We start from the raw sequence: 288,358 nt of genomic DNA, 5'->3' as shown, positions 1-288,358 counted from the left end.
AATTCAACCTGCCCAAAAATCCCCGGACCTGCTTCTCCGTGCGTGGTTCCGGCATTTCAAGGATGGCCTTCACTTTCTCGGGATCTATCTCTATCCCTTTCTGACTTACGATAAATCCTAGCAGCTTCCCCGACTTCACCCCAAAAGTGCATTTAGTTGGGTTCAGTTTTAATTGGTATTTCCGCAACCTTCCAAACAGCTTACGCAGATTGACAAGGTGTTCGTCCTCAGTCCGAGACTTGGCAATCATGTCATCTACGTAGACCTCTATTTCCTTATGCATCATGTCATGGAACAACGCCACCATGGCACGTTGATAGGTTACCCCAGCGTTTTTCAAACCGAAGGCCATCACTTTATAGCAGAATGTCCCCCATAGGGTGACGAAAGTGGTCTTCTCTACATCTTCGGGTGCCATCTTTATTTGATTATACCCCGAGAAACCATCCATAAATGAGAAAAGGGCGAATTTGGCTGTATTATCTACCAATATGTCAATGTGTGGCAGGGGAAAGTTGTCTTTAGGACTGGCTCGGCTTAAGTCCCGGTAGTCTACACACATTCGAACCTTGCCATCCTTTTTCGGGACTGGGACAATATTGGCCACCCACTCCGGGTACCGTGCCACAGCTAAGAAACCTGCATCAAACTACTTCCTTACTTCTTCTTTAATTTTTAAGGACATCTCGGGTCTCATTCTTCGTAACTTTTGCTTAACCGGAGAAGACCCATGATTCAAAGGCAACTTATGCTGCACAATGTCGGAATCCAGACCGGGCATGTCTTGATACGACCATGCAAAGACATCTTGATACTCTTCAAGAAGGGTTATCAAGCCTTGGTGGATAGGCGCGGTCATACCGGTTCTTACCTTCACTTCTTTCTTTTCCTCCGTGGTCCCCAAGTTTACTAATTCGGTTTCTTCTTGGTGAGGCTTCATTTCACGTTCTTCCTGAGCGACCAACCTCTCCAATTCTGGTGACAGGACGTCCTCTTCCTCTTCCTCATTTATCGTTTGGCTTATATCTCGATCGAAATCGATTGTCAAACCCTCGTCGTTAGGATCCTCAAAGAATCGACCCTCATATCTATACCAAACAAGACAAAAGAAACAAAAACATGCAAAATGATATGAGAAAGGGTGGTACTACAAGAACAGATGAAACAAGATCTGATGCAATCCTACCCCGCAAGGGCATTGGCTAGAAGACTCCAAGTAGATTGGGCTAGAGATCCAAGGAAAGGCCCTAGGGTTCTCATGAGCCTTAGGGTAGATTTTGAGCCCATGGGCTAAGTATGAGCCCGCTTATCTTTGTAAATATTAGAATAGGTTATTCCTTCGTCTAGGCCTTGTATTTTGGCCATTCTAGTAGTATAGGGTTTTAGCCTTGTATTTCGGGGCATTTTGAGTTGTCTTTGTAATAAGGACTTTATTTTGTTATTTGCATGTTTTTTGTCATGGGGGTGAGCTTAGCTATTATAGAGGGTGTGTAGCTAAGCTCTAGCTTCTCATCTCAAGGAGGTGAGCTTAGCTATTATAGAGGTGTGTGTAGCTAAGCTCTAGCTTCTTAAGGAATCTTCTTAAGGAAGCTTCTCAAGGAGGTGAGCTTAGTTATGAGAGGGGTGTGTGTAGCTAAGCTCTAGCTTCTCAAGGAAGTTTTCTCAAAGAAGCTTCTCAAGGAAGTTTTCTCAAGAAAGCTTCTCAAGGAAGCTACCTAGTCTATAAATAGAATCATGTGTAACACTTGTTGTAACTTTGATGAATGAGAGTCTTGTGAGACATACTTCAAAGTTCCACTTCTCTCCCTCTTTTATTCCTTCAATTTCGTGCTCCCCCCTCTTTCTTTCCCTCCCTCTTTCTTTTCCTCCATTGAAGCATCTTTCCAAGCTTCTTATCCAAGGCTCATCTTGGTGGTGAAGCTCCTTCCTCCATGGCTTATTCCATAATGGATGGCGCCTCCTCTCACCTCTTTTCCTTTGTCTTCCGCTGCATCTCCATGGTGAAAAATCACCATTAAAGGACCCCATTGAAGCTCAAAGATCCAGCCTCCATAGAAGCCCCACAAGCAAGCTTCCATCAAGTGGTAATCAGAGCACAAGAGCTTCAAGTAGGTGCTCCTTAAACCTCCATTAATTTTTTTTCTTTACCTTCTCTTCCATTGTTGTTTCTTCATTTTTCTCCATGTATCTCCTCACATGTCTTGTTCTAAATGTTGTTAACATGATTCTTTAGAGTTTCCACCTATTAAACTTGCTATAGAAGCTAGATTTGATTTTCTATGGTTCAAATTTCTTGTTCTTGTTCTTGAACCATGAATTGTGTTGAGTTTAGGTTCCTTTGAGTTTTGTCTTGTTATTTTTTTTTGTGGCTGAAACCTAAACCATAAAATTCTTACAAAAATATTAAAGTAGAAGAAAACCTCAAAAATCTAGAGTGACTTGTTCACCTATTGTAGTTTTGTCATAGAAGTCATGTCTAGTCATGAAACTTGTCACATAAGATTTCTTATGTTGTGCTGAATTTTATTTTCTTGTTTCTTTGTCTAACTCATTTGTTCATGAGTGTATGAAATTCTTTTAGCCTATTATTTGATTTGAGTCAAATCTTTCATGTTAATTAGTCCTTAACATGTTCATGCAAAATTCTTAGAGAGTCTTTGATTGTGAACCTTTTCTTGAACTTTTAGGTTTCTTTATGATTGTGTCTATTGTGAATTTGAGTTTTGGTGATTGAATTGCTGGCTGAAATGTTGATCCTAAGTTAATATTGAACTCCGAAAACTATGGTAAACAATCCTAGTGAGTTCAACATACATAGGAAGGTTGAAAGTAAGCCCAAGGCAATCAATATACCATGCTTAAAGAAACAAATCGCTGGTGCTGGCAGCTTGGACATACAAACTTGTAAAAATTACTGAGAATTGGTTACTTCGAATTTTGAGCTGAAATTTTTACTGAATTTTCTAGACATCTGGAAAAAAGTTATAAAAAAATAAAAAAGTGATTTGAATAAAAGGAAAAAATACGAAAAATCGCACAAGTTGGCAGGAAAATCAGTATCCAGAAAAAAAAGGTGAAAAGGAAGGGTGCTTGTTGTTTTGGCTCAAAATTTATTCTATAATTGGAAATTTCAATTCAAAATTAGTGTGAAGACAAGTGCCAAAGCTAGAGTTTTGTTGAGTCTTTTTTTTTTTCAGTTGTTTTACTCTACTCTAGAGCCATTCTAAGTTTCTCTTTGAGTCCTAGCTTGCTTCTATGTCCTTTTCATTGCTTTAATTGTTGAATAATCCTTGAAAATTTGTCTTGTTAAAACTCCATTGGTTTAGCTTTCATTTCATTTTTTTTGGTCTTTGGTTATTGCTTGTCTCTTTGTTTCCTTATTTGTGGGTTGCCATATAGGGAATTGGAAGGAGGATTGGTGCCATCCCTTGAAGAATTTCAGTCCAGAAGCAAGGGGTCAACCGCCTTAAGAGCTATTGGACTAAGAAGCACTCCAAATTGAGTGAATCACCAAAGAGAGAACAACCACCAAAATTGAGGACCGTTTTGTAATTTTGTAATTTGCAATTTACTTACCTTCATTGCTTTCAAGTTTTTGAAACAAAAAGGCCTTTCATTGGAAGTGTGTTGGGAGCCTCCAATAGGTTACCAAACTTTCATTTGTGTGTAATAATTTTAGGCAATTTTTACTTAGGATAGTGAGTGTTTTGTTGGGAACCTTGAATGTGGTCATCCAAAAACTCTTAGGATTCACCTAGTTTACATTTCTTGCTTACTTTCATAGCTTATTTCTTTTACCTTCCATTGTCAAACCGCCTAGATAGCTTGCATTTTACCAATTAGTTTTTTTACCTTATCTTTCACACCTCTTTAAGTGTTTATTTGGCTAGTTTCAACCATAGTTTCTTTTACCTTTTGTTTTCAAACCTCCAACAAGAAAGAACCACAACTTAGGAACCAACATGAGTCATCATTCATCTAGTGTTAATGGCGAGGGTACTAGTCATAAAGACCCTTTATCTAGAATCTTAGATGAGTTGAGTTCCCTCAAGTTATGGAAAGAAAAACAAGAGAGAAAAGAAAAAGGAAAAAAAAGAGTGGAAGAATAAGTCAAGATGAAAGAAAGAAAATAAGAGAGGAAGAAAGAAGAAAAATAATGAAAGAAATGAAAAGAGAAAAATATGCCTCCTATAGTAGTCATAACTCTTGCAAGAGCCTAAGTGAAGAACTTCGTGACTATTACGAAGGAAGGCATAGGTCACATCTTAGACCTCACTCCCATAGAAGAGAAAAGGAAAGAAAGCCTCAAGAGGCTAACATTAGCCTCTCATACTTCCATGGGAAGGACAATGTAGAGGCTAACTTAGATTGGGAAATTAGGGTAAAGCAACAACTTAAAAAGAAGTCTACTTCAAAATCTTATGGCTCTCACTCTTATCCAAAGAAAGACCAAGGTCAAGGCATCTTAGGGGTGACACCTTCTATGCCCAAAGATGATAAGGGGAAGGCAATAGAAAAGCAAGCCCCTAAGGCTAGTATGCAAGAGAAAACTAGCTCTATAAAGTGCTTTAAATGTCTTGGAAGAGGACACATTACTTCTCAATGCCCCACCACAAAAACCATGATTATGAGGGGACAAGACATTTATAGTAGCCAAGATGAGGCTACTACTTCACCTTCCTCTAGTGAAAGTGAAGAAGCAAAAGGGGAAGAATCTAGTGAAGAAATCTACCCCCAAGAAGATGGACAACCATTAGTGGTTAAAGAGAAGTGTAAGGAGGTAAGTGTCTCCTCCAAGAGGTTAGCTAAGAAGGAAACTCATTTTACAATAAAGACAAACATTAAAGAAACTTTCCCTCTTAGACAACCTCCACATTTTCTCTTTTGTAAAAAGACACTTGCTAGCATTGCCACACCTCTTGGGCTTGAGTTTATTCCTCAAGTAAAGAAGTTGTTGGATGAGGGTTTGGTTCGCAAGAGCTTAAATCCTTGTGCTTTTTTGGTGCCCAAAATAGGTATTATTAGGCACCAAGTCCCTAAAATAGGTGGTATGATGAATGTTTTGAGTGGTGCAACCCTCTTTTGTAAAATCACTCGTACACCTAACATCTTCATGGTGTGTGTACATAGGGACCCATTAGGTAGGTTTGTTCTTATTTTTAGTTTCAATACAAACTTAGGTACTCATATGGGACACCTTAGGTTTGTCATACTTTTTGGTAGGAATAATCAATATGAAAATACAGAAAAAGGTATGTTTTATTGCGTTACTTTTCTTAATTTTTCAAATAGTGATCAACGGGTTCCCATGAACCCTAAGAGAATAAAGGTCATTCCTGAGTGGCTCACTCCACCAAGTATAAGAAAAATTTGGGGCTTCCATGACTTAACAAACTTTTACAAAATGTTTGTCCCATATTTTTCTATACTTGTAGCACCACTCATTGAGTTGGTGAGAAACCATGTTCCTTCATGGGAAGATGCCCAGGAAATAGGTTTTCAGACCTTACCTTACTTCAACATACCAAACACCACTAATACATGTGTTTTTGTTCTTTTTACAGGTGTTGAGGGAAGGAGCCCAGAGTATGATGAAACTCGGGATTTGAGGTCAAATCCTTTCCAAGGTGGAGGGAATGATGCAATCCTACCCCGCAAGGGCATTGGCTAGAAGACTCCAAGTAGATTGGGCTAGAGATCCAAGGAAAGGCCCTAGGGTTCTCATGAGCCTTAGGGTAGATTTCGAGCCCATGGGCTAAGTATGAGCCCGCTTATCTTTGTAAATATTAGAATAGGTTATTCCTTCGTCTAGGCCTTGTATTTTGGCCATTCTAGTAGTATAGGGTTTTAGCCTTGTATTTCGGGGCATTTTGAGTTGTCTTTGTAATAAGGACTTTATTTTGTTATTTTCATGTTTTTTGTCATGGGGGTGAGCTTAGCTATTATAGGGGGTGTGTAGCTAAGCTCTAGCTTCTCATCTCAAGGAGGTGAGCTTAGCTATTATAGAGGTGTGTGTAGCTAAGCTCTAGCTTCTTAAGGAATCTTCTTAAGGAAGCTTCTTAAGGAGGTGAGCTTAGTTATGAGAGGGGTGTGTGTAGCTAAGCTCTAGCTTCTCAAGGAAGTTTTCTCAAAGAAGCTTCTCAAGGAAGTTTTCTCAAGAAAGCTTCTCAAGGAAGCTACCTAGTCTATAAATAGAAGCATGTGTAACACTTGTTGTAACTTTGATGAATAAGAGTCTTGTGAGACATACTTCAAAGTTCCACTTCTCTCCCTCTTTTATTCCTTCAATTTTGTGCTCCCCCCTCTTTCTTTCCCTCCCTCTTTCTTTTCCTCCATTGAAGCATCTTTCCAAGCTTCTTATCCAAGGCTCATCTTGGTGGTGAAGCTCCTTCCTCCATGGCTTATTCCATAATGGATGGCGCCTCCTCTCACCTCTTTTCCTTTGTCTTCCGCTGCATCTCCATGGTGAAAAATCACCATTAAAGGACCCCATTGAAGCTCAAAGATCCAGCCTCCATAGAAGCCCCACAAGCAAGCTTCCATCAAGATCTCTTTGTTTATTTAATAAGGTAGGTTTCACAAAACAAAAGAGAACGGAAATCTATAGGCTCTAATTACATTGAATCAGCGGTATAGACTTGTGACTGGCTTATCATGCGCCAGTTCCCCACTTGGGAATCGGGGTGGCATGGTTGCACAAAACTTGGTGGGTCTTGAGGGAACTCCTCTTCTATTGCGGCCACCTCCTCCTCGGACACCATTCCAGCACTGGTGAAACACTGGCTAATACGGTCGGGCCATACCCTATCCGCCCGAAACCTTGACGGCACGTTCCTCCTCCCCGGCATCCCGGGTTCGTACCCTAATCCATACTTGTATGGATTTCCTTTGATATCGACCACGTCAGCATTCCCGAGGCAATCCTTGCCTAGACCCATTCCGGGCTCAAATCCATTCCTGAGCATAACACGCGCCACCATTATGGCCGCTTTGGAGAGAGAAGGTAGCGACGGACTTGGTTCCACCGAGGTACAGCTCACCACCTCAAAGGATTGGAAAGCCGTTTCCAATGATTCTTCCGCCGCTTCTACGTATGGTGCGAAGGAAGGGCAGCTCACTAACATGTCTTCTTCACCCGACACTATCACTAAGAGTCCACCCACTACGAACTTCAATTTCTGGTGAAGCGTTGAAGGGACCACTCCCAGGGCATGAATCCACGGTCTTCCCAAGAGGCAGCTATAGGTAGGATTTATATCCATTACTTGAAACACCACATTGCAAGTGTGGGGGCCTATCTGAATGGGAATGTCGATTTCCCCCATTACTTCCCGCCGAGTACCATCAAAGGCTCGCACCACCATCGAGCTCGGCTTTAAATGTGACGCACTAAAAGGAAGCTTTTCCAAAGTGGTCTTCGGCATTACATTTAAACTCAATCCATTGTCGATAAGTACCTTTGCGACAACGTGGTCCATACATCTCACCGACACATGTAGAGCCTTGTTGTGTCCTCTCCCCTCAACGGGAATCTCTTCTTCCGCAAACGCGATGTAGTTGTTGGTGGTTATATGATTAACGATGCCTTTGAAACCCTCCACTGAGATATCATGTGCTACATGCGCATCGTTAAGGACCTGTATCAGCAGCGCACGGTGAGGCTCATAGTTTATGAGTAGTTCAAGCAAGGAGATCCTTGCTAGAGTTTTGTTCAGTTGCTCGACTACCTTAAACTCGCTTTGTTGGATGAGGCGGAGGAACTCATGGGCCTCTTCCAAAGTCACTGTTTTTCCTTGAAGACCTTCTTTCTTTTCGGCTCCTCTTGCCACGGGAGGATCTACTTCCTTCGAGGGGGTGGCTATGTCTGCAGGCTCTTGGACCATGGGCGCCTTCCCTTTGGAGGGTAAATCCGCCGGGTGAGGGGAAGCGAACACCCTACCACTGTGGGTTACGCCACTGAGGCCGGTGATGGTGGTTACCTTAGCTGATAGGGAGTCAACTTCGGTTGCAACTCTTTCACTGGATGCGGGAGGGGTATACTTCCATGGAACGGCTTTATTACTTTGATATGCAAATGGCGTTGGCTTGGGCGCCGCCCGCGGGTATATGGGTGTGGAGCCGATCCTTTTCCTAGTAAAACATATCACTAGGGCCTTGGGGGTTAGAGGAACCTTCTTCTCTTCCGACTGCATGCAAATTTGTGGTTCTTCCTTCCCTCCTATGAACACTTCAAGCTGCCCGCAATCCATGAGCCGCTGAAGCAATTCTTCCACCACGGGACAGGTTTCCATGTCATGCGACTCCCCGAGGTGAAACAAACATTCGTCCCTTTCATCTCCACCTCGGGAGACCATGCACGCCGCTTGCAGTGATTGATAGATGAAGCGTCTAGAAGTAGCCACGTCTCCCAACCTCTTTGTCCGTGATGGCCCGTCCTCTTCGACGGTGTTCACACTAGCACCTCCATGACTAGCTAGCAGGTTGGTTTTAACATTTGGACCTTCTTCCTGAAACGCTAGCCAGCCGACACTAATCAAATGCTGCACTTTATACTTGAACATGATGCAGGAGTCAATATTATGTCCGGGAACTCCACTATGGTACACACACTTGGCACCCAGATCATACCACTTGGGGTAGGGTGGCTGGAGAACCTTCCCGGATATGGCCACCACCAAATGATTCTCCAATAATGAAGGCCATAACTCGGAATATGCCATGGGAATAGGAGGGAAGTTGTCTTTCGGGTGTTGTGCATATTTATAGGTCGCGCCGGGGGCTGTATTATTAATTGGCCGGGGTGCGGCTGGAGCTGTGCGTTGGGCCGGCGCTCTTTCTGCCGTGGGTGGTCCTTTTACTTGAGTCGGGAGGGAGTTCCCGGCTCGGATTAAAAAATTTGGGGGATTGGGCTGGTATGAGCTTTGGATATTTTGGGGTGCTTTCATCCATGTTAGGGCGGTGGTGACTGCGTGGGCATCTCCTTCCTTTTTCCTCGCGCCCACTACTGGGGCTCTTCTGTTGTTGTTGGGGGCCATATTGGCAGCATATTCAAACTTGCCTTTTCGTAGCCTGGATTCAATCCTTTCCCCGACAAAGACGAGATCCGCAAAGTTAGCTGGCATGTAGCCTATCAGCTTTTCATAGTAGAATGTGGGTAACGTATCTACCATAATTGTGATCATCTCCCTTTCCGTCATGGGCGGTACGACTTGGGCTGGGAGATCTCTCCATCTCTGGGCATATTCCTTAATGGACTCATGCTCTCGTTTAGTCATACCCTAAAGTTGGTTCCGACCGGGAGCCATGTCCGTATTGTACTGGTACTGCCTAATGAAGGCAGTTGCCAAGTCCTTCCATGATCGGATCTGGGAAGCTTCCAGATTGGTATACCATGCTACAGCTGCCCCGGCCAAGCTGTCTTGAAAGAAATGGACCAACAACTTTTCGTCCGCAGAATACGCCCCCATCTTCCGGCAATACATCCGGAGATGCCCTTTTGGACATGTCGTCCCTTTGTACTTATCAAAGTCTGGTACTTTGAACTTGGGAGGGATGACGGTGTTGGGCACAAGACATAAATCTGCCAAATCCAAGAATGCGTAATTACCGAGGCCCTCAACTGCTCTTAACCTCTCTTCAAGCGCCTCACTCTTTCCCTTATCTTCCGCGAAGGGAACAGATTCTTTTACGGGTGTGGGTGAGGCCGGGATATGGCGGATTATGTTCGGCTGGGGTAGTTCATGCGGGGATGGATCTTTGAGGTGGAGCAGGGGGCCAAGATGGGTATCTCCCTCCCCATCGTCTTGCTCGGGATAGTCTTCATAAGGTGGGAGTTGCCCCTCAAAAGTAGGGGCTTGGCTTAAAACTTCCGGAGTGGCACGGGGGGTGAAGTCCGGAGGCAGGCCATAAGGATAAGCTTGCGGACTATACCTTCGACCAAACACGGCCGTGTTTCTGTCTAGGCCCGAATTCAAGGCGGGCTGCAGCACCGGCTCCGCTTCCCTAACTGTACTGGAGGCGGTTGCGGTGGCTTTATCCTCTATGGTTTTCTGGAGTTTTAACATGACCTCCGAGATGGAAGCCATTTGATCTTTTAAGGCCGATAGATCGGCCTTCATCTGTTCTTGCACGCCCTCTTCATTATCCATTTTTCTGGATCGAGTGTTATAGGGGTGCCTTGGTGTTTTCTTAGTTATGATGAAATTCCTAAAGAAATAAACAACGGTGAGTATGCCACCAAAACATGGGTATGCAAATAGATGATCGGAGCACTTGGATCCACCCCAAGATTTTTAGATAACGTAATGAGTCCAAAACTTCTCATTTTATAAAAAGAACAAAGCTTTCATCTAGCCAAGATTATACAAAGGTGTTACAAAAGAACCTAACGATTCCTAATTATATGGGCCATCAAATCTATCATGTGTTGACAGTAATTGATTAGCCCATGAATCTCCTCGGGGGCAGTACCCACTTCGGCCATGGCTTTTGCTTTGGCTAATAAACGCGGGAGGTCTTGACTTCCATTCAAGGTCAAGGCGAATCTATCCATCCACATAGTCGCTTCTTGATGCAGCGCATCAATCACCCTCCCTCTTGCTTCTTTTTCGGCATACACTTGTGCAAAATCCTCCACTAGCTTTTGTTCATGGGCCATGGACTGGTTCAATTCTTCCTTGTATTGCCCTATGATGGCTAGCATGCTTTGCTCCGTGGCTTCCAAGTGTTGAGCCAAACTCCTTTTGGACCTCGCGCAAGCAACTAACCCTTCTTTTAAGATCATGCCATGCACCCGTGACCGATCTCTCTCCTCTCTTCGGAGCTTGAGCTCATTGTTGCTACCCCACGATGCTCCTCGAAATTTTTCTCAGCCATGTTCCTCCTTGCGGGCCCTTTTGGTTTCTTGTTCAAGAGCTCTTGCAGTGGCCGCGTTTTCCTCTTGTAACTCGGTGCACTCCTTCCGAATGTGTGTAGCAGCTGATTTAAACTTCTCCTTGGCGAGTCTCGCCTTCCCTAGCTCTAACTTTAGAGCTCGGACTTCTTCATCTTCCTCCGGAGCTTCGAATTTCTCCTCATCGACAACTTTCAATTTGGAGAGCCAACCTAAGCCCCGCGTGTGAATTCTTAGCCATCCATGATAACCTCCAATGACGCCGTTTCGGATGCCCTTAAGCTCCTTGTCTTTCCTCAACGGACTCCTCCACGCCTTGTGGATTCTTTGTATAACCTTGAGACCTTGCGCGCCTAGATCCCTCACAAGGAAAGGCGAGAGACTTTCTTCGGTTGGCGCTCCCCTCATGGGATACCCTAGCTGTCTTATGGCGAGTGCGGGATTATAATTAATACAACCCCTAGTCCCTATCAGTGGAACATTAGGATAGTCCCCACACAAGAAAAGAACTTCTTCCTTGCCTTCCTTCCAACGAGGAAACCAACTGATCGTGCTGCCCCCTATCCCGACCAAATGTTGGTCCCAAATGACTCTCCCTTTTTCGGTGCACGAGCGATAGCTTTGAAGCGGACACGGGTGTCTCGTGTCTTGTCGGAACAGGTGTGAAATCAACCATACATAGAGAGCGGGTAAACAACAGACAATCCGTGCACTGTTTTTCTCGCACCTCCGGTCAAAGGTGTCGAACAAATCTGCCAAGATGGCCACCACTGGACTTTCCTTGCTATGGTGATATGCGAGGAAAGCATCAATGGCGGCTAAGTCTACCAAGCCGTCAACGTTCGGAAAGAGGACAACCCCAAAAATCAGCAAAGCTAAAACATCCGCAAACGGGCCCCACTTCTCTTGGCTCGCCATATCCCTTGCCTTTCCTTCCAAGTATTTCCGAGGCAAGCCCACTACGCCGTTTCGAGTTTGGTTCGTGCGATCCAACTCTTTTGCTGAATCTCCAATCACAGCCGCAACCTTGTTCAAGGAAGGAAGAAAGCCGGAGAAAAGATACGGTTTTCTCCCCCCAAGAGGGCATCCTAATATCTCTTCAAACTCCTCAATAGTTGGCACCATTTGGAAGTCCTCGAACGTGAAACACCTCAACGGCTGGTCGTAGTATTGGGCGAGGGATACGACGGCTTCCGTAAATACCTCCGCTACGGTCAAATCTAGAATCTTCCCGTAAACTTTGCGGAAGGCTTGCCTTTGGAGGGGTCCCATCAATCGTCCCAATTCCTTGAGGCTAGTGACATCTAGACCTTTAACCTTGACTTGATAAAACCTTTTGCCGTTTTGATTTGTCCCCATCATTTTACCTAAAAAAGGGGTGGATTAAGACTCCGACATGAATGATGCAATGCATATGCATGAAACGGAAAGAAAACAACACAAAGGGGTAATTCACACATACGAGACCACAGAGATCCAATTTTAATGCTACGTTTTGGGCATGACGGCGCCTCAACGTAGCATTAAAAAGGTTACGTATTAATCCAAAGAAACCAAACATCACTAGCAAAATATAAACTAGTGCTATTTACCAAAAATGCATGAGAACGAATGGCACGGAGCGTGTTTGCTCTTTGCCCCTATTTGGGAACCTAGGACAATATCTAGGGGTCCCTAATAACTACTCCCCAACAATTCATAACTCACACGGCTGTTTTCTAGAGGTATCATCATTGAAGATAATAATGTTGTGGCGGTATGGAATATGTTAGTCCTTAGCTTTACTTAGTTTTAAAAGATTGGCTAAAATTTTGTTAAAACATAAGCACTTAGACAATGAAGGAAAGCTGGAGTTGCTGCACATGATGTCTAACATTATGTCAAGGAATCAGATTGAGCTGCACAATGCACAAGGCAAGATAAAATGTCAAATGAAGAATTGAAGCTGCAGGATCCACGATGTCGGATATAATGTCCAGGACATCCTGCCCGAAAATACTGGACACATAAATCTGTTATATCTTTAACAGATTAATGTGCAGTCAGCAACAGATTAGGAGCTCTATCTTTAGGAACGAATTAAAAGATAATTAAAGATTGAATTACAAACTTGAATAGTTTCGTTCAGGGATTAGAGATTGAAGATAAAAACTAAAAGATAAAACTTTATCTTTTAGATCTTTAAGTGCAGATTTTTCAGGAGAATGATAGAGCTTATCCAGCGCAAGTTGTTGCAGCCCAGATACGTACACTGCTATATAAACATGAAGGCTGCACGGGTTTTTTATCAAGTCAGAGATTGAAGAGTTATTTTGTGAGTTTTGTGACTTGAGTGTTTTGTGAGCCACCTTGATGTTACCCTAACATCAAGTGTTGGACCTGAGTGTGTAGAGTTGATCTCTATTGTTCAGAGAGCAATCTCTGGTGTGTCTTTGATTAGTTTGTAAACACGGGTGAGTGATTGAGAGGGAGTGAGAGGGGTTCTCATATCTAAGAGTGGCTCTTAGGTAGAAGTTGCATGGGTAGTGGTTAGGTGAGAAGGTTGTATACAGTGACTGTTAGATCTTCGAACTAATACTATTTTAGTGGATTTCCTCCCTGGCTTGGTAGCCCCCAGATGTAGGTGACGTTGCACCGAACTGGGTTAACAATTCTCTTGTGTTATTTACTTGTTTAATCTGTTCATACTGTCATATACAATCTGCATGTTCTGAAGCGCGATGTCGTGACATCCTGTACGACATCTGTCCTCAGTATCAGAATTTCAATTGGTATCAGAGCGGGCACTCTAAATCACTGAGTGAGATCTAGGGAGATAAATTCTGATGAACATGGAGAAAGAAGGAGGACCAGTGAACAGACCACCAATTCTGGATGGAACCAACTATGAATACTGGAAAGCAAGGATGGTGGCCTTCCTCAAATCACTGGATAGCAGAACCTGGAAAGCTGTCATCAAAGGCTGGGAACATCCCAAGATGCTGGACACAGAAGGAAAGCCCACTGATGAATTGAAGCCAGAAGAAGACTGGACAAAAGAAGAAGACGAATTGGCACTTGGAAACTCCAAAGCCTTGAATGCCCTATTCAATGGAGTTGACAAGAATACCTTCAGATTGATCAACACATGCACAGTTGCCAAGGATGCATGGGAGATTCTGAAAACCACTCATGAAGGAACCTCCAAAGTGAAGATGTCCAGATTGCAACTATTGGCTACAAAATTCGAAAATCTGAAGATGAAGGAGGAAGAATGCATTCATGACTTCCACATGAACATTCTTGAAATTGCCAATGCTTGCACTGCCTTGGGAGAAAGGATGACAGATGAAAAGCTGGTGAGAAAGATCCTCAGATCTTTGCCTAAGAGATTTGACATGAAAGTCACTGCAATAGAGGAGGCCCAAGACATTTGCAACATGAGAGTAGATGAACTCATTGGTTCCCTTCAAACCTTCGAGCTAGGACTCTCGGATAGGACTGAAAAGAAGAGCAAGAACCTGGCGTTCGTGTCCAATGATGAAGGAGAAGAAGATGAGTATGACCTGGATACTGATGAAGGTCTGACTAACGCAGTTGTGCTCCTTGGAAAACAGTTCAACAAAGTGCTGAAAAGAATGGACAGGAGGCAGAAACCACATGTCCGGAACATCCCTTTCGACATCAGGAAAGGTAGTGAATACCAGAAGAAGTCAGATGAAAAGCCCAGTCACAGCAAAGGAATTCAATGCCATGGGTGTGAAGGCTATGGACACATCAAAGCTGAATGTCCCACCCATCTCAAGAAGCAGAGGAAAGGACTTTCTGTATGTTGGTCTGATGATACAGCGAGTGAACAAGAAAGTGATTCTGACAGAGATGTGAATGCACTCACTGGGAGATTTGAATCTGATGAAGATTCAAGTGATATTGATATTGAAATCACTTTTGATGAGCTTGCTATATCCTATAGAGAACTATGCATCAAAAGTGAGAAGATTCTTCAGCAAGAAGCACAACTGAAGAAGATCATTGCAAATCTGGAGGCTGAGAAGGAGGCACATGAAGAGGAGATCTCTGAGCTTAAAGGAGAAATTGGTTTTCTGAACTCTAAACTGGAAAACATGACAAAATCAATAAAGATGCTGAATAAAGGCTCAGATATGCTTGATGAGGTGCTACAGCTTGGGAAGAATGTTGGAAACCAAAGAGGACTTGGATTTAATCATAAATCTGCTGGCAGAACAACCATGACAGAATTTGTTCCTGCCAAAAACAGCACTGGAGCCACGATGTCACAACATCGGTCTCGACATCATGGAACGCAGCAGAAAAAGAGCAAAAGAAAGAAGTGGAGGTGTCACTACTGCGGCAAGTATGGTCACATAAAGCCCTTTTGCTATCATCTACATGGCCATCCACATCATGGAACTCAAAGTAGCAGCAGCGGAAGGAAGATGATGTGGGTTCCAAAACACAAGATTGTTAGTCTTGTTGTTCATACTTCACTTAGAGCATCAGCTAAGGAAGATTGGTACCTAGATAGCGGCTGTTCCAGACACATGACAGGAGTTAAAGAATTCCTGATGAACATTGAACCTTGCTCCACTAGCTATGTGACATTTGGAGATGGCTCTAAAGGAAAGATCACTGGAATGGGAAAGCTAGTCCATGATGGACTTCCTAGTCTGAACAAAGTACTGCTGGTGAAGGGACTGACTGCAAACTTGATCAGCATCAGTCAGTTGTGTGATGAAGGATTCAATGTAAACTTCACAAAGTCAGAATGCTTGGTGACAAATGAGAAGAGTGAAGTTCTAATGAAGGGCAGCAGATCAAAGGACAATTGTTACCTATGGACACCTCAAGAAATCAGTTACTCCTCCACATGTCTATCCTCCAAAGAAGATGAAGTCAAAATATGGCATCAAAGATTTGGACATCTGCACGTAAGAGGCATGAAGAAAATCATTGACAAAGGTGCTGTTAGAGGCATTCCCAATCTGAAAATAGAAGAAGGCAGAATCTGTGGTGAATGTCAGATTGGAAAGCAAGTCAAGATGTCCCACCAGAAGCTTCAACATCAGACCACTTCCAGGGTGCTGGAACTACTTCACATGGACTTGATGGGGCCTATGCAAGTTGAAAGCCTTGGAGGAAAGAGGTATGCCTATGTTGTTGTGGATGATTTCTCCAGATTTACCTGGGTCAACTTTATCAGAGAGAAATCAGACACCTTTGAAGTATTCAAAGAGTTGAGTCTAAGACTTCAAAGAGAAAAAGACTGTGTCATCAAGAGAATTAGGAGTGACCATGGCAGAGAGTTTGAAAACAGCAAGTTTACTGAATTATGCACATCTGAAGGCATCACTCATGAGTTCTCTGCAGCCATCACACCACAACAAAATGGCATAGTTGAAAGGGAAAACAGGACTTTGCAAGAAGCTGCTAGGGTCATGCTTCATGCCAAAGAACTTCCCTATAATCTCTGGGCTGAAGCCATGAACACAGCATGCTATATCCACAACAGAGTCACACTTAGAAGAGGGACTCCAACCACACTGTATGAAATCTGGAAAGGGAGGAAGCCAACTGTCAAGCACTTCCACATCTTTGGAAGTCCATGTTACATTTTGGCAGATAGAGAGCAAAGGAGAAAGATGGATCCCAAGAGTGATGCAGGAATATTCTTGGGATACTCTACAAACAGCAGAGCATATAGAGTATTCAACTCCAGAACCAGAACTGTGATGGAATCCATCAATGTGGTTGTTGATGATCTAACTCCAGCAAGAAAGAAGGATGTCGAAGACGATGTCAGAACATCGGGAGACAATGTAGCAGATACAGCTAAAAGTGCAGAAAATGCAGAAAATGCAGAAAACTCTGATTCTGCTACAGATGAACAAAACATCAATCAACCTGACAAGAGTCCCTCCATTAGAATCCAGAAGATGCACCCCAAGGAGCTGATTATAGGAGATCCAAACAGAGGAGTCACTACAAGATCAAGGGAGATTGAGTTTGTCTCCAATTCATGCTTTGTCTCCAAAACTGAGCCAAAGAATGTGAAAGAGGCACTGACTGATGAGTTCTGGATCAATGCTATGCAAGAAGAATTGGAGCAATTCAAAAGGAATGAAGTTTGGGAGCTAGTTCCTAGACCCGAGGGAACTAATGTGATTGGCACCAAGTGGATCTTCAAGAACAAAACCAATGAAGAAGGTGTTATAACCAGAAACAAGGCCAGACTTGTCGCTCAAGGTTACACTCAGATTGAAGGTGTAGACTTTGATGAAACTTTCGCCCCTGTTGCTAGACTTGAGTCCATCAGATTGTTACTTGGTGTAGCTTGCATCCTCAAATTCAAGCTGTACCAGATGGATGTGAAGAGCGCGTTTCTGAATGGATACCTGAATGAAGAAGTCTATGTGGAGCAGCCAAAGGGATTTGTAGATCCAACTCATCCAGATCATGTATACAGGCTCAAGAAGGCTCTCTATGGATTGAAGCAAGCTCCAAGAGCTTGGTATGAAAGGCTAACAGAGTTCCTTGCTCAGCAAGGGTATAGGAAGGGAGGAATTGACAAGACTCTCTTTGTCAAACAAGATGCTGAAAACTTGATGATAGCACAGATATATGTTGATGACATTGTGTTTGGAGGGATGTCGAATGAGATGCTTCGACATTTTGTCCAACAGATGCAATCTGAAATTGAGATGAGTCTTGTTGGAGAGCTGACTTATTTTCTGGGACTCCAAGTGAAGCAGATGGAAGACTCCATATTCCTCTCACAAAGCAAGTATGCAAAGAACATTGTCAAGAAGTTTGGGATGGAAAATGCCAGCCATAAAAGAACACCTGCACCTACTCACTTGAAGCTGTCAAAGGATGAAGCTGGCACCAGTGTTGATCAAAGTCTGTACAGAAGCATGATTGAGAGCTTACTATATTTAACAGCAAGCAGACCTGACATCACCTTTGCAGTAGGTGTTTGTGCAAGATATCAAGCCAATCCCAAGATAAGTCACTTGAATCAAGTAAAGAGAATTCTGAAATATGTAAATGGCACCAGTAACTATGGGATTATGTACTGTCATTGTTCAGATTCAATGCTGGTTGGATATTGTGATGCTGATTGGGCTGGAAGTGCAGATGACAAAAAAAGCACTTCTGGTGGATGTTTCTATTTGGGAAACAATCTTATTTCATGGTTCAGCAAGAAGCAGAACTGTGTGTCCCTATCTACTGCAGAAGCAGAGTATATTGCAGCAGGAAGCAGCTGTTCACAACTAGTTTGGATGAAGCAGATGCTGAAGGAGTACAATGTCGAGCAAGATGTCATGACATTGTACTGTGACAACATGAGTGCTATTAATATTCCTAAAAATCCTGTTCAACACAGCAGAACCAAGCACATTGACATTAGACATCACTATATTAGAGATCTTGTTGATGATAAAGTTATCACACTGGAGCATGTTGCCACTGAGGAACAAGTAGCAGATATTTTCACAAAGGCATTGGATGCAAATCAGTTTGAAAAACTGAGGGGCAAGCTGGGCATTTGTCTGCTAGAGGAGTTATAGCAGTTACTTCTATCTGAACGTGCTCAAACTTCTCACTCAACATTAACAGCATGTTCACTACTGGGCCAAAACAAATTCAACCTCCGTTTCACACGTCCTCCTACATTCCTCATTCAAACTTACATTTTCGTGGCAATCTCGTTTTCAACAGCATTCCCCAACACTTCTCAGATATTCACGAAACCACTCCCAAAGCTCTGCTTCTCCATGGCTACCTCACCAAAAGAAACCTCATCCCCTGTTTCACCCTCTGTACCATCATCTCCATCATCCTCCAAAACTCCATCAAACCAGGAACAACCTGCACTCAATATCCAACCCATACAAATGATTCCTGGTCCAGGCCCTGTTCCTGAGAAACTGGTCCCTAAAAGAAAACAGAGAGTGAAGATTTCTGAAAACCCTAGCTTTGCAACAAGCCCTAGGGAAGAAGACACTGAGATGGATAAGAAGATCCGCAGTTTTGTGAATAGCATTTTGAAAAATGCTTCTGTCCCTGATGCTGATAAAGATGTCCCAACATCTTCCACCCCAAATGCTGAAGTCCTCTCTTCATCCAGTGAAGAAAAATCAACAGAGGAAGAGGATCAAGCCACAGAGGAGACCCCTGCACCAAGGGCACCAGAACCTGCTCCAGGTGGCTTCATTGACCTAGAAGAAGTAGAATCTGATGAGGAACCCATTGCCAAAAAGTTGGCACCTGGCATTGCAGAAATATTACAAAGCAGAAAGGGAAAAACCCCCATTACTAGGTCTGGACGAATCAAAACTATTGCACAGAAGAAGAGCACACCAATCACTCCTACCACATCCAGATGGACCAAAGTTGCAATCCTTTCCAAGAAGAGGAAAGAAATTTCCTCATCTGATTCTGATGATGATGTCGAACTAGATGTTCCCGACATCAAGAGAGCCAAGAAATCAGGGAAAAAGGTGCCTGGAAATGTCCCTGATGCCCCATTGGATAACATTTCATTCCACTCCATTGGCAATGTTGAAAGGTGGAAATTTGTATATCAACGCAGACTTGCTTTAGAAAGAGAACTGGGAAGAGATGCCTTGGATTGCAAGGAGATCATGGACCTCATCAAGGCTGCTGGACTGCTGAAAACTGTCACCAAGTTGGGAGATTGTTATGAAAATCTAGTCAGGGAATTCATTGTCAACATTCCCTCTGACATAACAAACAGAAAGAGTGATGAGTATCAGAAAGTGTTTGTCAGAGGAAAATGTATTAGATTCTCCCCTGCTGTAATCAACAAGTACCTGGGCAGACCAACTGAAGGAGTGGTGGATATTGCTGTTTCTGAGCATCAAATTGCCAAGGAAATCACTGCCAAGCAAGTCCAGCATTGGCCAAAGAAAGGGAAGCTTTCTGCAGGGAAGCTAAGTGTGAAGTATGCAATCCTGCATAGGATTGGCACTGCCAACTGGGTACCCACCAATCATACTTCCACTGTTGCCACAGGTTTGGGTAAATTTCTGTATGCTGTTGGAACCAAGTCCAAATTTAATTTTGGAAACTATATTTTTGATCAAACTATTAAGCATTCAGAATCTTTTGCTGTCAAATTACCCATTGCCTTCCCAACTGTATTGTGTGGCATTATGTTGAGTCAACATCCCAATATTTTAAACAACATTGACTCTGTGAAGAAGAGAGAATCTCCTCTATCCCTGCATTACAAACTGTTTGAGGGGACACATGTCCCAGACATTGTCTCGACATCAGGGAAAGCTGCTGCTTCAGGTGCTGTGTCCAAGGATGATTTGATTGCTGAACTCAAGGACACATGCAAGGTGCTGGAGGCAACCATCAAAGCCAACACAGAGAAGAAAATGAAGCTGGAACGCCTGATCAAAAGACTCTCAGACAATGGCGTTGATGATGGAGAAGCAGCTGAGGAAGAAGAAGATGCAGCAGAGGATACAAAATCAGATGATGATGATTCTGATGCCACCCCATGACCATCAGACCTTTATTTTTACTCTTACTAGTTATTGGGGCATGTCCCTTTGAACAATTGATTGTTATTGGTCTGTAATATTTGCACATTAATTTCATGCATTCTACTGTTGCCAAATTCTGTCTAAAAAGGGGGAGTAGTAGGAGTAGGACATTATGCATGATTTATGATTTTGAGGGGGAGTAGTATTTATACTGCTGTTGCTGATGATGATTGATAGAAGATGCTGCAGTGAACTATGTCACGTGAGATGTCTTGACATCCTGGAAAAGACTTGTAGATTTGCAACTTGCAGAATTTTGCTGTCACCACTACAGATACTGCTGTGCTTGATTACTCTGATAATGAAAGTTGCTGATCCCACTTGCATGACTGCTCGTACCTGCTCAGGAAGTGTCTAAGTATGTTTTAGACAAAATTTGCCAAAGGGGGAGATTGTTAGTGCTTAGCTTTACTTAGTTTTAAAAGATTGGCTAAAATTTTGTTAAAACATAAGCACTTAGACAATGAAGGAAAGCTGGAGTTGCTGCACATGATGTCTAACATTATGTCAAGGAATCAGATTGAGCTGCACAATGCACAAGGCAAGATAAAATGTCAAATGAAGAATTGAAGCTGCAGGATCCACGATGTCGGATACAATGTCCAGGACATCCTGCCCGAAAATACTGGACACATAAATCTGTTATATCTTTAACAGATTAATGTGCAGTCAGCAACAGATTAGGAGCTCTATCTTTAGGAACGAATTAAAAGATAATTAAAGATTGAATTACAAACTTGAATAGTTTCGTTCAGGGATTAGAGATTGAAGATAAAAACTAAAAGATAAAACTTTATCTTTTAGATCTTTAAGTGCAGATTTTTCAGGAGAATGATAGAGCTTATCCAGCGCAAGTTGTTGCAGCCCAGATACGTACACTGCTATATAAACATGAAGGCTGCACGGGTTTTTTATCAAGTCAGAGATTGAAGAGTTATTTTGTGAGTTTTGTGACTTGAGTGTTTTGTGAGCCACCTTGATGTTACCCTAACATCAAGTGTTGGACCTGAGTGTGTAGAGTTGATCTCTATTGTTCAGAGAGCAATCTCTGGTGTGTCTTTGATTAGTTTGTAAACACGGGTGAGTGATTGAGAGGGAGTGAGAGGGGTTCTCATATCTAAGAGTGGCTCTTAGGTAGAAGTTGCATGGGTAGTGGTTAGGTGAGAAGGTTGTATACAGTGACTGTTAGATCTTCGAACTAATACTATTTTAGTGGATTTCCTCCCTGGCTTGGTAGCCCCCAGATGTAGGTGATGTTGCACCGAACTGGGTTAACAATTCTCTTGTGTTATTTACTTGTTTAATCTGTTCATACTGTCATATACAATCTGCATGTTCTGAAGCGCGATGTCGTGACATCCTGTACGACATCTGTCCTCAGTATCAGAATTTCAAAATACCAGCGACAACACATTATAAAGAGAGAAAGCTCTAGACGAGGTTTCACTATTATCAAGCAAGTCGGAGACCTAGCATGATGATAGATTCACCTCCACTCCTTAAATTCCCATGAACCTGGGTGTAGGGCACCCTTTTTTACTCAAACCCGTGGGTGCTTAGAATGCAGTGTAAAGAATGCGAAATAGACAACAGTTTATTTACATTTTACACAAATCAACAAATGCACACACGAAGTTTCACAATTCCACAATTCCTAAAATAGGCCTAACTCACAAAAGGTCCCCAGTGGAGTCGCCAACTGTCGCAATGTGCCCTTTTGCGGGCGAGCGAGGGCGAGGCTCACGGGTGCGCTTTCCAACGGAGGAAAGATGTGCGGAGTCGCCACCAACGTTTATTTGTGGAAAACGTCGGGAAAACCGAAGGAAACTCGTCAAAATGAAAATTCTAAGTTCGGGAGTTGTGTTTACGCTTGAGGAAGGTATTAGCACCTCTTACGTCTGTCCCAAAGGACAACAGCCTATTTTTTAGAATTTGTGGAATTGTGTTATCTTAACTTTTATTTCTTTTTATTTTTTGAGGTCGACAAAAGCGGGGCTTTTGCTCCTACGTATCCTCCTTTGGAGAGGAAATCAGACCTACGTAGTTCTTTCTTATGCGTGAATCAAGTGATTCTTTTTACTTGAAAGGTGATCATTTTAAGGCGTTGGACCTTAAAAATGATCCATTTTACTTGGTAAGAAACTGAAATGATAAACTTTCAAAATCCTATTTTTGTGGACGAGCTTGACTAGGCGAGTTGATTTTAGCCTTAATTTCACTTTAGTTATTTTGTCAATTCAATTAAGAATGAGAAATCCCAAAGAGAAAACGTCCGATTGATCTTTCGCTTTTATTTTACTAAAAGGTATTTTTTGATTATTATATTATTATTTTACCTCTTTTTTGATTTCCAACGTGGTTACGGCACGACCGAACGGTCAGAATTCATTTTAACCAAAATTAACGGATGATGCAATTCAAACGATCGGTGGAAATTTACTTTATTTTTAGATTAAGCGAGAAATGACTTAAATAAATGGCTTAAGCACGTCAAAAGGGGGTATAAAAAGTAAATGAAAACGAGAATAAAAATACATGAAACAAAATGTGGACCACCACGGGTACATAGAGTGAATTGAAAAGCTTGGTTTGAGGTACTTACCCGTTGAAGACTGAAGAAAACGAAGAATGAACGATGAATCTTTAAAGAATGGTCGAGAATCTTCGCGTAATTACTCACGGAAACGTTACGGAAACGTTACGGAAGCGCCTCGGCTTGGATTTTCTTCACGGAACTAATTTTCCTCAACAAATTCGAAAGAGAGAGAAGTGCCTAAGGGGCTGAACCCTTTTCTTTTTCACTTCTCCCCCTATTTATAGCAAAATAGGGGAGAAGCTTGCCACCTAGCTCGCCCAGGCGAGCAAGGTTGCTTCCTCCAGCCCAAGTGGGCCTGGTTGCTATTTACACCCCCTATTTACTAAATGCGTCTCCCTTTCTATTTTTTTGTAATTCTTTTTCCGTAACGTTACGAAACTTTACGAATTTCGTAACGATACTTATTTTCTTTCCGCAAGGTTACGAATCCTTACGGATTATGTGTTTATTCTTTTTTAGCTTTCGAAGAAGTTACGGAGACTCACGGATTGCGCAAAAATACCTCTTTTCGATTTCCGCCACATTACGGAATTTCACTAATCACGCAAGCCTGCTTCCTTTCGATTTCTGAGACGTCTCGGGACTTCATTCATTGCACGTCATCAAGTAATAATCCCCAGACGAAATTAGGGTATGACAGTATGAAATTGTGTATCTAAACTTTTATTTCCTTTTTTATTTTTGAGGTCGACAAAAGCGGGGCTCTTGCTTCTACGTACCCTCCATCGAAGAGGAAATCAGACCTACGTAGTTCTTTCTTAAGGGTGAATCAAGCGATTCTTTTTACTTGGAATGTGGTCTTTTTAAGGCGGTTGACCTTAAAAATGATCCATTTTACTTGGTAAGAAAAACTGAGGTATTGACCCTTCAAATCCTTTTTAGTGATTTTTTGTGGATGAGCTTGACTTTGCGAATTGATTTTAGCCTTAGTTTCACTTTAGTTATTAGTCAATTCAATTAAGAAAGAGGAATCCCAAAGAGAAAGGTCCGATTGATTTTTTTAGTTTATTTTACTAAAAGATGTTTTTTTATTATTATATTATTATTTTATCTCTTTTTGGTTTTCAACGTGGTTACGACATGACCGAACGGTCGGATTTCATTTTAACAGAAATTAACGGATATTACAAATCAAATGATAAGTGGAATTTTATTTTATTTTTTGATTAGGCGAGAAGATGACTTAAGTAAATGACTGATGCATGTCAAAAGGGGGTACGGAAAGTAAATGAAACAAGAATAAAAGTACACGAAACAAATGAGGACCACCACGGGTACATAGAGTGAATTGAAAAGTTCGATTCTGGTAACTTACCGGTTGAAGACACAAGAATGACGAAAAACGAACGATAAATGACGAAGAATTGTTGAAAATCTTCGCGAAATCACCCACGGAAACGTTACGAAAGCGCCTCGGCTTGGATTTTTTTCACTGATTTCAAGTGAATGCGAAGTGCCAAGAAGGTTGAACCCCTTCCTTCTTCACTCCTCCCCCTATTTATAGCAAAATAGGGGAGGAGCTTGCCACCCAGCTCGCCCAGGCGAGCCAGGTTGCTTCCTCCAAAAGCAACCGCCTTCTAGAGGAAGAATCTAGAAGGCCCAAATGGGCCTGGTTGCTATTTGCACCCCCTTTTTTACTAAATACACCCCCTTTGCTTTTTTTGGTGATTCTTTTTCCGTAACGTTACGAAACTTTATGAATTTCGTAACAATACTTGTTTTCTTTCCGTAAGGTTACGAAACCTCACGGATCATGTAATTACTCCTTTTTTAGCTTTCGGAATGTTACGAAAACTCACAGATTGCACAACAACACTTCCTTTTGATTTCCGACACGTTACAGAATTTCACGGATTGCGTAACAATGCTTCCTTTTGACTTCCGGCATGTCTCGGAACTTCACGTATTGTGCAACAAAGGGTGCCAAGTACCTCGAAGCGGTCAACCAAAGGTTGCATGCCATCAAACAATAGTCCCCGGACGAAATTAGGGTATGACAACACCTTAAGAGGATTTAAGGTCCTCTGCCCTTAATGCTTAACCAAGAATTGGGCTCCCGGTTAAGGGACCAGTAATTTCCCTTCAACCATTCTTTTTCCTGGGCCACCCCTTTGTGACATCCTGGAATTTCTACTCGAAATTTTGTAAGCGTTACATTTTAAATAATTATATATATATATATATATATATATATATATATATATATATATATGTATTACTCAGTGTATATATATATATATTCTTGGTAGAAGTATGTACATTGGGAGAGAAATACGCGTGTTAGACTAATTAGCGAAGAGTAATCCATAACTGGACAGTTATAGATTAATCTTCAATTAATTAGTCTAAAAATTATCATTTTGCGTGCAACTTAAAATTTAACAAAACCAACCTCTGAACCACGCTCAGGGTCTCATTTGAGCGTTTTGATATATATATTGTCTACTTTCGAAAACGGACCCCGACGGCGGCATGCAAACCGAGGCAGAATTTCAGCATCCAAAAGGTCAAATGTTTTCTCCTTTGTGGCTAAGTATGAAGTCAAATCAAAGGAAAAAGGTGGGCCTCTTTTTGCTCCACTTAAAATGGGACATGTGGCAAGTGCTTTTAGAAAAGAAAAGGAAAAAGAAAAGAAAAGAAAATCATTTCTTTAAAAACAGCCCAAAATCTTCTCTCTCTTCATTCAGAAATTTCAAAAAGTTTTTCCTCTCTTTCCACGTTGCTTTTCATCTTCCTTCTTCTCCACCATTGTTGTCCATTGAAGCTTCAAATTCCTTCTCATTTCTACTCCAAGTTGCAAGGAGAAGCTATTTTCAGAGTCTTGGAGCACACCTCTACATTGTGGGACTTCGAGTTTCAGGTATGGGTGGACTTCTTCTCACATGAAATTCGTGGGTGTTGGGTTTTTGGGAGCTATGATGGGTAGTTCTACTAGGTTTTTGCCTTAGGGTAGTTATTTGTGAAGAAATTTGTTGAAATCATGCTAAACTTGACATGTATGATGTGAGCCAAATTACCCATTCTGATTTAGGGTTTTATGATGATGCTTTGTGATATTTGTATGCTGAAAATGTTGATGGAAAACTGGTAGAGATGATGGGGAGAGTTAACCTAGGGTTAAATGTGAGAATGGTAGTGTTGTGAGTGGAAAAGTGTGAGATTTTGAGGGTTAGAAAATCCAAATTTGGGGTTAGTGGAAATTGGAGTCTAAAGTGGGTTGATTCTAGTTTAGAATGTCAATTAGGACTTGTAGGAAAGCTTGGACAAAGCAAATGAGAAAAATGAGTGACAAATGTGAAAGAAAAGAGGCATTTCTAGGGTAAATTGGGTGTTGAGAGGTCAAATTTTGAATTGGTGGAGTTTTCACCTTAAAACCAGTTTGAGCAAGTCTAAATCAATGTTATAGACTTGATTGAGATGAGAGTTTACCCCAAAATTACCCAATTCTCATTTTCACCTTCCAAACCTTGAGAATTCACTAAATTGATGGGTTTTGGATACCTATATTTTGATTTGCCTTGGTCTGAAGTTTGTCTTTGGTTTAAGTATGATTTATACATGATTTAGGACTTGTAGGATCCAATTTGAGCAAAATTGGATGTGGGCAAGTTGGATTTCGAAATCTTCCATATTATGCAGAAAAATGCTGTCAAAATTGTGCAGCAGTTTTTTTATACAGTGCAGAAAATGGTTGTGCATTGTTAGTCATGGGAAGAGTAGTACATCTCGGGTTCCAGGAATTTTCTAGCAGATCCCAACGGTCAAAATGTAGATTTATGTACTAGGAACCTCCAGTAAAATTTTCAAGTTAATCCAATGGTTAACGAATCGGAACGAAGAGAATGTTATTGGGGTATATGAGTAAGGAAAGCTGTGGAATTTGAATGAGTTTTGGGCAAAGTTTTCTGCCTCTACTCTGTTTTCTTGGTTAGGGAAGTGTCATGGTAAATCAAATCGAATTGTTTGGATATTGTGAAAGCTTGGAGGGGTTGATGGGGACCCGGTGCTGAGAGGAGCGAGGATAAGGGCTATGTAGGAGTGCGTGAGCTCAAGTTAAAGGTGGGCAACTGGGGATGGTATGCTTGTGTTTGACTTGTGGGAATGAGAGAGTTGATTTGCGCCATCACCCGATCGCCACCTAGTACCGCATATGACGGGTGCCCCATAATCCACTAAGCTTGATGTGAGAAAGCGTGGAAGAGTCAGTCTTCCTACTTAAGTTTGTTGACCACAGAGTGGTACCTGGAGATATGTCGCGGGGGTCAAGAGACCTTGGGGACGTCAGGTGGGGTGCTATTGCCCAAAACCAAGCTTGGCTAATCCCGACCCAACCTGGGCATAGTCATTTAGTGAGAACATGTGACGTACCTAAACAGGCAAGCTCCTGGCAGTCAACCAATAAAAGAACAAAGTCCACAAAGCAAGGAGGCTTGTGTGGCGGCTGGCTAGCTATGTATCTTGGGTGGTATCTGGAAATTAGCCTCTGGTAATCGATTACCATTCGTGGGTAATCGATTACAGGGCTTAAAAGTGGAGACATGATGTTAAATGGCCTCTGGTAATCAATTACCAAGGGTGTGTAATCCATTACACAGGGTGATAGGGCACTGGTAATCGATTACCAGCTGGGTGTAATCGATTACACAGGGTGATGGGGCACAGGTATTACCATTTATGTGTAATCGATTACACAGTGTAATTTTTAGTTTCCAATGTGTAAAGGCTGTGTAATTCATTTTTGGGCACTGGTAATCGATTACATACTTTGGTAATCGATAACCAGAGAGGAAATCCCTAGAAAAAGATATTTTGACTATGCGTAGCCGTTATGGGACACATTGTATTATTACCTGTAGTTAGATTTCTTGTGAAAGAGTCTACCCTCTTTCTTTTATCTCTTGTAGATCGCGATGACAACGCAATTGATCCATGATCGCGTGGTAATGGAGTGCCTAGAGGGTGTTTGGGAGACCCTCGAAGGCAATGAGAGGTGCCGATTCCGTGGCACAATTCGACTCACTGCTACTTCATTAGTACATCCGGAGGAACCAGCACGCACACTTCAGCAGCCTGTGGAGTGGATACTACCTACACCTACTCCATATCGACTAGTTGAGCTGGTTCAAGTGATAAAGGTGTCATCCTCTGAAGAAGATCTTAAAGAGGACCCAGAGGAGTTACCTCCTAAACCTGCTGTGGATGCTCTTGACTTCCCAGAGGATGATGAGGACCCACTCCCTGATGTTGATTCTCCAAAGGATGTTATGTCAGCATCTGAGGTAGACTCTACAGAGGAGAGCGGCCCTGGAGGGACAGCAAATAGTGACGACTCTTCATTGTAGCAGACGGCTCCTTAGACTAGGAGTACATACTTTTTGTGGGTGGGTGTATCTAGTTCAGACTGCTAGGTTTACTCTTTTGATTTTTGGGTGGGTAGACCTATTGTATAGAAATTTTGATGGTTGTATATATTGTGGCTAAAGTCACCATAGTTGTTACCTTTGCTCTGGATGTCACTATGTTATTTTGCAAACTCCCATATTTTGGACAGTTTTAGATGATAAATGTAATTATGTTTAATCTTGTTATTTGAAAAGGAAGTGTTAACAAACTTTATTTGAAAAGAGTTTACCGACCGCATCTTATTATTTTTCACGTGACGACCTAAAATGATGGTTGGTATATTTTTGAAAGGGCAAAATAGTTTAGAGGTTATGAGTGATCAGAAAGAAATGAATCCGAATAGAGTTGTGAACTGGCCATTCAGGACTCTATAGTGATAATTTTCCTTCTGAATTTAATTATCGTAAAATGAATAACAGTGCGAAAAAAAAGAGAGAGAAAAAAAGAAAAAAAAATTCCCATGGTTTCTACTATTTAATTTATTACTATTAAACCAATCATTATTTAGGGACGCCACACCCTTGATCTCAAAGGAGGGCCAACTGTGCGAGCACAACCAGAGGAAGGCTATCGCGCAACTACTGTGCATTCCGGGGCAAGGTTTCACCCGTGCCACTACAAAGAGACGAGTGTGGATCATGCGCACCAACATGACCACTCTTACACAGATATAAATGACGTTGCTACTTAACAACATTTTGCCCAGCGACCGTAATGCCGATCTCCCCCTGCGGAAGTATCAGTTGGTCTGTGCCGTCCCGACATAGGTAGGTATGCATTATTTCTAACTGATTTCTAATGCCATCTGCTATTTGCAGGGGTGGCGCCCACAAGACACCTAGTGGACCCGGAGAAGTCCAACAGGGCCCTGGGGTTTCCAACTTTGGTTACGAGCCTCTATCAGTCCTACAAGGTGCCCGTACTCCCCGCAAGGTCATGCCAGCGCGACATAGGTAAGTATGCATATGGTTCAAACTGATTTCTGATGTCATCTATTGTTTGCAGGGATCATGCCCGCAGGACACCCAGTGGACCCAAAGAAGTCCAACAGGGTCCTAGGGTTTCCAGCTCTGATTACGGGCCTCTGTCAGTTCTACGGAGTGCCCGTCACCCCCAACAAAGTCATCAGGCCCTCTATTAATCGAGCTTTCATCAAGAGGTATTGCGCCCCCAGGCAGGCACAAGGCGAAACACCACAGAAGCCTGGGGATGGCCAGTAACAGGCAACAAATGCACCGCCACCACCTCCAGAGCCCCTCAGCTCATCCACAAAAAGGTTAGAGTATTGCCTACGACACATGACCGACCAATAGGCAACCAAGTCCAAAACCAAAGGTAAGCAAAGTACTAGGTCCATGACCGACAAGTCATAAGGCGTTCAGCTCAAGACATTAAAGAAGCGCTACTAGGAGGCAACCTAGTACCTTTTAAATCTCTGCTTGTTATTTGATCACTTTTGTTTCTCAAGTCATAGTAGGACACACCTAGTTGCTCATGATCTTGGGAATTTAAATAAAACAAGCACAAGCTCGGGAGGTAGTCATACCTCACAATATATATATATATATATATATGTTTAGGTAGAAAGATACCTTAGATATGCATGTATGTAAACAAAAAATACCTCACAAAAATATACACATGTTTAGGTAGCAAAATACCTCATGAAAAGAAAAAAAAACAAAAACAAACAAGGAAAAGAAATAAACACATGATAAAAATGAAAAGAGAAAAAAGAAAAATAAGTTGTCTAGCTGAAAAACCAACATGCTTTTGAGAAGAGATAACTTCCAACTTTTCTTTGAAAGAATTCACTGATCATAACCAGTTTTTGAAAAATGTGTGTACACAGTTGAAGGGTAAATGCTGTGAAAGTTTTTCCGAACACCCAAGATAGACTCGGATGAATGCACAAATTGATAAAAGAACATATTTTGGAAATACTGGGTTGACTAAAATAGAGAAAATGAATTATGAGCCCTAGCATCACATGACCAAAAAATTTTCGACACTTGAGTGTCCACATAGGTGCATGCACGACTAGTTTTGCATAAAATTTCCAAATCATCATTGTTGCATTTGTGTCATGGAAATAATGTGGGACATCCCCTTTTATCCCTGAACCAAACCAAACCCTGACATATATCATGTCCAACCGTTCTGCAAGCCTTGAGCCAAAATCCCAACTCATCATAAACCTTTCCCTCAAAAGAAAACAAAAAAAGAAAAGAAGAGAAATGAAGAAAAGAAAGTTCTCGATCAAAGAATCGGAAGAAAGCAAAAAGAGAAAATTCCCAATCAAAGATTGAGAGAAAGCAAAAAAAGAAAGAAAGGAAAGAAAATTCCCGATCAAGGATCAAAAGAAAACAGAAGAAATATGCAGAAAGGTCTTTTGGACCAGACAACATCTGAACAAATACAGAGTTACTACCAAGTTAAAAAAAAAAGGGAAACCACGACCTGAAGTGGTCCTCTTCCTTTGATTGCCAACCAAAATCCTGTGCATCGGTGACTTGTTCGCCTCACACTAAACAAAAACAGAAAAGGAAAAGGCGAAAAACACTCAAAGCTAAAGTTCCCACCAAAAAACACCATTCCCAAAGAAAAGTCCTATTGATCCATGATCATGCATGTAATCTTTGATTTGATAGGAAATGATTTGCAAAATCAAGTCATGACATATCTATGGTTCAGAATTAGGATGAAACACTTACCTGTGTGAGATTTACACACTTTGAGTGATTTTCTTCTATTTTTGTTGAACCCAGTGTTTCCTCTAAATGGTCATTTAGAAGCGAAATGCTAAACATCCAAAATCTCATTTATGGTTATGAGAAAATTTCATCAGCATACTCTCCTTCCCCGGTAGACACATTGTTTTTCATCCGAAAATCATATGTTGCTCTGATTAGTTGGAAGTTTTGTCTCTTTTCTAAAGCATGTTCGCATTTTAGTGAAGAAAACACCGAGACTATTTTTAGTCTCACAAGTTATCCAGAACTACGTAGGTCAGAGTTCCTCATTGAGGATACGTAGGAGCAAGAGCCTCGCTTTTGTCGGCCGCCCCACAATTTCTGTCATACTAACACTAGAGTCACGTGACATGCGGAGATACCCGAGTGGTTATACGTTTAAACTTTCTTTTGCTATCTCTAAGACTCAAAGCATGATAGCGCGCAGAGACTAACATCGTCTTCTGCACCCTTTGTCAATCGCGGCCAACAAGCCCATTGACACGCGGAGATTTACGTCATCTTCCGCACAGACAATTTCTGTCATACTGACACTAGAGTCACGTGACATGCGGAGATACCCGAGTGGTTATCCATTTAAACTTTCTTTTGCTATCTCTAAGACTCAAAGCATGATAGCATGCAGAGACTAACATCGTCTTCTGCACCCTAATTTCGTCCGGGGACCATTGTTTGCTGGCATACAACTTTCGTTTGACCACTTCAAGGTACTTGGCACCCATCGTTAGGCAATTCGTGAAGTTCCGAGACATGCTGGAAATCAAAAGGAAGCATCGTTACGCAATCCGTGAAATTCCGTAACATGCCGGAAATCAAAAGGAAGTATTGTTACGCAATCCGTGAGTTTCCATAACATTCCGAAAGCATTACATGGCCCGTAAGGTTCCGTAACCTTACGGAAAGAAAACAAGTGTCATCACGAAATTCGTAAAGTTTCGTAACATTACGAAAAAGAATCACCAAAAAAGGCAAGGGGGTGTACTTAGTAAAAATGGGGGTGCAAATAGCAACCAGGCCCACTTGGGCCTTCCAGTATGTTCCTCCAGAAGGCGGTTGCTTCTGGAGGAAGCAACCTAGCTCGCCTGGGTGAGCTGGGTGGCAAGCTCCTCCCCTATTTTCCTATAAATAGGGGTAGGAGTGAAGGAGAAAAATATTTAGCCCTCCTGATATTTCGAGATCACTTGAAATTAGTGAAAAAAATTGTTTCCGTGAAGAAAATCCATGCCGAGGCACTTCCGTAACGTTTCCGTGGGTGATTTCGCGAAGATTTTCAACCTTTCTTCGACGTTCTTCGTTTGTTCTTCATCGTTCTTCGGTCTTCAACCGGTAATTTCCTGAAATCGAACTTTTCAATTCATTCTATGTACCCTTAGTGGTCCTCATTTGTTTCGCGTACTTTTATTTTTGTTTCATTTACTTTCCGTACCCCCTTTTGAAGTGCTTTAGTCATTTACTTAAGTCATTTTCTCGCGTAATCAAAAAATAAAATAAATTTCCACCGATCATTTGAATTGTAATATCCGTTAATTTCTGTTAAAATGAAATCTGACCGTTCGGTCATGCCGCAACCACGTTGAAAACCAAAAAGAGGTAAAATAATAATATAATAATAAAAAAATATCTTTTAGTAAAATAAAACAAAAAAATCAATCGGACGTTTCTCTTTGGGATTTTTCTTTCTTAATTGAATTGAGTAATAATCAAAGTGAAACTAAGGCTAAAATCAATTCATAAACCAAACTTTTTGTCAACGCCTAAAAAAGTCATTTTTAAAGGTCCAACGCCTTGAAATGGTCTTTTCCGCTTTTATTGGTTAAATGTAGATTTCTAAAAAGCCTAAAATCAATATGTAACTTTGTTATCTCTTTCAAAAATAAAGAAATCATTAATGGTCCAATGCCTTAATGTTTTCTCACTTTTCAAAAGAATCGAAAGATTGTCTAATGGTCCAACACCTTAAATGACCTTTCATTCAATAAAAACATATCTTGCAAAAAAAGAATAAAAAATAACTTAACCAAAACGCTTTGTTCACAAAAGAACTACATAGGTATGATTTTCTCATCATAATTGAGGAATACGTAGGAGCAAAGGGAAACGCCCTTGTCGACCACAGAAAGATAAAAATATAAAACAGCATAAAAAAGACATAAGAACGTAAAAAGGGAAGATAACATAAATTGAAGTCATATTTGCACATTTTATTAAAGGCTGTCGTCTCTTGTGACGGACGTGTGGGGTGCTAATACCTTCCCCTTGCGTAAATACAACTCCTGAACCTTTCACTTAAAGTTCGTAGGTCACGTCTTTTCCGGTTTTTCTGACGTTTTCCTCAAATAAACGTTGGTGGCGACTCCGCGCGTATTCCTTTCTTGGAACACGCACCCGCGAGTCATGCGTCGCCCTCCCGCCGAAGGGTAGGTTGCGACACCCATTTTCCGACAGTATATCTTCAAGTGACTCTTAGGGCAAGTAGTCCCCTTGTACTTATCGAAATCTGGCACCTTGAACTTCGAAGGGATGACGATGTCAGGCACTAGGCACAATTATGCCATGTCAACGAAAGCATAATCTCCACATTCTTCAATGGCCCTGAGCCTCTCCTCTATATGATCAAATTTCCCCTTTTCCACCATAGCAGGAAGGTGTAGAAGCAAAGACTTTGATCATGGACTTAAATTTCCCCCTTTCCACAATTCTGCCATGTCAATGAAAGCATAATCTCTACATCCTTCAATGTTTTGATGATGCTATATGATCATGATCTTTTGATCATGCGCTTCTCAATTTTAGATCAAGACAAAAATCCAAGAGATTCAAGATACATCATCAAGAAGATCTCTAGTGATTTAGGAAGAGAATTCAAAATTGAAACAACAAGAGGTTTGGCCAAGAAATTTAAGCTAAAATGTCTTTTTCAAGAGATTTACTCTTTGGTAATCGATTACCAGTGGCCAAAATGATTTATAACAGCCATTAGAAATTTGAATTCAAATTTTACACTGTGTAATCGATTATACATGGATGGTAATCAATTACCAGCAGTTATTGAACATTTTGATTCAAATTTTGAAGCCTGTAATCGATTACACAAATCTTGTAATCGATTACCAGAGGAGAATTTCATAAAATAATTTCCAAGAGTCACATCTGTTCAAATGATTTTTTAATGGCCATCAATGGTCTATTTATATGTGACTTGGAAGACGAATTTGTTTTAGATTTTTTCAGAACAAAAATGTCGTATCCTCTCAAAAGCAAAATCATCTTATCCTTTTAAAAATTCCTTGGCGAATACACTTGCAATTCAATAAGGAATTATTAGAGTGCTCAATTGTTCAATCTATCTCTTTCAAGAGAGATTTCTTCTTCTCTTCATATTGTTTCTAAAAAGGGATTAAGAGATCGAGGGTCTCTTGTTGTAAAGCAATCTGAACACAAAGGAAGGGTTGTCCTTGTGTGGTTCAGAACTTGTAAAGGGCTTTTTCAAGATAGTAGAACTCTCAAGAGGGTTGCTTGGGGATTGGACGTAGGCACAAGGGTGTGGCCAAACCAGTATAAATTTGAGTTTGCAATCTTTCTTCCCTTAAACTCTTTTATTGTTTATTGCTTATTGCTTCTATTCAGTAAGTTTAATTTGCATAATTATTTAGGAGTTCATTTTGAAAGAATTCTTGGGATTTGGGTTAAATCAAAATAGAATTTTTAATTAGGAAAAGTTTGTGATATCTTAATTCAACCCCCCATTCTTAAGATATCTGAGGCCACTTGTCTAACAAGTGGTATCAGAGCTTCATTCTTGTATAAAGTTTAGAAGCTTCAAGAATAATGGCCTCATCAAACTATTTATTTCCTGAAGGGAATTCAATAAATAGGCCTCCTATTTTTAATGGAGTGGGTTACCATTACTGGAAAACCCATATGCAAATTTTTATAGAGGCAATAGATTTAAATGTTTGGGATGCAATTGAAGTAGGGCCTTATATTCCCACCATGGTTGCTGGGAATACAACAATAGAAAAGCCTAGAGAAGATTGGAGTGAGGAAGAAAGAAGACTAGTACAATACAACTTAAAAGCCAAAAACATAATTACATCTGCCCTAGGAATGGATGAATACTTTAGGGTATCAAACTGTAAAAGTGCAAAGGATATATGGGATACCCTACAAGTAACACATGAAGGCAGAACAGATGTTAAAAGATCTAGGATAAACACATTAACTCATGAATATGAATTATTTAAGATGAATGCAAATGAAATTATACAAGACATGCAAAAGAGGTTCACACACATAGTAAATCATCTTGCATCCTTAGGAAAAAAATTTCAAAATGAAGATCTCATAAATAAAGTATTGAGATGTTTAAGCAGAGAATGACAACCTAAGGCAACAACCATTGCTGAATCACGGGATTTATCTAACATGTCTCTTGCTACACTATTTGGAAAGTTACAGGAACACGAAATGGAACTATTGAGACTAAATCAACACGAAGAAAATGATAATACAAAGAAGGGAATTGCTCTTAAAGCTTCATCTTCAATCCAAGAAGAAAGTGATAAAGAAGACTTGATTGATTTGAATGAAGATGATGATCTTAGCCTTTTTGTAAAAAGGTTCAACAAGTTCCTGAAATTCAGAGGAAATCAAAGGAGACCAAATTTTAAACCGAAAAGAAGGATAGAAGATTCATCCTCTACTCCAAAATGCTTTGTATGCAATCAACCTGGACATCTGAGGGTCAATTGCCTAATCTTCAAGAAAAGAATGGAGAAATTTGAAAAAGAAAAATTTTAGTAAAAAGAAGATGAAGAAGGCCTACATCACATGGGATGACAATGATATGGAATCATCTGAGGATTTAGAAAATGAAGAGATAAACCTATGTCTAATGGCTAAAAGTTATGAAAGCGATGAAGAGGTAACATCTTCAAATAACAATTTATCCATTTCTTTTGATGAATTACAAGATGCATTTGCTAATTTGCATACAGAATCAATTAAACTTGCAATGTTAGTTTCATCTTCTAAGAAAACAATTTCAAAATTAAATAAAGAATTAGATCATCTTAAAACTGAAGTTTCAATTTCTAAATCAAATGATAAAGTTTACGTCTCTGCTATTCCTGATGAAAAAGTAATATCTAATTCATGTAAATGTTGTAGCAAGTATGAAAAAGAAATTAAAGATTTGAAAAACTCACTTGCTAAATTTTTTATTGGTAAAAATAATCTAGATGTCATATTAGGAAAACAAAGATGTGTCTTTGATAAGGCTGGAATAGGATATAAACCTGAAAAACAACAAAAAATTTACAAAAATTTATTTGCCTCCACACAAAAATATAATTCTTCTTTCATCACTTGTTTTTATTGTGGAAGAAAAGGGCATGGCACATCTACATGTTATTTTAAGAAAAATTGCTACAATATCAAAATGATATGGGTCCCAAAAGGATCTTTAGTTAACACTAACACACAAGGACCCAATAAAGTTTGGGTACCTAAGTCACAAACTTGATCATGTAGGTATCTTTGAAGAAGAAATGGTACATAGACAACGGTTGTTCAAAACATATGACGGGAGATTCATCAAATTTCACACATATCTCTCCCAAGAAAAGCGGGCATGTAACTTATGGTGACAACAACAAAGGTAGAATTCTTGGAGTTGGAAAAATAGGTACGAATTTTTCAAACTCCATTGAAAATGTTCTACTTGTTGAAGGCCTTAAGCACAACTTGCTTAGTATTAGTCAATTATGTGATAAGGGCTATCTAGTATCATTTGATTCTCAAAAATGTCTCATTGAACATAAACATGATACTAATATAAAGCATATAGGGTATAGAGTCAACAATGTTTATATGATAAACTTAAGCCAAAAATTAGATAACAATAAATGTTTTCTTAGCAAAGATGATGATCCATGGCTATGGCATAAACGTATTGCTCACATAAACATGCAACACTTAAATAAATTAATTTCAAAAGATTTAGTTGTTGGTTTGCCTAAATTGAAATTTGAAAAAGATAGATTGTGTGATACATGTCAAAAGGGAAAGCAAACTAGAGTTTCTTTCAAATCCAAAAACATTGTTTCAACTACTCAACCATTACAATTGTTACATATGGATATGTTTGATCCCTCTAGAATTATGAGTTTTGGTGGAAGCTATTATGCACTTGTCATTGTTGATGATTATTCTAGATATACTTGGACACTATTTATCACTCATAAGAATGATGCATTTCAAGCATTTAAGAAACTTGCAAAAGTTATTCAAAATAAGAAAAATCTCAAAATTATATCTATTAGGAGTGATCATGGGGGTGAGTTTGAAAATAAAGAATTTGATTTATTTTGTGAAAAGCATGGCATTGAACATAACTTTTCTGCACCTAGAACCCCTCAACAAAATGGAGTTATTGAAAGGAAAAATAGGTCTTTGGAAGAAATTGCTAGAACCTTATTAAATGATACCCTTCTTCCAAAATATTTTTGAGCTGAAGCCGTTAATACTGCATGCTATATCATGAATAGGGCTTTAATAAGACCCATTTTAAAGAAAACCCCATATGAATTGTTCAATGGTTGAAAACCAAACATCTCACATCTTCATGTTTTTGGTTGCAAATGTTTTGTACTAAACAATGGAAAAGAAAACTTAGGAAAATTTGATGCTAAGTCAGATTAAGGAATTTTCCTTGGATATTCTTTGCACAGTAAAGCTTATAGAATATATAATAAGAGAACAATGACAATTGAAGAATCAATTCATGTTTCCTTTGATGAGTCTAATGCTATTTCTCCAAGAAAGGATATTTTAGATGATATTACAGAATCTTTAGAACAAATGCACATTCATGGACAAGATTCTAAAGGAAAAGGAGAAGGAAGCAATGAAGATCCACTAATAGAAGTCAAAGCAAATAATGATTTTCCAAGAGAGTGGAAAACTTCAAGAGATCATCCCCTTGACAACATCATTGGTGACATCTCAAAAGGGGTAACAACTAGACAATCTCTCAAAGATTTATGCAATAACATGGCTTTGGTATCTATGATTGAACCTAAAAATTTAAATGAAGCCATAATAGATGAAAATTGGATAATAGCTATGCAGGAAGAACTAAACCAATTTGAAAGAAATAATGTTTGGGAGTTAGTTGAGAAACCTGAAAACTACCCAATCATTGGAACAAAATGGATTTTTAGAAATAAATTAGATGAAAATGGCATAGTTATAAGGAATAAGGCTAGATTAGTCGCTAAAGGATATAATCAAGAAGAGGGAATAGATTATGAGGAGACATATTGATGCAATCCTACTCCGCAAGGGCATTGGATAGAAAAACTCCAAGTAGATTGGGCCAGAGATGCAAGAGAAGGCCCTCGGGTTCTTATGAGCCTTAGGGTAGATTTCGGGCCCATGGGCTAAGTACGAGCCCGCTTATCTTTGTAAATATTAGATTAAGGTTTCATTATTTTTGGGCCTTGTATTTAGGGCTCCATAATGTAGGTAGGGTACCCTAGAAATATAGGATTTTTCAGCCATTGTATTTTAGGGCACCTAGACTAGTTTTTGTATTAGGGGTAGTTTTGTAATTTCACATGCACTAAGTGGATATTTGATGTGTGTGGTTGGAAATAAATTTAATTGAATTGGTAGAAGCCCAATCCAATTAAATTTTAGAGGGGGAGGTGAGCATTTGCTTACTACACCCCATTGCCACATCATATAGTCACACTTTGTGCATGTCCTTCATGCTTTTCATGCCTCATGACACCTAAGCACACTTAGTGGAGAATCTTGGAATTGATCTTGGATTAGTGGGCTGAACCATAACTAAAATTCACTAATCATAATTAGTGAAATTTTGGCTCCAAAGTTTGGCTCCACAAATTCAATTTCAAATTCAAGTGAAATTTGAATTTCCCTCCAATTTTTTGTGACACTTAGGCTATAAATAGAGGTCATGTGTGTGCATTTTTTTTAAAACTTTGATCATTTGAATATTAACTTCAGATTTCAGAGCTCCTTTTGAGCACAAAATTTCGTGCTCTTCTCTCCCTCTCCCTTCATTCATCTCCTTCTTCCTCCAAGCTCTTATCCATGGCCTCCTATGGTGGTGAGCTTCTTCTAGACTCATCTTCTCCTTGAAGTGGCGTCTCCTCTCTCTCTTCCTTCTCCATTCCGCTGCCATTTATCTTCCAAGAAGCAAAGGAATCCATTGATGAAGAAGATCCTAGGCCTACAAGCTCCAATGGAGCTTGCATCATGTGGTATCAAGAGCATCTTCATCTAGGTGATGTTCTTTTGCTTCCTCTATCTTTTTGTTCGGTGAATTCTCTTTAATTCCTTGTTCTTCATCTTATTCTCCATGTATATCCTCCATTGTCTTGTGGTTTGGTGCTGTTTAGAGTAGATTAAAAAAAATTAAACCGATTAAATCTTAGATCTACACTTGTTCTTGCATTTCAATGGTTCAAAATTTGTAGATCTACTCTTGAATCTTGTTTTTGTGTTGATTTTAGGTTCTATCAATTTTCATTCATAATATTCTTGTGCTGAACCTTTAGATCTAAATTTTGTTCCAAAATATTGATTAGAAAAAAAAAAACACAAAAATCTAAGTGTAAATCACTTAATCCATGTTGTCTTAGAGTCATGTTTAGTCATAGTAATTGTCACATTATGTTCTAAGTTTGTGTTGAATTTTATTTTGTTAATTGAATTCTAGATACATTTGTTCATGTATTCTTGTCATTCTTAGCCTATCTTTTGAATTTTGAGTCTAATTCATGCATGTTATTTACTTCATAACATGTTCTAAATCAATTCCTAGAAGTAGTCTTGTTCTTGAACTTTTTTTTTTGCTTTCTAAGTTTCCTACATGATGCCTATGATGAAGTTGAGTTGTGGTGCTGAGTTGTGGCTGGATTTGTGAATCAAAATAAGTCTTAAGCTCTCTTTAATTGTGTTATTCAAGATAATTGAGCATAAGCAAACACAAATTGTAACTATCCAAGCCTTAAGCAACATAAACACTACTCTTGATTTCTAGGTTGAAATCGCTGGTGCTGGCAGCTTGAACATACGAACTTGTATAAATTACTGGGAATTGGTAACTACGTTTTTTGAGCTGAAACTTTTACTGAATTTTCTAGACATCTGGACCAAAATTATAAAAAAAGAATCAAGCGATTTGGATTAAAGAAAAAAATAATAAAAATCTCACAAGTTGGCAGAAAAATCAGTGTCCAGGAAAAAAAAGGAAAAGTGAAAGGAAAGTGTGCTTGTTGTTTTGGCTCAAAATTTGTTCTATAATTGGTGCATATTTTATACCAATCCTAGTTTTGAAATTTCAATTGAACATTATTATGAAAACAAGTGCCAAAACTAGAGGTTTCTTGAGTCTTTTTTTTTAGAGTTTTTCTACTCTACTCTAGAGCCATTCTAGGTTTCTCTTTGAGTCCTAGCTTGCTTTTTGTGCTTTTCATTGCTTTAATTGTTGAATAATCCTTGGAAATTTGTCTTGTTAAAACTCTATTGGTTTAGCTTTCATTTCATTTTTTTTTTGTCTTTGGTTATTGCTTGTCTCTTTGTTTCCTTGCTTGTGAGTTGCCATATAGGGAATTGGAAAGGAGGATTGGTGCCATATCTTGAAGAATTTGAGTCAAGAAGCAAGGCGCCAACCACCTTAAGAGCTATTGGACTAAGAAGCACTCCAAATTGAGTGAAACACTAAAGAGAGAATAGCCACCACAATTGAGGACTTTTTTTCTTTGTAATTTTGTAATTGGCAATTTGCTTTGCTTTCAAATTTTGTAACAAAAAGGCCTTTCATTGGAAGTAAGTTGGGAGCCTCCGCTAGGTCACCCTACTTCCATTTGTGTGTAATAATTTTAGGCAATTTCCCCTTAGGATAGTGAGTGTTTTGTTGGGAACCTTAAATGAGGTCATCCAAACACTCTTAGGATCCGCCTAGTTTGCATTTCTTGCACTTTAATTTCTTGCTTATTTTCATAGCTTATTTCCTTTACCCTCCATTGTCAAACTGCCTAGATAGCTTGCCTTTTACTAATTAGTTTTTACCTTATCTTTCACACCTCTTTTAGTGTTTATTTTGGCTAGTTTCAACCATAGTTTATTTTACCTTTTGTTTTCAAACCCCCAACAAGAAAGAACCATAACTTAGGAACCAACATGAGTCTTCATTCTTCATCTAGTGTTAATGGTGAGGGTTCTACTCCTAAGGACCCCTTGTATAAGATATTAGATGAGTTGAGATCCCTTAAGTTGTGGAAAGAAAAACAAGAGAGAAAAGAAAAAGGTAAAAAAAGAGTGGAAGAAATAAGTCAAGATGAAAGAAAGAAAATAAGAGAGGAAGAAAGAAGAAAAATAATGAAAGAAATGAAAAGAGAAAAACATGTCTCCTGTAGTAGTCATAACTCTTGCAAGAGCCTAAGTGAAGAACTTCGTGACTATTATGAAGGAAGGCATAGGTCACATCTTAGACCTCACTCCCATAGGAGAGAAAATGAAAGAAAGCCTCAAGAGGTTAACATTAAACTCCCATACTTCCATGGGAAGGACAATGTAGAGGCCAATTTAGATTGGGAAATAAGGGTAAAGCAACAACTTAAAAGGAAGTCTACTTCAAAATCTTATGGCTCTCACTCTTATCCAAAGAAAGACCAAGGTCAAGGAATCTTAGGGGTGAGACCTTCTAAGCCCAAAGATGATAAGGGGAAGACAATAGAAAAGCAACCCCTTAAGGCTAGTATGCAAGAGAAGACTAGCTCCATGAAGTGCTTTAAATGTCTTGGAAGAGGACACATTACTTCTCAATGCCCCACCAAGAAAACCATGATTATGAGGGGCCAAGACATTTATAGTAGCCAAGATGAGGCTACTACTTCACCTTCCTCTAGTAAAAGTGAAGAAGCAAAAGGGGAAGAATCTAGTGAAGAGATCTACCCCCAAGAAGAAGGACAACCTTTAATGGTTAAGGAGGAGTGTAAGGAGGTAAGTGTCTCCTCCAAGAGGTTAGCTAAGAAGGAAAGACATTTTGAAATAAAGACAAATATTAAAGAAATTTCCCTTCTTAGACAACCTCCACATTTTCTCCTTTGTAAAAAGACACTTGTTAGCATTGCCACATCTCTTAGGCTTGAGTTTATTCCTCAAGTAAAGGAGTTGTTGGATGAGGGTTTGGTTCGCAAGAGATTAAATCCTTGTGCTTTGTTGGTGCCCAAAATAGGTATTATTAGGCACCAAATCCCTAAAATAGGTGGTGTGATGAATGCTTTGGGGGGTGCAACACTCTTTTGTAAAATTACTCATGCACCCAACATCTTCATGATTTGTGTACATAGGGACTCATTAGGTAGGTTTGTTCTTATTTTTAGTTTCAATACAAACTTAGGCACACATATGGGACACCTTAGGTTTGTCATACTTTTTGGTAGGAATAATCAACATGAAAATACAGAAAAAGGTATGTTCTATTGCTTTACTTTTCTTAATTTTTTAAATTGTGATCAAAGGGTTCCCATGAACCCTAAGAGAATAAAGGTCATTCCTGAGTGGCCCGCTCCACCAAGTGTAAGAAAAATTTGGGGCTTCCAAGACTTAACAAACTTTTACAAAAGGTTTGCCCCATATTTTTCTATACTTGTAGCACCACTCATTGAGTTGGTGAGGAACCATGTTCCTTCATGGGAAGATGCCCCGGAAATGAGTTTTCAGACCTTACCTTACTTCAACATACTAAACACCACTAATACATATGTTTTTGTTCTTTTTACAGGTGTTAAGGCAAGGAGCCCAGAGTATCAAGAACCTCAGGATTTGAGGTCAAATCCTTTTCAAGGGGGAGGGAATGATGCAATCCTACTCCGCAAGGGCATTGGATAGAAAAACTCCAAGTAGATTGGGCCAGAGATGCATGATGCAAGCTCCATTGGAGCTTGTAGGCCTAGGATCTTCTTCATCAATGGATTCCCTTTGCTTCTTGGAAGATAAATGGCAGCGGAATGGAGAAGGAAGAGAGAGAGGAGACGCCACTTCAAGGAGAAGATGAGTCTAGAAGAAGCTCACCACCATAGGAGGCCATGGATAAGAGCTTGGAGGAAGAAGGAGATGAATGAAGGGAGAGGGAGAGAAGAGCACGAAATTTTGTGCTCAAAAGGAGCTCTGAAATCTGAAGCTAATATTCAAATGATCAAAGTTTTAAAAAAAATGCACACACATGACCTCTATTTATAGCCTAAGTGTCACACAAAATTGGAGGGAAATTCAAATTTCACTTGAATTTGAAATTGAATTTGTGGAGCCAAACTTTGGAGCCAAAATTTCACTAATTATGATTAGTGAATTTTAGTTATGGTTCAGCCCACTAATCCAAGATCAATTCCAAGATTCTCCACTAAGTGTGCTTAGGTGTCATGAGGCATGAAAAGCATGAAGGACATGCACAAAGTGTGACTATATGATGTGGCAATGGGGTGTAGTAAGCAAATGCTCACCTCCCCCTCTAAAATTTAATTGGATTGGGCTTCTACCAATTCAATTAAATTTATTTCCAACCACACACATCAAATATCCACTTAGTGCATGTGAAATTACAAAACTACCCCTAATACAAAAACTAGTCTAGGTGCCCTAAAATACAATGGCTGAAAAATCCTATATTTCTAGGGTACCCTACCTACATTATGGAGCCCTAAATACAAGGCCCAAAAATAATGAAACCTTAATCTAATATTTACAAAGATAAGCGGGCTCGTACTTAGCCCATGGGCCCGAAATCTACCCTAAGGCTCATAAGAACCCTAGGGCCTTCTCTTGCATCTCTGGCCCAATCTACTTGGAGTTTTTCTATCCAATGCCCTTGCGGAGTAGGATTGCATCACATATGCTCCATTTGCTAGATTAGAAGCCATTAGAATGCTATTAGCCTATGCATCCATAATGAATTTTAAGCTTTATCAAATGGATGTAAAAAGTGCATTCTTAAATGGCTTTATTCAAGAGGAAGTATATGTTGATCAACCCCTTGGATTTGAAAACTCAGACAAGCCTAATCATGTTTTTAAATTAAAAAAGGCTTTATATGGCTTAAAGCAAGCCCTTAGGGCTTGGTATGAGCGTCTAAGTAAGTTCCTTTTAGAAAAGGACTTCTCTAGAGGCAAAGTAGATACTACTCTTTTCATAAAGAGAAAATCACATGATATTTTATTGGTTCAAATTTATGTTGATGATATTATTTTTGGATCTACTAATGAATTATTGTGCAAGGAATTCTCTCATGACATGCAAAGTGAGTTTGAAATGTCAATGATGGGAGAACTTAATTTCTTTCTTGGATTACAAATTAAACAAAACAAGGATGGAATTTTTGTCAATCAATCCAAGTACTGCAAAGAGTTAATTCACAGATTCGGCATGGAAAATGCTAAGCACATGGCTACACCAATGAGCACTTCTTGTTATTTAGATAAAGATGAAATCGGTCAGTCAATAGATGTTAAGCAATATCGAGGTATGATCAGATCCCTTTTTTATTTATCTACTAGCAGACCTGATATAATGTTTAGTGTGTATATGTGTGCTAGATTTCAATCAAATCCCAAACAATCACATCTTAGTGCCGTTAAAAGAATCATAAGATATTTATTAGGCACTATGAATATAGGTTTATGGTATCCTAGGAATTCCAAATGCACCTTAATAGGATACTCTGATTCAGACTTTGCTGATTCTAAAATAGATAAAAAGAGCACAAGTGGAACTTGTCAATTCATTGGAACTGCTCTAGTCTCTTGGTATAGTAAGAAACAAAACAGTGTTGCTTTATCCACTGCAAAAGTGGAATATATTTCTGCCGACAGTTGTTGTGCACAGATTTTATGGATGAAGCAACAACTCTCTGATTATGGAATCTTTCTTGACCATATACCTATTAGGTGTGATAATACAAGTGCAATCAATCTTTTCAAAAATCCAGTTCAACATTCTAGAACCAAGCATATAGAAATTAGGCACCATTTTCTAAGAGATCATGTTCTAAAGGGAGATTGTATGCTAGAATTTGTTGATACAAAGAATCAGCTTGCTGATATCTTCACAAAACCTCTCCCAAAGGAAATATTCTTTTCAATTAGAAGAGAATTAGGCCTCTTAGATATTAGTGATTTGGATAAATAAGGATCGATTGGTTGAATGAAATATTAACGTTTGATGATTGATTGATTGTATTTGATTCTAAGATTTTGATTGTGTTTGATTGGTGTTCGTGTGTGATTGATGCTTGTTTGATTGAATTAAATTAATATTAGTATTGATAATTGACATAGATAGATGTTTTTAGCATAGACATAATTATTCCTTGAGGAAACAACCTAGATAATGTTCTGGTAATCGATTACCATCACGTGTAATCGATTACACAAGAACAAATAGCCTGTAATCGATTACCAGAAGGCTAAATGCTCATGTAATCGATTACCAAACCTTGTAATTGATTACATAACGCCATCTTATATAAATAGCCACGTAAACCAGTAGTGCTGTGCAGCCACACTCCCCTCGACGTGCCTCTTTCTCCCTAAAACTTCAAATCTTCACAACTCCCTCAATTCTTAACTAAATCACGTCCCACAAAGCCCAAACTTCATCATTTTCAGTTCTCCTTTGATTCAACCAATTGAAATCTGCAAAAACTTCATCAAATGGCTGAATCATCGAAAAAGCGAAAGGGCTCATCCATTTCCTCCGCCGCTGCTGCCCATCGACAACACGGACCATCTGGAGCACCCACAACACCACTGCCCCCTTCCTTGTCATCTCTACGATCATCTACTTTATTTTCTTCAGATGATCAACGTCCATGGTACAATTCTCAATTTTCTTCTAGGATCATCTTAGACCTTAAGTACCTAGACATAGATTTCTTTAATGATGAGACATTTGAATGTTATCAAGTGTTTCAAAACTTTGGATTAGTTGATTTTATGTCCTTAAAATTGCCTTATTATCCTGAACTAGTTAGAGTCTTTTACAGTAATTTAAAAATTCAGGATGGTACAATTCGCTTTGAGGTGCATGGTGTTTCTATGATCATTGATCAATCTCTATTCTTTTCATTAACTAAATTACCCAGTCAAGGTGCACCTTTTGAGAGCACCATTGTTGATGACTGGAAGTTCGACTATTCTAGTCATGATGCTCATTGTATGGTCTGTAATGACCAGGTTGATATGACAGGTAGATTGCTGGCCGGATCATTAACCTTTGATTGTCGCATCATGTACTATATTATCGTTAGAATTTTGCTTCCCCGTTCTTCTAATCTGGCTCAAGCCTCTGAGGAGGAATTGATTTTGATGTGGGCTTTCCTTACCGGCCGTCAGATCGACTGGACTCACTTGGTTAGGTACTAAATGCATAAGGCATTACGGGCCAATGCACCTCTTCCATATCCTCAATTGGTTACCCTTTTTCTCCGTCATTTTCAAATTCCTCTTGATGATGAACCTTTTGTTCAAGTCAAGCGATCTTTTGTCATAGGTGCTGGTGCAATAACTTCATTTGGTTACCGTAAGGATCGTGATGGGCAGTGGTTGAAGAAGGACATGCAGCCTCTGCAAGACGAGCGTACTCCCTCTCCTCCGCCTCAACAAGATGATTCCTCAGCCCTTATGAATGAAGTTCTTTTAGAATTACGGGGCCTCTGCACCTATGTTGGTGAATGATTCGATTCCATGGATGGTTGCTTTGATGGTATGGATACCCGCATCACCCAGCTTGAAGAGGATGTGGGTTATCTTCGTCGGTGCTTCGACCTTCCACCACCTTCCCAGTTTTAGATTATTATTATCTTTTATTCTAAGCCGTGTATTTGACTATGCTTTTTAAGTTATCATTTTCTGAACTTTCGTTATATTTTGGTATTTGGAACTTAGTATTTTATGATTGGATTATATTTGGTTTTGACTTATGAATGATTATGTGAACTTTAGTTATATTTGCTTATTATTCTTCCGCCTTATGTTGCTTACCACGTACTTTGGCTTTTTGATGTTGCCAAAGGGGGAGAGAAACGTGATGATTTAGAAGCTTAGAAATCAAGAGATCGTTAATTCCAAAACATAGGGGGAGTATGGAATGAGTGAACGTAATGTTACCTCTTGCATATACTCTATCTTGTATCTTGATTTCAAGAATTAAATTGTCACCATCAAAAAGGGAGAGATTGTAGAAGCAAAGACTTTGACTTTGATGTTTTGATGATGTCATATGATCATGATCATTTGATCATACGCTTCTCAAGTTTAGATTAGGACAAAATCCAAGAGATTCAAGATACATCACCAAGAAGATCTCTAGTGATTTAGAAAGGGAATTCAAAATTGAACCAACAAGAGGTTTGACCAAGAAATTTAAGCTAAAATGTCTTTTTCAAGAGATTTACTCTCTGGTAATCGATTACCAGAGGATGTAATCGATTACCAGTGGCCAAAATGATTTATAACATCCATTAGAAATTTGAATTCAAATTTTACACTGTGTAATCGATTACACATGGATGGTAATCAATTACCAGTAGTTATTGAACATTTTGATTCAAATTTTAAAGCCTGTAATCGATTACACAAATCTTGTAATCGATTACCAGAGGAGAATTTCATAAAATAATTTCCAAGAGTCACATCTGTTCAAATGATTTTTTAATGGCCATCAAAGGTCTATTTATATGTGACTTGGAACACAAATTTGTTTGAATTTTTCAGAACAAAAAGGTCTTATCCTCTCAAAAGCAAAATCAGCTTATCCTCTTAAAAATTCCTTGGCCAATACACTTGCAATTCAATAAGGAATTATTTGAGTGTTCAATTGTTCAATCTATCTCTTTCAAGAGAGATTTCTTCTTCTCTTCATCTTATTTCTAAAAAGGGATTAAGAGACCAAGGGTCTCTTGTTGTAAAGCAATCTGAACAAAAAGGAAGGGTTGTCCTTGTGTGTTTCAAAACTTGTAAAGGGCTTTTGCAAGATAGTGGAGCTCTCAAGCAGGTTGCTTGGGGATGGGACGTAGGCACAAGGTTGTGGCCGAACCAGTATAAATTTGAGTTTGCAATCTTTCTTCCCTTAAACTCTTTTATTGTTTATTGCTTATTGCTTCTATTCAGTAAGTTTAATTTGCATAATTATTTAGGAGTTCATTTTGAAAGAATTCTTGGGATTTGGGTTAAATCAAAATAGAATTTTTAATTAGGAAAAGTTTGTGATATCTTAATTCAACCCCCCCTTCTTAAGATATCTGAGGCCACTTGTTTAACAGAAGGACTCTCCCTACAGTAAAATGCAAGGGTTGTGGTTGTGGGCGAAATTGAGGGCCCTCCAAAGTGTTTGGCAGGGGTACACCACCACCAACTTCTTGCCCCTCAATGGCGTATCTGAGGCGAGGCTCGAAGTCGACTAGATTGTGGTGGGGTACTTCATGTGTCTCCCCCATGGGTTGAGAGACATGCACATGATCAGATTGAGGTTGTTGGCTCTCAATGAGTATGGGAGTGGAGTTTTGACATTCTTATCGGAAGTGTGCACAACATTGGGTGGTGTATATTTGGAAGGCATGCTTGTTCTGAACTTGCACAAAATGGGAGCCGTCCATACTTCCCAATGCTTCTCCTCTCTGGCCTACCATATCCAAGATTGAAGGATTTACTTGATTGAGGCTTGATGGGTGAGTCGGGTCTACCTCAGTGGCGATACTCGTAGTGGCAACTGTAGCTGCATTGCTTTCCATTATTTTCTTTATGCTCAACATGGCCTCCATCATGGCGGCCATTTGGTCTTTCATGGCCTCCATGTCAGCCTTCATCTGTTCTTGCACTTCTTCATCTCACTCATGACTCTAGCTCTGACACGCGTTCGATAAGGGTGCTGTAAAACGCGTTCTTTCCTTTTGATTACAACGATTACAGTTCTGATTTCAAGGAAAGAATGCAATGAGCAATGCCACCAATGTGAAAAGAAAAAATAAGCATGGATGTATGTGAATGATGCATTGTTGAAGTATTGCGAATTTTACACAAGACATACGGTCGAGTCAATTTAGATTTTCATTAAAACAACATGGCTCATCACATATTGTCAAAGTGAAACTGCAAATAAAACATGGACATCAATAGTCCTTAATTTTGTAAATTATTTAGCTCAATCACGTCTTGGCAGCAGACAAAGAAACGATGTAACTCGATCCATCTTCTGCCCCAACTTTTGCAAGCTGGTTACTTCCATACTTGACCTTGACTTGATGAACCTTTCCTTAAAAGCATGTGCTTGGTTCAATCCCATAATCCCAGGAATAGAAATTTTGATTGTCAATACTTCAACAACATATCATAGAGATGAATGACTAGGGCTTACTTATGCTATGCATGTAATTATGAGATCAACATGAGATGCCCTAAGAACCATCATTTTCCTAGTTAACCATGCATTAGGTACCACATTCACATGATTTTCAATCATTTTTTTAAGAGAAAAGGGTGTATAATCCCAACATGGTTGGTTTATAGCCATCATCATGGTACCCAACACATGTAACTAAGAATGTGGTGTAAACTTTCATGACTTTCTTTTGTTCTTTTTTTGTTTTTTTTTTGTTTCTTTTTTTTTTTTTTTGCAAAGGAAAATGCAAGGATCATGCATGAGTGAACATCACATTTGAATGATGGAAATAGAATATATGCAGTTGGCAGAACAAAAGCATGCTAGATGCAGGTGTATGATAATGCAGTGATTTATGCAAATGCAATGCATGAATATGATAAATGATAAATGCAGGAATGATATGTCCATTATGATGCCATGAAGATATGCACAATGCGATCAAGGAACAAGCCAGAGTGAGTTTGCTGTGTGCCCCCTAATTCGGGAATCTAATTGAAAGGATCCAAAAGTCCACTTCTTGTGATAATTCCCAAGGGTGGTTTTATGTAACTTTACTGGCTTCTAGAGATATCATCCTCTTAGGTAATACATTGTGGCGATAGGGACTATCAGCGGCAATGCATTACTAAAAGAGGAAAACTCTAGATGAGGCTTTATTGTCATCAAGCGAGTCAGAGACCCAGCATGACCACAGATTGACATCCACTCCTTATGGCTCACATAGACCCGGGTATAGGGCCTAATATCTCAACGTGTGTGCGAGGTGTAGGTGCCATGTGTGCATAGAAAAATATTTCTAACTATGAATTTAATAGATAGACAGACTCACACCAAACACAACATCATAGCAAAGGTTATATACAAATATGGACAAAACAAAAAACAAAAGGGAAAAGGGAACATAAATAAAAAAGAAGTCACGATAAAAACATTGCACGGTGATTGAATGGCCTAACTCTCTAACAAGTCTCCAGTGGAGTTGCCAACTGTCGCAACCTACCCTTCAGCGGGAGGGCGAGGCACAATCAAAAGGTGCATCATCTCATGGAGAAAACATGTGGAGTCACCACCAACGTTTATTTGAGGAAAACGTTAGAAAAAACCCAAAAGGCAAAGGTATGCAAATTTTGAAAATGAGGGTTCGGAAGTTGTTTACGCACGGGGAAGGTATTAGCACCCCACGCGCCCGTCACAAGGGACGACAACCTCTAATTGAGTGTGCAAGACATGACTTCAAAATTATGTATTTCCCCTTTTTTATATTTTTTATGTATTTTCCCCTTTTATTTTTATTATTTTTTTTGGGGTCGATAAGGGTGTTGCCCTTGCTCCTATGTATCCTCAGGTGCAATGAGGAATTCTGACCTACGTAGTTCTTAAAATTTGAAAGTTTGTGTGTTACATTGATTTTATGTTTTTTTGAAAGATTGATTTTAATTGCGAACAAAAGTCATTTAAGGCATTGGACCTAGAAATTATGTTTTAAATTTTGAAAAGCGAAGACAGCCGTTAAGGTGTTGGACCTTGAAACGATCTTTTGATTTTGAAAAGAGGAGAGAGTCATTTAGGCGTTGGACCTTGAAATGATTTCAAGTGATGTTTGATAAAAATAAATTAGTTATGAGTTGGTTTTATCTTGGTTTTTTGCTTATTAACCTTCAACCCCCTTTTTTAGGATAACTTGTGGTACTAACGATCGGTTAAAACTCACTTTACAAGAGAAAAGCAATTACCGATGATAGGAGAAGGAGATGAAGGTGCACAAAACAATAGAGAGGACCCCTAAGGGTCCATAAATCATGTTCAAATCCTTAAAGACAAACACTAACCGGACGAAGAATGAAGAACGATTATGGTCGCAATTCGGCAACGATTTAGCTTCTTTTTCTCTTCTTCCTTCTTTTCGCTTTTTTTTCTCCAATCCTTAACCTCTGGACCTCAATTCTTTCAATATCTGAAGGTTGAACCCCTTCCTTCAGCCCCCTCATGCCTATTTATAGGAAATGAGGGGACTTGGTTGATTAGCAGCTCGCCTAGACGAGCTGTTGCTTCAGCCTGAAGTAACCTTGCTCGCCCAGGCAAGCTCAGCTTGCCTACTTCTCCCCTAAGTTATTTAGGGGCCCAGGCGAGCCAAAGGCTAGCATGGGCGAGCCAGGGGTTAGAAAAAGCTTCTAAATGACCCTTTTCCCCTCCCTTTTGGGTATTTTCTATATCATTTTTCGAAACATAAAAAAAAACTTTTTGAATTATGCGGTAATTGGTGTAAGGCAGCTCAATTCAGCTAGCAAGAATCAAAGTGTCAACAAACGATAGTCCCTAGACGAAATTAGGGTACGACAGCTGGGGCAAGTAAACTATATTCTAACACTAAAAAATCTTTAATGAGAACTAACTTTTGCATTAACTTAGGAGTTGTTAATTTGTTTTAAGAGAAAGAAGATCAGGTGGAACTTTGTCATGTTTAGTTGTCTAGTGTGACTTATTGTAAACTTAGTAGAATATTTTTGTTCTAAACATTAACTCTGGGATAGATTATATACTTTTGATGTTGTGGTGCTAATGTTGTTATTAGTTGGTGAGGGGGGAAAGGGAGATTTAGGAGGCTGATGCACATAATAGAGGGAGTTTCTATTAATTTACTATTTTTTTCTTTTACCACCAAGGCAAAAGTGAAAAATAAAAGGATCTAAATCCCATTGTCAATAGCACAAAATTGCTTTAAAAATATACACATATTTCTATGTTTTTCTTCAGCTATGGGATGATTCATCAAGATCTATTTGGTTTTTGTGGAGTTATGCTTGTTAGGAATTTTATAATTCCTAATTAATTAATTAGTGTGGGCTACATATTATATTTATCATTTATATTATTTTTTTACATTTATGGGATCAATAAAAGTGATCTAATTTGGTGAGCCTATTGGACTATCATCAAAACTTAATATGGGCTTGATACGTGAAAACCAGTTTGGCCCGTTGGGGAATAATGGGAACTCTAACAGGTTAAAGCCTAAAGCAAGGTTGTGGTCCCCAATACACCAAAATCAGAAATTGTATTCTCTTCTCCCCATCTGATGAGAAACCTAAGGTCCCAAAAGGAAAACAATGATTTGGTTAAGGAAGAACACAAAACCAACAGTTCCTCAGACTCATCAATTCCGCTGCTTATCATGGATCTAGGTATTTTTCACAACCCCTCTTGATAATCTAACGTAATGTGTTTTTAGTGATTATTGGTATTTTATTAAGATCCCTAAAGAAACCAAACAAGTGATTATTGTTAGATTATTGTGAATTAAAGTTATTTGGTTTGTGTTATACCTGTATTATTTTGTTACATGAACCCTAATTTTATTTTGAGATTTTATCTTTGTAATTATAATTATGATTGTAAGTTTGGAATTTTTTTCTTTTCGATCACGATATAAGAATCATCATATGCTTATTCATGTTTTGCGTTCGGATTCCATGAGAAAAACTATTTTTTTTCTCGCTCCAGAATAGTCATCCATTTTTGTTTCTCGTTCATGTGTTTGTTTTTATGGTTGCTGGTTTTGTTTCCTTATGCATGCCATGACATGATATACATGTGATACATAATCTTTGACATTATTATAACATCATAAGAAAACCCCTGTTGCGTATCGTTAAATGCAATTTGGCTTTAGCATTTTATTTTTGTTTTCCTTGTTTTTTATTTGTGAATTATGTGTATTAATTGGTGTTTCCCATTATGTTTTGGTGTAAATTCAGAAATTACAAACCCTCAAAATTATTCCTTTTTTTTATGTCTGGTAATTTTGATTGAGTTGATTGAAACAATATATTGTCAAAGCAATCTCTATTGCATAAATTAATTTAATTAAAATTGCATAAATATTAGTATAAAATTATTTATGCAAATTGTGCTCAGCCCAAAGGAAGACACAATTTGGCCAAATAATTTTGTACCTGTGATGATAAATGTGTGACAATTGTAAGGTATTTTCATGTGAATTATAGTCGGTCCAAAGAAAGACTGTGATTTGACAAAATCTATTATGTATATATTTTATATAACTTATTGGCTTATTTCTGAGCATGTAATTATTTTTGTTTTTATTATTATTCAGTTTCTATTGCTAGTGCTGCAAATGTATTTGTTCAAGTGAATAATATCCCTATGCTGAATGGGACAAATTTTAAGGTCTGGAAGGAAGCCATAGAAATTGTTCTCGGCTGTATGGATTTGCATTTGACACTGAGAACGAAACGATCCACTTCCACTCTGAAAGCCTTCAATGAGGTAAAAATTGAGAAATGGGATTGTTCAAATCGAATGTGCATTATGATCATGAAGGGCTCTATTCCAGAAGGGTTTCGAGGCTCTATTTCTGAGGGTGAAAATGCAAAGAAATTTATTGATGAAATTGAACAATACTTTGCCAAAAATGAGAAGGCGAAGACGAGTAACCATTTGGCTAAACTCATCTCCATGAAGTATAAGGGAAAAAGTAATATATGGGAGTACATAATGGAAATGTCTAACTTGGCATCTAAACTAAAAACACTTAAGTTAGAGCTTGGTGAAGATCTGCTTGTGCATTTAGTTTTGATCTCACTTCCTGCACACTTTGGGCAATTCAAAGTGAGTTATAACACTCAGAAGGACAAATGGTCCCTTAATGAACTTATATCTCACTGTGTACAAGAGGAAGAGAGGTTGCAGAGAGACAGATCTGAAAGTGCCCATTTAAGCTTCACCTCTCAGAATAAGAAAAGAAAGAAACTAAGGGTATTGCTGAAGGGTCTTCTCAGCAAAAGAAACCAAAGAAGGATGAAGAATTTACCTGCTACTTCTGCAAGAAGTCTAGACACATGAAGAAATAGTGTCCCAAGTACGCCACATGGCATGTAAAGAAAGGTAAATCTCTTGCTCTTGTTTGTTCTAAAGTTAATTTAGCTTTTGTACCTAAAGATACTTGGTGGGTAGATTCTGGTGCTACTACTCATATAAGTGTAACCATGCAAGGTTGCTTATGGAGCCGATTGCCAAGTGATGATGAAAGATTCATATTTGTTGGCAATGGCAAAAAGGTTACGATAGAGGCTATAGGAACTTTCAGATTGTAGTTAAAAAATGAATTTCATTTGGATTTGTTTGAGACTTTTGTTGTACCATCTTTTAGACGAAATTTAATTTCTATTTCTAGTTTGGACAAATTTATTTTTCTTGTTCATTTGGAAATAATAAAGTTAGTCTCTACCAGAATTCAAATTTGATTGGTTCTGGTTCCTTAATTGATAATCTATATATGTTGAATGTTAATTGTTCCTATAATGAAATACTGCAAACAAATTCGCGTGGTACAGAAAAGAAATTGAAAGAGAATTCAGCCACTTTATGGCACAAACGCTTAGGTCATATCTCTAAACAGAGAATTCAGAGACTTGTGTTGGATGAAATTCTTGAACCTTTAGATTTATCAGACTTTGAAGTCTGTGTTGAATGCATAAAGGGAAAACGAACAAACATAAGGAAATTAGGTGCCGAAAGAGCTAAAGACATCTTAGAACTGGTACATACGGACATTTGTGGTCCTTTTCCAACACCTTCCTGGAACGAGCAACAGTACTTTATCTCGTTCGTAAATGACTACTCTAGATATAGTTACCTTTATTTGATACATGAGAAGTCCCAATCCCTAGACATTTTTAAGAGTTTCAAGGCTGAAGTTGAACTTCAACTTGGAAAGAAAAATTAAGGCTGTCAAATCTGACTGTGGTGGTGAGTACTATGGTAGATATGATGAATCAGGAGAACAATGTCTAGGACCTTTTGCACTTTTCTCAAAGAGTGTGGCATTGTTCCGCAATACACTATGCCAATGATGAGGTTCTTCCTCAAATACCTATACAACAACCTCAACAACCTCAAGAAGTACCATTAAGGAGATCTGATAGAGAGAGGAGAAGTGGAGTCCCTAATGATTATATTATCTTTCTCCAAGAACATGAGGATGTCATTGGTTTAGCAGAGGATGATTCGATTAATTTCTATCAAACCATGTGTATTTCTAACTCTCAAAACTGGATCAATGCCATGAAGGATGAGAGGAAATCTATGCAAGACAATGACGTTTGGGATCTCGTCGAATTTCCTGAAAGTGTGAAACCTATTGGTTGCAAATGGATAGTTAAAACCAAAAAGGATTCAAAGGGCAATGTCGAGAGATATAAGGCTCATGTAGTCGTTAAAGGATTTACCCAAAAGGAAGGCATTGACTATAAAGAAACCTGTTCTCCAGTATCTTCAAAGGATTCGTTTAGAACAATAAGGGCACTGGTAGCTGATTATGATTTAGAGTTACATCAGATGGATGTTAAGACTGCATTTCTAAATGGTGACATTGAAGAAACAATTTATATGATGCAACCAGAAAACTTTGTATTAGGTGACTCAAAGTCTATGGTTTGCAAACTAAATAAATCCATCTATGGTTTGAAACAAGCTTCCCGTCAATGGTATTACAAGTTCCATCAAGTTATTACCTCATGGTTTTCAGGCAAATGCAGTTGATGATTGTGTATACCACAAGTTTAGTGGGAGTAAATACTCATTCTTGGTGTTATATGTCGATGATATACTGCTTGCAAGCAACGATATAAGCTTCTTACAAGAGACTAAGAAATTTTTGACAAAAATTTTTGAGATGAAAGATCTTAGGGAAGCCTCTTTTGTATTAGGAATCAAGATACTAAGAGATTGCTCTCAAGGTATCCTAAGGTTATCACAAGAGAGTTATATCGATAAGGTCCTAGATAGATTCGACATGAAAGATAGTAAACCAGGAGATACCTCGATAGCTAAAGGAGACAAATTTAGTCTTAAATAATGCCCCCCAATAATGACCTTGAAAGAATAGAGATGCAAAAGATTCCTTATGCATCAGCAGTAGGAAGTCTAATGTAAGCTCAAGTTTGCACTCGTCCCGATATAGCATTTGTAATAGGAGTTCTGGGCAGATATTTGAGTAATCCTGGAATACAACATTGGAAAGTAGCAAAATGCGTGATGCGTTACCTAAAGAGAAAAAAGGATACATGCTCACTTATCAGATGTCTGAGAATTTGGAGATCCATTGGGTACTCAGACTCTGATTTTGCTGGATGTCAAGATAGTAAACGCTCTACATCTGGATACATATTTATGCTGGCTGGAGGAGCTATCTCTTGGAAGTTTGCTAATAGCTTCTTCGACCATGGTCGTGGAGTTCGTTACTTGTTTTGAGGCATCCAACCATGGGATATGGCTGAGAAATTTTGTCACTGGTTTGCGTGTGGTTGACGACATTGAAAGACCATTAAAGATTTATTGTGATAATAACTCAGCAGTTCTTTACTCCAACAATAATAGGAGTGCAACCAAATCAAAGTTTATTGACATCAAGTTTTTGGTTGTTAAAGAAAGAGTTCAGAATAGAAAAAATTCCATAGAACATTTAAGGACTAATGATATGCTAGCTGACCCACTTACGAAAGGTTTGGTACCTAAAGTTTTTCATGAGCACACTGCTCATATGGGAGTGATTCCTTATAGTACCTTAGTTTAGTGGGAGTCCGATTTATGTTCTATATATGCCTTATTTTTTTCAGATATTTGTATAGATTGATTTTCTATAAAATAAAGTTGAAGGTTATCATTTCATTCTGAGCTTGTTTTGTTTGCAATATTTATATTGTGTTTGGATTGATCTCTATAAAGAATAAAGTTTGGAGTAGTTGGAAATGAACATGAATGCGATCACATTGCATGTTATTTTCATGCCGCTTATCCATATTTCATTTATGTCATCAAGTATATGTGACATTGGTGATCATTGTGGCTCAATCACGTTGGATTGTGAGGAAAACTGCAATGGTTCTGTGTTACTATATAAGATGGACCAAATTGTTTAAGGAAAGTCTAAAAGTAAATAACATACAGTTGTGCACCTAAAGACTTTTGAAATATACATGATTAAGGTTAATATGAAGCTCAAGTGGGAGATTGTTAGGAATTTTATAATTCCTAATTAATTAATTAGTGTGGGCTACATATTATATTTATCATTTATATTAGTTATTTATATTTATAGGCTCAATAAAAGTGATCTAATTTGGTGAGCCTATTGGACTATCATTAGAAATTAATATGGGCTTGGTAAGTGGAAACCAGTTTGGCCCGTTAGAGAATAATGAGAACTCTAACAAGTTAAAACCTAAAGCAAGGTTGTGGTCCCTAATACATCAAAATCAGAAATTGTATTCTCTTCTCCCCATTTGACGAGAAACCTAAGGTCCCAAAAAGAAAACGGTGATTTGGTTGAGAAAGAACACAAAACCAACAATTCCACAAACTCATCAATTCCGCTACTTATCATGGATCTAAGTATTTTTCGCAACCCCTCTTGATAATCTAACGTAATCTATTTAAGGTGATTATTGGTATTTTATTAAGATCCCTAAAGAAACCAAACAATGATTGTTACTTTGTAATGTTGTTAAGTCTAGTTCTGGTACATGCAAACAATTGTCATATAAAGCTTTTATTCTCACTTTGTAATTGTTCTGGTTATCAGCCTTTGCACAACTTGTGCTTTGTGTTGTTTTATTTAACAGAATTTCATGTTGGGTTTCTAATATATATATATATATATACACACACACACACATATACAAAGTGAATAATTGAAATATGAAGCATATTATTCTAATTTTTAAAACATTTAATATACACTAGTTTAGTGATAGGGTTTAATATTAATTACAAAAACTTTATTGAATTATACACAATTATGGTAGCTAATTTTCCCTACCAGCTTTAAAGCCAAACCTATCCTCTAAGTAAATTTATTGTCTTGATTTAATTATCCTTTTATTGAACTTTATTGAATTTTATTTTCTTGATTCAACTAGTCTTTTTATTTGACTCGATTAGTATTTTATTTGTGACTTACCTTTATATTTTTGTAACATAGATTTTTTCATATTTTTTTAGTTTATTGTTTTTAATGGATAAAAGTTGGATATCTGATCATTCTCAAGCTAATGAGAAGTACATTAGAGGGTTTCAAATTTTCTAGATTTTGCATTTGCATAATCTTCTAAGGATGCAAAAATTTATGTCTGTGCACTAAGTGTTTCAATTGTGACCAGTGCTCTCAAATGGATGTTTATAAGCACATAGTCAATCATGGATTTCTGAAAAGGATATACTAATTGGATTTTTCATGGTTAAAAAAATCAATTCTTTTATTTTTTTAGAGTACAAATGAATGTAGAAGGAGGTTTCAATCATGACATGGATACATTATTCATGATGCTTTTGGAATGAATACAATTGATGAGGGATAAAATATAGATACAAGGATGATTAGAATCTTGAGGAGGTCAATTATTAAAAGAAGTTGAACAAGACCTTTATCCTGGTTGTAAGAAATTCACAAAGCTATCTTTCCTTGAACATCTCTATCATTTGAAATGTCTAAATGGGTGCAGTGACAAGAGATTTTCGATGTTGCTACACTTGTTAAGGGATGCATTACTAGAAGACAATCCATGCCTAACTCATTTTATGATACAAAGAAGGCAATTTTAGGATTGGGTTTAGGCTATGAAAAAATCCATGCATGTCCTAATGATTGTATATTGAATTGGAGGGATTTGGCTAATGTCGAAGTTGCCCAAAATGCGGTCTTTCAAGATGGAAGAACTCTAAGGATGAAGCAACAAGAAAAAAGATACCTATAAATATTCTTCATTGGTTTCCTCTTAAATCTAGACTACAAAGGCTTTTTATGTCTTAAAAAACAACTTTTATGACATGGCATGAGTATGGTTGAACTAAGGATAGGCTTATGAGACATCCAGTCGGCTCTTTGGCTTGGATGGATTTTGTTAATTAATATCCTTAGTTTTATTTTGACCCTTGCAATGTTCGATTAGGTTTGGCTAGAGATGGATTTAATCCTTTTAAAACTATGAGCATTTCTCACAACACTTGGTTTATCATATTGATTCCCCATAATTTGCTTCCATTGATATGTATGAAACAACCTTCTTTTATTCTCACATTACTTATTCCTTGTTCGAAAGGTCCAGGTAATAAAGTTCATGTCTATATGCAACCTCTTATAAAGGAATTGAAAGATCTGTGAGAAATTGGGGTAGACACTTTTGATGCATGCAAAAATGAGTCACTCCAAATGCCTGTTGCAGTCATGTGCACTATTAATGATTTCCCTGCATATGCAAATATGTCAAGATGGAGTACTAAAGTTGATGTCCATGTTGTGACTTTGAAGTGCCCTCTAAGTGGTTGGGTTATAGTAGAAAATTTTACTATATGTGTCATCGTCATTGGTTAGAGGCAAACCATAAGTGGAGGTACAATAAAGGAAATTTTGATGGAAGTCAAGAGTTTAGAGCCCTACCTAGGCAACCTAATGGAACTATTGTTTTAAGACAATTATAAGAACTTGAAAGTTCTTTTGAGGATGAAATAGAGGTCAGATATCCATGGAAAAAGAAAAGTATCATGTTCAAACTGCCTTATGGGCAGTATAATGTGCTTCGACATAACCTTGATGTAATGCACATTGAAAAAAAAATGTGTGTGACAACATCATTTGAACATTATTGAATTTGGAAGGGAAATCAAAGGATCATGACAAGGCACATTATGACATTGTGGACTTGAATATAAGGAGTCAACTTCATCCAAAGATGCATCCAACTACAGGTAAAAAAACTATTTGCCTAGAGCTTGTTCTCCATTGACATCAAAAGAGAAGTTAATATTTTTGAAAGTACTCAAAGCAATAAAACCTATAGATGGATATGTATCCAATATTTCAAGATGTGTCTAAGTGGAGCAACCTAATATATTTGGTCTCAAAAGTCATGATTGTCATCTTTTAATGCAAAAGTTTCTCCCTATAGCTATGAAAGGTTCTTTACCAAACAATGTGAGTTTAGTAATATATGATCTTTTTTATTTCTTCAAAGAACTATGTGGTAAGGTGCTTAGTGTGGATAATCTGGATGTTTCAAAGCATCAAATAGCTAAGATATTGTGCCAGATAGAAAAGACCTTTTCTCCATTTTTTTCACTGTAATGATACATTTAGTAATCCATTTGGCATATGAGGTAAAGGTTGCAAGCCTAATACATTATAGGTGGATGTGTCCCATTGAGAGGTATCAAAATTTATTTTTCAACCATTTCATCAAATTCTGAATTATATAAAAAATATTATTATCGTATTTTGTAAATTGAATTATTATTTTTAGGCTCCTCCTTGCATTAAAGTCATTCGTTCGTAATTGAGGACAACTAGAGGGGTCGGCTGTAGAGGGGTATTTAGCTCATGAATGCCTGATATTTTGTTCATGATATCTCTTAGGGATAACAATTGCTTTTAATCAACCTAGGAGAAATGGTGATGGTAGTGATTCATTTTTTGTGGACAATATGAGTCATGTATATCATGTAGGTAGATCACTTGGGAGAAAAAGTAAAGTTAGGTTCAATGTAAGAAAAGAAAAAGAGTCTCTCGAGTGTCTCTTGATGAGAAAACATTGCTACAAGCACATAGATATATGCTTTTCAATAGCGAAAATGTTGACTCCTTTAAAAAGTAAGATACTTCCTTTCCATATTTATATTTAATTATTTAAATTTATTTTGGTACCTTACTACATTAATATTTTATATTTCTAAATTGTTTTTCCATAGAGAATGCATTGATCATATTAAGAGACAAAATCATTGACTATCACCATATGAAACTGACAAAATTCACAGTCAAACATTTTCTAATTGGTTTCATGAACAGGTAAGTGTTATGGAGAATTCATTTCCATTGTTGAATTTTGTAATCAATTAAAAATTTTCAATTTTTTTAAAAAAATAAATTTTTGTTATAGGTTGCATGCTTGGAAGAGCAAGGTACTAGTGACAAATGATATCAAGAGGTAGACATGTGATCCACTTGAAATGGCTAGAAGATATAGTGACTATATTGTTGATTTGAAATCAATGGGATATGATGCAAGTAAGATTGAGGAAGAAATGGTTGTTACCCTTCCGGATAAAAGAGTTGATCCTTCAAAGTACCATGATTTAGTACATCATCGGTGCTCCAAAAGAGGACATGTGTATGTATATATAAAGCCATTAATATATCATTTAGTATGACATTCATTCACTTTTTTTATTTGCTTTTCTTAAACTTGGTTGTAGAAAACAAGTAACAGGAACAAAAGAAGTCGCCCTGAGTATGAAGATCTACATTGTATAGGTACCAAGAATCTTTCAAGGTTTATTCATGAGGTAATTTTGTTTCTCTCAATCATATTTTATCTTAGTATGTTACATGATTATATGTTATAGTTATTCTATAGAACAAAGAATATGATTGAGACTTCATTGCTTATATTAGGAGAAAAGATAAAGGAATGCAACCCTCACGAGCTAAAATTTATATTGATACTCGGACTTGATGAGACAGAAGCATTGTGACTATAAAGGAAGCCCATGTGATTGTAAGGATTTCTATTTTAAAGAACATTATAACTTATTCATTGTAATTAATTGACCTTGAAGTTGACACATTAAATAATTGGTTTATTTTTATTTAAAATGAGTTTCATTTAGGATGAATTAAAGAAGCTCATGGTAGAGGCACAAAGTTCAAAAGGTTCTCAAATTGTTCCTAATTATACAAATTGGAAAAATGACATCTATTCAAAAGTGAAAGGACCTGACAAAAGAGGGCATGTACGTTATCTAGACAAACTTTCACCTAAAAGTTCATATACTTCATTTCAAAGTTCTACTGCAGAACATAGATTTCAAAAATTAGATAAGGTACTTGGAAATCTAGTTTCTTTTCTCCGAAGACGATTTCCATAAGATAAAAAAATTAATGATATTATAAAAGCGGTAGATCAAGAGGTATAAATCTATGTTCACATGAGTATTTTCTTTTGGTAAGTCATATCGATAATGGTAAGAAATTTCAATAGGAAAACTTAATAATATATAATTGAAATAAATCTATGTTCACATGAGTATTTTATTTTGAGATTCCAAAACCATTTTGTTAACTCGTTGGCAAGTACGCCAATTTGTCCAAGTAGTATTTTAAAATGGTAAGACCGAATGTCGAGTCCACAGGGACTTTGATTGTACTCAGAGTTTGTATATATCCAATTTTAAGCAATCAATGAACTAAATTTGATATTGGTCAAATAATGATATGGAATATAAAATTTGACAAAAATGAAGATAATTAAGCAGAGCACATTAAAGAGATAGAATACAAACACTCAGGGGGTGAGTTCACGACATTAAGGCTTTTCACTATTTAACGTTATTTCGATTATTACCTTTATCCACTAACCTACCCTAACCCTGATCCCTCATGTGAAAGAGCCAAAATTACCAAATTTCACTCCTAATCCCTTATGAGCCACATCAAATAATTTGCTTTAAGAATAAAGATGCATAAATAAGGCTAAATAATACCATTCTATCCCTAGACATGGATTACCTAGATTCTCTTTTCCAGTTCTTAGGAGATAAACATTTTCCAATGCATAAACCCTACAACACTACACGGGCATGGGTGATCAAGCCATAAACATGATATTAAGCACAGAAAAGAAACAATAACATCAAAATAACATTAAATAGATAGTTAGAATCATTACATCAAGAGTGTTTGGTTGCTGAGCTCCCAACAATGAGTGGTTTAGCCTTTCATGACAATGAGCGGCTTACTAATACAAAAAGGAAACAAGAGGTGTGGAAGAAAATGGAGGAAAGGATCCCCAAGTGAATGGATCTTCTCTCTTCTTTCGTGCCCGAGCTTCTTATTTTGGTCCCCCAAAAGAATACCTTTAATTTCTCCCTTTTTTTCTCCTTTAAAACGCAGCACAATCATGTTTTTCGACATTGACTGTGCGCTAAGCTGCCAGATGCGGGCTAAGCCTGGCCTCCAAGTTGGCTCCTCGTGCTGAGTGGTTGTTGACGCGTTGAGTGCATTGCTCCAATTTTTCAACCCTCTTTCAGACCTCCTATTGTGTAATTCTACAAAAAAGAAATACACCCCAAAACACTTTGAATTAACTAACTTTAGTATCTACTAGACAAAAACTCAGAAGAAGCTAAATTCCTAATGTTATAACACAAAAGAAGCAATAAAAAAGAGGAAAATTAGATAATTGCTATGTGATTTAAATATTCAAATTACGTAAGCATAGAAATTATCAAACTCCCCCATGACAGGTATCAAAGAAAAATCAACTATGCTTCACTCCTCACAAGGCTAGTGTTTCTCTCAAGCACACAAGTGTTTCAGTTATGTGTATTTCATTTATTTCGTCTGAAGTTATAATCCCCAACTTTGCACATCATCTTATTCAATGCAATCACACACACGCGCGCGCACACACACACACACATAATATGGATCACCAAGGACTTTATTAAGCTTGTAACGTGGTCAAGTTAACAAGGAAATCATGGTTTTTCTAGGATTCAAACACTTAGGTTCTAGGAGAGCATTCACCCATTCCCTATCTGCTTAAAGAACTAGTTTTTCTTTGACCTCCCAACCTTTATTGACATGCCACAATTAATAGCACATAGAGGGTTTTTTTGTATATATTTGCTTTCAACTTATATTTCCATTTTTTAGACGACAATAGGTACTACAAAATAATGTAGTTCTGGTTCTCTATGTGCTTGTTACTCATATCCCTGGAACACAATTTACCCAAACACTCCCCCAAATTTGGAACAAATTTGTCTTGATCCATAACAATGCTCTCCTATGGCCTAAGATAGGGTGCAAAAGATAGCATCTGCATTTAGCTCAGGGGTTCAATGACACATTCATTCACATTTAGGCTCAAAAGGGTGCAAAGGATTCAATCATTCATTAACACAGGGTAGTTGTTTGGTTAAGTGGCTGAAATTAAAATAAACAACAAGGCCTTGATCATATCCACATCATGTATGCACTCAAGCAATTTAAGAATCATGCAAAATCAAGAAAATGAAATCATTCGTTCTCTGGCAATTAAGGTGCACACAACTCACACGATAATGTGAAGCATTTAGTTTTTCATCCATAATTTCATGTCATGCAAGCTAACCAACTCACGCTCATTTAATTCACAAAACCATCACTCAACAACAATGCATGCTCACTCAAAAATAAAAATTTCACAACATTAATTACCAGTATGCAATGGCTCAGTCATGCAATCAATTCAACCAAACATGCCTCAAAATGTGTTAACTATCAGAGTTAACCAAAATGTATCAAAAATTAAACATAATAGGGAATTCAAATTTGACTAGTTAGAATCAAAATAACATTAAATAGATAGTTAGAATCATTGCATCCAGAGTGTTTGGTTTCTCAACTCCCAATAATGAGTGGTTTAGCCTCTCATGACAATGAGTGGCTTACTAATACAAAAATGAAACAAGAGGTGTGGAAGAAAATGGAGGAAATCATCCCCAAGTGAGTGGATCTTCTCTCTTCTCTTGTGCCTTAGCTTCTTATTTTGGTCCCCCAAAAGAACTCCTCTGACTTCTCCCTTTTTTTCCCCTTTAAAATGTTGTTAGACCCTAATTTCGTTCAGGGATGATCATTTGCTAATATTTTGGTTCTTGTTGGCCGAATTGAGATGCTTGACACCAGTAGTCGCGCAATCCATAAGGTTTTTTGACGTTTCGGTAAAGAATGCAGAAAATACCCAAAAGGGTCATTTTGAGGCTTTTTCAGACCCCTGGCTCGCCTAGGCCACCAGAAGACTTAGGGGTGAAGTAATCAACTCGCCTAGGCGAGCTGTTGTTCAACCTCCTCCCCTCATTTCCTATAAATAGGCGTGAGGGGGCTGAAGTAATGGGTTTAGACTTTCAAACATTGAAAGATTTAGTGAAATTAAGGAGAAGAAGGAGATTGAAGAAGAAAAAATGAGGCCAAGGCACTTCCGAATCGCATCCGTGACCGATTCCTACATCATTCTTCGTCTGTTCTTCATTCATCAATTGGTTAGTTTTTATTTTGAAGTTTTGAATTCGCTCTATGCACCCTTAGGGGTCCCCTCTTGCTTTTCACATCTTCATCTTCATTCTTCTACCATCAGTGATCTCATTTCTTTGTGTAAAGCGAGTTTTGACCGATCATTTGTGCCGTAATCTCACTTTATCACTGTAAAACAAAGTTTCAACCGATCGTTTATGCTGTAATCTCACTTTGTCACTGTAAAATAAAATTTCAACTGATCGTTTGTGTCGTAATCTTGGCTTATCATTGTAAAATAAATTTTCAACCGGTCATTTACTCTGCAAATCATCTTTTAATGAGTTTGAAAGTAAATAAGTGAAACCAAAGTTAAAATCAAAACAATACCAAGCTTTTATCCATAAAAATCGCTTGAATCCATTCAAGGTCCAACGCCTTAACGGTCTCTTTTACTTTTATCGGTTAAAATGAACCTTTCAAAAGTTTAAAATCAACCCTACGTGTAACTTTCTTCCTTTTAAGAACTACGTAGGTCTGAATTCCTCATCGCACTTGAGGATACATAGGAGCAAGGGCCACGCTCTTGTCGACCCCAAAAAATAAAAAAAACATAAAAAGGGAAAATAAAATAAATATCAAAGTCATGATTTTGCACACTCGATTAAAGGCGGCCATCTCTTGTGATGGATGCGTGGGGTGCTAATACCTTCCCCGCTCGTAAACAACTCCCGAACCTTTATTCTTAAAATTTGTAGACCCCCTTTTGGTTTTTTCTAACATTTTCCTCGAATAAACATTGGTGGCGACTCCTGTGCATTTTCCTTCCTTGGAAGACGCACTCAAGACTCTTGAGTCTCGCATCACCCTCCCGCTGAAGGGTAGGTTGCGACAACTGGCAATTCCATTGGCGACCCTTTTTAGAGCGTTAAGCCATTTAATCTGTATGCAATATTTATCATGACTTGCTCTTTGCTTTGTTTCCCTTTCTTTCTTTTATGTTCTTTTATTGACATAACTCTTTCGATGCTTATGTATTTGGTGTGGTTGTTTCCTTATCACATGCATGTTTATAAATATTTGTTCATGCACACATGGGGTACACCTTTGCACACACGGTGAGTTATTAGGGCCATATACCCGGGTCCATGGGAAGATAGGAAGTGGAGGTTGATCTGTGGTCATGCCGAGTCTCCGACTCGCTTGAAGATAATGAAACCTCATCTAGAATTTTTTTCTTTGATGATACGTTGTCGCTGGTAGTCCCTACCCCCACAATGTTTGATATCAAAGAGGATGACATCTCTAGAAAACTTTGAAAGATATGTGCGTCCACCTTGGGATTCATCACTAAATAGTAAACTTTTAGTCCTTCCCATTAGGTTCCTGAAATAGAGGCTCAAAGCAAACACACTATGTTTGTTTCCGTGATATTTCCATGCATATCTTTATGATGTCATAATTATGTGCGTCTTTCCTGTGCTTGCCATGTCGTTATGTCATTTCGGCAATAATTGATTGCATTGAGATGCTCGTTCTTCCAATATGTTTCTCTTTATGCTATCAACCACGTGCTCTCACGCATGCATACCCATACTGTGTCATCACTCGTGCATTGCATTTTGTCTCGTCATTCTGTCACGGGAAGTCAAAAGGTTCGCATCACCTTCTTAAATGCATGCATGGGGCGCCATGGTAATGACTGCAAATGAACCATGATGCCCAATACGTTGTAAGTAAGAAGAGATGGTCTTCTCGGCTCTTGTGTCTGTAAATAAAATGCATTTTTGTCATGCATAACATAAACGTTCCCTCATGCCAAAAAGAATTCGCCAAGGACTAACCGCCTGAATTCTTTTTGTGTCTCTCTTCTCCCTTTTCCAAAAGAACAAAGGACTAACCGCCTGAATTCTTTTTTGTCTCCCTTCTCCCTTTCAAAATGACACAGTCTGAGAATTCTTTTGATTATTCCCCTTCCCTTAAACAAAAGATTTCAAAGAACTAACTGCCTGAGATATCTTTTGTTTCCCCTTCACAAAGTTTCAAAGGACTAATCGCCTAAGAACTTTGTCTTAACACATTGGAGGGTACATCCTCTGTGGTACAAGTAGAGGGTACATCTACTTGGTTTGTTGTGACTGAGAACAAGAGAGAGTACATCTCTTGTAGATCAGTTCAAATGGAGGGTACATCTACTTGGTTGTTCAAAGAGAACAAGGGAGGGTACATCCCTTGTGGATCTTTGCTTGTAAAGGATTTTACAAGGTTGAAAAGAAATCTCAAGGACCGCAGGTCGCTTGGGGATTGGATGTAGGCACGGGTTGTTGCCGAACCAGTATAAAAATCTTGTGTTTGTCTTCTTCTTCCCTACACTTTTAATTTCTGCTGTGTACTTTAATTATCGCTTTTACTTTTGGTTAAGTTTCTATTTCTATTCTTTACTTTCTTAACAACATAGTAAAATCCCAAGAAGGATTAGATTTTTAATTAGTAAAGGTTCATTAATAATTAATTCAACCCCCTTCTTAATTATTCCAAGGCCACTTGATCCAACAAGTGGTATCAGAGTAGGTATCTTGTAGAAATTTTAACAACTTCAAGATTCATGGCCTCTTTAAATTCTTTGCTTTTCAAAAGTATTTTCAGGAACAGGTCAAATCTGAAATCATTTCAAGATTATGATGAAGACCAAGCCAACTTGTGTCTCATGACAAAATCTCATGAAAACAACAAAGAAGAATCTGTAAGGAAGAAATGGTACATCAACAGTGGATGTTCCAAGCATTTGCCAGAGAGATGTATCTAAATTTACAACCATTTCTCCCAAGAAAAGTGGGCATGTTACATACGACGACAACAATATCAGTAAAATCTCAAAAGAGGTAACATCTAAGCCATATCTATGAATTAATGTATGATTAGTATTTTCAGTTAAGTTATTTTTGTAGCTAATAGAAAATAATTGTTGAAATTGTTTGATTGTGTTTACAATGTTTAATTAACTATATTTAGTTTTAATTTTGAATATGTATGATTAATTGAATTTTGTTTGAATTGATTAATGCTTGAATTGCTTATGTTTTATTTCTAAGATGATTAGATTCTGTTAAAAAATAAAAAAATGTTTTGACAAATTAGAATAATTGAATTAAGTAAATAATTACCATGATATGTGTTGATGATTGTTATTTGATATTCAAAATTTAGTGTTTAATTCTCTGGTAATCAATTACCACTATGTGTAATCGATTACAGTAGAACAGACTTAGTTCTATAAATTGAAGATAAATCCAAAATTATTTGATTATGTTAAAATTTATTATGATTAATTAACTATATTTAGTTTAAAGAATTTCAATATACATGATTGATTTTTTTGTCTTTGGTAATTGTGTCCAACTAGTTGAAAGTTTGAAAATTAAAATTTGTAAGTTATTGGAAGTTTCAAAATTAAAATTTGGAAGTTATTGAAAGTTGAAAATGGAATTTACTGGAAGTTGAAAGTTGGAAGTGGAAGTTATTGGAAGTTAGAAATTGGAATTTGAAATTTAAAATTTAAAATTTGAAATTTGAAATTGAAATTAAAAAAAAATATTTTTTTGGAATAGAAATTATTGTGCATAGTTAGTTGATTGATAATTTAATTAATTTAATTTGAAATGTTTGATGATTGATTGTGTTTGAGAGTTATTATGATTTTCTTTATTTAAAGGATATGTTGATTAAGATAATGAATATGTATTTTTTTATGGGTGCAAAATAGTTTGTTTTAATGTATGTTATGTGTTTAAACTTCATTATCTTGTTTACTTATTTGGTACTTAGTGAATTATGTTTTGAAACTTTATTAATACTTTATTTTCTAAAAGTTTAAAACTTGTTAGTTGCTTTATGTGGTATGGTTCTACTTGGTTACTTTTGATGACTTATTTGATACATATGTTTTTATGATTTGTGGATGATTTATTATCTTGTTTGATTTTTATAAGTTTTTCTCTCTTGTATGAATATATTTATTGTATGTTTATACATTTATGTATGATTTGACATGATTGGATTTTTTGTCAAAATTATATTGATATGCTAAAATAATTGAGATAAGTAATGAGTTACCATGTATATGTTCATAACTAATTTTTGTTACTTAGAATTAAGTTTTCATTCCTTGATAATAGATTTAGATTATAATTATACTTTGATTTCAAGCCGTGTATTTGGCTATGTCTTAAAAACACTTATTAGTATTATTGTTTTTCTTTGCATTTAGTAGTTTTTATTCGGTTATTATGAATGACTTTCTGGATTATATGGCATTCTATGAAGTATTATCTTTCTAAGATTGATAAATGGTTAAGTTATCTTGTTTGATTGTTTTTCTATTCTTTTGTATGACATTTATGTATGGCTTTTATATTTCTTACCTTTCTAAATTTGATAAATGGTTAAGTTATCTTGTTTGATTGTTTTCTATTCTCTTGTATGATTAGTCATTTATGTATGTTTTATATTTCTTACGCACTTTGGCTTTTTGTTGATGCCAAAGGGGGAGAGAAAATAAGGATTAAATCAAGAACTCACATAATTAAATAACTTAATTTCAAGTGAAGCTTAAACTCAAAAAAAAAAGGGGGAGAATATGGAGAGTTAAGTGAGTGATCGACTAGGAAAAAGAATGTGTATATGTTTCTTGATTTTAGGGTTGTCATCATCAAAAAGGGAGAGATTGTAGAAGCAAGCTTCATGATGATGAATCAAGTTGATTCAAGAAGTTTTGATAATGACAAAGATGATGACAAAAACCCCAAAGAATGATTTCAAGATTAAGTCAACAAGTTCAAGATCAAGTTTAATTTCAAGTTTCATGAGAAGAAATCAAGAAGATTCAAGAATCAAGAGAAGTTTGATTTCAAGATTCAAGAGAAGAAGAATTCAAGTTTCAAGAGAAGAAATCAAGAAGACTTTACAAGGGAACTATTGAAAAGATTTTTCAAAAAACAAACATAGCACATTTTTGTTTTTCAAAAGAATTTTTCTCAAAATTTTCTAAGTTACCAGAGTTTTTACTCTCTGGTAATCGATTACTAGTTTACTGTAATCGATTACCAGCGGCAAAGTTTGATTTCAGAAGTTTTCAACTGAATTTGCAACGTTCCAATTGATTTCAAAATGGTGTAATGAATTACAAGATATTGGTAATCGATTACCAGTGCATCTGAACGTTGGAATTCAAAATCAATTGTGAAGAGTCATATCCTTTCATAAAAAGCTTTGTGTAATCGATTACATGGTTTTGGTAATCGATTACCAATGACAAGTTTTGAATAAAAATCAAAAGATGTAACTCATCCAATATTTTTCAAGTTTTTCTAAAGGTTATAACTCTTCTAATGGTTTTCTTGACCAAACATGAAGAGTCTATAAAAGCAAGACCTTGATTTGCATTTGAATAACACTTACAACCCTTACAAACAACTTTTACACATATTCTTTTACAACCTTTGAATCTTTTTGAACATCTTCTTGAACTTCCTCTTCTTCTTCTTCCTTTGCAAAAGCTTTCTAAAGTTTTCTGGTTTCCAAACCTTGAAAACAAAAGTGTGCTATTCATCTATTTCATTTTTTTCTCCCTTTGCCAAAAAGAATTCGCCAAGGACTAACCGCCTGAATTCTTTTTGTGTCTCTCTTCTCCCTTTTTCCAAAAGAACAAAGGACTAACCGTCTGAATTCTTTTGTGTCTCGCTTCTCCCTTTCAAAACGACACAGTCTGAGAATTCTTTTGATTCTTCCCCTTCCCTTAAACAAGATTTCAAAGGACTAACCGCTTGAGATATCTTTTGTTTCCCTTTCACAAAGGTTCAAAGGACTAACCGCCTGAGAACTTTGTCTTAACACATTGGAGGGTACATCCTTTGTGGTACAAGTAGAGAGTACATCTACTTGGGTTGTTGTGACTGAGAACAAGAGAGGGTACATCTCTTGTGGATCAGTTCAAGTGGAGGGTACATCCACTTGGTTGTTCAAAGAGAACAAGGGAGGGTACATCCCTTGTGGATCTTTGCTTGTAAAGGATTTTACAAGGTTGAAAGAAAATCTCAAGGACCGCAGGTCGCTTAGGGACTGGATGTAGGCACGGGTTGTTGCCGAACCAGTATAAAACTCTTGTGTTTGTCTTCTTCTTCGCTACACTTTTAATTTCCGCTCTGCACTTTAATTATCGGTTTTACTTTTGTTTAAGTTTCTATATCTATTCTTTACTTTCTTAAAAACATAGTAAAAGCCTAAGAAGGATTAGATTTTTAATTAGTAAAGGTTCATTAATAATTAATTCAATCCATCTTCTTAATTATTCCGAGACCACTTGATCCAACAGATCGAACCAAGCACCCTCTTTTAAGAAAAGGTTCTATCATGTCAAAATCAAGAGCCTAGAAGTAGCCAGTTGGCAAGAGCTAGGGCGGCGGATGGATCAACTTCAACGTCAATCCTTCCGCAAGACAAATGGAAAAATCTGGGATTTGGCTAAGGTGCTTCACGTTTGGGGACTTTCAATTAGTACTGACCATAGAAGAGTTTGAAGGGATCTAGGGATGCCCGCTAGGAGGAAGGAAGTCGTATCTGTTTTTTGGGGTTATACCCCTCCATGGCAAGAGTAGCAAAGGTGGTCAAGATCTCGGCGCAAGAATTGGACCGAGTGAAACAAATTAGAAATAGGGTGGCTGGGATACCAAAGAAGCACTTGGAAGAGAAAGCGAAATCTTTGATGGGTCGAGGAGAGTGGACTTCATTCATTGAGGTTTTAGCACTATTGGTGTTTGGGGTCGTCCTCTTTCCAAATATGGATGTGCTAGTGGATCTAGCGGCGATCGATGCTTTTCTTGCTTATCACCACAACAAGGAAAGTTCGGTCATTGCTATTTTGGCCGATGACTATGACATGTTTGACCGGAGATGCGAGAAGAGTAACACGAGAATTGTCTGTTGTACACCCACTCTTTATGTATGGCTGGTCTCTCACATTTTTTGTCATGGAAGTAGACCTGTCTATCCCTTATAAAGTCACCACATGTGTGCCAAGAAAGGGAAAGTAAATTGGGAGCAACTCTTGGCAGGTATGGTAGGGGCGTCTGTTAATTAGTTCCCCCAATGGAAGGAAGGAGGGGTCGGAGTTTTGTCCTCATGTGAAGGATTCCCAAATTTCCCCTTGATGGCAACCAGGGGTTGTATTAATTATAATCCCGTACTTGCCATAAGACAACTAGGCTATCCTATGAGAGGGGCGTCATCGGAAGAGAGTATCGCACCTTTCATCACACGAGGCTTCAGTGGCCCCAATGCAAAAATGCTTCAAAGAGTCCGAAAAGCATGGAATGTGGTGCAAATAAAGGATAAGGAGCTTAGAGGAAGCAACAACGGTGTTATTGGTGGATATCATAGATGGTTGAAGGCTTAGACGCAAGAGATAACTTGGCTCTCGAAGCTAAAGAGTTCAAGTGGGGAAGAGGCTGAAGTCCCTAAGGAGAGCCAAGAAGTGCAAGCCTTAAAAGCGGAACTTGAAAGAACGTGAGTGGTCAAGGAAAATTTTAAGAGGATGGCCATTAGGGTCGGGAAAGAGTGTGACAAGCTGAGGGACGTCAACATGGCCATGGCCGAAGCATTAAAACAAGAAACGAAGAGGGCCCGAAAAGAAGAATGGGGCTGAAACAAGTTTCAAGGGGCTTTATGGGGCAGCAACAATGAACTCAAGCTTCGAAGGGCCAAAAGGGACGAGTCGAGGGTGGAAAGTATGATATTAGAGGACAAGTTGAAGGCTTGTCAAAGGTCGAAGAGAAGCTTGACCGAACAGTTGAGTAGGGCGGAAGAGAACATGTGGACAATCATTGACCAGTAAGAGAAGCTAAATCTAGCTGCTAGCCATGAGCAAAGACTAGAGGACGAGCATGCAAAAGTATCGGCTCTGCAAGTAGAAAGGGAAGCAAGAGAGAGAGTGATAGATTCATTACACGGAGAAGCTATGATGTGGATGGATAGGTTTTCTTTCACTCTGAATAGGAGTCAAGAGCTTCCAAGGCTGTTAGCCAAAGCCAAGGCAATGGCGGACGTGTACTCAACTCCCGAGGAAGTTCATGGGCTTTTCGATTATTGTTAGCATATGATCAAGTTGATGTCTCACATAATTAGGAACCGCTGAGGCACTTGTATTTATGCTTTGACTTTGAGAAGATAAACAATATTGTCTCTTAATGAAAATTAGATTTGATTCAACCCTATGTCTCTGCTGAAATTTCTGCATGGGTTCAATAACTTATCATTATCATGCATTCATGTTTAGTTCGTTGTCGCATTACTCATTGCATTTTTTTCTTTTAGCAGTTATAGTCAAAGTAAACACCATAACCAAAAAAGACAAACGCGTTTTACGACACCCCTATCGAACCCGTTCCAAAACTAAAATCATGGGTGAGATAGAAGAAGTGCAAGAGAAAATGAAGGCCGATATGGAGGACATGAAAGATCAGATAACCTTCATGATGGAGAACAATGTGGCTGCAGTTGCCGCCACCAGTGCCGCTACTGAGGCGGATCCGACCCACCCATCTGCCATAAACCAAACAAGCCAACCAATCCTAGACATGGTGGGTCAGGGAGGAGAGGTGTTAGGCAGCACAGGCGGTCCCCACATGAGGCAAAATAGGAATTTTTTTCCCATATGACTTAACCCCCAACTATACACCACCCAACATAGTGCACATGCCCAACGAGAACACTTACCACTCTGTTCCTATTCCCTTTGAAGGCCAGCAACCCCAGTTGGGGCATACACCCTTCGCTCAGCCTGTGGGGGAAGCCCGTTAGGAGCCTCAGGATCATGCTCTGGGTGACTTCGAACCATACCCAATGTTCACCACTGAAGGACCGACGTGTAGTATGCCTCAGCCCAATGCCACGGGGGCTCCTCAACACCGCTCGCTGCAACCTCTGCACTTATCAGAGGGGAGACTGCCTTTGGTAGTGGAAGGAAGGGAGAAGCTGGATCTCATCAAGGAGAGGCTAAGGACCATCGAAGGGATTGGTGATTACCTGTTCGCCAACATGGTGGAGTTGTGTTTAGTGCCTAATGTCATCATCCCCCTGAAGTTCAAGGTGATGGATTTCGATAAGTACAAGGGGACTACTTGCCCTAAGAACCACCTATAAATGTACTGTCGGAAGATGGGGGCATACTCTAGAGATGAGATGCTCTTAATGCATTTTTCCAAGAGAGTTTGGCCAGGGCGACGGTATCAATACAACACCGACATGGCTCCTGATAGAACCCAATTGCAAAATATGAGCAAGAAGGAGCATGAGTCCTTTAAAGAGTATGCCCGGAGGTGGACGGACCTGGCAGCACAAGTGGCGCCCCTATGATGGAAAGAGAAATGATAACCATGATAGTGGACACACTGCCAGTGTTCTACTATGAGAAGATGGTGGGTTACATGCCCTCTAGTTTCACAAATTTGGTATTTGTGGGCGAGAGGATTAAGGTAGGCTTGAGAAGGGGAAAGTTCAATTATGCCGCTCCCACCAGCACAAGCAATAGGAGGTTGAGAGCGAGTGGGGCCAAGAAGAAGGAGGGAGACACCCATGTTGTAACTTCAGCTCCTACATGGCCTAAATCCCAACAAACCCATCAAAACCCCACTTACCAATATTCCCCGCACCAACCAAGCTACTCGGCCAACGTTGGAATCTCTCCCAATCCGACGCCCGTCCAACAAAGGTTGCTCACTCAACCACAAAGGCCTCCCCTACAAAACTCATTTCTCACATAATATTGTCCTGCCGGCAACACCAATCTCAGCACAAGCGCCAATCTGGGAAAGAATTTTCCAGTAAAGAAGCTTATGGAATTCACCTCGATCCCAATGCGATATACAGACTTGCTACTATCCCAATGCCAATTCACTAATTGAAGTTCATGGCGTGAGAAAGGGGGAAGGGGATGTGTGCATGCAATTGGTTGATAAGAGCCCAAGCAAATCCAAGCCATTGGTGATCAACTTCACCAGAGATGTTGCCACACAAAAGTCTCGAGGTTTCCAACCTATCCCAGTTGAGAACCCTGCCCCTTTTCCTTACAAGAGTGACAAAGTGGTGGCGTGGAGGTACGCCACACAAGGGCCCGACAAATGGAAGGACGCATTTGTCGCGCGTGCTAAAGATGATTTATCCTCCACTAAGGTCACAAACATCTCTGGCATGAGCAACATGACTCATAGTGGGCGGATCTTCGCAACACCCGAGCCACCAGTGCGATCCAAGGACCCAAAGGGGAAGGCAAAAAAGGGCATGGAAGAAAGCGATAAGGCAGGCCCAATTCTGGATGACGAGGTGTCGGCTGGAAGATTTGCCAAGGAAGAAGACAACTTCAGCAAAAAGGGAATATCCGCTGAAGAAGTAACCGAGTTCCTGCAAATCATCCAACAGAGCGAGTTTAAGGTACTTGAACAACTAAATAAAACCCCAACTAGGATTTCTCTATTGGGACTGGTTATGAACTCTGAGCCTCATCGGGCGCTATTGGTCAAGATTTTGAATGAAGCCCACGTAGCACAAGACATATCTGTGGAGGGTTTTAGGGTCATAATCAACAATATCACGAACAACAATTACCTCACATTCGCTAATGAAGAAATACCCATCGAAGGTCGGGAGCACAACAGAGCGTTGCACGTATCCGTCAAATGTTTGGACCCCATAGTGGCCAAAATGCTTATTGACAATAGCTCTTCCCTTAATGTCATATCCAAGGCTACTTTGGACAAGCTGTTGTTTAATGTGTCATACCTAAGGCCAAGTTCTATGGTAGTGTGGGCTTTCAACGGCAGCTGCCGAGACGTAAGGAGGGAGATTGATCTCCCAATTCAAATCAGACCCCACATATGCCAAATTACTTTCAAGTGATGGACATAAATCCTGCCTACAGCCGCTTATTAGGTCGGCCTTGGATTCAATCGGTTGAGGTGGTCCCTTCAACGCTACGCCAAAAGTTGAAATTTATGGTGGAGGGGCAATTAATTATAGTCTTAGGAGAAGAAGACATTCTTGTGAGTTTTCCTTCTTCTACGCCCTATGTGGAGGCCACGGAGGAGTCCTTGGAAACATCCTTTCAAGCATTGGAAGTGGTGAGCAATGCTTACATGGAGTCTCCCCCGGTACAACCACGGTCATCTGGGGCCACATTGATGGTAGCTCGGGTGATGTTGGGACATGGATATGAGCCTAGAATGGGTTTGGGCTGAAATGGAAATGGCATGGCGAGTTCGGTAGAGTTCACGGGGTACCGCAGAAGGTTCAGACTGGGATATAAGCCTACATGCGCCGACGTGAGGAGGATTGCCCTAGAAAAGAGGGGAAGATACATGGGTCAGCCACAAGGGCTGCAAGTGAAAGGGGTTCCCTTATGTCACATCGACAAAAGCTTTGTTTATGTGGGTTGGATGTGCGAGGGATGAGTCACCATGATACATGAAGAAAACCCTCAAGAGCAACCAAATTGGGTGCGGCCATGTCCTCCGGAATTTGAATTGGGGAACTGGCGAATCGTCAAACAACCCGAAATTTCCATGGCGAACTTAATGTAATTCGTTATTCCTAACCCTATTATTGGGCCTAGGCTTTATGTTTTTTCTCCCTGTTTGGGCATGTATTTTTGCTGTGATTAAATGATACAAATTCAACAATGAGTCCTGTGAAGGTAATGATACCGAGGACCCAGACGTTAATTTTAAGCAGCTGGTAAATCAAGCTGAGGAAGGAGAAGATGAGGATTGGGGGCTTCCCCCAGAGCTAAAAATAATGGTCGAACAAGAAGATAGGGAAGTGAAGCCACACCAACAAGAAACGGAGATTGTAAACTTAGGTGTGGGCGAAGAAAGAAAGGAGGCCAAGGTTGGCACGGGCATGTCCACACATATCCGAGATGAATTAGTGGCTCTGCTACGAGACTACCAAGACATCTTTGCTTGGTCATACTAGGATATGCCCGACTTGAGTCTCAACATCGTATAACATAGATTACCTTTGAATCTTGAGTGTTCCCCGGTAAAGCAAAAGCTAAGGAGGATGAAGCCCAATATGTCCTTGAAGATAAAAGAAGAGGTGAAAAAGAAATTTGACATTGGCTTCTTGGCTATGGCTCAATACCCGGAATGGGTCGCCAACATCGTGCCAGTCCCTAAGAAGGATGGGAGGGAAGGTGCGAATGTGCGTGGACTATCGGGATCTAAATCGAGCCAGTCCAAAGGATAACTTTCCTTTACCGCACATCAATATCCTCGTAGATAACAAGACCAATTTTGCCGTATTTTCTTTCATGGACAGATTCTCGGGCAATAAACAAATAAAGATGGCACCGTAGGACATGGAGAAGACGACCTTCATCGCCCTGTGAGGAACTTTCTGCTGCAAAGTGATGTCCTTTGGGCTTAAGAACTCTGGGGCAACGTACCAGCGGGCTATGGTAGCATTATTCCATGACATGATGCACAAAGAAATTGAGGTCTACGTGGATGATATGATTGCCAAGTCAAAGACCGAGGAGGAACACCTTGTCAACTTATGAAAGTTGTTCAAGAGGCTGCGTAAGTACCGATTAAGGTTGAATCCCGCAAAGTGCACTTTTAGGTTTAAGTCGAGAAAGTTGCTCAGTTTTATCATGAGCTAGAAAGGGATAGAGATAGACCCAGAAAAGGTGAAAGTCGTCCTCGAAATGCCCGAGCCACGCACTGAGAAGCAGGTCTGTGGTTTCCTAGGACGTTTGAACTACACAGCGAGGTTCATATCATAGCTGACCGCCACTTGTGAGCCTCTCTTCAAGCTATTGCGTAAGAACCAGTTTGTCTAGAGGGGCGATGACTGCCAAGTGTTTTTCAGGAGGATTAAGCAATGCCTCATGAACCCTCTTATGCCCGTGCCACCGGTGCCCGGAAGACCCTTTATCCTATATATGACTATGTTGGATGAGTCGATGGGGTGTATGTCGGGGCAGCATGACGAGTCCGAAAAAAGGGAACGGGTGATTGAGGCCTCACCCAAATCAAATAAACATTAAAATGCAGTAACTAGGAAGTGATCCTAGGTCGTTTCCCAACGAGCAATGATACACCAAATGTCCATAACAAATAGTAGGAAAATAGTAACGAATTGGGGAGTTGTTTGCTTTTGTAAATTAAACAGCGAATAGATGTGAATTAGAAAATATCAGAATTAAAACACATTGTTTCCCCTTGATTCACAAGCAAGTCTCTTATCCTAGGTTACGAGAGTTTGTCCTTATTTAGTTCAACCACTTAATCAAACCCTAAATTAAATTACTAAGCGAAATTTAACATAAGGCATTCATTATGTGATTAAGCAACACATACACCGATTACTCATAAATGATCATTAAGCATGAACATAAATTAAGCGCAGAGAGAATTAATCAAGCACTAAGCATGCATGAATTAATAGCAACAAATTCAGAGTAATTAGTGAAGAGGAAAAACTGAATAGAATTTAACAGTAATAATAGAACTTCAAAGAGAACTGTGCTTGATCCTTAAGAGAAAACAACGTTGGGGACTTAGCCTTCCATTAATCAATAGAGAATGAAATTATAGGTTGAAGAACGAAAAGTCAGAACTGGAATTGCCAAAAACGAAAAAAAGGAGAAAGAGAAGAGAGACCTAAAACTAAAAACGAAAAATAGGAGAGAGAAAAAGAGAATGGCCTAAACTAGAACCTTGGTGTTGTTATATAGTTTTCCAGCCCCAAAGCTTACAAATCTATTTTAAATCCAAGCCCATAAATAAAATAAAATCAAATCTAGATAAGATAAGATAAGATAAGATCTAGATGAAATAATATCTAGATGAGATCAAATCTAAATAATATCTAGATAAGATAAAGTCTAGATAAGATAAAATGTTGTAGAATAAAATAGTCTGTCCTCTTCAAGTCCAAGCGCAATGCTTCATTAATTCCTGAAATTAGATTAAAAACATCAAATTAGCTGAATGGGCCCAAATAATAAAACTGCCTAATTAATTTGACAATTAAGATTAATCAGTACTTAAAATGGTGCAAAAAGGGTTAAGAAATAGGAGAAAATAATGGCACATCAAAACCCCCCATACTTAGCCTTTTGCACTCCTGGGCAAAATGAAATAAGGAGCAAAATCCAAGGATATCAAAGAGAGACAAACAAAAACATTTACATATTTCTCAATGAACATCAAGGAATGAAAGGAATGGGTAACATCTAACATGAAGAGATCCAAAGAGTCAAGACATTCGTGAAAATCATCCAAGCAACCCAATCATGGCAAAATAGTTAATCAGCTCAAGAATGAAAAGTGATAAAGCCTCACAAGATATACACTCTATCTCTCAAGTGTCTGGGCTACTATTTACTCTCGACGCACCCATGGAAAAAAACACCACATAGACTTGGCAAAATTCTAAAATTGACAAACCACTTGACAAAAACATGCACATGAGGATCAAAAGGTATTTAAAGGTTGTAATGGGGCCAAGGACAAGGTAGGGGAAAAAATATGAAATAAGTAGCTAAATCCCAAAGGAATAGAGGAACAATGGGGAATAAGTGGAAATTAAGCACAAGTAGTAAATCCAAACCCACTAATATCAACAAAATCAACCAAGGCTCCCAAATCAAGTCCTCATAACAAGACCTCATTTATTCAACTTCACTTCTTTTCTTCTTCTCTTTTTTTTTTGTTTTTTTTTAACAGTACGAATTTGCAGCAATTGAAATTTTTTTTCATTTCTTTTCTTTTTTTTTAAACAGTACGAATTTGAAGATTAAAGCAAGAACTAGGCAATATATATATAAATCAAGCATGGCCAAAAATCATATCTTCCAATGAAACATACTCCCCCACACTTATTCCCAAAACAATTCCAAAGCTCCAAAATTCCTTAAGGGTAAGGTGATATCATGGTTTTTCACTTAAGGCTTGTAATGAGCTTCAAAACAAAGAAAGGGGAACATAGGCTCAAAGGGGCTATCAAAGGAATTAATTCAAGGTAAGTCCATTTGGCTAGAAGCTTATAAGAACAAAATTGCCTAAATCATTTCCAAATATGAATGTGAATTAGGAAGCATCAACAAGAATCAAGCCAAGGATATTGTGCAAGCAATCAATGGGGCAAAACACACCAAAAGATTATGATGATGGATGGCTCAAATTCTCACAAAGGTAAACTTATCACTTTCAAATTGAGCTTTCAAAACTATCATGACATGTAGAGGAAAAACAAGGATTTCAAATCACAAAATGTCAAGAGACTTTTATTTTCATAACAAGTACCCATTTCTTGAACATATCCTATAATTCAAAGAAAAATATGCAAAGTTGTACGTGCAAATAGAATTGACCTAAAATATTAAACTAGAGACCCAACAAAACTAACAAAACTAACAAATTTAACACAAACAAAACTAACAAAACTAGCAAAACTAAAACCAAAGAATACTCCCCCCCATACTTAAGCAACACATTGTCCTCAATGTAGCACAATTAAAAGATTAAAATCAATTAAACCATCAAATAGAATCGGACAAATGTAATAAAAGTAAAGAAGGAGATAGGAAAAGAAAAAACTCCCTAAGTCATGGTGGAGGAAGAGTAGGGTGGAGTAAGGAAGTCTCTTCCACCACTATGTCCACTAAAGAAGGGTTTGTGAGGAATGGCTTAAGTCGGTGTCCATTGACCTTTAAGCTCTTGTTTATGGAGTCACTTTTGATCTCAATTGTACCATAAGGAAAAACATTAGTAACAACAAAAGGACCAATCCACTTAGACCTCAACTTACCACTCATGAGTCCAAGCTTAGAATTATACAATAACACTTTTTTCCTAACCATGAAGTTCTTCTTAATTATCATGCTATCATGGAACTTCTTGGTCTTTTCTTTGTAGAACTTGGCATTCTCATACGCTTCTAGGCGGATCTCATCTAAGTCACTCAGTTGCAACTTTCTTTCCTCACCAGCTTGATCCATAGAGAAGTTGTAGGTCTTCACTGCCCAGTATGCTTTGTGCTCAATCTCAACTAGAAGATGACATGCATGTCCAAAGACAACCCGATAAGGAGACATTCCTATAGGTGCTTTGTAGGTAGTCCTATGTGCCCAAAGAGCATTATCTAGCCTAGTACTCCAATCTTTCCTGCTTGGCTGCACAATCTTCTCTAAATTTCTGTTGATCTCCTTGTTAGAAATTTCTGCCTCTCCATTGGTTTGGGGGTGGTATGGTGTGGATACCCTGTGTACAACCCCGTACTTTTTAAGCAAGGCATGCATTGATTAGTTGCAAAAATGGGTTCCTTGATCACTAACGATTGCTTTAGGTACTCCAAACCTACAAAACAGATTAGATCTGACAAAATCTACAACAACCTTAGCCTCATTAGTTCTAGTGGGCTTGGCTTCCACCCATTTTGAAACATAATCAACTGCAAGGAGAATGTAAACATAACCAAAAGATACAGGAAAAGGGCCCATGAAATCTATACCCCAGACATCAAACACCTCACAAAATAGCATAGGTTGTTAAGGCATTTGTTGTCGCCATGTAAGTGCACTTCCTACTCTCTGACACTGCTCACAAGTGCTACAAATCTTCCACGCATCTTTAAAGATTGTGGGCCAATAAAAGCCATAGTCAAGCACTTTGCGAGCTGTCCTTTGAACACCCAGATGACCTCCCGGTGCGGAAGAATGATAGAACCACAGGACTGAGTCAGTCTCATGATCTGGAATGCATCGTCTAATGACTTAATCATTGCACAATTTCCACAAGTAGGGGTCATCCCAAATAAAATGCTTAGCATCACTTTTAATTTTATCTTTTTGGGCCTTAGATGCTAACGGAGGAAAAACAGAAGCAACTAAATAATTTACAATGTTTGCAAACCAGGGAGTAGAAAGAGAATCAGAATTACTATACAATATATGTAAATGATCATCCAGGAAATCATCCTGAATGGGTGAGTCCTTATCAGACACATGTTTGATCCGACTCAAATGATCAACAACTAAATTTTGTGCTCCGCTCCTATCACGGATCTCCAAGTCAAATTCTTGGAGCCAAAGCATCCATCGGATCAACCTAGGCTTTGAATTAGCCTTCTTCAACAAGTACTTTAAAGCTGCATGGTCAGTATAAATAATAATGCAAGTACCAAGCAAATAAGAACAAAATTTTTCAAGAGCAAAAACTATGACTAGTAGCTCTTTCTCAGAAGTAGTATAATTCGCTTGGGCAACATCTAAATTCCTAGAAGCATAATATATCACCCTAGGCAATTTATCAATTTTCTGAGCAAGGACAGCGCCTAATGCATAATTGGATGCATCACACATAAGCTCAAAAGGGACTGTCCAGTCGGGTGCGTGCATGATGGGGGTGGTAGTCAATGCTCTTTTGAGGCAATCAAAAGCCTCTTTGCATTTATCATTAAAGTCAAACTCCACCTCCTTTTGCAACAAGTGGGATAGTGGAAGGGCTACTTTGCTAAAATCTCTTATAAAGCGCTTGTAGAATCCTGCATGACCAAGAAAAGATCGCACCTCTTGCACGCAAGAGGGGTAAGGCAATTGTGAAATAACAGAAATTTTTGCAGGATCTACTTCAATGCCCTTATTGGAAATAATGTGGCCTAAAACTATACCTTGCTCAACCATAAAATGACATTTTTCAAAATTTAGAACAAGGTTAGTTTCAGTGCATTTATTCAAAACCTTTTCTAAACTATCCAAACAAACATCAAAAGAAGATCTATATATAGTGAAATCATCCATAAATACCTATATGCAATTTTCTAAAAAATCACTAAAAATACTAATCATGCACCGCTGGAAGGTACCAGGGGCATTGCACAGGCCGAAAGGCATTCTCCTATAAGCAAAAGTGTCGAAGGGGCAGGTGAATATGGTCTTTTCTTGATCCTCAGGAGCAATTGTGATTTGCATATAACCAGAAAAACAATCAAGGAAACAGTAGTGAGATTTACCTGCCAGGCGTTCAAGCATCTAGTCAATGAATGGCAGGGGAAAATGGTCCTTTTTGGTAACCTGGTTTAGCCTCCTATAGTCGATGCAGACTATCCAACTGTTCTGCACCCGAGTAGGAATCAACTCCTCCTTCTCATTTTTTATCACGGTGAGGCCGGTTTTCTTCGGGATGACCTGGACGGGACTCATCCATTGGCTGTCGGAGATAGGATAAATGATGTCAGCTTGCAAAAGCTTGGTTACCTCCTTCTTGACTACATCAAGAATTACCGGGTTTAGTCTTCTTTGTGGTTGTCTTACTAGTTTAGCCCCATCCTCTAAATTTATTCGATTCATACATGTGGATGGGCTAATACCAGGAATGTCCGCCAGGTTCCAGCCTATAGCCTTCTTATGCTTCTTGAGAACTGATAACAGCTTCTCCTCTTGCTCATCAGCAAGGGAGGCAGATATAATTACTGGAAAACTTTTGCTATCATCCAAGTAAGCATATTTTAAATTTGATGGTAGAGGCTTCAATTTTAGTGTGGGTGGCTGGATAATGGTAGAAAGAGATGGTTTCTGAGCCTATACCTCATAAAGAAAGTCAAAGGTATGTGTACTTCCTGAAACATGGTTAGTTCTATCTGACTCTAGAAAATCAATCTCAAGAGGTAAAACATCACCAGACATGTAATCAATATAAATTTCAGATTCACTCTCAACATCAAATTCAGACATATGATCAAGTACAAATTCAGATTCAATGCATGAAGAGTGACAGGCATGTAGATTAGAATGAAGATCAGTCATGTATTCATCAACAATATGGTCAATTATTTCAACACGAAATACAGAAAGATCTTCAAATGGGTGTTTCATAGCATCAAGAATATTAAAATGAACAGTTATATCACCAAACTCCATAGATAGTGTGCCTGCATATACATCTATCTTAGTTCTAGCAGTTTTCATAAAAGGTCTGCCTAGAATGATGGGAACTGATCCTTTAGATAATCCCTCCTCCATATTCAAAATATAAAAATCAACAGGGAAAATCAGTTCACCAACTCTAACTAAGACATCCTCTATGAAACCAGCAGGATAGGCAACACATCTATTAGCTAAATTAATTACCACATCAGTTGACTGCAAAGGACCTAAAGATAGAGAATTAAAAATAGATAGAGGCATAACACTAACAGAAGCTCCTAAATCTAGCATGGCATTGTCAAACTTATTATTCCCTATAATACAAGGTATGCTGAATGTACCTGGATCTTTACATTTTTCAGGGATTTGGGGAACAAATTTACCAATCAATACGGAGACATTTCTGCCCATACTAATTCTTTCACTTCCTTTAAGCTTCTGCTTATTAGTGCACAGCTCCTTCAAGAATTTAGCATATCTTGGAATTAGTGCACAACTCCATTTTTTTGTTGGAAATTGCTCTTGGAGGGAATGGAAGAGGGATATGCTGCTTCTCTTTAGATTCACTTGCATAGAAATTGTTAGGTAACTTACTCTTTAAATTTTTGTCATCATCTTTTTCTGGAGTAGAGTGAAGTTGGGCAGGTTCATTTGCAAATGAGGAAGATGCTACTGGTTGAGGTTCTTGACACTGCTTTCCCGACCTCAATGCAATGGCACTCACATTTTTTGGATTCTGGACAGATTGAGAAGGTAATCTGTCAGAATTCTGGGACTGTTGTTGATTTAACTATGTAGCCAATTGTCCCATCTAATTAGTTAAGCTCTGAATGGAGGCTCTGGTCTCTTGTTGAAACTGCATGTTTTGCATAGTCATTTTCCTCACAAGTTCTTCAAGGGAAGGTTGCGGAGGAGCCTCAACTGTTTGTTGTTTCTAGGGTTGTTGTTGTTGTTGTTGTTATTGTTGGATTGGTGGAGGAACGTATGGTCTGCTTGGGCCAGCAGCATTCTGAAAATAAGGCTTGTTGTTGTTGTTGTTGTTGTTGCTACTGTGAAGGATTCGACCATCTAAGGTTGGGATGATTCCTCCACCCGGGATTGTACCTGTTGCCGGAGAGGTCATAATTGTTTTGTTGGGGCTGATTTTGCTGTTGAGGTTGAGGAGGTCTGTTGTAGATGTTTGCAGCATAAGCTTCAGGCTGTTCAATTGCTTCAGATTGTTGCACAGAAGGGCAAAGGTTCGTGTGGTGGTCGGCAGAGGAGCATAAACCACAGAGTCTGGCGACAAGTACAGATTTTTTATTCATGGCCAGTTGGGTTACCAGGTTAACCAAGGCATCTAGTTTACCTTCAAGCTTCTTAGTCTCGGCTGATGAAGATGAATTCGTGGCTACTTGATGCACTCCTCTAATGACAATAGCATCACTTCTGGCACTAAATTGTTGGGAGTTTGAAGCCATCTTCTCAATTAAATTTATGGCTTCAGCAGGGGTCATGTCTCCAAGGGCTCCACCACTGGTAGCATCTATCATACTTTCCATGTTACTGAGTCCTTCATAAAAATATTGGAGGAGAAGCTGCTCAGAAATCTGGTGGTGAGGGCAACTGGCACATAGTTTCTTAAATCTCTCCCAGTATTCATATAAGCTCTCTCCACTGAGTTTTCTAATGCCAGAAATATCCTTTCTGATGGTCGTGGTCCTGGAAGTAGGGAAAATTGTTTTCTAAGAATACTCTCTTGAGGTCATCCTAGCTCGTGATGGATCGTGGAGCAAGGTAATAAAGCCAGTCCTTTGCCACTTCCTCTAAAGAATGAGGAAAAGCCTTCAGAAATATGTGATCCTCCTGGACATCTGGGGGTTTCATGGTGGAGCAGATAATATGGAATTCTTTCAGATGTTTGTGTGGGTCTTCACCTGCAAGGCCATGAAACTTTGGAAGCAAATGGATCAGTCCAGTTTTAAGAACATATGGGACATCCTCATCAGGGTATTGGATGCACAAGCTTTCGTAGGTGAAATTAGGTGCAGCCATTTCCCTTAGAGTCCTCTCACGGGGTGGAGGTTGTGCCATGTTCTTAGAATGTTCAATATTAGAATGTTCAAAACAATAATGCTCAAAATGATGGACAGGATGCTCAAAAGGTACTGAATGATGTCTAACTAATCTATGAAATGTCCTATCTATCTCAGGATCAAAGGGTTATAAGTCAGATGGATTGCCTCTAGTCATACACTATATTCAGCATGCACAACTAGTTGCCTTCTTATGCAAGTAACAATGTAGGTTTAAACTACAACTACCATTAAATGATATCCAAATGACTTGAAATTTTGTGAGCAACCTTATAAAATGATGAGAAGATAGCACAAAAAATTTCAAACGAAAATTCAAAGTCTAACTATAGAAGCTAAAAATGGTAAGTTGAGAAAAATAAGAGAATAATACTTGGAAAATAAAAAAAACTTTTGACAGAATCGCAATTTTTGGAAGAAGGAGACCTCAGCCGGCCTATAGACCGCTGCCATGGCATGGGAAATTTTTTTCTACCCCAAATACATATATAATAATAGCGATTCTGATAACCGAAGCAAAAGTTATGTCTGTTTGAAGTTTTGACAAAAATCAAATTTGCTACTTTTTTGGAACTTTCAAATCTAACCAAACTAAGGGCTCCAGCTATTTTTCCCACAAAATATGGATCAAAAGAAGTGACCACAAAAAAATTCAGCCAAAAATAACAACAATAGCTACCAAAACAAAAAATCCCAATTAATTCAGCAAGGGTGGTCTTTAAAATCTGTCGCTAAGGGATTTCCACTACCACCCTGTTTTCCAGTTCAACAAAAGTGGTCGCTAAATCCGTCACAAATCACTATTCACAACAACATTCAAAACTGAAACAGGGGAAGCGCTAAACAGAAAAACTAAAACAGAACACCACACTAAACAAAATAACAAGACTCTAAACACACTTAACGCAACACGAACACAACACTAATACAACACACGAAAGCATAAAACAACTAAACATAAAACACAAATTACTAGCTATTATGAACCTTTGGACACTGCTCCCCGGCAACGGTGCCAAATTTGATCGAGGTCATACCCAAATCAAATAAACATTAAAATGCAGTAACTAGGAAGTGATCCTAGATCGTTTCCCAATGAGCAATGATACACCAAATGTTCATAACAAATAGTAGGAAAATAGTAACGAATTGGGGGGGGGGGGTTGTTTGCTTTGGTAAATTAAACAGCGAATAGATGTAAATTAGAAAATATCAGAATTAAAACACGTTGCTTCCCCTTGATTCACAAGCAAGTCTCTTATCCTAGTTTACGAGAGTTTATCCTTATTTAGTTCAACCACTTAGTCCAACCCTAAATTAAATTACTAAGCGAAATTTAACATAAGACATTCATTATGTGATTAAGCAACACATACACCAATTACTCATAAACGATTATTAAGCATGAACGTAAATTAAGCGCAGAGACAATTAATCAAGCACTAAGCATGCATGAATTAATATCAACAAATTTAGAGTAATTAGTGAAGAGGAAAAGCTGAATAGAATTTAACAGTAATAATAGAACCTCAAAGAGAACTGTGCTTGATCCTTAAGAGAAAACAACATTGGGGACTTAGCCTTCCATTAATCAATAGAGAACAAAATTATAGATTAAAGAACGAAAAGTCAAAACTGGAATTGCCAAAATCGAAAAAAAGGAGAAAGAGAAGAGAGACCTAAAACTAAAAACGAAAAATAGGAGAGAGAAAAAGAGAAGGGCCTAAACTAGAACCTTGGTGTTGTTATATAGTTGTCCAGCCCCAAAGCTTACAAATCTGTTTTAAATCCAAGCCCATAAATAAAATAAAATCAAATCTAGATAAGATAAGATCTAGATTAAATAATATCTAGATGAGATCAAATCTAAATAATATCTAGATAAGATAAAATTTTGTAGAATAAAATAGTTTGCCCTCTTCAAGTCCAAGTCCAATTCTGGATTCAAGCCTAATGCTTTATTAATTCCTGAAATTAGATTAAAAACATCAAATTAGCTGAATGGGCCCAAATAATAAAACTGCCTAATTAATTTGACAATTAAGATTAATCGGTACTTAAAATGGTGCAAAAAGGGTTAAGAAATAGGATAAAATAATGGCACATCAACGGGTTGTCTATTATTTAAGCAAGAATTTCACGGCATGTGAAATGAACTACTCTTTGCTCTAAAAGACATGTTGTGCCCTGGTGTGGGCAACCCACTGTTTAAGGCAGTACATGTTGAACTACCCCACTTGGTTGGTATCTAAAATGGACCCAGTCAAGTACATCTTTGAAAAATCCACTCTCACCTGACGGATCGCTCGGTGGTAGGTTCTGCAATCAGAATTTGACATATTTATGTCACTCAAATGGTGATAAAGGGGAGTGCCTTGGCAAATTACCTGGCTCAACAGCCCATCAACAACTACCAGCCTATACATCCACAATTCCCGGATGAGGACATCATGACCTTGTTCGAGGAGGAAGTAGGGGATGAAGATAGGGACAAATGGATTGTGTGGTTTGACAATCAATGTATACCCTTCATGACTAGGTTAGGTTTTGACTGCACAAACAACATGGCTGAGTACGAGGCGTGCGCCCTTGGGATCTAAGCGGCAATTGACTTCAAGGTCAAGTTGCTCAAGGTATATGGGGACTCAGCCTTGGTAATCCACCAGTTGAGAGGAGAATGGGAGACCAGGGATCATAAGTTGATACCCTACCATGCCTACACCAGGAAATTGATAGAGTACTTCAATGATGTGTCCTTTCACCATATTCCTAGATAGGAGAATCAGATGGCTGATGCCCTTGCCACTCTGGCATCCATGTTCCAACTGACCTCGTACGGGGATTTGTCGTACATCAAATTTATATGTCGCGGCAAGCCTGCACATTGCTGCTTGATAGAAAAAGAGCAAGATGCTAAACCTTGGTACTTCGATATCAAGTGATACATCAAAGACAAGAAATACCCACGGGAGGCCTTTGACAATGAAAAGAGAACATTGTGAAGGTTGGCAGCCGGTTTTTTCCTAAGTAGAAATATCCTGTACAAGACGAACCATGATATGGTTTTGCTTCGATGTGTGGATGCCAGGGAGGCTGAGCAGATGCTAGTGGAAGTGCATGAGGGATCCTTTGGAACATATGCCAACGGACATGCCATGGCCCGAAAGCTTCTAAGAGCATGGTATTACTGGCTCACTATGGAAAATGATAGTTGCATCCATGTGAGGAAGTGCCACAAGTGCCAGGCCTTCGTTGATAATGTCAATGCTTCGCTCATACCTTTGAACGTCTTGGCAGCACCTTGGCCATTCTCTATGTGGGGTATAGACATGATTGAAGCTATTGAGCCCAAAGCTTCAAATGGACATCGTTTCATTTTGGTCGCCATTGACTACTTCACCAAATAGGTTGAAGCGGCTTCGTACGCCAGTGTGACTAGAAGTGTGGTGGTTAGGTTCATCATGAAAGAGATCATTTGTTGGTATGGGTTGCCCTGGAAGATTATCACTGATAATGCCACCAATCTAAACAATAAAATGATGAAGGAAATTTGTGAGGATTTCAAGATCCAACACCAAAATTCTACGCCTTACAGGCCTAAGATGAATGGGGCAGTTGAGGCTGCTAATAAGAATATCAAGAAAATAGTTCAAAAGATTACTATGTCATACAAGGATTGGCACGAGATGCTCCTGTTTGCTGTGAATTATGAAGGACCTTTTGTTGTGAAGAAGGCGCTTTTGAGAGGGGCATTGTTGCTTGCCCGCATGGATGATGAAGAATTGCCTTCGCCCGTGAATTCTGATATCATCAAACGATATTATGCATAATACCTAGGGTAGCTAAGAGGTTCAATACATGATTGTTCTCCAAGGACTCGCTGGGATCTCCAAAGTCTTAAGATCCTTTGTAAACCATGATCACAACATTAATGAATACTGGATTAATGATTTGCATCTTAACTTCCTGTGTTGTGTCTTTTACTTCTTAAGAACATACACTCTCGATCTTGCCCACTGAATTTGGAGCCATTTGGCTCAATCAACAGGGTGCCATAAGCGTTTTAAGTAAAATTGAACATGATAACACTTGTTTAATTGTTGCACTTAAACATCCAAATCATAAGCATGCATGCATTCGCATCTTTTCATCCTGCAAATCGGAGGGAGAATAAAGAGTCTTTTTGAGTGATGGTCAATACCACACCAAAATTAAGACAAGGGTAAGTGAAAGGTAATGCAGGCATTTTGTGGTGTCGTTTCACATTTGTTGCATGATGTTGTTTCCTTTGTTCAAAGCTTAGGGGCAGGTATGAGCAGGTGCTAGGCCCATGATCAATTAATGATCATCCCACATCCGGCTAAAGACGTTAAAGAATCGCTCCTAGGAGGCAGCCTAGTATCTCTAATTTTGCTCTTTAAAATTCCTGCTTTTATTTATCTATTTTCTTGAATTATATTTGAATTTACCTAAGTTTATTTGCAACTATAGGATTTTAGAAAATATATGCCTAACAAGGAATAATCCAACTCTTGCAAAGGGGTTTTGCAAAAAAAAAAAAAACAAAAAAAATAGCTCCCCTGGGAGAGCGTGTCTGATGTTGGTTTTAAAAGAGGGGGGTGAAGTCATTCTTCCCCAAAATTCAAAAAACACCAAGTGCTTACAAGAGTGCATGAGTCCAGCAGCCCCAAGCCTCCATTTGTGCATTTTTGCTTTTTGTTTTTCATTTTGTTCATCTCCTACAAGTAAGTACCACCTTCCTTTGAATTTTGGCTTTCCATTGTGGTATTTTGGTGCTCTAGTTGTCTATTTTTTGCAAATTTCGTGAGACAAGTTATGTATGAATCCATGCTTTGTTTGCTAGATTTGGGGGCTGTAAGGGATGGCCATAGGCCTATCTTGGATTCTAGTATGAATTGGCATGTCATATTGTTCTTGTTCCTTATTTTTTCATGCCTGAACATGCGCCCACCAACCGTTCGGTGAAATGCCTCATTGACCTTTGCATGTGATACTGTGAAGTTTGAATTGTGGAATGAATTTGTGCATGTATGGTTGTCATTTGGAAGGTATGGGCAGCTTAAGTTTTTAGAATAACATGCCAAAAGCATGACTTAGGCATAGGAATCTAAGTTTTGTCTTGGAGGCAAAAATGCATGAATTGCATGAATATGGGAGCATCACTGTTTGGATTTTAGACTAATATTCGGACTGGCTACACTATAATAGGCACCTTGCATCTAGGTAGCTAAAATGCTTTTAAAAAAATGTGTATGTCATAAAATAATACATGCACCAATGTATGACTGTATTCTAATTACACATTGACACTTGCATTTGGTGGAAAGAAATATGCAACATTCAAGTTTGTTTAGCTTTTGTTGTGTTTGAGATAAATGAAATGATGACTGGTATTTCATGCAAACTAACTTTGCGAATGTGTCCTCACAGGAAGTGGCTCCAAATAAGGTTCCAGCTAAGAGGGCAAGGAAAGATGCCGCTGGAGAAGGTTCCAATGCGGCCCCACAAGTGGATGTGGAGTTTGACAGACATCGGTTCTGAAGCGAGGAACACCAGCACTGTTTTGAGGCAATTAAGTGTTGGTCGCTCCTCAAGGAGAGGTGGGTCCAGTTGAGGGAAGGAGAGTATGCCGAATTCCAGGAGGAAATTGCCAGGAGGCAATGGACTCAACTTGTAGCACCCATGGCTAAGTATGATCCAAAAATAGTCATGGAGTTCTACACCAATGCGTGGCCCACGAAGGAGGGAGTCAGAGACAAGCTCTCTGTTAGTTTTCTTTTACAACTAACTTTTGTATAGAAAAGTTTTCCAAAATGTATATATTTTCCCCAATTTATGGTTCTTTTGGTAGGATTGTAAATATTTCTTGTTTAGTTTTTATATTTGCAAAGTACAGACCTTCCTTATTTCACTTCAATTTTAGGAAAAAAGGAGAAATTTTGGAAGGTACTGAAGTTGTTGTCTCGCTAAGCCTGATCCATGCGCTTAGCGAGATTCATCCGCTAAGCGAGACATCAGCCCTCTTAGCGAGTAAGAGGAATCTTAGAGAGAATCTGCCTCGTCAGCACGCGCTCAGCGCGTCACCTGCTCGCCCAATGAGATTTTTGTCTCTTCTTGTGCTAAGCGTGCCTGGCTCGCTGAGCCAAAATTCACTTACTCGTGCTTAGTGTGAAAATGGCGTTAAGCGCGCCTTCGAGGACAAAAAGCCTTTTTTAAGCCTGAAGTGAAGAGAAAGAAAGGGGGTCTGAATAGACTGAGAGCTTGGCAGGAGAACAGAGGCAAAAAGCAGAGCAAGGAAGCAAAAACCTTGGCTTTTAGGAGAATTTTAGGTTGAAGAGTAATTTCTAGGTTCCTAGAGGTGGAGGAGATATCCCTACTACTTTGTAATCTGGTATTTTCTCTGAAACCCTTTTGCTGCTTGTGAAAGGTGCTCCCTTGTAATGGAGGGGTAAAATCCATTGTTGGGAAATTCTGCTGAGTACTTGATGTAAATACTTATCATATCTATTTGAAGTTGGTTTATGTGTTTGTTGTTTTTATCCGTGCTTAATTATCGCATGCTTGTGGCCTAATCACCCATTTGTATATGCTGTTAGGAGCTTTAGCATTCGAAAATGTATTACATCCTTAGAACTGGATAGAACTAGGCTAGGTTATTGTATAATCTGGACACGGAGTATGGTAATTTAGTTTTTATTATGCTATAGTCGTAATGTTGTTCGGTTAGGCTAAGTTCAACAATAGACATTTGAGAACGAGGTTTAATTAGAATTATTCCAAACTCACAAGACATCGATGTTTGGTATTTTAGCTCTCAGCATAGAACACAAAAATAACTTTGAATAGAGAAATACATTTAATTGCGTCAAGTATCACAGTAGGAGGACCCAACGCTTTTACATATTTGTTTTTACATCCACTTGCTCATATTTACTGTTTTCAATTAGAATGGAAATCACTTTTGTTTTTAATTCATGATAATCAATTCTTTGCATAAATGTCTGCCTATCAAATGATGTTTTGCCAAATAAAACAAGTTCCCTGAGTTTGATACTCGGTTCTTACCATTTTATTATTACTTGCATGACTCGATACACTTACTGGTTAGATTTAAGCATCCATATTAACAAGTAACACCGGGGTGTAAACACTCTCCTAGTTGTGGGGCCAATGGATCTCCTTTGATGAGGATGCCATTAATCAGTTCCTGGGGCATCCGTTGGTCCTGGAGGAGGGCCAATGCTGCGAATTCAGCCAGAGGAGGAGCCAAGCCTCGGGGTTCGATAAGGAGGCCATCAGTCAGCGACTGTGTGTTCTGGGGTAGGACTTTGCCCGAAGCGTGGCAGGGAGACGGGTGCGGATCATGCGCACTAGCATGACCACCCTGACATAGATTTGGATGACATTGTTGCTCAGCAATATCCTCCCCAATGATCATAATTCCGACCTCCCCCTGCCAAAGTGCCAGTTGGTCTATGCCATCTTGACCCGAGTGAGTGTTCATGTGGCCCAGTTGATCTCAGATGCCATATATCAATTTGCAGGGATCACACCTCCTAGACACCCAATGGACCCAGAGAAGTCCAATAGAGCACTGGGGTTTCCAGCTTTGATCACAGGCCTTTGCCAATTCTATGGGGTGTCGGTTACTCCCACCAAGCTTATCTAGCCTCCAATCAACAGGACCTTAATAGAAAAATATTGCATGCCAAGGCAAGCACAACAGCAGTAGGAGGAGTTCCAGCAGCAGCTGACTGAGGATGCACCGCCACCACCTCTACGGCAGCCACCACCTCTGGATTCCATCTCTTCTCACCTGTAGAAGATAGAGCTCCAGATGCACACGTATATGCAGCATGTGACTAGCCAGCAGGCAGCTAATCATAGGGGTCAGGTGCAACTGAATGAAACCTTCTACCGGTACACCCTGCACCAACAGAGCCAAGACCCCAGTCCTTTCCTGTGGCCTACCCCCGAGCAGTTCGGGGCCACAGTTGCATGGCCTGGAGATGAGCCCGATTTTCAGAAGCTTAGGAGGACCCATAGGGGCCCCTGGAGACAAGGATGGAGCTTAGGAGGATGAAGATATGGCTGATGTATTGGACTACTTCCTTTGAGGAGGCAGAGGTGCATGGCTAGGATCACCTAAAAACTATGATTTTGTCTTTATTTTGTTGTTATCGCTTTCAATTTTTATTTGTTAATTCATTGTGATAAACCTAGACTTTACGCTATCGCTTTCAATTCTTGTTATCTCATTTTGATAGAACTGGACTTTATGTTATCGCTTTTAGTTTTTGTTATCTCATTGTGATGAACTTTACCGCTTCTAGCGTATTGTCGTACTATTGCATTGTGATGGTTTGTCTGAATCAAGAAAACTAAGCAAAAAAAAAGGGTCTTGTGTATTGGTTTCTTTTCATTCACACGTCTTTTGTTCCGTTGATAAAGTGTAATCTCGGGTAACAACTTTCCTGGGTTACAAACCTTTTCTATAAAAAAAACAAAAAAAAGGATAAGAAAAACTAAAAACCAACATGCTTTTGAAAAAAAAATGATCGCCAGTTTTCTTTGGGAAAATTCATGGATCAAAACACAAAAGGTTTTCGAAAAAAAAATGTGCACCTAGAGGGTGAACGCAATGAAAGGTTTTCCCGAATGTCAAAATGGACTCAGATGTTTGTATGACTTGATTAAAAGAGCGATCTTTGAAACACTGGTTTGATTTGAAAGGGGAAACAAACCCTAAGCCTTGGAGTTCGCATGGCCACAAAGCCTTATGTTTGAGTGTCCACAAGGATGTGTGCGTTGATTAATTTTGCATGAATTTCTAATTATCATAATATGTGTTTCATGGAAATGATTGGGGCATTCCCTTATTCCTGAGCCATTTGCCAAACAAATGTCCGACATAAATCATGTCCCGCCATTTGTAGGCCTTTTAAGCCAAACGTCAACATTTTGGCCATAACCTTGACCTAGGATGGAAATTTCAAACCTTACCCTAAGAGAAGAGAACAAAAGGATTTTCCAAAGGAAGCTTCTCTTACCTTGGTTTAGAGATGTGCGAGAAAAGAAAAAAAATAAAAAGAAAAGAAAAAGAGAAAGGAAAAGAAAAGAATCAATCAATCAAAGATTGAAGAAAGGAAAATAGAACAGAAGAAAAATGGGTCTTTGAACCAAACAATGTCTAAACAATGTGCAGAATTTCCCAAAAAGAAAAATATAAAAGAAAGGAAATAATAACTTGGTTGAAACTTGGGGGGTGTAAAGCGATCACCTACTTTAGTTACAAACTGAATCTTTGTGTCCTCTTTCGTTCCACGCCGAACCAAAGAGAAAAGGAAACAAAAAGGGGAAAGGCCAGAACAACCAAAGCCAAATTTCCTACCAAAATCCAACCCTATAAAGTCCTATTGACCCATGATGATTGTGCATATTATCTTTGATTTGATGGGAAATGACTTGCAAAGTCAATCTATGACATATATGTGGGATGGAATTAAGATAAAACACTTGCCTGTGTGAGATTTTATACACCTTGAGCAGTTTTCCTCTATTTGGTTGGACCCAGTGTCTCTTCTAATGCTCTTTTAGAGATGAAATGCTAATGTCTTAGATCTCATTTTTGGTTATGAGAAATTCTATCCCCATGCTTTCATTCCCCAATAGTCACATTTGTTTTTCTTCAAAAAAAAATGTGTCATTCTAATCGGTTTGGGGGTTTGTTTCTTTACTAAGTGTGTTCGCGTTTTAGTGAAAGATTTCAAAGACTTCAATGTCTTTTGTCAAGACTATCACAGTCTTCTTTACTTTTCAAAGACTATCAGAGTCTTTTGTTTTGCAGAGACTACCAATGTCATCTGCCCTTTACTTTTCAAAGACTATCAGAGTATTTTGTCTTGCGGAGACTATCAATGTCATCCGCCTTTACTTTTCAAAGACTATCATAGTCTTTTGCCTTGCAGAGACAATCAAGGTCATTTGCTCCTTTACTTTTCAAAGACTATAATAGTCTTTTGTCTTGCAGAGACAATCAAGGTCATCTGCTCCTTTACTTTTCCAAGACTATCAAGGTCTGTTGTCTTGCGGAGACTATCAATGTCATCCACCTTTACTTTTCAAAGACTATCAAAGTCTTTTGTCGTGCAGAGACTATCAATGTCATCTGCCTTTTATTTTTCAAAGACTATCAAAGTCTTTTGCCTCTAAAACTATCAAAGTCTATTGGCTTGCAGAGACTATCAATGTCATATGCTCTTTATGTTTCAAAGACTTCAATGTCTTTTGCCAAGACTATCACAGTCTCCTTTACTTTTCAAAGACTTCAATGTCTTTCATCAAGACTATCATAGTGTAGAAGCAAATGACTTTGGTGTTTTGATGATGATCATGATGATTTGATGCAAATGATGCAATGATCATGATGATTTGATGCAAATGATGCAAATGGGCTTTTCAAGTTTAAATTCAAGACAATGATTCAAGAATACAAGCCACAATATCAAGATGATCACTAGTATTTTAGGAAGGGAATTCCTAATTGATATAACAAAAGGTTTGGCCAAGTAATGCATGTTAAAAAGTGTTTTTCAAGAGATTTACTCTCTGGTAATCGATTACCAGAGGATGTAATCGATTACCAGTGGCCAAAAATGCTTTACAACAGCTACTAAATATTTGAATTCAAATTTTAGACTGTGTAATCGATTACACAATATTGGAAATTGATTACCAGCAGTTAATAAACGTTTTAATTCAAATTTTAACACCTGTAATCGATTACACAAAACCTGCAATCGACTACCAGAGGAGATTTTCAGAAAATAACTTCTAAGAGTCGCATCTATTCAAATGGTTTATGAATGACCATCAAAGGTCTATTTATATGTGACTTGGAAACACGAATTGAGAGAGAGAGTTTTCATTGCCCAAAAAGTTTTATCCTCTCAAAAGATTAAGAGAGTTTTTCTTAATTGAAATGTCTTATCTTCTCAAAGATTCCTTGGTCAAACACTTGCATATTCAATAAGGAATTGTGATTGATCTTCATTGTACAATCTATCTCTTTCAAGAGAGATTTCTTCTTCTCTTCTTCTTACTTCTAAAAAGGGATTAAGAGACCGAGGGTCTCTTGTTGTAAAAGAATTCTGAACACAAAGGAAGAATTGTCCTTGTGTGTTCAGAACTTGTAAAAGGATTTTACAAGAGAGTGGAAAATCTCAAGTGGGTTGCTTGAGGACTGGACGTAGGCACGGGAAGTGGCCTAACCAGTATAAATCAAGTTTGCATTTCTCTCTTTCCTTAAACTTCTTTTATTTATTACTATTTATCTTTGGCTTGAAAGAAGTTTATTTTGAATTGTCTTTTGAGTAATTCATGTTAAGGGTGCATTGTTAATCTAAAAAGAGAGAGTAAAATTTTAATTGGGGAATCGTTCTTGTTATCTTAATTCAACACCCCTTCTTACGATAACTGAGGCCATTTGTCCAACAAGTGGTATCAGAGCAGGTTTCTTGTATAAAGTTTAAAAACTTCAAGAATAGATATGGCCTCATCCAACTTTCCATTTCTTGAGGGAAATTCTATTAATAGGCCTCTTATGTTCAATGGCGAGGGTTATCACTATTGGAAAACCCGAATGCAGATCCTTATTGAAGCCATAGATTTAAATATATGGGAAGCCATTGAAGTTGGTCCTTTTATTCCTACAAAGGTAGTGGGAAATGCAACTATAGAAAAACCAAGAGAAGAATGGAATGATGATGAAAGAAGAAAGGTTCAATACAATTTAAAGGCCAAAAATATAATCACTTCTGCATTAAGCATGGATGAATTTTTTAGAGTCTCAAATTGTAAAAATGCAAAAGAAATGTGGGATACTTTGCAAGTAACCTATGAAGGCACAACTGATGTCAAGAGATCAAGAATAAACACTCTTATACATGAATATGAAATGTTCAGAATGTTTCAATATGAGACCATAGAAGATATGAAGAAGAGATTTACTCGTATAGTTAATCATCTTGCATCATTGGGAAAAATATTTCCTAATGAAGATCTTATTAACAAAGTGTTGAGATGTTTAAGCAGGCAATGGCAACCAAAAGTAACAGCAATTGCAGAATCAAGAAATCTCACTAATATGTCTCTTGCCACTCTCTTTGGAAAACTTCAAGAACATGAAATGGAACTTATGAGACTCCATCAACATGAAGATAATGATATAAAGAGAAAAGGAATAGCACTCAGAGCCTCATCATCTTTTATTCAAGAAGAAAGTGACAAAGAGGACTTGACTGAAACAGAAGAAGATGATGATGATTTCAAACTCTTTGTGAAAAGGTTCAATAAATTTCTGAGAAACAAAAGAAATAAAAGGGAATCAAACATCAATACAAAGAAGAAAGAAGAAGACTCCTCCTTAGCCCCAACATGCTATGAAAGCAATCAACCTGGGCACATGAGATTCGATTATCTTGTCTTTGAAAGAAGAAGTGAAGAATCTGACAAGAGGAATCTCAAAGAAAAGAAAGCATAAATCACTTGGGAAGAAAATGACAAAAATTCTTCAAGTGATTCAGAAAAATAAAATCATAAATCTGGGTATCATGATGAAAGACTATGAAAACGAAGAAGAGCAAAAGCGATACATTGATAGCAATTTCTCCAAACACATGGCATGCATCAAAGTTTATTCATATTTCTCACCAAGATAAATGGATATGTGATTTATGGAGACAACAAACAAAGGCCACTTGATCAACAAGCCCAACAAGTAATATTAAATGATACCAGCAGGTCACTTGTCTTTGATTGATTACTTTGATGATTTTTGTCTATAACTGTTAACTTTTGATTGAGTTTTGATGCTTGATTACTCCTTAAATATTTGTTTAACAAGTTGATTTTCATTAATATTTTTCATTGATAGTTATGTTGATTGTCTTTGATTATGTTTTGATGATTGCTTTTGTTTGATTGTGTTTAATTGTAAGTATTTGATTATATTTGATTGGTGTGTGTTAATTGTTTGATTAATACTTGTTTGAATGAATTAAATACATATTAGTGATGATGATTGATAGTGTTAGATGTATTTAGCATAGACATAGGTAATTCTTTTGAGGAACTAGCCTAGTTTATGCTCTGGTAATCGATTACCAATCAGTGTAATCGATTACACAAGAACAGGCAGCCTGTAATCGATTACAACATCCTGTAATCGATTACCAGAAGGCTTATTACTCCTATAATCGATTACCAAGCCTTGTAATCCATTACAACTCGTCCTCGTCTATAAATACCTACAAAACTAGTGTTGCTGCGCAGCCAAGGCTTCTCCTCGTGCCTCCTCTATCCCTAAATCTTCAAACCTTCATATCTTACTCAAATCTTCACCAAAACACGTCCCGTAAAGCCCAATCTTCCTCTTTTTCACTCCTCTTTCACTTCCACTAATTGAAATCCACTAAAACTTCATCAAATGGCAGAACCATTGAAGAAGAGAAAGGGATCATCCTCCACCGCCGCTGCTGTTGCCCATCGCCACCACGGACCATCCGAAGCACCCACAACACCTATTCATCCCTCTTTGTCATCTCCAAGATCATCCATGTTGTTTTCATTTGATGATCAACGTCTACGGTACCTTTCTCAATTTTCTTCTAGGATCATCTTAGACCCTAAGTACCTAGACATAGATTTCTTTAATGATGAAACGTTTGATTGCTATCAAGTGTTTCAAAATTCTGGCCTGGTTGATTTCATGTCCTTAAAATTGTCACATTATCCTGAACTTGTAAAGGTCTTCTATTGCAATTTAAAAATTCAGGATGGCATTATTTCTTCTGAGGTGCATGGTATTCCTATGATCATTGATCAGTCATTGTTCTTTTCTTTAACTCATTTACCCAGTCAAGGTGAACCTTTTGAGAGCACCATTGTTGATGACTGGAAATTTGATTATTCTAGTCATGATGCTCGCCGTATGGTCTGCAATGACCAGGCTGAAATGACCGGTAGATTGCTGGCCGGATCATTAACTTTTGATAATCGCATCATGCACTATATAATTGTTAGAATTTTGCTTCCCCGGTCTTCAAATTTAGCACAAGCCTCTGAGGAGGATTTGATTCTAATGTGGGCTTTTCTTATTGGTCGTCAGATCGACTAGGCCCACTTGGTTCGGTACCGAATGCATAAGGCATTACGGGCCAATGCACCTCTCCCTTACCCACAATTGATAACTTTGTTTCTGCGTCATTTTCAAATTCCGCTTGATGATGAACCATTTGTTCAAGTCAAGCGTTCCTTTGCAATTGGTGCTGGTGCAGTGACTTCCTTTGGTTATCGTAAGGATCGGAATGGTCAATGGCTGAAGAAAGACGTACTCCCTCCTCAAGATGAGCATACTCCTTCACCTCCTCCTCAGCGAGATGATTCAGCTCTCATGACTGAAGTTCTTTCTGAATTACGGGGTCTTCGTGATCATCAATTCCAAAACATAGGGGGAGTGAACGCCAATTTTATATATATACATTGCTTGCTTGTATCTTGATTTCAGGACGGTCATCATCAAAAAGGGGGAGATTGTAGAAGCAAATGACTTTGGTGTTTTGATGATGATCATGATGATTTGATGCAAATGATGCAATGATCATGATGATTTGATGCAAATGATGCAAATGGGCTTTTCAAGTTTAAATTCAAGACAATGATTCAAGAATACAAGCCACAACATCAAGATGATTACTAGTATTTTAGGAAGGGAATTCCTAATTGATATAACAAAAGGTTTGGCCAAGTAATGCATGTTAAAAAGTGTTTTTCAAGAGATTTACTCTCTGGTAATCGATTACCAGAGGATGTAATCGATTACCAGTGGCCAAAAATTCTTTACAACAGCTACTAAATATTTGAATTCAAATTTTAGACTGTGTTATCGATTACACAATATTGGTAATCGATTACCAGTAGTTAATAAACGTTTTAATTCAAATTTTAACACCTGTAATCGATTACACAAAACCTGTAATCGATTACCATAGGAGATTTTCAGAAAATAACTTCTAAGGGTCACATCTATTCAAATGGTTTATGAATGACCATCAAAGGTCTATTTATATGTGACTTGGAAACACGAATTGAGAGAGAGAGTTTTCATTGCCCAAAAAGTTTTATCCTCTCAAAAGATTAAGAGAGTTTTTCTTAATTGAAATGTCTTATCCTCTCAAAGATGCCTTGGTCAAACACTTGCATATTCAATAAGGAATTGTGATTGATCTTCATTGTACAATCTATCTCTTTCAAGAAAGATTTCTTCTTCTCTTCTTCTTACTTCTAAAAAGGGATTAAGAAACCGAGGGTCTCTTGTTGTAAAAGAATTTTGAACACAAAGGAAGGATTGTCCTTGTGTGTTCAGAACTTGTAAAAGGATTTTACAAGAGAGTGGAAAATCTCAAGTGGGTTGCTTGAGGACTGGACGTAGGCACGGGAAGTGGCCGAACCAGTATAAATCAAGTTTGCATTTCTCTCTTCCCTTAAATTTCTTTTATTTATTACTATTTATCTTTGGCTTGAAAGAAGTTTATTTTGAATTGTCTTTTGAGTAATTCATGTTAAGGGTGCATTGTTAATCTAAAAAGAGAGAGTAAAATTTTAATTGGGGAATAGTTCTTGTTATCTTAATTCAACCCCCTCTTCTTAAGATAACTGAGGCTATTTGTCCAACACATAGTCTTATTTACATTTCCAAGACTATCAGAGTCTTTTGTCGAGACTTCAATGTCTCCGTTACTTTTCAGGACTTCGAGGTCTTTTGTTTGATGTACCTGATACCTCTTACATTCTTTCTTTTGAAAGGTTTCACTACTTGGGTTTTCGCTAGTGGCTGGTCAGATGGCAAGATCGCTAGGATGAAATTAATGTCCTTATCTTTATTTACCTTTACATTTTCAATAAAAATATAAGTAAATAGGGGCAACTGTCAGACCCTAATTTCGTTCGGGGGTGATCAATTGCTAATATTTTGGTTCTTGTTGGCTGAATTGAGCTGCTTGACACCAGTTGTCGCACAATCCGTTAGGTTTTTCGTCGTTTCGATAAAGAATGCGGAAAATGCCCAAAAGGGAGGGCAAAAGGGTCATTTTGAGGATTTTTCAGACCCATGGCTTGCCCAAGCTAGCCGCTGGCTCGCCTGGGCCACCATAAGACTTAGGGGTGAAGTAACCAGCTCGCCTAGGCGAGCTGCTTTTCAACCTCCTCCCCTCATTTCCTATAAATAGGCGTGAGGGGGCTAAAGTAATGGGTTCAGACTTTCAAACATTGAAAGATTTAGTGAAATTAAGGAGAAGAAGGAGAAAGAAGAAGAAAAAATGAGGCCGAGGCGCTTCCGAATCGCATCCGTGATCGATTCCTATATCGTTCTTCATCCGTTCTTCGTTTGTCAACCGATTAGTTTTTATATCGAAGTTTTGAATTCGCTCTATGCACCCTTAGGGGTCCCCTCTTGCTTTTCACATCTTCATTTTCATTCTTCTACCATCAGTGATCTTATTTCTTTGTGTAAAGCAAGTTTCGACCGATCATTTGTGTCGTAATCTCACTTTATCACTGTAAAACAAAGTTTCAACCGATCGTTTGTGCCGTAATCTCACTTTGTCACTGTAAAATAAAATTTCAACCGATCGTTTGTGCCATAATATCGACTTATCATTGTAAAATAAAGTTTCAACCGATCATTTACTCTGTAAGTCATCTTTTAATGAGTTTGAAAGTAAATAAGTGAAACCAAAGTTAAAATCAACACAATACCAAGCTTTTATCCATAAAAATCGCTTGAATCCGTTCAAGGTCCAACGCCTTAATGGTCTCTTTTACTTTTATCGGTTAAAATGAACTTTTCAAAAGCTTAAAATTAACCCTACGCGTGACTTTCTTGCTTTTAAGAACTACGTGGGTCTGAGTTTCTCATCGCACTTGAGGATACGTAGGAGTAAGGGTCACGCTCTTGTCAACCCCAAAAAATAAAAAAACATAAAAAGGAAAAATAAAATAAATATTGAAGTCATGATTTTGCACACTCGATTAAAGGCGATTGTCTCTTGTGACGGACGCGTAGGGTCCTAATACCTTTCCCGCTCGTAAACAACTCCCGAACCTTTATTCTTAAAATTTGTAGACCCCCTTTTGGTTTTTTCTAACGTTTTCCTTAAATAAATGTTAGTGGCAATTCCCGCGTGTTTTCCTTCCTTGGAAGGCGCACTCAAGACCCTTGAGTCTCGCATCGTCCTCCCACCGAAGGGTAGGTTGCAACAAACGTTGCACAATCATGTTTTTCGACATTGACCGTGCGCTAAGCCTGCATGTGCTTGATATTGGTTCTTTGATTTAATACTTTGCATAAGTTGTTGGTATTGGTTCTTTGATTTAATAATTTTGTGCTCCTATTGAAACTTGTAGGACTAGACTTAGTTTATGTTAGAGCTTAAGAGCATAAATACGAATATAAAACTGCTAGCATTAAATGCCCTTTCTTTCTAGCATATATTAAGCGAGAAGAGAAGGAGGTATGTGTATTTCTAGCATATATTAAAATATGTACATAGGGATATATTTCTTTTATTATGGTTAAACCATTTTGGTTGTTTCAATTTATATACTCAATTCATAGCCATTGATTTCTCCCTTTATTACCCTCTCAAGTAACATTAAAAATAGCTACCACAATAAGGAATTTTGCAATCCTGAGTAGAGAAGAAAATCTTTAATTAGTCTAGCAGAATATATACTAAATTTAGACATAATATAATCTAGGCTTGATATTGTTTTTGTTGATACTTGATGGTCATTTAATTTGCATAAGTTCGTCAATGAGTTTGGGAATTGTAGTTATTTATTTGATTATTGATGTGTTCATTATGGTGCTTTTTTTTTTATTATTTGCTGGGTTGTTTTGAGATACTCTCATGGACTTCTTGTAACTTCCAGTCCTGCGCAGGTAAAGAACCTCCCTCTCTTCTCACTTTATATATGTTCAATTAGTTTATTCTTCTTTCCTTTTCATTCCTCAAAATTTCTTCTAACATAGTTGAAAATTTGATTGCTGAAGAAAAACCAACAATAAATAATTAGATTTTGATAGACCCAACAATACATATTAAAGTTCCTCACGGATTTTCATTTTCATTTTATGGATCGACGATAATATTTTTTTTTGTTACATGAGATATGCATTTTTTTTGTTACGGATATATGAGACTATAGTATTGCTGTCCTTTTATACGAGACACTAAGTTGATGTTTGTGATCATTCAAGGATTCCCTTTATAGATGAATTACAATGTAATATTTTTTTATGAGATATTAAATTTGATGTTTGTAAAACCTCAAGGTTTTTATTTTTTTTGTTATGGATGGATGACAATATTTTTTTATATGGTAATTAAATAGATAGTTATATAATTATGTATGACTTTACTAATAAAATTTAATTTAACTATTTATAATTGTCTTAAATTTTTATAAAAATTTAATTGGATTATAACTATTATCCATAGTTTAGGTGTATGTTATAGTGACACAATACATGTTGGCATATGCAAATAAAATTATTTCCAAAATTACAATAAAATGTAAGTATAGACTATAATGACACACAATACATGTTGACATATGTTAATTATTTATTCCCACATTTGTTAGAAAGTGTAGGTATAGACTATATTGACATATTACATGTGGTTAAATCCCTTCCAAAATTCACACTTAAATTGTGTGTGGGCATATTTCATATAGATTGATACCTACATACATTATGCATATAGTGACATTTTTTGTGTGTCACTGTAGTTAACATTCATTGTAGTGAATTAATGTTGAGAGCAATACTTGAAACTATGTTACTAGACCACCTACAAAACTATATAGCAAACAAGAACAAAAAGAAATAGTGATTATGGAATGTGTGCATAATTCCATGCACTTAGTTTCCAATAATCTCATTTGCACGAACATTATCCTTAATTCTATCAAACCCAATTTGTGAACTTCTCCCATTCTACTTTGACCTAGTTAGAGAGGCAATAAGAATTAAAAAAAAAAAAGGGTTGTGCAATTTCCAGGCTATTTTAATAAAAAAAAATTAAAAAGGAAGTGTATTAGTAATTAGGAGAAGTAGAAATAGCAATTCCCATATAGAATCTTGACATACTTATACAATTTTTGAAACTCCTAACACGACACATTTTTGGATTTGTAACTCTACAATTGATGTAAAAAAATACTTTTTAGATAAATTCTTATTATGATTGATCTAACTCTACAATCAATGTAAACTTAGAATATTTAAGGTTAAATTATAATTTTGATTTTTCTATAATTTAAAATTTTATAAATCAAGACATTTAGTCTCCATATTTTTTAAAATGAAACATTTTGTTCATTTTTTCTATTGATAGTTAGTTGAATATCCAAAGTTAAATGTTGACTTTGATGTATTGTATTAGTGTTGAAGTGACACTTATGTCACTCTTTGACACAAAGCTTATCTAACAAGGGGTTAAATAAATTAAAAAAACAAAAATAGGTAGGAGCTGAATTCGTGGCCTTTTATTTAAAGAAAAAACAATAAACCACTAAAACACATGCTTTGTTTACTTAATTTTATAAACACAATTTTACATGTATCATTAGTTAAGAGTTATCAATTTTTTCAATTATCAAAATTTATAAATTAAAATAAAATATTTAATATTTAAATATGTTTAATATTTAATTTACATGTATTTATTTTTATTAGAAAATTTCATTTCAATATAAATTAATACATTATTAAATATAAAAAAAATTATTTTTATTTTATTATAATTTAAAAAAATTACATAAAATAATATATAGATTATTTTTTTAAAAAATATTATATGTAATTTATACATATCATGTAAATTTAAAATAATATTTATATAAAAAAATGAAATTTTAATACTTTTTATAATTAAAATAAAAAAATTATTATTTACATATGAAAATAAATATACATAATTTTTATAAATTACATAGAATGATTTATGTAAATAGTTTGCATATCAATTTATGTAATTTTTTGTATTTATATTATATTTTTAAAAAAAATTATTCAAATAATTTTATAGTTAAAATGAATATATCAACATGTAAGTTTATTAAAATTTTAAAAATTAAAAGTTTATTAATATATATAAATATAATAAAAATAATTTGCATATTGAAAAAACTTTGCATAATTTGTATAATTTACATATTGATTGATAGAATTATATTGATTTATATAATTAGAGTAAAATTAATTTGTATATTAAAATCAGTTTAAAAAATAATTTATGTAAATAATTTATATATTAATTTATGAAATTTAATTATAAATTGGTAAAATGAAAATAAAAATATGAAAAATATTCATAATAAAAATATATGAAATGATATAAAATAAAATTAAAAACATTCATATATTAAATATTTTTTAAATATATAAATTTTTATAGTTTTAAAAAAAATTAATAACTCTTGAATAATGATACATATAAAATAGTATTTATAAAGTTAACTTACCAAAGCACGTGTCTTAGTTTTTTATTCTCTTATCAAGATTCTTTTTATTTTTCACTTTATTTAACTCATTGTCACATAAGCATCATGTTAGCAACTTACACAAGCTTTAGGTCAACACCAATATGTCATATCAAAGTTAATGTTTGAATTTGAACGATCAACTGACAGGATGATCAAAATTACTTATTGTCAAAAAATATCTTGGTTTTGAAATAGGGAAATCAAAATCACATATTTAAAATTATAAAAAGACTAAAATTATAATTTAACCAATATTTTACCATGTTTAATTTGAACATCACAACACACACATAAAGACAGACATAAACTAAACAAAGATTTTGATTTCAAGGAGGCAAAAAAAAAAACTACATACATAACATACAAAAAAAGTTGAACATATAACTAACAATTCTTATTAATATAAAACATAATTGTATTGAGTATACAAATAACATGGAAAAGAAATATACTAGATAGACAATTTTTATATATATTTTTGGGAAATTATATATTTATTTATGATAATTAATTTAAATAATCTTCAACAAGTTTGGAGGTGACCATGGTCCCACAAGGTGAACCCATCCCTCCACCACTGGATGGGTAAGAGGGGGTGGTGCTCCGACAGGTGGTGGTGGTCCGAGGCTTGGTAGCATTTGACAAGAAGTCCAAATGTGTCAATTTGGTTTATCAAGTTGCGGGAATTGCTTAGGGCACCTAGCATTTTTGCTGGGGCATCCAGCAAAATAGTGAAAGGGCGAAAATGCCCTTCACTTTTTCACGGATCGACGATCCGTATGATTCATACAGATCACCGTGTGAATCATACGGATCGCCGATCCATATGAGTTTTTTTTTTTACATACGGATTGGCAATTCGTATTGGGCCTATGCATTCCCAATCTGTATGTGGCCCATAAGATTTTTTTTATTTTTTTTTCAAAAATATAATTTATGATTTAATTTAAAATTAATGATCCAAGCAGGGATCAAACTTATGTCTCCTGCATTATTAATAAAAACACTTCAAACTAACCTAACTAAGCTAATAGATACATTATGTTTTAAATAAATAGTGTCACTATAAATAATAGGCACAAAAATTATATAATGAGTTTTTGAATATATAAAATATATTTTTCAAATCTGTTTAAATTTTAGTAATCTTGTACTTTATGATGCAAAATCCACTATTAAAATTTAGTTTTTTTTTTTTCAAAAAACCAATACCCATTAAATCTAATAATCAACTAATAATGGTGTAAATTACACTTGAAAGACACATAAAATTCTAAATATATATTTTTTGAACATAAAGTAATACAATTTTACAAAAATATCCTTAATTTAGTATCAACTCTTAATTACTAGTTTTTTAAAAATTGTTTACAAAATTTCTGGAACTCCACAAAAGTAGGGCCTTAACGACCCAGTTTATATACTATCGTGATAGTAAAAAATTTTTAAAATTATTTTTTAAGAAATTTTTTATTTATTTACAAAATTTGATAATTAAACAAATTTGATATGTAATTGAATGATGTATTTAGATGTTTATTATAATGATTAAAAATTAAATAAACATGATATTTAATTGAATGATGTATTTAGATATTTTTTATAGCAATTGATAATTAAATAAATTTGATATTTTTTTACATATGTAAATAGTTATTAAACCTATGATTTTTTATTTATAATTTATATACGTAAACAAATTAATTATTAGATAAAAAATAATCATCACAAAATTTATTATGTAAATTTGCATGTACATTAACTATAAATTAGAAATTTTAGTGTTATATATAACTACACTATTTGTTAATAATATAATGTGTTTATTAGATCAATTGGCATGAAGAAAGGAGGCTTCTCTGCAGCATTCTGCAAAATGAGGAAATAAAATAAAAACCTTAGATAACTTAGGATGCCCCTACACTATGTGTTAATGACAAAAATCCAAAAAAAAGGACCAAACCATCATGTAAATAAGGAGATTTAACAAGATTTCCAACATTAGTAGAAGGGGCTAAACTAAGATATCTTGGGAGGCCCCTATATACTATGTCCAAATACATGGACTTTTTGTCACTTGGATCATTGTTATAATAATAATTTTAAGTTCCCTTTAAACCTCTTATTATTCTCCTTCTAAAACATTTAAAGAAAGAAAACAATTCTTTGAATTTTAAAATTGAATATATTGATTTTCGTTCAATATTTTCTTTATAAATTAATTAAAGATAAAAATATAATAATAATATATGAACACATCAAAATACAAATACGTATTTAATATTTTTCATTTTTTATTTATTCTCTAATCTTGTTTTATTACTTATTAGGTTTATATTTCACTCTCTTTTCTAGTGCCTGTCTATCAACATGTAAATGTTGACAAAACATTAAAGATATATCAATTGGTCTTTTCCTCAATTGTCAATTAGGTTACTAGTGAGAAAGATTTATCAACTCCACCAGCTCAGCAGAGGCAGCCATAGTGTAATACAATAATTTCCAAATGCAAGCCTTATGCATTTGTACAATTGCTGCTCACCCTCCACCACCCTCTTTCTAATATTTTTTTATCTCTCTAACTCTCGCTGTTAGTTTGAGAGAAAATAAAATGAAAAGGAGAAACAAAATTTTTAATTTAAATTAAAAAAATGAAAGGAAATTTTGTCTTTAAAAATGTTCTTTTTTCCCTTTATTTTAATTTTTCAACTAAATGTATCAAATTCATATGTTTTCCTTCTCCATTTTCTTTCACCTGATATGAATCTAGAATTCTTAATTAATTTATCAATTATTTATTTTAATTTCTTAATTTAGTTTTAGGTACTTATAAAAAAATAAATTTTATTTCTTTTCTATATCTTTTCTATGTGTAGAATATAGAATTCTTTTATTCCTTAACTTTTTCAGTTAATAAGGTTAAAGATATAAACTGTAAAGACACCACCATTAATTGCATGAGTGCACCTTCTCATATATATGTCATACAATAATGCCTTGACACAGTGAACGTAATTAAACTTGGATAACTAGGTGTGCCACACATTTTTACAAATTGTTATATATACACTTTAGCATGATATTTGTGGTTGTGAATATTAATTTAGATACACATTCAGACTATATGGGTTGATAATCATGTTGTTAGTATAAAATATTTATTAATTTTATTGATGATTAATTTTTATCAAAAAATCTTATTAATCATTAGAGAAATCTCTCATCTCAATCATATTTTTTTCTATCAATAAGATTAAAATCCAAAATCTTACTTAAGGATCCAAATTCAATTTCTTTCATCCAACATGTTATACATTTAAATTATATTTAATAGTTAAAATTAATTTAATTAAAATCAATTCTATCAAAGTTTAAAATAAACACACTAATATCTTATTTCTTAGTGTGAGCCCACTCGTTAAAATCTTGGACACAAGTAACATAACTGGAGATGGTGGTGTGGGGGCAGGCAAAGAGATGGTTAAGAGACGTGGAAGAAGATTTACCTGTCTGGCTGAGGCATCTCTATAAGTGAGCATCTGGGCTAGGGCATGGATGATGTAGACAGTGAAGCTAAGGGTGTTGTTTGGGGCACCCAACAACGTGAGTGAAAGGGTTAAAATTTCCTTCACCCTTTCTTATAAAAGCCAGTAGTGATTCGTCCGTACGAGTCACTATTCATTTTCTTCTTCACGCCGTTTCTTCTTCTTCATACGAACTGCTTCTTCTTCTTACGTACGAACTGCTTCCATGGTTGCTGCTGGTGGCTTTTGTTCTTGTTGCTGCTGGTGGCTTTTGTTCTTGTTGCTGTGGTGCTTTCGCCTTCTTGATCGCCTTCGAGGTTAGTGAATCCTTCTCCTTAGCTATTGTGTATTGTATTATGTTTTGGTTTGTATTCGTTGTGCGCCTTTGTGGTTGTTGGTTCTTCCATGCCCCTGCTTCTTCGTTTTCATTCTCATGCCCCTGCTTTTGTGTTTTCTTTCTCTCCCCCACCATGGTTTTTTTTTAAACCCATACGGATTGTCAATCCGTACCCTTTTAAAAAAAATTGGAAAGCGTTTATACAAAAATTTGATTTTGTTGAAATGTAAATTTTTGCTGTGATTTATTTGTTGTTTCTTATGGTTTAGTAATTTTTTTGAATTGTTAATTTATTATTTGCCTGTAGCATTTGTAGTAGTAAACATAGTTATTTAACATTTATAGTAGTGAACATAGTTATTTAGTTTGAAATAGATAGGATGAAAAGTCGTGTAGGTGAAAAATTTAGAAAAACTATATACAGTTGGTTACTTAGTTCCAAATAATTTTAAAATTGATTTAAAGTTAAATTTATAAAATTTAGTTACGTATTAAAAATTATTTGAAACAAAATTTGAATGATTGAAAGGGAATTTTAATTATTGTTTAAATTGTTAGTTATTTTTAGACAATGAATTTTTAGGAAAAGAGTGAAAACTAAATTGAAAATATTTTAAGATGTTAGTTAGTAAAAAAATAATCGAAAGCAAATTATAAAAAAATTTACAGTTTGTATTTAACTTAATAAAACGATTGAAAAAAATATACAAAAAAATGTTAGTTAGTTTTTAACAAAGATGAATACACATTTTAAAAATTTTGGAAATTGTTAGTTAGTGAAAATAAAGATTGAAAACCTATTTTAAAAAAAATTAGATATTGTTAGTTATTTTTAGAGAATGATTGAAAACAATAATTAAAATATTTAAAAATGTTAATTAGTCAAAATAATGATTGAAAACCTATTTTTTAAAAAAATTGAAATTGTTATTTTCAGAGAATGATCGAAAACAAAAATTAAAATATTTTAAGATGTTATAGTTAGTAAAAAAATGATTTAAAGGAAATTGTAAAAAAAAATTACAATTTTAATTTATGATGCAGATAATGGTTAGAACTAGAGGTCTTGGTCAGGCTTTAGGTCAAGCAATAGGAAAAGTCTTGGGGAGGAGAGACGCGAGTAACAATGATGCCCCCCAACGGCGAAGGCCTACTGCATCAACCCATAGACAGTGACAACAAGAGCGTGTTGTCGAGGACCCTCCTACAACCGCGGAGGAGTTGAACGAAGAGTAGCCAGAAGCACCTGTTGAAGAAGTTGTTACTAATGTTGAGGGTTTTCAAGGCGGACCCCATGACACGTTAGTTCTCAGAGATTTTGAAAATCACATTACTTTGAGAGTCTAGAATGGAAAGGTATGTAATTTTTAAAAAACATAAAGAATGTAGTTTACTAGTTAATAATTTTTTTACATGATCGATATTTTGTTTGCAGGAATGTCCTGAGCTGAAGTTATCTTCCCATGGAAGGAAGATGGCTAAGTTCTGGAGACCTGCTCCAGATATTGAAGGCCTTTTGGCGGCCAGTGGACTAAGTCCTTTGATCACCTGTTCCCTAGATATAGGCAACCGGGGACTAATGTCTGCTTTTATGGAACGCTGACATAAGGAAACTAGCAATTTCCATTTTGCCCATCGGAGAGGTGACTATCACCTTGGATGGCGTCGCGCCATTGCTACATCTGCCTGTTGTAGGGGCGTTCCACAACTTCGAGCTACTTCATGCTGACGATGTTGTCGATATGTTGGTGGAATTACTCGAGGTCAGCGCTGCAGAGGCGAGAGCTGAGACAATTCAGTGGCATGGCTCTTATGTTCAAATATCGTGGTTGCGCAACATGTATGAGATGAAGATCGAGGCATGTCACTGGATCGTAGTAGCATGAGCGTATTTGTTGCATCTGCTTGGATGCACACTTTTTGCTAACAAGAGTGCCACACACGTGCACATGGTATTCTTGGATGCAGTGCGTGACTTGACGCAGAGTGGGGGTTACGCTTGGGGCGCTACTGCACTTGTGCACATGTATGATAATTTAAAGGACATGTCCAAGAGCACGGCGAGGCAGCTTGCAGGATATATCACTCTATTACAAGTTGTTGGTTATAGGAATCGTGGTAAAGTAGGCTCTTCAAATTTCAAGTCTTCTGCTAGCTTGGCTAAAGTAGCTTCTGATATAACTTCACAAACTGCTGCTTTGCAGAATAGTTCAACTTGAGATCATTTTCGTTTGTCCAAAGACCAGTACAATGCCATCATAGCTCTTCTTCAACAGACCAAGGATTCTTCTACTATCACATTCAGCATTATGTGGTTAATCAGTCAGGTATTGACCCTTTTCTCTGGATTCTTGACAATGGTGCCATAAATCACATATCTCCTAATAAATCTTCCTTTTCCTTTCTTAAGAAAATCAAACCTATTCATGTTAGACTTCTTAACAATAGTTTTATTATTGCTTTCTTTGCTAGTGATATTCACATAGGTGATTTGCTTTTGAAGAATGTTCTATATATTCCCAATTTTTCTGTTCACTTAGTTTCTATTTATAAACTACTTCATACCATTGATTGCTTAGTTCTTTTTTGTAAATCCTTTTGTCTCATTGTGTAGACCTCCAACTTCAAGATGATTGGAGTTGCTAAGCAACACCATGGTCTTTTTCATCTGCAGGATTCTAGTGATTTGAAGTCTTTTTTTTTTTTTAGATTCTTGTATTGTTTTGGAAAAAAATTCTATAATAGATTCTATTGTAAATGCTACTGATAGGTCCATGTTATGGCATTCTAGGCTAGGCCATACCTCAAATAAAGTTTTGCAACAGCTATGTTCTCAATACAATGAAATTTCATTTGATTCTATTAAGCCATGTGATACTTGCCATTATGCTAAGCAAAAGAAGTTGCCCCTTTCACTTAGTACTACTGTTAGTTCAAAGTTTTTTGAATTATTCATGTTGATATTTGCGGTTCCTATTCTGTTCCTTCTTTTGAAGGTCATAGATATTTTTTAAATGTTGTTGATGACATCAATAGATTCACTTGGATCTATTTATTAAAGACTAAAAGTTGTGGTTAAAACTGTTCTTCCAAATTTTATACTCTTCATTCAAAATCAGTTTGTAGTTAAATTGAAGAAATTAAGATTAGATAATGGTAGGGAATTCTTTTTAATAGATTTTCTCAACTCCCATGACATCTTTCATAAGACCTCTTGGCCTGAGACTCCTCGATAGAATGGTATTGCTGAGAGAAAACACCAACATCTTTTAAATGTTGGACGTGCTTTGTTATTTCAATCTAAACTCTCTATTCATTTTTGGTTTTATGCTATTAGACATGTTGTCTATATTATCAATCGGTTACCATCCTCTTTTTTACTTCATAATAAAACTCCTTTTGAACTTGTTTTTGGTTCTAAACCTGATTTCTCAAACCTCAAAACTTTTGGTTGCTTGGCTTTTGCTCACACTTTAGATTCAGGCAGAACTAAGTTTGATAAAAGGGATTCCAAGTGCATTTTCATTGGTTACAAGGCTAGTACAAAAGGTTATCTTCTCTTTAATCTTCATTCTCATTCCTTTCTTGTTTCAAGAAATGTGATTTTCTATGAGAAAGTTTTTCTTTTTACTGTTGACAACACTGATCATGGAACTTTCAATGGTGTTTCTACTGATTTGTCTAATTTTGATTCCCTTGTTGATGTTGATATTTCTACTCAAACTCAAGATTTTCATCAACATTTATCTTATCAGAATCATGTATTAGACCCTTTGTCCATATCTTCTACTGAATCTGTTTCTCACAGTGATACACTTCCAATCATTGTAGGTCCTGTAAGATTTTCTACTAGACTTAAGAAATCTCCTAGTTATTTGTCTAATTACCATTGTGACAATATTTCTTCTCATTTTGCTTCTACTCATTCTACAACTCCTTATCCTTTGCAATCTAATCTTTCTTATTCTAAATGTTCTTCTAATCATACTTCTTTTTGCATGTCTATATCTTCTCATCCTAAGCCTCATTCCTTCAAAGAGACCGACAAACTTGATTGCTGGAAAGAAGCTATGATGGCATAACTGCTGGCTCTTCAGGCTAACAACACTTGGTCTTTGGTTCAACTTCCTTCAAACAAACCTATTATGGGTTGTAGATGGGTTTAAAAAGTTAAGTACAAAGCAAATGGTACATTGGAAAGATATAAAGCTAGGTTGGTAGCTCAGGGTTTCACTCAAACAAAAGGGGTTGATTTCTTTGAAACTTTTTCCCCAGTTGCCAAATTGACCACTGCACGATTTCCCTTATCTGTTGCTATTGCAAATAATTGGTTTCTTCATGAGGAGGTTTACATGAAGCCTCCCCCTGGTATGCCCATTTTTATCCTAGTCTTGCATGTAAGCTGCAGAAATCATTGTATGGCCTCAAACAAGTTAGTAGGCAATGGAATCAAAAGTTGGCTTTTGCACTTCTTTAACTTGGCTATGTTCAAAGCACTTCAGATTATTCCTTGTTTGTCAAGCAAACTCCTTCTTCCTTTACAACATTATTAGTTTATGTTTGTCATACCCTAATTTCGTCCGGGGACCATTGTTTGATGGCATACAACCTTTGCTTGACCGCTTTGAGGTACTTGGCACCCATTGTTGCACAATACGTGAAGTTCCATAACGTGTCAGAAGTCAAAAGAAAGCATTGTTGCACGAACCGTGAAGTTCCCTAACATGCCGGAAATAAAAAGGAAGCATTGTTACACAATCCATGAGGTTTCGTAACATTCCAAAAGCCAAAAAAGGGATGATTACGTAATTTGTAAGGTTCCGTAACATTACGGAAGGAAAACAAGTATCTGGAGGAAGCAACCTAGCTCGCCTGGGCGAGCTGAGCTTGCTTGGACGAGCTGGGTAGCAAGCTTCTCCGTCTTTTCCCTATAAATAGGGGGAGGAGGGAAGAACAAAAACGTTCAACCCTCCTGGTATCTGAGGATCACTTGAAATTAGTGAGACAAATCGTTTCCGTGAAGAAAATCTAAGTTGAGGCACTTTCGTAACGCGTCCGAGACGTTTTCGTAAGCAAATCCATGAAGGTTTTCCTCCGTTCTTCACCGTTCTTCATCCGTTTTTCGTTCTTCAACGGGTAAGTTTCCAAATCCGAGACTTTTAATTCATTTCTTGTTTTTTTGGCTTTCATCTTTATTTCGTTCAATTTCGGTTTCTTTTCTTCTGTTTTTAACGAGCTTTAACCGATCGTTTAAGCTGTTTTCTCGCCTAATAAATGATGAAATGAATTTCAACCGATCATTTATGTTGTAATCTCGTTTAATCACTGTTAAAACAAACTCTAACCGATCGTTCACGCTGTAACCTCGGTTAAACCAAAAAAAGGCAAAATAATAATAAAATAATCAAAATATCTTTAAATAAAATAATAAAAAAAATCGATCGGACGTTTTTCTTTGGAAGTTTCCTTGAATGAATTGACTAATAACCAAAGTGAAACTAAGGCTAAAATCAACTCACAAATCAAGCTTTGTCCGCAAAAATCACTGAAACCGCTTTAGGGTCCAATGCCTTAAACGGTCCTCTTTGCTTTTATCGGTTAACATGGACCGTTCAAAAGCATAAAATCAACATGTAACTTTACCGCATTCGCGAGAACTACGTAGGTCTGATTTCCTCTTTGATGGAGGATACGTAGGAGCAAAAGCCCCGCTTTTGTCGACCTCGTGAGATGGTTAGAGGTTCAATGCCTTAGCTTTCTCACCAATTAAAATGAATCATTTTAAGGTCCAACGCCTTAAATGACCCTCTTCCAAGTTAAAAGAATCACTTGATTCGCCCCTTTTGAAAGAACTACGTAGGTCTGATTTCCTCTTCGATGGAGGGTACGTAGGAGCAAGAGCCCCGCTTTTGTCGACCTCAAAAATAAAAAAGGAAATAAAAGTTTAGATACATAATTTCACACAATTCTAATCTAAGGCTGTTGTCCTTTGGGACAAACGTGAGAGGTGCTAATACCTTCCTCAAACGTAAAGATAACTCCCGAATCTGGAATATTCTTCATGACCGGTTTCCTTTGGTTTTTCTAACGTTTTCCTTTCAATAAACGTTGGTGGCGACTCCACGCATTTTCCTCCTATGGAAGACGCACCCGTGAGCCTCGCCTCGCTCGCCCGCAAAAGGGTAGGTTGCGACAGTTGGCGACTCCACTGGGGACTGTTTTTGTGAGTTAGGCCTATTTTAGGAAAGTGTGGAATTATGAAACTTTGTGTGTGCGTTTTTTCTTGAACTGTGTAAAAATAATAAATGTTGTCTTTTCCACATTTTTACACCACATTCTAAGCACCCACGGGTTTGAGTAAAAAAGGGGCCCTATACCCGGGTTCATGGAAATCTAAGGAGTGGAGGTGGATCTATGGTCATGCTAGGTCTCCGACTTGCTTGATAATAGTGAAACCTCATCTAGAGCTTTCTCTCTTTATAATGTGTTGTCGCTGGTATTCCATACCACCGCAATATTATTATCTTGAGTGATGATACCTCTAGAAAATAGCCATGTGAGATATGGATCGTTGGGAGTAGTTATTAGAGACCCCTAGATATTATCCTATAGGTCCCTAAAATAGGGGCACAAAGCAAACACGTTGCGTGCCTTTTAAACACTACCATGCATATAACCTAAATGTCATGTATGCCTTTGCTGTATGATTATTTGTGGATATTGCCATGCTGTGTACATCCCCGTGTTATGCTTTTGCGCGTCTGCATCATGTCGTTACGCACGCATTGTATGTTGGTCTCGTCTTTTGTCATGGGAAGCCGGAAGGTCTATATCACCTTCTTAACTACACACATGGGGTACTGCGTCCTCGAATGCGCAAGTAAGAAGAGATAATTTTCTGGGCTCTCGTGTCCGTAAATGCATCCATATCATGCATCACATAAGCATCTCTTCATGGCATCATAATGAACATATCATTCCTACATTTGTCCGTTATCATATTCCGGCATCACATTTTGCACGAGTCATTGCATCATCATGCATATGAGTTTAACATACTTTTTGTTCTACAAACCACATACCTTTTGTTTTCATGTTTGCTCATGCATGATCCTTGCATTTTCCTCTGCAAAACAAAAACAAAAAAGGGAAGCACGAAAATTCATGATGCATTCTTAGTTGGATATATTCGGTACCATGAGCCAACCATGCTGGGATCATAAACCCGTTTCACTTAAAAACAAAATGATTGAACATGGCACCTAATGCATGGTTAACTAGGAAATGATGTTTCTTCGGACATCTCAATTTCATAATTACATTTTCCATGCATAGCTTAAAGGATTCCCGAGTCTTTCATGTCTATGAAATTTTGTTGAAGTATTAGCGATCAGAATTGCTATTCCTTGGATTATAAGGTTGAACCAAGCTCGTGCTTTTACGAAAAGGTTCATCAAGTCAAGTTGAAGTATGGAAGTAACCATCTTGCAAAAAATTGGGGCAAAAGATGGGTCAAGTTACATCGCTGCTTCGTCTACTGCCAAACACATTTAGGACTGTTGATGTCCTTGTTACTTCCAGTTTCACCTTGACAAAAATGTAATGGACCATGTTAAAAATCTAAATTGATTCAACCCCATGTCCTGCGTAAAAATTCGCAATACTTCAACTGTGCATCATTCACATACATCCATGGTTTTCAATTGTTTCATTGTTCATTGCATTCTTTCCTTGAAAAAAAATGAACTTAATCATTGTTATAAAAAAGAAAAGAACATGCTTCACGGTGTCCTTACCGAACCCGTGCTAGAGGTAGAATAATGGGTAAAGTAGAGGAGGTGCAAGAGCAGATGAAGGCCGACATGGAGGCCATGAAAGAGCAAATGGCCACAATGATGAAGGCCATGATGAGCATGAAGAAGATAATGAAGGCCAATGCGGTTGTAGTTGCCGCTACCAGGGCTGTTGCTAAGGTGAACCCGATGCCCCCATCTGATCTCAACCAAATGAATCATCCAACCTCAGATATGGTGGGCAAAGATTTGGGAAGTACGGATGACCCCATGATGTGCAAATTCAAAACGAGCACGCCTTCCCGCCACATGGCTTGCCTCCCAACTATACGCCACCCAATGTGGCGTACACTCCCAATGAGAAGAATGTCAATAACTCCATTCCTATACCCATTGAGAGCCAACAACCCCAAACTGATCATGCACATGTCTCTTAAACCGTGGGGGAGACACATGAAATTCCCCACCACAATCTAGCCGACTTCGAGCCTTGCCTCGGATATGCCACTGAAGGGCAAGCAGTTGGTGGTATACCCCTGCAAAACACTTTGGAGGGCCCTCAGTATCACCCACAACTACACCTCTTGCATTCAACAAGTAAAAACCCTCATGCTATGGAAGAAATGGGAAAGTTGGATCATCTAGAGGAAAGGCTCAGGGCCATTGAAGGAGGTGAAGATTATGCCTTTGCTAACCTAGAAGAGTTGTTCCTAGTACCCAATATCATCACCCCTCCCAAGTTCAAGGTGCTGGACTTTGACAAGTACAAGGGGACTACTTGCCCCAAGAACCATCTGAAGATGTATTATCGGAAGATGGGGGCATACGCAAAAGATGAGGAATTGCTGATACATTCCTTCCAAGAAAGTCTTACTGGGGTAGCTGTTGCCTGGTACACTAACTAGGAACCTTCCCGAGTCCATTCTTGGAAGGACCTAATGGTTGCCTTCGTTAGGCAGTGTCAGTATAATGGCTTCAGATAGGATGCAACTACAGAACATGTGCAAAAAGGGGGCACGGATCTTTCAAAGAATACGCCCAAAGGTGGAGAGACCTGGTAGCTTAAGTGGCACCTCAATGACGGAGAAAAAAATTATGACAATTATAGTAGACACATTACCAGTATTCTACTATGAAAAGATGGTGGGCTACACACCTTCAAGCTTTGCGGATTTGGTCTTCGTTGGGTAAAGGATCAAAGCGGGTTTAAGAAGAGGAAAATTTAATCATCCTGCTTAGACGAATGAGAAAATTGGGGCAAATGAAGAGGGAGAGAATGAAGGAGAAACCCATGCTGCGACTTTCGTTCCTAAATAGAAAATCCCCTACCAGCTCAACAAACATCATTACTCAGTCAATACCGAACCTTCTCATTGCCCACCACCCAGTCATCCACAAAGGCCATCCCTAAAATCAACCACAAAGCCTACCTATCGCGCTTCCAATGACAAACATCACCTTTAGCATAAACCAAAACACCAACCAAGAAATGAATTTTGCAGCGAAAAGCCTGTAGAATTCACCCCAATTTCAATGTCCTATGCTGACTTGGTCCCATATCTACTTGATAATTCAATGGTAGCCATAACCCCAGCCAAGGTTCATCAACCTCCATTTCTCCGTGGATACGACTCGAAGGAAACATGGAGGAGTTCTGGGACATTCCATTGAGCACTGTATGACCTCGAAGCGAAAGCCTAATTGATGCGAGCTGGCTGAAATTTGAGGAGAACCGCTTGTGAATCCTAACATTGAAAAGCGACACCACACGTGGGGCAATTTTGAAAGCCGTTGTTAGATGTCTCAAATGACTCATTAGAATTTTTCAATTTTATTCCATTATTGTAAACCACAATTACAATGATAAATAATATGGATAAATTTGACATCCTTGTCTCTCTTATCCTCTCACAAACACATCTTTTCTTATCCAACTTCCATCGAAATGTGAGTGCTAGCCATTGGTTTGTTTGCTTAAGCGACCTGTGCTCCTGAATGTTGACTTCCAAGACCATTCAATCAGTGATTACTCGTCTTGCACGTTGGTGGGGGTGCCATAAAACAATGAGTAAAGTTCAAAACAAATAAGTTTCAAAATAAAAAAAAAAATAAAAAAAGCATTTGATTGACTGTGTTTTCAAGTAAAGATATAGACATTCATGTGAGCTCATTCTATCATTCCTGAAAGTTTGTCTTTTTGAGAGAGAAGTGAGTTATCAAGAATAGGAGTTATTTGAATTAATCTGCCAACTGAAAAAATCCTTCAACTATTTCTCGTCCTTGGAAAACTCTTTTTTCAAGAATCAACCGCTTCTTTCATTCTTCCTTGCTACCGGGTTGTGAAAACAAAGATGGATACCTCAGAGCCCTACACTGGGGCAATGAGGGGCATCGTGCATGAACCTCAAGTGAACCTAGGGGTAGAGTAGAAGTTCTCACCCAATAGGTTCCCTGCTACAAGGTCATGACGAAAGACAACGATTGGTACCTCAAAGCCTTACACTGGGGCAATGAGGGGCACCGTGCATGCGCCTCAAGTAAACCTAGGGGCAGATTAGAGGTTCTCACCCAATAGGTTCCCAGCTACAAGGTCATGACGAAAGATAACAATTGGTACCTCAAAGCCTTACACTGGGGCAATGAGGGGCATCGTGCATGAGCCTCAAGTGAACATAGGGGCAGATCAAAAGTTCTCACCCGCCGATGTTTTTAAACAAAAAAAAGGGGGACAAACCCTGGAATTTCAATGGATTGATTAAATGTCAAACAACTCCATTGCCGTCACTCCAAAATGGTCAAGTGACTAAATCAAATAGAACACACACTCTGAGGGAGTTCCCGGAGATATTTGCAAAAGATAGGATAAGGTTGCATGAATTATCACCTCTTTCAAAAGGACAGTCAATTTGTGTTTTCCAAAAAAAATTTAAATCAAAATCAAAATCAAAAATAGGGAAAGAATCATGAACATTGTACAACTTTCCATTACATTGCATTGTTTCAAATGAAGTCCGCACTTACCAAATTTCACGACAAAGGTTGCATATATCTACATCCCTAAAAATCATGTTAACTACATAGATTTCCTACATCTAATGTCCAATCTTGTGAGTTTGGGATGACCGACCCTCTCGATGAGTCAATCTTTTGCTTTCTCATAAGGGTGGACCCTTGGGTACTACTACCCTCACCTTTAGAGGGCTGCACACCCTTACCTTCAGAGGACTACACATCCTCGCCATCAGAGGACTACACGTCCTCACCTTCAGAGGGCTACATGCCCTCGCCTTCATAGGACTACATGCCCTCGCCTTCATAGGGCTACACGCTCTCACCTTCAGAGGACTACATGTCTTCACCTTTAGAGGACTACATGTCCTCACCTTCAGAGGGCTACACGTCCTTGCCTTCGGAGGGCTGCACGCCTCCGCCTTTAGAGGGCTATGCGTCCTCACTTTCAGTGGGCTCCATATCCACACCTTAACAGAATTTAAGGTCCTCTGCCCTTAATGCTTAATCGAGACTTGTGCTCCCGGTTAAGGGGCCAGTAGTTTCCTTTTATCAGTTCTTGGGCCACCCCCTGATATTGGAGGGCGACCAACTGTGTGAGCACAACCAGAGAGGGAGGCTATCATGCAACTACTATGAATACTGGGGTAAGATTTCACCCGTGCCACTGCAAAGAGTCGAGTTTGGATCATGTGCACCAACATGACCACTCTTACACAGATATGGATGACGTTGCTACTTAGCAACATTCTGTCCAGCGGCCACAATGCCGATCTCCCCCTATGGAGGAATCGCACCCACAAAGACTCCCAGTGGACCCGGAGAAGTCCAACAGGGCCCTGGGGTTTCCAGCTCTGGTTACGGGCTTCTGTTAGTCCTACAGGGTGCCCGTTCCCCCCAGCAAGGTCACGCCATCATGACATAGGTAAGTATGCACATCGCTCAACTGATTTCTGATGTCACCTATTATTTGCAGGGATCGCACCCGCAAGACACCCAGTGGACCCGAAGAAGTCCAACAGGGTCTTGGAGTTACCAACTCTGATTACAGGCCTCTGTCAGTTCTACGGAGTGCCTGTCGCCCCCAGCAAGGTCATCAGGCCCCCTACTAATCGAGCTTTCATCAAGAAATATTGCGCCCCCAGGCAGGCGTAGGGTGAAGCACCACAACAGCCTGGGGATGGCCGGCAGCGGGCAACAGACTAACCGCCACCACATCTAGAGTTCACCTCAACTCATCTACAAAAGCTGGAGCGTTGCCTACGACCTGTGGTCGACCAGCAGGCGACTAAGTCCAAAGCCAAAGATAAGCAAAAGTACTAGGTCCGTGACTGACAAGTCATCACGCGTCCAGCTCAAGACGTTAAAGAAGCGCTACTAGGAGGCAACCTAGTACCCTTTAAATTTCTGCTTGTTATTTGATCACCCTTTGTTTCTCAAGTCATAGTAGGACACACCTAGTTGCTCATGATCCTAGGAATTTAACTAAAACAAGCACAAGCTCGGAAGGTAGTCATACCTCACAAAATATATATGTGTATGTTTAGGTAGCAAGATACCTTAGATATGCATGTATATAGCAAAAATACCTCACAAAATATATATGTATGTTTAGGTAGCAAGATAACTTAGATATGCATGTATATAGCAAAAATACCTCACAAAATATATATATGTATGTTTAGGTAGCAAGATAACTTAGATATGCATGTATATAGCAAAAATACCTCACAAAATATATATATATATATGTATGTTTAGGTAGCAAGATACATGGGATATGCATCTATATAGCAAAAATACCACCCAAAAATATACATATGTTTAGGTAGCAAAATACCTCATGAAAAAAATAGAAAACAAAAAAATAAGTTGTCTAGCTGAAAAAAAACCAACATGCTTTTGAAAAGAGATAACTTCCAGCTTTTCTTTGAAAAATTCACTGATCATAACCAGTTTTTGAAAGAAAATGTGTGTAATACACCTGAAGAGTGAATGCTGTGAAAATTTTCCCGAACGCCCAAAATGGACTCAGATGAATGCATAAATTGATAAAGGAACATATTTTGGAAACACTGGGTTGACATAAATAGGGAAAATGAATCATGAGCCCTAGTGTCACATGACCATAAAAACTTGATGCTTGAGTGTCCACATGGGTGCAAGCATGACCAGTTTTGCATAAAATTTCCTAATCATCATTGTTGCATGTGTATCATGGAAATAATGTGGGACATCCCCTTTATCCCTGAACCGCTGGCCAAACCCTGACATATATCATGACCATCCATTCTACAAGCCTGAGCCAAAATCCCAACTTATCATAAACCTTGACCCAGGGCGAGAATGTGAATCCTTGCCCTCAGAAGAAAACAAAAAAAATGGAAAAGGAAAATTCCCAATCAAAGAGTGGGAGAAAGCAAAAAAAAAAGAAAGAAAGTTCCCGATCAAAGATCGGAAGAAAATATAAGAAATATGCAGAAAGGTCTTTGGACCAGACAATATCTGAACAATACAGAATTGTCACCAAGTAAACAAGAAAAAGAAAGGAAACCACGACCTAAAGTGGTCCTCTCCCTTTGATTGCCAACCAAAATCCTGTGCGCTAGCGAATTTCTCGCCCCGCACTAAACAAAAACAGAAAAGGAAAAGGCAAAAACACTCAAAGCCAAATTCCCCACCAAAAAATCCATTCCCAAAAAAAAAAGTCCTATTGATCTATGATCACGCATGTAATCTTTGATTTGATAGGAAATGATTTGCAAAATCAAGTCATGACATATCTATGGTTCGGAATTAGGATAAAACACTTACCTGTGTGAGATTGATACACTTTGAGTGATTTTCTCCTGTTTTTGTTGGACCCAATGTTTCCTCTAAATGGTCGTTTAGAAACGAAATGCTAACATCCAAAATCTCATTTATGGTTATGAGAAAATTTCATCAGCATACTCTCCTTCCCCAATAGACACATTATTTTTCATCAAAAAATCATATGTTGCTCTGATCAGTTGGAGGTTTTGTTTCTTTACTAAAGCATGTTCGTGTTTTAGTGAAAAAACATTGAGATTATTTTAGTCTCAAAGTTATCAAGAACTATGTAGGTCTGAGTTCCTCATCACAAATTGAGGATACGTAGGAGCAAAAGCCCTGCTTTTGTCGACCACCCCACCTTTTGTTACCGTGACCCAAGAATCCGGTGGCATGCGAAGCCACATGACCGTGGGATCCCCAGATTCGTATTCTTTTCATTTTTATGTCTCTTGAGGGACTAACTTTTGTTTTTCGTTTGTCTTTTGTTTTGTGCATACATTTTGTTTGGATTGTTGCGTTAGTGCTTATTTCGTTATTGTCAATAATGTTTGTTGAGATTCCAGAACCGTGTAGAGTTTTCATTTAGGAACGTCATCCTAAAATAAAACGAACAAACGTCGTGATAATGCCAAGAATAGAAAAAGAAAGAGGCGTTGGGAACAAAATGTCATATTTGTATATAAAGAAAATAAAAGAATTTTTTGTATATAAACAATGTGTGAAAAGAAATTCTTGTATATGAGCAATGAGTGTATATAAAGGAATTTTTTGTATAAACAACGAGTGTATATTGAAAAAGGAAAAGGAAATCTTTGAAAAGGAATAGAGGTTTTATATAGACCATGTCGATATAAAGAGAAAGAGTTTTTCAATGCGTGTGTATATAGAGAAAAAAGTTTTTTTTCCGCGTATATGAACGTAGGTGTACAGAGAAAAAAGCTTTTCTCATAGATAACGATGGATGTATAGTTTTTTGCAAACATGCATAAGAAAAAATGAAACAAAAAGAAAAGAGAAAGAAAGACCTCGAAGGTCGGCATGTTATGGTCGTAGGAAGCACAAATCATTCGTAGAGAGCAAACGTATCTTTTGGAAACAAGAAATTGACACTAAGAGTTTATTTTCCAAAATAACCGAGATAGGAATGGATGGATTCATTGAACCAATGAAAGAACATGATTTGGAAACGTTGGGTCTACTTGCGTAAATCCCAAGCCTTAGTATCACAATGCCATAAACTGGATGCTTAAGTACCCACCTAGCTGTATGCATGACTAATTTTGCACGTTGTTTCCAAATCATCATTGTTACGCGTGCCTCATGGAAATAATATGGGAGTTTAACTCGAAACCGACACCCTGACACATGAATTTGTTTTGCCCCAAATATCAAAATCGGGCACGCACGATGAAAAGACCATGTTAAGACACAACCTTAAGCTACTTTGAACCTTGGCCCATGAAGAGAATCCTCATCCTTTCCCCTGAAGAAGAGGACAGCAGAATCTCCTCAAGGGAGAGCGAATAACGAATGCTAAAACCCGAATTCCCAATCAAAGATCGAAAAAAAAGGAAGAAATGAAAAGAAAGAAAAGAAAAGGAAAAGAAGGATTCCCGATCAAAGATCGGAAGAAAGTAAAAAGGAAAAGATCGGAGGAAAACAGAATAATTCCCGATCAATAAAGGAAACCAAGAAAGAGAACAGAAGATCTTCAGACTAGATAAATTTTTGGCGAGGTAAATGACCGCCGGCAAAGGGAAAACCCATTTTGAAGTGGTTCTTGCTTTGGGATTGCCATTCAAGGTCGCTCCCGACTGGCGATGTCCCGCCCCACATAAACAAAGAGGAAAAGACCGAAACATCCAGCTTCCTCTCCAAAAACACTACCCTCGAGAAAATCCTATTGATTCGTGATCGCGCGTGTAATCTTTTAGTTCGATAGGAAATCATGTGCAAAATAAAGTCATGGTGCAACTATGGTTTGGAATTAGGGTAAAACACTTACCTGTGTGAGTTTTTTATACACCATGAGTGATTTTATTCACAGTTTCAGTTTGACCCGACGTTTCCCTTGAATGTTCAATTTAAAGCTAAACGTTGACATCCTACCCTTCATTTTCGGTTACAAGGAAAACTATTTTTGCATAAGCATATTGTTTCTCTAAAATATGGTGCTCTCGTGAATGATTTATTTTTCCTTGCTAAAGCATGTTCGCCTTTTAGGTGAAAGAACCCGGTGGATCATTCGGTCCCACCATAAAATCTGATTCGGAGCCCCATGAATTGATTGCAATTCATGCATCCTCCACCATCGAGTCCGGAGCCCCACGAATTGATTGCCTAGCGTTTTTCGTGCATCCTCCACCATCAAATCTTATTTGGAGCCCCATGAATTGATTGTCATTCATGCATCCTCCACCATCGAGTCCAGAGCCCTACGAATTGATTGCCTAGCACTGTTCGTACATCCTCCACCATCAAATCTTATTCGGAGCCCCATGAATTGATTGCCATTCATGCATCCTCTGCCATCGAGTCTGGAGCCCCATGAATTGATTGTCTAGCGCTATTCGTGCATCCTCCACCATCAAATCTTACTCGGAGCCCCATGAATTGATTGCCATTTATGCATCCTCCACCATCGAGTTCGGAGCCCCACGAATTGATTGCCTAGCGCTGTTCGTGCATCCTCCACCATCGAGTTCACAGCCCCACGAATTGATTGCCTAGCGTTGTTCATGCATCCTCCACCATCAAATCTTATTCGGATCCCCATGAATTGATTGCCATTCATGCATCCTCCACCATCGAGTCTGAAGCCCCACGAATTGATTGCCTAGCGCTGTTCATGCATCCTCTATCATCAAATCTTATTCGGAGCCCCATGAATTGATTGCCATTCATGCATCCTCCACCATCGAGTCCAGAGCCCCACGAATGCCTAGCGCTATTCGTGCATCCTCTACCATCAAATCTTATTCGGAGCCCCATGAATTGATTGTCATTCATGCATCCTCCACCATCGAGTCCGGAGCCCCACGAATTGATTGCCAAGCGCTGTTCATGCATCCTCCACCATTAAATCTTATTCGGAGCCCCATGAATTGATTGCCATTCACGCATCCTCCACCGTCGAGTCCGGAGCTCCACGAATTGATTGCCTAGCACTGTTCGTGTATCCTCCGCCATCAAATCTTATTTAGAGCCCCATGAATTGATTGCCATTCATGCATCCTCCACCCTCGAGTCCGGAGCCCCATGAATTGATTGCCATTCATGCATCCTCCACTATCTTATTCGGAGCCCCATGAATTGATTGTCATTCATGCATCCTCCGTTATCAAGTACGGAGCCTTTGGTGAGGGGAAAATAGGGTTTTTTGTTATTTTCCCAATCGGTTCCTTCACCAAACATGTGTATACGTATATATTATGTTATTTTTGTTTGTTTGTTTGTTTTGTTTTGTGTTATACAGAGAAAGAAGAAGGAGAAACGGGAGTCACTTATTTCAAATCGTTTTGGGTTGGGACTATTGTGATTGAGATCAATTAAATTCCCATGATGGGCAAAGGATGACCTTCAGGAGGCATCATAGATTAATTACGGAAAAGGAATAAGACGGACGAAATCAGTGTTTTATCTTTGCTTTCCTCCTATCTCCGATAAAAGGTAAGTAAAGAGGGGCAACTGTCATACCCTAATTTCGTCCGTGGACCATTGTTTGATGGCATGCAACCTTTGCTTGACCGCTTTGAGGTACTTGGCACCCATTGTTGCACAATACGTGAAGTTTCATAACGTGCCAGAAGTCAAAAGAAAGCATTGTTGCACGATCCGTGAAGTTCCGTAACATGCCAGAAATCAAAAGGAAGCATTGTTACACAATCCGTGAGGTTTCGAAACATTCCAAAAGCCAAAAAAGGGATGATTACGTAATCCGTAAGGTTTCGTAACATTACAAAAGGAAAACTAGTATCGTTACGGAATTCATAAAGTTCCGTAACGTTACGGAAAAAGAATCAGCAAAAAAAGGCAGGGGGTGTATTTAGTAAACAGGGGGTGCAAATAGCAACCAGGCCCACTTGGGCCTTCCAAGAAATTCCTCTAGAAGGCGGTGCCTTCTGGAGGAAGCAACCTAGCTCGCCTGGGCGAGCTGGGTGGCAAGCTTCTCCCTCTTTTCCCTATAAATAGGGGGAGGAGGGAAGAAAAAAAATTTTCAACCCTCCTGGTATCTGAGGATCACTTGAAATTAGTGAGAAAAATCGTTTCCGTGAAGAAAATCCAAGCCGAGGTGCTTCCGTAACGCGTCCGAGACGTTTCTGTAAGCAAATCCGTGAAGGTTTTCCTCTGTTCTTCACTGTTCTTCATCCGTTTTTCGTTCTTCAACAGGTAAGTTTCCAAATCCGAGACTTTTAATTCATTTCTTGTTTTTTTTTTGCTTTCATCTTTATTTCGTTCAATTTTGGTTTCTTTTCTTCCGTTTTTAACGAGCTTTAACCAATCGTTTAAGCCGTTCTCTCGCCTAATAAATGATGAAATGAATTTCAACCGATCATTTGTATTGTAATCTAGTTTAATCACTATTAAAACAAAATCTAACCGATCGTTCACGCTGTAACCTCGGTTAAACCAAAAAAGGGCAAAATAATAATAAAATAATAAAAATATCTTTAAATAAAATAATAAAAAAATCAATCGGACGTTTTTCTTTGGAAGTTTCCTTGAATAAATTGACTAATAACCAAAGTGAAACTAAGGCTAAAATCAACTCACAAATCAAGCTTTGTCTGCAAAAATCACTGAAAACTGCTTTAGGGTCCAACGCCTTAAACGGTCCTCTTTGCTTTTACCGGTTAACATGGACCATTCAAAAGCATAAAATCAACATGTAACTTTACCGCATTCGCGAGAACTACGTAGGTCTGATTTCCTCTTCGATGGAGGATACGTAGGAGCAAAAGCCCCGCTTTTGTTGACCTCGTGAGATGGTTAGAGGTCCAATGCCTTAGCTTTCTCACCAATTAAAATGGATCATTTTAAGGTCCAATGCCTTAAATGACCCCCTTCCAAGTAAAAAGAATCACTTGATTCGCCCCTTTTGAAAGAACTATGTAGGTCTGATTTTCTCTTCGATGGAGGGTACGTAGGAGCAAGAGCCCCGCTTTTGTTGACCTCAAAAATAAAAAAAGGAAATAAAAGTTTAGATACATAATTTCACACAATTCTAATCTAAGGCTGTTGTCCTTTGGGACAAACGTGAGAGGTGCTAATACCTTTCTCAAACGTAAAGATAACTCCTGAATCTGGAATATTCTTCATGACCGGTTTCCTTTGGTTTTTCTAACGTTTTCCTTTCAATAAACGTTGGTGGCGACTCTGCACATTTTCCTCCTATGGAAGACGCATCCGTGAGCCTCGCCTCGCTCGCCCGCAAAAGGGTAGGTTGCGACAATGTTGTTGATGTTGTCCTTACTGGAAATAGTCTAGTTGAAATCAATGCAGTCAAACAACAACTTCATGATCAGTTTCACATCAAAGATTTAGGTGATTTAAAGTTTTTCTTGGGCTTTAAGGTTGCACGATCTAAGACTGGCTTGATTTTGAATCAAAGAAAGTATTGCTTAGAATTACTTTCTGAATTTGGTCTTACTGGTTGCAAACCAGCCATTGCTTAGATTGAACTCTGATGAGGGAGATCTTATAAAGGATGTCACTTCTTTCAGGAGGCTTATTGAAAGACTTCTTTACTTAACCAACACCCGACCAGACATTGATTTTGCTATGCAATAAGTTAGTCAATTTGTTTCCAAGCCTAGAACTCCTCACTTACAGGTTGTCTTAAGAATTCTGAGATATTTGAAAGGTGCTTCGGGCTTAGGTCTTTTTTATCCTATTGATAATGACCTGAAGATTCAACTTTTCTCTGATTCTGATTGAGCTAATATGACATTTTATCATAAATTGGATATGAATTTAATAATAGAAAGATATGACCTTAAAAGTGTTGTTCTTACAAATAGAAAAATCTATTTGTGTATAATTCATTTTACGAGAGATAAGAAGAGAATAAAATAAAAGTATAAGATAAAATGAGAAATATGATTATAAAACGAGTAATAATATAATAAAAAGAGATAAAATCCCATTAGTTATAGAAGGTATAATAGCTCTTAAAATTACGCAATTTCATTTTTTATGAATTTAATGAACAAAACAGAGAACAAAATGATAGCTTGTTTGACTTGGGTTTTACCTGGTGAATGAGCATGAGGATGACGGCGGCGTCATGAAAGCCATTCTTTGGGAGGAGAGAGAATGCATTGGAGTGGTCAAGGAGCTGATCACCGAATGCCCAATAAACGGCGACGGCGAAAGGAATCGTTAGAGTGAAAACGTACAAAGTGGCCAGACAGTAGATGGATTTGAACTTTCGGGGCTGCCTCATGGCGTGCATAATCTCCCTGCAACATTATTATGCACAAAAGATCTAGGAAAAATAATCACAACAAAAGTCGATATAGAAGCTTCTAAATAAAAATAGAGAGCAATAAGTTTTCAAATAATAATATCATTAGTTTCTAAAAGTAAAATATTAATGCACATAGCCACAAACATAAACCGTAAAATCTTCAGATCTATGTTTAAAAGGAAAATGAGGGTTAATTTTGGATCTTACTAGACAAATTTGTATTCACGTTTATTTAAAGATTTTTATGTTGTTAAAAAGTTGCTACTTAAGGCTTTTGATTTTATATTATACTTTTGTGTCATGAACTTGAACACTTTCGTGGAATTAATTACAATTAGAACTTTGTGTAGGTTGGGAACAAAAGTCAAAAGATACAATATGAACCAATCATCCAATAAAACTGCAATTTTTCACAATCCTAAGTTTACTTAATTTAGAAAAGAGAGAGAGGTATAGTAAGAAAGTAGAAAATGAAGAACATTCAAATACAAAATATTCCCAGATATAAGGGGCGATGGAAGTATCACTTTTCTAGCCAAAAGTAGTAAAATAAGAGAAAGTGGGTTTTGCATGATTTTGTTTTTTGAGCAGATCTCGAAAACCGATAGAAATGACAAAAGATGCAAATAAAAACCTTTTAGAAAAACAGATAAAAACATAGTGAAGGAAGACAGAGGATAGATGATAATGCTGCTAAGGAAAAGGTAAACTTACACAGTCACAACATGTCATCCAAACGTGTAGAGTATGTTAGTGGCTCCAGTGAAGTAAAGTATTAGCTTTGTTGGACCTGAGTGTGTCACACTTTCTACCTGCAAACATGATTTGAAAGACGTTGAATATCATAAAACATAATAATTGACTATTTGTTTAGTTGTTTCAATACAATTATGGTATATCACAAAAACTGTTGCTAACTTGCTATAGAAAACTGTTATGTTTCTAGTGTTTGAGGCCTAGAGTCCTCTTGAAAGAGAGATAAAGGAAAGGAAAATTTTTATTGTTATTACTTGCATTTATATTACATTCTTGATTCTTATATAGGCACCCAAATGCTAAGATGATTATTCTTTCCTCAGCAGGTCCTAAGGTGCAATAACAAACTTGATAACAAAATGAAGATCCTGACAGCCAAGATATCCTCCCTATCTAATGAGAACCCGCTAGCTTAGCGCTTAGGATCAGAATTGGTTACGAAATCTTCCTGCTTGTTTTCCTTTTGGCTCTGTGGGTAGTGTTTGTCTCCTCCTTGTCTAATTGCAGTCCCACAATGCTGTGTTCTTGTGTGCGCTGCATCATAACATTTCCTGACCCATAAAAAACACCTTGTCCTCAAGGTGTTGGGCTTCAAGCCATGGCCTCAAAAGTCAAATCGGGATCCCAACACTACTAGAAAAAATGGATTTTAAGTCGGTTATTAAGCCCATGTCACGACGGTTTTCAACTGTCGTTAAAGCCGACGTCGTAAAATGTATCAGACAATTTACGATAGTTATAAGAACCGTCGTTGTAGGTTTTGAATACTAAGATGGTTCAAAATAACCGTCTTAGTATGTGGTAAAAATTATGACGTTTCATTAATAACCGTCTTAAAGTCTACAGATTATTTCGGGATACTAAGACGGTTCCGAGGACCGTCTTAGATTCAAAAAGCCATATTTTACATTTTAAGGCGGTTTTTATGACTGTCTTTGTATGAACATAATTTTACGACGGTTGTAGGAAACCCTCGTAGATGGCATCAAGACTGCAACATACTAAGACATTTTGCGGGAAACTTCTTCGTATGTGTTGCCATTTTACGACGGTTATGGAAACCATCTTTGTATGTCTACATTATGTTGTCATTTTACGATGTTTATGAGAACCGTCTTTGTATGTCTATTTTTTTTTTATTTTTTTCGTTTTTTGATGCTTTTTTTTTTACGTTGGTCTCTAGTACCTATAAATTAAATAAGACGCACATAATGCCAACCAAAAGCATCATCATGATTTTCAATATTTATATAATCATTTATGTACATATGACAAGTGTGAAAATATTGGACCATTAATTATAGAAATAGATTTGAAATGTATCCTCACAAACATACAAATAAAATGCATCTTACAAGCAAATAAATGGGATCAAGATTCCTGGTATACATTTGAAATCTAAATGTTTATACAGAATCAGATTTTTACTACTATGAATTCTTACATGCATTTCAATTACTTATGTAACAAGTGACCAAGAGCACCATCCAGAAATTAAGGTATTTACCCTATGAGTGTGCTGCTACCTCCCCAACATCAGCATAGTGAGCACATTGATGTGGCAAATGCAAAAAAAATGACAACTTTTTTTAGTAAAAATGAAAAACTGAATTCATCAATTTTAAAATGCAAAAAGTAAGACAAACATTGACTAAAAATATAGAAATCATAGACACTTTTTTTTTTTGCCTTAGGAGCATTTTTTTAACTTGTAAGATAAGGATTACCTTTTAACAAGATCAGCAGGTAGAGCTTGCTCACTCAAAACACAATCCTTTTCAAGTTGATGCACAAGAGAAATTGACAAATTGAGAAAGAGACACATGAACCTGGTAAGCTGAAGTTGATGCACCAAACACAAAACCAGGAAGTACGAAGATCATATCTAATCAAATGTATCCTAATTACACGATAGTAGGAATGAAATCTGAACAATAGCATCAAATGACATGCATCCTACATAAGTCCATGCAAATTGAATACCCTTTTTTGAATTAATGATCCTCTAATGTATCCAACATACAAAGTTGCAACCATAATTGTTCTAATTCTTTGATGAAAGCACAGGAAAAATGTAGTTGTACATAATACAAATCAAATTTAGCAACTGCTTTTCCTAAAAGTTAAAAAGTAAGTTGCCCATTTCTGCCGAACTGTTGTGATGGCCTCTACGTCTAACGGTGATCCATCAAAAAACCACTACAAAATTAACATTAGATAAAATTATTAGTAACTTAAGAGATATTAACCAAAGTTACAATCGTAACTCCATGCATTATGTTTACCTTGTGCCAGTCATCCTTCAAACCCGCAGTCACGATGCACCACATCCAATGCATCACATAATATCCGCACTCAAACCCTCCACTTTGAACATTACTCTACATATAACATTTTTAATGGTTACTTAACATTCAACACTTAAAGATGTACAAACGGTTCATTACAAACAGGTACTGATTACCTTGGGTTCAACCCACCTAGGTGCACCTTGATTAGACATGCCTTGAAAAGAATTGGTTATTGTCTTTATTGCACTAGTTAAAAAAAATAGCATATATATGACAACCATTTTTGCTGTATATGTAACAACAATTACCAACTGATGCCATGATTTGTATATTTGAATAGAACCTGTTAATTGCGCCTTTGATGTAAATATCAGGCTTCTTCCTCAGAGAACAAAACCAAACGATCGTGTTTTCCCTTGGGTGGAGAACAAATAGTTGCCGATGTGCCCTGAATTGGACAATTATAATAACATAATTGTACAACAACAAAAAAAAGACCTAAATTCGAAGAACAATTGAACTTACTGATGCAAGTAAGCTCCTAAATACAACTGCCTTTGTGATTCCTTGAACCATGTTTCAATGTATTGTTGGCATTGTTGACGTCTTTCCTTAGCATTTTGCATAGATTGAGGCTCCAGAAAACCATACAGTGACTGATTAGCTTTGCTTCTACCGCACTCATTCATAAATCTATTTGGAAGACAAGTCATGATTATTTTAAATGTTTTACATTTAAAAATAATGGTTATTAGGTAATCAAACATAAAGGTTGCAGGAAAATGACTTACATGGTCCACAACTATAGTATCGCTATGTTTAAACACTTGTCACCTGATATTATTTCCGCTAGATCTACATGTGTGATGTAAAATTTTGCCCCAATATCAGGAAGTCCAAATTGGCTCGCCTCCCACGACACTTCCACTGGATTTTGGTACACATAAAACAATATCTTCATCAACTCTCCCAATGGATCGGATTCACCTGCAAGCTTTGCATCACTACTATGTTCAACTGGCTTCCGCACATTAAGGTCTGAATCCTAAATGGTATAAGAAAATAAGTATTAAATTTAATCAACAACTTAACAAATATTACAAGTGTGTATTCAAATGACAATTTGGCAGCTGGATTATTATATTACTTACATAAGATAAAGGTTTCACTAGATGTCTAGGCCATCCAATGAATGAGTTCACGACGTCCCTGACATACTGAATCTCTGAAGTAGGTAACGGGACAATGGCTTCACCATCGTATACAGTGTCAACACACACCCTTAGTACATCATCTCCATAAGCAACAGTGTGTATCGTGCCACCTACTCCAAAGACCTTTCCCCCTGCCACCAGCTGTGTACTGTCACCACAAACAATGTATAAGCCCATACTACATGTATCAAATGTAGACCGCTCGTTACCAACAACATTATTAGCAGCTTCAGCACAACTCTCTTTCGTGCTAACACGTGCAACAAATATGTCAGGGTTAGACGGTCTTGGGGGAGCTGACTGTTGCGTATGAATTTGGGATAATTCAGTCTTGATCGCATCCAACTCCATTTTCATCTTGTCCATACGGTCTTTGTTCTCGTCTTCTACCTCTTTCTTCACTTCTTGCTTAATAGTTTGTATGATTTCAACCAATCTTTCGGCGGTGATCGCAGGCGAAGAACTGTGGGACGCATAGGAAGCATGTCCAAAGTAGCTGGTTATGGTCACACCATGTCCACCAACACGAACACGTCCAGGATGCTCTGGACGGCCAATGGCAGTGTTCAGGATGTCTTGACGACCATGTGGGACTAAAGCTCCTTGTTAAGCTTGTTCTTGTAATTCATCCTGTGACATTGACAACAAATTAACTCGTTATTATGGTTACAAATTACAATTTATAACTGTGGAATATATTCAACTTACAATTTTGTCTGCAATTTCTTGAGCTGCTGTAGATGTCATTTGCCCAAATTTGTTTGTCCTAGCCTTTTTCCACTTCTCATGTCTCGCAATAGGGGATGGAGGGTCGACGACCATATCTGCATTTTGACTATTGTCACCTTCATTCAGTCTTGACTTTGTTTTCTCGGCCATTAATTTTTTTTCAAGCACATCGTAGCCTCCACGAGAGAGTACGTGGGAGATTCATTGAATTTTTGAATTTCATGTGCTTTTTTGCGTATTCCCTGTCAGCATTTTCAAATACAACTAAAAAAATAGACATTAACAACTAAATTACGTAACTAAAATGTTCTGTAAAAAGATTAAAATTTAAACCTTCCAAGTAGGGGTCTGTCGAGTCTTTGCAAATTCTTCCCATGTATTTCGATCAATACCATACTTAGTAGATGGATCCTTGTTTTGTTCATCGTCATTCTCAGCATATACATATTTGGTCGTCAGGGAGGACTTAAATTGCCTCCATCTGGTCCCAACGGTGGACATAACCTTCTTTTTTGCAGTTAAACCTTCAGGGATGTCAAATTTGGCCAAAAATAATAAATAGACAAAGTTAAATTTGTTACTGCATAGACCACATTTCCACCTCAATTAAATAATATATATACCAGCCACTAGAAGGTTGCAAGCTGCTTATAAAAAGTTGACAGAACAGTCTGGTGTACCTATACCAACCTATCTTAAAGAATTAAGGGAAGTGCAAACAATTTTCTCTTATGCTTTTAAGCTAATGCAAACAATTTTAGACTTTGGCAAACCACACTTTTTTGGTCTTAATGTTTTTCATAATCCCTATTTTCTTTTCATCTCTTCCAGACTGCAGTTGCAAGTGAGAGGAAATTACTGCTGTACATTACTAAAAACTACATATATGGAAGCATTTTTCCCTTGGAAAAAAATGGATTTCTCGTATTAATTAATAAAGTGAAAACGACCTTTTTCTCTCAATTTTTTTGGGGGAAGGGGGTATATAAATAAATATAGTACAATTTGCAAGTTTAAAAATGTAATTTAGTTGCAGTACAAAGGGTGAGATTAAAAGTGACACACAAAGATTCACAACAAAATAACATGGATCCACCTCTGCAGAAAAAGAAAAACACTCCACCAACTATATATTTAATAATCTAATGTAAGATATGTTGCAGGGTGTATGTTTCATTGTTTTTATCGTTTGACCCACTGCACTGCATCTGTTTCTACATCATCATCATCACCCACACACATCATGCTAACTATTCCCACTCCACCAAAGGGTAATTTGGTAGTGGTGGGTGTCCTATCATCCTTTGCATATGATTAGAAGTGGGCCATGCTACAGGAGTTATTAACTTAGATAAAGCATATTTAGAAATTTGTTCTAAAATTACATTTGAAATAAAATTTACTTTTTAAAATTAGTTTGTCATTTTTGCCTAACATATGAATTATGGACAGAGATGGATGCAGTGGGGGTCAGGCATGGGCCTTCCCCCTCCTTAAATTTTTTTATAACTGCTATATGTAATATTTTTGGGTATTGGAAACCCCCTACCCCCAGTTCATGTTGCCCCCCTCTTCTTATGAATTGGGTTAAACAAGTAGAGGGCATGCTTCTGTTTACAAATCCCAGTAGCTCACTTATCAAACTTGTTCAAGTAATAAAATATTGGATTCAACTACAGCTTCTTAAAGTAGCTTACTGGTTGTTGGTATTTCCGTGTCTAAATCAAAGAAGAAGAAGAAAAGAGAGAAGAAAATAACAATACTCTTAAATTAATGGCTCCTGGTATTTTTGAGTTTGTTTGCTTCAATTTCCCTGCTTCTAACTTCCCTCTATTTTCCTAGGAAAGCTTTGGAGTGGGTGGTAGGGGGTTAAAAGAAAATTAAGAGAAAGGTAGTTTTAGGAAAAGTAAAAGTGAAAGTAAGGTTAATAATTAATATAAATGTAAGTCGGGGGGGTGTTTGCATTAAATGTTAAAGTGTTTTATGTATGGGTGATGCTGGAATATTAATTACCCAGCATTAGCAACCCGTTTTTCTTTTCTTTGTTTATTCAAAGTGTGAGGGGGCTGAGGAGGTTGCAAGGAGGAACATGTAGCCCGCAGCTCTGGTGTTAATATTGACATAAATGTATCAAATCAACAAATATAAATAAAAGAATAGCATTTCAGTTGCTATAAATGCTGATTTAAATAGGCTTGTGTGTGTGTGTGAGAGAGAGAGAGAAAGAGGGAGTTTTCTCTTTTTGGTATAATGAAAGTAATAGAAATTTGAATTTCTGATTCCATTCACATCCAAAGCTCTTATACAATTTATCAATTGTAGTGGCTTAAATGGCTTGAGTTATAGGAGTGTGTAGCAACTTGTGTTTTTTTTTTCAGACCAGCTGTTGTAGTTTTTTGTGAAACAAAAAAAATACACAAGTTTATTTCATAACAATGAAATTGGACTGTTAAATTGAATTTCTTTATTCTTTATGAATTTAGCTCCTCTAATTAAAGCATGGACTGTACTTTATAAAACAAAATTACAGAGTAATAACTATTGATTATACAATCAATAGTTAAAAAAGTAATGGGCCATTTTCAAAAGAAAAGTAAAATCTTAGTACACCTTTTCACTTCTCTAGAGGTTAACATATTCCTACTTCAAAGGATTTCTCCTTTACGTAATTACTTCATATGCATTCTTGATTGAGCCCATTTGTCTAAGTCCAACAAGCCTTTCTTAACTCCTATATCCTCAACATTTATGATCTACCTTTGTGATGCCACCCTATTTTGTTAGGTAATTAGTTTTCAATGGTTGATTTCCTAGTCAATTATTATTTCTATACAATTTATCCATGATTTATATTTCAAAAACTATATTTTAAAGGAATCAAATATGTAATTTATATACTTTTTAAATAAAATTTGGAATCCCAAATCAAATTAATATAATATTCTAATAATGCGATAAGGATTAAGTTGCCTAACACAAGGAAGAAAGTATATGGCAAAAAGGTTAATTTGTAAATTCATTATTTCTATTAAAAATTTTATGGGAAGCTAATGCTTAAAAATGGGTAAGGATTTATTAGTATCGTCCAAAGTTTTAAAAAGTCTTTTTCATTAGTGTTTAAATCCATGTGCTAAAATAATGTCGTAGCATTAAACAATTCAACGTTTTCAAAATATTTGTGATTTTTTTAAAATTAAACATAATTTAACTCTCTTCTTATGTCTTTTTATGGCTAATAAAGTCAAAGTAAAAGAAGACATTAAACTAACAAAAAAAAAATTCTCTCCACTTTATTAATATCCCTGCATGTTGCAGGACATTATCTTGCTAATGTTGTGTTGCACTAGTGCAATGTCATATGTGAGTGTGTCAATTGGTTCGAGATAAGGATATGGACAATTTAAGTCAAAATATAGATGGCTTCTTGGGTGGATCAAAGGGTCATGAGGTAACACTATTTTCCTAAGTTTTCATTCCCATTAACACATCATAGAGATGTTGGTTCAGCGTCTTCGACAAATAAAACGCAAAACTCTTCGATGCAGCAAATAACCATTCCAAAACAACAACCAGTATTCCGCACAAAATATGAGATTGGTTGCTAAACTATAGCAGTCAATGTTCAGTAGCTTACAAAGTAATTGTTCAACAGCATATGTATAATCCCACCACTTCTAGAATAGTATTTCATTGTTTTATTATATTTAATTTTTTAAAACAATATTGTAGTTGTTATATCATAAATAAATTTCATTAAGTACTTTTAATTTTAATTATTTTTTTATTTTGTTCTCAATGTATATAACTAATAGTCTACGATCTATTTAACTTTTTTGGCTTGCACTTTTATTTAATGTCTATAAATAAGACTTATTTTCTATCAGCAACCCATTAAATAATTTATGGATTCATCCCAGGGAAGACATGACTAGACATCTAGTTTCACAATACCAGATTTCTCAAAACATTTTATTCTGCAGATAGATGCATTCAATAAAGGGTTCAGGACTGTTTTGCTGCATGAAGGCCATCCAGTAGCTTTCCTGTCAGGCTTTATCAGAACAATCACAAAATAAGTCATACCTTATCTCCTGCAGGCCACTTGCAAATATTACTAATTACCACAAAGGTATTCACGCCACCATTGTCTCTGACCAGGAAGACATTTTTTGGACTGGATTGACAATGTTTCTTATCAGCTACAATTGGACCCCCACCCCCACGGTGTCGCATCCATCCAATATTTCATGTCTCTCTCCCAAAGATGGGTACATCTCCCTATGAGAGATTGATCTCTGCTATTATTCTTGTTTCTAATTGCAAGTTTTCTTTCCTCTTGGTTCAGTAACCATGATAATTCAGATTGAGGAAGAGGAGCGATATTCAATACTAATCTTATTCAATACTAATTCATTTGGGAGCGATATTCAATACTAATCTAATTGCAAGTTTTCTTTCCTCTTGGTTCAGTACAACTGCCAAGTTTGCTTTCCTTGCAGTCCACCACCACATGAAGAGAAAATTAAAGGCACACAAAGTGACAAACAGAGGAGAGGTCGTTTTCTATATATTCTGGATTCAACAATAGAATAATCGAAAATGTTCACAACCATTTACCCAGTTAGAATGTTCTTTTCACACTAGCAAGGCCACATTGCTGCTATTGTTCTTTCTTAAACTCGTGACCAAACTAGTCATAATACCCGTAACTTAATACTTTTCAAGAATACTGCTTAAATGTTCATAGGTACAGTATATTGTATATTGTATGAGTATTTTTTAAATAATATAAAAACACATTTTGTAATTGAAATGAGTACAAATTTAAACCGCCATAAGCTGAAACGATGTGGTGCATCTTATATATATTTCTTAGAATTGAGTTATGAGAAGAAACTAAGATGGACGATTTAATTATTCATTTGGTTCTTATATATATTTATATAATTTTAAAATTTTGGTTTCTAGTTCCTGTATTCATACTTTTTAAATCTGTTTTAGTATCCATAAAGACTAAAACAGATTAAATAGTGTAAGTGTAGGAAGTAAATCATAAGAAAATATGTAACTATAAGATGAAATGAGAAATTAAATCAATTATGTTTTGTACATAGCCATTTTATTTTGTAGCACTCTAAGACCCTCGTGGATAGTGGACATGATGATGTTGAAGCCATGACAGGGTCTGACTGAATGCTCAAGTTGGCTTCAATTCAACATCACTGTGGGAAGCACAAATGGGCACTCCCTAATTCTTAAGATAAAAACAAAAAAAGACCATGACAAAAGCTGCACTATGAGTGAAGGAATGAAACCCCATTGCAAATTGCAGGAGCACTGAACAAACTACAAAAGACATGCCTTACATGCCGAATCACATTGGTACAAAACAACTTAGGGGAGGAATTGCCAATAATCTTATAATTACTAATTAGAGGGACTTTCATGTTACAAGTTGCTTCTTGGCATGATGAAATGTTTCATTTTAAGATGAAAATTTTGCACCGGTTTGACCCTCCAAGCACAGCACTTTGACATGTGGAGAGCCCCTCCACAATAATGATTGAAGCTAACGAATAAAAGCATAATAATACTACTATATCGTTTGTTTTGTTTTGTCAGACCCTTTCTTTGGGCTCTATAGTTGTGTCAACTTATTTTCTCCACAATCTACCAATAAAAACCCCTCCAATTCCCTTGACTTTTTTTAAAGCTCTATTTTTCGTCTCTTTCATTTCACCAATCCAACGAGGCGATTTAACATCATACAAATATCAAAGCTTCCTCTTAATTTTTTTTCTCTCGTTAACAATCTGCCCCGCAAGTTCCAAATTGCAAGGCTTGATGCAAAGTTGACTTGCTACCATACCTGAAGATAGATAGATATTCTGGCCACGATTTGACAGTTATTTATATTGCCATGTACGTGTATCTTACTCATCGTTTCAGCTTATGGCGGGCACTAGATGCTCTCGCCCAATTGTTTGGTACTGATTGGGTACTCACTACTACTACTACTCAGGATTTTAACATGTGCTACCCAACCACCAATCTTCCCTTAGTGTGCTAGCTAGCTACTATCTTTTGCAATATCTACAAAAACTTTGAACTGATCTATACTTTCCCCAAATCAACTGACATCAATAATTTCTGCTGTTCAAAGTAAGTCTGTAACTATAATAAATTATTGTTGTCTGCATTGTTTTGTATTATTCATCACACGGTGTTGGATCCAATTAGATGATATTTCATTAGGGACAAATTATTTTTAAAGTAAATCAATCAAAATTTATCTTTAAAACTAAATTAAAAGTTAAAAATGAGTTATTTTAAAAATAATGTCACCTTAAAAAGAAATGTTCCTTCGAATCCTTTGGATTGGTACATATTTTTTTGTTTTGCTTACATGTTACTTTAAAATTAAAATTTTAAAATAAAATAGAAATTATTTTACGTTCTCTATTTATTTTACGTTCTCTGTTTTGCTTACATGTTACTTCTAAATACTTTGGAATAAGTTACTCCAATAATAAATATCTAGTTACCAGTTTAGCGTACTTACCAAAATGTCATCCCATACAAGAACTTTTAGAGTTTCTGGGACATCCTTCCAAGTAGTATGAACGATAGGGATTTTCTCCCGTGCCACTACCCCCAGGTAACTATGAAATTTTTCTTTATGAGGGTCAGATCCTCTACCAGTAGAAGGGTTGACATGGACAGTTGGTCGTGGTTGATCTAAGCTTTTTGTAGTCAACCTTCGCATCCTGGTAGTTTGTCTAGTCTTCTTTTTTGTGGTTTCCGTAGGAGAATCTGGTGGTGGCGGGGACCTCGGGGGTGTTGCCATGCCTGCATAGAAATACAGAAATTAATTAAGCCAACTAAATTACCACAACATACACGTATCAAATAGTAATGAACTACAAATAATAAGAAATTTAAAATGACAATGGATAAGGTAGACAAAATGGTGTTATATACCGCATTCAAGTAGATGTATTTTCCCATAAACCTTCGTCATGATCGATACGATTTGCATATACATCATCCTCCTCATTTTCATCATTTATGGCAGGCATTTCTGTGGAGAAGGTTGGCATGTCGTTAACATCAAGGGTTGAAGCATCAATATCAGGAGAGATACCAATTGTTTTCCCCTGAAGAACAACTGACCATCTTGAGTCGTTGGGATCTTCAACATAGAACACCTGTCTTGCTTGTGCTGCCAGGATGAATGGCTCATCCTTATAACCAATCCTTTGAAGGTCAACCAAAGTAAACCCCATTTTGTCTTGTCAGACACCTGCATTTCCATTAACCCATTGGCACTTGAAAATAAGCAGTCTAAATTCACCATAATCAAGCTCCCAAATTTCCTTGATTAGTCCATAATAAGGCACGAATGCTCGAATAGGATAGTTATCTACAACACTACTAAAGTGGTCCGAATGAGCATCAATGGTGACTCCACTGTTTTGTACAACACTGTGATCATCCTGCGATTTTGTGTAAAATGAATAATTGTTGATATCATACCCCTTCCAAGTGAGGACATTCAGATTAGGCCCAACAGCTAACATTGTTAATGTCTTAGAAGAAGTGTCAATTCCAAAAATTGTTTTTCTAAACCAATTAATGAAACTCCTATTGTGCTCTTGCAACACGCGCATCATATTCATGTTTGGGTGACAAGCTGCAACATATTCTTTGTGAGCATCTAAGTATGGTATAACTTCAGCAGTGTTGTTTAGTACATATAAATGCGCTTGTGAGACCTGTTCCCGATCCATGGTTACAACATTGAATCCTCGTGTACCCCTTCCTTGCCAGGTGGACTCGTGACGACTTTCAGGAAGACCAACAGGTGAACCATTTTGAATGTACTCAGAACAAAATTCAATGGCTTCTTCAGCCACATACCTTTCAACAATGCTTGCTTCTGGGCGATATTGATTCTTCGTATAACCTTTCAATATCTTCATGTATCACTCAACCGGATGCATCCAACGCAGATAAATGGGCCTGCACAACCGTATTTCTCAAACTAGATGAACAACCAAGTGAACCATTATGTCAAAAAATGTAGGTGGAAAATACATCTCCAATTGACAAATGATAATGGAATCCTCATTTTCCAAATCATCCAACTGCTTCGGGTCGATTACTTTGCTGCAGATGGCATTGAAGAAAAAACACAATCTAGTTATTGCAACCCTTACTTTGTCAGGCAATATACCCCGGATGGCTATAGGCAATAATTGTTGCATTAAAACGTGACAATCATAAGACTTCAAGCCAACCAATTTCATATCACTCACTGATACAAGGCTCTTTATATTTGAAGAGTATCCTTGTGGGACTTTGACATTTTTTAGACAATTACAAAAGCTTTTTTTCTCAGTCTTTGACATTGTATGAGATGCGGGCGGCAAATAAGTTCGAACACCTTTTGAAACTGGGTGCAACTGTTGTCGTATGCCCATCTCTACTAAATCTTGACGACATTTCAAACCATCTTTTGTCTTGCCTTTAATGTTTAGCAATGTCCCAACTAGACTATCACATACATTTTTCTCAGCATGCATAACATCTAAACAATGTCTGACATCTAAATCACACCAGTAAGGAAAATTAAAAAATATAGACTTTTTCTTCCAAATCTGGTTGTGGGACCCATCCTTTTTTTGCGTCTTCCCATATATAGTGACAATGCTCTTCACCCGATCAAAAACTTCATGACCTGACAAAGGAATCGGTGCACTGTCAAACTCAGATGTGCCATTAAATGCCTTCTTTATTCGCCTGTATGGGTGAAAAGCTTTTAAAAATCTTCGATGTCTTGTATACACTGTATTCTTTCCATGCTTTAATTGGATGTAACTTGTGTCTTTCTCACATATAGGACATGCGTGGTGGCCTTTGACACTATATCCACTCAAATTCCCATATGTCGGAAAGTCGTTAATGGTGCAAAAAATCATTGCACGCAACCTGAATGTCTCCTGAGTATTCCTATCATACACATCAACCCCTTCTACCCATAATTTCCTGAGGTCTTCAATCAACAGAGCAAGATAGACATCAATGTCATTTACTAGCTGTTTGGGATCGGCTATCATCATACACATCATTATGTACTTCCGTTTGATGCACAACCAAGGAGGAAGGTTGTAAATCATCAGCAAAACAGGCCAGGAACTGTGGTTGCAGCTCAAGTTCCCAAAAGGATTCATTCCATCGGAGGCGAGATCAACCCTTAGGTTTTTTGGGATCTTGTCCAAATTCCAGATACAACTCATCAATTGACTTCCATTGAGGAGAATCAGCAGGATGACAGAGCAATCCATCTTTAATCCTCCCATCAGCATGCCATGTTAGGTTTTTTGCGTCTTATGCATTAGCAAACAATCGCTTAAACCTTGGTATTACTGGCAGATACCAACACACTTTTGATGGACAATCTTTGTATGTGCTTGCATCAACACGTCAAACTTCACTTTGTAACGTGATGCTCCACATGTAGGGCAGCTGCGCATTTAAGCAAATTGATGTCTATACAAAATACAATCATTAGGGCAAGCATGTATTTTGTGGTATTCCATACCCACAGGGCATAATATCTTCTTTGCCTCGTAATGGTTCTTGGGTAATGTGTTATCTACAGGAAGCATATTCTTCAATAACAAAAGTAATTCGTTGAAGCTTCTGTCACTCCACCCAAATCTTGCTTTCAAATTCACCAAACCTAAGACCGCTGATAACCGTGTGTACTTTGTGCATCCCATATACAATGGAGTCGTAGAATCAGTATCTAAGCTTTCATAGTAAGGTGAATGTGCTTTCCTAAAACCCTCTTGTCCAAGATCACGTAGCATGTCTTCTATATGATCACCAACTTCTTCGTCAACTGGAGCAGTCGGCGGGGTTGATGACATTTGTGGTAATTCACCATGCCAAATCCATTTCGTATAATTTGGACTGATACCATCACATATAAGATGTGTTCTAATGTCATCCAAAGATTGTCTCATCCATTCAAACAATTAACACATGGACATAAGTATAGTCCACCAATGGGTGCTGCATTATGTTTGGCAAATTGCAAGAAATCTTCAACTCCATTGTTATCCTCGTCACTTATGTGTGGTCTTGTCATCCAACTTTGATCCATTTTGGTGTACTGCCATAGCCCGCACATTAACCGATATGCATGTCAACCTCTCTTTTTCATAAAAAGGTATGACCCTTGTCACAACTTACCCTTTGGCGGGAGGGCGACGCGTGACTCGCGGGTGTGTCTTCCAAGAAAGGAATACGCGCAGAGTCGCCACCAACGTTTATTTGAGGAAAACGTCGGAAAAATCGGAAAAGACGTGATCTATGAACTTTAAGTGAAAGGTTCGGGAGTTGTATTTACGCATGGGGAAGGTATTAGCACCCCACGCGTCCGTCACAAGAGACGGCAGCCTTTAATTAAATGTGCAAACATGACTTCAATTTTATGTTCCCTTTTACGTCTTTATTTCTTTTTTATATTTTTTATCTTTTTGCGGTCGACGAGGGTGTTTCCCTTGCTCCTACGTATTCCTTAATTGCGATAAGGAAATCAGACATACATAGTTCTTTGTGAACAAAGTGTTTGGTTAAGTTGTTTTTATCCTTTTTGCAAAACATGTTTTTATTGAATGAAAGGTCATTTAAGGCGTTGGACCATTAAACAATCTTTCGATTCTTTTGAAAAGAGAGAACACATTAAGGCATTGGACCATTAATGAGCTCTTTATTTTTGAAAGAGGTAATAAAGTTTACATGTTGATTTTAGGCCTTTAGAAATCTACACTTAACCAATAAAAGCGGAGAAGACCATTTCAAGGCGTTGGACCTTTGAAAATGGCTTTTTTAGGCGATGACAAAAGTTTGGTTTATAAATTGATTTTAGCCTTAGTTTCACTTTGGTTATTAGTCGATTCGATCAAGAAAGAGAAATCCCAAAGAGAAACATCCGATTGCTTTTTTTGGTTTATTTTACTAAAAAATATTTTTTGATTATTATATTATTATTTTACCTCTTTTTGGTTTACAACGTGGTTACGGCATGACCAAACGGTCGGATTTCATTTTAACAGAAATTAACGGATATTATAATTCAAATGATCGGTGGAAATTTATTTTATTTTTTGATTAGGCAAAAAAATGACTAAAGCACGTCAAAAGGAGGTACGGAAAGTAAATGAAATGAAAATAAAAGCACGTGAAAACAAATGAGGACCACTAAGGGTACATAGAATGAATTGAAAAGTTCGATTTCAGGAACTTACCGGTTGAAGACCGAAGAACGATGAAGAACGAACGAAGAACGGTTGAACATCTTCGCGAGATCACCCACGGAAACGTTACGGAAGCGCCTCGGCTTGGATTTTCTTCACGGAAACAATTTTTTTCACTAATTTCAAGTGATTCTCGAATTACCAGGAGGGCTGAACATTTTTCCCTTTCACCTCTCACCCTATTTATAGGAAAATGGGGGACAAGCTTGCCACCCAGCTCGCCCAGGCGAGCTAGGATGCTTCCTCTAGAAGCAATCACCTTCTGGAGGAATTTTCTGGAAGGCCCAAGTGGGTCTGGTTGCTATTTGCACCCCCATTTTTACTAAATACATCCCCTTGCTCTTTTTTGGTGATTCTTTTTCCGTAACGTTACGAAACTTTACGAATTTCGTAACGATGCTTGTTTTCTTTCCGTAATGTTACGAAACCTTATGGATTACGTAATCATCCATTTTTTGCCTTTCGGAACATTACAGAACTTTACGGATTGCGCACTAACACTTCCTTTATTTTTCGGCATGTCACGGAACTTCACGGATTGTGCTACAATTCTTTCTTTTGACTTCTGGCATATCACAAAACTTCACGAATTGCCTAACGATGGGTGTCAAGTACCTCGAAGTGGTCAAATGAGGGTCGCATCCTAACAACGGATGCTCCCCGGACGAAATTAGGGTATGACAGTTGCCCCTCTTTACTTGTCTTTTATTGGAGATAAAAGGGAAGTAAAGATAAGACACTAATTTCGTTCGAGCGAAACACCATTCGGCCAATGAACCTCCCTGCCAGCGGAACCTACAAAAATTTGAAAATGATCAGTACTGACACATCATCTTGATACTGTCGAATTTGTTCCTCTCGGTTGATACAAGACGCAGAATGACCATAATTTGTCTATGTGTTTTGTTGGAAATGATCGAGCCTGGGCGGCGAGATACAAAATGACCATAATTTGTCTCTGCATGCCACCGGACACGATCGCCTCTGGATGGCGAAAAGGTGCACGAAATGACCATAATTTGTCTCCACCCACCTCTCGACTTAGTGTTTTTGAATGACAAAGGGCGCAAAATCTGTCTCTGCGTGTTTACCCACTCAGCTTGTTCCCGAATGATAAAGGGCGCAGAATCTGTCTTTGCGCGTTTACCCACTCAGCTTGTTGTTCCTGAATGATAAAGGGCGCAAAATCTGTCTCTGCGCGTTTACCCACTCAGCTTGCTATCATGCTTTGAGTCTTATAGATAGCAAAGGAAAGTTTTAAACGGATAACCACTCGGGTATCTCCGCATGTCACGTGACTCCAGTGTCAGTATGACAGAAATTGTCTGCGCGGAAGATGACGTAAATCTCCGCGTGTCAACGGGCTTGTTGGTCGCGATTGACAAAGGGTGAAGAAGACGACGTTGGTCTCTGCGTGCTATCAGGCTTTGAGTCTTAGAGATAGCAAAAGAAAGTTTAAACGGATAACCACTCGGGTATCTCCGCATGTCAAGTGACTCCAGTGTCAATATGACAGAAATTGTCTGCGCGGAAGATGACGTAAATCTTCGCATGTCAACGGGCTTGTTGGCCGCGATTGACAAAGGGTGCAGAAGACGACGTTAGTCTCTGCGTGCTATCATGCTTTGAGTCTTAGAGATAGCAAAAGAAAGTTTAAACGGATAACCACTCGGGTATCTCCGCATGTCACGTGACTCCAGTGTCAGTATGACAGAAATTTTGGGGCGGCCAACAAAAGCGAGGCTCTTGCTCCTTCATATCCTCAATGAGGAACTCAGACCTACGTAGTTCTGGATAACTTGTGAGACTAAAAATAGTCTCGGTGTTTTCTTCACCAAAAGTGCGAACATGCTTTAGTAAAGAGAGAAAACTTCCAACTAATAAGAGCAACATATGCTTCTCGGATGAAAAACAATGTGTCTACCGAGGAATGGGAGTATGCTGATGAAATCTTCTCATAACCACAAATGAGATTTTGGATGTTAGCATTTCATTTCTAAATGACTATTTAGAGGAAACACTGGGTTCAACAAAAATAGAAGAAAATCACTCAAAGTGTATCAATCTCACACAGGTAAGTGTTTCATCCTAATTCCGAACCAGAGGTATGTCATGACTTGATTTTGCAAATCATTTCCTATCAAATCAAAGATTACATGCGTGATCATGAATCAGTAGGTCTTTTTCTTGGGAATGGGGTTTTTCTTGGTGGAAAATTTGGTTGAGTGTTTTTGGCCTTTTTCTTTTCTGTTTTTGTTTAGCGCGAGGCAAACAAGTCACCGACGCACGGGATTTTGGTTGGTAATCAAAGGGAGAGGACCACTTTAGGTCGTGGTTTCTTTTCTTTCCATATTTACTTTGGTGATAACTCTGTATTTGTTCAGATGTCGCCTGGTCCAAAGACTTTTCTGTATATTTCTGTTTTCTTCCGATCCTTGATTGGGAATTTTCTTTCCTTTTTTGCTTTCTTCCGATTCTTTTGATCGGGAATTTTCTCCTTTTCACCTTTTCTCTTCTTTTTTTTTCTCCTCCCCTTTTTTGTTTTCTTTTGAGGGCAAGGTTTATGGTGAGTTGGGACTTTGGCTCAAGGCTTGTAGCATGGCTGGACATGATATATGTCAGGGTGTTGGTCTGGTTTAGGGATAAAAGGGGATGTCCCACATTATTTCCATGACACAAATACAAAAATGATGATTTGGAAATTTTATGCAAAACTAGTCGTGCATGCACCTATGTGGACACTCAAGTGTCGAAAAAAATTTTGGTCATGTGATGCTAGGGCTCATAATTCATTCTCTCTACTTTAGTCAACCCAGTGTTTCCAAAATACGTTCCTTTATCAATTTGTGCATTCATCCGAGTCTATTTTGGGTGTTCAAAAAAACTTTCACAGTATTTACCCTTCAGGTGTGTACACACATTTTTTTTTCAAAAACTAGCTATGATCAGCGAATTTTTTTTCTTCAAATAAAAGTTGGAAATTATCTCTTTTCACGAGCATGTTGTTTTTTAGCTAGACAACTTTTTATTTTTATTATTTTCTTTTTCTTTTTTCTTTCTTCTTTTTCTTTTCTTACTTGCTCTCTTTTCCTTTTCCTCTTTTTCCCTTTTTAAGTTATTTATCATTTCTTCATTTCCTCTCTCTTCTTTCTCCTTTTTTTTTTCTTTTTTTCTCTGAAAAGGTCGTGCGAACGAGGGCGCACACTACCTACTTACGTCTAACCCCAAGGTGAACGAAAAATGCACGAAAATGGTAAGTCGCAAAAATGGTGACGAAATAACTGAAAGCCATAACGCCAAAAATTTCTAACAGAAATGAACAATAATGATATTAACGTTAGTAACCATATGAACAAAACAGAAAATAGTAATGTCAACAACAATATGGGCAATAACAGAAAACATTAATAGCAAACTAAACAAAACAAAAACAGATATGTAAAAAAAAATGCGGTGACCTCGTTCACGTGGCTCCGCTTCCTCCCAAGAAATCGAGCAAATCCGTCATCTCCTCATCCATGCGGGCCTCCTCTCCATCGTCGAGAGCCTCTGCAGGCGCCTCCCCTGCCTGGGTCTCAGGCCAATCTCCGGGCCATGCAACCTCTGCCCTGAACTATTCTGGAGTAGGGCACAGAAAAGGAGCGAAACCCTGCCTCTGCAGACTGAGGCTGAGCTGGTAGAGGCACTCATGGGTCTGCACGTGCCCCCTGTGGTTGGTCGCCTGTTGGCGAACCAAATGCCATAAATACCGCTCCGTGTCGAATGACCCAGCTGGATCAGCCTGATGAGGTGGCGACGGTGCGTCTCCCTGTGCCTGTCTAGACGTGCAATACTTCTCTATGAAGGCCCGGGTGATCGACGGTCGAATCACCTTACTAGGCGTGACAGGAACCCCGAACGACTGGCAGAGACCCGTGATCAATGTTGGAAACCCCAGGGCCCTGTTAGACTTATCTGGGTCTAGAGGGTGCCTGGTAGGTGACATACCTGCAAATAAATAAATGGCATCAACGATCAACTGAGCCACATGGACGCTCATCCGTGTCAGGATGGCATACACCAGCTGACACTTCGGCAGAGGGAGGTCAGAGTTATGATTGCTGGGCAGGATGTTGCTGAGCAGCAACGTCATCCATGTCTGGGTCAAGGTAGTCATGCTGGTGCACATGATCCGCACCCGTCTCCCGGCAGCGGTACGGGCAAAATCCTGACCCGGTATGCATAACAACTGGGCGATGGCCTCCTCGTCAAACCCATCAGCCCGGTTCCTTCTCTAACTATACTCGCATTCTTGACCCTCCTCTAACACTAGCGGGTCTCCCAGGAATTGGCTGAGGGCGTCTGCATCAAAAGGAATCCACTGGCCCCTTACCCATGACCACATGTCCCGCACGCCCTCCACCGTGGGCCAAGCATTGGTATAAAACTCTAGGACTACATCTGGGTCAAACTTGGCCATGGGAGTGACCAGCGACGTCCAACGCCGGCGAGCTATCTCCTCCTGGAAATCTGTGTACTCATCGTCCCTGAGCTGGACGCGTCTCTCTCAGTGGAATGACCATCCTTTAATGGCCTCGAAACGCTGCTGGTGCTCAGCGCTCCTGAAACGATGGCTGTCAAACTCGGGAGTGGCACTGGTCCCTTCAGCCACGACGTCCTTCCTGGATCTCTTCGCGGAAAGCTTTCTCGGAGCCATTTCCTGCGAGGACAAACATTTCGAAAGTTAGTTTACAAGAAAACACTTATTTTAAAGCAAAAATGGCATGCTAATCTTTGTGATTTAGAACAAACTTGTGCACACATTTCCTTAATGTAAAACATTTATGAACGTGCATATGCGTAAAATATCCTACTATTTATATCAACATACAAGGATATTCAAAATATTCTATTTACCACACATATATATATATTTTTTAAAAGAATACATATACATATGCTCAAAATATTGTGTCAAAATTACACATGTTCATATCCTAAGCATTTCGCTACCACAAACTACCTACGCACATTTGAAGTATTTTATTAACATACAAACTTTTGTTGTTTCATTCACATTATTTATACACATATGCACATCGGAGAGCCAATCTCACGTCACGCACACACTTGCATTTGAAAAGGAACTTTCATGCCATCTATCTACACTTGAGGAGCAATTCCACATCATATATTCATTTGGGAAGCATTCTCGTGCCATTTTTGACATGGGTACATTTTTTTTGAAAGACTCCTTATGCTACCTATATACATATTTTGAAAGGCATTTTTACGCTACCTATCCACAAATATACATATTTTGAAAGGCATTTTTACGCTACCTATCCTACGCATACAGATTTTGAAATGCATTATTTACTATTCACTCACACTTTGCAAGGTATTTTTATGCCATATATTCACACATATACATACCGTTGAAAGGTATTTTCCATGCTACCTAGGTGCAAGGTATTCCTCATGGGGCAGCCAAATTTAAATTCTAATAAAAAACCTCCCAAACACGTCCTAATATTCATGCCTTTTTACATTCAAAACCAAAATTTAGATTCCTAGGCATAAGTCATGCTTCCTTGCATTGAAATTAAAAGCTTGGGTTCCTAGTTCTAGAATTGCATTCGGGCACTCATTTTAAATCCTTCATGCTGTCCCTATATATATAAAACAGTCCCACAATCCCAAGCTTACAAAACCATGCTCATATGTCATTGAGGCATTTCAACGAGCACTTGGTGGGCGCATGTTTAGGCATGAATAGCAAGAGAGTGGGGGCAATGTGGCATGCCCCATTTCTTTAGGATGCACCCTAGGCCTAAGGCCATCCCCTACAACCCCTCAATTCAAACCAATCAAGCATGAAAACAAACCAAAATTGCCCCACAAATTTGAGCACATTCCCACAATTTAGAGCACCAAAAGAAGACCAAAATACACCAATGGAAAGCTAGAAAGCTCAAGGATGAGATACTTACTTGTTGGAGTGAGTAACAACACTAAGAATGGAAGAAAAAGTGAAAAAATGGTGGCCTAGGGGTGAAAAACCCTTAATTCCCGTGAACTCTCCTTTTTGAATGAGGGGGGGGAAGTTTTTGAGAGTAGAAAACGTTCCCCTCCCTCGTTTTTTATATTTTGGTGCAAGGGTTGCTCGCCCAGGCGAGCTAACCTGCCATTTTTTTTAGGGAAACATAAGCATGGCCCTCGGCGTTCGCTTATTCGAACCCACTCAAGGTAGATTAGGCATTCACTATTTATTTTAAACAAACAACAGTAATAATTACTGTGAATTTTTAAAGGATACTAGGCTGCTTTGCAGCGGCGCTTTCCGTTTGTTCCGGGCTAGGCAAAGGATCACGACCTATGGGTTATGACCCTAGCCTCTCCTTGTGTCCGTCCCTAAGCACCTGAAAGTAGGAAACAACAATGTGTGGCGAATCGTGACCGCGTCGTTGTCTTACCTTGATTGGTTTCTGCCTTTAACTTTGTCTCGACCTCTGACTGTGGCCTAAGACGATTCTGCCCCTGTTATCACAACAATATGCATGCGTATGTGTATGCATGAACGTTTTCAAATGCAATAATCTTATTGGTGAAAGTTGGTTAGGTTCAGTTTTGATTAAGCGCTTGGGGCACCCCATGAACTGAGCGAAAGGACTCAGGTTATTGCAAACTAACACATGGTTTTGAAACCAAAGTAAGGACTGAAGCCTCAAACCCATGTTCTCTTCTTTTAAAAGATTGTGACGAGAGATATACAATAGGTGGGAATCCCTGGGGGAATCCAAGAAGACACACACAAAAATAAAAGAACATGCAGCAACATCCTTAATTGCCCCAGATTCTAAGCATAATATCGCTTGACAACATCAGAGTTCACAGGTAAAGGTAGCTCCTCGCCATCCATGTTGGTAAGCACTAGGGCTCCTCCGGAAAAAGCCCTTTTCACAATGAAAGGCCCTTCGTAGTTCGGGGCCCACTTCCCTCGATTATCTTTAACAACATGGGACATCTTTTTCAGCACAAGGTCTCCCTCATGGAACTTGCGCAAGTGTACCTTCTTCTCAAACACATTCTTCATTCTTTGTTGATACAGGCGCCCATGACTCATGGCCGTCAAGCGCTTACCTTCAATAAGTTTGAGTTGGTCATAGCGTGTTTGAGCCCACTCTGATTCTTCTAAGCCCGATTCTGCTAATATCCTCTGGGAAGGGATCTCTACTTCAAACAGGAGTACCGCTTCCATTCCATAAACCAAGGAATACGGCGTTGCCCCAGTAGAAGTTCATACTGAAGTTCGGTACCCATGCAAGGCAAAAGGCAACATCTCATGCCAATCTTTGTATGATACTGTCATCTTCTGAATAATTTTCTTAATATTCTTGTTGGCTGCTTCCAAGGCTCCGTTCATCTTTGGCCGGTAGGGCATGGAGTTATGATGCTGGATTTTGAAATCCGCACACATTTCCTGCATCATCTTGTTATTCAGGTTGGTGCCATTGTCAGTAATGATCTTCCTAGGGAGTTCGTACCGACAAATCAGCTCCCTCTTTATGAATCTGACCACTACATTCCTCATGACATTGGTGTAGGAAGCCGCCTCGACCCACTTGGTGAAATAATCTATCGCCACGAGAATGAAGCGATGACCGTTCGAAGCCTTGGGCTCGATGGCCTCGATGACATCTATTCCCCACATGGAAAAAGGCCAAGGGGCGGACATGACATTCAGAGGATGTGGCGAAGCATTGACATTGTCCGCGAACGCTTGACACTTGTGACATTTCCTTACATGGACGCAACAATGACTTTCCATGGTGAGCCAGTAATAACCTGCTCTCAGGATCTTCCTGGCCATAGCATGCCCATTGGCGTGCGTTCCAAACGAACCCTCGTGGACCTCCTCGATCATGTGGTTCGCCTCTTTGGCATCCACGCATCACAGGAGAGTCATGTCATGGTTTCTTTTATATAGTACGCTCCCACTCATGAAGAAACCAGCCGCCAATCTCCTCAGTGTTCTTTTATCATTGTCGGAAGCCTCTGGTGGGTACTCTTTTCTTTCGACATATCGCTTGATATCGAAATACCAAGGCTTACCATCCCGTTCCTCTTCCACCTGGCAACAATGTGTGGGTTTGCCACGACACCAGAACTCAATGTATGGTAGATCCCCGTGCGGCGTTAGCTGGAACATGGACACCAACATGGCAAGCGCATCAGCCATTTGATTTTCCCCCCGGGGAACATGATGGAATGAGATCTCATCTAAGGAATTAGCCATCTCCTTGATATAGGCTTTGTAGGGTATCAGCATGGGGTCCCTAGTTTCCCATTCCCCTCTCAACTGGTGGATCACCAACGCTGAGTCCCCGTACACCTTGAGTAGCTTGACATTGGAGTCAATCGCCGCCTAGACGGCCAGGGCACATGCTTCATACTCAGCCATATTGTTGGTGCAGTCAAACCCCAGCCTGGCTGTGAAAGGTATACATTGATTGTCTGGAGAGACAAACACTGCTCCAATGCCATGGCCTAGAATGTTTGACGCTCCATCAAACCACACGGTCCATTTGTCCCAGTCCTTGTCTAGTTTTTCCTCAAACAAGGCCATGATGTTCTCATTCGGGAATTCGGGATGCATGGGCTGATAGTCGTTGAGAGGCTGCTGAGCTAAATAATCTGCTAAGGCGCTTCCTTTTATCGTCTTCTGGGTGACGTAAACTTTATCAAACTCGGATAACAATACTTGCCACCGGGCGATCCGTCCCGTAAGAGCTGGCTTTTCAAAGATGTACTTAACCGGGTCCATCTTGGATATCAACCAGGTGGTATGGCTCAGCATGTATTGTCTTAGGTGATGGGACGCCCAGACTAAAGCACAACACGTTCTTTCGAGCAGGGAGTAATTCATTTCACAGGCCGTGAATTTCTTACTCAAGTAGTAGACAGTGCGCTCTTTCTTTCCGGACTCGTCATGTTGCCCCAGCATACATCCCATCGACTCGTCCAAAATTGTCATATACAAGATGAGAGGCCTTTCGGGTACCGGCAGCATAAGCACAGGAGGATTCATGGGACACTTTTTGATCCTCCCAAATGCCTTTTGACAATCCTCATTCCAACGGTCGATTTGGTTTTTGTGTAAGAGTTTGAACAACGGCTCACAAATAGCAGTGAGCAGTGATATGAATCTGGCAATATAATTCAAACGTCCCAGGAAACCTCGGACTTGCCTCTCAGTACGGGGTTCCGGCATCTCAAGGATGGCCTTCACCTTTTCGGGGTCTACCTCTATCCCTTTCTGGCTTACGATGAAACCTAGCAATTTCCCTGATTTGACCCCAAAAGTGCACTTAGCGGGGTTCAACCTCAATTGATACTTCCTAAGCCTTTCGAACAACTTCCGCAGGTTGATAAGGTGTTCATCCTCGGATTTAGATTTGGCAATGATGTCATCCACATAGACCTCGATCTCTTGGTGCATCATATCGTGGAACAAAGCTACCATAGCCCGTTGATAAGTTGCCCCGGCATTCTTGAGTCCAAAGGACATCACCTTGTAACATAGCGTTCCCCACAGGGTGACGAAGGTAGTCTTTTCCATATCCTCTAGCGCCATCTTTATCTGATTGTAACCGGAGAACCCATCCATGAAGGAAAATAAAGCGAAATTGGCTGTATTATCCACAAGGATATCAATGTGTGGCAAAGGAAAGTTGTCTTTGGGACTAGCCCGATTCAGGTCTCAATAATCCACACACATTCGCACCTTCCCATCCTTCTTAGGGACTGGTACAATGCTGACAACCCATTCTGGGTACCGAGCGATAGCCAAAAACCCAACGTCAAATTGTTTCTTTACCTCTTCTTTTATCTTCAAGGATGTCTCGGGCTTCATTCTTCTCAGTTTCTATTTTACTGGGGGATACTCGGGATTTAGGGGTAATCGGTGTTGTACGATGTCAGAACTCAAACCGGGCATATCTTGGTACGACCAAGCAAAGATGTCTTGGTAGTCTCTTAGCAGGGCTGTTAATTCTTTGCAGATGGGTGTGGTCATACCCGTGCCTATCTTTACTTCCCTTTTTCCACTGCTAGTTCCCAAGTCTACTAGTTCTGTCTCTTCTTGATGAGGCCCCATTTCTTGGTCCTCATGGGCGACTATCCTTTCCAACTCCGGGGGAAGTCCCACATCCTCGTTCTCTTCATCTTCTGCTTGATTCATTTCTTGCTCGAAGTCGATGGGCGGGTCTCAGGTATTAGTACCTTCGAGGGACTCGTCGTCGGATCTGGCGTTTTATACATTGTCGCAACCTACCCTTCGGCGGGAGGGCGACGCGTGACTCGCGGGATGCGTGTTCCACGAAAGGAATACGCGCGGAGTCGCCACCAACGTTTATTTGAGGAAAACGTCGGAAAAACCGGAAAAGACACGATCTACGAACTTTTAAGTGAAAGGCTCGGGAGTTGTATTTACGCGCGGGGAAGGTATTAGCACTCCACACGTCCGTCACAAGGGACGACAGCCTTTAATCGAATGTGCAAACATGACTTTGATTTTTACGTTCACTTTTATGTCCTTATATCCTTTATACCCTTTTTATATTTTTTCTCTTTTTGTGGTCGACAAGGGTGTTTCCCTTTGCTCCTACGTATTCCTCAATTGGGATGAGAAAATCAGACCTACGTAGTTCTTTCTTATGCGTGAATCAAGTGATTCTTTTTACTTGAAAGGTGATCATTTTAAGGCGTTGGACCTTAAAAATGACCCATTTTACTTAACAAGAAATTGAAATGATAAACTTCAAAAACCTATTTTTATGGACGAGCTTGACTAGGCGAGTTGATTTTAGCCTTAGTTTCACTTTAGTTATTAGTCAATTCGGTTAAGAATGAGAAATCCCAAAGAGAAAACGTCCAATTGATTTTTTGCTTTATTATACTAAAAGGTATTATTTTTTTTATTTTTTTTATTATTATATTTATTATTTTACCTCTTTTTGATTTCCAACGTGGTTACGGCACGACCGAACGGTCGGAATTCATTTTAATCGAAGTTAACGGATAATACAATTCAAACGATCGGTGGAAATTTATTTTATTTTTAGTTTAAGCGAGAAATGACTTAAATAAAATGGCTTAAGCACGTCAAAAGGGGGTATAAAAAGTAAATAAAACGAGAATAAAAATACACGAAACACAATGTGGACCACCACGGGTACATAGAATGAATCGAAAAGCTTGGTTCGAGGTACTTACCCGTTGAAGATCGAAGAACGATGAAGAACGAATGAAGAACGTCGAAGAACGATCGAAACCGTTGCGAAATTCCTTACGGAAACGTTACGGAAACGTTTTGGAAGCGCCTCGGCTTGGATTTTCTTCACGGAAACAATTTTTTCAAGCAAATTCGAAAGAGAGAGAAGTGCCTAAGGGGCTGCACCCTTTTCCACTTCACTTCCTCCCCTATTTATAGCAAAATAGGGGAGATGCTTGCCGCCCAGCTCGCCCAGGCGAGCAGGGTTGCTTCCTCCAGAAGCAACAGCCTTCTGGAGGAATCTTCTGGAGGGCCCAAGTGGGCCTGGTTGCTATTTGCACCCCCATTTTTACTAAGTACACCCCCCTCTGCTTTTTTTGGTGATTCTTTTTTCGTAAAGTTACGGAAACTTACGAATTTCGTAACGATACTTGTTTTCTTTCCATAATGTTACGGAATCTTGTGGATTACATAATCATCCCCTTTGTGACTTACGGAATGTTACGGAACCTCACTAATTGTGCAACGATGCTTCCATTTGATTTCCGGTGTGTCACGGAACCTTACGGATTGTGCATCAATATTTTCTTTTGTTTTCCGGCATGTCCCGGAATTTCACAAATTGCCTAATGATGGGTGCCAGGCACCTTACAAGGACCAAACAAAAGTCACATGTCATCAAGCAAAGGTCCCCGGACGAAATTAGGGTATGACAGTTGCCCCTCTTTACTTGTCTTTTATTGGAGATAAAAGGAAAGTAAAGATAAGACACTAATTTCGTTCCTCTCGGTTGACGAGAGTCGCGGGTGACCATAAAATCTCCGCATGCAAATGACTTGTTGTTCCCGAGGGAACAAAAGGTGCAGAAGACGATGTCAGTCTCTGCATGCTATCAAGCGTTCTGTCTTACAGATAGCAAAAGAATGTTTATACGGATAACCACTCGGGTATTTCCGCCCGTCAGCGTGACTCAAAAGTCAGTATGACAGATCTTGTAAGTGCGGAAGATGATGTAAATCTCCGCGTGTCATCGGGCCCGCCACCTCTGGATGACAAAAGGGTGCAGAATGACCATAATTTGTCTCTGTGTGCCATCGGACACGACTGTGTCTGAATAGCAAAGGGGTGCGGAATGACCATAATTTTTCTCCGCATGTCATCAGGCTCGCCGCCTCTGGATGACAAAAGGGTGCAGAATGACCATAATTTGTCTCTGCGTGCCATTGGACACGACTGTGTCTGAATGGCAAAGGGGTGCGGAATGACCAAATTTTGTCTCCGCATGTCATCGGGCCCGCCGCCTCTGGATGACAAAAGGGTGCAGAATGACCATAATTTGTCTCTGCGTGCCATCGGACACGACTGTGTCTGAATGGGAAAGGGGTGTGGAATGACCAAATTTTGTCTCCGCATGTCATCGGGCCCGCCGCCTCTGGATGACAAAAGGGTGCATAATGACCATAATTTGTCTCTGCGTGCCATCGGACACGACTGTGTCTGAATGGCAAAGGGGTGCGGAATGACCAAATTTTGTCTCCGCATGTCATCGGGCCCGCTGCCTCTGGATGACAAAAGGGTGCAGAATGACCATAATTTGTCTCTGCGTGCCATCGGACACGACTGTGTCTGAATGGCAAAGGGGTGCGGAATGACCAAATTTTGTCTCTGCATGTCATCGGGCCCGCCGCCTCTGGATGACAAAAGGGTGCAGAATGACCATAATTTGTCTCTGCGTGCCATCGAACACGACTGTGTCTGAATGGAAAAGGGGTGCGGAATGACCAAATTTTATCTCTGCATGTCACATGACCTCAGGGTCAGTATGATAGATCTTGTGGGGCGGCCGACAAAAGCAAGGCTCTTGCTCCTGCGTATCCTCCAATGAGGAACTCAGACCTACGTAGTTCTAGATAACTTGTGAGACTTGAAAAAGTCTCCACCGGAAGATGCTGACATCTCCGGAAAGGGCGCAGATGACCACATTGGCCTCTGCTCATCAATCACACTTGGGGTCACTGAATGACGAGGTGCGGATAACTGTAAGGTGTCCCCGCGGGTTACCAGCTCTTGGGTCATGGCAACAAAAGGTGGTGTGGTCGACAAAAGCGAGACTCTTGCTCCTACGTATCCTCCAATGAGGAACTCAGACCTACGTAGTTCTGGATAACTTGTGAGACTTAAAAAAGTCTTGGTGTTTTCTCCACTAAAATGCAAACATGCTTTAGTAAAGAGACAAATATCCCAATTGATTAGAGCAGCATATGCTTTTTTGAGTGAAAAACAATGCGTCTACCGGGGAAGGAGAGTCCACTGATGAAATCCCCATAACCATAAATGAGATTTTGGATGATTAGCATTTCGTTTCTAAATGACCATTTAGAGGAAACACTGGGTTCAACAAAAATTGAAGAAAATCACTCAAAGTGTATCAATCTCGCACAGGTAAGTGTTTCATCCTAATTCCGAACCATAGATATGTCATGGCTTGACTTTGCAAATTATTTCCTATCAAATCAAAAATTACATGCGTGATCATGGATCAATAGGACTTCCCTTGGAAACGGGTTCTTTTGGTAGGTTTTTCGGCTTTTGAGTTTTTTTGGCTTTTTCCTTTTCTGTTCTTGTTTGACGCGAAGCGAGCAAGTCACCGACGCATAGGATTTTGGTTGGTAATCAAAGGGAGAAGACCACTTTTAGGTCATGGTTTCCTTTCCTTCCTTTTGTTCATTTGGTGACAATTCCGTATTGTTCGGATATTGTCTGGTCAAAAAGACCTTTCTGCACATTTCTTCTAGTTTCCTTGATCAGGAACTTTCTTTCCTTCCTTTTTTACTTTCTCCCATTCTTTGGTTGGGACTTTTCTTTTTTTCTTTCTCCCACTCTTTGATTGAGAATTTCCTTTCCTCTTCTTTTCTTTCTCTTTGATTGGAAATTTCCTCTCCTCTTCTTTTTTGCTTCCGAGGGTAAGGATTGACATTCTCACCCTGGGTCAAGGTTTATGGTGAGTCAGGATTTTGGCTCAAGGTTTGTAGAATGGCTAGACATGATACATGTCGGGGTTTGGTTTGGATCAAGGATAAAAGGGATACCCCACATTATTTCCATGACACAAATGCAAAAATGATGATTTGGAAATTTTATGCAAAACTGGTCATGCATGCACCTATGCGGACACTCAAGTGTCAAATTTTTATGGTCATGTGATGCTAGGGCTCAGGATTCATTTCCTCTATTTTAAATCAACCCAATGTTTCCAAAATATGTTCTTTTATCAATTTGTGCATTCATTCGAGTCCATTTCGGGCGTCCAGGAAAATTTTCACAGCATTCTCCCCTTAGGCGTATACACATTTTTTCAAAAACTAGTTATGATCAATGAATTTTTTCAAAGAAAAGTTGGAAGTCATCTCTTTTCAAAAGCATGTCGGTTTTTCAGCTAAACAACTTATTTTTCTTTTCTTTCCTCTCTTTTTTTCTTACTTGCTCTCTTGTTTTCTTATTTGCTCTCTTTTCCCTTTTTTTATGATTTTTATTTTTTATTTTTTTGTTTGTTTTATTATTATTTTTTTGGACGATGTTCCTAAACGAAGAACTCTACACGGTTCCAGAATTTCAAACATCATTGATAATAACGATATAAACACTAACGCAACAATCCAAAAAAAAATGTATGCGCTGTACAAACGACAATCGAAACAACAAAAACAAACATTAGTCTCTCAAGTCAAAACATAACATAAAAAATGATAAAAGAAATATGAAAGAAAACATGAATCTGGGGATCTCCCAGTCATGTAGCTCCACTCCCTCCCAAGAAGTCAAGCAAATCGGCCATCTCCTCGTCCTCGTGGGGCTCCTCTCCATCGCCGGGAGCTTCTGGGGGCGCCTCTCCTGCTTGGGCCTCGGGCCAATCCCCGGGCCATGCGACCTCTGCCCTGAACTGGTCTGGAGTAGGGCATGAAAAAGAAGCAAAGCCCTGGCTCTGCATGGTGAGGCTCATCTGGTACAGACAATCATGAGTCTACACATGTGCCCGGTGGTTGGCCACCTGCTGGCGAACCAAATGCCGTAAATACTGCTCCATGTCAAATGACCCAGCCTGGCCAGCCTAATGAGGTGGTGTTGGCGCACCCGCGGCCTGTGGAGCATCCCCCTGAGCCTGTCTCTGGGTGCAATACTTCTCAATAAAAGCCCGGGTGATGGGCGGCCGAATCACCTTGGTAGGTGCAACGGGGACTCCGAACGACTGGCAGAGTCCTGTGATCAATGCGGGAAATCCCAGGGCCCTGTTGGACTTATCTGGGTCCAAAGGGTGCCTAGTAGGCGCCATACCTGCAAAAATATAAATGGCATCAGCGATTAACTGAGCCACATGGATGCTCATCCGCGTCAGGATGGCGTACACCAGCTGACACTTCGGCAGGGGGAGGTCGGAATTATGATCGGTGGGCAGGATGTTGCTGAGCAGCAAAGTCATTCATATCTGAGTTAGGGTGGTCATGATGGTGTGCATGATCCGCACCCGTCTTCCGGCAGCAGTCCGGGCAAAATCCTACCCCGGTATACATAGCAATTGGGCGATGGCCTCCTCATCGAACCCATCAGACCGGTTCCTCCTCTGGCCATACTCACACTCCTGGCCCTCTTCCAACACCAACGGATATCCCAGGAGCTGGCCGATAGCATCGACATCAAACGGGATCCATTGACCCCTTACCCAGGACCTCATGTCACGCACGCCCTCCTCTGTTGGCCAAGCATTGGCATAAAATTCGAGGACTATGTCTGGATCGAACTTGGCCATGGGGGTAACCAGTGATGCCCACCGCCGGCGACCTATCTCCTCCTGGAAATCCGTATACTCGTCGTCCCTGAGCTGGACGCGTCGCTCCCGGAGAAACGACCATCCTTTGATGGCCTCGAAGCGCTGCTGGTGTATAGCGCTCCTAAAGCGGTGACTGTCATACTCAGGAGCGGAACTAGTTCCTTCGGCCGCCTTATCCTTCCTGGACCTCTTTGAGGCAAGCTTCCTCGGGGCCATTTCCTGCGAAGGCAAACATTTGGAAAGTTAGTTTTACCAAGAAATGCTACTCTTAAAACAAAAATGGCTTACAACCTCCTTTAATAAACACAAACATCAATGTAAATTTAGAGCAAACTCATGCACATACTTCCTTACGAGCATTCACTCGCACAAGATATTCTTCTAACTAAGGAAAATGCACCCAGGCATAACCAAGGCACCTTCATCACCTAGATTATTTATATGTACTTCCGAGGTGTATTTGTTACCTACATCACATGTACTTCCTTGGCTAACTTTACATACATGCATACTCAAAGCATCTTGGTTACCAAAAATTGCACACGTGCACATTCCGGTATTTCTAATACCTATGCATATACAAACTTTGTGATGAATCTTGGCTATCTACACAATAAGGTGCTACATTTCATGCTTTATTCAAGTGTTTTTGCTACCTAAAGCCGCATGCAAATTCAAGTATATTTTCTTTTGCTGACTAAAATTGCATTCAAATTAAAAGGTATTTTTGTAATGTATTTTCTTTATATAACATGCAACATATATATATTTTTTTGTGAGACATTTTGACTACCCAAAATTACATGTACATACATTCAAGTATTTTGCTACCACACCCAAAGTGTAAATTGCCAAAGGTATTTTGCTACCTATTCTAAACCTACACATTTATGATGAGCAAAATTCCTAAACATCTAGGCGTAGGGAAATTATTGTAGCGTGGCTCATAGCTGATTGCTGGCCAAAAAGGGTAACTTTATGCACCTCCTCTTGTGTTCTTTTGCATAAAAACTTTTGGTTCCTAGGCCTAGGATATATGTGGGGCAATTACTCTAGCCCTTTCGGAACCGAATGCATGTCCCAAAAAATAGAAAATATGTGCAAACCAAAATGCCCCACGGGTTGTTTCCCTACGAAAATCACACGCTAATGCCATTGAGGCATTTCACCGAACACTTGGTGGGCGCGCGTTTAGGCATCAATAGCAAGAAAAAGGGGACAATGTGGCATGTCCCATTGCTTCAAAATGCATTATAGGCCTAGGCACATCTCATACAAACCCCCAATTCAACCCAATCAAGCAAGAAAACAAACCAAAATTGCCCCCACATATATGAGCACATTCCCACAATTTAGAGCACCAAAAGGAGATCAAAATACACCAATGAAAAGCTAGAAAGCTTAAGGATGGAACACTTACTTGTTGGTGATGAATAAAAGCGCAAAACAGAATCGAAGAAATGCGAAAAATGATGACCCTAGGGCTACAAACTCGTAAATCCTGTGGGTATGGCTTTTGAAAGGGGGGAAAAGAAGTTTTTGAATGCAAAAACGTCCCCCCTTTCGTCACTTTTATATTTTGGTGTAGGGGTGGCTCACCCAGGCGAGCTAACCTGCATTTTTTTTTTTTGAGAGGAACATTAACCATGTCCCCTCCTTCCTTATGGGTTAGCGTTTTTCCTAACTTGAACTTACTTAAGTTAGAATTTAGGTGTCGACTTATTATTATTATTATTTTCTTTTAAAACAAACAGTAAAAGAAAACTGCGAATACAAAGGATATGGGGCTGCCTTGCAGCGACGTTCTCTGCCTGCTTAGCGCAGAGAAGGGGCAACGATCAGTCGGTCGTGACTCCATCCCCACTTGCATCCGTTCCTAAGTACCTGCAAGTAATAAACAACCAGGTTTGGCCAATCTTGACCGCGTCGTTGTCTTACCTTGACTGGTTTCTGTTGTTCATGTTTTGTCCCCACCCCAGAAGGTAGCTCAAGATGATCCATCCCCTGTTTTACCACAACAATATGCATGCGTATGCGTATGCATGAATGTTTTCAAACGCAGCAAATTTTAGCGAAAGTTGGTTTAGGTTCAATTTTAATTAAGCGCTTGGGGCATCCCATGAACTGAGCGGAAGGGCTCAGGTGATCACAAATTAACGCAAGGTTTGAAACCAACGTGAGGACTAAAGCCTCGAATCCACGTTCATTTCTTTGAGAGATACAGTAGACGGGGAATCCCTGGGGGAAATCCAGAAAACACATAAAGATAAAGAACATGCAGCAACATCCTTAATTGCCCCAGATTCTAAGCATAATATCGCTTGACGACATCAGAATTCACGGGTGACGGTAGCTCTTCGCCATCCATGTTGGTAAGCACCAGGGCTCCTCCGGAAAAAGCCCTCTTCACAACAAAAGGCCCTTCATAGTTCGGGGCCCATTTCCCTCGATTGTCCTTGACAGCATGGGACATTTTCTTTAGCACAAGGTCTCCCTCATGGAACTTGCGCAAGTGTACCTTCTTGTCGAATGCATTCATCATTCTTTGCTGGTACGAGCGCCCATGACTCATGGCCGTTAAGCGCTTGCCCTCAATGAGGTTGAGTTGGTCATAGCGCGTTTGAGCCCACTCTGATTCCTTTAATCCGGATTCTACCAAGATCCTTAATGACGGGACTTCTACCTCAAACGGTAACACAGCCTCCATCCCATATACCAATGAGAACGGCGTTGCCCCAGTTGACGTTCGCACTGAAGTTCGGTAACCGTGTAACGCGAATGGGAGCATTTCGTGCCAATCTCGGTATGACACGGTCATCTTTTGGATAATCTTTTTGATATTTTTATTGGCCGCTTCCACGGCTCCATTCATCTTTGGCCGGTAGGGTGTGGAATTGTGATGCTGGATTTTAAATTCCTCGCACATTTCCCCCATCATCTTGTTATTCAAGTTGGTGCCGTTGTCTGTGATAATCTTCCTTGGCAAACCATATCGGCAGATTATCTCTTTCTTAATGAACTTGGCCACTACACCCCTCGTGACGTTGGTATAGGAAGCTGCCTCGACCCACTTGGTGAAATAATCTATCGCTACGAGGATGAAGCGATGACCATTCGAGGCCTTGGGCTCAATGGCCCCGATGACATCTATTCCCCACATGGAGAAAGGCCAAGGGGCGGACATGACATTCAGAGGATGCGGTGGAGCATTGACATTATCTGCGAACGCTTGACATTTGTGGCATTTCCTTACATGGACACAACAATCACTTTCCATGGTAAGCCAGTAATAACCTACTCTTAGGATCTTCCTGGCCATAGCATGCCCGTTGGCGTGCGTTCCAAACGAGCCCTCATGGACTTCCTCGATCATGTGATTTGCCTCCCTGGCATCCACACACCGCAAGAGTGTCATGTCGTGGTTTCTCTTATACAGTACGCTTCCGCTCATGAAGAAACCGGCCGCCAACCTTCTCAATGTCCTCTTATCATTGTCGGCAATCTCTGGCGGGTATTCTTTGCTTACGACATATCGCTTAATGTCGAAATACCAAGGCTTACCGTCCCGTTCCTCTTCTACATAGCAGCAATGTGCAGGTTTGCCACGACACCAAAATTCAATGTAGGGTAGATCCCCGTGCGGCGTTAGCTGGAACATAGACGCCAAAGTAGCAAGCGCATCCGCCATTTGATTTTCCTCGCGGGGAACATGATGGAAAGAGATCTCATCAAAGGTTTTAGCCAATTCCTTGATATAGGCTTTGTAGGGTATCAGCTTGGGATCTCTAGTTTCCCATTCCCCTCTCAGCTGATGGATTACCAACGCTGAGTCGCCGTACACCTTGAGTAGTTTGACATTGGAGTCAATTGCTGCCTGGACGGCCAGGGCACATGCTTCATATTCGGCCATGTTGTTGGTGCAGTCGAATCCTAGCCTGGCTGTGAAAGGTACACATTGATTGTCCGGAGAGACCAATACTGCCCCAACGCCATGGCCTAGAATGTTTGACGCTCCGTCAAACCATACGGTCCATTTGTCCCGATCTTCGTCCAATTTTTCCTCAAACAAGGCCATGATGTCCTCATCCGGGAATTCAGGATGCACGGGTTGATAGTCGTTAAGAGGCTGTTGAGCCAAATAATCTGCTAAGGCGCTTCCCCCGAGAGGACATCCTAGAATTTCCTCAAATTCTTCAATGGTTGGTACCAACTGGAAGTCTCCAAACGTGAAGCATCTCAAAGGCTGGTCGTAGTATTGGGTGAGTGATGCAATGGCTTCTATGGATATCTCTGCTATGGTCAACTCTAAGATCTTTCCGTAAATCTTGCGGAAGGCTTGCATTTGGAGAGGTTCCATCAACCGCCCTAATTCCTTGATGCTAGTGGTATCTAGGCCTTTAACTTTGACTTGGTAAAACCTCTTGCCGGTTTGATTTGTCCCCATGCTTACTAAAGTGAGACAAAAAGCCGTGCAAATCAAAACTCCGACATCTCATGGGTGGAATGGATGAATGCATGAAGGAATGCATATGACACAGATGTAATTTAAGAATGCGGGTGCCCGGGACATTGTCTCCTTTTTAGACACAACGTCTAGGGGTAGCAAAGTGCCCCAACGTATGTATTTAAAACGGTGACCCGGACCTTCCATTGATTTGTCTATAGAGGGGATCAAGACAGAACCCCTATGCATATGCAAAAGGCGCAATAGTATGACAATATCCACTGAGCATAAGCAAAAGGGTATATGATATTTATGCATGGCAGTGTGAATAATGGCACGCAGCATGTTTGCTCCGTGCCCATATTTAAAGGACCTATAAGGGAGAGAACTAACTAGGCATTTAGTGATAACCCCCAAGGTAGTCATATCTCTTTTGATGGTTTCTAGAGGTATCATCCTCTTCGAAGAACATATTGCAGCAGTAGGGACTACTAGCAACAATAAGTTTTCAAAGAGAAAAGCTTTAGATGAGGGTTCACTGTAATCAAGCAAGTCGGAGACCTAGCATGATCACAGATTCACCTCCACTCCTTATGTTCCCATGAACCCGGGTATAGGGCCCTTTTTTTCACTCACAGTGTGTGCAAATAGTGTTGGTGTTTGTGTGCATCAAATGAATAAATATTTACTTCATGCATACATTTTAAAACGCACTAAAAGCAACAAAGAGTTTATATACACAAGAACATAATGAAGGGAAACACCCAAAGGAGTAAGTCACGGTAAAGCATTGCACAAGATCAAATGGCCTAACTCTCTAAAAAACAGTCCCCAGTGGAGTCGCCAACTGTCGCAACCTACCCTTCGGCGGGAGGGCGACGCGTGACTCGCGGGATGCGTGTTCCACAAAAGGAATACGCGCGGAGTCGCCACCAACGTTTATTTGAGGAAAACGTCGGAAAAACCGGAAAAGACGCGATCTACGAACTTTTAAGTGAAAGGCTTGGGAGTTGTATTTACGCGCGGGGAAGGTATTAGCACCCCACACGTCCGTCACAAGGGACGGCAGCCTTTAATCGAATGTGCAAACATGACTTTGATTTTTACGTTCCCTTTTATGTCCTTATATCCTTTATACCCTTTTTCTATTTTTTCTCTTTTTGTGGTCGACAAGGGTGTTTCCCTTTGCTCCTACGTATTCCTCAATTGGGATGAGAAAATCAGACCTACGTAGTTCTTTCTTATGCGTGAATCAAGTGATTCTTTTTACTTGAAAGGTGATCATTTTAAGGCGTTGGACCTTAAAAATGACCCATTTTACTTAACAAGAAATTGAAATGATAAACTTCAAAAACCTATTTTTATGGACGAGCTTGACTAGGCGAGTTGATTTTAGCCTTAGTTTCACTTTAGTTATTAGTCAATTCGGTTAAGAATGAGAAATCCCAAAGAGAAAACGTCCAATTGATTTTTCGCTTTATTTTACTAAAAGGTATTATTTTTTTATTTTTTTTATTATTATATTTATTATTTTACCTCTTTTTGATTTCCAACGTGGTTACGGCATAACCGAACGGTCGGAATTCATTTTAACCGAAGTTAACGGATAATACAATTCAAACGATCAGTGGAAATTTATATTATTTTTAGTTTAAGCGAGAAATGACTTAAATAAAATGGCTTAAGCACGTCAAAAGGGGGTATAAAAAGTAAATAAAACGAGAATAAAAATACACAAAACACAATGTGGACCACCACGGGTACATAGAATGAATCGAAAAGCTTGGTTCGAGGTACTTACCCGTTGAAGATCGAAGAACGATGAAGAACGTCGAAGAACGGCCGAAACCTTCGCGAAATTCCTTACGGAAACGTTACGGAAATGTTTCGGAAGCGCCTCGGCTTGGATTTTCTTCACGGAAACAACTTTTCCAAGCAAATTCGAAAGAGAGAGAAGTGCCTAAGGGGCTGAACCCTTTTCCACTTCACTTCCTCCCCTATTTATAGCAAAATAGGGGAGATGCTTGCCGCCCAGCTCGCCCAGGCGAGCAGGGTTGCTTCCTCCAGAAGCAACAGCCTTCTGGAGGAATCTTCTGGAGGGCCCAAGTGGGCCTGGTTGCTATTTGCACCCCCATTTTTACTAAGTACACCCCCCTCTGCTTTTTTTGGTGATTCTTTTTTCGTAAAGTTACGGAAACTTACGAATTTCGTAACGATACTTGTTTTCTTTCCGTAATGTTACGGAACCTTGTGGATTACATAATCATCCCCTTTGTGACTTACGGAATGTTACGGAACCTCACTAATTGTGCAACGATGCTTCCATTTGATTTCCGGTGTGTCACGGAACCTTACGGATTGTGCATCAATATTTTCTTTTGTTTTCCGGCATGTCCCAGAATTTCACAAATTGCCTAATGATGGGTGCCAAGCACCTTACAAGGACCAAACAAAAGTCGCATGTCATCAAGCAAAGGTCCCCGGACGAAATTAGGGTATGACATACATAAAGAAGTAAACATGCAAATGGATGAGAATGGGTAGAGACGCAGGAACAGATGAAGAAAGATCTTTGTATCATAGATTCAGGAACAAAAGACACAAAGCCTTAACAAAAGGAAACTCTAAAGCCTAGGCCCAACTGTAGAGCTTTTAAAGCCATAAAAAGGTTTACATTATGCTTGTCGCGTAAATGTCCGGGCGCTCCTCCACTCCCCAATTTCCTAGTCGGAAATCAAGAAGGCATGGTCGTACCAAATCCGACCCACTCGGAGCATTATCTTCGCATATTGCAACGACTTGGCCTTCGTCCCCTAGACCCGCGCTTATAAAGCTCCTACTTATGTGGCAGGGCGGGTTTCCTTCGTCTTCTTGTCTTAATCGTGAGCCTTGACTTCCGTTTTCCTTCCCGCAACGCTTTTCCTTATATCTGCCTGTGTGGGTTTGTAGCCTAACCCAAACTTCCCGCGATTTCCCTTGGCGCTTATCAGGCAAGTTATGCCACCGTTGTCCTTTCCTAAACCCATTCTGGGCTCGTAACCATTCCCTAACATTACTCAGGCCACCATTATTGCCATATCTGATAGGCAAGGTTGCCCAGAGAAGGAATCCACGGAGGAAATGCTTACCACCTCGAAAGACTGGAAAGCGGTTTCTAATGACTCCTCCGTGGTCTCCACATATGGCATAGAGGATGGGCAACTCACCAAGATGTCTTCCTCGCCCGATACGATAACCAAATGCCCTTCCACTACGAACTTCAATTTCTGGTGGAGTGTAGAGGGAACGACTCCCACTGAATGGATCCACGGGCGTCCCAACAGGCAGCTGTAAGGGGGGTTAATATCCATGATTTGAAAGGTGACCTGACAGGTGTGAGGGCCTATTTGTACTGGGAGGTCGATCTCTCCCCTAACCTCTCGACGGGTGTCGTCGAAGGCACGAACCACCATGGAACTTGGCTTTAGATGGGAAGCATTAAACGGCAATTTCTCCAAAGTGCTTTTGGGCATCACGTTTAAACTGGAACCATTATCAATGAGCACCTTGGCTACAACGTGGTCCATATACTTGACTGATACGTGCAAAGCCTTGTTATGCCCTCTTCCCTCGGCAGGGATTTCTTCTTCGGCGAAGGCGAGATAGTTGTTGGCGGTGATATTATTGACGAGCCCTCCAAAGCCTTCTACAGAGATATCTTGGGCCACATGGGCTTCGTTCAAAACCTTTACTAGCAAAGCCCGATGAGGCTCCAAGCTCATGAGTAATTCCAACAGTGAGACCTTGGCCGGGGTTTTGTTGAGCTGCTTAATAACCTTGAACTCGCTCTACTGAATTATGCGGAGAAACTCACTGGCTTCCTCTAGCGACACCTCCTTCTTGCCATAACCATCCCTTTTCTCCGGAAGACCTTTCACTGGAATATCCTCATTCGGAGTGAGGGGTGTTTTATTATCTTGTTCTTCCACTACCTTTGCCTTCCCCTTGATGTTCATAGGCTGAATTGGTAGGTCGGGGGGCGCAAATACGCGACCGCTTCGGGTCACACCGCTCAGCCCCGTGATATTGGTTACCTTGGTCGACAATGAACTGATGTCGGTGGCTTCTTCTTCCTCTTTGTTAGGAGGTGTGTACCTCCATGGGACTGCATGGCTGTTTTGGTATGGGAAAGGGATAGGCTTAGCTGCCGAGGGGTGTCAGGGCTTTTACGAAACTGCGCCCTTGGTGAAATATATCACCAAAGGTTTAGGCCTTCCAAAACTTCTCTCATCCACAGACTGCATACATATATCCTGCTCTTCTCTTCCCTCATCAGCGACTTCCAGTCGGCCTTGATCTATCATTCGCTGCAACAATTCCTCTACTGCCAAACATGTTTCCATGCTATGTAGCTCGCCGGGATGCAACAAACAAGAGTCTTGTTTATGCCCACTGTGGGGAATCACACCTCCCTTTTGTAGGGCCTCAAAGATAAACCTCCTAGGGGTTGCCACGTCCTTTAAAGGTTTAGACCTGCGCGGCCTATCTAACTCAATGGCCTTAACCGCTCCCCCTCCATGATTGGCGAGCAGGTTGGTTTTCACGTTGGGCCGATCCTCTTAGAATGTCAGCCATCCAGTATCTATCAAATGTTGGACCTTTTATTTAAGGGCCAAGCATTTTTCGATGGAATGCCCCGGGGTATTCCCATGGTACTTGCAAGTTGCGTTAGGATCATACCACTTTGGGAAAGGGGGTTGGAAGATCTTCCCGGGAGTTATTACGGCCAGTTGGTTGGCGATGAGGGATGGCAAGAGGTCTTTATACGTCATTGGGAGTGGGGTGAATTCTTGAATTGGCCTCGGGGGAAAGTTCCTCATTGCGTTGGAATTGTCGACCGGGCGAGTCGTGGTTGGAGTTGGAACTTGGGGGGCCTCCCTCTGGACGGGTGCCTTAGGCTGCACGGGTGCTGAATTAGAGGAGTTCCCAGCATGAGCTGAGAAGCTCGGATGATGTTGCGCGTACTGATGTGTACCATGAGATGTCTGCGGGGGTTTGACCCATGCGGGCGCCGAAGTGACGGCGTGGGCATCTCCCTCCTTCCTTTTTGCCCCAGTTGCTCCAATTCCTTTAGCATTGGCACTTGTGGAGGAAACGTAATCGAACTTTCCTCTTTTCAACCCTACTTCGATTGTTTCCCCGGCGAATACTAGGTCCGTGAAGCTGGACGACATGTATCCTACCAACTTCTCATAGTAAAACACTGGCAAGGTGTCTACCATCATGGTGATCATCTCCCTTTCGACCATGGGAGGGGCCACTTGTGCTGCCAGGTCTCTCCACCGCTGTGCGTATTCTTTAAAGGTCTCACCTTCCTTCTTGAACATATTCTGTAGCTGAGTGCGATCGGGAGCCATATCGAAATTATACTGATATTGCCTTAGGAAAGCAGTAATCAGGTCCTTCCAAGTATGGATGCGGGAAGCTTCCAGATTAGTTTACCAAACAACCGCGGCCCCGGCCAAGCTATCTTGGAAAAGGTGTATTAATAGTTTCTCATCCCTAGACTGCCCGCCCATCTTGCGACAATACATCTTGAGATGGTTCTTGGGACAAGTCGTCCTTTTATACTTGTCGAAGTCCGACACTTTGAATTTTGGGGGGATAACAACATCCGGTACCAAGCAAAGATCTGTCATGTCCGCGAATGGATAGTCACCAAAGCCTTCAACAGCCCTTAATCTCTCCTCGAGGAGATCGAGTTTCCTTCTTTCTTCGGTCGCCGGGGGTGGTCCTTCTGTGGACAAGATTATTGGTTGTGCTGTGAGGTTGGGCTGAGGCAAAGTGTTGGGTACCGGCCCCTCGACGGGGATCGGGGGGTAGAACTCGACATCCCCTTAGGCATACTCTTGATGATCTTCGTGGACCTCGTCGGGCTGTCGAGGAGACTCCCCTTCAAGGATGGGGGAAGAGACATGACCAGCATCATCTTGCATGATTGGCGGCATGTAATTAGGTGGAAATCCATAAGGGTAAGCCGCCCGGTTGTATCCCAAATGGGGGTTGCTGTTGTGCCCCAGTGTGCTCCTTCCTCGTCCTACCGCACTTGGGGGAGGATGGTGCGCAGTAGCTAGGAGAGTTGGGTCTGCTTCGGCAGTCGAACTAACAGTGGCAGCAGTGGCCACATTTTTCTCCATGAGTTTCCTTATTCCTAACATGGCCTCCATCATGGAAGCCATTTGTTCTTTCAGAGCCGACATGTCGGCTTTCATCTGTTCCTGTGTCTCCTCTTGATCACCCATCGTTCTAGATTTGGATCTGGTGCGATAGGGATGCCTTGGGGCACGTTTAGTTATGGTGTTTTTCCCTAAAAAAACCAAAAGTGAGGAGTAGGAAAAATAATGAATGCATGTTTAGAGATAAAATGCAGGAGTGATTTGATTCGCACTGACTTTTTGGAGTAAAAACATGGGATAAACTCATTTTATTCAAAAGTTATAACTAGTCAAGATCTAAGTGACAATACAAGTTCCCTAGCGGTTCCTAATTATATGGGCCATTAAATCTATCATATGCTGACAATAGTCGAGAAGTCCGTGGATCTCCTCGGGAGCGGAGTAGGTTTCCGCCATTGCTTTAGCCTTGGCTAGCAATCGGGGAAGTTCTTGACTCCAATTCAAAGTAAGAGCAAATCGGTCCATCCACATGGTTGCCTCTTGGTGTAACGAGTCGATCACCCTTCCTCTAGCCTCCTTTTTCGCGTACACTTGGGCATACTCGTCTGCCACCCTATGCTCGTGGGTCGTAGCTATACTTAGTTCTTCTTGGTACTTGGTGATGATAGCTAACATGTTGGTCTCTGTCTCGCATAAACGCTGAGACAAGTTTCTTTTGGACCTTGAGCAAACGACTAACTCTTCTTTTAAAACCATGTTATGTGCTCGTGATCGGTCTCTCTCTTCCCTTCCAAGCTTGAGCTCACTGTTGCTACCCCACAATGCTCCACGGAATTTGTCACAGCCATGCTCTTCCTTGCGAGCCCTCTTGGTTTCTTGTTCAACGGCTTTTGCGGTAGCTGCATTTTCTTCTCGTAACCCGGCACACTCTTTCCGGACGTCTGTAGCGACCAACTTGAATTTTTCTTTGGCAAGTCTCGCTTTTCCTAGTTCGGTTTTCAAAGCTCGGACTTCTTCATCCTCTTCCGGAGCTTCAAAGTTTTCTTCGTTGATAATCTTTAACTTGGCGAGCCAATCTAAACCTCGTGTACGAACTTTCAGCCATTCATGATAACCACCAATGATGCCATTACAAATGCCCCTAAGTTCTTTATCTTTCCTTAACGGGCTTTCCCACACCGTATGGACTCTTTGTATAACCTTGAAATTTTGCGCGCCAAAATCTCTCACAAGGAAAGTGTAGAAGCAAAGCTTCATGGTGAATCAAAGGTGATTCAAAGGTGTTTTGATGATAACAATGATGATAACAAAAGATGATGACAAAGGTGATGAACAAAAAGCTCAAAGATCAATCAAAGAACAACTCAAGTGAATCAAGAACAATTCAAGAAGTTCAAGAAAAGAATCAAGAAGAACTCAAGACTCAAGAAGAAAGCCTAGAATCAAGAATCAAGATTCAAGATTCAAGATCTCAAGAATCATGATTCAAGGTTCAAGATCTCAAGAATCAAAATCAAGATTCAAGACTCAAGATTCAAGAATGAAGAAAAGACTCAATCAAGATAAGTATTAAAAAGTTTTTCAAAACTTTGAATAGCACATGAGTTTTTGACAAAACCCTTTACCAAAGAGTTTTTACTCTCTGGTAATCGATTACTAGATTGTTGTAATCGATTACCAGTAGCAAAATTGTTTTCAAAAAATTTTCAAATTGAATTTACAACGTTCCAATTGTTTTCAAAAAAGTAATCGATTACAGTGTTTTGGTAATCGATTACCAGTGCCTTTGAACGTTGAAATTCAAATTCAAATGTGAAGAGTCACATCTTTTTACATAAAAGCTTTGTGTAATCGATTACACTTATTTGGTAATCGATTACCAGTGACTGTTTCTGATAAATCAAAAGATGTAACTCTTCAAAAAGGTTTTGACTTTTTCAAATTGGTTTTAAGTTTTTCTAAAAGGTATAACTCTTCTAAATGGTCTTCTTGGTCAGACATGAAGAGTCTATAAAAGCAAGGCTTTGATTTGCTTTTCTATACACTTGAAAAATTCATTCTTTCACACTTTTACTTTTCCAATCAATCCTTTACAAGCCTTGAATCTCTTTGAACTTCTTCTTCTTCTTTGTACCAAAAAACTTTCTGAAGTTTTCTGGTTTTCTAAACCTTGAAAACTTGTGCTATTCATCTTTACATTCTCTTCTCCCTTTGCCAAAAAGAATTCGCCAAGGACTAACCGCCTGAATTCTTTTTGTGTCTCTCTTCTCCCTTTTCCAAAAGAACAAAGGACTAACCGCCTGAATTCTTTTGTGTCTCCCTTCTCCCTTGTCAAAGAATTCAAAACGACACAGTCTGAGAATTCTTTTGATTCTTCCCATTCCCTTATACAAAAGTGTTCAAAGGACTAACCGCCTGAGAATTCTTTTGTATCCCCATTCACAAAGTATCAAAGGTTTAACCGCTTGAGATCTTTGTCTCAACACATTGGAGGGTACATCCTTTGTGGTACAAGTAAAGGGTACATCTACTTGGGTTTAACTGAGAACAAGAGAGGGTACATCTCTTGTGGATCAGTTCTAGTGGAAGGTTCATCCACTAGGTTCATTAAGAACACGGGAGGGTACATCCCTTGTGGATCTTTGCTTGTAAATGGATTTTTACAAGGTTGAAAGAAATCTCAAGGACCGCAGGTCGCTTGGGGACTGGATGTAGGCACGGGTTATTGTCGAACCAGTATAAAAACTTTTATGTGTTTGTTTCCTTCTTCCCTACTCTTTTACTTTCCGCTGTGCATTTAATTTCCGCTTTTACTTTCTGTTAAGTTTCTCTTCTACTCCTCATTCTCTTAACAATTTAGTAAAAGCCTTAAAAGAGTAATTTTTAATTAGTAAAGGTTTAGGAATAATTAATTCAACCCCTGCCCCCCTTCTTAATTATTCTGAGGCCACTCGATCCAACAGAAAGGAGACAGGCTTTCTTTCGTCGGTGCTCCCCTCATGGGGTACCCTAACTATCTTATAGCAAGTGCAGGATTGTAGTTAATGCAACCCCTCATTCCTATCAACGAGATGTTTGGGTAGCCCCCACATGAGAAGAGAACTTCCTCTTTTCCTTCTTTCCATCGTGGAAACCAATTGACTGTTCTGCCTCCTGTCCCAGCCAAGTGTTTGCCCCAATCTACTCTTCTTTTTTCAACACACAAGCGATGACTTCGGAGCAGACATGGATGCCTTATGTCTTGTTGGAATAAGTGTGAAGCCAACCATACACAAAGAGCGGGTAAACAACAGATGATTCGTGCACTACTCTTTTCGCACCTTCGGTCAAATGTGTCAAATAAGTCCGCCAAGACAGCTACCACCGGGCTCTCTTTGCTATGGTGATATGCAAGGAAAGCATCAATTGCAGCTAGGTCGACCAAACCATCCACGTTTGGAAAGAGGACAGCCCCATAGATTAGCAATGCTAATACATCCATAAACGAGACCCACTCCTCTAGATTCGCCATATCCCTCACCTTTCCTTCTAAGTACTTCCGTGGTAGGCCCACTACGCCGTTTCGAGTTTGCTTCACGCGGTCCAATCCTCTCGCCGAATCCCTGACCACAATTGCAATTTTTCTCAAGGAGGGAAGAAAGCCAGAGAAAAGATACGGTTTCCTTCCCCCAAGAGGACATCCTAGAATCCCCTCAAATTCTTCAACGGTCGGTACTAATTGGAAGTCTCCAAACGTGAAGCATCTCAAGGGCTGGTCATAGTATTGGGTGAGTGATGCAATGGCTTCTGTGGATATCTCTACTATGGTCAAATCTAAGATCTTTCCGTACGCCTTGCGGAAGGCTTGCATTTGGAGAGGTCCCATCAACCGCCTCAACGCCATAATGTTGGTGATATCTAGGCCCTTAATCTTGACTTGATAAAACCTTTTTCCAGTTTGATTTGTCCCCATGTTTACTAAAGTGAAACAAAAACCCAGTGCGAATCAAAACTCTGACATCTATCATGGGTGGAATGGATGAATGCATGAAGAAATGCACATGACACAGATGCCATTTATGAATCTGAGAAATTGTCTCCTTCTTACATACAACGTCTTGGGGTAGCACAGTGCCCGACGTATGTATTTAAGAAGGTGACACAGACCCCTCGTTGGTTTGCAAAAGAGAGGGGATCAAGACAGAACCCGTGCATGATGTATATGCGAAAGGCGCAACACGGGAGTGTACAGTATGACAATATTCACAAAATATAAGCAAAAGGGTACATGACGCTTATGCATGGCAGTGTGAAAAAATGGCACGCAACGTGTTTGCTCTATGTCCCTATTTAAGGGACCTACATGGGAGAGAGCTAAAAAAGGTTTTTAGTGATAATCCCCAAGGTGGTCATATCTCTCTTGATGGTCTCTAGAGGTATTATCCTCTCCGAAGAACATACTGCAGCAGTAGGGACTACTAGCAACAATATGTTTTCAAAGAGAAAAACTCTAGATGAGGGTTCACTGTAATCAAGCAAGTCGGAGACCTAACATGATCACAGATTCACCTCCACTCCTTATGTTCCCACGAACCCGGGTATAGGGCCTTTAGGATTAATATATGAACCATTAGGATTAACCTAATAGTGAAAAATTTAGACAATGTATATGAGATCTTAACTTCAAAAATCAATGCAACCATTATATATATAATATATAAAGTAATAGTATTTATATGATAGACACTTTTATTATTTTTCTCTCTCACATGTCGCATAGCACATCAATTTTTATGTATATTGACTCGAAAAGCAAAAAGAATTTGACCCCTGCCATCCATGAAAAAGGTGCTGAAAGATAAAGCAGAGAACGACGAATCTCCGTTGGTGTGGGCCTTACTCTGGGCCATTGGGGGCCCAGTGGCAGAAGAGCTTTCAAGAAACTATAAGTAGGCCTGAAGGCTGGCTAGTGACTCACACAGTCACAATGATTGAGATGGAGATTAAGTTGTAATAAATTAGCTTCGACTTAGACCTAGACATGTGTTTAAAGATTGTACAAAAGCAAGGCAGATTTCTGACAGGGTTTGTGAGATTAGGATTGATTCACAGAGCGACTCTTAGATAGTAAAAACAAAATTAAAGATAGTACGGATAACAAAAATATATTTAAGCATATATATATATATATATATATATATATATCAACAATTTTGAACTAAAAAACAAACCAACTTTATTGTTTAGTCAGAGGGTTAACCTGGTTGTTGTTTAGTGTAGGTGTCCAATATACTTGGTCCTCTCCCGTCTATAGTTGCTGCTCCTTCTATCTGAGAATTAACAATTACTTCTTACAGATTAGTGAGTTAACAGAAGAGATCTCAACAGTTTGTAAAAAAATTAATTTATAAGTTAAACCTTTGATATGTACTAACAAAATAAACCACAAAAGAATTAATATACAATTTGATTGATCATTACAAGTACAACTTAAGTTGTTTTGGAAACCATAACTTTACAATTACACCTTTGAAACTTGAAAGATGAAGTTATTACAAGTTGACAAGTAGAAAGGATCAAATTGTTAGCAAGTTGAAACTTTGATACCGAACTTTATAATGATCATTTTAAGGGACCAAAACAACAAAATTTGTCACACACCGAAATGTATATTATATTTATTAACATGATGCATTGTTGTGTGGTCACTAGAACCTCGTAAGTTGCTGACCCTAATCCAAATAGAAAACCAGAAGGAAAAACACTCCTATTGAATGGTGCAGCATAATGGCTTGGCTACACCCTTGGTGGTGCACTATCAATGCTACCAGCCATCGTAAGTGTTTAGAGTTATGTTGTTCTATATTTTTAATTCATTTACTGTATAATATGTAAGTAAAAAAATTTACTCAACTTTTTTTTAAGCTACTCAGCAGCGTACACACAGCCTTACAAGTTACAATCATTTTACAAGAGTCAACTTACCACACATTTTTTTTATGAGCTAGCTTGTATCCACAATTGACAGCAACAAACTATTCTTTCAAAAAGTACTAAGATTTATGGGCCTCAAGATCAATCATTATAAATATCTGTCAATATGTTAGTGCCTCTTCTCACAGATTAGTATCATTTAAAATGCAAACAAATTATAAACAGAAGTAATTGCTACAAGTGATAATTAACCCAAATTCAATTGAATGTATGAGTATGAAGGTAATTTTTTACATAATACACCACTACAAAAATAGTTTTTACATATACTCTTTTTTTAATGTATGAGAATTAAATCCGATATAAAAATTTTATAAAACTCATATGTATTCTTTCTCAATCAAATAAATAAAATTCCTTAAATAAAATTCTTTATATATTATGATCCAAGTACACATAATCTCAACAGATCATCCTCCTTTGAAAAATAGTATAACACATAAAGAAGTTTCCATGAGGTAACTTCATTCTTGCTGGTTCAATTAATTAATTTACAAAGGACACCACCATGCTAATATACTATTGCCATTAATCCCGTTAAAATTTGAAATCAAATTAAACATTTTTATCATTATTAGTAATATTTTTAAGACTTAAATACAATCAGTTAATTCACTAAAAAAGTACATATAAAATATTTTGTACAAATATAAACTATAGTATATAATTTTAATATCAAGAGTGGTTACAAAAGATTATATTTTGATGTTATTTATGTTCCCCAAATGTAAATCACAATATTTTATTTAACTATAAAACGTTTTATTATACTAGTCAAAGAAAATTTGTCCATATTTTATTTGGAAGAGTTCAAATTATTTATTTTTTAAAGTATATCCTGAATAGTTTATTTGGGAAAATAAAAAATAATGAAGCACTAAATGTGCCCAATAGCAAGAAGGCAGAAGCAAAAAGTTTGTGAGATATCTTAGCAAGCTTCCATGCTAGCTGTCGGGTGCCTAAAGACGTTAAAGGTGTGGATGTAATTTTTCCACACAACTACAAAAAGAAGCTTCTATATCGGTTGAAAACCGGTATCTACGACGGGCCCCACACCGTCTTTGTTCCAGATGTCGTTGTATGTCGACAACAACAACATCGGTCATCCTAGGACCCGTCTTTGTAATGCAAGAATACAACGTCAGTGGCTATAAAAGAATAGACGTTATAAAAAAGGATTCAACGACGCACATATTAGACAAGCCATCGTTGTTTTGGTCCATTTCAACGTCGGGTTCGCAAGACTCGTCGTTGTTGTTGTCCATATCAACGTCGGGTACCAATAACACCCGTATTTGTTTTGTTTCCTGTCAACATCGGTGGCGGGCTCACCACCGACGTTGTTTGGTAGTATGTCAACGTCGGTGGTGAGTACACCGTCATTGTTGTTTGAGGTTTCAACGACGGTGGCTGGAGCACCCGTCGTTGTTGGTAAATAAGGCTATAAAGACGGGTTTTCATAAGGACCGTCGTTGAAGTATTTTGCCTGCTCACAAAATTTGGGTTATACCATTCAAATTTCAAAAACAAAGCTACATTTATATACAGCAAACATATATAAATACATTTAAAGGATAAATAACACAATCATGCATCAACCAAAAGAAAAGGGATATCGACGGTGACACTCACAGTGAGAATGTTATAGGTGGTTCAAAGTTCATCAAAGCCTTTCATGCATGCATTGTTTATATATATGAAAATAAAACAAAACCAGATAGGGTATATATATATATAATTACCACTCGAGCCAATAAGCAAAGGGAGCAATGGACACAGTAGCAAAGAGTTGTCGATAAGCAACAAGGACAAGAGGGCTCATTCCAGATTCTATTGCAAGCATTTAAGTAATGTTCATCACTGCATAGACCAATTGCACAAGAACCAATTGCAAGTAGACCGGCACCCATATTAATTGTCTCTTTCTCACCCCTCTGTCTTAATTTGAACTTTGGAGAGAGTGTTGTATGTGATGAATGAAATGCATGAGAGTGATGAAGTAACTTATAACTAGTTGATTCCAGTCATGTGCATGTCAACAAAATTTAATGATGCTTCTGATAGAAAACAAGGCAGCAAGTAGGGTTCACCGCGAATATTGAGAAGATAGATAGAACATACCTATATACAGCTGCGTTGAACCATTGCTATTCATAGAAATTGTTACTAGTCTTCTGTGTTGGGCCAAAGATCAAATTTGCATCCTTTCAGGCCAAGCAGAATTTAACCTTCGTGCAAAATCTTCCACTTCCCTACAAGAAAAGAAACAAAGTCATCAAATGCAACATAAAAGACAAAACAAAAAAATAAACCACTCAACAATTAGCTGACGATATTAATTGCATTTCATCAAATGACGATATTAATTGCATGCAGCATTCAAAATATGAGAATTTCACCCAACTGCTTTAGCACTAATTACCTGAGCATGTGACAAACTCCTCAAGAACTCTCTTTAAATTAATCAAGTAGAAACACATGTGACAAACATGTCTACTAAAATGAATATCTCTACACATGAGAAGGTTATTAAATAGACCTCACTTTGAATTTCAATCAATAAATAATTTTTTTGTAAATATAAAAAAAGAAAAAAAAATCACTTAAATATTATATATTTTAAAATCTAAAATTTTCATGTTCTTCCAAAGAAATTGCTGGACACAAGAGAAAGCACCACCAACCAATCTTTATTTGATTTCAAATCGTGAAGGTGGCCATTGCATATGGAGAAGATACACAAAGTTACCAACTTACCAATCAACAAAAAAAACTAAGATACACAAAGTTACCAACCAATAACAACCCATAAGAAAATTTTATATTTTTAATCATTTCTAAACGCACAAAGTATATTTAATAAACAAAAAGTACCTTGTGGTTGTGGCAGCAATAGATTCAAAAGCTTGTTCAGTCCTTATGCTTGTGGCAGCAATACGTTGAAAAACTTCTTGAGTAACTCTTCCAATTGATATAACTTCCTCTGAAAAAATGTAACGAAATTAATTCAAACCCACAATAAGAAGCTTTGTTCACTGCAGTTTCAAATTTCTGCTTTATTAGTCTTCTTTTTTTTATCAGCAAAGATAAATTATATATATATAACCTGGAAGTACCAGAGGTACTGATTACAGAGTTAGTCACCATAAAAATGGTTCCTCAGTCAGACATCATAAGTCTGATTGGGAACCAAAATATGGGAAGCAAAGTATACATATATTGATCCCTACTCCCTAATGAAACCCCTACTGCTGCAAAAAATGATGTCTCAAGTTACTAGACCATTGACTAAAATGTAATGTAAAGTCCTTCTCCAAATTATGGAGCCAAGTCCACATTAAGAAAGTCGCGTCTTCAAATTACCGAGATTGAAGTTCTTCTAATAATATCCCTAATCATATAACAATATTTAATTGTTTGTTGTTAAGCACATTACTATTTATACACTTTAAATTTATGAAGCTACAAAGTATAAGATTTTTATGATGATATGTTAAAAATAAATTCTGAGTCACTATATGAAAACAAAAACAATGGTATCAATTTTTATTTTGATCAGCAAAGATATTATTTTATAGATATGTAAAGAGTTACCAGAGGTACTATATTACAGCAGTATGGGTACCATAGAAATGGTTCCAAAGTCAGACAAAACAGGTCTGAGAGGGAACCAGTATATGGGTACAGTAAATGTACATCTATTAGTCAAAAATATGTATCCTCTATTGATGCAAAAGCCGTGTCTAATGCTACTTGACCATTGATTAAAATGGATAGTAAAATCTTTCTCAAAGTGCCTGAGCCACGTCCATAGAGTGAATATTGCATCTTCAAACAGTTTGTTAGCATTAAAGGTTGCATTAGAGAACACTATGTTGTTCCTAAGCTTCCAAGTGGACCAAGTTAGAGCCAACCACCAGCATTGCCATCTCTGCATCCTAACACTATGCTGTTCCTAACACTATGTTGTTCCTAACAATGGTATCAATTGAATAATAACTACAATTAATGACTCTAATTTGTTAGGACTAAGCTCAGACATATTTCTTTCTCAAAGTTCTATTCCAGCCATGACCCAAGAGCATTTCTTTTAGACTTTTCCAAAACCTAGTGCCAAATAATTATCCAACTCGAATAGCAGTTGTTGGACTCTAAGTTTCAGTTCAAGCTTAACAATCAGTGTCATACTATTGATCAAAACAAAGCAGGTATAAATATGCAATACTAGACTCAAAATATGCAACAAACACTAGACCTAAATCAGTGTCACAGAAATTGGAAGAAAATATTTTATCCAAGCACAAACTTCAAGCCTTATTCCATGTATTGGGGGGAAGTTATGGCTGGCCATATGGGTAGAGGTGTCATAGAGGAGCAGGTATGGAGGAAGGGACCTTGGACTGCTGAAGAGGACAGGTTGCTTGTTGAGTATGTCAGGTTGCATGGTGAAGGCAGATGGAACTCTGTTGCTAGGCTTGCAAGTAAGAAACACCAAACTTTTTTCACTGTTTTGTTTCTTAATATATATGATTGGATTTTCACATTTATAAGTGACAATATAGCAAAAAAACAACTGAAATTGTTTTCAACTTCTACTGTTCATGTTGGCTACATTCATGTTCACCGGAAGCTCTTCATTTTGAAAATTATACTATTGTCTGGTAGAAATTATGATATGATCTATGTATCTATAGTTTTAGTCAATCTCTACGTGATACGTAGTTGAGTTTTTCAATTCACAATAAAGACTAGATAAAACTCAATATGTATCATGGCTGAAACCATTAATCTCTTGGTGCTTTGTAATTTTAATCTCTGGTACCACTGGTATTGGTTTACTTATTAATAAAATATATATATATTTTCAGCCTTCCAAAAAAAAAGGATGAGAGTTGGAGAAATTCTGCACTTGTCACTGCTATGGTGCAATCTGTGATTCGCAATACAAATTTATTCTCAATCCACTCTCCAAGTAACTCTTCCTCCCACATAAATAACAGTCTTTTCCACCTTCAATATCATCTCACACCTCTATCCCACCAGCTCCCTGTATCAGCCACCTAATGACGAATTTGTCTAATTCTCTGTGAGGTAGGTTACAAGTTAATTAGTCAATTAATAAGTTTTTTTTTCTTCTCTTCTCTTAATATTTGATGCATAATCATAACAAAAAGACATCAACTATTCAAGTACAATCTCGATTGACGTATGTACGAATGATCTTTGTGGGGTGGTTGGGGGCAGGAAACAAGGATAGATGGGTGGGCCATTAAATCATTGCTAAATATCTATGCATAAATAACCAGTTCACTTGGCACCTTTGTGGTCACAAGCTCACAGAGAAAAAACACTCATTCCAATATAGAAAATCTTGAATCATGGTTTCATTAGGTGAGACTCAGATTACTCCTAATTGGGTATTGATTCTCTCCCCTACAATGAGTCTCATACAATGCAATACAGAACAGTCAAAACCAGCCATAGAAAAAGTAGAATTCAATCCAGCAATACAACCATACTGTAATGTGCTTTTGAAGTGCAGCATTATCATAAAAACATATGAACATTGCTTTTATTATTACGAATTGCATACCATAATTTTACTGTTATGCAGGCGTTCAACAACAATGAGTGCAAACGGATACCATAATTTTCAGATTCAGAAGAAACGCACCTTTGTGTGCTTAGTTTGAGGGTGTGACCTTCTTCTACTTAGTTCCAAATAGCACCCTGCAGTTCAAACATGTATACTATAGTAACTTGTTTCACACAATTAATTTTTTTCAAACACTACTACCGTAACATGAACAATGAGTGGAAAGGGATACAAATTGGGAAATAGGGTTTTTGTTTTATGTTAAGGTACAACCACAAACAATTCAAATACTAACAATTAAACACAAAAGGGCAACATTTTCACAAAAAATACCAAGACACAACTCAAAATAGTGGACATGCTTACCTTCACCAACACTGGAAAGGTCTGAAAAACCCATGACTTCGCCTGCGTCGCGGTAGCGGTGGTGGGAGCAGCGGGTCACAGGGACAAGTTCTTCACGGCGACAACCTAAATCTCAGGCTGGTAGCAGGACGGACTTCACGGCGGTGCTAGGTTTTTCAAGGGTTGCAGTCGAGGCGCTAGGTTTTTCGAGTTGTAATTCAGGCAAGCAAGGGCGCTGGTGCTTTGTTGCGAGAATATATAAACTCAAAAATCTACGACGGTGATTCGTAACACCGACTTTGTATTTTTATTTCTACGACGGTCCAGCCATCATGACCGTCTTTGATGACTTCAACAATGACGGGCTTAAATACAAACGTCGTTGAACATGAAACGCTGCACATAAAAACTTTAATAATTACGGAATTGCCACCGTGTTGACAACAACGACGGGTTCTTCAGGTCCGTCTTAAAAACTGTGTCGTAGAAAGGCCTTTTTGTAGTAGTGCCAAGACTTAATTATTAATCAGTTCCTTCAATCAATCTTATATAATTTGAGGTCTTATTTTCTAAATGAAATGATTTGAGTTCAATCTTTCCTTATAATCAACCATGATAGAGGTCAAAAAAATATGGGAAGAATTTAAAACATTTGTGGCAATTACTATGCTTCTCCTGTATTTGGTCTATTTTACTACATAGGAATGAAATTATCTTCAAGAATTATACTATAAATTAATTGGAACAAAGTGTTGCAACTAATCAAAGTTGAAGCTGGATTTGGATCAAGTCAAAAGTTTCAGGTTCTTCATCTTTTGTCGGGTGATATTTAAACCAAATGAGCTTTTTTTTTTTTTATCTATGCCTAGGAGGTCAAAGAGTTTAGGAAATATATAAATGTAAATTATTGTCGACGTTCTATTTGAAAATGGCTGGGAGAACCTTTTATACTCCTTCCCAATAAGATTTTGACTAATAAAAGAAATAAACCAGAGCCAACAATGCCTCACTAATGCAAAGAATAAGCATAAGTTTGTCACAAGTACATGTCAATCCAAGAACCTGAAAACTTGCTTCCAAGAAAATACCAGATCCAATTTGACACAGTGATTGCAGTACGTGTACAAGAAAAAATAAAATCAAAAGAAAAAGTAGAAAGAAGAAATTTAGAAGCAAAGGATTTCACATCTTGTCAACTTAGCTTTTGAGGCAATCGCTAAAGGAATATAGGTAGGCAAAAAGCATAATGAAGGAGAATCCATCAAATTAAGGATGCAACACAAAACAACTTACAAATTAAAACATCAACCCTGAAAAGGTAATCTGTACTTCCAGGTATAAATAGTAATATTTTCCAACCTTAACCAACCTGATGACCAATGACCACCCTTTTTAACATTAAAAAATATCAAAATATACTATTAGAATCCACACTGCATTCCAGCCTCCACAATTAGCAAAACGGTATGGGAATTGTTACTGATCTTTCTGGCGGGGCTAAAATTCAGTAACCAAAATAAAATTCTACAATAATAAAGTTGACAACCCCAAAATAAATATTTGACACATGCCTATGTTCAACTTCAACATAGGGTAAAATATGATATAAATAAACATGATCACGGATTGAACACAGAATGAGAGAGAACAAGATCTGAAAGAAATTGAAGTAAAGCATCAATTTACAATCAGCTGAGTCCTTTAGATTAAAACCTCATTTTACAGTAAATTCGCAAAATTAATTTTCTTCAACGAAAGCATGAACAAACAGGATAATCTAACTTCAATAATGTTGAGCTCATTCTTTTTTCTAATTTTACTAACCAACAAGATAACTCAAAGCAACTAAATTTCGATTATTTTAAGAAAAATCTGACATTACTTTAGCTTCAGACAGATAATCAGCCCTTAGACAATTCCCAATGAGCATTTTTTTATCTCCCAACAACATGCATCACCTGTGCTCTATTGGAACTCGATACATTAATAAAGTATGAAAGAAGAATCATTGCATGCTATTACTGTCAAATCATGTGTAAATCTAATCCAAAATGGGTACATTAGAAGGTTATACTAATATTTAAATTACGTTATTATCATAATAAGTCTTTGAAACGTGTAAGTTTCATGTGTGCTGGAAGAAAGAAGAAAGTAGTCCATCTCAAGCAATGAGCATTTGGATGCCGAATCACTAATTCACACATATGAATCACAACACATATCATATACTAGTACTATATCATATAATTTCTAGTTTCCAATACTACAAATTATAGATAGCATTTCTGCTATATTCCACAATAAAATATTAAGCCTGAGAGTATACTTTTTTAGCCTCTAATGTTCATGATAAATAAAAGAATATAAGTTTGACAAATGATTATCAGATTTGAATTTAATATCTAACAAAAAATAATCTTTATAAATAAAATTTAGGTGTCAAAGCAAGTAAAACCACAGTCTTCAAAATATTCACTACCAGTATTTGTTTCTGAGTTGAATAGCTAGCTAGGGAAGCAAAAAGAAAACAAACCTTTTATCAGGAGAAATGTTCTCCAACAATTAGAGAACCAAAATATACCAGCTGGAGAATATTGATCAAACCAGCGGGCATAAACATTACTCAAACGAATTTTCTGTGGAAGATTTTCAAACAGAAAGTTGTTCAAAATACGCATGCACTTACAAGCCTATACATATTGGGGAGCTGAAAGGGGCGTCAAAAGGACCAAAGTAGTAAGGAAAAACATTTAAACTCAAGGGTGTTTGGAAAACCAACAATCATCTATTGTTTGGTCAGTGTCTTAAATCGAGGCCACTATTTGAGATGTCATTTAAGAACATCTGCAATGTCAAAATTAAAGAGCCAGATGCAGAAGACCGTTGCTCGTCAAACTTGACACATTCGCAAGCAGGAAAAGCATAAGAGAAAAATAAAATGAGATTAAAAAAATATTAGAAACTAAGAAAAGCGTGCGGAGAGAACAACTCCAATGTCAAACAAAACAAACCACACAAGTCCATAGAAGCTAGCAATTATACATTGTTAATTAGGGGAAATTAAATATAGTGTAGCATTGACCTTGTTCAACTAAGCTTCGGCTTTCTAATTTCTCTACTTTCTGAAAAAAGATAGACATCCTTGCTATGTAACCATGCCTCTCATGATTGATGCACATGTTAATTAATACTATATAACCTAACAACTCTTAACTAAGCAAAAAACTAAATCAATATAGCAAGCAATAGAGCAATTTTAACTAAGAAAAAAGTAGCTATACTTAAGCCAATCAATTTCCTTCCAGCTCAATGAGTTCCAATTTTGTTTCCATTAGTAAGTAAATTAAGAAACATCCAACAAACATTAAAATATTCAACTAATTCACTACATGACCCAAATATTTTGATGCTTAGAACGGTAAAAACCAAACCTGTTGCTCAAACGCCAAGCAAAGCCTTCTCAACTCCTCCTGTAGCTCTCTCTAGAACAGCACGAACCTACACGCACACCCGAGCAATCAGACAAGAAATTCAAAACCCAAAAACCATTATTAAATGAAATCAACTAGAAATATGCAAACACCATGAGTATACTAATTACAGTGGTGAACACCATGAGTATAACCAAAGTAATTGAAAAAATAGCAAAGGAATCTGAGATTGTGTCCTCAGAATGTCTTCGTTTGAGAGAGGGAGAAAGATAATCGAAGAGTAAAAAGGAGATTCGTGTTAGGTTTGGGGAATTGTTTAACGAAGGGATAGATTGATGACAATATAGGGTGCGAACGAATTCAAGTCGGGACCAAACACGCAAAGGTTTCGAGTGACAAAGATGGAGTTCATCCGCTTTGGTGTCGTCAGACCCACCACCATCGGTGCCATAGTCGATCTTCTGGCACTTCCTCTCATTGAAAATCTCGGTCTTCTTGCGCTTCCTCAAATCTTTGAGGACACCGAATCACTCTCTTATTTCACCTCTGTTTTCAAACTCCAAAACATTAAAACCCCCAAATGGCCAAACCCTCAACACAATTGGTAGCTTTTCCTTTCAGCAATGAGTATCGGTTCGATACAGAACAAGGAACAACGTGCAAAGAAGTATACATTAGAAGTAATCAAATGGAAGAAAAGTAGGAGAACATACCTTCAAGTAACATTCACAAAAGGAAAAGCTTAAGTGCCCTCGGTATGACTTTCTCTGTGCTGTTTTGTTTGCTAGATACTTTCTCTGTGACTTTGTAAAGAAGTTTCGTTGATAACAATGTTCAAAATTTGAGTTCTTCTTGGCGTTGGGACACTTTGTATGTTGGGGGTTTTTGTTTCGAAGAGACCGCGAAAACGGACAAAAGGGTGCGCGGGGTAAGAAGGAAAGTAAGAGTTCTTCGTCAGCTAGCTAGGGTATACCAAAAGTGAAAATGATATACAAAGGTGGTCTTCCGTAAAAATCGTCATTGTCTTACTTCCTCATAATTACAAGATTGTCACTGAAAGACATTCTAAGATGGTCGTCTATAACCACGTTAGAATGTACGACGTTAAAGACAAAAGTTTTCTCCTTTATTACAAAATTGCCACCGCTCCGTACTCTAAGATGGTTTTTAACAACCGTCTTAGAACTCAAGTCTTAAAAAAAACACTTTTGTAGTAGTGCAAATTAAAATGGATGAAGGAAAATAACTCGTGCGTGAATGAAGGTTAGTGTTGCAAAAGCGAAGCCATTTGGCGGTGTCGAGCTCCTTGTCCTTGACCTTGGCGATGAACGTGACGGAAGGGGATAAGCCGAGGTCGGAGAGGAGGATGCGGTGGCTGGGGAACTCCGCACGGATCCAGTGGATGGCAGTCAAGCAGAGGCTGGAGAAGGACACCTGGGGCTTGCTGTTTTCGGGGAGGTGGGCGGCAGCAATGGTAAGCGGAGCCGACAAGGGTGCGGAGTGTTGCTGTATGAGTGCAGGGCGTGGAGGCGGAGTTGGCATGGACGACGGAGTTCACATGAGCGTATGTGTGAGGAGTGTCTTAGCAAAGGAAGAAGATGGAGGTGTGGGTGAGTGGTGTTGGCTGGTTTCCAACACAGTAATGCGTTGAATGAGTTCATCTAGTTTGGTGGTGACATGGAATTGGTTAGAGGCTAGCTTGGCTATGGTTTCTTCCATGCGTTCCATTCTGGTTTTGGATCGAGTTGCTTCAGCCATGGTGGTAGTGCTCAATAAAAGCACCAAACTGTTATGTTCCTAGTGTTCGAGGCCTAGGAGTCCTCCAGAAAAGGAGATAAAGGAGAGGAAAATTCTTATTGTTATTGCTTGCATTTCTATTACATGTTTGATTCTTATATAGGCACCCAAATGCTAAGCTGGTTATTCTTTCCTCAGCAGGTCCTAAGGTGCAATAACAGAATTGATAACAGAATGAAGATCCTGGCAGACAAGATATCCTCCCTATCCGATGAGAACCCACCAGCTCGGTGCATAGGATCAGAATTGGTTACGAAATCTTCCTGCTTGTTTTCCTTTGAGCTTTGTGGGTAGTGCTTGTCTCCTCCTTGTCTAATTGCAGTCCCCCTGTGTTGTGTTCTTGTGTGTGCTGCATCATAACAAAAACTGATTCAATTATCACTTGGCCATTGATGATAGCTGCTATAGCAAGGTACCAAGTTGTGTAAGTGGTCATTCCCAGACCCAAAAATGACCAGATTTGGTAATTGTGGAAGGAAGGTATGAACACCATGGTTGCACAGCATGCTCCAAAAATGTATGTCCATGTCCGTTTATGTAGTAGATGTTACTGTTTGCATAAAACAAAGGAGCAACAAAAAAGAAAAAAATAATAAAAAAGCATAAAATTTGTTGCAATACGACGAGAACCCACTTTAGATTACTTGAAGTTGCTCTAAAAAATCGAAGCAAAAGTGTCACCTTGCACATGCTATAAGCTGTATCACAGATCCAAATAGGAGGAAGGTACAATTGAAGGCTAGCCCCACTGCTTTCCAATATCGACCAAGTAACCCATTAAGGACCTCGAACCACTGAAATCCAGAACAATAATGCACTTCCGATTAGTCACTATAAACAGATATTAGATAGTTTTAGACCTCTTGGTTAATTTTTACATGACTCTTTCTTTTTTATCAAGGAATTGGTGTAGAATATTTGTTAGTTTTATTTATGATTAACTCATGTTTAGGAATCCGATTAAACACTTTTAGTACAATAATTTCTCTCTTTCAATCTCATTTTTTCTCATTCATATGACTCAAAACTAAAAATTTCACTTAACGAATTTCAATTTACTTTCACTTGGACCGATTAACGATGTGTTAGTATTTTTATATGACATCAAATTAAATGTTATTAAATTTTTTTTAAAATATATATTAAATTTGAATATAAGTCATAAATTTTTATATGATTTTAATAATATTTTTTTCTAACAATTAATAAGAAAATGTTGATAAAATCTTTTTGTAACGTTAAAAAATGTCGTCAAATATAAATAAATATTATTAATATGTTTTAGTCACCTTTTATGATAAGTTATTTGTACTGCTTATGTTACTAGCCATGTGTACTAGGATAATCTTGCATCACCTAAATAATATTTCCGAACAAGGACACTCTAGGACACGGTATATATAGACAGAGTCTTGAGAAGGCAAAACAACACAACACACTAACCTGAATAACATGGTTTTTGAAGCTGACGTTTTCCTTTTCCTTCCTGGTGCGATACTCTATGTAGAGGACACTGACTAGATAAGCAGTCCAGCTTCCAATAAGGCCATAGAAGATCTGAAGCAAGATGCCTGATACCATGCCAAGTTGAGCGAACGAGTATGGTAGTGTCAAGAGCACTTGAGCAACCTATAAAATGAGAGCAATCACTACTAAATCAAGAACTAAATAAAAGGAACTAAAAGAGTTACTTTATAAAGTTCATTTTCTTGTTTTTGTATTTTGGTGATGAGTATTTGAGTCTATTGGGTGTGTTTATTTACTTGATTTGAAGCACAGCTGAACCATGCATCCCAAACAGAACCACAATGCTAAAGGAGGCTCTTAAAGTTGAACATGGAATGGTCTTGCTCCTTTTCTTCCCTTGTGCTTGTGCTGCCACCTTCATGCTCTGTCTGGTTGAGGTTTGTGACTATTGCGTCCTCTCCTTGCTTCTGAGACAACATTGTCTCTGATATCCACAAAAACAATGTCTATATCCTGGTGGATCTGAAATACATAAAGGACACTAAATTTGACAAAAACCATGACCAAAAAAATGAAGTCCCAGAAAATGAAAGCCAAGAATGACCCCAAATGTAGAATAACTGAAAATTCCTTAGCAGAATTCCAAATAAAAATAATAACAAAAACAGACTTTCAGTTACCCCACACAAATCCAAAAGAAAAGAAATGTGGGGAAACATTTTGAAAAAAGTTTTTACTAATGGGTTTACTTATGTTAAGAACCAAAGGGATACCTAGCATTCGAGTAGGCATGGCAACGGGGCCCGCCCCGGACCCGTCCCGATTTTGACGAGGAAAATTCGAGTTGACCGGGGTCGGGGTGGGGATCGGGGTCGGGTTTTCCCCGATAGCCAAATTCGGGTTTGGGTTCGGGGTCGGGGATGGGATTCTCAATACCCGCCCCGAATCTATCCCCGAACCCGTCCCGCTAATAATTAATATATATAACATATTGAAATATGAAACTATTAGATTGAATTTTATGTTAGTATTGAATTGAATTTTATGTTTTATTTAAAATTATATTTTTTATTTTATGAAAAATTATATTTTTTTAATAAAATTTTATAAAAATGTCGGGGATGGGGCGGGCTGGGAAAACCCGACCCCCGTCGGGGACGGGGATGGGGGGTGTGTTTACACCCCCGTCGATTTCGGGGGCGTGGGCGGGGGTGGGGTAAACAAAACCCGACCCGCCCCGTTGCCATGCCTACATTTGAGACCTAGGTGCCTCCAGAGAAAAGGTAAGGAAAGAGAGTATTGTATTATTGCTTAACCATTTTCGGAGTACATTGTTAGTATTTATAGAGTTCTTTGTAGTTGTTCTGATCTAACAATTCTCTAATGGTTTGTTGGCATCTAGCCTTGGAGGAACGAAAAGTTACAAAATAGAAAAAAGAGGATCACAATCCTAACGGATTAGTACTCTCAGCCGACAAAGGATCTTCAGGAGTGCCACTACCATCAGAAGTAATGCTGTCAGGACACTCCCTACTCCACTACTTTCTTACGAAGTCCTTGAGGTAATATGGTTTGCGAATTTCCCTTTTTAGCCTTGGTCCTTCTCCCTTCTCTGTTTCTGTATTCTCTTGCCATGCCCTTGTTGTTTGCTGTGTTGTTTCTGCATTTTATTGCTCCCATGCTGCATTCTCCTGTTGTGTGAGTTTGTTCTCAACATCCCCTTGCACTTCCAAAATAACCCGTCCTCAAGGTTATAATCCACTTTCAGTTGTGCCCAAGGTTCCTATGATGTGTCTTCAGGGAGTAGGCCAGCCCATTGCACGAGGACAAGTAATTCACTATCCTTCTCTGACTGAGTCCACTTAGTGTCCAGGATAACTAGGGGAGAAATGAGTGGCTAGTGTTCTTCCGACGAAGCTGGTAGACTAAGAGGGACCTCTGGCGGGGTGGTTGATGGAGTATATGGCTTGAGTAGTGAGCAGTGAAATAGTTTATGTATGCGTGATGACTCTGGCAGCTCAAGCTTATAGGCTACAGGCCCTACCCTTTGCACAATGCGAAAAGGCCCATAGAACCTTTTGGCCAATTTTGAATATTGACTTCTAGTAGCCGTTGACTGACGTTGAGGTCGTAATTTGACCAAGACCTATGTGCCTTCCTCAAATTGAACATCCCTTCGTTGTTTGTCCGCGCTCTCCTTCATTTTCTGTTGAGTCTTTAATAACTTCTTTGTCAAACTAGAAATAATGATGTCACGCTCGTTCAACCAATCATCCACTGCCGCCACATTGGAATCACCGGCCACGTACTGAGGGATATTAGGGGGCTTCTTGCCAAAGGTGATTTCATATGGTGACTTGTCGGTAGTGGAGTGGATGGATGTGTTGTACGACCACTCCGCCCACAGGAGGAAACCAAAATTTAATACTAATAATCTCTTTTCAATAACCTAGGTTAAGATGTCTCTTTCTCTTAATGCTTGAAGGAACAAAATTCAGCTGATAGATCGATCCTTCTTCTACTGAGTGTCTTTGCTCTTGTAGCTTTTTGTTATTTTCTTTTCTTTCTACTTTTTCTTTGCTCTCAGTTGAGCTTTGTACACTGCCAGTGATGGAGTTGGGATGAGTATAAATCCCTCGCTCATAGATAGTGGCGGAGGAAATGAACTTTATAGTTTTTGTTTTTGTTTCAGAGACCTGAGACTGAAATATATAAATAATGGAAAATGATGAATGCGTATCACTATGCACTGATTCACAGAGAAAAAGAGAAAATTATAGAAATGATAAAGTGACATAATGTGACAGAAAATAAAAGATAAAAATAATGTGTTAATAAAGTATTTGTGAGATTAACGGTATCATGCATAAGTTTGGTTTCCTCTCAGTTTAACCACACCTTAAAGAAGGAATCAAGGTGGCAGATTGGCTTGCTAAAGTTGATGCTTCATCAACCAAAACACTCTTCAATTGCTGATGCCTTAACAATTCTGGATCCTAGGGGTAGCTAAGTCTGGTGTCTTTTGTTTTCTGTTTTGTTGCTTTTGTATTTTCCATTGATAAAAAAAGTATTTGTGAGATTGAGGTATTCTCTTATAACTACCCATGTATAAATAGAAGGGAGTGTTCTGGTTTTAAAACAAGAGCATATATAATGTGAGAACTAAATTTAGATGTTTAACTCTTTTTTAGTGGTTTGCTTATTGTCAGTCATATCATATGAGATTTACGAGCATTCGTTAATACTTTAATGGAAAATTTAAATTATTTGAGTCCTTTAATTTAACTCATTTTTGTTGAACCTTATTTGCCTATATTCATACAACAACTTCTATTTTGATTTGAAAAAATGTTTTCTCAATGATTTAGTAACCTTGGTTGTAAATTTTCTTATAAACAATTTTTACAATAAGAACTTATTTGTTCCAATAATATCTTAGATGTTAAGAACCAACATAAATGGGTCAACAAAAATTTGTTCAAATGATAAGAATAGAATCAGACTCATACCTCACAAAGAATGTTAATTCAAATCTTATTACTAATTTAAAGGATTTTGTTAATTAATAAATAATTTATAAGTATTTTTGTAAATATTCTTTTAAGTTTTGATGCCTACGATGACCATAATAAACTCTCAAAATTCAATTCGACCACTTAAGCTTTTATATATATATATATATATATATATATATATATATATATATATATATATATATATATATATATATTAAAATACTTTGGAGTTGCTCTAATTAATATATATATCGCCAAAGAATAGTAAATCATGAAAGTGTGAAGCAACCAAGCAAATATGTGTAATAATTTTCTGGCCTTGTTACTTTTTGTGACTATCTTTTTTGGTAATTATTTGTTTAGTTCGTAAACATTTTATAATTTTTGTTTTTATTCTTTAAATTTGTTTTTCATCTTTATTGTTAGTCTTTGAATTTTTCTCTGCCCTTACTTTTAACTACTATTTTAAGAAACTGAAAATAAGAGTACAAGAAAAAAATTAAAGAACTAAAAACAAATGATAGAGTTCAGGGAAAAAACAATTTTTTAAAAAAATTTAAGAACTAAAAACATAATAAATCCATTTTGTTCATCTTTCTAAACTTAACGGTGAAAGCTAGAGGTGAGAAGGAGGAAAACTCAATTCAATGATTGTTCCAAATACTGATTCGACTGTTGGAAGTGTTCGATGACAGATATCTAAGGTATTGAGACCTTGTTCGGATCAATAAGAACAGGAGTGACTAATTAATTCCCTCTAATTTTATGGAAAATATTGTCTTTGGAGTGGATTGGGATCATCAAGAGAGAAATGAAAAAAAAAAAAAAAAAAAAAGAAGAAGAAAGGAAAAGCAAAAGATGAGATAAGTACGAACTTAAAAAACTTCCTTGAGCTTAAAGAAAATGATTAATCGGGATTTGATATTTATTATTATAGTCTTTATACATTTCTTATCGAAAAAGGATCTTTGAAACCTTCAATTGAACTTGACTCATGTACCCCCCAATTTTATTCATGTTACTGTAAATATATGTCTAATTTTCTTTTTCTTCTTATATGTATCTCTTAATTTTTATATCAAACAAATTAACTGCTTTCTTTCTGTTTTTCCAATCTAAATTCATCCGAAAATAGAGCACCAGTCAGATACTCAGAACATGTTGCTTAATTGTCCGTCTGCTCCTATGCCCCATTGCTCACAGATCCGAATCTCAATCAATAATTCATTGTTTCAAAAATTGAAAATCCCGATTAATTTTTTTCTTTTAGCTCAGGGAAATTCCTAAAGGATCCCTTCAATTATTTCCCTATATCTGGATCAATTAGTATCTCTAGATCACATATTATCGAAGAGAAAGGTACGAAGTTAAGTTTTTTAATTGATGATTGTTTAATCACCAACTTCCCTATGTTTCCTAATCGGTTGCAAGATAGTGACTCCATTGTCCGCATGCTTCGTGGCGCACACGTCGTAGTAAGCTGGTGTCCCCAAACGGAATCCGTCAATTGATAGTAATTTTTTGCGACATTTTAAGACCACAAATAAAATAATTGCCAATAGTTTTCAAAACATTATGTTGTTGACTATTATTTCCTCTGTTTCTTTTTAATTGTTGAATTTCAAAAATATTTTTATTTCTATTTATCTATCATTTATAAAATTTAAGATCACATTAGTTATTATTTTCTAATTATATCCTTACTTTTTCTCTTAATCTTTAATTGATTGATTTATGTATGTATGTATTGTGAAATAAGAAAAAAGGGATAAAATAAAAAATCACATAATTATTTTAATAGCATAAAAAATTTATTTGTATTTATTGTTTTCCAAAAAAACAACTTTAAACGACCAATAAAAAGAAACAGAGGAGATAGTAATTAATTTTAAAACAGATTCATTTTGATAATTAATTTGTAAAAGAGTTCCAAAGTAATCAATTACGGATGATAATAATCTCTCTTTTCGTTCAATTATTTTGCATATTATAAATTAAATTAAATTTTCATGGCAAATGATAATCAGTACTTTTAGAATATTAATTAAAAAAATTTAAAATAGACATTTTTGGTTAAAAAGCATCATTGATATGTACTTTTACTATGATTTCAATTCATACCCAATGTGAAGTTCAACAAAACTTTATAGTTTGAATTTCTTAAAAAGTTTAACGGTACTGAAATTTTATATGTAATAGTGTTTGTACTAATGGTTTACGTTTTCAAATATTGTGAATGACTCTTTAATAGTGTTTGTACTAAAACAAGAAATTTCTTAATGAAATTCCCTCAACATTCAATACCATAGTCTAACCTTCACAGTTTATTTAATAGAAGATATAGCTTGTTATCAACCCTAAAAGACCAAATTTCAAGTTATTAGCAGATACAATACTATTCCAATTTTTTATCAAGTTGTAGGTGTTGTTGAAATTGCTACAAATTTCTAGAATATTCTTAAATATAATATGTATGAATATGGTAGAACAATCTAGAACTATAGTGTGTATGAATATGGTAGAACAATCTAGAACTATAATGTGTATGAATATGGTAGAACAATCTAGAACTATAAGTGTATGTATAAGATAGAAGAATCTAAAACTATCATGATACTAATCTATCATGAAAACTCTAGAAAGACCTAAAGTAATGTAGAAACATTCACCATCATTGAGAGGTTTGTGACTTGAGCCTATAAATAGGCAATTGATATGTTGTAATTGAAAATCCATGAAATCAATGACATAACCTTCTTTCTAAAACAATTCTCTAAAACTATCAATTATCAACTATCATCTAATCAACTACCAACAGTGGCATCAGAGCTACGTTCGATCATACATTGGGCGTAGTTATCTTACCTACCTACCATTCCAAAATCCTCCCAACTACTTCAAAAATTTCCTTTGTACTATTAACCAACTCTAATAATATTTTTTTCTAAGCTATGGATAACACTACTCAATCATCAACTATTTCTGTCCCTATCTTCAATGGTGAAAATTATGATTTCTAACGTGTTAAAATGGAAACATATTTTTCATCTCAAGATTTATGGGACATAGTAGAAGAGGGCTTCACTTTTCCCGCGGATACTTCAGCTCTTAATGCATCTCAAGAAAAAGAGTTGAAGAAAAATAAACAGAAAAATTCAAAGGTGTTGTTCACCTTGCAACAAGCGGTGACTGATCCAATTTTCCCAAGAATTGTGGGAGCTAAGACTGCCAAAGAAGCGTGGAACACATTGCAGGAGGAGTTTCAAGGAAGTGTTAAGGTACGTGCCGTTAAACTTCAATCTCTAAGAAGATATTTTGAACTATTGAAGATGAAGGAGTCTGAGACAGTTAAAGATTACTATTCTAAAGTTAAAGAAATAGTTAATCAAATGAGAGCTTTTGGAGAAGATATTCTTGACAAGAAAATTATTGAGAAAATTCTAATTACTATGCCCCAAAAGTTTGACCCAATCGTGACAACGATTGAGGAAACCAAAGATATGTCCACTCTATCAAAGACAAAACTTGTGGGCTCTCTTGAAGCATATGAGCAAAGACTATATAGGCATAAAGAAGATACACTTGAAAATGCCTTTCAGTCAAAGTTTAAATTTCAGCCCCAAAACAAAGAAAATGGAGGAAAGAAAAATTATGGAGAAACTTCCAGAAGAAGAGAAGGTTCTAGGAATTTCCTTAAGAACAAAACAGATAAAAATCCTCCATGCAATATATGCAAAAGGCAAGGCCACGCAGAGAAAAATTGTTGGTTCCATAATATGCCACAATGCAACCATTGCAAGAAGTTCGGGCACGTAGAGAAAAATTGTCGCAACAAAAATAGGCATCAAGCCAATATCGCAGAGGAGCATGATCAAGAACAATGTACGTTCTACGCCACTCAAGACTCAATAAAAGAAAAGGGAGGAAACTGGTACTTGGATAGTGGATGTAGCAATCACATGGCCAAGGATAAGACTATTTTTAAAAGTATTGATGAGTCTGTCAAAGTCAAAGTTCAACTGGGAAATAGAAGTGTGGTTGAATCAAAAGGCAAAGGCACTATCATGGTGGAGACAGATAAAGGTACGCGACTCATCCATGATGTCTTACTAGTTCCCAGCCTAAAAGAAAATCTTCTAAGCATTGGCCAAATGATGGAGAGAGGCTACACACTTCACTTTGAAGGAGGTGTATGCAAAATCATAGACAACAAAAATAAAAGGTCTGAGATAGCCCAAGTAAAGATGAATAAGAGCAATAGAAGCTTCCCTCTAAATTTAAAATATGCAACAAACATTGCCATGAAGGTACAAGTTGATGATTCATGGCTATGGCATTGAAGATTTGGCCACTTCAACACACATGCCTTGAAGTTGTTACATGAGAAGAACATGATGAGAGATCTTCCAAGCATAAAGCAGAACAATGAAGTGTGTGAAGGATGTCTCATTGGTAAGCAACACCGATTTCCTTTCTCAACAAGCGGAGCATGGAGAGCGAAAGATCTATTGGAGCTGATACATACGGACGTTTGTGGACCAATGAGGACGCCATCACATAGGAACAACAGGTACTTCATACTCTTCATTGATGACTTCTCTAGAATGACATGGGTATATATTCTAAAAGAAAAATCATAAGTCTTTGGAGTATTCAAAAAGTTCAAGGCCCTTGCTGAAAATCAAAGTGGAAAATGGATAAAAGTACTAAGAAGTGATCGCGGCAAAGAGTACACCTCTCGCGAGTTTGAAAGATTTTGAGAGGATGAAGGCATTGAGCGACAACTTACAGTCGCATATTCTCCTCAACAAAATGGAGTGTCCAAGAGAAAGAATCCCACAGTTATAGAGATGGCTAGATCGATGCTCAAGGAAAAGGGACTACCTAACACATTCTGGGCTGAAGCAGTCTACACTACTGTTTACATACTCAACAGATGTCCAACTAAGTCTATAAAAGACAGACTCCAATTGAAGCTTGGAACGGGAAGAAGCCATCAGCAAAGCACCTAAGGGTCTTTGGATCTATATGCTACATTCATACTCCAGACGTGAAGAGGCACAAGCTTGAAGACAAGACTATACAAGGTATCTTCCTTGGGTATAGCAATATCTCTAAGGGTTACCATGTCTACAACTTGCAAACTAAGAAACTCGTCATCAGTCAAGATGTTGAAGTTGATGAGTACGCTTCTTGGAATTGGGATGAAGAAAAAGTGGAGAAGAACGTTCTTATACCCGCTCAACTACCTCAAGAAGAAGCTGAGGAAGAAGACCCAGGTGAACCACCTTCACCTACACCACAACAACAAGATCAAGAACTATCATCACCAGAGTCTACTCCAAGACGAGTAAGATCTTTGGTGGACATATATGAAACCTGTAACTTGGCCATACTTGAACCTGGAAGCTTTGAAGAAGCGTCAAAGCAGGAAGTATGGGTCAAGGAAATGGAAGAAGAGATACAGATGATCAAGAAAAACAACACATGGGAGTTAGTAAATCGTCCCCATGGAAAAGATATCATTGGGGTTAAGTGGGTCTATAAGACAAAGCTCAACCCTGATGGCACCATACAGAAACACAAGGCGAGGCTAGTAGCTAAAGGTTACTCAAAACAACCCGAAATTGACTACAATGAGACATTTGCACCAGTAGCTCGTCTTGATACCATAAGAGCTCTAATAGCTCTTGCGTCACAAAAAGGATGGAGTATCCATCAACTAGATGTCAAATCCGCCTTCCTTAAAGGTGTACTTGAAGAAGAGATCTATGTGGAGCAGCCACAAGGATTTGTGTCTGAAGGCAAAAAAAGAAAAGTGTTAAGACTAAGAAAAGCACTCTACGGTTTGAAGCAAGCACCTCGAGCATGGTATAGCAGAATCGATCAGTATTTCATGGATCGAGGATTCAGGAGGAGTAAGAGTGAGCCTACACTTTACATCAAGTCTCAAGGTCAGTACACTCTCTTACTCTCTCTATATGTAGATGATCTTATCTACACGGGAAACAATACTAAGATGATGATGGAGTTTAAAGAAGACATGATGAAGACCTTTGAGATGATCGACCTTGGTTTGATGAGTTACTTCCTCGGCATAGAGGTAAGTCAGAGAAATGAAGGGATATTCATCTCGCAAAAGAGATACACAGAAGGCTTACTTAAGAAATTCAAGATGTATGATTGCAAACCTGTTGCTACTCCACTCATAACAAATGAGAAACTACACAAGAATGATGGAGCACTAGAAGCTGATGCATCCAAATACCGAAGTCTAATTGGAAGCCTCCTATATTTGATAGCTACACTGCCTGACATAATGTATGCTACAATTCTTCTATCAAGATTCATGCAAAGCCCAAGTCAAATACACTTTGGAGCAGGAAAAAGAATTTTGAGGTATCTACAAGGAACAAAAGAGTTTGGTATATGGTATACTACCGAAACCAACTCAGAATTACTTGGCTACACTGACAATGATTGGGCAAGTTTGGCAGATGACATGAAGAGTACATCTAGCTATGCTTTCTCACTAGGATCAGGAATGTTCTCTTGGGCATCGAAGAAGCAAGCTATAGTAACACAATCAACAGCAGAAGCAGAGTACGTGGCAGCTGCTGAAGCAACGAGTCAAGCTATATGGCTTCGTAGGATACTTGAAGACATGGGAGAAAAACAAGATGAGCCTACTAAAATCAACTGCGACAACAAATCAGCAATTGCAATGGCGAAGAATCCAGTTCATCACTGCAGAACAAAACACATAGCAATCAAGTATCACTTTATCAGAGAAGCTGAAGCAACTAAAGAGATCAAACTCGACTACTGCAGAACAGAAGATCAAATTGCAGACATATTCACGAAGGCTTTGCCGAGACCAAGATTTGAAGAATTACGAGCTATGCTCGGAGTCACAAAAATTTTCATCAAGGAGGAGTGTTGAAATTGCTACAAATTTCTAGAATATTCTTAAATATAATATGTATGAATATGGTAGAACAATCTAGAACTATAGTGTGTATGAATATGGTAGAACAATCTAGAACTATAATGTGTATGAATATGGTAGAACAATCTAGAACTATAAGTGTATGTATAAGATAGAAGAATCTAGAACTGTCATGATACTAATCTATCATGAAAACTCTAGAAAGACCTAAAGTAATGTAGAAACATTCACCACCATTGAGAGGTTGGTGACTTGAGCCTATAAATAGGCAATTGGTATGTTGTAATTGACAATCCAAGAAATCAATGACATAGCCTTCTTTCTAAAACAATTCTCTAAAACTATCAATTATCAACTATCATCTAATCAACTACCAACAGGTGTCAATTTTTTGCATGCTCCACTTCTTCAATGGTAAAATAAATTCTCTCAGACATGGGTCCAACACAGTTACTTCTACACCAACAAGTCGTCCTTTTCCATTAGTGTCATCTCTTTCATCCAATTTTGCAATCTCAGCTTCTGTCACGAATTCACACATAATTTCATTTATAGGCATTGACAAACGATTGCTATTTGGTTTCACATATGAAAAGAAGAGTTTCTTGTGCATGAGAAATTTAATATCATGACCATTCAACTCAGTGACTCGGTTCTTGATTTCTGTAGGCAAATCTGGTGTTTGGTCGTTCTGTATCAAGATTATCTTTTTTGGTTTTTTAATCACTACCGGCATGGGTCTTTCCTCTTTGGGCATCACTTCAATTTGTCTGCATGTACATACACAAGAGTCATGTATTTAATACATACAGAATAACATATAACCTACATAAATTGAGTTACAATTTAATAAGCACCTTTTTCCGGTCACCCTCTGATCAATGTTTTTTGTCTATCTTCGATTCAACACTTGAATGTAGTTTTCTGAAATTATTTAATTGAACCAACTCTTCTTCGCTATATAACTGGGTCACATGTTGTGATATTACCAAATGCAAAATGGAAGGCTTAAAGGGTTTGCAAACCATCTTCTTAAGCGACTTCCAATCTGTAATAGTTGCAACCAATTGCTTTAAAGTTTCCAAGGTCCTCATGGTGGTAAAAGAAATAAAGTTTAAGAGTTGAAAATACGAATGAAAGAGGAATGAGATGATTGAACAGATTTTTAATTTGCGGAAGAAGGGTAGAAGAGTAGACGGCAAGGGTTTTAAAGAAGATAATTTTCGCAATAAAATTAATGATAAGAAAATTCGATATAATTTTTAGAATAATTTGATTTACTTATCTTGATAAATCTCCTATAAATCAAAAAAATTATTATAAAAAGATAAAGATGTTTGAAAATATCAATCATAAATTTGACATTAATTTATTTAAAATTAGTTTTGGATTCAAATAATTCTCCAATTTAATTGTGATTTTCTTAACTTTTGATTTCTTTATTTATAGCGTGTAGGTCTTATTTATGAGTGGTGAAACCTTGAAAAAAATCCAATTATCTTTGATTGTCTCGTTTATTTATGTAAAATTCTATATATATATATATATATATATTAAAAAATTACTATGATCAGATTGAATAGATCTTATAATTATAATTAAAGAATAACAATATATCCTATCAATCCATCCTTTTTTTTTTTTTGTGAGCAACAATCCATCATTAACACTTTATGAATCAAAGTTAATATAAAATGTTTTTTCATATTTTTTTTAATTATTAGAAGCTCTAGAATAGTTTCTTAAAGATTAATTTTATGACTTGGTACTTACCCAAATGTAGAGGGGACATAGTTTGGATGAGCTCCACGATTTCACACATTATAGGTACCCGCTGTTAAGGGAGCATGAGGAGGACCTACAAAACAAAAGACTCTGGTGTTCAAATACGTATAGAGTGAGTTGATAATGGAATGAAAATGATGAGATAGAACCTGGTATTTATAGCGTGGGATAGGAGTATCGGGTCTTTCATTGTAGGAGCTGTTATGATGGTCTAACAACACTTCTAGATCATTTCTAACTTTTAAATGATAGCTAGAAGATAATTCAGAGTTTGTAGATAATATTTAGTAGATAATTCATAGCTTGTAGATAATTCATCACTTATAAATAATTAATTGCTAGTAGATAAGTAGGTACCTGCAACTTGATAAAGAAATAATAATATTATCATTAAGATTCAAATATATAGATGTGTTGATAACCAGCTCAATAGTCCGACTGCTGAGGGAGGTGCGTCTCCACTTTAGTGTTAGGCTAACTAAGAGGTCTAACGTGCACATTCTAATGCAATGTAAATTTTGTGGATCTGGGTAGTACACTAACATTTTAATTAATTCACTCTCCACTAATTATAAAGGTTGCATTATATATGACAAGGAGGTTTTCATTATTTCACCAATTTGCTAAATAACATATAATTTGCTAAATAGAATTATTTTGAAAGGATTATTTATAAAGTTTATTATATAAGTATAATTATATTTAATAAAATTATTTAAAGAATATAATGATATTAAAATATAAGAAACTAAGAATTAAAAGTTAATGTCTAAAAAAACTTTGCTTAAACTAACATATCGACAAATGTTATAACTAAAATATTACAAGTTATAAAAAATAGGTTAAGTTGTAATTTTTGTGCTCTTATAATTTTGAATTTGCGACTTTGGTACTCACTTGAATGCAAGTTTCAGTTTTAATAAGACTTGAACTCATCACATTTTATTTAAAGACAAACTAACAAACTCTTAAGACACATGTTTTATTTCATTAATTTTATAAATACTATTTTAAATATATCATTAATAAGAGTTATAAAAATTAGTTTTAATTTAAAATATTTATAAATTTATATTTTAATATGTAATTTATAATTTTTTGAATAATAAAATTTAATAAATTAAAATAAAATATTTAATATTTAAAAATATTTAATTTTAAATTTTATACGTATTTATTTTATAATAAAATTTTATTTTAACATAAGTTAACAAAAATGTTCTTATTTTAATATAATTTTAAAATAAATACATAAAAAAATATATGGATTATTTGAAAAAAAAATTATTTTATGTAACTTATACATATTATGTAAATTTAAAATAATATTGAATAATCTAAAAATTATTATTTTTATTATTAAAATAAAAATTATTATTTTTTATATATAAAAATAAATGTAAATAATTTTTATAAATGACATAAAATAAAATATATAAATAACTTATATATTAATTTAACTAATTTCTTGATCTATATAATTGGTATTGAAAAACTTATTTATAAATAAATTTTTATAGTTAAAATGAAAATAGTTCAAAAAATTTAAATATTTAAATTTTATTATTTTATATATAATTAGAATAAAAATAATTTACAAATCAAAATAAATTTATAAAAATAAACCTGATTTTTATTACACAAGTTTAACGACAGTTCTTTCAAAACTGTCATCCTTTTTAAAGCGATGATATTTTCATAAATTCAAGAAATATTTCAAAGACGATTTGTACGAAAATGTAATTGAAACCACAAAACGATGATGACACATCAAATGATATTTGTAATAGATTTTTTTAAAGAGTTAAATTTATATTCTGTGTGAATAAATTTTTATTATATGTTATTGAATTCTTTTGGAAAAATACATCATTAGTATTTGGTTTAAAATTAGATATATTTTAATTTTTCGAATGACTCATAATATTTATTTGTACCTCCATTCTTGATGAGATTGTAATTAGGTTAAAAATAAATATGGTCCAATTTATTTTACTTTGCAATATATGTGAGTGGGTGAAATGGAAATCTAAGTTAATTAGTTGGGTGGATCGATGGAAAATAATTAAAGAATAAGGAAAGTTTGAAATTAAAATGATAGATTGTTGATGGAAAATAATTTCTTTTTTTACATAAAAAAACTATCATTGTTTTTTTTCAAGAAAAAAATATATTACTGTTGATGGATTGGCAAGTGCACCCATTCTTCCCAAGTAGTAAAGTTAAAACGAAAGTTTGAGTATTGTATCCACGGGAGACGTATTTATGTAAATGAATATTTGATTAAGAAAAAGATTTGGAAAGGTTGTAGAAAAGTCATAATTTAAATTGATAAAAAAAATTAAATCAAACAAGAAGAGAAATTAAACAAGAATTTAAATTGATTAATTAAAGACAAAAGAAATGAGAAAATCCAATTTTGTTGTAGAAGGAAATTCAGAAGATAAGAATATTGGAAACTTAGCCTATCCGAGCTACTCTTTGATGTAATGTTAATAATTTTTTCTATTTATAATTATTTCAATTTACTCCTACATCTACTAGTACACTTTAACTTTGATCTCCTGCATGAAAGAACTTACTTTATCTATTTTCTCTCTCAAATCCATTTGCAGAGCTTAAATTACTTTTCTTAATTAGTTATGCTTCCTTAATTATTATTCTTTCCTTAATTAGCACTACTCAATTAGTTCTTTTTCCTAATTAGCATTACTTTTCTCAATTAACTTGTTTTTCTTAACTATTCTTGTTTTCTTGGGCTTTATTTTACTCACTAAACATAATAAATTTATCACTTTTAGTATCATCTACATAAAAACTTAAATGATGTTAATTTATCAATTATTTGCTCAAAAAGAAAAAATTATGAGAAAAAAATTATATATTTTTATATAATTTAACCTCAAAATAAACTCTTAATTAACTATTATCAATGACTTACTAATAAATAAGAGTGATCTTCTAAATAAGTGATCACCAACTCACTTTAGAAAGTAAATTAATCCATCATACTCATAAATGTAAAACAAAAATACATATATTCTATAGGCCGATATAAACAAAAAACGCCTAACCCCTTAAACCTTATGAAGAAAATAAGAGGCACTAGTAAGTAGTAACCCACCACCAAGCCTTCATATAATCACCCTTCAACTTTACTTTTTATCAGCACCAAGCCCACACAAAAATTAGAGACCTGTACACTTGAAAATTGGCATCACCACAGCTGCACATATATAATTCCAATTTGGTTCCTAACCAGCTTCCTTCTGCGCACATGTGTGAACATCTGATAAAAGTAAAACTAATACATCCAAGGACAATGATGTAAGCTCCATTGAAGCTTGTAGACCTAGGATCTTCTTCATCAATGGGCTCCTTTACTTCTTGGAAGATGAATGACAGTGGAATGGAGAAGGAAGAGAGTTTCAAGGAGAAGATGAGTCCAGAAGGAGCTCACCACCATAGGAGGCCATGGATAAGAGCTTGGAGGAAGAAGGAGATAAATGAAGGGAGAGGAAGAGAAGAGCACGAAATTTTATTCTCTAAAAGAGCTCTAAAATCTGAAGTTTAATTTTCAAATGATCAAAGTTCAAAAAAATACACACACATGACCTCTATTTATAGCCTAAGTGTCACAAAAAATTGGAGGAAAATTTGAATTTCTATTCAAATTTCACTTAAATTTGAAATTAAATTTGTGGAGCCAAAATTTCACTAATTATGATTAGTGAATTTTAGCTATGGTTCAGTCCACTAGTCCAAGATCAAGTCCAAGATTCTCCACTAAGTGTGCTTAGGTGTCATGAGGCATGTAAAGCATAGAAGACATGCACAAAGTGTGACTATATGATGTGGCAATAGGGTGTAGCAAGCAAATACTCACCACCCCCTCTAAAATTTAATTGGATTGGACTTCTCCCAATTCAATTAAATTTATTTCTCAACACACACATCAAATATTCACTTAATGCATGCGAAATTACAAAACTACCCATAATACAAAAACTAGTGTAGGTGCCCTAAAATACAAGGGCTGAAAAATCTTACATTTCTAGGGTACCCTACCTACATTATGGAGTCCTAAATACAAGAGCCAAAAATAATGAAATCTTAATCTAATATGTACAAAGATAAGTGGGCTCATACTTAGCCCATGAGCCCAAAATCTACCCTAAGGCTCATAAGAACCTTAGGACCTTCTCTTACATCTTTGACTCAATCTTCTTGGAGTCTTCTATCCAATGTCCTTGGGGGGGTAGGATTACATCAGACAAGCTAACAGTAACACATAACATCTAAAAAATTTGCCACACACGTATTACAATTTAGTTGATAAACTTGTTGCTTCCCTCTGCTTCCCAAAAACATCTCTGCCATTCACATGGAAGTACTTACGTATATAAATATTTGATTAAGAAAAAGATTTGAAAAGGTTCGAAAAAATAGTGATTTAAATTGATAGAAAATTAAATCAAACAAGAAATGAAATTAAACAAGAATTTAAATTAATTAATTTAAGACAAAAGAAATGAGAAAATCCAATATTGTTATAGAAGGAAAGTCGGAAGATGAGGATACTGTGAACTTAGCCTACCAGAACTACTCTATGATGTAATATTAATCATTTTTCTCTATTTATAATAATTCTAATTTATACTTGCATCTACTGGTATACTCTTATTTTGGTCCCCCGCATGAAAAAACTTAATTTATCTATTTTTTCGTCCTAATCCATTCTCTTTATTTATAATTATTTCAATTTACATCTGCATCTTCTAGTATACTCTAACTTTGGTACCTCGCATGAAAGAGTCTAATTTATCTTTTTTTTTTCTCTCAAATTTCTTTACAGAATTAAAATAGTAAATTACAGTGAGAATAGAGATGTATAACAGGTTAAACGAACATAAACTTATCCCTAGTAATGACTTTATTTAGATACTCTTATCTAGTTTTTTAAGAAAATAACGTTTCTCAAAGTTACGACTAAAACTTATCATGCAAATGAGGGATCAAGCACAAGTAATAATATTAAATATAAGAAAAGATAATTCAAATGTAATATTCATAAATAGATAGGAAAAAAATTATATAAAGAATAGTTGGCGGCCAAGTTCCCAATAAAGGGAGTTTAGCCTCTCATTGTCATGGGGACTTTATAATTGCAAGAGGAAAAAGATAAGAAAGGAAATGGAGGGAAGAAATGACTCTCAATTCTTGTTTCTCTTTCTTTTAGCGTTTACTTTCCATAAGAAATTGTATTTTGTTGGAATTTCTGTGTGTCTTTTCCTTTTTCTCCCTTTTTCTTTTATAGGGACAGATTATGCCTTCTTACACTAAGTCCGACTTTACTTTCCTTAATAATTTTTCTTTCCTTAATTAGCCTACTCAATTATTTTTTTTCCTTAATTAACATTGCTTTCCTCAATTAGCTTCTTTTCTTTAATTATTCTTCTTTTCTTGAAATTTATTTTACTTACTAAGCATCATAAATTCATCACATTTAGTATTATCTACATAAAAACTTAAATGATGTCAATTTAACAATTATTTACTCAAAAAGAAAAAATTACGAGAGAAGAATTTTGAATTTCTATATAATTTAACCACAAAATAAACTTATAATTAATAGTTATCAATGACTTACTAATAAATAGAAGTGATCTTTTAAATAAGTGATCACCAAAATCCACTTTAGAAAGTAAATTAATCCATCATAATCATAAATGTGTATATGCATCACAACTCATAAATGTAAAACAAGAATACACATATAGCAGAGAGCAACAAACATGGCTCCCTCCGAAGGATATAAACAAAATACGCCGAACCCCTTAAACCTTATGAAGGAAATAAGAGGCACTACTAAGTAGTAACCCACCACGAAGCCTTCATATAATCACCCTCCAACTTTACTTTTTATCAGCACCAAGCCCACACAAAAATTAGAGACCTGTACACTTGAAAATTGGCATCACCACAGCTAGCTGCACATATATAATTCCAATTTGGTTCCTATCCAGCTTCCTTCTGCGCACATGTGTGAACATCTGATAAAAGTAAAACTAATACATCCAAGGACAAGCTAACAGTAACACATAATATCTGAAAAATTTGCCACACGCGTATTATAATTTACTTGATAGACTTGTTGCTTCCCTCTGTTTGCTCCCCAAAACATGTCTAACACTTACATATATTGGTCATTATTGTTGATAAATATTTGTGTTTTAATTTAAAATTTATAAATATATATTAATTCTATTTTATAAAATAAAATATTTATTTTAGATTTTCTTAAGATTTTGTTTTAATGAGTCAAACTAGTTTGTTAGATTTGTTTTGACAACTGTAGGTTGGTTTTCCAACGGTCATATTTCTAACGGTCATATTTTGTTGTTGCAAAATGCCTATATATATCTCTTTCCTCTTTTCTAGAAATGATATACTGAGAGCTCTGGTTTCTTTCTGCCAAAAATTTATCTCTTTCTTTTCCTATACAAAACTTAATTTTTGTGAGAGCAAGAGCATTGGTGTTCATAAGGTTCGGGGATCCTTTCGCTGCACACGATCGGAACCAACGGGTTGTCGTATCTTGGGAGAGGAGCGCAATCAGAATTTCTTACCCGTGCAGTGGGGGCGTTTTCTCTCTAAGAATAGCGTTTACGCGCTTCAACCCAGGCTATTTAATTCTTTCCCTTGATTTAATTTTTCCTTTGTGCTCATTGTATGATATAATGCATTATTCATGTATTGTCAATTAAATTTATTTTACTACTGTTATTTTGTTATTTAATTCAAGACTGTGCATCTTCTTCGTATTTATTTTCCTTCATTTTTGTTTTATTTTCCAACAGTCTTAGAGAGAAAAATTATTTTTCACTTTCTTCTTGCATAGTCTTTTCTGCAGTAGCATTATATTTTATTAAAATATCTGTCATGAATATGATTGACTCCCCTTTTAGTAAGTCTGAAAAATTAATGGATAAAGACACAATGTATTATGCTTTATTAAAAATGTTTTATTATATTATTTCATTTCCTTAAATTTTATATTAGTGAGAGATTGTTGAAAAATATTTTCTTATAATTTGAAATTTAAAATATATTTTCTTTATTAATGATGGTTTTGAAGAGAAAATGCTTTTAGAATTAGTTTATGTGAAAAACTAAAATCATACTTCTAATTTCATTCTTATATGATTAGAAAACTATCTTTTACTTGGTCAAATGATCCTGTGAACACAAGTCTTTAAAATCAGGACATTTGTTGTTTGGTTTTTAATTTTTATTGTTTAACGTTATTATTAATACTGCAAGTATTTTTTTGTTACATGTTGACTGATTGTCTCTTTATTTATAACTCATTGATAAAAGATAAGCCTGTGAAAATATAACACACAAAAATAATAAAATAAATACTTTGGTGAAACTTTATATTTTGCATGTCATATTCTTAAAAGAGTACCTTATAAACAAAAAAAAATCTTTATGAGCTATGGAGAAAAAGAGAACCAAATTTGAAATATCTTAAAGTGTGGGGGTGTCTAGTAAAGGTTAATATCCCTATTAATAAGAAAAGGAAAATTGAAAAAAAAATATTAATTATATTTTGTTGAATATTTTTTACATAATACTACTTATAGATTCTTAGTTATTAATTCAGAAGTATCTGAAATTTCTAATGGTACTATTATGGAGTCTAGAGATGTGACTTTCTTTGAAAATATTTTTTCTTGAAAAATAAATTGTTAAATCTTTGTATGGTTTGAAACAAGCTCCAAAGCATTGACACAAAAGTTTGATTAAGTTATTCTTTTGTATGATTTTCAAATTAATGATAGTGATAAATGTGTGTATGTGTAATAATTTGATGATAATGGATGTGTCATTTTATGTTTGTATCTCGGTAACATATTGATATTTGGTAGTAATATGCATTTCATAAATGATGTGAAGTCTTTCTTGTTTAGAAATTTTGATATGAAAGACCTTGGTTGTGTAGATGTGATTTTGGGTATTAAGCTTATAAAGAAAAATGATGCCATGACTTTTACCCAATCTTAGTATGTTGAAAAGCTATTGAAAAAGTTTAATTATTTTGATGCGAAACATGCTTTTACTCCTTATGACTCATCCATCAAGTTAAAAAAAAAATTGAGTAAAGGAATTTCTTCACATAAATATTATCAAAGTATTGGTTCTTTATTGCATTTGACAAACTTCTCTAGGCTTGTCTGATATTGCATATGCAGTAGGTAGATTGGAAAGTAATTGAGAGATTTAGTGATACAAACTTGAAGTTCTGATTTTGATGAAATAAAATTGACAAGTGGTTATATTTTTGCTTTAGCTGGTTATGCAGTATCATGAAAATCTATTAGACAAATTATTATTTCATATGAAAGCAAAAATTATTGCTTTAAATACTGCTACTAGTGAGGCTGAATTTCTTAAAAATGTATTATGTGATTTGTCATTGTTAAATAAGCGTATACCTCCAATTCCAATGCATTGTGATAGTCAAGTTGCTATATCTAAAGTTACTAACAAAAATTTTAATGAAAAAAGAAGACACTTAAGAGTGAGACATAAGTCTATTAGAAATTCGATTTCTCATGGTGTCATTTCTCTTGACTTTGTTAGGTCAGAAAATAATATTGCGGATCCACTTACAAAAAGGTTGACATGTCAACAAGTATTTGAGTCGTCGAGGGGAATGAGATTAAAGCCCATTATTTAGTTACAACAATGGACACCCGTCTCCGTGTGATTGGTGATCCCATGAATGGAGTTCAACGGGTAACAACGAAATTGTTTGTTGACTAAAGTACACCAAAATGAAATTTGACGGAGCTGTTTTCTCATTCCTATGACGAGGTGTATTATAAATTGTGGCAATATTAAGGTTGGGGTATTTATATATGTGTATTTTTGATGGAAAAAAAATACCTCTTAATGAATCCGATGACAATTATTGTAGGGGTGAGGGTCACAACTCACTCTTTGAGGATTCACCTAGTGAGTGTGGTGGTGGGGCCGCCACTGTGAGATATGGGCTAATCTCTAAGTGACACTCACGAAACAAGATACAAGCGCAAGGCCGTGTAACGCGCTACCATTGATTAGAACCTAATTGAACACCAATATTGTAGGAGTTGTGTACTAAAGTCCGGTTAAAGAATATGTAGTTCAAGACAATCAAGTCACTACATTTTTCTCGGATGGAAGTTCATAAACACTAGGTATAAGGCTCAAACCCGGAAGGTTCCTTATACCGAAATACAATATCACATGCTCTTTCTCTTATATGTTTATACAAATTATCTTTCAGAAAATATATTTTAAAATTTTAAATTATGTGGGGGAATGTTGATAAATATTTGTGTTTTAATTTAAAATTTATAAATATATATTAATTCTATTTTATAAAATAAAATATTAATTTTAGATTTTCTTAAGATTTTGTTTTAATGAGTCAAACTAGTTTGTTAGATTTGTTTTGACAACTGTAGGTTGGTTTTCCAACGGTCATGTTTCTAACGGTCATATTTTGTTGTTGCAAAATGCCTATATATATCTCTTTCCTCTTTTCTAGAAATGATATACTGAGAGCTCTGGTTTCTTTCTGCCAAAAATTTATCTCTTTCTTTTCCTATACAAAACTTAATTTTTGTGAGAGCAAGAGCATTGGTGTTCATAAGATTCGGGGATCCTTTCGCTGCACACGATCGGAACCAACAGGTTGTCGTATCTTGGGAGATGAGCGCAATCAGAATTTCTAACCCGTGCAGTGGGGACGTTTTCTCTCTAAGGATAGTGTTTACGCGCTTCAACCCAGGCTATTTAATTTTTTCCCTTGATTTAATTTTTCCTTTGTGCTCATTGTATGATATAATGCATTATTCATGTATTGTCAATTAAATTTATTTTACTACTGTTATGTTGTTATTTAATTCAAGACTGTGCATCTTCTTCGTATTTATTTTCCTTCATTTTTGTTTTATTTTCCAACAATTATAAGCAGACCCGATCACCCACAATATCATCCTCTGTCAAATATTTCTTTTACTAATTAATTATCTAATCAAATTTGATAATATTTTATTTGAGCTAATCTAATAACATATTATCTAAATTAATCTAATAATCGGTAACAATCTCCACCATGGTTCAGTCAACTGAAACGACAATGTTCAGAGGCTTCACATTGCCTTGAACGAAGCAGGTGTACGTGATCAATGAATGCGATCTTGATAATGATAATTCAATTACTGAAGAAAGGGTTGGCGGGAAGGTATGAACCAACACATGGTTATATTATTCAGCATGCCTTTTATCAACCAGAAAACTCTCTCTCTCTCTCTCTCTCTATATATATATATATATATTCTTTTTTGTGATTTTACAGGAACAGCAACTGCGGTTGAATCTAAGACTTCCTGCAAACCCTAAGCAATGTAAAGGAAAACTAAAAATATAAACGATTTTAATGAAATTCACAGTTTGTTTAGGATAAGATATAACTTGTTATCAACCCTAAAAGACCAAATTTGGAGCTCTTGACCTTCTTCAAACTCATTAGTAGATACGATACTATTCCAATCTGTTACCAGGTTATAGGTGTCAGTCCTTTGCATGCTCCACTTCTTCAATGGTAAAGTAAATTCTCTCAGACATGGGTCTAACACAGTCAATTCCAGACCAACGAGCCGTCCTTTTCCGTTCCTTCCATTTCTTTCATCCAATTTTTCAATCTCAGCTTGTGTGAGAAATTCACACATAATTTCATTTATGGGCATGGAGAGACGATTGTTGTTCGGCTTCAGGTCTGACCAGAAGAGTCTCTTGTGCATCAAATATTTAAGATCATGACCACTCAACTCAGCTACTCGGTTCTTGAATTGCATTGGCAAATCTGGTGATGGCCCGCTATGTTCCAAGATTATCCTTCTTGGCGGCAAATCTGGTGATGGTCCGCTATGTCCCAAGATTATCCTTCTTGACAAATCTGGTGATGGTCCGTTCTGTTCCAAGATTATCTTTCTTGGTTTTTTAATCGTTGCTGGCATGACTCTTTCTTCTTTAGGTCTCTCTTCAATTTGTCTAAAAGTACATACACAAGAGTCATATATTTAATACATCTAAAATAACATTTAATTAAACTACTAAAAAATTTAGGCCAGGGTTACGCACCTTTTTTTGGTCACCCTCTTATCAGTCTTATTTGTATTTGGCTTCGATTCAGCGCTTGAAAGTAGTTTGCTTAATTTCTTTAATTGAATCAACTGTTCTTCGCTATATAAGTGGGGCGCATCTTGTGATATTGCCAAATGCAAAATGGAAGGCTTAAAGGGTTTGCAAGACATCTTCTCGAGCGACTTCCAATCTGTAACGCTTGCCACCAATTCCTTTAAAGTTTTCAAGTCCCTCATGGTGGTAAAAGGAATAAAGCCTAAGAGTTGAAAACACAAACGAAAGAGGAAATAGTTGTGAGACGATTGAACAGATTTTTTGCGGTAAAAGTTGGGAAGAGTGGTGAGGGTTTTAAAGAGAAGAAAATTTTCCCGCTAAAATTTGAAGTTAAAAAAGATTATAATAACTTTAAAATAATTTGGATTACGTATCAGAGATCGATAAATCTCCTATCAAAAAAATTATTATGCAGTTTCAAAATATCAATCACATAAATTTGACTTGACAATAATTTATTTACCGATAGATAGTTTTGGATTCTAATAATTACTTCAACTTAATTCTGATATCTTTTTTTTTAACTTAAAAATAATAAATTGATCTCTTTATTTGTAACGTGTACGTCGCGTAGGTCTTCGGCAAGAGTGGTGAAACTGAAACCGTGAAAAATCCATTTATATTGTTCATCTACGTAGTTTCTTAATGATGAATTTTATGACTCATATATTCCGGCATTTAATTAATTTGTCACTCACTAACCAGGGTTGCAGGTTTACAAGGAGGTTTGAATAAAAAAAAAAAAAGAGGTATACAGGGAGATTTATGAGAAAAGACAACTTAGGATCATCTTGGAAATAACTATAAAGGAACTTAGACCTTAACCAACTTAGGATCATCTTGAAAATAACTATAAAGGAACTTAGATCTTAAATGTGACATGTCGATAGAACCAAATTTATCAAAAGTAATTTGATCCTAACCGTAGTAAAGCTAAAGTTATAAAAAAGAGTATGACCCTAAATGTGACTGCTGGTAGAGCACACTATCACTATCATTTCTTAACCCCATGAGCAAAGGAAAAACTCTCACAATAGAAAAACTCTCAAATTTCATTAATCTGCTAATAAAGTGTTTGATGAGTCTATTTATACTCTACTGATAACTTTAATTTAAGTTCAATCCTCAATAATTAATCTAATAATTAAAAGACTTTAAAATAACAATAAAAGGTGGTGACAACCCATTACAATTGCACCAGTTCATCCCAAGTATTGACTAAAATAGGTCCAAACTACAATTAATAAATGAAAATAAATCATATTTTAAGAGTTGCTAAAATTTATGACCATGTCTTAAACTATTGATAAGTACACCAATTCGTCCCAAACAATAAAGTTAAAATGGAAGTCCAAGTGTTGAATCCAAAGAGACTTTGTAGGTAGATGAATATTTAATTAAGAAAAAGATTTGGACAAGGTTTTAGAAAAACAGTAAATTAAATTGACAAAGAATTAAATTAAAATAAACAAGGAAAGAAATTAAATTATAAAGGTAAATTAATTAATAAAAATAGAAAGATCAGAGAACCCAATATTATTGTATAAGTAAATTCAGAATATGAGATGATTTTTCTCTATTTATAATTATTCAATTTACACATGCATCTACTAGAATAATCTAACTAAGATCCCTTGAGTTAAAGAGCCTTTAATCTATCTTTTCTCCCAAATCCCTTTGCAAGAAACACATACTTAAATTGCATTAAGAATAAAGATGTAGAATAGATTAAAAAAAATCAATCAATCCGTAGTGATGACTTTATTTAGATACCATTTCCTAGTTCTATTAAAAAATAATGTTTCTCAATGCTACCCCTAAAATTTACCATGCAAATAGGTGATTAAGCCACAAACAATAATATTAAGTACAAGAAAGGATAATGTAAAAGTAATAATATTAAATAGATATAAAGAGAAATTACTTCAAAAAGTAGTTGCCTGCCAAGTTCCCAACAAAAGGAAGTTTACCCTCGTCATTGGAGGCTTTACAATTGCAAAAGGGAAATATTTAGTAAAGGAGAATTTGAGATAGGGAATAAAGTAAAGGAATGACTCCTAATGCTTGCTTTCCCTTTCTTCTAGCCTTTGCCTTTTATAAGAAATTATATTTTGACAACTGCAAAATCTGGGTTGAATTGATAGTCAATTTTGACTAAGAATGATTGAAATTTCTCTACTTTACTGTTGTTTTTAATGAAATAATGAAGAATTTAATATCATTGCAATTTTTTACCAGTAGGATTCAAAAGAAGAAAATTTCAAGTGCTTTAGAAGAAAATTGATGCAAAAACTTGAAGAAAAAGCCTTGAAGAAAAATTGGAAGATTGAGACAGCTTTCTTAGCACACAAGGCAGGCCCAACGCGCTTCCTCGCTTAGCGGCCAGCTCACGCTTAGCGTAAAGAAGGCCCACGAAGAAGCCCAAAGGCGTACTTAGCGCGATCCCATGCTAAGCGCATGATCACTGCCATATTCGCTAAGCCCAAAAGGCTCGCTTAGCGCGAGGTCGTGTGAATTTTAAGCTACCTTAGACCTATAAAAGGAGTAGGAAGCAAAAGAAAAATGACACATCGAGATTCATAGCTCTCTCATGAATGCATTGTAAGCCTAGGTATCTCAAATGGGGAAACCCTCTTTCTATGTCCATTATCCATCCCTTCCCTTCTTCTATCCACATCAGTCCCTAAAGTGTAAAATCTCTCATGACAATGAGGGGCTAAACCCATAGTATTTAGAGCTTGGCAGACAAACTCTTGTAATGTAACTCTTTCTTATTATCTATTTAATACAATCCTGTTTCTATTGATCTTTTCTGTGCCTATTTGTTTAGTATGGTCTAATCATCCATACAGCGTTTAGATGGATAATGAATTAAAAAATGGTTATTTTCTAAGAACTGGGAAAGAGCATCTAAATGAAATCATTGCTAGAAATAGATTGACATATTTCATGCATCTATAATCTTAATGCAATTTATTATTTTTTATCTGTGCAAAGAAATTTTGGAGAGAAGAATAGATAAATTAGGCTCTTCGTGCGGGAAACAAAAGATAGAGTGTCATAGTAGATGTGAGTGGAATAACATTAGATAGAGAAAATCATTAACATTGCATCACAAGTTTCTTTATCTTTTATCCTTCTTATTTATTACTTTCTTTAAATTTTACATCTACAATTTCTTATCTCTTTTACTCTTTTCTTACTTAAAGATTGAGATATATGCCAACTCAAGTACGAACAAAGTTTTTGTGGATTCGACACTCGAACTTCCGAATACTTTTGAGACAATTTGGTGCACTTGCCAATGAGTTAACAATCCATAAAGGCTTTGTTTGTACTTAGATGAATATTTAATTAAGAAAAAGATTTGGACAAGGTGGTAGAAGAACAGTAAATTAAATTGGCAAAAAATTAATTTAAAATAAAGAAGGGAAGAAATTAAATTATAAAGGTAAATTAATTAATTAAAATAGAAAGATTAGAGAACCCAATACTATTGTAGAAGTAAATTCAGAATATGAGAATGTTGAGAACTTAGCCTACGAGAGCTACTCTTAAAGTAATATTAATGATTTTTTCTCTATTTATAATTATTTCAATTTACACCTGCATCTACTAATATACTCTAACCAAGATCCCTCGAGTTACAGAGCATAATTTATCTATCTTTTCTCTCAAACCCCTTTGCAAAGAGCAAATAGTTAAATTGCATTAAGAATAGAGATGTATAATAGGCTAAACAAAATCAACCTATCCCTAGTGATGACTTTATTTAGATACCCTTTCCTAGTTTTATTAGAAAATAATGTTTTCCAATGCTACCACTAAAACATACCATGCAAGGGTGGTCAAGCCACAAGTAATAATATTAAGCACAAGAAAAGATAATTCAAAAGTAATAGTATTAAATAGATAGGAAGATAAATTATATCAAAAGTAGTTGGCTGTCAAGTTTCCAACAAAAGGAGATTTACCCTCATCATGGGAGACTTTACAATTGTAAGAGGGAAATATTTAGTAAAGGAAAATTTGAGAGAGGGAATAAAGGAAAAGAATGACTACTAATGCTTGTTTCTCCTTTCTTCTAGCCTTTGCCTTTTATAAGGAATTATATTCTCTTGAGTTTTCTGTGTGTTTCTTTCCTTCTTCTCTCTCCTTCTTTTATAGGTGTAAATCATCTTAGTTTTCCATGCTTAGAAAGTAGGTAATCCTCACGCTAAACACGCCTCTTTCCTGAATTACCCTTCACTTTCCTAAATTATCTTCGTGGCGCTAAGCATGATATGCTCACTGAGCTTATGCTTCGCACTGAGTGCCTGGGATGCGCTAAGCACGCCTCTTTAGATTTCCAATTTACACTTTTGGGCTTTACTTTACTTACTAAGCATCATAAGTTCATCAACTTTTAGTATTTTCTGCACAAAAACTTAAATGATGTTAAAATAATAATTATTTGCACAATAAAGGAATAAATAGGAGAGAAAAATTATCAATTCATATATAATTTAATCCCAAAATATACCTATAAATAACAGTTATCAACATGTTGGGCTTAATTATTATGTAATCCGCCCAATATTAATAGTCCACCAAAATTGATCAACTCAGTCCATGGATATTTCTTGTCTTATAAATTGGACTTCCCAAAGTGATTCTTCAAGTTGGCCTCAAAGTATCTTCATCAATTTGTAGGAGAGTGTCCCAATTAGGTGCAACCCTTAATTCACATTAGTCTTCTTTCTCTTTGATCTTTAGAATCAGGCCTTGCAAAGCTTGTTTCATCCTCTTAGTCCTGGACCTTGTTATAGGACCTCCAATCCCATGTAAAGGATTATTAGACGAGCTGGTTACATCTCCAACATTCTCTCCCTCTTCGAAAGGATTCGACCTTGAATCTGCTTCGTTACCTACACAAAAAAAAGATAGATCAGCCACATTAAAGGTAATACTTATGTTACCATATTCTCCTGGCAAGTCTAGCTTGTTAGCATTGTCATTTATCTTTTCTAGAACTTGAAAAGGCCCATCTCCTCTTGGTTGCAAGTTGGGTTTTCTTTGAGCAGGGAACCTTTCCTTCCTCGTATGAACCCAGACCCAATCTCTTGGTTCAAAAATAACTTTGACGCGATCCTTATTTGCTTGCTTTGCATATTGTTCATTATTCTTCTCAATGTTGGCTCGAACTTTTGCATGCAACTCTTTGATAGAATCTCCCTTTTTCTTACCATAGTCTAACCTTCAATTTGAAGCACTATATTTGCATAATGCAAAGCAAGGCCTGCAAGGCCCAATCTTTGGCAATTGCTCACATGTCCAATTAATGGTTTGTGGTCACCTATAGATGCCTATGGATAAACAACATTACATGTATGTAAAATATACAAACATAATGTTTTGAAGAGTTTAGCCATGAAGAGAATCTTTGAACTTGAAACCAATAGCAGTATCGACGAGAGGTGAGGGCTCAACAGGGTTTGCCCACAAAGAGAGGCATGATGACAATGGGCACAACGAAACCAGCAATAGTGGTGAGAGGCAAGATCTAAAGACGTTTCGGCACAAAGAGAGTGTCACAGGTTTGGGCACGAGTGCTGAAATGAAATGAGAGTCAATATGTTTAAGATTTTGGGTGAAGCACAACATCAGTTTCACAAAAAATCGATATTGACGTGCCAAGATCAACATCAGTTCTAAACAAAACCAATGTTGACGCACGAGGCTCAACATCGGTTCTAAATAAAATCGACGTTGAGTTCAATTCTTAACATTGGTTCTTTTATAACCAATGTTAACCATATCCACTTATTTACAAAAATATCACCGTGCATTTGTTAACATCGACTTTCATATAAATCGATGTTAACTGAGCGATGTAATATGTATTTTCTAGTAGTGAACTCTTGCAATTGGTATTAACTACAAAAATCTACATTAACTACTACAATGGCTCTTCAATCTCTAGAGTAATAGACTACTCATCAAATACTGTCAAATTACCTAAAGTGATCAATCAGGTTATGTATCTCTATTTTTTATTAGAAAAATAAATATATATTGATTTATCTTGGACCAAAACCCTTTTACAAAAGATAGATCCAAACATACAACCCTAAACATTCACCTTTTAGCTAATGGTTACTTTGTATTTATGTGTTTCCAATCAGCATAAATATAAAATAACCATTGTTTTTCATAACAAAAAGTAAGATTATACTATATTATAGTTGTATAACATAAAATTTAAAAACAAACCAATATAGTTGCAATCTTTGACATTAATGTATTTTTCCATACCTTACACTAGGAACTTCTATTGGTTGCATGTTCCTTTTCCACTACCCATCCTTTTACCCCCCCCCCCCCCTATATATGTGTTAAGCCACCAATTTCTTTTCCAATGTCCGCCCCTCAATACAATAGAGTTAAAAATAGCCTTATCAAATTGCAATTTACCGTTTAGCCAAACCCAAGTCGTGGACATAATCTTATCCGGTAGTAGCTTTCTATCAAAGTTATTACATCCTCTAAAAGCATATTGATTCCTTTGATTTGAGGTGCACCAAATCTCAGAAAACCACAAGACTCTATCCAATTTAGTCTTCCCTGTCATATTTGCTGAACGTAGTTGAAAGCGAGCCATTGGTTTTTCAAGAAAAAGAGTTTGATTATCTCTATCATGAGTAACAATATTTCCAAATCAGATCCACTTCAATGGAAGTATACAAAGTATGCGAGACATATCCTTCCTAAACATGACAAAACGCACATGAAAAGTCATTGTCTACCAGTTTTTTTTTTCTTTCTTTTAGACCGTCTCTTAAGGCAACTTGTCTAAGAACACTATCCAAGACAATATCGCTGCCTTTGGTGGAATTCTTATTCTCCATAACTAGGAAAAAATTTCATAAGGTTGGCTTCCTGTTTGTAGATAAAGAATTTCCTTGTAAGCTAAGTTGACCACAAAATATCATGTAGCATGCATCTTCCAGGCACAACCACTTATCAAAATCATGTCTATGAACTTTCACATATTTCCCAATACTTGTTCCAGTTATTGCACTTGATCACTTTACCATTCAAACCAATTCCTCCTCCATTTTAACTCTTATTCCCAACCATCAGTACACCACACTGCTGCCCCATATTCCAACATAAATAGATTGGCCTAATAAATAATTTTATCTTGCATATTCTGTTAGTTTATAAAGGTTAAATTATAACTCTTACCTCCCCTAGACATAGTTTATTAAAAATCAACAAGATCCTAATGAATTAAATAAGAGGTTTAGATTCACGTTGCATAAGCGGACATGTTTTTTTAATTAATTTTGATTCAATGCGTATGTCACATTTCCTACTTTGTTTGTCAAGCATGTTGATTAAACCTAATCATTGCAATTTAATAACATACGAGGAATTTACAGGACCTAATCTAGTATGTCACATATCATAAGAAGTAACCATATAAGCAAAAGCATATGTATTTTCATTAATCACTTCAAACAGATTCAGTACAACGAGTCGTGGATCATATTATTATTTGTCATAACAATTTTTTCCAATTCAAAGGCAACATTCACCCTAATCACAATATCCTTGAAGATCACTGTTAGTCGTCTTATATGACAAACTTTTATATAGAAAACATTTTCCAAAACTTGTATAGTTCCCCAATTTATGGCTATTTTGTAGTAATTTTGTAAATAAATCTTGTTTTATGGTTAAAGCTGTCTCTAGAATATTTCCATTGGATTTAATGACGAAATTTGTGCAATTTCAAGAGAAAAAGAGGCTAAGTCATGAAGTGCTAAAAGTGACAGTTGAGCTTAGCTCATCAGTTGGGCTAAGCGCGCATCCACCGCTAAGTGCAGCTTCAGCGCACTTAGCGCGACAAAAGAATCTGACAGATCATCAATATCAGGGCCACGCGCTAAGCGCGAGATCAATGCACTAAGCGCAACAGTTGTCTTCAGCCAGGCTCAGCGCACGACTGACGCTAAGCTTAAATCCACTTACTCGCGCTAAGCGCGAGGGTGGCGCTAAGCGCAACATCATGGGTTCAGAGCCTATTTAAAGCTATTTTATGCAGAATTAGGGTAACAATCCAAGAATATTTTGATTTGCACTGAATTCCAGAGCACAAGAAAAATTGGACCAAAAAGTAGCTGCAGGGGAAATCCAACAAAGTATTTATGGCACCGTTGCCGGGGAACTAGATTCAAGAAGAGTTTAGTTCAGTTTTAGGGCATTGCTTTATATTTTTCTCTTTGATTCATTGATTCTTTCGTTCATATTTTAGTTACTGTACATTCATTGTTCTTTTGAACTGTATAATTGTTGTTCTGTTTTCTTGTATGCAAAGAAGATCTACTATAGGTGCTTTGATTCCCATTGATTTGGAGATTAACTCCACTTGTAGAAGGCGTAACTTAGAGAGAATCAAATATTTTTTTGCAGGATTTAGAAGCAGCAACAACTCCCAGAAGAAGGACCTCGATCTTCCGAGGCATCTTCTAGTTTTCCTATTGCAGGGCATTCTCATATAGAACCTGTTGAAGACCCAATCATGGTTGAAGAGCCAATAAGAATAACCCTGGAGGATTATTCAAGTTCTACTGTGACACAATTTTTCACCAGTATTGCACAGCCAGAAGTTCAAGCTCAGATAATTACATATCCTCCTTCTTTGATACAATTGATTCAAAATAATCTATTTCATGGTCTACCTAATGAAGACCCTTATGCTCACTTGGCCACCTATATAGAGATATGCAATACTATCAGGCTCACGGGTGTGCTTGCAGATGCAATCAGGTTGAGTCTGTTCTCATTTTCTTTAGCTGGAGAAGCTAAGAGATGGCTTCATTCTTTTAAAGGAAATAACCTGAAGTCATGGGATGAAGTGGTAGAAAAGTTCTTAAAGAAGTACTTCCCTGAATCGAAGAATGTAGAAGGAAAAGCTGCCATCTCTTCCTTCCACCAGTTTCTGGATGAATCATTGAGTGAGGCACTTGAAAGATTCAGAGGTTTATTGCGGAAGACTCCCACTCATGGTTTTTCTGAACCCATACAGCTCAACATATTTATAAATGGATTGAGACCACAATCTAAGCAGCTCTTGGATGCTTCAGCTGGGGGTAAGATCAAAATGAAAACCCCCGACGAAGCAATGGACTTAATTGAAAGCATGGCTGCTAGTGACATTGCCATTCTAAGAGACCAAGCCCACATTCCTACCAAGAAGAGCTTATTGGAGCTAACCTCACAGGACGCTATATTGGCACAAAACAAGTTTCTATCCAAGACCCTAGAGACATTAAATATAATATTTAATATTTAATATTTAATATTTAAAAATATTTAATTTTATATTTATATGTATTTATTTCATTATAAATTTTATTTTAATGTAAATTAAAAAAATTGCTCTTATTTTATTATAATTATAAAATAAATACATAAAAAATATATGGATTATTTGAAAAAAATTATTTTATGTAATATATAAATATTATGTAAATCTAAAATAATATATAAATAATTGAAAAAATTATTATTTAATAATTAAAATAAAAATTCTTATTATTTATATATAAAAATAAATGTACATAATTTTTATAAAATATATAAAATAATTTATATAAATAATTTGCTTATTAATTTATCTAATTTTCTTGAGTTATATAATTGGTATTGAAAAACTTATTTACTAAATAAGATTTATAGTTAAAACGAAAATAGTCCGAAAATTTTAAATATTCAAATTTTACTGATTTATATAATTAGAATAAAAATAATTTACAAGTTAAACAAAATTTATTTATTTTTTTTATAATTTACATACTAATTGACGTAATTATATAGATTTATGTAATTAGAGTAAAAGTAATATCTATATTAAAATAAGTTTACAAAAATTATTTACATATTAATTTAAGAAATTTAATTATAAATTCATAAAATAAAAATAAAAATAAATAAATTATTCTAAATAAAAAATATGTAAAATGAAATAAAATAAAATTAGAAATTATATATTATATATTATATATTTTTTTATTTATAAATTTGTATAATTAAAAAAAATGACTCTTCGTTAATGATAAATAGAAAATAATATTTATGAAATTAACAAAAAATGTAATTATCTTATTGATTTATTAACTTATTTTGAATATAAGTTGTCATGAGTTCAACTCATATTGAGAATCTTTTTCATTTTGGATAATTAACAAATAGTCAATGGATAGAAGAACCAAAATTGATGCTTATTCTTAATTTTACTTTTTAATATAAATTATATTTTAAAATTTTAATTCTAGAAATAATTATATTTATAAGTTAATTTTTATTAAAAAATATAAAATAATTAAATATCTCTTTAATTTTTTTGGGAAATGATACTGAGATTATTCAAAATAGATTTTCTATTTCCTGTTTAATAGATTTTATTGTAAAGATAGTATGTTTTTTTTTTTTAATTTAAAAAATATATTTGAGTATCATTTATTGTATTTATGTTTTTAATAAAGTCTATTATTATAATCTTTTATTCTATTTTGATGGATATAAATTATTGCACTTGCAATCAAAAAGTCTTATAAGTCTTTCTTTATATTGATTTTATTAAAATTTATTTGGGAACTTAAAGTTATTTATTAACATTAAAAAAATTGATTTTTATTACCCAAGTTTAACGACGGTTCTTCTAAAACTATCATCATTTTTAGAGCGGTGATATTTTCATAAATACAAAAAATATTTTAAAGATGATTTTATGAAAATGTTATTAAAACCGCGAAACGACGATGACACATCAAATGATATTTGTAATAGATTTTTAAAAAAAGTTAAATTTATATTCTATGTGAATAAATTTCTATTATATGGAAGTTTGGTAATATTAAATTTTGAATTCGCAACTTTGGTACTCACTTGAATGCAAGTTTCAGTTTTAATCAGACTTGAACTCATCTCCTTTTATTTAAAGACAAACTAACAAACTCTTAAGACACATGTTTTATTTCATTAATTTTATAAATACTATTTTACATATATCATTAATAAGAGTTATAAAAATTTGTTTTAATTTAAAATATTTATAAATTTATATTTTAATATGTAATTTATAATTTTTTTGAATAATAAAATTTAATAAATTAAAATAAAATATTTAATATTTAAACATATTTAATTTTAAATTTTATACGTATTTATTTTATTATAAAATTTTATTTTAACGTAAATTAACAAAAATGTTCTTATTTTATTATAATTTTAAAATAAATACATAAACAAATATATGGATTATTTGAAAAAAAATTATTTTATGTAATTTATACATATTATGTAAATTTAAAATAATATTTAAGAATCTAAAAAATTATTATTTTTATTATTAAAATAAAAATTATTATTATCTATATATAAAAATAAATGTAAATAATTTTTATAAATTACATAAAATAAAATATATAAATAACTTATATATTAATTTAACTAATTTCTTGATTTATATAATTGGTATTGAAAAACTTATTTATAAATAAATTTTTATAGTTAAAGAGGATTTGTACTAAAATGTTATTGAAATCACAAAACGACGATGACACATCAAATGATATTTGTAATAGATTTTTTTAAAGAGTTAAATTTATATTCTGTGTGAATAAATTTCTATTATATGTTATTGAATTCTTTTGGAAAATACATCATCAGTATTTGGTTTAAAATTAGATATATTTTAATTTTTTGAATGACTCATAATATTTATTTGTACCTCCATTCTTGATGAGATTGTAATTAGGTTAAAAATAAATATGGTCCAATTTATTTTACTTTGCAATATATGTGAGTGGGTGAAATGGAAATCTAAGTTAATTAGTTGGGTGGATCGATGGAAAATAATTAAAGAATAAGGAAAGTTTGAAATTAAAATGATAGATTGTTGATGGAAAATAATTTCTTTGTTTACATAAAAAACTATCATTGTTTTTTTTCAAGAAAAAATATATGACTGCTGATGGATTGGCAAGTGCATCCATTCTTCCCAAGTAGTAAAGTTAAAACGAAAGTTTGAGTATTGTATCCACTGGAAACGTACTTATGTAAATGAATATTTGATTAAGAAAAAGATTTGGAAAGGTTGTAGAAAAGTAATAATTTAAATTGATAAAAAAATTAAATCAAACAAGAAGAGAAATTAAACAAGAATTTAAATTGATTAATTAAAGACAAAAGAAATGAGAAAATCCAATTTTGTTGTAGAAGGAAATTCAGAAGATAAGAATATTAGAAACTTAGCCTATCCGAGCTACTATTCGATGTAATGTTAATAATTTTTTCTATTTATAATTATTTCAATTTACTCCTACATCTACTAGTACACTTTAACTTTGATCTCCCGCATGAAAGAACTTACTTTATTTATTTTCTCTCTCAAATCCATTTGCAGAGCTTAAATTACTTTTCTTAATTAGTTATGCTTCCTTAATTATTATTCTTTCCTAATTAGCATTAGTTTTGTCAATTAGCTTGTTTTCCTTAATTATTCTTGTTTTCTTGGGCTTTATTTTACTCACTAAACATAATAAATTTATCACTTTTAGTATCATCTACATAAAAACTTAAATGATGTTAATTTATCAATTATTTGCTCAAAAAGAAAAATTGTGAGAAAAAAATTATAAATTTTTATATAATTTAACCTCAAAATAAAATCATAATTAGCTATTATCAATTACTTACTAATAAATAAGAGTGATCTTCTAAATAAGTGATCACCAACTCACTTTAGAAAGTAAATTAATCTATCATACTCATAAATGTAAAACAAAAATACATATATTCTACAGGCCGATATAAACAAAAAACGCCTAACCCCTTAAACCTTATGAAGAAAATAAAAGGCACTAGTAAGTAGTAACCCACCACCAAGCCTTCATATAATCACCCTTCAACTTTACTTTTTATCAGCACCAAGCCCACACAAAATTAGAGACCTGTACACTTGAAAATTGGCATCACCACAGCTGCACATATATAATTCCAATTTGGTTCCTAACCAACTTCCTTCTGCACACATGTGTGAACATCTGATAAAAGTAAAACTAATACATCCAAGGACAATGATGTAAGCTCCATTGAAGCTTGTAGGCCTACGATCTTCTTCATCAATGGACTCCTTTACTTCTTGGAAGATGAATGACAGTGGAATGGAGAAGGAAGAGAGAGAGAGAGGAGATGCCACTTCAAGGAGAAGATGAGTCTAGAAGGAGCTCACCACCATAGGAGGCCATGGATAAGAGCTTGGAGAAAGAAGGAGATAAATGAAGGGAGAGGAAGAGAAGAACATGAAATTTTATGCTTTAAAAGAGCTCTAAAATCTGAAGTTTAATTTTCAAATGATCAAAGTTCAAAAAAATACACACACATGACCTCTATTTATAGCCTAAGTGTCACACAAAATTGGAGGAAAATTTGAATTTCTATTCAAATTTCACTTAAATTTGAAATTAAATTTGTGGAGCCAAAATTTCACTAATTATGATTAGTGAATTTTAGCTATGGTTCAGTCCACTAGTCCAAGATCAAGTCCAAGATTCTCCACTAAGTGTGCTTAGGTGTCATGAGGCATGTAAAGCATAGAAGACATGCACAAAGTGTGACTATATGATGTGACAATAGGGTGTAGCAAGCAAATACTCACCACCCCCTCTAAAATTTAATTGGATTGGACTTCTCCCAATTCAATTAAATTTATTTCTCAACACACACATCAAATATTCACTTAATGCATGCGAAATTACAAAACTAACCATAATACAAAAACTAGTGTAGGTGCCCTAAAATACAAGGGCTAAAAAATCCTACATTTCTAGGGTACCCTACCTACATTATGGAGTCCTAAATACAAGACCCAAAAATAATGAAATCCTAATCTAATATGTACAAAGATAAGTGGGCTCATACTTAGCCCATGAGCCCAAAATCTACCCTAAGGCTCATGAGAACCTTAGGGCCTTTTCTTACATCTTTGGCTCAATCTTCTTGGAGTCTTCTATCCAATGTCATTGGGGGGTAGGATTGCATCAGACAAGCTAACAGTAACACATAACATCTAAAAAATTTGCCACACACGTATTACAATTTAGTTGATAAACTTGTTGCTTCCCTTTGCTTCCCAAAAACATCTCTGCCATTCACATGGAAGTACTTACGTATATAAATATTTGATTAAGAAAAAGATTTGAAAAGGTTGGAAAAAATAGTGATTTAAATTGATAGAAAATTAAATCAAACAAGAAATGAAATTAAACAAGAATTTAAATTAATTAATTTAAGACAAAAGAAATGAGAAAATCCAATATTGTTGTAGAAGGAAAGTCAAAAGATGAGGATACTGTGAACTTAGCCTAACAGAGCTATTCTATGATGTAATGTTAATCATTTTTCTCTATTTATAATAATTCCAATTTATACTTGCATCTACTGGTATACTCTTATTTTGGTCCCCCGCATGAAAAAACTTAATTTATCTATTTTTTCGTCCAAATCCATTCTCTTTATTTATAATCATTTCAATTTACATCTGCATCTTCAAGTATACTCTAACTTTGGTACCTCGCATGAAAGAGTCTAATTTATCTTTTTTTTTTCTCCCAAATTTCTTTACAGAATTAAAATAGTAAATTGCAGTGAGAATAGAGATGTATAACAGGTTAAACGAACATAAACTTATCCCTAGTAATGACTTTATATAGATACTCTTTTCTAGTTTTTTAAGAAAATAATGTTTCTCAAAGTTACGACTAAAACTTATCATGCAAATGAGGGATCAAGCACAAACAATAATATTAAGTACAAGAAAAGATAATTCAAATGTAATATTCATAAATAGATAGGAAGAAAAATTATATAAAGAGTAGTTGGCTGCCAAGTTCCCAATAAAGGGAGTTTAGCCTCTCATTGTCATGGGGACTTTATAATTGCAAGAGGAAAATATTTAGTCAAGAGAAAAAAGATAAGAAAGGGAATGGAGGGAAGAAATGACTCTCAATTCTTGTTTCTCTTTCTTTTAGCGTTTACCTTCCATAAGAAATTATATTTTATTGGAATTTCTGTGTGTCTTTTTCTTTTTTTCCCTTTTTCTTTTATAGGGGCAGATTATGCCTTCTTACACACTTTACTTTCCTTAATTAGTCATGTTTCCTTAATTATTTTTCTTTCCTTAATTAGCCTACTCAATTATTTTTTTTCCATAATTAACATTGCTTTCCTCAATTAGCTTGTTTTCTTTAATTATTCTTCTTTTCTTAAAATTTATTTTACTTACTAAGCATCATAAATTCATCACATTTAGTATTATCTACATAAAAAGTTAAATGATGTCAATTTAACAATTATTTACTCAAAAAGAAAAAATTACGAGAGAAGAATTTTGAATTTCTATATAATTTAACCACAAAATAAACTTATAATTAATAGTTATCAATGAATTACTAATAAATAGAAGTGGTCTTTTAAATAAGTGATCACCAAAATCCACTTTAGAAAGTAAATTAATCCATCATAATCATAAATGTGTATATGCATCACAACTCATAAATGTAAAACAAGAATACACATATAGCAGAGAGCAACAAACATGGCTCCCTCCGCAGGATATAAACAAAATACGCCGAACCCCTTAAACCTTATGAAGGAAATAAGAGGCACTACTAAGTAGTAACCCACCACGAAGCCTTCATATAATCACCCTCCAACTTTACTTTTTATCAGCACCAAGCCCACACAAAAATTAGAGACCTGTACACTTGAAATTTGGCATCACCACAGCTAGCTGCACATATATAATTCCAATTTGGTTCCTATCCAGCTTCCTTCTGCGCACATGTGTGAACATCTGATAAAAGTAAAACTAATACATCCAAGGACAAGCTAACAGTAACACATAATATCTGAAAAATTTGCCACACGCGTATTATAATTTACTTGATAGACTTGTTGCCTCCCTCTGTTTGCTCCCCAAAACATGTCTGACACTTACATATATTGGTCATTATAAGCAGACCCGATCACCCACAATATCATCCTCTGTCAAATATTTCTTTTACTAATTAATTATCTAATCAAATTTGATAATATTTTATTTGACCTAATCTAATAACATATTAGATTAATTAATCTAATAATCGGTAACAATCTCCACCACGGTTCAGTCAACTGAAACGACAATGTTCAGAGGCTTCACATTGCCTTGAACGAAGCAGGTGTACGTGATCAATGAATGCGATCTTGATAATGATAATTCAATTACTGAAGAAAGGGTTGGCGGGAAGGTATGAACCAACACATGGTTATATTATTCAGCATGCCTTTTTATCAACCAGAAAACTCTCTCTCTCTCTCTCTCTCTCTATATATATATATATATATATACATATATTCTTTTTTGTGATTTTACAGGAACAGCAACTGCGGTTGAATCTAAGACTTCCTGCAAACCCTAAGCAATGTAAAGGAAAACTAAAAATATAAACGATTTTAATGAAATTCACAGTTTGTTTAGGAGAAGATATAAATTGTTATCAACCCTAAAAGACCAAATTTGGAGCTCTTGACCTTCTTCAAACTTATTAGTAGATACGATACTATTCCAATCTGTTACCAGGTTGTAGGTGTCAGTCCTTTGCATGCTCCACTTCTTCAATGGTAAAGTAAATTCTCTCAGACATGGGTCTAACACAGTCAATTCCAGACCAACGAGCCGTCCTTTTCCGTTTCTTCCATTTCTTTCATCCAATTTTTCAATCTCCGCTTGTGTGAGAAATTCACACATAATTTCATTTATGGGCATGGAGAGACGATTGTTGTTCGGCTTCACGTCTGACAAGAAGAGTCTCTTGTGCATCAAATATTTAAGATCATAACCACTCAACTCAGCTATTCGGTTCTTGAATTGCATTGGCAAATCTGGTGATGGCCCGCTATGTTCCAAGATTATCCTTCTTGGCGGCAAATCTGGTGATGGTCCGCTATGTCCCAAGATTATCCTTCTTGACAAATACGGTGATGGTCCGTTCTGTTCCAAGATTATCTTTCTTGGTTTTTTAATCGTTGCTGGCATGACTCTTTCTTCTTTAGGTCTCTCTTCAATTTGTCTGAGAGTACATACACAAGAGTCGTCATATATTTAATACATCTAAAATAACATTTAATTAAACTACAAAGATTTTTTGGCCTGGGTTACGCACCTTTTTTTGGTCACCCTCTTATCAGTCTTGTTTGTATTTGGCTTCGATTCAGCACTTGGAAGTAGTTTGCTTAATTTCTTTAATTGAATCAACTGTTCTTCGCTATATAAGTGGGGCGCATCTTGTGATATTGCCAAATGCAAAATGGAAGGCTTAAAGGGTTTGCAAGACATCTTCTCAAGCGACTTCCAATCTGTAACGCTTGCCACCAATTCCTTTAAAGTTTTCAAGTCCCTCATGGTGGTAAAAAGAATAAAGCCTAAGAGTTGAAAACACAAACGAAAGAGGAAATAGTTATGAGACGATTGAACAGATTTTTTGCGGTAAAGGTTGGGAAGAGTGGTGAGGGTTTTAAAGGGAAGAAAATTTTCCCGCTAAAATTTGAAGTTAAAAAAGATTATAATAACTTTAAAATAATTTGGATTACGTATCAGAGATCGATAAATCTCCTATCAAAAAAATTATTATACAGTTTCAAAATATCAATCACATAAATTTGACTTGATAATAAATTATTTACCGATAGATAGTTTTGGATTCTAACAATTACTTCAACTTAATTCTGATATCTTTTTTTAACTTAAAAAAAAAAACTTGATCTCTTTATTTGTAACGTGTACGTCGCGTAGGTCTTCGGCAAGAGTGGTGAAACTGAACCCGTGAAAAATCCATTTATATTGTTCATCTACGTAAAATCCAATTTAAATCTTCTTTTAAAATAAATATTTAGATCAGGTCGAATTGATCTTGATAATTAATCAATAACGATTCCTCATATCTTATGTTCAAATCAAATGTACTATTTCATGAACATTTATGGATAAAAAATAGGATGAAATGATTATTTTCATTCATTTTTAAAAAATTATTTTTTGACGGAATGTTTTTTTTAATTTATTATTAAAATTTCTACAATACTTTCTTAATGATTAATTTTATGACTCATATATTCCGGCATTTAATTAATTTGTCACTCACTAACTAGGGTTGCAGGTTTATAAGGAGGGTAAAATCAAAGTTATAAAAAGGAATTTACCCTAACCGAGAGAGTATAAATAAAGTTATAAAAGATGTGTGACCTAACTGCGACCCGCACACGTAGAACCGACATTATTAATTCTTATCCCTCGAATAAGGGAAAAACTCTCAGAATATATAAACTCTCAAATTTTATTAATCTTAAAAATCGACTAATAAAGTGTCTAAAAAGTCTATTTATACTTTACTAATAACCCTAATTTAGGTCTGATACTCAATAATTAATCTAATAATTAAAAGACGTCAAGATAATAATAAAAGGTCTTGACAACCCATTAGAAGTTCAAAATAGGTCCAAAATACAATTAAAAAATGAAAATAAATCATATTCGATCTAAGAGTAAGCTAAAATTTATGAGCATGTGTTAAACTATTGATAAGCAATTCGTCCCAAGTAATAAAGTTAAAAACAGATGTCCAATATATTAAATAGGCAAAGAATTTAATTAAAATAAACAAGGGAAGAAATTAAATTATAAAGGTAAATTAATTAATTAAAATAGAAAGATTAGAGAACCCAATATTATTATAGAAGTAAATTTGAGAATTTTGGGAACTTAGCCTACCAGAGTTACTCTTGATGTAATGTTAATTATTGTTCTCTTTTTATAATTATTTTAATTTATACCTGCATCTATTAGTATACTCTAATCAAGGTCCCTCAGTTAAAGCGTCTAATTTATCTATCTTTTCTCCCAAATCCCTTTACAGAGAGCACATAGTTAAATTGCATTAAGAATAAAGATGTATAATACGTTAAACAAAATCAACTAATCCCTAGTGATGACTTTATTTATATACTCTTTTCTAGTTCTATTAGGAAATAACTTTTCCCAATGTTATCCCTAAAACTTACCACGGGAATAGGTGATCAAGCCACAAGCAATCATATTAAGCACAAAGAAGGATAATGCAAAAGTAATAATATTAAATAGATAGGAAGATAAATTACATCAAAAGTAGTTGACTGTCAAGTTCCCAACATATTTATTTGTAGCGTGTAGGTCTTAGTTATGAGTGGTGAAATCGTACAAAAATCCAATTATCTTTGATTATCCCGTTTATTTACGTAAAATTCAATATATATATATATATATATATATATATATATATATATATATATATATATATATATATATATATATATATATATTAAAAAAAATACTATGATCAGATTGCATACATCTTATAATTATAATTAAAGAATAACAATTTGTCCTACCTTTTTGGTTCTGAACCGTGCATCCTATATTTTTTTTTTGGTGAGCAACAATCCATCCTATCTTATGTTCAACTCTAATATCTATAATTAACACTTCATGTATAAAAAATAATTAAAATATTTTGTCATATATTTTTTAATTATTAGAAGCTGTGGAGTAAGATTAATTTTATGACTTAATACTTACCCAAATCAGAGGAGACATAGTATGGATGGGCTCCAGGATTTCACACATTATACCTTAGGTACCTCTATTAAGGGAGCATGGAGACCTACAAAATAAAAGACTTTGATGTTCAAATAAGTACATTGTTAGTTGATAAAAGAATGTAAATGATGAGATAAAAACCTGATATTCCTAGTGTGGAATATAAGCTTTGGGTCTTTCATTGCAACAGTTGTTACCATGGTCTAACAACACTTCTAGATAATTCCTAACAATTAGATAATAGCTACTAGATACTAGATAATTAAGAGTTTGTGGATAATATTTTGTAAATTTATGTAATATATAAATATTATGTAAATTTAAAATAATATATAAATAATCGAAAAAATTATTATTTTTATAATTAAAATAAAAATTCTTATTATTTATATATAAAAATAAATGTACATAATTTTTGTAAAATATATAAAATAATTTGCATATTAATTTATCTAATTTTCTTGAGTTATATAATTGGTATTTAAAAACTTATTTACTAAATAAGTTTTTATAGTTAAAACGAAAATAGTCCGAAAAGTTTAAATGTTCAAATTTTACTGATTTATATAATTAGAATAAAAATAATTTACAACTTAAACTAAATTTATTTATTTTTTATAATTTACATACTAATTGATATAATTATGTAGATTTATGTAATTAGAGTAAAAGTAATATCTATATTAAAATAAGTTTACAAATTAATTTCAGAAATTTAATTATAAATTCATAAAATAAAAATAAATAAATTATTATAAATAAAAAATATGTAAAATGAAATAAAATAAAATTATATATTATATATTATATATTTTTTGATTTATAAATTTGTATAATTAAAAAAAATGACTCTTCGTTAATGATAAATAGAAAATAATATTTATAAAATTAACTAAAAATTTAATTATCTTATTGATTTATTACCTTATTTTGAATATAACATGTCAAGAGTTCAACTCATATTGAGAATCTTTTTTATTTTGGATAATTAACAAATAGTCAATGGATAGAAGAAGCAAAATTGATGCTTATTCTTACTTTTACTTTTTAATATAAATTATATTTTAAAATTTCAATAAAAAAATCTTATAAATCTTTCTTTATGTTGATTTTATTAAAATTTATTTGGGAACTTAAAGTTATTTATTAACATTAAAAAAATTGATTTTTATTACCCATGTTTAACGACGGTTCTTCTAAAACTATCATCATTTTTAGAGCAGTGATATTTTCATAAATACAAAAAACATTTCAAAGACGATTTTTATGAAAATGTTATTAAAACCGCGAAATCACAATGACACATCAAATGATATTTGTAATAGATTTTTAAAAAAAGTTAAATTTATATTCTGTGTGAATAAATTTCTATTATATGTTATTGAATTCTTTTTGAAAATACATCATTAGTATTTGGTTTAAAATTAGATATATTTTAATTTTTCAAATGACTCATAATATTTATTTGTACTTCCGTCCCTGATGAGATTGTAATTAGGCTAAAAATAAATACGGTCGAATTTATTTTACCTTGCAATATATGTTGGTGGATGAAATGGAAATCTAAGTTAATTTTGGGGTGGATCAAAGGAAAATAATTAAAGAATAAGGAAATAGTTTGAAATTAAATTAAAGAAAAATAGAACCAAGGTAATTTTTTATATTTAGAAGCTTTTTTTTTTTACTTTCTCTTTAACCAAAAAAAGTATATGATTCTTTTTTATAGGAAAAAAATTATGACTCTTGATGGATTAGTAAGTGCACAAATTCGTCCTAAGTCGTAAAGTTTAAACGAAAGTCCGAGTATCGTATCCACAAGAACTTTATTTGTACTTATGTAGATAAATATTTGATTAAGAAAAAGATTTGAAAATGTTGGAAAAAATAGTGATTTAAATTGATAGAAAATTAAATCAAACAAGAAATGAAATTAAACAAGAATTTAAATTAATTAATTAAAGACAAAAGAAATGAAAAAAAACCAATATTGTTGTAGTAGGAAAGTCAAAAGATGAGAATACTGTGAACTTAGCCTACCAAAGCTACTCTATGATGTAATGTTAATAATTTTTCTCTATTTATAATTATTCCAATTTATACCTGCATCTACTGGTGTACTCTTATTTTGGCTTCCCGCATGAAAAAACTTAATTTATCTATTTTTTTCGTCCTAATCCATTCTCTTTATTTATAATTATTTAAATTTACACCTGCATCTTCTAGTATACTCTAACTTTGGTACCTCGCATGAAAGAGTTTAATTTATCTTTTTTTTTCTTCCAAATTTCTTTACAGAATTAAAATAGTAAATTGCAGTGAGAATATAGATGTATAACAGGTTAAACGAACATAAACTTATCCCTAGTAATGACTTTATTTAGATACTCTTTTCTAGTTTTTTTAGAAAATAACGTTTATCAAAGCTACGCCGAAAACTTATCATGCAAATGAGGGATCAAGCCACAAGCAATAATATTAAGCACAAGAAAAGATAATATAAATGTAATATTCATAAATAGATAGGAAGAAAAATTATATAAAAGTAGTTGGCTGCCAAGTTCCCAGTAAAGGGAGATTAGCCTCTCATTATCATGGAGGCTTTATAATTGCAAGAGTAAAATATTTAGTCAAGAGTGAAAAGATAAGAAAGGGAATGGAGAGAAGAAATGACTCTGAATTCTTGTTTCTCTTTCTTTTAGTCTTTACCTTCCATAAGAAATTGTATTTTGTTGAAATTTCTGTGTGCCTGTTCCTTTATCTCCCTTCTTCTTTTATATGGGCAGATTATGTCTTCTTACAGTAAGTCTGTCTTTACTTTCCTTAATTAGTCATGTTTCCTTAATTAGACTATTCAATTATTTTTTTCCTTAATTAACATTGCTTTCCTCAATTAGCTTTTTTTCTTTAATTATTCTTCTTTTCTTGAAATTTATTTTACTTACTAAGCATCATAAATTCATCACTTTTAGTATTATCTACATAAAAACTTAAATGATGTCAATTTAACAATTATTTACTCAAAAAGAAAAAATTATGAGAGAGGAATTTTGAATTTCTATATAATTTAACCACAAAATAAACTTATAATTAATAGTTATCAATGACTTACAAATAAATAGAAGTGGCCTTTTAAATAAGTGATCACCAAAACCCACTTTAAAAAGTAAATTAATCCATCATAATCATAAATGTGTATATGCATCGCAACTCATAAATGTAAAACAAGAATGCACATATAGCAGAGAGCAACAAACATGGCTCCCTCCGCAGGATACAAACAAAAAACTCCTAACCCCTTAAACCTTATGAAGGAAATAAGAGGCACTACTAAGTAGTAACCCACCACGAAGCCTTCATATAATCACCCTCCAACTTTACTTTTTAGTAGCACCAAGCCCACACAAAAGTTAGAGACCTGTACACTTGAAAATTGGCATCACCACAGCTAGCTGCACATATATAATTCCAATTTGGTTCCTATCCAGCTTCCTTCTGCGCACATGTGTGAACATCTGATAAAAGTAAAACTAATACATCCAAGGACAAGCTAATAACACATAACATCTGAAAAATTTGCCACACACGTATTATAATTTACTTGATAGACTTGTTCCTTCCCTCTGTTGCTTCCCAAAACATGTCAGACACTTACATGTATTGGTCATTATAAGCAGACCCGATCACCCGCAATATCATCCTCTGTCAAATATTTCTTTTACTAATTAATTATCTAATCAAATTTGATAATATTTTATTTGAGCTAATCTAATAACATATTATCTAAATTAATCTAATAATCGGTAACAATCTCCACCACGGTTCAGTCCACTGAAACGATAATGTTCAGAGGCTTCACATTGCCTTGAACGAAGCAGGTGTACATGATCAATGAATGCGATCTTGATAATGATAATTCAATTACTGAAGAAAGGGTTGGCGGGAAGGTATGAACCAACACATGGTTATATTATTCAACATGCCTTTTTATTAACCAGAAAACACTCTCTCTATATATATACATATATTCTTTTTTGTGATTTTACAGGAAAAGCAACTGCGGTTGAATCTAAGACTTCCTGCAAACCCTAAGCAATGTAAAGGAAAACTAAAAATATTAACGAATTTAATGAAATTCACAGTTTGTTTAGGAGAAGATATAACTTGTTATCAACCCTAAAAGACCAAATTTGGAGCTCTTGGCCTTCTTCAAACTCATTAGTAGATACGATACTATTCCAATCTGTTACCAGGTTGTAGGTGTCAGTCCTTTGCATGCTCCACTTCTTCAATGGTAAAGTAAATTCTCTCAGACATGGGTCTAACACAGTCAATTCCAGACCAACGAGCCGTCCTTTTCGGTTGCTTCCATTTCTTTCATCCAATTTTTCAATCTCCGCTTGTGTGAGAAATTCACACATAATTTCATTTATGGGCATGGAGAGACGATTGTTGTTCGGCTTCACGTCTGACCAGAAGAGTCTCTTGTGCATCAAATATTTAAGATCATGACCACTCAACTCAGCTACTCGGTTCTTGAATTGCATTGGCAAATCTGGGGATGGCCCGCTATGTTCCAAGATTATCCTTCTTGGCGGCAAATCTGGTGATGGTCCGTTCTGTTCCAAGATTATCTTTCTTGGTTTTTTAATCGTTGCTGGCATGACTCTTTCTTCTTTAGGTCTCTCTTCAATTTGTCTAAAAGTCCATACACAAGAGTCATATATTTAATACAACTAAAATAACATTTAATTAAACTACAAAAATTTTTTGGCCAGGGTTACGCACCTTTTTTTGGTCACCCTCTTATCAGTCTTATTTGTATTTGGCTTCGATTCAGCGCTTGAAAGTAGTTTGCTTAATTTCTTTAATTGAATCAACTGTTCTTCGCTATATAAGTGGGGCGCATCTTGTGATATTGCCAAATGCAAAATGGAAGGCTTAAAGGGTTTGCAAGACATCTTCTCGAGCGACTTCCAATCTGTAACGCTTGCCACCAATTCCTTTAAAGTTTTCAAGTCCCTCATGGTGGTAAAAGGAATAAAGCCTAAGAGTTGAAAACACAAACGAAAGAGGAAATAGTTGTGAGACGATTGAACAGATTTTTTGCGGTAAAAGTTGGGAAGAGTGGTGAGGGTTTTAAAGAGAAGAAAATTTTCCCGCTAAAATTTGAAGTTAAAAAAGATTATAATAACTTTAAAATAATTTGGATTACGTATCAGAGATCGATAAATCTCCTATCAAAAAAATTATTATGCAGTTTCAAAATATCAATCACATAAATTTGACTTGACAATAATTTATTTACCGATAGATAGTTTTGGATTCTAATAATTACTTCAACTTAATTCTGATATCTTTTTTTTTTAACTTAAAAATAATAAATTGATCTCTTTATTTGTAACGTGTACGTCGCGTAGGTCTTCGGCAAGAGTGGTGAAACAAACCGTGAAAAATCCATTTATATTGTTCATCTACGTAGTTTCTTAATGATGAATTTTATGACTCATATATTCCGGCATTTAATTAATTTGTCACTCACTAACCAGGGTTGCAGGTTTACAAGGAGGTTTGAATAAATAAAAAAAAAGAGGTATACAGGGAGGTTTATGAGAAAAGACAACTTAGGATCATCTTGGAAATAACTATAAAGGAACTTAGACCTTAACCAACTTAGGATCATCTTGAAAATAACTATAAAGGAACTTAGATCTTAAATGTGACATGTCGATAGAACCAAATTTATCAAAAGTAATTTGATCCTAACCGTAGTAAAGCTAAAGTTATAAAAAAGAGTATGACCCTAAATGTGACCGCTGGTAGAGCACACTATCACTATCATTTCTTAACCCCATGAGCAAAGGAAAAACTCTCACAATAGAAAAACTCTCAAATTTCATTAATCTGCTAACAAAGTGTTTGATGAGTCTATTTATACTCTACTGATAACTTTAATTTAAGTTCAATCCTCAATAATTAATCTAATAATTAAAAGACTTTAAAATAACAATAAAAGGTGGTGACAACCCATTACAATTGCACCAGTTCATCCCAAGTATTGACTAAAATAGGTCCAAACTACAATTAATAAATGAAAATAAATCATATTTTAAGAGTTGCTAAAATTTATGACCATGTCTTAAACTATTGATAAGTACACCAATTCGTCCCAAACAATAAAGTTAAAATGAAAGTCCAAGTGTTGAATCCAAAGAGACTTTGTAGGTAGATGAATATTTAATTAAGAAAAAGATTTGGACAAGGTTTTAGAAAAACAGTAAATTAAATTGACAAAGAATTAAATTAAAATAAACAAGGAAAGAAATTAAATTATAAAGGTAAATTAATTAATAAAAATAGAAAGATCAGAGAACCCAATATTATTGTATAAGTAAATTCAGAATATGAGATGATTTTTCTCTATTTATAATTATTCAATTTACACATGCATCTACTAGAATAATCTAACTAAGATCCCTTGAGTTAAAGAGCCTTTAATCTATCTTTTCTCCCAATCCCTTTGCAAGAAACACATAGTTAAATTACATTAAGAATAAAGATGTAGAATAGATTAAACAAAATCAATCAATCCGTAGTGATGACTTTATTTAGATACCATTTCCTAGTTCTATTAAAAAATAATGTTTCTCAATGCTACCCCTAAAATTTACCATGCAAATAGGTGATCAAGCCACAAACAATAATATTAAGTACAAGAAAGGATAATGTAAAAGTAATAATATTAAATAGATACAAAGAGAAATTACATCAAAAGTAGTTGCCTGCCAAGTTCCCAACAAAAGGAAGTTTACCCTCGTCATTGGAGGCTTTACAAATGCAAGAGGGAAATATTTAGTAAAGGAGAATTTGAGATAGGGAATAAAGTAAAGGAATGGCTCCTAATGCTTGTTTTCCCTTTCTTCTAGCCTTTGCCTTTTATAAGAAATTATATTTTGACAACTGCAAAATCTGGGTTGAATTGATAGTCAATTTTGACTAAGAATGATTGAAATTTCTCTACTTTACTGTTGTTTTTAATGAAATAATGAAGAATTTAATATCATTGCAATTTTTTACCAGTAGGATTCAAAAGAAGAAAATTTCAAGTGCTTTGGAAGAAAATTGATGCAAAAACTTGAAGAAAAAGCCTTGAAGAAAAATTGGAAGATTGGGACAGCTTTCTTAGCGCACAAGACAGGCCCAACGCGCTTCCTCGCTTAGCGGCCAGCTCACGCTTAGCGTAAAGAAGGCCCACGAAGAAGCCCAAAGGCGTACTTAGCGCGATCCCATGCTAAGCGCATGATCACTGCCATACTCGCTAAGCCCAAAAGGCTCGCTTAGCGCGAGGTCGTATGAATTTTAAGCTACCTTAGACCTATAAAAGGAGTAGGAAGCAAAAAAAAATTACACATCGAGATTCATAGCTCTCTCATGAATGCATTGTAAGCCTAGGTATCTCAAATGGGGAAACCCTCTTTCTATGTCCATTATCCATCCCTTCCCTTCTTCTATCCACATCAGTCCCTAAAGTGTAAAGTCTCTCATGACAATAAGGGGCTACACCCATAGTATTTGGAGCTTGGCAGACAAACTCTTGTAATGTAACTCTTTCTTATTATCTATTTAATACAATCCTGTTTCTATTGATCTTTTCTGTGCCTATTTGTTTAGTATGGTCTAATCATCCATACAGCGTTTAGATGGATAATGAATTAAAAAATGGTTATTTTCTAAGAACTGGGAAAGAGCATCTAAATGAAATCATTGCTAGAAATAGATTGACATATTTCATGCATCTATAATCTTAATGCGATTTATTATTTTTTATCTGTGCAAAGAAATTTTGGAGAGAAGAATAGATAAATTAGGCTCTTCGTGCGGGAAACAAAAGATAGAGTGTCATAGTAGATGTGAGTGGAATAACATTAGATAGAGAAAATCATTAACATTGCATCACAAGTTTCTTTATCTTTTATCCTTCTTATTTATTACTTTGTTTAAATTTTACATCTACTATTTCTTATCTCTTTTACTCTTTTCTTACTTAAAGATTGAGATATATGCCAACTCAAGTACGAACAAAGTTTTTGTGGATTCGACACTCGAACTTCCGAATACTTTTGAGATAATTTTGTGCACTTGCCAATGAGTTAACAATCCATAGAGGCTTTGTTTGTACTTAGATGAATATTTAATTAAGAAAAAGATTTGGACAAGGTGGTAGAAGAACGGTAAATTAAATTGGCAAAGAATTAAATTAAAATAAAGAAAGGAAGAAATTAAATTATAAAGGTAAATTAATTAATTAAAATAGAAAGATTAGAGAACCCAATACTATTGTAGAAGTAAATTCAAAATATGAGAAAGTTGAGAACTTAGCCTACGAGAGCTACTCTTAATGTAATATTAATGATTTTTTCTCTATTTATAATTATTCCAATTTACACCTGCATCTACTAATATACTCTAACCAAGAGCCCTCGAGTTACAGAGCATAATTTATCTATCTTTTCTCTCAAACCCCTTTGCAAAGAGCAAATAGTTAAATTGCATTCAGAATAGAGATGTATAATAGGCTAAACAAAATCAACCTATCCCTAGTGATGACTTTATTTAGATACCCTTTCCTAGTTTTATTAGAAAATAATGTTTTCCAATGCTACCACTAAAACATACCATGCAAGGGTGGTCAAGCCACAAGTAATAATATTAAGCACAAGAAAGGATAATTCAAAAGTAATAATATTAAATAGATAGGAAGAGAAATTATATCAAAAGTAGTTGGCTGCCAAGTTTCCAACAAAAGGGGGTTTACCCTCATTGTGGGAGACTTTACAATTGTAAGAGGGAAATATTTAGTAAAGGAAAATTTGAGAGAGGGAATAAAGGAAAAGAATGACTACTAATGCTTGTTTCTCCTTTCTTCTAGCCTTTGCCTTTTATAAGGAATTATATTCTCTTGAGTTTTCCATGTGTTTCTTTCCTTCTTCTCTCTCCTTCTTTTATTGGTGTAAATCATCTTAGTTTTCCGTGCTTAGAAAGTAGGTAATCCTCACGCTAAACACGCCTCTTTCCTGAATTAGCCTTCACTTTCCTAAATTATCTTCCTGGCGCTAAGCATGATATGCTCACTGAGCTTATGCTTCGCACTGAGTGCCTTGGATGCGCTAAGCACGCCTCTTTAGATTTCCAAATTACACTTTTGGGCTTTACTTTACTTACTAAGCATCATAAATTCATCAACTTTTAGTATTTTCTGCACAAAAACTTAAATGATGTTAAAATAATAATTATTTGCATAATAAAGGAAGAAATAGGAGAGAAAAATTATCAATTCATATATAATTTAATCCCAAAATATACCTATAAATAGCAGTTATCAACATGTTGGGCTTAATTATTATCTAATCCACCCAATATTAATAGTCCACCAAAATTGATCAACTCAGTCCATGGATATTTCTTGTCTTATAAATTGGACTTCCCAAAGTGATTCTTCAAGTTGGCCTCAAAGTATCTTCATCAATTTGTAGGAGAGTGTCCCAATTAGGTGCAACCCTTAATTCACATAGGTCCGCCCCTCATTACAATAGAGTTAAAAATAGTCTTATCAAATTGCAATTTACCGTTTAGCCAAACCCAATTCGTGGACATAATCTTATTCGGTAGTAGCTTTCTATCAAAGTTATTACATCCTCTAAAAGCATATTGATTCCTTCGATTTGAGGTGCACCAAATCTCAGAAAACCACAAGACTCTATCCAATTTAGTCTTCCCTGTCATATTTGCTGAACGTAGTTGAAAGCGAGCCATTGGTTTTTCAAGAAAAAGAGTTTGATTATCTCTATCATGAGTAACAATATTTCCAAATCAGATCCACTTCAATGGAAGTATACAAAGTATGCGAGACATATTCTTCCTAAACATGACAAAACACACATGAAAAGTCATTGTGTACCAGTTGTTTTTTTTTTCTTTCTTTTAGACCGTCTCTTAAGGCAACTTGTCTAAGAACACTATCCAAGACAACATCGCTGCCTTTGGTGGAATTCTTATTCTCCATAACTAGGAAAAAATTTCATAAGGTTGGCTTCCTGTTTGTAGATAAAGAATTTCCTTGTAAGCTAAGTTGACCACAAAATATCAAGTAGCATGCATCTTCCAGGCACAACCACTTATCAAAATCATGTCTATGAACTTTCACATATTTCCCAATACTTGTTCCAGCTATTGCACTTGATCACTTTACCATTCAAACCAATTCCTCCTCCATTTTAACTCTTATTCCCAACCATCAGTACACCACACTGCTTCCCTATATTCCAACATAAATAGATTGGCCTAATAAATAATTTTATCTTGCATATTCTGTTAGTTTATAAAGGTTAAAATATAACTCTTACCTCCCCTAGACATAGTTTATTAAAAATCAACATGATCCTAATGAATTAAACAAGAGGTTTAGATTCACGTTGCATAAGCGGACATGTTTTTTTAATTAATTTTGATTCAATGCGTATGTCACATTTGCTACTTTGTTTGTCAAGCATGTTGATTAAACCTAATCATTGCAATTTAATAACATACGAGGAATTTACAGGACCTAATCTAGTATGTCACATATCATAAGAAGTAATCATATAAGCAAAATCATATGTATTTTCATTAATCACTTCAAACAGATTCAGTACAATGAGTCATGGATCATATTATTATTTGTAATAACAATTTTGTCCAATTCAAAGGCAACATTAACCCTAATCACAATATCCTTGAAGATAACTGTTAGTCGTCTTATACGACACACTTTTGTATAGAAAACATTTTCCAAAACTTGTATAGTTCCCCAATTTATGGCTATTTTGTAGTAATTTTGTAAATAAATCTTGTTTTATGGTTAAAGCTGTCTCTAGAATATTTCCATTGGATTTAATGATGAAATTTGTGCAATTTCAGGAGAAAAATAGGCTAAGTCATGAAGTGCTAAAAGTGACAGTTGAGCTTAGCTCATCAGTTGGGCTAAACGTGCATCCACTGCTAAGTACAGCTTCAGCGCACTTAGCGCGACAAAAGAATCTGACAGAGCATCAATATCAGGGCCACGCACTAAGCACGAGATCAATGCACTAAGCGCAGCAGTTGTCTTCAGCCAGGCTCAGCGCACGACTGACGCTAAGCTCAAATCCACTTACCCGCGCTAAGCGCGAGGGTGGCGTTAAGCGCAACATCATGGGTTCTGAGCCTATTTAAAGCTGTTTTACGCAGAATTAGGGTAACAATCCAAGAAGATTTTGATTTGCACTGAATTCCAGAGCACACCACAGTGCCTATTTCGGGAAAAGAGCTCTGGAGGCAGCAAGAGGAGCAGCTTTTGCAGAGATACCTAGGTTATGTAATTAGAGAGAGAATGATTAGGGAGTTGCAGAGTGATTGTGAAATGCTGAGAAGAGGAGGAGGTATCCCTCTTCTTGTGTAAGGAGCAATGATTCTCTATTCTTAATCTCATTATTGTTAGGGTTTTTTCTATAATGGCTGGCTAAACTGTAACGACCCGCCTCGTCGCTACGGTATCCACACTCTAATATTCGAAAATTTCAATTTTTATAAAAAGAACTCTCTTAATTTTTGATTATGAAAATAGAAGTGATTTTGTCACAACATAAATTCATCCAACAACACGTCATTACTTAAGTGAATATGCATAATTACATAGAAACAATAATTCAGTACATGTCATACACATAACGAAAATTAAATATGTTCATATATATATATAATTAAAATTCCAATTTTACATCTTTAACTCAACAAAATAAAACTTAAAAGCCAACTACGGAGGAGTTGATTACAAAACACAACTCTCTCCCAAAATAACGCCAACGTCATCACGTCGGCTCGGCGGCTCCTCACCAGAATCTTACTCCCTACACCCTGCCACTGTCATTCTGCTCCCACGAACAAGGTTCGTGATCATCACAGGTATCAACCACACAATACAAAATTGCAAGGGTGAGTTTATTATAAAAGAACCAATACCAATTCCAAATAACCACAATTAGCAAGGAACATAGGCAAACATGATAAGCATACACAACAATCATTATTCAACACTCATATCAAACAAATATTCATCATTCACATCCAACAATTACTCATCATCCATCCATGGACCCAATCAAGACTGCACAAAATGATGCATGCACCTAACTCAACACTCAGATGCAATGTGGTACGTACCAACAACAACCAAATCTCAGGAAATAGCCTAAGCGTGTCCACACGACACTCTCACTTAGGGAACTGTGCTGAGTTTGACGAGACCACCCGGTTGTGCACGTAACAGCCCCCCTCCCATAGGTGATCAGCCTGGGAGCCCAAAGGTGTTCCCTACCAGGTGACAGCCCCCTAGTACAAAGTACACTTGGCCACAGTTACTCTATTTCCTGTGTCGTATGAGTTATGATCACGGCCAAAAGTAAGTGCCCAAGACCATGGACCAATTAAAGCACCTAAGCATCCCCTCAGGAATGCTTAGATTCTCTAACCACGCTAGTTACCCACGTCTGGGCCATCCGACAAGGTCAGTGCACTCTACCCCCCCATGACATACACTTCATACGACGTATGATCGTGGCCAAAAGCTAGTGCCAAAGACCCTGGAAGGTCAGTGCACAGTGCCCCCCACGATCATACACAACATCCAACGTATTAACGTGGCCAAAAGCTAGTGCCAAAGACCCTGAAAGGTCAGTGCACAGTGCCCCCCACGAACATACACAACATGCACATGCCAATGCATTTCCAACATCAATCAACAAATCGTATTTCCATGTCATTCACAACATAAATATCATCTCATCTCAATGACGTTATCAACAACAACAACAACCTCATTTCATATTCACATATTCATCAATAATAACAATCCATGTTGACATGGTCTTTATTAACAATGTCATCTCAAATCAATATCATCATAATTATCATTATCATCACATATCAATTAAAATCCTCAATAGCAACATCAACAACAATTCAAACAAACACAACAATATCATTTCCACACGCACGGTCTTCAAACAACATATTTCAAACAACCAAAACAATATCATTCATCACAATACATACATACATATATATATATATATATATATATATATATATATATATATATATATATATATATATATATATATATATATATATATATATATATATATATCGCATCCCATTAGTTAAAACGTAATTTTCTTTGAAGAAAAATCAGCATGCAACAGGGACAGACAGATATCCTCACAGCTAGGTTCCCTGACCCTAACTATGGTGTTAAAACGGTAAGTTTTATAATAAACTCCCCTTACCTATCGTGAGCTACCCCGCGGATTCCTCATCGTGTCACTTGAAGATTCCTTTTCGTCCTTGCTCGTCGATTCCACGCAAGCCTCTACTATGCCAAAACGAAGGAGACTTAGTATGGATTTCAAAAAAACAAAGCTAGTAACAGTGCTCTGGGTCAAACACCCACATCACTACCTGAAAGAGCTGAGAGCATTTCGGGTTTTACAAAGGAACATCATTTGGAAATTCCGACCACGCCAATGTGACCGGGGTTCAGTGTAGGTTACGAAAATAACATTCATTTCATGAAAGGATAACGTTTACAAAGTCTCTTTCTCTAAGGTTTTTCAAAGGAAGCATAAGACATGCAATGGCGGTTCCAAAGTCAAAAAAGATGCAAAGACAAGATGAAACTAACAAGAAACAAGCATAGAACCATGGTTACCTCGAAAGAAAACGAAAGGTCAGATTAGGGTTTTTGTTCTCTACCGGAACCGCAAGCCAAGTTGGAAGATTCCGCTTCGGTTGAAGGGTTCCTCTCGGTATGGGTTTTCAATAGAGAACAATGATAGTTTGTGGTGGCTAATGGTGGATGTGGGTGATGGAGAAAGTTCTTGGAACTTTAGAAATGGCTTTGGAAGAAAGAAAGAAGAAGAAATGACGTTTTTCCTAAGCTACACGAAAGCAAAGGCTGAAATGCTTAAATAAGAGATGCTCTCGGGAACGGAAGCTTCTAGCACACTCCAGACATCTTCTCAAAGATCCCAACGGTCATATCATGGAAAATTGTCTTTTAAAGTTGCAAACAAAATTTCGAGATGATCCAACGGTTAACGTAGGCTGGGCAGCATTTTTACCGAGGCAGGTTCATGTAGTTTTCTCTAGAAGCTTCATTAAGAGGCTTTCTCTAGAAGCTTTATTAAGAGACTTCTAGCACACTCCAGACATCTTATCAAAGATCTCAACGGTCAGATCATGTACAAGTGTCTTGTGAAGTTGTAGACCAAATTTTGAGAAGATCCAACGGTTAACAAATGATAGGCATCGTTTTTATCGAGGCAGCTCCATGTAGCTTTCTCTAGAAGCTTCATTAAGAGGCTTCCTCCAGAAGCTTCCTCGTGGCTTCTTTGAGAAGCTTTCTCAACAAGCTTCTTTGAGAAGCTAGATCCTTATCTATCCACACCACTCTATTAACTAAATTAATTTCCTTAAAAATAATTATAGATGAAAATAACGCAACAAATAATCAAACATCAAACATAATTACTAATAATATATAGATATATATATCAGGGTGTTACAACTCTCCCACCCTTTTAGAAATTTCATCCTTGAAATTTACCTTACTCAAACAAGGATGGGTGAGGTTCTCGCATCTGACTTTCTAATTCCCACGTGGCATCTTTTCCTGATGCACCTCCCCAGATCACCTTGACCAACGAAATCTCTTTCCCTCTTAGGTGTTTTGTTCGCCTATCCTCGATCCTCAAAAGCAATGTTTCATATGTCAAATTCTCCTTCACTTGTACATCATCCAATTCAATCACATGGGATGGATCACGAATATACTTACGGAGTTGAGACACATGAAAGACATTGTGAAGATTAGAAAGAGACGGGGGTAGTGCAATTTGGTATGCCATAGGGCGAACTTTCTTAAGAATTTGGAAAGGACCAATAAAGCGAGGTGTGAGTTTTCGAGATTTCAATGCTCGACCAACCCCAGTCCATGGAGTGACTCTCAAGAATACATGATCACCAACCTCGAATTCCAGATCTTTCCTCCTCTTATCATGATAACTTTTCTGCCTACTCTGAGCAGTTCTCATCCTTTCCTGAATTAACTTAACTTTCTCAGTGGTTTGTTGTACCACTTCTGGTCCTAAGGTGAGGCCTTCTCCGGGATCTAACCAACATAGGGGTGTTCTACACCTTCTACCATACAAAGCTTCATAGGGAGCCATGCCAATGGTAGAATGAAAACTGTTGTTATAAGTGAACTCTATCAATGGAAGAAAACTCTCCCAGCTTCCATTCTGCTCTAAGACACATGCTCTTAAAAGGTCCTCCAACGACTGAATGGTCTGTTCAGTTTGGCCATCAGTCTGAGGATGGTAGGCTGAACTCAGTCTAAGCTTGATTCCCAACGCTCTGTTCAAGCTCTCCCAAAACCTAGAGGTAAATCTAGGATCTCTATCAGATACTATGCTAGATGGCACACCATGTAACCTGACAACCTCACTTATATACAAGGTGGTCAACTTTTCCAAGGAAAATCTGATATTAATAGGAATGAAGTGAGCAGACTTAGTCAATCTATCAACAATAACCCAGATAGAATCTAAACCTCTAGGGGTTCTAGGTAGTCCTACCACAAAATCCATGGAAATACTGTCCCACTTCCACTGGGGTATCTCTAAGGGTTGTAACTTCCCTGAAGGTCTCTGATATTCTATCTTAGCCTTCTGACAGACTAGGCATGCATACACAAACTCACTAACCTCTCTCTTCATGTTGGGCCACCAAAACATTATCATGATACATCTTGGTAGCACCAGGATGGATGCTCAAATTATTCCTATGTCCTTCCTCTAAGATCATCTTCCTAAGTTCAGGCACATTGGGAACACAAATCCTATCTTGAAGTCTCAAAACTCCATCTGGTCCAACATTGAAACTACTGTCTCTTCCTGACTCTATAGCCTCTAACTGAGTCCTTAGAAAAGGATCAATCTTCTGACCTTCCCTGATATCTCTTAGTAACTCACTAGTGATCCTCAAAGTTCCTAATCTTACACTATTAGGAGTAACCTCACATGCAAGACTAAGGTCTCTAAACAGTTCCAGGAGATCCATCTCTCTAACCATCAAGGAAGACATATGTAGAGATTTCCTACTCAAGGCATCAGCCACTACATTGGCTTTATCGGGATGGTAGCTAAGCTTAAAATCATAATCCTTAAGAAACTCTAACCATCTCCTTTGTCTCATGTTCAGCTCCTTCAGACTAAACAAATATTTAAGGCTCTTATGATCACTAAACACCTCGAACTTAGAGCCAAACAGATAATGTCTCCAAATCTTAAGGGCAAAACTACAGCAGCCAACTCTAGATCATGGGTGGGATAATTCCTCTCATGAGTCTTAAGTTGTCTAGAAGCATAGGTCACCACTTGGCCATTTTGCATCAACACTCCGCCTAAACCCATCTTTGATGCATCACAATACACCTCAAAGGGTTCTCTCGGGTTAGGCAAAACTAGCACTGGAGCGGTCGTCAATCTTTCCTTAAGGATCTGGAAACTATGCTCGCATTGGGTATCCCACACAAAAGCTTGACCCTTACGAGTCAGTTTAGTTAAAGGTAGAGCCAACTTGGAAAAACCTTCTATGAATCTCCGGTAATATCCTGCTAAGCCCAAAAAACTCTTAATCTCAAAAACAGACTTAGGACTCTCCCACTTAAGAACAACTTCTATCTCAGATTAGGGTTTTTGTTCTCTACCGGAACCGCAAGCCAAGTTGGAAGATTCCACTTCGGTTGAAGGGTTCCTCTCGGTATGGGTTTTCAATGGAGAACAATGATAGTTTGTGGTGGCTAATGGTGGATGTGGGTGATGGAGAAAGTTCTTGGAACTTTAGAAATGGCTTTGGAAGAAAGAAAGAAGAAGAAATGACGTTTTTCCTAAGCTACACGAAAGCAAAGGCTGAAATGCTTAAATAAGAGATGCTCTCGGGAACGGAAGCTTCTAGCACACTCAAGACATCTTCTCAAAGATCCCAACGGTCATATCATGGAAATTTGTCTTGTAAAGTTGCAAACAAAATTTCGAGATGATCCAACGGTTAACATAGGCTGGGCAGCATGTTTACCGAGGCAGTTTCATGTAGTTTTCTCTAGAAGCTTCATTAAGAGGCTTCCTCCAGAAGCTTTATTAAGAGACTTCTAGCACACTCCAGACATCTTATCAAAGATCCCAACGGTCAGATCATGGACAAGTATCTTGTGAAGTTGTAGACCAAATTTTGAGAAGATCCAACGGTTAACAAACGATGGGCATCGTTTTTACCGAGGCAGCTCCATGTAGCTTTCTCTAGAAGCTTCATTAAGAGGCTTCCTCCAGAAGCTTCCTCGTGGCTTCTTTGAAAAGCTTTCTCAACAAGCTTCTTTGAGAAGCTAGATCCTTATCTATCCACACCCCTCTATTAACTAAATTAATTTCCTTAAAAATAATTACGGATGAAAATAACGCAACAAATAATCAAACATCAAACATAATTACTAATAATATATAGATATATATATCAGGGTGTTACATAAACACCCTTGTTGGGGATTTCTAAAGAACAACTTATGTGATTACTTTAATATCTAATTGATTGTGTTTCTTGTGTTCAATGCTTCTTTCAATGCTTAAATTCTGGATGCTCTTGGTCTGATCAACCATTTGTGTGCATAGTTAGGTGAATTTAGCATTGGGAAATGTATTATTGCTTTTGAACTTGAATGAAGCAGGATTGAAACTTAGTCTTAAATAAGGGATCTGTGGATTAAGTTTTGGTTTTAAATATGCTATTACGATAATACTGTTTGGTCTAAGTCTAGTCCAGCAAGAGGGATCTGAGGAAAAAGCTTAGGCTAAATTAGTCTAAAATTTCATAAGCTATTTAAGCTGAGTCTAGTCCAACAAGAGGGATCTGAGGACGAAATTTAGTTTAAGTTAGTCTAAACCTAGGAGGGTTGTCTAAATTGAGCCTAGTCCAACAAGAGGGATCTGAGGACGAAGCTTGGATTGATTCAGCCCAACCAGGGATCGAGGTTTAGTAATTTAGGCTATAACATAGAACACAAAAGCATGATTGATTAGAGAAACATCTTTATATACATCAGTTGGTTTGTTAGAAAGACCCAACACCTTTACCTACTACCGTCAATCTTACTTACTTGCAATTTTTACTATTTTTAGCCTAGACTTAGTTTAATTCTGTTTTAAACCATCAATTATCAATGTTTCATTCAACAATGCCTTATTTATGAATTCAACCCTGTCTAATACTACTTCCCTGAGTTCGATACTCGGATTCATCCGTTTTAATTTTAACTACTTGACGATCTGGTGTGCTTTCCGGTAAATCGGATTTCCCTTGAACATATTTGTATAAAGAAAAATTGGACCAAAAAGTAGCTGCAGGGGAAATCCAACAAAGTATTTATGGCGCCGTTGCCGGGGAACTTGATTCAAGAAGAGTTTAGTTCAGTTTTAGGGCATTGCTTTATATTTTTCTCTTTGATTCATTGATTCTTTTGTTCATATTTTAGTTACTGTACATTCATTGTTCTTTTGAACTGTATAATTGTTGTTCTGTTTTCTTGTATGCAAAGAAGATCTACTACAGGTGCTTTGATTCCCATTGATTTGGAGATTAACTCCACTTGTAGAAGGCGTAACTTAGAGAGAATCAAATATTTTTTTGCAGGATTTAGAAGCAGCAACAACTCCAGAAGAAGGACCTCGATCTTCCGAGGCATCTTCTAGTTTTCCTATTGCAGGGCATTCTCATATAGAACCTGTTGAAGACCCAATCATGGTTGAAGAGCCAATAAGAGTAACCCTAGAGGATTATTCAAGTTCTACTGTGCCACAATTTTTCACCAGTATTGCACAGCCAGAAGTTCAAGCTCAAACAATTACATATCCTCCTTCTTTGATACAATTAATTCAAAATAATCTATTTCATGGTCTACCTAATGAAGTCCCTTATGCTCACTTGGCCACCTATATAGAGATATGCAATACTATCAGCCTCACGGGTGTGCTTGCGGATGCAATCAGGTTGAGTCTGTTCTCATTTTCTTTAGCTGGAGAAGCTAAGAGATGGCTTCATTCTTTTAAAGGAAATAACCTGAAGTCATGGGATGAAGTGGTAGAAAAGTTCTTAAAGAAGTACTTCCCTGAATCGAAGAATGTAGAAGGCAAAGCTGCCATCTCTTCCTTCCACCAGTTTCTGGATGAATCATTGAGTGAGGCACTTGAAAGATTCTAAGGTTTATTGCGGAAGACTCCCACTCACGGTTTTTCTGAACCCATACAGCTCAACATATTTATAAATGGATTGAGACCACAATCTAAGCAGCTCTTGGATGCTTCAGCTGGGGGTAAGATCAAAATGAAGACCCCCGACAAAGCAATGGACTTAATTTAAAGCATGGCTGCTAGTGACATTGCCATTCTAAGAGATCGAGCCCACATTCCTACCAAGAAGAGCTTATTGGAGCTAACCTCACAAGACGCTCTGTTGGCACAAAACAAGTTGCTATCCAAGACCCTAGAGACATTAAATATAATATTTATTATTTAATATTTAAATATATTTAATTTTATATTTATATGTATTTATTTCATTATAAATTTTATTTTAATGTAAATTAAAAAAATTGCTCTTATATTATTATAATTATAAAATAAATACATAAAAAATATATGGATTATTTGAAAAAAAATTATTTTATGTAATATATAAATATTATGTAAATCTAAAATAATATATAAATAATCGAAAAAATTATTATTTAATAATTAAAATAAAAATTCTTATTATTTATGTATAAAAATAAATGTACATAATTTTTATAAAATATATAAAATAATTTATATAAATAATTTGCTTATTAATTTATCTAATTTTCTTGAGTTATATAATTGGTATTGAAAAACTTATTTACTAAATAAAATTTATAGTTAAAACGAAAATAGTCCAAAAATTATAAATATTCAAATTTTACTGATTTATATAATTAGAATAAAAATAATTTACAAGTTAAACAAAATTTATTTATTTTTTTTATAATTTACATACTAATTGACGTAATTATATAGATTTATGTAATTAGAGTAAAAGTAATATCTATATTAAAATAAGTTTACAAAAATTATTTATATATTAATTTAAGAAATTTAATTATAAATTCATAAAATAAAAATAAAAATAAATAAATTATTCTAAATAAAAAATATGTAAAATGAAATAAAATAAAATTAAAAATTATATATTATATATTATATATTTTTTGATTTATAAATTTGTATGATTAAAAAAAATGACTCTTCGTTAATGGTAAATAGAAAATAATATTTATAAAATTAACAAAAAATGTAATTATCTTATTGATTTATTAACTTATTTTGAATATAAGATGTCATGAGTTCAACTCATATTGAGAATCTTTTTCATTTTGGATAATTAACAAATAGTCAATGGATAGAAGAACCAAAATTGATGCTTATTCTTAATTTTACTTTTTAATATAAATTATATTTTAAAATTTTAATTCTAGAAATAATTATATTTATAAGTTAATTTTTATTAAAAAATATAAAATAATTAAATATCTCTTTAATTTTTTTGGGTAATGAAACTGAGATTATTCAAAATAGATTTTCTATTTCCTGTTTAATAGATTTTATTGTAAAGATAGCATGTTTTTTTTTTAATTTAAAAAATATATTTGAGTATCATTTATTGTATTTATGTTTTTAATAAAGTCTATTATTATAATCTTTTATTCTATTTTGAAGGTTATAAATTATTTCACTTGCAATCAAAAAGTCTTATAAGTCTTTCTTTATATTGATTTTATTAAAATTTATTTGGGAACTTAAAGTTATTTATTAACATTAAAAAAATTGATTTTTATTACCCAAGTTTAACGACGGTTCTTCTAAAACTATCATCATTTTTAGAGTGGTGATATTTTCATTAATACAAAAAACATTTTAAAGACGATTTTATGAAAATGTTATTAAAACCGCGAAACAACAATGACACATCAAATGATATTTGTAATAGATTTTTAAATAAAGTTAAATTTATATTTTGTGTGAATAAATTTCTATTATATGCAAGTTTGGTAATATTAAATTTTGAATTCGCAACTTTGGAACTCACTTGAATGCAAGTTTCAGTTTTAATCAGACTTGAACTCATCTCCTTTTATTTAAAGACAAACTAACAAACTCTTAAGACACATGTTTTATTTCATTAATTTTATAAATATTATTTTACATATATCATTAATAAGAGTTATAAAAATTTGTTTTAATTTAAAATATTTATAAATTTATATTTTAATATGTAATTTATAATTTTTTTGAATAATAAAATTTAATAAATTAAAATAAAATATTTAATATTTAAATATATTTAATTTTAAATTTTATACGTATTTATTTTATTATAAAATTTTATTTTAAAGTAAATTAACAAAAATGTTCTTATTTTATTATAATTTTAAAATAAATACATAAACAAATATATGGATTATTTGAAAAAAAATTATTTTATGTAATTTATACATATTATGTAAATTTAAAATAATATTTAAGAATCTAAAAAATTATTATTTTTATTATTAAAATAAAAATTATTATAATTTATATATAAAAATAAATGTAAATAGTTTTTATAAATTACATAAAATAAAATATATAAATAACTTATATATTAATTTAACTAATTTCTTGATTTATATAATTGGTATTGAAAAACTTATTTATAAATAAATTTTTATAGTTAAAATGAAAATAGTTCAAAAAATTTAAATATTTAAATTTTATTATTTTATATATAATTAGAATAAAAATAATTTACAAATCAAAATAAATTTATAAAAATAAACCTGGTTTTTATTGCACAAGTTTAACGACGGTTCTTCCAAAACTGTCATCATTTTTAAAGCGATGATATTTTCATAAATACAAGAAATATTTCAAAGAGGATTTGTACTAAAATGTTATTGAAACAACAAAACGACGATGGCACATCAAATGATATTTGTAATAGATTTTTTTAAAGAGTTAAATTTATATTCATTGTGAATAAATTTCTATTATATGTTATTGAATTCTTTTGGAAAATACATCATAAGTATTTGGTTTAAAATTAGATATATTTCAATTTATTTTACTTTGCAATATATGTGAGTGGGTGAAATGGAAATCTAAGTTAATTAGTTGGGTGGATCGATGGAAAATAATTAAAGAATAAGGAAAGTTTGAAATTAAAATGATAGATTGTTGATGGAAAATAATTTCTTTTTTTACATAAAAAACTATCATTGTTTTTTTTCAAGAAAAAATATATGACTGTTGATGGATTGACAAGTGCATCCATTCTTCCAAAGTAGTAAAGTTAAAACGAAAGTTTGAGTATTGTATCCACTGGAAACGTACTTATGTAAATGAATATTTGATTAAGAAAAAGATTTGGAAAGGTTGTAGAAAAGTAATAATTTAAATTGATAAAAAAAATTAAATCAAACAAGAAGAGAAATTAAACAAGAATTTAAATTGATTAATTAAAGACAAAAGAAATGAGAAAACCCAATTTTGTTGTAGAAGGAAATTCAGAAGATAAGAATATTAGAAACTTAGCCTATCCGAGCTACTCTTCGATGTAATGTTAATAATTTTTTCTATTTATAATTATTTCAATTTACTCCTACATCTACTAGTACACTTTAACTTTGATCTCCCGCATGAAAGAACTTACTTTATCTATTTTCTCTCTCAAATCCATTTGCAGAGCTTAAATTACTTTTCTTAATTAGTTATGCTTCCTTAATTATTATTCTTTCCTTAATTAGCCCTACTCAATTAGTTCTTTTTCCTAATTAGCATTAGTTTTCTCAATTAGCTTGTTTTCCTTAATTATTCTTGTTTTCTTGGGCTTTATTTTACTCACTAAACATAATAAATTTATCACTTTTAGTATCATCTACATAAAAACTTAAATGATGTTAATTTATCAATTATTTACTCAAAAAGAAAAAATTATGATAAAAAAATTATAAATTTTTATATAATTTAACCTCAAAATAAACTCATAATTAGCTATTATCAATGACTTGCTAATAAATAAGAGTGATCTTCTAAATAAGTGATCACCAACTCACTTTAGAAAGTAAATTAATCTATCATACTCATAAATGTAAAACAAAAATACATATATTCTACAGGCCGATATAAACAAAAAACGCCTAACCCCTTAAACCTTATGAAGAAAATAAGAGGCACTAGTAAGTAGTAACCCACCACCAAACCTTCATATAATCACCCTTCAACTTTACTTTTTATCAGCACCAAGCCCACACAAAAATTAGAGACCTGTACACTTGAAAATTGGCATCACCATAGCTGCACATATATAATTCCAATTTGATTCCTAACCAACTTCCTTCTGCGCACATGTGTGAACATCTGATAAAAGTAAAACTAATACATCCAAGGACAATGATGTAAGCTCCATTGAAGCTTGTAGGCCTAGGATCTTCTTTATCAATGGACTCCTTTACTTCTTGGAAGATGAATGACAGTGGAATGGAGAAGGAAGAGAGAGAAAGGAGATGCCACTTCAAGGAGAAGATGAGTCTAGAAGGAGCTCACCACCATAGGAGGCCATGGATAAGAGCTTGAAGGAAGAAGAAGATAAATGAAGGGAGAGGAAGAGAAGAACACAAAATTTTATGCTTTAAAAGAGCTCTAAAATCTGAAGTTTAATTTTCAAATGATCAAAGTTCAAAAAAATACACACACATGACCTCTATTTATAGCCTAAGTGTCACACAAAATTGGAGGAAAATTTGAATTTCTATTCAAATTTCACTTAAATTTGAAATTAAATTTGTGGAGCCAAAATTTCACTAATTATGATTAGTGAATTTTAGCTATGGTTCAGTCCACTAGTCCAAGATCAAGTCCAAGATTCTCCACTAAGTGTGCTTAGGTGTCATGAGGCATGTAAAGCATAGAAGACATGCACAAAGTGTGACTATATGATGTGACAATAGGGTGTAGTAAGCAAATACTCACCACCCCCTCTAAAATTTAATTGGATTGGACTTCTCCCAATTCAATTAAATTTATTTCTCAACACACACATCAAATATTCACTTAATGCATGCGAAATTACAAAACTAACCATAATACAAAAACTAGTGTAGGTGCCCTAAAATACAAGGGCTGAAAAATCCTACATTTCTAGGGTACCCTACCTACATTATGGAGTCCTAAATACAAGACCCAAAAATAATGAAATCCTAATCTAATATGTACAAAGATAAGTGGGCTCATACTTAGCCCATGAGCCCAAAATCTACCCTAAGGCTCATGAGAACCTTAGGGCCTTCTCTTACATCTTTGGCTCAATCTTCTTGGAGTCTTATATTCAATGTCATTGGGGGGTAGGATTGCATCAGACAAGCTAACAATAACACATAACATCTAAAAAATTTGCCACACACGTATTACAATTTAGTTGATAAACTTGTTGCTTCCCTCTACTTCCCAAAAACATCTCTGCCATTCACATGGAAGTACTTACGTATATAAATATTTGATTAAGAAAAAGATTTGAAAAGGTTGGAAAAAATAGTGATTTAAATTGATAGAAAATTAAATCAAACAAGAAATGAAATTAAACAAGAATTTAAATTAATTAATTTAAGACAAAAGAAATGAGAAAATCCAATATTGTTGTAGAAGGAAAGTCAAAAGATGAGGATACTGTGAACTTAGCCTAACAGAGCTATTCTGTGATGTAATGTTAATCATTTTTCTCTATTTATAATAATTCCAATTTATACTTGAATCTACTGGTATACTCTTATTTTGGTCCCCCGCATGAAAAAACTTAATTTATCTATTTTTTCGTCCAAATCCATTCTCTTTATTTATAATTATTTCAATTTACATCTACATCTTCTAGTATACTCTAACTTTGGTACCTCGCATGAAAGAGTCTAATTTATCTTTTTTTTTCTCCCAAATTTCTTTACAGAATTAAAATAGTAAATTGCAGTGAGAATAGAGATGTATAACAGGTTAAACGACCATAAACTTATCTCTACTAATGACTTTATATAGATACTCTTTTTTAGTTTTTTGAGAAAATAACGTTTCTCAAAGTTACGACTAAAACTTATCATGCAAATGAGGGATCAAGCACAAGCAATAATATTAAGTACAAGAAAAGATAATTCAAATGTAATATTCATAAATAGATAGGAAGAAAAATTATATAAAGAGTAGTTGGCTGCCAAGTTCCCAATAAAGGGAGTTTAGCCTCTCATTGTCATGGAGACTTTATAATTGCAAGAGAAAAATATTTAGTCAAGAGGAAAAAGATAAGAAAGGAAATGGAGGGAAGAAATGACTCTCAATTCTTGTTTCTCTTTCTTTTAGCGTTTACATTCCATAAGAAATTGTATTTTATTGGAATTTCTGTGTGTCTTTTCCTTTTTCTCCCTTTTTCTTTTATAGGGGCATATTATGCCTTCTTACACTAAGTCCGACTTTACTTTCCTTAATTAGTCATGTTTCCTTAATTATTTTTCTTTCCTTAATTAGCCTACTCAATTATTTTTTTTCTTAATTAACATTGCTTTCCTCAATTAGCTTGTTTTCTTTAATTATTCTTCTTTTCTTGAAATTTATTTTACTTACTAAGCATCATAAATTCATCACATTTAGTATTATCTACATAAAAACTTAAATGATGTCAATTTAACAATTATTTACTCAAAAAGAAAAAATTACGAGAGAAGAATTTTGAATTTCTATTTAATTTAACCACAAAATAAACTTATAATTAATAGTTATCAATGACTTACTAATAAATAGAAGTGGTCTTTTAAATAAGTGATCACCAAAATCCACTTTAGAAAGTAAATTAATCCATCATAATCATAAATGTGTATACGCATCACAACTCATAAATGTAAAACAAGAATACACATATAGCAGAGAGCAACAAACATGGCTCCCTCCGCAGGATATAAACAAAATACGCCGAACCCCTTAAACCTTATGAAGGAAATAAGAGGCACTACTAAGTAGTAACCCACCACGAAGCCTTCATATAATCACCCTCCAACTTTACTTTTTATCAGCACCAAGCCCACACAAAAATCAGAGACCTGTACACTTGAAAATTGGCATCACCACAGCTAGCTGCACATATATAATTCCAATTTGGTTCCTATCCAGCTTCCTTCTGCGCACATGTGTGAACATCTGATAAAAGTAAAACTAATACATCCAAGGACAAGCTAACAGTAACACATAATATCTGAAAAATTTGCCACACGCGTTTTATAATTTACTTGATAGACTTGTTGCTTCCCTCTGTTTGCTCCCCAAAACATGTCTGACACTTACATATATTGGTCATTATAAGCAGACCCGATCACCCACAATATCATCCTCTGTCAAATATTTCTTTTACTAATAAATTATCTAATCAAATTTGATAATATTTTATTTGAGCTAATCTAATAACATATTATCTAAATTAATCTAATAATCGGTAACAATCTCCACCACGGTTCAGTCCACTGAAACGATAATGTTCAGAGGCTTCACATTGCCTTGAACGAAGCAGGTGTACATGATCAATGAATTCGATCTTGATAATGATAATTCAATTACTGAAGAAAGGGTTGGCGGGAAGGTATGAACCAACACATGGTTATATTATTCAACATGCCTTTTTATTAACCAGAAAACACTCTCTCTATATATATACATATATTCTTTTTTGTGATTTTACCGGAAAAGCAACTGCGGTTGAATCTAAGACTTCCTGCAAACCCTAAGCAATGTAAAGGAAAACTAAAAATATAAACGAATTTAATGAAATTCACAGTTTGTTTAGGAGAAGATATAACTTGTTATCAACCCTAAAAGACCAAATTTGGAGCTCTTGGCCTTCTTCAAACTCATTAGTAGATACGATACTATTCCAATCTGTTACCAGGTTGTAGGTGTCAGTCCTTTGCATGCTCCACTTCTTCAATGGTAAAGTAAATTCTCTCAGACATGGGTCTAACACAGTCAATTCCAGACCAACGAGCCGTCCTTTTCCGTTGCTTCCATTTCTTTCATCCAATTTTTTAATCTCCGCTTGTGTGAGAAATTCACACATAATTTCATTTATGGGCATGGAGAGACGATTGTTGTTCGGCTTCACGTCTGACAAGAAGAGTGTCTTGTGCATCAAATATTTAAGATCATGACCACTCAACTCAGCTATTCGGTTCTTGAATTGCATTGGCAAATCTGGTGATGGTCCGCTATGTCCCAAGATTATCCTTCTTGACAAATCTGGTGATGGTCCGCTCTGTTCCAAGATTATCTTTCTTGGTTTTTTAATCGTTGCTGGCATGACTCTTTCTTCTTTAGGTCTCTCTTCAATTTGTCTGAGAGTACATACACAAGAGTCATATATTTAATACATCTAAAATAACATTTAATTAAACTACAAAGATTTTTTGGCCTGGGTTGCGCACCTTTTTTTGGTCACCCTCTTATCAGTCTTGTTTGTATTTGGCTTCGATTCAGCACTAAGTAGTTTGCTTAATTTCTTTAATTGAATCAACTGTTCTTCGCTATATAAGTGGGGCGCATCTTGTGATATTGCCAAATGCAAAATGGAAGGCTTAAAGGGTTTGCAAGACATCTTCTCAAGCGACTTCCAATCTGTAACGCTTGCCACCAATTCCTTTAAAGTTTTCAAGTCCCTCATGGTGGTAAAAGGAATAAAGCCTAAGAGTTGAAAACACAAACGAAAGAGGAAATAGTTGTGAGACGATTGAACAGATTTTTAGCGGTAAAAGTTGGGAAGAGTGGTGAGGGTTTTAAACGGAAGAAAATTTTCCCGCTAAAATTTGAAGTTAAAAAAGATTATAATAACTTTAAAATAATTTGGATTACGTATCAGAGATCGATAAATCTCCTATCAAAAAAATTATTATACAGTTTCAAAATATCAATCACATAAATTTGACTTGATAATAATTTACTTACCGATAGATAGTTTTGGATTCTAATAATTACTTCAACTTAATTCTGATATCTTTTTTTAACTTAAAAAAAAAAAGTTGATCTCTTTATTTGTAACGTGTACGTCGCGTAGGTCTTCGGCAAGAGTGGTGAAACTGAACCCGTGAAGAATCCATTTATATTGTTCATCTACGTAAAATCCAATTTAAATCTTCTTTTAAAATAAATATTTAGATCAGGTCGAATTGATCTTGATAATTAATCAATAACGATTCCTCATATCTTATGTTCAAATCAAATGTACTATTTCATAAACATTTATGGATAAAAAATAGGATGAAATGATTATTTTCATTTATTTTTAAAAAATTATTTTTTGACGGAATGTTTTTTTTTAATTTATTATTAAAATTTCTACAATACTTTCTTAATGATTAATTTTATGACTCATATATTCCGGCATTTAATTAATTTGTCACTCACTAACTAGGGTTGCAGGTTTACAAGGAGGGTAAAATCAAAGTTATTAAAAGGAATTTACCCTAACCGAGAGAGTATAAATAGTTATAAAAGATGTGTGACCTAACCGCGACCCGCACACGTAGAACCAACATTATTAATTTTTATCCCACGAACAAGGGAAAAACTCTCACAATATATAAACTCTCAAATTTTATTAGTCTTAAAAATCGATTAACAAAGTGTCTAAGAAGTCTATTTATACTTTACTAATAACCCTAATTTAGGTCCGATACTCAATAATTAATCTAATAATTAAAAGACGTCAAGATAATAATAAAAGGTCTTGACAACCCATTAGAAGTTCAAAAATAGGTCCAAAATACAATTAAAAAATGAAAATAAATCATATTCGATCTAAGAGTAAGCTAAAATTTATGAGCATGTGTTAAACTATTCATACGTGCACCAATTCGTCCCAAGTAATAAAGTTTAAAATAGATGTCTAATATATTAAATAGGCAAAGAATTAAATTAAAATAAACAAGGGAAGAAATTAAATTATAAAGGTAAATTAATTAATTAAAATAGAAAGATTAGAGAACCCAATATTATTATAGAAGTAAATTTGAGAATTTTGGGAACTTAGCCTACCAGAGTTACTCTTGATGTAATGTTAATTATTGTTCTCTTTTTATAATTATTTCAATTTACACCTGCATCTATTAGTATACTCTAATCAAGATCCCTTAGTTAAAGCGTCTAATTTATCTATCTTTTCTCCCAAATCCCTTTAGAGAGAGCACATAGTTAAATTACATTAAGAATAAAGATGTATAATACGTTAAACAAAATCAACTAATCCCTAGTGATGACTTTATTTATATACTCTTTCCTAGTTCTATTAGAAAATAACGTTTCCCAATGTTACCCCTAAAACTTACCACGGGAATAGGTGATCAAGCCACAAGCAATCATATTAAGCACAAAGAAGGATAATGCAAAAGTAATAATATTAAATAGATAGGAAGATAAATTACATCAAAAATAGTTGACTGTCAAGTTCCCAACAAATTTATTTGTAGCGTGTAGGTCTTAGTTATGAGTGGTGAAATCGTACAAAAATCCAATTATCTTTGATTATCCCGTTTATTTACGTAAAATTCAATATATATATATATATATATATACTATGATCAGATTGCATAGATCTTATAATTATAATTAAAAAATAACAATTTGTCCTACCTTTTTGGTTCTGAACCGTGCATCCTATATTTTTTTTTTTTGGTGAGCAACAATTCATCCTATCTTATGTTCAACTCTAATATCTATAATTAACACTTCATGTATAAAAAATAATTAAAATATTTTGTCATATATTTTTTAATTATTAGAAGCTGTGGAATAAGATTAATTTTATGACTTAGTACTTACCCAAATCAGAGGAGACATAGTATGGATGGGCTCCAGGATTTCACACATTATACCTTAGGTACCTCTATTAAGGGAGCATGGGGACCTACAAAATAAAAGATTTTGATGTTCAAATAAATACATTGTGAGTTGATAAAAGAATGAAAATGATGAGATAAAACCTGATATTCCTAGTGTGGAATATAAGCTTTGGGTCTTTCATTGCAACAGTTGTTACCATGGTCTAACAACACTTCTAGATAATTCCTAACAATTAGATAATAGCTACTAGATACCAGATAATTCAGAGTTTGTGGATAATATTTTGTAAATTTATGAAATATATAAATATTATGTAAATTTAAAATAATATATAAATAATCAAAAAATTATTATTTTTATAATTAAAATAAAAATTCTTATTATTTATATATAAAAATAAATGTACATAATTTTTGTAAAATATATAAAATAATTTGCATACTAATTTATCTAATTTTCTTGAGTTATATAATTGGTATTGAAAAACTTATTTACTAAATAAGTTTTTATAGTTAAAACGAAAATAGTCCGAAAAGTTTAAATATTCAAATTTTACTGATTTATATAATTAGAATAAAAATAATTTACAAGTTAAACTAAATTTATTTATTTTTTATAATTTACATACTAATTGATATAATTATGTAGGTTTATGTAATTAGAGTAAAAGTAATATCTATATTAAAATAAGTTTACAAAAATTATTTACATATTAATTTCAGAAATTTAATTATAAATTCATAAAATAAAAATAAAAATAAATAAATTATTATAAATAAAAAATATGTAAAATGAAATAAAATAAAATTATATATTATATATTATATATTTTTTGATTTATAAATTTGTATAATTAAAAAAATGACTCTTCGTTAATGATAAATAGAAAATAATATTTATAAAATTAACTAAAAATGTAATTATCTTATTGATTTATTACCTTATTTTGAATATAAGATGTCAAGAGTTCAACTCATATTGAGAATCTTTTTCATTTTGGATTATTAACAAATAGTCAATGGATAGAAGAACCAAAATTGATGCTTATTCTTACTTTTACTTTTTAATATAAATTATATTTTAAAATTTTAATTATAGAAATAATTATATTTATATGTTAATTTTTATTAAAAAAATATAAAATAATTAAATATCTCTTTAATTTTTTTTGGTAATGATAATGAGATTATTCAACATAGATTTTCTATTTCCTGTTTAATAGATTTTATTGTAAAGATAGCATGTTTTTTTTTTTTTTTGAATTTAAAAAATATATTTGAGTATCATTTATTATATTTATGTTTTTAATAAAGTCTATTATTATAATTTTTTATTCTATTTTGAAGGTTATAAATTATTGCACTTGCAATAAAAAAATCTTATAAGTCTTTCTTTATATTGATTTTATGAAAATTTATTTGAGAACTTAAAGTTATTTATTAACATTAAAAAAATTGATTTTTATTACCCAAGTTTAACGACGGTTCTTCTAAAACTATCATCATTTTTAGAGCAGTGATATTTTTATAAATACAAAAAATATTTCAAAGACGATTTTTATGAAAATGTTATTAAAACCGCGAAACCACGATGACACATCAAATGATATTTGTAATAGATTTTTAAAAAAAGTTAAATTTATATTGTGTGTGAATAAATTTCTATTATATGTTATTGAATTCTTTTTGAAAATACATCATTAGTATTTGGTTTAAAATTAGATATATTTTAATTTTTCAAATGACTCATAATATTTATTTGTACTTCCATCCCTGATGAGATTGTAATTAGGCTAAAAATAAATACGGTCGAATTTATTTTACCTTGCAATATATGTTGGTGGATGAAATGGAAATCTAAGTTAATTTTGGGGTGGATCGAAGGAAAATAATTAAAGAATAAGAAAATAGTTTGAAATTAAATTAAAGAAAAATAGAACCAAGGTAATTTTTTATATTTAGAAGCTTTTTTTTTTACTTTCTCTTTAACCAAAAAAAGTATATGATTCTTTTTTATAGGAAAAAAATTATGACTCTTGATGGATTAGTAAGTGCACCAATTCGTCCTAAGTAGTAAAGTTTAAACGAAAGTCCGAGTATCGTATCCACAAGAACTTTATTTGTACTTATGTAGATAAATATTTGATTAAGAAAAAGATTTGAAAATGTTGGAAAAAATAGTGATTTAAATTGATAGAAAATTAAATCAAACAAGAAATGAAATTAAACAAGAATTTAAATTAATTAATTGAAGACAAAAGAAATGAAAAAAAACCAATATTGTTGTAGTAGGAAAGTCAAAAGATGAGAATACTGTGAACTTAGCCTACCAGAGCTACTCTATGATATAATGTTAATAATTTTTCTCTATTTATAATTATTCCAATTTATACCTGCATCTACTGGTGTACTCTTATTTTGGCTTCCCGCATGAAAAAACTTAATTTATCTATTTTTTTGTCCTAATCCATTCTCTTTATTTATAATTATTTAAATTTACACCTGCATCTTCTAGTATACTCTAACTTTGGTACCTCGCATGAAAGAGTTTAATTTATCTTTTTTTTTCTTCCAAATTTCTTTACAGAATTAAAATAGTAAATTGCAGTAAGAATATAGATGTATAACAGGTTAAACGAACATAAACTTATCCCTAGTAATGACTTTATTTAGATACTCTTTTCTAGTTTTTTTAGAAAATAACGTTTATCAAAGCTACGCCTAAAACTTATCATGCAAATGAGGGATCAAGCCACAAACAATAATATTAAGCACAAGAAAAGATAATACAAATGTAATATTCATAAATAGATAGGAAGAAAAATTATATAAAAGTAGTTGGCTGCCAAGTTCCTAGTAAAGGGAGTTTAGCCTCTCATTGTCATGGAGACTTTATAATTGCAAGAGAAAAATATTTAGTCAAGAGTGAAAAGATAAGAAAGGGAATGGAGGGAAGAAATGACTCTGAATTCTTGTTTCTCTTTCTTTTAGCCTTTACCTTCCATAAGAAATTGTATTTTGTTGAAATTTCTGTGTGTCTTTTCCTTTATCTCCCTTTTTCTTTTGTAGGGGCAGATTATGTCTTCTTACAGTAAGTCTATCTTTATTTTCCTTAATTAGTCTTGTTTTCTTAATTAGCCTATTCAATTATTTTTTTCCTTAATTAACATTGCTTTCCTCAATTAACTTGTTTTCTTTAATTATTCTTCTTTTCTTGAAATTTATTTCTTACTAAGCATCATAAATTCATCACTTTTAGTATTATCTACATAAAAGCTTAAATGATGTCAATTTAACAATTATTTATTCAAAAAGAAAAAATTATGAGAAAGGAATTTTGAATTTCTATATAATTTAACCACAAAATAAACTTATAATTAATAGTTATCAATGACTTACAAATAAATAGAAGTGGCCTTTTAAATAAGTGATCACCAAAACCCACTTTAAAAAGTAAATTAATCCATCATAATCATAAATGTGTATATGCATCGCAACTCATAAATGTAAAACAAGAATACACATATAGCAGAGAGCAACAAACATGGCTCCCTCCGCAGGATACAAACAAAAAACTCCTAACCCCTTAAACCTTATGAAGGAAATAAGAGGCACTACTAAGTAGTAACCCACCACGAAGCCTTCATATAATCACCCTCCAACTATACTTTTTATCAGCACCAAGCCCACACAAAAGTTAGAGACCTGTACACTTGAAAATTGGCATCACCACAGCTAGCTGCACATATATAATTCCAATTTGGTTCCTATCCAGCTTCCTTCGGCGCACATGTGTGAACATCTGATAAAAGTAAAACTAATACATCCAAGGACAAGCTAATAACACATAACATCTGAAAAATATGCCACACACGTATTATAATTTACTTGATAGACTTGTTCCTTCCCTCTGTTTGCTTCCCAAAACATGTCAGACACTTACATGTATTGGTCATTATAAGCAGACCCGATCACCCGCAATATCATCCTCTGTCAAATATTTCTTTTACTAATTAATTATCTAATCAAATTTGATAATATTTTATTTGAGCTAATCTAATAACATATTATCTAAATTAATCTAATAATCGGTAACAATCTCCACCACGGTTCAGTTCACTGAAACGATAATGTTCAGAGGCTTCACATTGCCTTGAACGAAGCAGGTGTACATGATCAATGAATGCGATCTTGATAATGATAATTCAATTACTGAAGAAAGGGTTGGGGGGAAGGTATGAACCAACACATGTTATATTATTCAACATGCCTTTTTATTAACCAGAAAACACTCTCTCTATATATATATATACATATATTCTTTTTTGTGATTTTACAGGAAAAGCAACTGCGGTTGAATCTAAGACTTCCTGCAAACCCTAAGCAATGTAAAGGAAAACTAAAAATATAAACGAATTTAATGAAATTCACAGTTTGTTTAGGAGAAGATATAACTTGTTATCAACCCTAAAAGACCAAATTTGGAGCTCTTGGCCTTCTTCAAACTCATTAGTAGATACGATACTATTCCAATCTGTTACCAGGTTGTAGGTGTCAGTCCTTTGCATGCTCCACTTCTTCAATGGTAAAGTAAATTCTCTCAGACATGGGTCTAACACAGTCAATTCCAGACCAACGAGCCGTCCTTTTCCGTTGCTTCCATTTCTTTCATCCAATTTTTCAATCTCCGCTTGTGTGAGAAATTCACACATAATTTCATTTATGGGCATGGAGAGACGATTGTTGTTCGGCTTCACGTCTGACCAGAAGAGTCTCTTGTGCATCAAATATTTAAGATCATGACCACTCAACTCAGCTACTCAGTTCTTGAATTGCATTGGCAAATCTGGTGATGGCCCGCTATGTTCCAAGATTATCCTTCTTGGAGGCAAATCTGGTGATGGTCCGTTCTGTTCCAAGATTATCTTTCTTGGTTTTTTAATCGTTGCTGGCATGACTCTTTCTTCTTTAGGTCTCTCTTCAATTTGTCTAAAAGTACATACACAAGAGTCATATATTTAATACATCTAAAATAACATTTAATTAAACTACAAAAATTGTTTGGCCAGGGTTACGCACCTTTTTTTGGTCACCCTCTTATCAGTCTTATTTGTATTTGGCTTCGATTCAGCGCTTGAAAGTAGTTTGCTTAATTTCTTTAATTGAATCAACTGTTCTTCGCTATATAAGTGGGGCGCATCTTGTGATATTGCCAAATGCAAAATGGAAGGCTTAAAGGGTTTGCAAGACATCTTCTCGAGCGACTTCCAATCTGTAACGCTTGCCACCAATTCCTTTAAAGTTTTCAAGTCCCTCATGGTGGTAAAAGGAATAAAGCCTAAGAGTTGAAAACACAAACGAAAGAGGAAATAGTTGTGAGACGATTGAACAGATTTTTAGCGGTAAAAGTTGGGAAGAGTGGTGAGGGTTTTAAAGAGAAGAAAATTTTCCCGCTAAAATTTGAAGTTAAAAAAGATTATAATAACTTTAAAATAATTTGGATTACGTATCAGAGATCGATAAATCTCCTATCAAAAAAATTATTATGCAGTTTCAAAATATCAATCACATAAATTTGACTTGACAATAATTTATTTACCGATAGATAGTTTTGGATTCTAATAATTACTTCAACTTAATTCTGATATCTTTTTTTTTTAACTTAAAAATAATAAATTGATCTCTTTCGTTGTAACGTGTACGTCGCGTAGGTCTTCGGCAAGAGTGGTGAAAATGAAACCGTGAAAAATCCATTTATATTGTTCATCTACGTAGTTTCTTAATGATGAATTTTATGACTCATATATTCCGGCATTTAATTAATTTGTCACTCACTAACCAGGGTTGCAGGTTTACAAGGAGGTTTGAATAAAAAAAAAAAAAAAAGAGGTATACAGGGAGGTTTATAAGAAAAGACAACTTAGGATCATCTTGGAAATAACTATAAAGGAACTTAGACCTTAACTGTGACATGTCGATAGAATCAAATTTATCAAAAGTAATTTGATCCTTACTATAGTAAAGCTAAAGTTATAAAAAAGAGTATGACCCTAAATGTGACCGCTGCTGGTAGAGCACACTATCACTATCATTTCTTAACCCCATGAGCAAAGGAAAAATTGTCATAATAGAAAAACTCTCAAATTTCATTAATCTGCTAACAAAGTATTTGATGAGTCTATTTATACTCTACTAATAACTTTAATTAAAGTTCAATCCTCAATAATTAATCTAATAATTAAAAGACTTCAAAATAACAATAAAAGGTGGTGACAACCCATTACAATTGCACCAGTTCATCCCAAGTATTGACTAAAATAGGTCCAAAATACAATTAATATATGAAAATAAATCATATTTTAAGAGTTGCTAAAATTTATGAGCATGTCTTAAACTATTGATAAGTAAACCAATTCGTCCCAAACAATAAAGTTAAAATGGAAGTCCAAGTATTGAATCCAAAGAGACTTTGTAGGTAGATGAATATTTGATTAAGAAAAAGATTTGGACAAGGTTGTAGAAAAACAGTAAATTAAATTGACAAAGAATTAAATTAAAATAAACAAGGAAAGAAATTAAATTATAAAGGTAAATTAATTAATTAAAATAGAAAGATCAGAGAACCCAATATTATTGTATAAGTAAATTCAGAATATGAGATGATTTTTCTCTATTTATAATTATCCAATTTACACATGCATCTACTAGAATACTCTAACTAAGATCCCTCGAGTTAAAGAGCCTTTAATCTATCTTTTCTCCCAAATCCCTTGGCAAGAAACACATAGTTAAATTGCATTAAGAATAAAGATGTAGAATAGATTAAACAAAATCAATCAATCCGTAGTGATGACTTTATTTAGATACCTTTTCCTAGTTCTATTAAAAAATAATGTTTCTCATTGCTACCCCTAAAATTTACCATGCAAATAGGTGATCAAGCCACAAACAATAATATTAAGTACAAGAAAGGATAATGTAAAAGTAATAATATTAAATAGATACAAAGAGAAATTACATCAAAAGTAGTTGCCTGCCAAGTTCCCAACAAAAGGAAGTTTACCCTCGTCATTGGAGGCTTTACAATTGCAAGAGGGAAATATTTAGTAAAGGAGAATTTGAGATAGGGAATAAAGTAAAGGAATGGCTCCTAATGCTTGCTTTCCCTTTCTTCTAGCCTTTGCCTTTTATAAGAAATTATATTTTGACAACTGCAAAATCTGGGTTGAATTGATAGTCAATTTTGACTAAGAATGATTAAAATTTCTCTACTTTACTGTTGTTTTTAATGAAATAATGAAGAATTTAATATCATTGCAATTTTTTACCAGTAGGATTCTAAAGAAGAAAATTTCAAGTGCTTTGGAAGAAAATTGATGCAAAAACTTGAAGAAAAAGCCTTGAAGAAAAATTGGAAGATTGGGACAGCTTTCTTAGCGCACAAGACAGGCCCTACGCGCTTCCTCGCTTAGCAGCCAGCTCACGCTTAGCGTAAAGAAGGCCCACGAAGAAGCCCAAAGGCGTACTTAGCGCGATGCCATGCTAAGCGCATGATCACTGCCATACTCGCTAAGCCCAAAAGGCTCGCTTAGCGCGAGGTCGTGTGAATTTTAAGCTACCTTAGACCTATAAAAGGAGTAGGAAGCAAAAGAAAAATGACACATCGAGATTCATAGCTCTCTCATGAATGCATTGTAAGCCTAGGTATCTCAAATGGGGAAACCCTCTTTCTATGTCCATTTTCCATCCCTTCCCTTCTTCTATCCACATCAGTCCCTAAAGTGTAAAGTCTCTCATGACAATGAGGGGCTAAACCCATAGTATTTGGAGCTTGGCAGACAAACTCTTGTAATGTAACTCTTTCTTATTATCTATTTAATACAATCCTGTTTCTATTGATCTTTTCTGTGCCTATTTGTTTAGTATGGTCTAATCATCCATACAGCGTTTAGATGGATAATGAATTAAAAAATGGTTATTTTCTAAGAACTGGGAAAGAGCATCTAAATGAAATCATTGCTAGAAATAGATTGACATATTTCATGAATCTATAATCTTAATGCGATTTATTATTTTTTATCTGTGCAAAGAAATTTTGGAGAGAAGAATAGATAAATTAGGCTCTTCGTGCGGGAAACAAAAGATAGAGTGTCATAGTAGATGTGAGTGGAATAACATTAGATAGAGAAAATCATTAACATTGCATCACAAGTTTCTTTATCTTTTATCCTTCTTATTTATTACCTTGCTTAAATTTTACATCTACAATTTCTTATCTCTTTTACTCTTTTCTTACTTAAAGATTGAGATATATGCCAACTCAAGTACGAACAAAGTTTTTGTGGATTCGACACTCGAACTTCCGAATACTTTTGAGACAATTTTGTGCACTTGCCAATGAGTTAACAATCCATAGAGGCTTTGTTTGTACTTAGATGAATATTTAATTAAGAAAAAGATTTGGACAAGGTGGTAGAAGAACGGTAAATTAAATTGGCAAAGAATTAAATTAAAATAAAGAAGGGAAGAAATTAAATTATAAAGGTAAATTAATTAATTAAAATAGAAAGATTAGAGAACCCAATACTATTGTAGAAGTAAATTCAAAATATGAGAATGTTGAGAACTTAGCCTACGAGAGCTACTCTTAATGTAATATTAATGATTTTTTCTCTATTTATAATTATTCCAATTTACACCTGCATCTACTAATATACTCTAACCAAGATCCCTCGAGTTACAGAGCATAATTTATCTATCTTTTCTCTCAAACCCCTTTGCAAAGAGCAAATAGTTAAATTGCATTAAGAATAGAGATGTATAATAGGCTAAACAAAATCAACCTATCCCTAGTGATGACTTTATTTAGATACCCTTTCCTAGTTTTATTAGAAAATAATGTTTTCCAATGCTACCACTAAAACATACCATGCAAGGGTGGTCAAGCCACAAGTAATAATATTAAGCACAAGAAAGGATAATTCAAAAGTAATAATATTAAATAGATAGGAAGAGAAATTATATCAAAAGTAGTTGGCTGCCAAGTTTCCAACAAAAGGGGGTTTACCCTCATCGTGGGAGACTTTACAATTGTAAGAGGGAAATATTTAGTAAAGGAAAATTTGAGAGAGGGAATAAAGGAAAAGAATGACTACTAATGCTTGTTTCTCCTTTCTTCTAGCCTTTGCCTTTTATAAGGAATTATATTCTCTTGAGTTTTCTATGTGTTTCTTTCCTTCTTCTCTCTCCTTCTTTTATTGGTGTAAATCATCATAGTTTTCCGTGCTTAGAAAATAGGTAATCCTCACGCTAAACACGCCTCTTTCCTGAATTAGCCTTCACTTTTCTAAATTATCTTCCTGGCGCTAAGCATGATATGCTCACTGAGCTTATGCTTCGCACTGAGTGCCTTGGATGCGCTAAGCACGCCTCTTTAGATTTCCAAATTACACTTTTGGGCTTTACTTTACTTACTAAGCATCATAAATTCATCAACTTTTAGTATTTTCTGCACAAAAACTTAAATGATGTTAAAATAATAATTATTGGCACAATAAAGGAAGAAATAGGAGAGAAAAATTATCAATTCATATATAATTTAATCCCAAAATATACCTATAAATAGCAGTTATCAACATGTTGGGCTTAATTATTATCTAATCCACCCAATATTAATAGTCCACTAAAATTGATCAACTCAGTCCATGGATATTTCTTGTCTTATAAATTGGACTTCCCAAAGTGATTCTTCAAGTTGGCCTCAAAGTATCTTCATCAATTTGTAGGAGAGTGTCCCAATTAGGTGCAACCCTTAATTCACATTGGTCTTCTTTCTCTTTGATCTTTAGAATCTGGCCTTGCAAAGCTTGTTTCATCCTCTTAGTCCTGGACCTTGTTATAGGACCTCTAATCCCATGTAAAGGATTATTAGACGGGCTGGTTGCATCTCCAACATTCTCTCCCTCTTCGAAAGGATTCGACCTTGAATTTGCTTCGTTACCTACATAAAAAAAAGATAGATCAGCCACATTAAAGGTAATACTTATGTTACCATATTCTCCTGGCAAGTCTAGCTTGTTAGCATTGTCATTTATCTTTTCTAGAACTTGAAAAGGCCCATCTCCTCTTGGTTGCAACTTGGGTTTTCTTTGAGTAGGGAACCTTTCCTTCCTCGTATGAACCCAGACCCAATCTCTTGGTTCAAAAATAACTTTGACGCGATCCTTATTTGCTTGCTTTGCATATTGTTCATTATTCTTCTCAATGTTGGCTCGAACTTTTGCATGCAACTCTTTGATAGAATCTCCCTTTTTCTTACCATAGTCTAACCTTCAATTTGAAGCACTATATTTGCATAATGCAAAGCAAGGCCCAATCTTTGGCAATTGCTCACGTGTCCAATTAATGGTTTGTGGTCACCTATAGATGCCTATGGATAAACAACATTACATGTATGTAAAATATACAAACATAATGTTTTTAAGAGTTTAGCCATGGAGAGAATCTTTGAACTTGAAACCAATAGCAGTATTGACGAGAGGTGAGGGCTCAAGAGGGTTTGCCCACAAAGAGAGGCACCGAGAGGTTTGGGGCATCGAAACTGAGGATACGATGATTGGCATGATGACAATGGGCACAACGAAACCAGCAATAGTGGTGAGAGGCAAGATCTAAAGACGTTTTGGCACAAAGAGAGTGTCACAGGTTTGGGCACGAGTGCTGAAATGAAATGAGAGTCAATATGTTTAAGATTTTGGGTGAAGCACAACATCAGTTTCACAAAAAATCGATATTGACGTGCCAAGATCAACATCAGTTCTAAACAAAACCAATGTTGACGCACGAGGCTCAACATCGGTTCTAAATAAAATCGACATTGAGTTCAATTCTTAACATCGGTTCTCTTATAACCAATGTTAACCATATCCACTTATTTACAAAAATGTCACCGTGCATTTGTTAACATCGACTTTCATATAAATCGATGTTAACTGAGCGATGTAATATGTATTTTCTAGTAGTGAACTCTAGCAATTTGTATTAACTACAAAAATCTACATTAACTACTACAATGGCTCTTCAATCTCTAGAGTAATAGACTACTCATCAAATACTGTCAAATTACCTAAAGTGATCAATTGGGTTATGTATCTCTATTTTTTATTAGAAAAATAAATATATATTGATTTATCTTGGACCAAAACCCTTTTACAAAAGATAGATCCAAACATACAACCCTAAACATTCACCTTTTAGCTAATGGTTACTTTGTATTTATGTGTTTCCAATCAGCATAAATATAAAATAACCATTGTTTTTCAAAACAAAAAGTAAGATTATACTATATTATAGCTGCATAACGTAAAATTTAAAAACAAACCAATATAGTTGCAATCTTTGACATTAATGTATTTATCCATACCTTACACTAGGAACTTCTATTGGTTGCATGTTCCTTTTCCACTACCCATCCTTTTACCCCTCTATATATGTGTTAAGCCACCAATTTCTTTTCCAATGTCCGCCCCTCATTACAATAGAGTTAAAAATAGCCTTATCAAATTGCAATTTACCGTTTAGCCAAACCCAATTCGTGGACATAATCTTATTCGGTAGTAGCTTTCTATCAAAGTTATTACATCCTCTAAAAGCATATTGATTCCTTCGATTTGAGGTGCACCAAATCTCAGAAAACCACAAGACTCTATCCAATTTAGTCTTCCCTGTCATATTTGCTGAACGTAGTTGAAAGCGAGCCATTGGTTTTTCAAGAAAAAGAGTTTGATTATCTCTATCATGAGTAACAATATTTCCAAATCAGATCCACTTCAATGGAAGTATACAAAGTATGCGAGACATATTCTTCCTAAACATGACAAAACGCACATGAAAAGTCATTGTCTACCAGTTGTTATTTTTTTCTTTCTTTTAGACCGTCTCTTAAGGCAACTTGTCTAAGAACACTATCCAAGACAACATCGCTGCCTTTGGTGGAATTCTTATTCTCCACAACTAGGAAAAAATTTCATAAGGTTGACTTGCTGTTTGTAGATAAAGAATTTCCTTGTAAGCTAAGTTGACCACAAAATATCATGTAGCATGCATCTTCCAGGCACAATCACTTATCAAAATCATGTCTATGAACTTTCACATATTTCCCAATACTTGTTCCAGCTATTGCACTTGATCACTTTACCATTCAAACCAATTCCTCCTCCATTTTAACTCTTATTCCCAACCATCAGTACACCACACTGCTTCCCCATATTCCAACATAAATAGATTGGCCTAATAAATAATTTTATCTTGCATATTCTGTTAGTTTATAAAGGTTAAAATATAACTCCTACCTCCCCTTGACATAGTTTATTAAAAATCAACAGGATCCTAATGAATTAAACAAGAGGTTTAGATTCACGTTGTATAAGCAGACATGTTTTTTTAATTAATTTTGATTCAATGCGTATGTCACATTTGCTACTTTGTTTGTCAAGCATGTTGATTAAACCTAATCATTGCAATTTAATAACATACGAGGAATTTACAGGACCTAATCTAGTATGCCACATATCATAAGAAGTAACCATATAAGCAAAATCATATGTATTTTCATTAATCACTTCAAATAGATTCAGTACAACGAGTCATGGATCATATTATTATTTGTCATAACAATTTTGTCCAATTCAAAGGCAACATTCACCCTAATCACAATATCCTTGAAGATCACTGTTAGTCGTCTTATACGACACACTTTTGTATAGAAAACATTTTCCAAAACTTGTATAGTTCCCCAATTTATGGCTATTTTGTAGTAATTTTGTAAATAAATCTTGTTTTATGGTTAAAGCTGTCTCTAGAATATTTCCATTGGATTTAATGATGAAATTTGTGCAATTTCAGGAGAAAAATAGGCTAAGTCATGAAGTGCTAAAAGTGTCAGTTGAGCTTAGCTCATCAGTTGGGCTAAACGTGCATCCACTGCTAAGTGCAGCTTCAGCGCACTTAGCACGACAAAAGAATCTGACAGAGCATCAATATCAGGGCCACGCGCTAAGCACGAGATCAATGCACTAAGCGCAACAGTTGTTTTCAGCCAGGCTCAGCGCACGACTGACGCTAAGCTCAAATCCACTTACTCGCGCTAAGCGCGAGGGTGGCGCTAAGCGCAACATCATGGGTTCAGAGCCTATTTAAAGCTGTTTTACGCAGAATTAGGGTAACAATCCAAGAAGATTTTGATTTGCACTGAATTCCAGAGCACACCACAGTGCCTATTTCGGGAAAAGAGCTCTGGAGGCAGCAAGAGGAGTAGCTTTTGCAGAGATACCTAGGTTATGTAATTAGAGAGAGAATGATTAGGGAGTTGCAGAGTGATTGTGAAATGCTGAGAAGAGGAGGAGGTATCCCTCTTCTTGTGTAAGGAGCAATTATTCTCTATTCTTAATCTCATTATTGTTAGGGTTTTTTCTATAATGGCTGGCTAAACACCCTTGTTGGGGATTTCTAAAGAACAACTGATGTGATTACTTTAATATCTAATTGATTGTGTTTCTTATGTTCAATGCTTCTTTCAATGCTTAAATTCTGGATGCTCTTGGTCTGATCAACCATTTGTGTGCATAGTTAGGTGAATTTAGCATTGGGAAATGTACTATTGCCTTTGAACTTGAATGAAGCAGGATTGAAACTTAGTCTTAAATAAGGGATCTGCGGATTAAGTTTTGGTTTTAAATATGCTATTACGATAATACTGTTTGGTCTAAGTCTAGTCCAGCAAGAGGGATCTGAGGAAAAAGCTTAGGCTAAATTAGTCTAAACTTTCATAAGCTATTTAAGCTGAGTCTAGTCCAACAAGAGGGATCTGAGGACGAAACTTAGTTTAAGTTAGTCTAAACCTAGGAGGGCTGTCTAAATTGAGCCTAGTCCAACAAGAGGGATCTGAGGACGAAGCTTGGATTGATTCAGCCCAACCAGGGATCGAGGTTTAGTAATTTAGGCTATAACATAGAACACAAAAGCATGATTGATTAGAGAAACATCTTTATATACATCAGTTGGTTTGTTAGAAAGACCCAACACCTTTACCTACTTCCGTCAATCTTACTTACTTGCAATTTTTACTGTTTTTAGCCTAGACTTAGTTTAATTATGTTTTAAACCATCAATTATCAATGTTTCTTTCAACAATGCCTTATTTATGAATTCAACCCTGTCTAATACTAGTTCCCTGAGTTCGATACTCGGATTCATCCGTTTTAATTTTAAATACTTGACGATCTAGTGCGCTTTCTGGCAAACCGGATTTCCCTTGAACATATTTGTATAAAGAAAAATTGGACCAAAAAGTAGCTGCAGGGGAAATCCAACAAAGTATTTATGGCGCCGCTGCCGGGGAACTTGTTTCAAGAAGAGTTTAGTTCAGTTTTAGGGCATTGCCTTATATTTTTCTCTTTGATTCATTGATTCTTTTGTTCATATTTTAGTTACTGTACATTCATTGTTCTTTTGAACTGTATAATTGTTGTTCTGTTTTCTTGTATGCAAAGAAGATCTACTACAGGTGCTTTGATTCCCATTGATTTGGAGATTAACTCCACTTGTAGAAGGCGTAACTTAGAGAGAATCAAATATTTTTTTTGCAGGATTTAGAAGCAGCAACAACTCCAGAAGAAGGACCTCGATCTTCCGAGGCATCTTCTAGTTTTCCTATTGCAGGGCATTCTCATATAGAACCTGTTGAAGACCCAATCATGGTTGAAGAGCCAATAAGAGTAACCCTGGAGGATTATTCAAGTTCTACTGTGCCACAATTTTTCACCAGTATTGCACAGCCAGAAGTTCAAGCTCAGACAATTACATATCCTTTTTCTTTGATACAATTGATTCAAAATAATCTATTTCATGGTCTACCTAATGAAGACCCTTATGCTCACTTGGCCACCTATATAGAGATATGCAATACTATCAGCCTCACGGGTGTGCTTGCGGATGCAATCAGGTTGAGTCTGTTCTCATTTTCTTTAGCTGGAGAAGCTAAGAGATGGCTTCATTCTTTTAAAGGAAATAACCTGAAGTCATGGGATGAAGTGGTAGAAAAGTTCTTAAAGAAGTACTTCCCTGAATCGAAGAATGTAGAAGGCAAAGCTGCCATCTCTTCCTTCCACCAGTTTCTGGATGAATCATTGAGTGAGGCACTTGAAAGATTCTGAGGTTTATTGCGGAAGACTCCCACTCACGGTTTTTCTGAACCCATACAGCTCAACATATTTATAAATGGATTGAGACCACAATCTAAGCAGCTCTTGGATGCTTCAGCTGGGGGTAAGATCAAAATGAAGACCCCCGACGAAGCAATGGACTTAATTGAAAGCATGGCTGCTAGTGACATTGCCATTCTAAGAGACCGAGCCCACATTCCTACCAAGAAGAGCTTATTGGAGCTAACCTCACAGGACGCTCTGTTGGCACAAAACAAGTTGCTATCCAAGACCCTAGAGACATTAAATATAATATTTAATATTTAATATTTAAATATATTTAATTTTATATTTATATGTATTTATTTCATTATAAATTTTATTTTAATGTAAATTATAAAAAATTGCTCTTATTTTATTATAATTATAAAATAAATACATAAAAAATATATGGATTATTTGAAAAAAAATTATTTTATGTAATATATAAATATTATGTAAATCTAAAATAATATATAAATAATCGAAAAAATTATTATTTAATAATTAAAATAAAAATTCTTATTATTTATATATAAAAATAAATGTACATAATTTTTTATAAAATATATAAAATAATTCATATAAATAATTTGCTTATTAATTTATCTAATTTTCTTGAGTTATATAATTGGTATTGAAAAACTTATTTACTAAATAAAATTTATAGTTAAAACGAAAATAGTCCGGAAATTTTAAATATTCAAATTTTACTGATTTATATAATTAGAATAAAAATAATTTACATGTTAAATAATTTTTTTTTTATAATTTACATACTAATTGACGTAATTATATAGATTTATGTAATTAGAGTAAAAGTAATATCTATATTAAAATAAGTTTACAAAAATTATTTACATATTAATTTAAGAAATTTAATTATAAATTCATAAAATAAAAATAAAAATAAATAAATTATTCTAAATAAAAAATATGTAAAATGAAATAAAATAAAATTAAAAATTATATATTATATATTATATATTTTTTGATTTATAAATTTGTATAATTAAAAAAAGATTTGAAAAGGTTATATAAAAGTAATAATTTAAATTGATAAAAAAATTAAATCAAACAAGAAGAGAAATTAAACAAGAATTTAAATTGATTAATTAAAGACAAAAGAAATGAGAAAATCCAATTTTGTTGTAGAAGGAAATTCAGAAGATAAGAATATTAGAAACTTAGCCTATCCGAGCTACTCTTCGATGTAATGTTAATAATTTTTTCTATTTATAATTATTTCAATTTACTCCTACATCTACTAGTACACTTTAACTTTGATCTCCCGCATGAAAGAACTTACTTTATCTATTTTCTCTCTCAAATCCATTTGCAGAGCTTAAATTACTTTTCTTAATTAGTTATGCTTCCTTAATTATTATTCTTTCCTTAATTAGCCCTACTCAATTAGTTCTTTTTCCTAATTAGCATTAGTTTTCTCAATTAGCTTGTTTTCCTTAATTATTGTTGTTTTCTTGGGCTTTATTTTACTCACTAAACATAATAAATTTATCACTTTTAGTATCATCTACATAAAAACTTAAATGATGTTAATTTATCAATTATTTGCTCAAAAAGAAAAAATTATGAGAAAAAAATTATAAATTTTTATATAATTTAACCTCAAAATAAACTCATAATTAGCTATTATCAATGACTTACTAATAAATAAGAGTGATCTTCTAAATAAGTGATCACCAACTCACTTTAGAATGTAAATTAATCTATCATACTCATAAATGTAAAACAAAAATACATATATTCTACAGGCCGATATAAACAAAAAACGCCTAACCCCTTAAACCTTATGAAGAAAATAAGAGGCACTAGTAAGTAGTAACCCACCACCAAGCCTTCATATAATCACCCTTCAACTTTACTTTTTATCAGCACCAAGCCCACACAAAAATTAGAGACCTGTACACTTGAAAATTGGCATCACCACAGCTGCACATATATAATTCCAATTTGGTTCCTAACCAACTTCCTTCTGCGCACATGTGTGAACATCTGATAAAAGTAAAACTAATACATCCAAGGACAATGATGTAAGCTCCATTGAAGCTTGTAGGCCTAGGATCTTCTTCATCAATGGACTCCTTTACTTCTTGGAAGATGAATGACAGTGGAATGGAGAAGGAAGAGAGAGAGAGGAGATGCCACTTCAAGGAGAAGATGAGTCTAGAAGGAGCTCACCACCATAGGAGGCCATGGATAAGAGCTTGGAGGAAGAAGGAGATAAATGAAGGGAGAGGAAGAGAAGAACACGAAATTTTATGATTTAAAAGAGCTCTAAAATCTGAAGTTTAATTTTCAAATGATCAAAGTTCAAAAAAATACACACACATGACCTCTATTTATAGCCAAAGTGTCACACAAAATTGGAGGAAAATTTGAATTTCTATTTAAATTTCACTTAAATTTGAAATTAAATTTGTGGAGCCAAAATTTCACTAATTATGATTAGTGAATTTTAGCTATGGTTCAGTCCACTAGTCCAAGATCAAGTCCAAGATTCTCCACTAAGTGTGCTTAGGTGTCATGAGGCATGTAAAGCATAGAAGACATGCACAAAGTGTGACTATATGATGTGGCAATAGGGTGTAGCAAGCAAATACTCACCACCCCCTCTAAAATTTAATTGGATTGGACTTCTCGCAATTCAATTAAATTTATTTCTCAACACACACATCAAATATTCACTTAATGCATGCGAAATTACAAAACTACCCATAATACAAAAACTAGTGTAGGTGCCCTAAAATACAAGGGCTGAAAAATCCTACATTTCTAGGGTACCCTACCTACATTATGGAGTCCTAAATACAAGACCCAAAAATAATGAAATCCTAATCTAATATGTACAAAGATAAGTGGGCACATACTTAGCCCATGGGCCCAAAATCTACCCTAAGGCTCATGAGAACCTTAGGGCCTTCTCTTACATCTTTGGCCCGATCTTCTTGGAGTCTTCTATCCAATATTCTTGCAGGGTAGGATTGCATCAGACAAGCTAACAGTAACACATAACATCTAAAAAATTTGCCACACACGTATTACAATTTAGTTGATAAACTTGTTGCTTCCCTCTGCTTCCCAAAAACATCTCTGCCATTCACATGGAAGTACTTACGTATATACATATTTGATTAAGAAAAAGATTTGAAAAGGTTGGAAAAAATAGTGATTTAAATTGATAGAAAATTAAATTAAACAAGAGATGAAATTAAACAAGAATTTAAATTAATTAATTTAAGACAAAAGAAATGAGCAAATCCAATATTGTTGTAGAAGGAAAGTCAGAAGACGAGAATACTGTGAACTTAGCCTACCAGAGCTACTCTATGATGTAATGTTAATAATTTTTCTCTATTTATAATAATTCCAATTTATACTTGCATCTACTGGTATACTCTTATTTTGGTCCCCCGCATGAAAAAACTTAATTTATCTATTTTTTCGTCCTAATCCATTCTCTTTATTTATAATTATTTCAATTTACACCTGCATCTTCTAGTATACTCTAACTTTGGTACCTCGCATGAAAGTGTCAATGTCTAACCAAAAGAGCATCGAGTCTTCAATTAAGAATCTGGAAGTCCAGGTGGGCCAGCTTGCAAAGCAGTTAGTTGAAAGATCATCCAACAACTTTACAGCAAACACAGAGAAAAATCCTAAGGAAGAGTGTAAAGCTGTGATGACTAGAAGCAGAATGGCGATTCAAGTGGAGGAAAGTAGAGCTGATCAGAAGGTGGAGGGATTTAAACAACTGCAGGCTGAAGAACCGGCGCTGGAACCGGTTGATGATTTAGTTGAACTTGAATAAATTGTTGAGGAAGCAGAAGGTGATGAAGAAGAAAAGACACCAATAAGAGACTATCAAGAGAAAATAAAGACGAAGGAAGAAAAAGAAAAAGAAGAAGAAGAAAAAGAAAAAAAGTTGAAAAAAGAAAAATAAAAAGAGAAGGTTGTTGAGACTGAGAAGAAGAAGGGCAAGAGTGAGGCTAACATAGAAAAAAAGAAAGAGGCTACTACTATTGAATGCAAGGAGGTACCTTATCCGTTGGTACCCTCCTGGAAAGATAAGGAGCGACATTTGGCCAGATTTCTTGAAATTTTCAAGAAACTGGAAATTACCTTGCCGTTTGGAGAAACACTTAAGCAAATGCCCCTCTATGCCAAATTTTTGAAGGATATGTTAACCAAGAAGAACTGGTACATCCATAGTGACAAAATTGTTGTGGAATGTAACTGTAGTGTTGTCATTCAACGCATCCTTCCACCCAAGCACAAAGATCCTGGAGTTGTCACGATACCGTATTTTATCGGCAAGGTTGTTGTAGGCAAAGCTCTCATAGACTTGGGAGCCAGTATCAATTTAATGCCTCTCTCCATGTGCCGACGAATTGGAGAGATAGAGATAATGCCCACACGCATGACCCTCTAGTTAGTTGACCGCCCCATCACAAGGCCATATGGAGTCATTGAAGATGTTTTGGTGAAGGTTTAACACCTTATATTTCCAACTGATTTCATTGTCATAGATATAGAAGAGGATGCTAACATTCCTCTCATTCTTGGCCGCCCATTCATGTCTACTGCAAGCTGCATGGTAGACATGGGAAAGAAGATCAGCTTTGATTTGTTCCATGAGGACAAAGATTCACCTAGCCAAAATGTCTGTCTTAAAGTGCATGTGATGGAGGAAATGAGACCCGAGAAGAAGGTCCTTGAAGTAGGAACTTTGTTGGATCCTGGATAACAGGATGATGCGTCAAACTAGTGACCTTAAAAGAGCGCTTATTGGGAGGCAACCCGACTTTTCTTTCTCTTTTCTATTTTCCATTCTTATCTCTTGCATGTAGTTAGGATACCTTGCTTGTGATTGTGATTAATTTCAGCTTGTTTAGTAATGAACAAGGGGTTTTAAGCTTGTGTGAAGAGATAGACAGATAAAGACTAAGATTTTTTTTTTTTGCAATTGTCTATCTGCTAAGCGCAGACCTTGCGCTAAGCGCTTAGTCTTCACATGCTAAGCTGAGCTTGCTCGCACTAAGCGCATCGACCCCTAATTGGTTGGCTGAATAGTTCAGCTAAGCGCACATCACTATGCTAAGCCCAACATCTTCACTGTAATTGAACCTTAATCAGTGGGCTTAATGTGGATGATGCGCTAAGCGCCACTTCTTCTCTAGAAAAATTTCATTGTAGCAGCGCTAAGCGCGCTATCCTGAGCTAAGCCCCAGATCCATCCTGAAAATTGAGCTTTCAAGCTGGGCTTAGTGGGGCAGGAAGCACTAAGCGCCAATCTCTTACTGTTTTTGAATTCTTGGAAGTGCGCTTAGCGCGCCTATTGCGCTAAGCCTGAACTAGTCTCTATAAGTTGAAACTTGCACTACTAAAAAAATGGCTTTCTACATCGGTCAATTAACATCTGTTATTGCAAAAACCGATGTTAACGATAGCGGGTGGCATTTTTGTAAATAAATGGAGTTACTTAACATCGGTTTTATAAAAACCAATGTTAACTACTTAATGTTAACATCGGTTATTTAAATAACCGATGTTAACATGATGTTAAGATGAATATGTTAACATCGGTTTTGACAAAACCGATGTTAAGGAGTTGAACTGAACATCAGTTTTTTGAGAAACCGATGTTACCTTGTTGAAGTTAACATCGATTTTTAGAAAACCGATGTTAACAGGTTCATCCTAACATCGGTTATCCTTAAAAAATTGATGTTGATGTTGTTATGTTAATAAGTTAAAACGTGTTGAAATTTCACAACTCGCGCGCTTGAAAACCCTGCTGCACTCTCTCTTCTCTTTCTCCTCCCACCTGAAATCTGCCGGAAACCGCTCGGTCGACATCCACATTGCCCCACATTCATTTCAATACTATCGGAAACCGCTCGCTGGAACCCACAGAACCTCCTATCGAAGAAAAGTCGAAGAAAACCCTACACTGCTGTTGGAACTGTGGGTCGAAGAAAATCCTACACTACTCTTGGAACAGTCGTGGGTGCTCAAAGCTCAAAGCTTTCTACGCTGCCAGTTAACAAGGTATGAGCTCTACCTTAGTTTGTTGCTCTTCTTAGTAAGTTCTTAATCAGTGCGGTGGCATTGTCCGAAGGTTCTTATCAAATTATTGGGTCATTTTGTCCACTTGGCTAACCATATAAAAGTATCAATAAGAATTGTAATGTGGGGTTTCATTTTGTTGTGGCTGTGGATTGTGCTTTACTTGGTTTTCAAGCTTGACGAGAGTTACACGCCGAGCAAAGTTTCCATCCGTACCGGTGATGGTTTTCACAACTTGAAGGTAAATTTTTATTTTATTGGTTTGGTGTTGACTTTGGGAACATTTTTAGGAGATTAAGACCATGGAACTCGTGAAGCCAACTGGGTGGGTTTATCTATCCTTGTATGGAGCTAATCCTAGGTAAGTACAGTGTTCTTTCTGTATCTAGTTTTTGTTGGTTTAAGTTTGTATCCAGTTTTTGTTGTTTGGAGGCCTGTATTTTTGTTTTCAACGAAATTTTGTCTTCATGTTTTGGTAGATTTCTAGCATAGAGTGAAAATGAATTAGTATACTTTTCTTCATTTTTTTCTATAAAAATTTAGTGATGTTCATATTAATTGAATGATTTACTTTCATTGGATACAAATGGGATGCCATCTCCTGAGACGTGAAAACATAAGCAACAAAATAACAACCCAACAAAGAAAACTACAAAACCCAACCATACACCCCACACTAGGTAAAGGCCAAAGACATAGATGAGGACCATTGCTAAAAAG

The 288,358-nt window shown here is 36.2% G+C and overlaps 5 protein-coding genes, 1 non-coding gene and 1 pseudogene across 6 annotated transcripts; 2 read left to right on the top strand and 5 right to left on the bottom strand.

The window, feature by feature from the left end:
• The first annotated feature begins 46,997 nt into the window (after nt 1–46,997).
• LOC114373726 lies at nt 46,998–54,555 on the top strand. Its single transcript, XM_028331287.1, has 2 exons — nt 46,998–47,055; nt 53,807–54,555. Exons 1-2 carry the CDS (start codon nt 46,998–47,000, stop codon nt 54,553–54,555), a joined length of 807 nt encoding a protein of 268 aa, XP_028187088.1.
• Nucleotides 54,556–86,324: 31,769 nt separating this feature from the next.
• Nucleotides 86,325–86,431, top strand: LOC114368960. The gene has a single exon (XR_003657458.1). It is a non-coding gene; the product is annotated as a small nucleolar RNA R71 (small nucleolar RNA).
• A 27,129-nt stretch (nt 86,432–113,560) lies between these two features.
• On the bottom strand, nt 113,561–193,472 carry LOC114373636 (annotated as a pseudogene).
• A 22,272-nt stretch (nt 193,473–215,744) lies between these two features.
• Nucleotides 215,745–216,680, bottom strand: LOC114373555 (B3 domain-containing protein At2g31420-like). Its single transcript, XM_028331074.1, has 2 exons — nt 216,442–216,680; nt 215,745–216,351 (listed from the first exon to the last, which is right to left on the bottom strand). Exons 1-2 carry the CDS (start codon nt 216,678–216,680, stop codon nt 215,745–215,747), a joined length of 846 nt encoding a protein of 281 aa, XP_028186875.1.
• A 16,373-nt stretch (nt 216,681–233,053) lies between these two features.
• On the bottom strand, nt 233,054–233,992 carry LOC114373466 (B3 domain-containing protein At2g31420-like). The gene is made up of 2 exons (XM_028330967.1): nt 233,754–233,992; nt 233,054–233,660 (listed from the first exon to the last, which is right to left on the bottom strand). The coding sequence occupies exons 1-2, from the start codon at nt 233,990–233,992 to the stop codon at nt 233,054–233,056; spliced, it is 846 nt and encodes a 281-aa protein (XP_028186768.1).
• Nucleotides 233,993–240,354: 6,362 nt separating this feature from the next.
• LOC114373380 (B3 domain-containing protein At2g31720-like) lies at nt 240,355–241,245 on the bottom strand. Its single transcript, XM_028330874.1, has 2 exons — nt 241,007–241,245; nt 240,355–240,916 (listed from the first exon to the last, which is right to left on the bottom strand). The coding sequence occupies exons 1-2, from the start codon at nt 241,243–241,245 to the stop codon at nt 240,355–240,357; spliced, it is 801 nt and encodes a 266-aa protein (XP_028186675.1).
• A 22,006-nt stretch (nt 241,246–263,251) lies between these two features.
• Nucleotides 263,252–264,136, bottom strand: LOC114373288 (B3 domain-containing protein At3g25182-like). The gene is made up of 2 exons (XM_028330807.1): nt 263,901–264,136; nt 263,252–263,810 (listed from the first exon to the last, which is right to left on the bottom strand). The coding sequence occupies exons 1-2, from the start codon at nt 264,134–264,136 to the stop codon at nt 263,252–263,254; spliced, it is 795 nt and encodes a 264-aa protein (XP_028186608.1).
• Nucleotides 264,137–288,358: the final 24,222 nt, after the last annotated feature.

The sequence above is a fragment of the Glycine soja genome, chromosome 1 (genome assembly GCF_004193775.1).
Source record: "Glycine soja cultivar W05 chromosome 1, ASM419377v2, whole genome shotgun sequence".
NCBI classification, from domain to species: domain Eukaryota; kingdom Viridiplantae; phylum Streptophyta; class Magnoliopsida; order Fabales; family Fabaceae; genus Glycine; species Glycine soja.
The sequence above is the reverse complement of the archived record's forward strand: the minus strand, read 5'-3'. Positions and strand labels throughout refer to the sequence as shown.

Excerpts from the sequence above, each read along its gene's own strand:
- LOC114373555 (XM_028331074.1), bottom strand. The coding sequence starts at position 216,680 with ATGAGGGACTTGAAAACTTTAAAGGAATTGGTGGCAAGCGTTACAGAT. Across the intron at positions 216,352-216,441 it reads AAGAGGGTGACCAAAAAAAG|ACAAATTGAAGAGAGACCTA; the intron begins GTGCGTAACCCT and ends ATGTACTTTTAG.
- LOC114373288 (XM_028330807.1), bottom strand. The coding sequence starts at position 264,136 with ATGAGGGACTTGAAAACTTTAAAGGAATTGGTGGCAAGCGTTACAGAT. Across the intron at positions 263,811-263,900 it reads AAGAGGGTGACCAAAAAAAG|ACAAATTGAAGAGAGACCTA; the intron begins GTGCGCAACCCA and ends ATGTACTCTCAG.
- LOC114373466 (XM_028330967.1), bottom strand. The coding sequence starts at position 233,992 with ATGAGGGACTTGAAAACTTTAAAGGAATTGGTGGCAAGCGTTACAGAT. Across the intron at positions 233,661-233,753 it reads AAGAGGGTGACCAAAAAAAG|ACAAATTGAAGAGAGACCTA; the intron begins GTGCGTAACCCA and ends ATGTACTCTCAG.
- LOC114373726 (XM_028331287.1), top strand. The coding sequence starts at position 46,998 with ATGGATGGTTGCTTTGATGGTATGGATACCCGCATCACCCAGCTTGAA. Across the intron at positions 47,056-53,806 it reads CCAGCTTGAAGAGGATGTGG|TTTCTATTGCTAGTGCTGCA; the intron begins GTTATCTTCGTC and ends ATTATTATTCAG.
- LOC114373380 (XM_028330874.1), bottom strand. The coding sequence starts at position 241,245 with ATGAGGGACTTGAAAACTTTAAAGGAATTGGTGGCAAGCGTTACAGAT. Across the intron at positions 240,917-241,006 it reads AAGAGGGTGACCAAAAAAAG|ACAAATTGAAGAGAGACCTA; the intron begins GTGCGTAACCCT and ends ATGGACTTTTAG.